Raw genomic sequence first — 288358 nt, forward strand, 5'->3', positions numbered from 1 at the left:
ACAAAGGTAGTGAAAAAACACATCAACATTTTCGCCGAACGAACTGTGATTTGGCCACCCGGGCACCGACCGTTCGCGTTTTGTTAGTCCAAAATGCACCTCCCGGATCGACTGCAGCCGGGTGCATTCGAGTGCAAAACTTCCACACTAGGCAGTTTAGTTAGTGGCCGCGAGCAGCCGGGTCTTGCCGCCACGACCCTGGCACTGTGTAAATTGTACGTCTCGATGGCTGCCGGCCCTTTCGTCGATGTGCCGTTCGGAGTTCGTGCGAACGTGGGGGAGGTGTTGGAAAGAACCGAAAACTACAGCTCGATCCGGCGAACCTTGCTGACTTGCCGAAAGTCCGCACGGTGATCCGGTCCGGACGCACCAAATCGGAACCAACGCCGAGCCTCCAAATTGCAGTCAATTGGCAAAGTGTGTTTGGGACTGCGTACGACTCCCCACGATCCACCACCTTTCGGTCGTCGCTTTTTGCTCGACACCTACTCCCCGGGTGGACCAGCCCGGAGCAGTTCCGACGGTCGCGTCGTCAACCGTGGCCGAGAGTCGAGACTCTGTGTATAATATTTGGCGAAAATGTGAATTTGATTAGTCGCGAATTGAAATTCTAAACTCAATTTAACTTCTAACGATAAATAAATAATGTAGTCCGGTCAGGTTTCCCACTGGCACGCGGAGTACTTGGCGCGATTGGAGGCACATTCGTACCTCGGTTTTTCCCTTTCGGCAGAGGAAGAAAAACAGGTACAGTCGAACTTCGTTGGTCGTTCCAATCGGAACCGTTTGGAGGACTCGCTTCAAGATACGTCGGTGGACATGAACGCGGCTCGGTAAACCAATATGTACGATAAGCGTGCGTTGGTGGGTGTCGTGCGTGAGTTGGATCGAACGTGGAAGGTGGAAAGTTCTACCCTTAGGCTTGGAGTTTAGTGAGCTGGCAATGTCCCAAATTGGTAGAACGATGATACGCAGAGTTTCGCAAGGGATCACACGTTTTGGTCTCTAACAATTGGAGAAGTTTATTTTATTTGCATTTCTACACTTTGGCCGTTCGATCGCCTTGTTCAATTTGAGGTTATCTAACGGCATTGATTGTATGAAAATTAGTATGATGTACATTGAGTTATTGTTTGTTTTGGTACGATGATTCGAATTGGAGGAATATTATTTCTATTCCGATTGGTACACGTTTTTAAAACATAAACATTTGTTTGAAATTTTGTCATTCTCTAGCCAGATACTTTAACGTCTTACTAAAGCAACTTTTACAATTTCAGTTAGTTTCTAGTTTCTTAAACCAATAGTTATGGAATTTTACTTGCAAGCACTAAAAAATAACACGTCTGGAATAACCCAAAAAGGTATTCATTCTGAAAGGTTTAAAAAATTAAACAAGAAATTCAGGCGGGTGAGGAATTTTTCTAACCATTAAAATTCAACTGCATTCAAAGAAGCTCGAAAATAAAAGTAAAACAACAAACACTTCCCATTCGAACGCCTTCAAAAATGCATCGACGGGTCGGCAAAGAACCACCAAATACGTCCTCATTCCGAATCGACATCATTAAAAGCTTAGGTTTGATATAAATATTCATTTTCAATCACCTCGGCCGCTTTTTCGGACAGTATTTTGATTGTCTTGCCGTTTGCCATTCCCGTATTGATTTGCTGCTCACTTGCGTTGTTTCTTTCCTTTTTGCAATGCGGCTGGGAAGAAGGCTGGATTTGGGAACCCCAAATAACCGAGAAAAACTCACATTATATTCACATTGTTAAAGAAAATCTTTTACCGATTTTGCTACTAGTGTTGGATAAATTTGAGATGTTATGGTTTTGCGGTAGAATCGAACGGTGTAATTAGTTTCCGCTGTACGGATCAAATGGAAACCATTATCGATTCACTTTCACGCCCAAGACACCTTCATTTAATAAATAACAAGGACACAAAACACTCGTTTTGAAGTTTGCAGGTCGCACGACGGCCAAAATGGATGAGCGCAGGGACGAAACATCGCGCATCGCTCAATAATTCCAATTAAACATCCCATCCTCAATTAGAACATTCCACGAGGAAAGTTTTCAAATTATTGTTCTTCTTCATTATCGGCGGATCGCTTCCTGGACGGTTCGTATACGCTGGCTGCGTGTGTTTTTGCTTTCGTATCCTATCTTTCTCAACCGTAATTTGACTCTAGTTGTCTGGTCTGGTGGCGTTCCGATCGACGCTCGAGTCGTCCAACTTTTGCGTTCGTTGCTTGGACCTTTCGGTCGCGTGAGGCAGCGTACCTTGTTCGCTTGATAATTTGATTCATTTAGCCAGGGAGAGCAAACGCCGCTGGAAGGTGTTTTAAACTCCGCAAATCGATGGAGTATTGGAGGAGAAGTCAAAAAAAAGGGGCATCCGTCGTGACAAAACAACGAAATCATTGACGAGTCGGACGAGACGTCTTGCTCTATGTTTGTCTTTTCGTTAGATAAATGAATCCCGATTTTTCGCTTTCGTTTCATTCTTGTTGCTTTTTATATACAAAAACAAAGAGTTCGATCGCTACTCAAACTCATCCGAAGATGTCCGTTTCGCGGTGTCGATTCGCGAACCTTTGTTTCTTGATAATTGACGGATGCATTCGTTCGACTGATGATGTTATGCTGCTGCAGGTTGTCGCGGATTGACTCGGTACACCAGAGACTGACTAGGTCTGCTCGGTATTTCCTTCGTTCGACAAGTTTTACGGAAAAGTGACAATGAGGCCTAGTTAATTTCGATACTTTGGGGATACATTGCGCTACGCTGCTGACAAGATAGAAAACAAGAAAAAAAACAAGAGAAATTGACGCCAAAGAAAAGGACTGTCTGATTCGCACGATCTCGCTGGAGAATTAGTCCACTTGTCGAACCTGTCGAACGGCATCGTAACGGATAAGGTGGAAAGTTCGCGCGTCGTGTCAAGCGATGTCCTGCGCGAACCACATTAAACCTTTCTCAAAGTGACCATAGAACGCTACTGCAACATCAAAGAGTCAACCAGGGAACAGGGATTTGAAAAAGAAAGCGCTCTTTGCGTACCAGCGATTCGTCAAGCAGATCCGCACCGTATGGCAAATTGGCGAAAATGCGGAACACAATGCGTCAACCGATGCAGTCGAAGCGAAACAAAAATGTTTGCATTCGATGATATGCCGTCCGCTTCTTGTGCGACACAAGATTGGTGGGTTTTGCAAATGCTTGTTCGAAGGGGTAGAATCTCTTTTTTCGGTTTTCGACTTGTAGGACAAGGTTTCAGTAGGTGCGAATTTTGGGGTAGATGAATTGTGCCGTAGTGTTCCACAAACAGCTTGCGACAGCGTTCGTTTATTTTTTGCTTCGACAAGCGAGAAAATCTCATCCGTCACGAGAAAGTGTCGTCGTTCGACGAATGACGAAACGACACCTTCTGCCTTTTGCGCGGATATTTTCGCCACCCTTTGGGAGGCCACACACGTATGCGAAAATGTCCCCTTGGTTAGGTTTTCTAATCTCAGTCGTCAAAACAGAAAGGGGAGCAAAAAAAAGATACAACAATCCTTGCTGCAGAGCCGATCGAACTGACCGAAGCGGTGACAAGATGATGTCCGTTGGGTTGGCATGGCACGGCCGTGACAAAACATGCTTAAAACTTTCGGGTATATATGTGCGTGGCGCATTCTCACTTTATTTCTTCTCCACGGAAACGCACGATCGCACGAGTGATGGAAGGAGGTTCATGTCGACCGGTTCTTAGGGAACAGTTTTCGGCAACGATGGCGTGTTTTAATTAATCTCGCAAAACACGGAACGATCGCACTATTGGAGGCGATTTGATTTCGTTGGAAAAATACGATTAGCCACCGAGCCAGGGGACAATACGGTAGGATCAAAGAAAAAGCGGACCCAATGTTTGGCCGGCCAACACAATGGCGAATGGTGACGAGGTTTCTTTTTCACTGTTGGACAGGCATAAATTGGATCCTTTCTTTGAACGCGACTGCATCTGGATCGTGCAATGTGCAATGGAATGGTGTTATGACGACACTGTCAAGTTGCGGAAAGAAAATGTTCCTGTAATTGGGTTTTCTGACGGCGGGGAATTTCAGTGTGATAGAAGTATGCAAATTTTATTTTTCCAAATTAGCTAATCTTTTCAGTAAGTTTATTTAGTTTGGTATACCTTTGGCGCCGTAGGTAATGTTTTTATTATTTATTGGAGTTTTGGAATATCATTCCAACTTGAGATCATCGAGTGACCAAATTTTCAAGATCAGTCTCGGACCGAGTTGTAGGTTTATTAGATTCGGTAGTTAGTTTCAATGTTGAACATGCACTAAAAAGTGATTGTACTCATAGTCTCATCCAAAATTGGAGATGTTTTTTATTATCAACCAGCGCGTTTGTTGTAATCAAAATGTTTTATTCATGGAATGCTGAAGGATAACTGAAAATTTACTTTTTAATATTCGTACCTGCTATCAATGATGTATACTGAACAAACCTTAATTTGATAGTCACACATACGTGGAGTTATTCATCTTCGTGGAGTTATTCATGAGGAGTTCAGAATCCGATCCTAGGTGTTAATTTTCATACCTATCACGTCAAAGAAAACCTTGGGTAAGGCAGGTTATGCTTGAAAAGCAACTCTTATTTCCGTCAACATGTTGTAAAGAAAATATAACGCTACAAATGGGTAAAGAAACAAACGAAACGAAAATCTTCATGTTTGGTATTCACAGTAGAATAGAAGGAAATAGATTTTCAAAGTGTGTAGTTTTGAAACGAAGCTAGTAAAGAAACATGATGAAAACATATGATTATATCAGAACTATAAAACAAAATATTTGTTAACACTTTTGTATTATTTCAGAAGAATTGTGAAGTGGTTTAAAAAGGCATATCAATTATTTTAGAAATATGATGTTGGGTACAAATTCGGCTTAAAGCAAATTGTAGCAGCTGTATTTGGTACACATTATAATATTTTATTTTCTTCTAATCCATTAGTTTCAATTATTTTGTTACTGAAAATAGAGAAGACCATTCAAAAATGCACGTGCCTCTTCCTTAAGAGAAAGTCAAACTTTACCGTTGATGCGACTTTACTGCGAAGTCCTCACAGAGCTCTTCTACAACAATCTGGTACACTTTGATAATGTAATGAGCTAAGTTTTGTTCTTTTTTCTGTGGAAAATAAAACCCTATCTGGTCCATCCGTCTGCGCAACCTTTCCCATCCAACCAAGACACCTATCCTTCCGACCCAAGGCTGCATGGTGAAGGCCTATTTTCATCTCGAAAAGTGCTAATTAACTAATTCGCCCCGCGCAGAAGGCGCGCGGTCTCCGGCCTCGTGCTGCAATCGTGTTGGTGCCTTGCGCGGTGGTTGAGTGACAGAAGGCTCGAACGGGCGGCCCATCGAAAATCATCCCCGTTCGCTGCTGCCAATCGGGCCATTTTCCACCCCGAGGAAGGGTGCACTTCCTGCGATTGGCCGGTGCTATTTCGTTAATTAAACTTCCGGAATGATTAATCAAAGCGTGGGAGAAACGCGGCCCGCTTTCAGGCGCTCTATGAGGGGCGCGGATTGCCAGGCGAAAGAGCTTATTCTTCACCAGCAGCGGCAACAAAGGGCTAGCAGTACTGTGTGAGTTGGGAATGGCTAAAACGGGCTAGGCCTTCCCGGAACGTCCTGGCAACGGATCGCACCATCGCGTAATGATTTCCACCCGCGGTGGAAGCCAAGCTTACGTGCAATTCCCGTCGTAATGGGTTTTCCGCTCGCTTCCCGAAATTCCCGGTTTTCGTACGCAATTGTCCCATCCATCGTCTCCCGTCGACGGACTCGTAAGGATCCCTCGTTCGACGTTCGACGTCGATCGTCGTTTACCAACGTGAAAATGCGACCTCGCCAGCGTTTCCCTGCCGGTTGTCGTTGATTGGTGGTAAAATCAGCAAACCCTTTCGACTCGAGTGGGAGGTGGCCATTCAACTCCTGCTCGGATCCAATGGCGTCCAGTGGTGGGGTTTTGCCAAACAACGGTCCACTTTCCGAGCCGTTGTGCAATCGCCGGACGCCCGTTTGTTATAATTCTGATCAGATTAAATCCAATCCACGCGGAAACTTGTTTACCGGGTCGCGTGCATTCGGGTGGAGTTTTAAACCCCACGAAGCCAGCAAGCCAATACAACATCAACAGCTGTAATTCTTAATCAATGTCCAGGCCTTCAGTGGCCACGCCAAGTGTAAGTGTGTGTGTGTGTGTGTGTGTGAGTGTGTTTGTGTATGTATTCTTCGAATCGATTGGTCCCTCTTCTGGACTGCTTGTCCCCAAATGTGCTGTAAACGTTCACGAAACGTCCTTGCTCGTGCTGTGGTGAACGAAATTAAATCGACCCATCGTCGCTTTCGCCCAATCTCTCCTCGTGATGAGGTTGTTGAAGTTGCACCGTTGAGGACACTGTTAACCACGGTGCAACGATGCAACGCCGATGCAGTCAGTGCGCTGAAAGGGTAGAACACCGTTGAAATGCAACCAACGTTGAAGCTCCGTTTCGGCCGTGTTTCCTTGCGGGTTTCATTTTCGACTCTCGGTAAAATATACCCAAACACTCAAATGAACTAAAGCTATTTGTGTTTCTCTTCTCACGGTCTTTGGAGCTCGAGGAGGCTGGAATTCTAAACCATCCACTCGCCAACCTCTTCCAATATCCAACCTCCGTTCACTAGTTCCAGGGCTTCTTCATTGGAGAAATTCAGGTATATGGGAGAAAATATAAATATAAATATAAATATAAGAATGGTGCACTTTTGAACAAAGAATAAACCCAAACTCTGAATTCACTTTCTGCCACCTTGCGCATTATCTAGTTCTAGAGTTCGATTTAGTGATTAGGTTGGTTATTTAAAAAAAATGGTTAGAGTTGGACTTATCGATATCGAACAAGTGATATAAATAAAATGATCTCAAGTTCAATGTACTGTGCACTTTCAGTGAAGCAAACAAATATTTTTGGAAGCCTGGAAGTAGATTTCAATCAGTGTCGATTTAGGTAAAATTCTTTAATGAATTATGCAAACAGATTTTGAAATAATTTACCGATAGGATAGGAAGTCTTGGAAAAAAGTTTTTCATAATCATCAATCAATATGATTCCTCATTGATTTCAATTTAATATGATTCCTGATTGATTTCTAAACTAAAACCTTCCGAAGAATCTATTTTAAGCTAAAGTGGGCACGTACTGTTTTTTGGGAGCAATGCTATGGGTTTGAAGCAATAAACTTGATTGAATTAAGTTTTTCGAACGGTTCTTTTTTCTGCACAACCTTGCATTGTATCGATCGATTCGTCAGAAATGTCAAACGTTGTCACTTTTAACGTTCATATGTAGGAAGGAAAATATATAAAAAAAACTATCACATAACTTCGGTGTCGTCAAAATAAACCAATTGTGCTCTCTCACTTTGGAATGCATCGGTCATGCATTCACTTGATAGGATGCACCGGGAACTCGCGGGTCAACATGCATTTAATTTATTACCGATTGCCGTAACGTCGTGGTTTATTATTTGCGGGAGCCCTGATTTTCACGACCCGAATGAATATTGCCATTCGTTTCATGGTTTGTCATAGAAATAATATAATAAGACTCACAAATGGCACGTGGCCCGTTAAGGTCGGGGTTAATAATGTATTGCAGGGTGGAAAAATAAAAATCATATCGCGGCCCATGGAAGCGACAGCAGAAAAAAAAATCTCAAAATGAATGAAACAAAACAAAAACCCGGCACCATCATTTTTGACAAACACTTACGCTCATAAAACATACCATCGCACATGTGCGTACCCAATGGGGGAGACGAATCGTTTGGGGAATGCAAATTTTATTTTCCCTCTGAATATGTGAGAACACTTCTCCTTTTTCCACGCTTTTATCGAATGAAACATTCCGTCGAATCACTTCACGGTGTTGAACAGAGGTCCTTCCTATACTGTGCTTTACAAACTTTTACGGAATGTAGATTGTTTTTTCTTCTATTCTTTCCATTAATTTGAAGTGCAAAGACCAAATGAAAAAAAAACACATACACACATAACGAAACAAATTACAAGCTCGTTAATTCCTGTTTCCGATTCTCGGAGTTGTTGAACATGTAGCCGCTTTCCAGCGGAATGTCGATACCAGTACATGGTCACGGAATTATGGTTATCCCGGGGGGGATGGCCTAATGGAGCGGAAAATGTTCGTGTTATTTTTCCGCGACGCGTGTTTTATTTCTATCCTGGGGTTTGATTTTATTTTCCTGTTTCGACGCCGAAACACAAAATACAAACAAATCTAACCGTTAGCGCGTTAATGTTGCGCTACATTTCAAACGGGTCGATGAAATTATGCTGCATGTGATGGAAACAATGTGGAAAACGTGGAAACACATTAATGGATACTCTGCTTTCAAAACGCTGTCGGTGAGGGAAAACACAAAACAAAATTCTTCAAAATCAAAGACGATGAGTAACACAAAAATGTAAATTTTCACTGTGTCACCCTTCGCGCAACCATCAACAGTTTGGCGTCAGTCTGGAGCGTTCGGGCTGATTCTCAATCGAAGGGTGGGTCAATCGAGTAAACGCCAACGTTGGTCGACGGTTGAATACGAGTTTTAGTGTTTTCGGTGGTGGAACACAATAGAACGAGCGCTCAAATCATCAAATCAACCATAAATCAATGGCAATAAAGATCGATTTGAATTGAAGAAAACAAATAAAATCTCATTTAGTATTCAAATCACCTCGCGTTCCACTGAATCATAAGAATTTTCTTGTAGACGATTTGGATGTATGGTTTCTAAAAGATTCGCTCACAAGAAGAAGTTACATATAAAAATATTCTAGAAGAATTCATCCAATTGTTACGGGTGCTTCGAAAAGAAAATAGATTTATGTAGGATTAATTCGATTTACATTCTATTTTTAATGCCATTAAAGCTAAGTGTTCATTAATGGATACCTTAAATTGAATCCTGCTTTGTTTCACTAAATATACAATTCTATGCACCATTTATTTTCTCTCACACCTTCTTGTGTTATCGTTTGTTTTAATGAATTCAAATGAGAATACTACCACTTGCTACCGCTGGGCTTTCAGTTAGATAGTGGAGCACTGTCGCAAATTTTTTGTTTAAAGTTTTACCTCAAGTTAGATTACGGAATGTGGTTTCCATTGGTATCCGTTTGGAACCACATCGAAACACACATACACCCGCCACCAAATGCTGTATACGGTAAGCAGTGACAATCGAACGATATCATTCGAGCATACCGACTAGCTATTGTGTGTAAGGAAAAAAATAGGGATGAAAATGGGCTGGCAGAAAGTTACCCACCCTTAAAGCAACCTTAAACCCTCAAACACCCTTCGGGTATCGATAGCCACGAGAGCACGCCGGGTTTGGCAAGCTTACACTGTATCACTGTGGCAAGTTCACCACACACACAAACGCACACCCATACACACACACTTTTCCAACCAACACGGGAAAACCACCGATCCTCTTCGAGGTTGCGAACCGGTTCACGCTCCGAGTGCACGGGAGCGAAATAACGAAACCAATTATTCCACTTTAAATAGTCCAATAGTTAAAATTTAATTAAGCATACACTACATTGAATTTCAAATCTTCGGCTAAGCTTTCCCCAGGCGTCTCCCGGGCCGGGCGGGGGTTTATCCGACCCACGGGGAAAATTGTCGTGGGCGGGGATTTCGGTGTGCAAAATACGTGTCGAGTATCCGTTGTCATTGAACTGCTTCAGCGACCGAGACACCAGGGCACGTAGTCGATAGCAGGACCGCCTTTCCACACCCGGATACCGATGAGGGAAAACAGTTTACAGTGCAGTGCAAATTTAATGGAACACGTCAAGAGAGGTGAATGAAACATAAACAATAGGTGATCTTTTCGATAGGGGCTTGTTTCCGGAAATTTTAAAATTTATCGCTTCAAACAAGAAGCGGTTAAAATATTTAATCAATAAATGATCTAATTTTGTTTAGACAGATCCCTATTGAAAGCAAAATTGTTTCAATGCGAATTTCTTTCCAGGAGCTTGAACTTTTACGTGACGTTTAGTTGTAACTCCGTTTTAGCAAATTCGTTTGTACGACTTAAACTTCTTAAACGAGGCGTTTTGTTAAGTTGGCAGGCCGTTCTTTCGGGTGCCTTTCCAAAACTTCAATTCTATTATTCTGTTATATCCATCCAGACGTGTACACTGGCGACCTCCGACCGAACGCCTAAACCTCTACCACACACCGATTGGCCGGGCTTGGTTGAGGTCGGTATCGACCGGGGGAAGGATGTAGTTTTTCCACCAGACACACACACACCATAATCGCCATAAAAGCTGACCTTCCGATGTTTTCCTCGGCTGGCTGCGGCCACTGAGTGCCGTGGCCCACTGCCAAGCCAAAGCGTCGGAGCAGGCGGGAGGGCCTTTTACGAGGGGGAATAGACACGTATGTGTTTTCTCTCCCGTTTTTACCGCTGCAAGTTGTCGAAAACTTATTTCCTACCACACTTTTGCCGCCATCGGCATCGGAGGCAAAAGGAAAACTCTATCGAAAGGGTGGCAGGTGGCAATGGAACCATGAGACACGGTCGGCTTTTTCTTGTATTTAGCGCTGGTAAGACACGGGAATGCTGAGGTTCATTGAAATTGTATGAGATCACGTAGATTGGCGGTCGGTATGGCTGGGTTTGAGGGATTTTTCCCTTGAAAAGCTGCATGCTTTAACCATACTTTCAGCCTTCTAAAATACGTTGATAATTGCGGGGAAAATATTTAAAAATGTATAATAGTTTTATAGTCGTTGTGGGAAATTTCATAAGAATCAGGCTTTTGGATGCGCATTTTCGGTTCATTGAATTCTAAACAACTTAACAACGCTAAATAAAAAGACTGGTGGAATTTCCATTTTATTCTTGTCTTATTTGGCCCTAGAAGCGACACATATATAAAAGTAAATGGTAAAGATTAAACAAGTATTACGCGACAATCGATTTAATTGTCTCGAATGATGTTAAGCTAACATTGACTAAACATCTCTAAGTGAGTTTTTTAAATTTTGTTACGGAAATAAGGGCAAAGAATAAAGCTTCTTTTTCAGCTCAGTTCTGTTTTGCTCTTATGGATGTTTCAATAGTTCTCACTTAAAGGTGGTCTGTTTCACTTGAATCAATCCAAACCTTTTTTCACCACATCGGTTTTCTGAAATGTGTTATGTTTAAAACTATGTTTTCATATAAATAAAACCGTGGAATTAATTACTAATCAATTGATTTGCAGTTGAAAACATTCTCCTAACGGAACAGAATATTTTTCTCCTCTTTGAGCGTCTTTACCGTCGACGATTTTTCGATTTCTCATTTTTAATTAGCAAAATTGCGAATTACTTCGAATCTTCAGATAAAGACGACTAACGTTGATGGGCCATATTTGCGTTCCGCTTACCAACATTATTCTGATGTGTCAATGTTCTTACGATCCACGCACAAAAGGACGTCGGGTTGGAAGCAAAAAATAAAGAAACACCAGATCCCATTTCCTACCACCAGCGCAAATTATCACTCCAGTAATCATCATCATCATCATCACTCGCAATCGGTTAACATTTGCCAATGGAAATGAGTGTGTGTGTGTGTTTTGGGTGAGGAATATGCCACCCGAAAGCGTCGTGCCGTTCCCTACCTACCCTACCGAGCCCGAACCAACGCCCACAGTCGATTCCAACTTTTCCAACAGCAACGGCCCGACTCCTTCCACTTTCTGCCGGCCCTTTGGCAACCCTCCCCAACGGCAAACGCCACTCCCACTGCCCCCCGGCAGCACTATAATTAATACCACTTTTGCTAATAGGGCAAAAATTTTCATTTCCACTAATGTCCAATTATACTAATGTACGCCATGTTCTACATTAATAGACGTTGCCACGATGCATACATGGATGATGTACATCATTAGGCTCCTGGTCTCGGAAGGCGTTAGGAGTGGGCCGGGTGGGAAACCCCAGCGAAGAGGACATCCGCCGCTACGACTCTTGCCGTAGGGGCTTTTCCCCGGGCGAGATGAGGCGTTTGGGGATGATGAGGACGGTGGCATGACGAGGGGGAAGAAATGAGTTGTTTTGCAGCTGGTTAGAATGAAACGATCGTACCGCCTAACCTACGCTTTCTCTCTATTTCTTCCTGCCTTCGCTTCATTCCTCATTGCCAACGCCAAGCGCGCTTGACAGACGTGACAGCGTGAGGAAGCTGTTCGCTGCAGTTCACGTTCATCTCATCGTCGTCGCGCTCGCCTTTCGGACGCGAGTGAGCGAGTGAGTGGGATGAGATCATTAGCAGCGTTCATGCCTTATTACGTGCAATCATCCCGAGTCCGTTGCCTGGATGCTCCCGCGTGGTGGACCCATCGTTCGGTGGCCATTATAACCGCTGTGGTTTGGTGCCGGGAAAGAACGGACTCCTTTGGATGAAAGGCGACGGTAGACAGGAGTTGAACTGAACGACGCTTTCTCGTCAGTTGAATAATTCTTGCTCACCATGGTTGGTGCGCGTTGATTGTTTCAAGCCAATTTATGCTAATGCTATTTAGAGGAAGTCTCTCGTTCGGGGGTTTTATTTCTGTCCCTCTACGGTACAAGAGTAATCCGCTTTTCCTTCGGATGAGTCCTTCTCCCCCAAGCCATCCCGTTTGACCGCCGTACGTGAGCGGAATCGTGATCGAACGCGGAAGCGGCTCCCTTTGGGAGGTGTCTAAGCGAAGACCTTTTTCTTCCACCGTGGGGAGGTTTAATGGAGACGCCTGGTTGTTCACTCAGCGATCGGCGGTCACGCTGTTTAAGTGACCCCAAACGGCGCAACCAGGAGGTATGGATGGGGAAATCGAATAAGAAAAAATAAACCTCCACAACAGAAGTGCTCGAAAAGTGAATCGAATGGCGAGAATCGATCGGGTTTGCTCGGGCGGGTAGAAAATGTAGGCAAAATTGTTGGAAGTGCGCTATAAATTAAACAGCCGCTTGCGTCCCAACTCATCCGTGCTGGGGCGTGATCGATCAACTCCCAGTTCGTTCCTTCCCATGCCCGAGGACGTTGATTAATAGATGGAAAATGAACTTATTCGGTTGGAAAAGGGTTTCTCAAAGTGAATGGAAAATTGGACACCGATGTATGCTAAAAATTGCAAGAAACATTCACCCGCGGCATGTGCATTCTAGCAACTGCCGGCTCGATTCTAATCACTCCGGTTTGCAGTGTGAACTTGTGCCGTAATGAAACATCTGCAGCAAAACATATTCCTCTTCCGAGCGCAAATCGAGGCACAACACGACGACTACTCCGTCTGTCAAATCATCAAATATTCATCGTCGTCGGTTCCGGTTCCCAGCGCTGCCGGGAGTCTCGGAAGATGAATTGAATCTTTCTGGAAGCTTGTAACGATACGATCACAAAACGGAGATACGGCTGGATGAGATTTCCTTCGAGGTGCCAAGAGGGTCGGAAGCTGTGGTCCCAGAACATTACAACCACAAGACGCTACCGACCGTTCTAAGACACAATGAAACGCAGCGACAACCGATGCCGATGGTTTCGATTGCAGCTGCCCCGATGCAATTTGCATCGTTTTTCGGCCCGGGTGCGGTAAGACGCAACAACTGCCGATTGTCGGCGCAGTGGTTCTGTAACTAAATTATGTTTTGCAAAATTTCGGAGCCTGTTGGAACATATTTTCCATGTTTAATGCTTTCAAATATGCAAACAGCTGTTTTGGGTGAATCGAGAATGAATTGGACCAGAAAAATACATGCTTCCGGAGTGATGCTACCAGACGAGAGCTAGAAGTATCGATTGAAAAATGGGACCTCTGGGCAGAAAACATGCAACGGTTTGGTTTACCCGTCTTGAGAATTTCGACAATTGTAGCAGGGGTGAATTGGTTATTCAGTTGTATGGTTCAAAAACTATGTTATGTGTTGACTATGATTTACATCATTTCCGGCAACAGGATGCTAATTTTGCTCCCATTGTTAGTACCGTTTGTCGGGTTAGTAACGAAATCGGGAAGAGTTTTGATGTACGGAAATCGATTGCAAATAAAAAAATCAATGATTTAATTTCTTCTCTCATAACAATCTTCTAAAAAGCGAATTTACATTCATACCGAAAGTAATAAAATACTTAATAGTAATTAAAGAAAAGAATACGACAATGCTACGTCCGTTGGTTTTTCTGTTTTCTTTAGAGCTCTTTGGAAAGTTTTGTCGCCTGAAGGTATGCAATGTACAAAGCATCATCAACGCAATTTGCAATTCAATCTTTTCTGTTAAGCTGGAGTCAAATCATATTTCGACAATTTGATGTCTAATTTTATTGATGATGAGCAATTAGCTAAAGAACAGGGTGTGCATAGTGAAAAATATCATAATCTACCTATCTGTCCAATCAATAGTATCCAACGCTCAGTCAATACTGTCCATTTTGTTAGCTATTTTTCGTTCATACAGGCAACCGAACGCTAGCCACCGCTAACCAGCAGTCCCAGTAAATTAGCATTCCACTAAAGACAAAGCGAGTCTTCGAGCCATCCAATTGCAGTTCGTGCAATGTGTAACAAAAGTACGCTGCGCAAAATAAATTCCTTCCCCCGCTGCCCAACAACTCGGCGCGGATCCGTTGCGTAAGGATGCTTTTGAAAATGGTTGTCTCCCGTTTGTCCACCCGCACTATGGTTTCATGTAGTGCTCGAACGCACATCAATTACTTTACAGCGAGCCACCGGCCGTTCGATGCTCAATCTCATCTGTCAAAAGTTTGCCTCCTTCCGATCGCGACCGGGGCAGGGGATACTCGGTGGAAACGTTCCCCGTTTGATTAGGGGAAAACCATCCGCTCGTACCAACCACGGTGTGTCGTCGGCCCACGAGACCCGTCCGAGTGGTCCTGCATCAATTGAATGTCCTCAAATGAAAAGGCATCATTGTACTGGGCATCCTTCTCCCAATCGGTTGCATCTAATCCATAGTGACGCTCCTGGCAACCGGTAACGTTCTGTAATGTGCCACGAGTCGCGAGTCGTCCAGTGGGCAATAATTGTGTTTGATTTTCCGTGCCTCTCTCCATTCCTTTTTTTCTGTGTTGTGTGAACGAATGGACAGATCGCGTTCGATGAAAGGCTTTCCGTCTCAATTGGAAGAAGAACAGCATCATTTCCGTTAGTAGTACCGGGCTGTGTTTCCGGTTCTCATTATTGGACGATTGATAGAACGAGACACCGTAGAAGGAGCAGTAGGCATGGTGTAAACAATAATCACAGTGTTTGATGGAAGATTTTCAGATAATTTGACGCAATAATCTTTGGATCTTGCAATATTTCTTGGAATTCATCATATATCATATCATATGTTTTGAAAGCAAGTGAGTTAAATTTAATGATGCACGTCATGCAAATGAATTAATATTTATTTTCAATACCAACATTGCAATTAAGGGTAAATGATTTTTCAGTAAAATCTTCTCATGATTACTATAAAACGTGTAAAATGATAATTTAAATGAGTTTTGGTAATCGGGACATAAAATAATGCATAAACACTTCTTTAACCTTTATTTTACAAAATCAAAAGTATTCAGAATAAAGACAAGTTAACAAAAAATGTTCTTACTAGATTGTTCTTTTATATGCATTTACTTAATTGGTTGTTTCCAGACTTTTTCAATCAATTATCTTACGAAATGGTATTAAAATTGACAAACAGGAACAAAATTTTAGCCTACGATTACAAAACCTAATTGTCTCATAACTATTTTCCGAGTATCAGTAGAAACATAAAATTCATAGTAAATAATCCTTTACAAAAGGTTTATGTTTTACATTTACTGCACTCCAAACTTCCAACCTTCCACAAACAACCATAAAATGTTTTAAAACTTTCAAAAACTACAAGCCAGACTGTATCCAGACTGATCGAAGCTACGATCGCGGGATCCCGATGCGTACGGCATCTGGCAACGATTGTCTCTGCCACGGTACCAGCCCTAGACGTGGGCCTTTTAATCAGTGTACGTGCGTTGAAAGGTTCCCATTGTCCTGCGTCTAGCTCGTATCGTCCTTTTTACCTGGCCCAGGTCCGCCCAAACCTGAACATTCCCAATCGCATTGACCCGCGTTGCCCACAGGTCGCTTGTTTAGTCTTTCGCTTTGGTTTTAAACCCATCCAACATGGCCGGATGGACTCGCTCCATTAGTGGACTGTCGTCACTGATGCGCGCGCGTTTGTGTGTTGGTGTGTATGTGTGTGATGGAAACGATAATAACACTTCAATCTAAATAAATGTCTCGTCCACTCTCGGTCCCGTCCTTCTTCCGCTGCCCGGCGTCCTTGATGACGACGAGCGGTTTGATTGTCGTTGTCGTTGTCAGCGATGTCCTTCGTCGATGACGGCCGTTGTTTCGTTTGTCCCAGCGAAAGCTTTCCTCGCCGCACCGAGCCGGGGAAAGGAAGCGATTCCTTTTGCGATGGACACAGCAAGAAAGGCGCACGGTCAAAGTCCTGCGTCGTGCAGCCATCGTTCCCGTGGCGCACGAGGGGCAAAATGCGTCGTTGCTAAAAGGCGAAATGAGGATTTTACGAAATGCTATCGCACAAAAAGGATTGTATTTGTGTGAGTATGTGGGCCGGGTAATTTTCCTAATACGAGGTCCTTCCGAGGGAGGGAAGACACCGGATAGGACGACGGCAAGGGCCAGCTTTTAAGGGGCGATGCGAGGATGCATTGCCGTCGTTGCCGTCGGCGTATGCAAAATCCCTTTCAATAACCGTCCATTCAATGCACTTCCGCCTCTATCGGACCGGATGATGCGCCCGGTTCTGGAGTCCTGCCGTAGTCCTCCCGCACGATGGGACCACGATGTTTCCCCGGGGCACTCGGAAAGGATTGGCAGTGCCATCTTTGTTTCGGGCAGCGAGAGCGAAGCGAGAAGGAGAGCCAACGATGGGACAAATGCCCTGCTCGTCGACAACGGTTTTCGGGAGTAACGGAACACATTTTAATTAAGTAAATGGTTTAATTATCAAAATGGCATTAATTCGATGCCATCTCGTTGATGAGTGCCGCCGCTCTCGGAACCGACGTATCGCAGATGGACGTCCAGAGGCGGGCCGGGGATGGAGGTGCCGGAAAGTGGACCGGAAACCGAGCGGAGGGAAAATGAACGCTACAGAGCCTGACAAAAAACGGACCGGCAAACGGGGTGTCCGGGGGGTGTGCAGTGCAGTTGCGTTAAGAAGGGTAAAGGGATAATGATAAGTAGCGAGCATATTTACGATTATTGGCCGTTCGGGAGTGGTGCAAATTTCCGAGGAAAAGCTTTCTGCCTTCGTGATACCAACGTCACTCGGTGGCGCAGTCTCTGGCTGCACCGTCGAAGGGTGATTCATGTCACTCAAATAATTAAAATCTAGATATTAATTTGGCACATTTTACTAATTGAAGTCATTCCATGTTGCGATGGTGATTGCATTTGGTGTTCTTTGTTGCTTTTACCGATGATATTAAACCTTTCTTACCTTCATTGCATAAAAATGTGGTAGTAAAGGACATCTATGAAGTAAAACCAAAAATCTGTCATAGTTAGATTGTTTCTATACTTTCGCATATCTTTTCTATATCAAATGATAGACTTATGGCAGAGGACACAGATGTTATTGTATTCTAGCATTACATCATTATCAATTCAAAACCACGCGTTTCGCAACTGATTCTCTTTTTTACTAGAATCTCGTTTTGATTAATTATCCAGTTACAAGTTCTAACATTAAACGCTTCAATATTTCGTTCTCACTATAAAACATAACTCTTTCTACTGTTCTTGACTGATAACTTATTGGTATTGTTCGTGAATCAACCACCAGGCATTTTGACTGCTTACGTCCAAATCTTGGTTGTTTTAGTATTTAAAAATTACACTAGTTTTGCTTAAGACAAAATTGTTTTTACACATCAAATGCATATTTATTACCAATATGAATAGGTTTGAACTCATCTTCACTAAGTTGTTTGTTACTCAATCAACAATAAAGTAATTATTGAATTTATGAATACACTAACAACTTTTACTTAGTTTTAATCTTTTGTTTTGTTCGTCTTCATGATCGTATGTTTCTTTTAGCAAAATTATGACCCTTTGTGGTCAAACCATCACAGGGTCAATTTTTACTATGCAATGAATTCGTATCGAGCGGACGTTGAGATATAATTATTTAGTATATGAGACCATGAGAAATTGTTCTTCTCATTAATTAAAACTCGAAGTTGATTTCCAAACCAATAGATCCATTTTAAAAACTGGGTAAACTCATGCGACCTTTAATACTTCATTTCGCAAAATTTATTTGATTTTGAAATCCCGTTTTAGGATCGAATTCGGATAACTGTTTCATTCTAATTCTAACATTGAGATCGTATTACAAAATTATTTTTTCGAGTATTACTTTTCGATTGCAAAAAAAGATGTCCTCCCACGCAACGCATCCCACAGTTCAGCAGTGAAAACAAAACCAACGCAATCGAAGGTTTTATCTTTTAACGGAGGCCAGAGCGTACAACGGGGGGCGTATAAAGTGCGTATTCCAAATCCAATCGTAGGCAAATCTTCCATAAGTATTTCCCCATGACGAACGCAAAATCAGTTTAGAATCTCGATCGGAACACTATTCTACTCGAGAGCGATAAATCTACGGAGACTGCTGATGGGTATTTATGCAAACGCTTTTTCCACCCTTTTTTGCAAGAGAAAAATGGAAAAGTAACCATCTTCTACGAGCAACCAATACGCAGCCCCAACCGGAAGGAAACTTCGCCCAGCGCCCGATGCGTTTTGATTTCGAACGAATAAATTACATCAATTCCGTTCGGAGTCCATGTTTCCCCGTCTTGGAGGGGTCGTTTCTTGGCCATTTTTTACGTTTGCTCCCCCGTGTTTGCGGGCTCGAAGCGCAACCGGAATGCATCCGGCCGATTCGCTTCGGTGGACGGTTTCGAGCACGTCAAACGGAGCAAATGACAACGGAACGCCTTTTCCTGGTACTGGCGGTATTTTGAATCCAATGGCACCCACGAAAAGCGGGCGTTGAACGACCGAAGGAAGCCAACCCCGAGTAAGATGGAGAAATTTCTTGACGTCATTGTCGGTGCCATTTAACTCTTCTGAGGATTGGTTTGTCGTGGGGCGATATTTTTTCGTTGAACGATTTGATGGTGGTTCATTTTAGACGGGGGTTGAAACTTTGTTCAAAACAATTCTAAAAATCCTTTCCTAAAACCACTGAAAAGGACGACATTTGATTATTATTTAAGCTTATTAAGATCCTTTTTCGCGTGCTCTAACCATCACAAATTGATAATCTCAGTTCTGGAAAAAAAACCCTACGCAAGAGACCCTAACAACCGAGAAAGTCGTACATTGAATGCTGCCATACACGAACAACGGCCAACGCGCTTCCCACTTGTCCTCACTCACCCGCTGGGGCTCACAAACGGGTCCACTTCCTATGCACCTTCCATGCACGCGGACACGGGATGGGTTTGAAGTAGGCTAATTAGTGGTGCAACGCCAACCTAGTCGTCGTTAGCGAGCGGAACACGGAAAATTCCCCTATTGAGGGCGCGGATGGACATCCTCCCCAAACCCAACCAACTCGATGGTCCTTCTTTTTCGAAGCACAACGAGTGGCAAAACACCAAGTCCCGAACTCGTCGGTGAACGCTCCTGAACCACCACCTGAAACCCTACGACCCTGACGTCAGCTGCACCGTTGTCGTCATCATCGCCATCGTCGTCGTCGTCGTCGTCGTCGTCGACATCGCGGAGAGCCTGCGGACAAAAAATCTTGAAACATTTACAAGCGGCGTTAATTAACTTTATTAAAGGTTTTTGTATTTCTATAATTCTATTTTCACAATAAGCTTACACAACACAATAGAACCGAGGCGGGGACCAGCGTCGGCGCGGGAGTGAAACGAGCGTCCGCGCGGTTCGTTCCGAGACCGCTCGGTGTGCCTGGTTCGCCCGAGGGAAGGCCACCGAGGGGCGGCTGGGCGGTTCGAAAGGGATGTACGGTGTGCGTGGAAAGCTGGAAAACCGGCGAAGGCCCTTAACTGGTAGCCGCCAGAAGCTCCAACAAACAACCAATTAAAATAGAGGAAAAAACTTTTGCCATGCACACGAAAAGCTGGCCATACTGCCGGTGTACCCGGGGCCTTCGGGTTTCGTTCGCTCGTTCACTCCGCCAGAGCTACGAGCCGGGCGCGGGTGGAAAAGGATACCCAACAGGGGAAAGTGGAAAAAATAAACCGGAAGCGGTACATGACTTCATTAAAATTACGAATGGAAACGATTGCACGAAGCGAGAGATAAGCTGTTAAATAGGGTGGGAAAACGCTTCCCCTTCCGGGTTCATGGGAACGGGTTCTTGGCGGGGTGGGGGGTGGGTGGCTGGGAGTTTCTCCTAGATGGGCACCCGAAACTGCTACGCTACGCCGCAGCCGAAGCATTGGGGTTCCGCTTTTTCCAGGAGATGGCACCCGTGGCCATCCGTCGGCTCGGTCATGGTTCGCTCTTTTCCGTTCGCGCAAACCCCACGCTGGTGAAGCTAATGAACTGAAAATCAATCGATGGCAATGCGAAAGAGTGTGAAGAGTAGTTATCTCATTAGAAGCGAACTGGTTTATTCAAATCTACCCGGCAAAACCTTTTGTTTCGACACGCTGCAGGGGAAAAGTTTATCAATAATGATCAGCTCGTTTTGTTTTGGGGCGAATGCAATGTGGGAAGAAAGTTCTTTAATTAAAAATTACAGAACTGTTGAATGGATATTCATTCTGGTTGTTCGTTAGTAACCGTCGAGTGAAGTGGGAAAGACAAATTCTGTATGGGTATTTGTAAAATTTCAATAACAGCAAAACCAGACATGGTTACAACAAACAATGGTAACTAACAATCAATAAGCCTTGGGCAAAACATACTAGTAACGGTAGCAACTCTTGCGAATTTAACTAGTAAAATATGTTGTATTGGCTGACAGTATAGGAACTTTTAAATACAAAATACAAATGATTTAGATAGAATTTAGTTAAATTTCAAAGAACTGAGAGGTGAAAAAGACATTAAAGTAAGCAACTTGAAAAGTTACCGAAGAGATGAAGAAGTAGACAACACAGTGAAATAAAACCAAAACAAAATAAATGCTAAACGGTCGTAAAACAAACGAGTTGAATGTAAAAATGGGAAAACATAACAAAACACCGACGAACAAGTAGGTATGTTGATTGTGGTTCTATTCCGAGATATATGTTTAAAGTAAGGTCCTTTTTCATCGATAGGTTTGTATGATTTATAAAATTGTGAACTAAAATGTAGAGACATAAGAAAATTAGCGTGCCCATGAATATATATAAATTGAGGGGAAAACGAATGAAATTAACAAACAAGGAACCAATCCCAAGTTAAAGATATTCATTCAATTCAGTGTCGAGGATTAAGATTTAAATGTTAAAATGACAAATCAAACTTCTTTCATATCCTTTTTCTACCATTCTTCTTGTGAAACCAAATTGACTGTGTTTTGTACGTGACTTGCAAAGCTCGATAAAAAATTAAATCTTTACGTAACTAATTTCAAGCCCTTAAACAAAAACAGTTGTATGGAATTAAAACATAAAAAAACTCGCATTAAACAAAAAATCTGAATAAAATAACAAACAAAATTCAAACAAGTAAACGAACACAAGAAAAAAGCGTCCTATACGTTGTATTCCATTTTTTGTATTTAACTCTTTAAGTGGGGTGATGCATTACACTTCCCTTCTCACCGTTTAGGGTAGCTTCAGCACTAACAACAGCCACAATTATATGTTTAAACCGACCGACTACCGGAGTGTCCTCCTGTGAACGATCCCCACACCGTCCACTCCTCCTTCCGCACAACACCATTCTATGTTTCTATTCATTTTCATTTAATTTAATTTAACTTAATTTCATTTCATTCCGTGCTGCGTGCTGTTTTTGTTTGTAACTTAGTCTCATTTCACTTCGGCGCCGTTTGCCATTGCCATTGCCTCGTCTTCCGCCCCTGTTTTTTTCTCACTTCCCTACGCCTCACTCCTCACTTGGTGTTTCACTCGCACACCCACTACCCCCTGTCCTTTTCTAGTTTTCCCCTTGAAGACGAAGAAGGAACGGTTCCTTGTCGGATGGGAAGGATTCGGCTTTTTGTTGTTGTGGTGAATTCATCCGTTTTAGTTTACCGCTCCACCATCAACCCCTTGCGACGATCGCGTCCCTCACCGGTCGCTTTCGGGCTTTTGTTAACTGACGGACAGCAAGCAAGCAACAACAACAACAACGGCAACAAAACAATGCGGTGAAAATGAGCCCTGCCGAATATGGAAGGTTGCTGGGGAGAAAAGTTGGGTGGCAAATATGAACGGCTGAGGGTAAAAAGAACACAAAGCAAGCGGCCAGCGGCGGTAGGTGGCCGAAGAAAGGACGCGACTGCGGCAGGACTCGGAGCTCGGTAGCGCTCGTCTCAGGGCGCACAAGACAAGAACAAATTAATATTTAATTATACAGCAATTTAGCCAACTCGCTCGACTCTGTTTTGCGTTTGTCGCGGAGTGGGTGGAGGAGGGAAGGGGAAGAGCGAAACAAGAGAGGGTGTTTGGCTCCAAGCTCCTCCACCTCCCGAGGAGGAACGAAGAACGGACGGCGGAGTTGACGGGTGTCGTTTCTCATTTGAATGGGTTTCAGTTGCCTGTCGGAACATTGCTGCCTGATGACGATTACGACGATGATGCTGATGATGATGCTGATGATGACGAAGCCGTTGTTGATGCTGACGTGATGCGCTTCGTTGATTCGCTTGCGTCACCACACGCCCACCCCGTCGTCCCCTCGATGCCGTTGCCCCGATCCGTAAAGGGGTGAGGCTAATTTCCGGTCGGGAAGATCCACCACGTGGCTGCGTAATGTCTTCATGATGCCACTTTGGCGCTCGTCTGGTGGAAAGCTGGTTGCTTTCTAGTAATTATTGCCGGGCAAGTGGAGGGAGGGCAGCAAGTGGAGGCAAAGCTTCCGGGGGTAAGCGAACAATGGTGGTTCCGGCAGGATACTATTTTGCCCCCCAACCAGTACACCCCCCGCACTTCCGTACAGCATTTAAAAAATAAAACAACCCGAAACTACTTTATTGAGCGAAATATTTGGCTACTGTCGTTGTAGTCGTTGTCGTTTCCAGCTCCGCGAGCGAAAAGAATGGCTATGTAATTGGTGTCTTCTAATTTTTGCTCCCGGTTTTGCTTTTTGTCTGGTAGGTTGCATGAAGCACGGGGGCAAGAAATTTGCTGATTGTGCGGTGTTTCTGACAGCGCTCCATGTGGTTCGTTAGTTTAAGAACTTTCAACTCCAATTACTGTAAAATATTTGAGTTTGAAATCGTGTTGATATACATAAAGCTAAGAAAACCTTAGAAAGCAATATTATTGTTCTGGTTTTGCTTTAAACGTAACTTATTTGAAAGATTGTCACCTTGTACAAATAGGAAGAATATTGTAGATGTTTTAATGGTGTATCGTTTTGTTTTGTTTAGAAAGAAATGGGAAAAAGATTTGAAAAAGTTCTGACGCCGGTTAAGCTTGTTCTCCATACAAAAAAAAAACATAAAAATAAACATACACCGAATTGCTGAATAAGTGACCTAAAACCGAATTTATTATTGCTAGATATCCAATTTTAAGTCGAACCGAATGTTTTAAACTATGAATTATTGGAACTATTACGGGCTGGATTAGGAGTTATGTAGTAAGCAAAACTTTGTGCGTCAGATAAATTCTCTATAGCAGTGGAAACAATATAAATAGTTTATCAATGATAAGAAGATCATTAAAATGCTTAAAATTATTGTAACAATATGGCAACGTCCGTTCTACCATAATGATTAAAATAAGCCTTAGCAGTATGCGTAGGAAGTGTCAGCAATTTCAATGTGTTAAGAGAATGACTTAGACTACTATTAAAAAATGTCTATGGTTCATACAGTTACGCTTAAAACTATGGAAAGAATAAAACTTTGCTACAATTTAGTCAACGATTTTTTTTTATTGTTCTGGGAAATTCAATCATTTTCTTTCTTCAATCCATATCCTTCTACGAGGCGATGCACATTGAACTGCTGTCCTTAGAACTACTCGTTGACTACTTTCGACTTTGCCTACTTGATTATCAAGATAATTTACGCTATTTAACCTTGCAAAGATTTTAACCAATTTTTAGATGAACTGATTTGTTATTTGCTTTCACTAGCTTGTCATCGGTAGAACCCCTATGCTATCTTTTTAATTAACCCTATTTTGGTTCCGCTTGCGGATGTTCTGCATTTTGTTCAAAACTCTGAATCATCCATTGTCGGCTGCCTTGCTCGCGAAGCGTGACGCACTCGACTTCCAATTTCCTTAATGGAGTTGAATCCCAGCTTCGACATTGCCACTGTGATCGATTAGGCTGATTGGAAGGCTGATCCTATCAAACTCTTTGTGTAACCCTGTCCGACCTGTCATTAATAACGGGGCACACTTGTAATCCCATTTTCATCTGCATCTCATCGCAGTGATTCGTAAATGGCATTCTCATTGGCGTTAACTGCATCGTTTTCCCGAAGATGGCTTATTCCTAGTATAAAGTTGATAAAAGGCATATGAAGACCGAACGAAGAAATGGATTGTTTTATGCACAATGTTAACCTGGGCGGCTCCCGCGGGAAAAAAGGCAAGAGATTAAAATGGTGAACAGACGTGGAAAATCGAAGGTGTAAAGAAGGTCGGATCGTGAGGTATGTGTGCCAGCGGTTGTGATTAGTCTAATAGATATGAATGTATGCCAAAACAACCGCGTCACGATCTCGGCTACCGCGGGGAAGACGGCGTTGGACAGGCGTAAAAGCACGAAAGGATTTCCTATTCCCCTTCCAACCTGGTGGGAAAAAAGTGATTCGTCTAAAAGGTCCTCAAGAAAATGGGAATGACTTTCCATTCGCGTCGGTGTTGCTGCGAGCCAATTGAATGGCGTTGTCACATGGTGCGAAAGGATTCCCAAATGCCAATACAGGGACACACATACACACGTTTCCTGGCCAACATGCCTTTCTTTAGACACGTTCAGAAAGTGTCATCCGCCGACGGTTGAGCAGAGGTGAAAAAAGAAGATGAAACCGTCAAGGGACGGCGAAACCTTATTCCCCCGAATTTTCCGGCCCGGTTTCAAGCTCGTAAAACTGAACGCACAAATGGACGACACCAGCCAGCACACGCACACACAGCGAGCTGGCGACAAGAGAAACAAACGACAGAAGAACAAAAAAACCATCGTTGCTTCCACCAAGAAATCAAGTCCCGGACTGATAGGAGGCCATTTAGTTGATTGCTAATTTCAAAGCTCACTGAAATTAATCACGAATATTGCCGGGCTGTCTCTCCTTCTATCGCCGGGCCATCTCCTTCGTTTTCTAATGTTCGTAGGAGGCCGTGCGTTTTTTTCCTTCTCTCATTGTGTTATGTTCTTTACATTTCCCGTCGGTAGCTGGTGTGAATCGGTGGCCTTCCTACTTTCCGGATCGGTCATATATCCTTTTTGTTTGTGTGTGTCTGTTTTTCCCCGTTTCTCAATTTTCCCCCTCCGCAACGTTGGGGGCCAATTTAGGAAATTTTCCTTCCGTCGTCCGGAGCACACAGTGTTCCGTGTAGTTGCGAGGCGACATGTGAGCGAAGCGGGAAAAAGAAATGACTGATATGTGGGTGGCTCATTCTTTTTCGTGCACCCCACGCGGAAAACAATCCCATCTTCACCTTTTGTGCTTCGACAGGGGGCACATATTTCCATGATTAAATGTTGTTTTTAGGTTAGGCGCCGCTGTGGTTGTTGGAATGTGTGAGTGTTTTTGTTTTTGTCTCGCTTTACTCGCGGGCAACCTAAGGATGCTGCCAGTTTCTTAGCAACGACGTTTCCGGGAGGCTGCTAATAAAACTGTATTCCCTTCCTTTTCCTATGAAAGTGTGGAGGATATTTACAAATTAAAAATAAAGTACTAGTTACAGGCGTCGTTGCTAACCATGCGAGAAGGTGCAAAATGCCTGTTTGATAACGTGTGACAATGTTCATTAATGAAAGCTCATACCATAATTTGACTGGATATAAAAGATGATTTCCGAATTCATTTACTTAGCAATAATAGATCTGTTATTTATTACTGTGTAAAAAAGTACCAAATAAACTCGTCCGTTTTGTCCATAGTTTTCGATTGAGTTAAAAAATTCAAATGTTTGGAAATCCATTCCTCGGAATTGCAATTATCTCGTCCCGGCTGCAAATGTATCGTTTTATTTTTTGGTAAAGTAAAATTTGGAGAATTTGTGAGAACATCCAGCGACCAAAGAGGAAAATGTTTAGTGATAGTAGAGCTACCTAAAACCAACCATATCGTGGAAAATCCAACATTACTTGTCAAAAAGTTGTTGTTTTTTAAGTTAAAAAAGATAGTCATTACATAAATGAAAAAGCTGAACATAAATATAAGTTTTAGTTAAACATTTATCAACATAAAAACATATCAGCTGTTTTGCTATAGTCGGAATTTAGTTTAATAAATTAGGTTTTTTTCAACGAACTTTGTGTTCTACGTTTCATAATTATCCACGTGTACCTTCTCCGGGGCTGGTTATTACAACACGCGCCATCCTTTCTCGGAACCGCACTCGACGGGCGAGATTGAATGGTTTGACGCGTTTGACAAGCAAAGAAAGAAAAGGAACAGATTAATAGCTCTCCACTTCAGGGAGTAATTTACGAATTATAATTTTTCGGAGAACATAACCTACAAGAACGTTAGGAAAAGTTGGTGTGGGTTGCCCAGCGATGTCCGTTTTCGTGGTGCTTGTTACAGTGAATCGATTCCGGGAATGTCGCTTTCTTTGCATTTCGGATGGTTGGCCATTCTTTCTCCAAATAAAAGTATACGCACGAAAGGCAAAAGAACAAGCATGGTTTTATGTTTTAAAGTTTTCTGTATTTTTTCTGTTCTTTCTCTCATAGTATGATTTTCTTTTGAATCAATGTTTCACTTCACATCTTGCTTCCTGTGCTGACAGAAATACGGTTCGTTAAATGTAGCAGAATCTTATCTAGACTTAAATTTTCGTCTCCTTTTTTCGTCATATTTGTGTCATGCGTATAGTTTTCTCTCTCTTTCTCATTCTCTCCCCAGCACTGCAGCCTGAACCTTACTGCGTCCCCACTTGGATCCACATTCCTTACCGCATTGGTTCCGTGGCTCAAAACAGTGCATTTATTTCTTTTTCTGAATTGTGTGTGTGTGTGTGTGTGTGACTGTGACTGAGTAACATTAAAACGAATATTCACAGATAGATGCCACTTTCGATGATTTTTGTTCCCTACCGTCCGCCTATCGCCTGCTTGAACTCGGATAAACATCCATTGTGGGAGGAAGATGATGTGGGGGACGCATTCGAGGGGCGTGTGTGTTTGAGTGGGCTGAAAGGGGGATGCCAGGCTGTCCAGCCCAATGCCCGAGGACTTCACTTGGCAGCGGGGTACATTCGAACGTCAATTACATCCATCATTTCTTAGCAATTCGCGATTAAAACATCGATAATTGTTTTTACTCATTAGTCAATAATAATCGTAATAAGTTTTTCCTTTGGATAGTTCTCCGTTCATGAGTGTTTTTTTGTGTTATCGTTGAGCCTTTTGCCGGTGTGCAATTGTTCTATTTCATTTGTTTCTTTATGTGGGATGTATTAGTTTGAACGTGACAGAATCGTTGTTGCTTTGACATATTTCTGTGCTTTTTTGCTTGTGTTTCTTTATCCGGTTTTTGTTAATACATGTTTGTTTTCCTCTGTCCTCATTCACTGCACTTTTTCCTTTATTTATCCTACATTTTTCACTTTGTTCTCACACGTTCAACTGTTCGCCGCTATACCTAATGTTTTGATACGGTAATAATAATTAGTAATTACATGTTTTAATAATTTACACATGCCGTTTTGAAGCATTCACTCAACTCTTCGTTCACCGTCCGTCACCGAAGTGAAAAATCCGATATTGGAACCACAAATCTCTCCTAATCCACTCTTCTCTTCATCCAAACATTCCCTCCAACGCCCCGTGGTCCGGTATCGTAAAAGCAAAACGGTTCGGTTTTATTTTTCTTTATAAATTAAATAACAAAAAGTTTGTTCGTTAGCTTCCTTTCCAATCTACCAATCTAGTTCTAAGTTTTGAAACAAAAGAAGAACGACCATAGGTAGAGGTGGTCAGCTAAAAACCTCTTCGCTTGCCATGGGCGAGTAAAGTGGTTTGAAGCGTACCGCGCCCCTTTTGGATGCCCATTCTTTAAACTACTGCTAGTTAGGGTTTTACGGATTTACTTTTATTTTATACAACCAACTTAACACTACTCTATCGCTCTGTATCCGCTCCGCTTCCAAGCTTCCTGCTTTGTCATTTTGTTTATTCTAAGATTTAGTTAAGTATTCTTCATTCACTTTAAGATTTCTACTCTTTTTCGTTCTCGGGTCCACTTCCGCACCAACCTGGAGAACTTGATTTACCACCAGTTGTTGCATTCACAATTCAAACGCGTGCACACACTTTTCCGACACATTTGGGAACGGAAAAAAGCGTGTGCGCAAAGCATCACTCAAACACTTCCATCGGTTATCAGTCCTTTTTTACTTGTTTTTTTTTCTATCCTCCACCCTGTTGCACCAGACGAGCTCCTTCATCGATTATCGCTGTTTCTTAGTTTTTAAGAATAAATTTCCTTCTTGTCTGCCACCCTGACTCTTTAATTACAGTTTCATCTGTCCATCATCACCATCATCATCATCATCATCGGCCTTGTTATTACAGCTAGTACTACTTAACATCACATGACGGTTCGTCAGCCAAATGGAGATGAAGAACCTTTTAATGATAAATTCTTACGTGCGTCGTATTCACATGAAACTGGGAATTTGATCCTCGACAGCAACACTCGAGGTGCCACCACCGAAGGTAAAGCCAGAGGAAATATCGTCGTCTGTGTCGCATCGAAGGGACAACAAATGGCACCGTATTGTGGAGATTGCTAGTGGAGGGATGTGGGGGTAGGGGGGGACATCTAATTCTGGCCAGTTTACCTACGGCAACGGGCCCGCTTAGAGGATGGTGTAGCCGTCCTCGTTGCTATCGTTGTCGGGATCGTGCAGATCGGAGGCGGTGAGCGCGGACGTGCCGGTCAGTGGGGAGGACAGTTTGTCGTTGTCCTCTTCCGCGTTGCCGTTCAGGGTTGGCGTCGGTGTGGAGTTGTTTCCGTTGCCCGCCGACCCGTTGCCGTTGCTCCCGGTCGAGCCATTCGCGGGAGGCCCCCCGAGGTGATGATGTGGATGCAGGCCGACCATCGGGTGGAGCTGCATTGGGTGTTGCTGCTGGTGCATCGGGTGCTGCTGCTGATGGCCACCGAGCGAATGAAGGTGTTGATGGTGTGCGTGATGCAGCTGCTCGTTCGTGGCGTTCCCGTCGTTGGTCGCGTTCGGTTCCAGTTTGCTACCGCCATTCGCTAGGCTGTTCATAATTGAGCCGGCACCTCGACTGACGGCCATCATTCCGGTTGGGTCCGATTTCGATCCACGCATACAACTGGTCGCACCACCGCCGGGTGTTCCGGAGCCTCCAAACGAATCGCCATGATCGCCGTACAGCCCTCCCGTTCCATTTCCACCCGGTTGAAGGTTGTTCATGAAGGAAAGCGCGGTTGTTGTGCCGGAAACGGCGCAGCTCGAGGTTGCAGGTGGTCCCGAACCACCACCACCGCTGGAGCCACCGCTACCGATCGAGGAAGGCGTCAGGGGTGGTGTGTAGAGATCGGTCGCTCCCGGATAGCTAAGCTCCTTTTTGATCTGTGGCGCACCGTTCGCGTTGCCTCCGTTTCCGTTGGCTGACGGGTTGGGCTGCGACGGCGGCTGCATCTGGTGGTGTTGCGCGGCTATGGCAGCGGCGGCCGCTGCTGCGGCGGCTGCCACGGCCTGCTGTTGGTGTGTCTGGGGCGATCCGTAATCGTAGCACGGTTTAAGCAAACCTCCCGCGGCCGCCGACGCGTTCGGGTAGTTAAACTGTCCACCCGTTGGACCGGCACCGTTAAATTTGGCCGCATGGGGATGCGATTGTTGCTGCTGCTGCTGTTGTTGTTGCGCCGGATTGAGATAGTTTGAGCCGCCCACCGGGGGATGATGGTGATGGTGGTGTTGCGAGAGGTTATGATGATGATGTTGTTGCTGCTGCTGCTGTTGTTGGTGATGATGTTGCTGCTGTTGATGGTGGTGTTGCTGCATCGACGACAGGATACCCTCGGACTGAAGGAGCTGCTGGTAGTTACGCATGGCGGCTGAGGAGGACGCATTGCCACCACCGGGTGGAACGGCCGCCGAGGCTCCCGACGATTGGTAGTCGTCCATGGAGGACAGCTTGCGCATCAGACCCATCTCCTTGCCGTAGAGATGGCCGTACAGGGACTGACCGTCGGGTCCGTTGGCAGCCGCCGCCGCCGCCGCAGCCGCAGCGGCAGCCGCCACGGCAACTGCGGCCGCCGAACCTCCACCTCCGTTGGCGGACGAAGCGGACCCGGCCGCCGAGGTCAGCGGGGAAGCGTTGAGTCGGGCTAGGGCTAGCTGGCGCTGGGTGGCCAGGTCGAGATCTTCCAGCATGACGCCGGCGGCGGCGGCTGCTGCTGCTGCGGCCGCCGCAGCCGCCGCAGCCGCACTCCCTGGCGTCGTGGCCGTCGATGATGTGCCGCCCGTCGGAGGCCGTCCGGCCATGAGGGCCGACACCAGCGAGTCGTCGAGCGCGCCCGGCGGCAGACCGGCGGCCGCCGACGGAAGTGGCTGGGGCGGGGCCGCCGGCTGCTGCGGCTGGACGGGCACGGGCGGGCGTTTCATCTTCGGCGGGCGACCCAGCCGGGGACCATCTCAGTCGCGGGAGCGCCGCGGTCGGCCGACCTTGCCCTTGCGCAGCGGCGGGTTCGTCTGGTTGGTGGTCGTCTTCACCAGCTTGTGCCAGTCCGGCTCGCAGACCAGGCTGCCGCCCAGCATGTAGTACCGGTCGCCCTGCACCAGGTGGCTCCCGCACTTCGAGCACTGGAAGCACTTCAGGTGGAACACGTGGTGCTGCGGCACGGACTGGCCGTTGTTGTTGTTGTTGTTGGTGTTGCTGGTGTTGTTGTTGTTCGCCGTGCCGTTCTGGTTGTTGTTGTTGGCGGCGGCGTTCAGATTGTTGTTTATCGTCGTGTGGGACGTCGTTCGCATCACAAACTCGTTGGCGGGTATCGTTTGATGGCAGGCAGAGCAAGCGCCGGTACCGAATAACCTAAGAGAGGAGCAGATAAAAAGAAAATTATGGTTAAAAACATAATGTATAAACGGATACGATAGTGTTGACAATTTCAATAACATATCTCATGTTTCGAAAAGTAGTGAAATTCAGATAATACAATAGACAGTTTTTAATGATTATTTTTACAATACATTATATTCGAATATTTCATTCTTGTTTCCAATATTCTGCAGACATTTTCCGATGAGTTATTAGAAATCTCTTTCAAATCAGGATGATTGATTATACCGGGGATCAAAAGTTAGGTTATACAACATTGTCCCGTTGCTTTTGGCCCAAATTTTGTTAAAATTTAATGTTTGAATTATTTTTTTTATATTGCAACAACGATGCTGGTTTTACCAAATACATGATGAGTTTTTGAATTTACTTTTGAATGAAAGAAAATGAAGAATATGAAAATGCGAGAACAACCAAACTTATCTAAATTGTGCTCTGATGCAGAAAAGGTGCCGTTTTTTTTGGGTAAACCCAAAAATATGAGATTATTGCACTAACGTAAATTAAAGAGATCAGTGTAAAGATTTCAATTCAGAAGAGAAACATTCTCATCATAGTTTGAGAATAATGGAATTGGAGTACCAAAGGAACGCTCTGCACATTTCCAAATATAGTAATTTTGCTAAACCGAAAAATTATTCTCCTGGAAGGTTATTGATGGTTTAGCAGCTCTGAAAATCAGGTTTTTGGCAAGGACAAATTTTCAAAGGAATTAAAAATATGCTGTTGAAATTGAATTAATTGAAATATTCAAAATTTCGAAACAAGACATTGATTCAACGAGCTGAATGAATGCTTCATTCGCCGCTGAGTTTAATAAGGATAAGTTTCATGTAAATTAGTCGTTCATTAGAAACTCAAATCTAACATGTACATACAATAATCGACATGGAATATAAATTTCTCCATCTTACTGGCGTGAAAATAAAGCGAAATTAAGTCACCGCAACACCAACCGTTATCGGTTAAATAAGGTTTGGTGAGGAGCCATCGGATCCACCAATCACGACCACCATCTCGAAAGGAGCAACGCGTGGAGGACGTCAAAAGTGAAGAAACAACAATCTCCAACACTTACGGCGAGTGGCGCGAAACCGTGAATGAAAACCGGCCGGAAGTGGCCCGCCTGTCGTCGGGTGACGAAGCAAAGGTAGAAAGCAACGAGCTGCAAACATTCGCGCGTTCAACGATGGGGAAGGGACGCGTTCGTTCGTAGTGAGTGGGGGAAAGAATGAAAAAAAAGTATTCATAAAAAATGGAACCTCGAAGTAAGCCATGATCTTTGAACGAAGTTTACGCCGCGTTCGTGCGGCCCTTGAGAAGTGTTTCCTTCTTGTCTTCCTTGTTTTTCCACGGAAACGATCCAAGGCAGCTGCGCGGCCCGCGATTGCTGTGTTTGAGCTGGCGACATCGGATTTTCGTTCCGTGTTGTTTTTTCTCTCTTTCGCTCGTCTCACACCTTTTCTCCTACAACTGAGACGTGTAAGCGGGAAAGCAGCGGCAGTCAATGGTCGTCCTTGTGAATGTTTGCCTATTTTTTTTTGTCCGAACCCAACGGGCGGGTGGGTGGTGGAAAACTCTCGAGCGGGCGCGTTTGTAACGACTCGTGTAATCTGTGCTGCTTAACATGGGGCTTCTTCGACAGATTTCCGATTTCGCTTCCCCTTCACCCACTCGTTTCTCGAGGCGGTGGAAGACGGCGCAAGGGAACATCTTTTCCAATCAAACAGGACATAATTGATGGTGTTGGAATGTGTTTGAGGGGTTTTTCTTCCGTGCTCTTGTTTGCTACTCACACACACTCATACAAACAACGCAGGAGTGTGGTGGTGTGAAAAGTGCAATGATGCAAAATGTGCAGTGCCATCTGCGCGAATCAACAAATCGGGCTCCATCGTCGTGGTCGTCGTAACAACCATCGAAAAGGGCTACTGAAAGGACACCGAAGAGGCGAACAAAAAAACATTTATGCAAATCTAGTCAACATTTTCCGGACTTTTCATCGTTCGTCTTGCAACATCTACGAGGCGGGGTGGGAAGGACACGGGCGCGTGCGGCTGCCGCCCGGCTCTCGTCAAGGAAATTACGGGAAATTTGTTTGATCAACCTTGTAAACAAACAAACAACCGAATAACCTCACAGTACGCACTGCGAGGGAAATCCCGTACATGTGGGGCGGTGAGAGAGTGCGGGAAAAGCATTTCCCTACAAGCAACTGCACCCGGTGTGGAAGATGCTTGAACGAAAAAGGGAGAAAAACCGAAAACATCCTCCCGTTTGATGTTGTGGGTGGAAATTGCGTCGGCAAAATGCTTCGGAATCATGTGCAGGAGTTTTTCCTTATCGCCTCCCACCGTTTGCTTTCGCTCAATTGACGCCGAACAGGTGGTGATGGTGGCACTCTAAACGATGGATCAAGCTTGGAGAAACCGAAGCAACTTCAACATGAGTGCACTTGCAGCGAAAAACGCACCCGGGCGTACCGTGGTGACGGTACCTGCTTTCTATGATTGATGAACGGATCGATCGGAACACGGGTGGCAATTAATGACGAGCGCTTATGTCGAGCGAGGGTGTATGTGTTAGTGAGGAATAAGAAAAGATAAACCCCTTATCGAAGGACTCCAGCTTTCAAACGGAACCAAGTAGAAAGATGCGAACGGTTGAAGTGAAAAAGGAAAGTACTTTTTAACAAGTGGTAACGGCACAACTTTTGCGTATTATAAACTTTCTGGAAGGTTTTCATGACAAACGTATTATGTATTTTTATCTTAAGACTGTTTAAATATTGCAGATCCGAAAAATGATCTTACGATTTCTTTCCTACCCAAGCTCCGTAAAAAGATACGATATTTTTTCCCCCTATTCACACATTATTATTTAATTCAATTATACCTCAAAATTGTTTTCTAACAACATATACAAAGTTGGATTTCAAAAAGGCACTAGCCAATGCAATCTCGACGTCTGGTATCCTCTTCAACAAGTGAAGGAAATTAGATATACAAGGTTTTATTCATTTTATTTTTAACATAAACCAACATAGACAAATATCTTATTTAAACTCCAAAATGCTTAGCATAGCTAAGAATCACGATAAAACGAGATTAGTTGTCAAAAATTCACTTTAACAAATTCGGTAAAACTTTAAATAAATGTACACTTCTCTATCCATCTTCGGGTGCAAAACAATCCGTGGATAAATAATGAAAGAAAATAATTCCGCTATCTGTAATTAGAGAGGGTGCCTCTTGTTCAATGTCAAGAATCAGTATCAGAAAGTAGACAGTGAATTCGCTTTACCAGGAAGACATCTCTAGTCCGATATCGGAAGCATTTGGGCGCCGGCTCTGGGCCCCCTCGCCCATCTTGCCTACTTCCGGACGCCTCAAAGCGATCGGGTGGGGTGGGGTGGAGGGGGGGGGGGGGATAATTGAGTCATTGTTTGGTCTCTAATTATGCATGGCCCTATGCAAACATCCCATCGACCACCGCCACTTCGTCTCATTAGGGAGAAACTTTTCCCTTCGCTTCCTTCACTTTCTCTCGCACGGATTATCATTCCGTCACGTTCCCGCTCGAGCGCGTTAGCGGTATGAAAGGTGTGAAAGTTAAATTTAATTCCACCCTGGCCGTCATCATCATCATCATCATCAGCGTCGTCGTCGTGGTGATCGTCGTTAACAAACGTCCGCCGGCGATGGTTGTGCAGCGGGACAAAAGAAGGACACTCGGGCGGGCCTGCCCGCTCGCTAAGCCGCACACACACACACACACACACACACACACACACACACACACACACTCAGTCATGAGTGAACGCCAGGGTGGTGAGGGCACGTTCCAAGCCCTCATTAGCAATATTCCGTCCGTTCGGTAGTTTCAAGTTTAAATTAACAACAACCAACGCCTCATTTGAAGCCATCGGAGAAGTCAAAGGAACAGGAGGAGGTGCAATGAAGGCAATGGAATTCAGTTTCGGGCACGTAGCATACAATAGCCATCCTTTCGGGAGGGCAAGAAGCAACGAGTGGGTGTGTCTCAAGCAGCATGAGTCACGTGTGGAAAGCTTGCGTTCACACACATACACTGAACCCAATGGTCCGGCGTGGGTCACGTCAAATCCTTTAATCCTTCCAGGCAGCTCCTTCCCAGGGAGGGAGAGGGCCTCCGTTCGCTCCCTGGAGCGTTAATTATGCGCTTTCCCATGCCATCGGTGGAGCTCCACTGCTCGGATAATAACGATCGAACGCTTTTCCTCCTTTGTCGGAGCGTTTACTTCTTTTCCACCCCCTCCCAAAGGAGGGAAGGAAAATCTGACGGCTTCCGCGAATCCTTCCTATTAGATTCCTCGCAATTAGTGTAAGTTTTAGTTTTAATGCCCCTTGTGGCCGTCCTGCTGCACGCACACACTCGCGCACGCCGGGAGCTGTTAATATTAATTACGCCAATGAGGCTTTCAGAGGCACGTGTGTGGTAAGGATGGCGTACACCTGGTGTCGTCAAGGAGTAAGCAAAACTCGCACATATACACACACACATACACACACGGGGGGGTTGAGCAAATAATCAATTAGTTCGGGGGAAAGGGTTTCAGGCTGCCAGGCTGTGAGACGTTATTGAAGCTCAATTAGAAGATTATTATACTTACTTCCCACACTTGGTTTACAGCTTATTTGTTGATTTTAATTGTACTCATTTTCTGTTACCAAACACATTGCAATCAATAATCACAAACAAAAAAATGGAAGAAAAGAGAAAAAACTATAAGAAAGGTCACATTTCCCGCCATTGTGGGTTTCTTCCTCCCGGAACGATCACGGAACCCACGCAACCATTATTGCTCTAACGAGGTATAAGTGTCGCAGTCGTTGTTGTCTCCCCTCGTGTCCCCCGTGTCACCGTGGTGTTGGTTGCGCACTGCAAAACTCAAACTCGTCAACGTCGATTACGGCCAGCAAAGCGAACCGACCAAAAGCCCAACCCCAACTCAATGATGATGACGGAGAAGGGCTTTGGCTCTGTGCCGTGCGGGGTGGTTAATGGAGGACGGGTAAGCTCCATGGCACGGATGAGTAAGAACCGAATGGGATGGAAGTGACTGTTGTTGAGGAGGTTGTCGCTTTTTTCTCCCTCCTCCAAGTTCGGATGAATGAAGCACTCGATGCCTTGGCGTGGATGTCGTTGCGACGCGCGTACCGTGTGCTGGAAGCCGTCCCGACGAGTTTACCTTTGTGTGTGTGTGTGTCTGCTTCAATGTAGTCAAGCAGCAAAGGAGATGCTGACGTCGCTCGTGCTTACGTCGCCTTTCTCTGGCACCTGCTGCGCCGCTGGGGCGCTATCAAATATCAACCCTCGGGGCAGAAGTGTCCGTAGCTGGGTGGCCTACCGATACCTACTACCGGGCTGCGTGTGGGGCTGCTCGAGGGAGGCTTTGATACCGTCGATGGCGTACGCAGAGTTTGATGAACAGACAAACACAACTCGTCGCCCCGAGGACCGGCGAGAAGAGGAGAAGCGCTCGCCACACCGAGAGCACCTGTTTGCGGAGAGGTTATGACGGTTTGTGCGACGAGTGGGAGCTTCTTATTACTCCGATGGCGGTACTCCACTCCAACCCGGGCTGGTAATTAATTTGTTAATTAATTAATTAATAAGATAAGTTAATTAAAGAACATGATAGTCCCCGGAGATACACCGGCCGAGCGCGCCCCGACTCTCACGGCGCACGTTCGCTTATCGCTTGTCGAAGCGAGCTTAAAGCAGCGCGCCACGATGAACGTCACAGCGAGGGACTCGTTCGAGTGGCTTTTCATGGGTCCTTTTGCTGCTGCTGCTGCTGCTGCTTCACTCAGGCGAGGTCTCTGGTCCTTTGGAAGACCTCCAAAAAGGCCCCGCGGGTGGAAGTGAAAGCATTTTTGTTTTGCCTTTGACTTCGTTTTCCTGCTTAATTAGTGTGTAAGCATTTACAAGCTCGCACACAGAACAAAACCACTTGTAGCAACGCTGTGGTAGTTATTATGTGCCATCCTGTTATTGTTGACAACATTTTCCCTCACAATTTCAGCAAAGTACGCAGCCAGTTGCATGAAGTGAAACACCAGGCGCCTCCATTAGGGCGTCTCCATTTTCGACAAAAATTGCTTCAATCATAAAATGCTTTATTTTACTTACCAGTAAAATGGGTAGGTTCTATGCAAAAGAGAGCTTTACGTTTAGTAATTATTTTAGAAAAGATCATTTCACCAAAACATTCAAGCTTGGCCTAGCCCGTTGTATCATTTTCCTTCCCATTATGTGACAACATCACTTGTGACACTGGCAGCTTCGTTTAAGGAGCACAAATAATCAAAACGGATGTAAAGAGCGCTCTTCAACGCATCGAGATGCTCTGCTTTTGTTTATTTCCTTGACTCTCCCCCTTCAACCCGTTGCGAGCTCGCAATGATGAAGAGAAAATGTGGCGTTCAAATGAAATACTTTTGAACGCCGCAAAAACGTTTGGACGTTCTCATTACACCGGCACGCGCATGGTACGGGTTCCCGCCACGCCGGAAAAGGTTAAAAACAATCTCGTTAACGTTTAGCAAAATCACCGGCATGTGTGATGCCGTTTGTGAGGCGCGTTGCCAACCCCGTGCCTCGGAGGACAACACTCCACGCAGTCGTTAAACGCTTTCTATTTGAACGGGCAAATTCGAGGCAAACAAAAACACATCAGACGAAGTTGGGGACGCAAGATTTTCCTATGTGTGTGTGTGTGTGTGTGGGTGCCTCTTTTTTTGAATGTGCCGTGCAGTTCCGTTTCTTTTTCCTCCCCTTCGTTTCGCTACTGAGGTCTTTCCAAATGCCGATTTAATGCGCTGCTGCCAAGCGAGGGGGGGCGGGATTTGGAACGGCTGTAGCTCGGTAAACAACCAGTAAAGGACGTGCCGGTTGTGAACGTGAATGAAAGGAAAATTTCGCACGCGGAAGGAAGGTGTGCCGGTGCCGGTGCTTTTATTTACCAGCATAAATCAAAAAGGTGGCGTTTTGCTGATTTATGTTCAATGTTGTTTACCTTTTGACAAGTTTTTTTTTCTTGTCTCCTTCTTTTTAATGTTATTTCGTTGGCTTTTTGTGTGAACGTTTAACGAACGAATGGTTCCGATTTCGAGGGGTGGTGGGAAAGGCGGACGCCGGTGGTATGCCTTCGGAATAATCACGCAACGTCACCCAAAAGAATCCATCCGGATGACAATGTTTGGGGCACTTTTGGGCGCTCTCTCTTGGGCGTCCTAAACGATGATTCGTTACCGCGTTTCCCAAATTGCACCGGTACGCCGCCTAACGATGTTCGGGCGAAGGAGACAGGCCTTTGGCTGGTGGGGCTGGCTAGTGCTAGTGGCCGCAAGAAAATGGTTTTCACTGATTGCATACTCCGAATGCATTTCAGGACAAGCGCAAAACCGATGAACAAACAACAGCAAAAAAAGGAACGGAACATCACTGGCAGTGAGAGAGTGAGTGAGTGATGTCTCAACAGATTCGGCGGAAGGAAAAATCTACCTACAAGTAAGCGGGAAATTGTAATCGTTCAGGACGACGACAACCGACGCCAGCGGCGTTGTGGCGACATGCCCATGTTAGGATGCCTCGTTCCGTCGAACCTTGACGGAAGGACCAGACGGAATGATTCGAATGGAAAACAAACGAAAACGAGGTGCGATAAACATCGTTCAGTTTTTGTTCTTTCTCACCTCCTTTCCACCGAAACTTGCGCTTTGATGTTTGACTTTTGCTCAAGTGAACGACGGGATGCTTTTGATTGACGTGAGCCCCGTTGGCAGGAGATTAAACAAACAATTCTGATAAAAATTGCGTAAAGCTAAAAAATAAGAAATATTCTTACAGATAATTTTGATTAATTCATTAATTCATATTGAAATGTCCGTGAAACCAAAGTTCCAACAGACTTTTTTTTAGGCAAGAACAATTTTTTTTTTTAGTTTTTAAACTTTCTTTAACTCTCGTAACGTGAAAGGGTTTCAGCAAAAAGGAGGAAAAAGTATACACCACAGTCGCAACGCGCGTGATCGTTAGCAATAATCATCGAAGGATAGGAAACACAAGAATAATAAAACTAACGAAGGAAACCCGGGGTTTTCCAGTCCCACTTCCGCCACTGCGACAAATCTTAAAACTCGACAAGATCGCTTCCAGCCCCGGCCATATCGCACGCCGTCCTCTTGGCAACAGTTCTTGGTGTGGTGGTGAACATCGAACGCCCTCCCGCGCCATGATATCAAATCACGACGACTCGCTGCCGGCGACCCAGCAGCGGCTAACGATGCCGATTATTATTATTTTCATTATCACCGCCATTATCATCATCGTCGTCATCGTTGATGGCGGTGGAATAGGGAGTATAATCTTCATCATTATGGCAACCGTGAATGGGGGAGTATGGGTGAATGTAGTTTTTTATGCTTATGCTTTTAAAATTCAATATAAAGCAGCTAAAAGTATAGTTAATCTAGTGCAGGGTTAAAAGTTTTGAAAAAATTGTTTCACCGTTGGTTGTAAAAATGGATTCATAAAATATAAAAAACTTTTCTTTTTTTAAAATAAGAAAAATGTGTGCCCAGGATAAACCATATGTACAATAATTGACTATCCATGAATTTTATAAACCAGAAATAAATAGCCAAACATGCATTATCAATGTTCAGACACAAGAAGAACCCAACACAGAGCCGATAATTCTTGATATCATGAAAGAGAAATGCGAATGAGTTTTGGATAGGGAAACATCATATTTCGTTTTGTTTGTTCTATGAGTAACGAACTGCTTCGACACAAGTGAATAAGAAACTTGAAGAAAGGATGTCAACAGCAGAAAACCAATGAATCAATCAAATACGAGCCCAGTAACCTCGCAGATTGTTGAAGAAATTGTCAGAAAAGGCTAGTCTAGACGACGTAGTTCTGTTCGAGTATGGGGGGAAACAAGTGTGTGTGTGGTTTTGAGGCTATACAATCCGAATACAAGTTCGAGCATGTTGAATGCAACAGCAAGTGCGAAACAATATTTAAGTAAAGTAAGTTAAGGAAAGCGAAAGGGAAACATATGAAAACGGTGGGTACGAGTGAGAACATATTTCACCCATGCAACGACCCACACACCGCAAACGTCGTCCCTCCTCTCCCATTTTCGTTTCGCATCGTCACACAAATTAATGTGCCATAGAAAAGTTCAGGGAATAGAAAATCAAATACAATTGTGATTGAAAATCATGACATACACGACACGGGCGAGATGAATAGGGCAAAATTTTCGTCGCCCAGCTCGTCGGGAGGGGCCGGCCTGGTTGGAAGGAAGCTGGAAAAGGATGCTGGGAAAGAAACAGACGACGATTGAAGGAGAGTTGGAGCAGCAATCAGGACGAATTGGAACTAGCACTGCGTGTGCTGGGATCATGACCGAGCTATTGGAGTTGGAGCTAGAAGAAGAAGCTATATGAATCTTGAAACAGACGACGTGCAGACTGCGGGACTACGACAACGATGGGAGGCGTGGAGTTGACGGTAGGAAGTGAGTGCGCATAATCAAGAGAAAGCGAATTTCCTGTTGGTGAACAGTGGGCAATTTATGTCGTTTCGTTAAAATCACTGCTCAATAAAAATTGAATGGTTTCGTAGCAGTTGCTTATGCTCAACAAGAGCCATGCAAGAACGTTAAATTCAGTCGAGTTAATTTAAAATCATTAAAACAAGATCAAACAACAGGAAGTAGTTTTTTGAGTGATATTTTAAAACGAACTTTAACAAAACTAAACACATTCGTTAAAAGCAAAATCAGCTCAAGCAAACGGGAGAAAACAGCATCGAAAGACAGAAGAGCAACCGAAGTTCGAAGCACGACAACGTGTACCCCTACCCAACATCATGCTTTATGTGGAGCGGAAGTAAACATTTAAAGCCAAAGCTAGACGCGTACGAAGCGACAGGTGGCTCGTAGGGCGGAGAGGACGAACGAGACACGACGGCAAGCTGGGTTGATTGGCACACCATTGAAACCATCCATTCACAACATCGGGGAGCAGGAATCGGCCCGAACCACGCCAGCTCGAGTTGCTGAAAAATGGCGCGTATTATCGACCATAATTTGCTGCAATTGTTGAGGGAGTTTAATGTTGATTACGGTGCTTTGTTCCGGGAGGGGGCCTCAATCTGCATTCCTGTTGTCGTCGTTGTTGCCGTGGAAGGATTGGGTCCCCTTGCTTAGTCAGTGTGATCATGAGAGAGTTAAGGATCTAGAAGATTTTCCAGCGAGCCTGTGATGATTGATAATATCGGATGCTTTATACACACTTATGAGCTGCTCAAACTCAGTATATTCTTTTTGTTGCAAGGAAAACACTTTTCCATCCATTTTGATTACAATGAAATTATTTTGGTTTGCAGTTTCGCTTTTAATATGCTATTATTTTTCTTCATAAATTTATCTAATTGTATCATAAACTTGTATGTAATTTGCGAGTCAAATAAACAGCATCCAACCTTTGTCTTTCACTCACAATAGTATATCGATGGAGGCGCATGGCGCTTTGAAAAACAAAACAGCAGATTCAACGATTCTGAATGAAATTGGACGGAAAAAAGGTTGATAATGTGACGTCAACTACGGAAAATATAAACTCAGTTCAAAAGCGAAGAATATGACAATCTTTTCCACCTCTAATACGTCCACCCTGCTCACATCGCGTTCAAAGAATGCCTTTCCGGAGGGAAATGTGCACGACCCGAACTATCCACATTCACCGGAATTGATATTTTTCACTCCAACATTATCCGTACATCCGTTTATCATCGTTTAAATTAATTCTATCGGTTGTTACGTACCACCGATGGATAACTGGACGAAGGCTCTTCGGTCGCCAGGATGCAATTCAAAGTTTTACCCGGCCCACTTTCCTAGCGAAGAGCAACAAAACCTTCGACGCTTCCGAACCGGGTGGATTAGTGGGACATTCGAAACCGAACGGTTCCTTTGGTTTCTCGGTACTTCCCGTCCCGGTTGCCTGGGAAATCCACCGGCCATACCCCGGAATCCCCATACGGTTGCTCTGCTTTACATAAGTTATACGCTCGAGCCATAGGGAAAAGCGAGCGCTCGGACGATATGAATTGGGATGATCGAAGGGAAATTGGTGTGGCCAGGGCGGATCGCCATAGTAACTGCTACTTTGTGTGTGTTTATGTGTGAGCGTGGGCAACTAGGACGAGTGTGGATGCCGGCCAGCCTGGAGGGAGGGCGGTGAAAATTCATTAGAGATTATAGAAATGGAAAATGATTGCAGCCAGGAGGATGCAAGCAACAGATTCCCGGGCCACCGAGCGGAAACGAGGCGGAACACGAAGTGGACGGTCCAAAGTGAGATTGCAAACGTGGCTATGTGTGTCCGTGACAGCCACCAACCAACCGCCTCTCTTTGTTTCCATTCCAAAACGATGAAGCTCTCGCTCTCTCTCTCTCTTTGTCTCTCCACACTGAAGGTCCTCGGAACCAATTTTCTTCAAATCGTAGCTTTACCATCAGCTCTTGCATATCGTACCGCGTTCAAACCGAACCGACAAACGACTCCCAGGCAACAGGACGAACCGGCAGAACAAAAACCGAAACCGAACGATGCGGCAATGACTAACTGTAATGATGATCAGCTACTGCGCTTATGCGCCGTTCTGCTGCCTCCGCTCACGAGAGCGATGATGATTCCATGTTGAGCTAATTTTGCTGATTGAATTTAGGTTCATTTGCTGAAGGGATTTTGCGGGATTGAATTGATGATGGCGCCTTCGGCCGCAACATCCCCGCATCGGGCCCTTCCCCAACCCGCTGCCGGAGCGTCTTCGACTTTGATCGAATTATCGCCCATAAGAGAGGCACAGAGGCAACCGATCCAGGGAAGTGGTTAGAGAGCGGGGTCGGGTAAGTGCAAACCGTACGGTTTCAAACGGAACCGGGAACAAAAGACAGAGACAGAGAGACACCAACGGGGGTGGGCGAAGGGGTGGGATGAGGTAGCGAATACAAAGTGTCTTTCAGGAAGATTCACCTGTTGGGCTCTTTTGATTGGATTGCGATGAGGGCAATAACCATGCCATTGCGAGCGCCATGTGTTGTGGCACTAGTTTACAGACAGAAAGAGGGAGAAAGCGCCCATCGATCTTCCATCGGAAGGAGTCCGCATCCACTTTCAGAGTCGAGGGGAAATATGGAACATTAATTTAGCACAATAAATGATCAGCTGGAACCGTATGGTTCAAACCTCGAAAGCCGTAATTTTCTTTTAAAATTATTTGGAAAACCTTTGTTTTGTTCAAGCATTGTTTTTTTTCCCCTGTTTGTAATAAATTTATATTTTGTTTGACATGAATCATGTTGTAATGATTTCCAAAGAATAAACTCTAGAGTTGTGTAATTCAGTTTCAGATTCACGAATATGAATGGTTCTTCACGTTTAAGAGATTCATGAATCCCAAAAATTCATCAGCTGATGTAAACTTATGAGCAAAAACTGGGTAGATTCAAAAGATTCATTAGGCACAACACTAATAAACTCCTTTTTTTATGGTCACTAGAAGAGACGCAGTGGAGTTTCCATATTTTGATCCCGTAAGGAGCAAACTGGTCCAAAAATATTCTTGCATATGTATAACTGCACTCATAACACTAAACAGATCGTTCATAAAAAAAAAGTTCATAGTTCATTCCCCCTGTCTCCCCCTTTCTCTCTCTTTCTCTAATCTTTTATCGCTGACTATTCGAAAAAACGAAGAATCCCTCATCCCTTCCTCATTAGTCACTAACGAACCAATCATTCGAGCACACAATTTGCGTGCGCCGGAAGAAGAAATCGTCCTTCGAAACCGGGGAAAAAAATCGGCAGGAAGGCACAACACCAACGCACCACCATCATACCCGATGCCATTAGCCGTGTACTTGTTGTTTGAGTGCATAAGAGGGTCGACTTTTGTGGAGTTCCCTCACACACGAACTGTTCCTTTGCGGCGTTTGCCTTCGCCCTTGTCAATCAATGTAATCCTACCGGTTTTGGCACTAGTTTTTCTTCTTCCCTACAGTAATGAACTAAATGAAAACAAATCCCACCGATTGCAGCGTTACCGTTTCCCTCTTTCCTTTGCGCCCATTCCTTGCAATCCTTTAATGATGCTCTTGATTGCCAAAAAATACGGTACTCCCTTTCTGCATCCCAGGCTATACTTAGGGAGCGAGTGTGTGGCTGCAAATGACCACGCAATCGCTCCACCAACACGTTTTTGCAACAATGTGTCCGTTTGCTTGCGCTGGTACCTTTCTGCCCACCACCCCATCCCTCGCCGGTATCGGTAATTTATGATTTCTTGTGCCCGCGCGCGAGAAAAGGATGGATGGTAATAACGGTGTCGAAGGGTGCATTCTCGTTCGCGGCCTGCGAGAGAGTTCCACCTCGAGGACAAATGAAGCGAAATCGAAACAACATCTCGGATGAGATCGGCAATACTGCGAAAGCAATGATTAGCCGCCGATAATGAGGGCTCTTTATTGGAGGAGCCACCTCGTGTAAGCCACCAGCCTCCTCCTTACCAAGTGGAATCAATTGTCGGTTTCGGGTTGGAATTCGATCCTCCTACCCTCCCACCCTCCCTCCTCTAACGAGTCGACGGTTTTTGACAGCTTCGCCAATCCGAGATTTCGAACGTCGGTTTGGGTGAAACAAGAAACAGGCGTCCGGGAAAAACGGAAGAAATAAACACGTAGTTAGACGGCGTAAAGGCACGTAAGGGGATCCCGAAAAGAGAAATGTACATGTGCACCGAAACCAGCCCAACTTCGCTCCTTCCAATTGCAATGTGCAGCAGCGTGCAATTAGAGCGGATCATTCTGCCCACGGTCCACCTCGTCGTCCGTTGTCGTCGCCATCGTCGGCGTCTCGGGCAGCCCAAATGCTGCCCAAGTTGGAAGAAAACGAAGCAGAAAAAAAAAGAACCGTAAACGAACCCACGAACAGGCGAATCGATAAAGCGGGTGGTGGTTGGGAAAAGAAGAAGAAGAAGAAAAGATGAATTGTAGCTTAATTTTCCGCTCATTTCCTTTTGCGGCACCTTTCGCGCCAACGCGGCTCAATCGAAGACCGCTTCTTCGCTCGGCGCAAGGACACACAGTCGCGGGGAAAGCTGGGGCGAGACTTTCGGGAAGTTTTTTTTCGTTCTCGGGAGCGGAGGAAACGAGAAACGCTGTGACTGTGGCGGAGAAGCGAGCCAAACTTGTGGCAATGTAGCATTTAATTGGGTCGGGAGATTACGAGGGTAAGACGTGTGGTGTGATTTGGATTCGAGTCTTCTTAATTAATTTTCTCGTAAGAATTGCTTTTCATGTTGTGCTGTGAACTTTTCACTCGGGACTTCTAGTAAGATTTATCGGAAATTAAAACGACATATTGTTCGAAACAGAACTTAATAAAAATATCATATATTTCTAACAACACGTTGAGATGCTCTCGAAAAACAAACCCAAACGCGAAAGGAAAAACAAAAATTGAACAAAGTCGTGCAGACAAAAGGTTCACCGATACGTGTTTTGTTTTGGAGACATTCTACTGGGAATCGTAACAAATTCATGCCTACCGAACCGGTGTTTGGGGAACCCGTTTTCGGTCTTTACTTTTCCCGTCGATTTCGGTTCGGTCCATGGTCCAGCGATCGCCCATGATCGATATACGCGACGGAGGAAAGAGTTTCAAACCCGTTTCACCGACGCGTTTCCAGGGGAAAATTAAAGCCTTCAAGAACAACATTTTTAATTTCCACTCGAAGCGCTCGGATACAAGGGTGCTTCGTTGGTGGTAGAGTAGCGTTGGCCACCAGTCGAAACAAAATAGAACGCTTCTAGTTCGGGATTGCGGCACACACGCACGTCACGTCCCGGCATTTCGTTTGGACAACCCTCTCCGGTTACACCGAGCTGAAGCTGAAGGGGCGAACGGAACATGCGGATGGGAAAAACCAATTACATTTTACCCACCACATTCGTCCAAACCGACACACACACACACACATGAGCGGCGGAAAACGATTCCGATGCTGCAACGGAACCGATCGACCATAAGCGAGATGAAAAGTGGATTGCAAGCGAGGAGCGATGGGCAGGGGAAGAGAATGGATAGAAATTAAGGAATTATCCCTCGTCTAGGAATTAGGGCGACACCAATATATGGGAATGAAAGTGACGAGAGAGGGAAAGAGAGAAAAAGAAAGAGAGCCACAAGCGAGTGACAGCTTCGATAGGACCTCCGTCAACCCTCGTCAATTAGAACCCGGACTCGCCAAGGAAGGAGGAAAACGTCAAAATTCACCACGCCATCCGAAAATTTTCCAGCGAGCTGTTTCGCCTCCCTTCCCGCCCCTGTGTTCGCTGGCAAGATGACGCCGCCCCGCCTCTTATCCTTTGGCGGGCAGTTCTCAATTTTTAGTCCGCCGTTACTTCCTGGCGGGCAAGAAATTGACTCTGTGTCAGTATATAAAAAATAAAAGGGAGGAAAAAATCGCACGCGAAAAGCATGGAGAAAGGAAAACCGTTTCAAAATAGAACCACACACTATTCCTTAGCCGTGCCAGGAACACACACACATACACACAGACACACCCGGCACCTAACCGCAACCGTACCCCCGAGGGAGCAGGGATAAAAGGAATTAAATTTTAACCAACTTTTATATTATTTCTTTTTTCTCCACCTTCGTCGTATCGTTTCGTTTTCCCCTGGCAAATCGGTTGGCCGATCGGGGTGGGGGCCCTGAAGTGAATAATTAAATTTGTTCGATCTCGCGTATCTCAAATTGTGGTGCCGTCGGGGGAGGGGGAAACCTCTCACCCCAACGCCACCGTGAGGGTAAAATATCCTGTCGTTTGGGTTGGCAGAAACTTGTAACATTTTTTTGTTGTTGGTACTCTTACTGCGGCAGGAGATGAGGCTAATTGAAATGCAATGCCCGAAGATGTCAATTAACTGATGGGATGCCAGGGGGTAGGGTCATTTTACTGATCGATTGATTGATCATACTTAAGGAAGGGTGGGGCACGTTTTGCTGGACAAGCGAACGTGTGCGTGAGGGTAATGTTTAATTTCATCCCCTGTTTTTGGTTCCCCGGTTTTTCTCCCGATCGTTCCATTACTGCCAATTGCATTTGAAAGGTAAAGTGGGAGTAAAAAGGAAAGCGATTAAAACAAGCAATTGATTTATAAACCCACTCAATGGTATCAATTTAAAAACAATGTTTAAAGTGAAATGACAAACTTGTTGGGGGAAAACATTCCAATGCAATTCCTACTACATTGCAGTCGTTCACCGCTGGGTTGACTTCAAAACTAATTCGCTTCTAATATTAAACTTCGTTCGCCAATGCTTCAGAGCGACAACCCACCTAGTATCATCAGCAACACCGAACCGGACCAGCAACTAACGTTAGAAGGACGACACTCGTTTTTCAATTAAAACAAAATCAAATATCTAGCGGTGCAAGGCTCGTTCATACTCTCAGATCCCATCCCGCGTGGCGTAGATTTGAAGTTGAATGTTTTGATGAACGGTTGGCTACATATTTTTTTTTGCGCTTTGCTTGAATTCGTTAGAAAGTGATGGAGAGGTTTGAAGGGGCTGGGGCTTTTTGTTACGGTCATCGGAAATTCATTTTTCTGCCGCTGGTCCGCCAGAACACGTTTCACTCTCGATCCCGAAAATGGTGTGGAGGTGGTGGAAAATTAATTTCGACCGCTTCGAAATGAACCCAAAAACTACACCACGTCGAATGTCCTGGCATGATGGATTTATCATATGAATACCACGTTACTAACATCCGGGTGACGAATTCATGCCAAATTATTGTTGCAAAAATAAGAAATCCCGGTGCAAAGGGGCATTTTTATTTCACCACTCTTGGGATGAATTTAATCAAAACCAATTTCTGCCCGGTTGCGAAGAAAACGTGCTGCAGGAAAGGTGTGTTTAAATTTATTGCTTTCCCAAACTTTTCAACACGGACGACGATGATGGAACTTCACGCGAACACGGCGCGTTCCCCGGACGATAACGAAATCCTTTAAACTAATTTTGCAGCCCAACATCGTACCGATCCGGCAATGGCACCGCAGGGACATTGCAAGTGCACCCCGAAAAGGACACTAAGTGAGCGGACACTTGGGCAGCGCGCGCTTCTAGTAGTTCGTTGCTGGAGAAAAATCAAATTAAAACATTCATAAATTGCACTCAGCTGCAATCCGTTCCGCGCCATCCAAAGGACGAACCGGGTGAGTGTTCGATGGAATAAAATCGGTTCGTTGGTAAAGTGTAAAAAATAGAAACACACACGCACCATAGGGGGAGGGTGGAGTGTCCACGTGTTTGGTTTTATATATTGTGTGCTCACATTTTGCCTTGTTCCCGCGCGCATTGATGGGGTTTTGGAAACTGAAGTGTGTCCTTAGTCCTGCGTCCGGTCAATCATTCCAATAGGACCAGGAAAGTGTGAGGGAGAGTGTAGGGGACACAAAATCGAATGTTTAGAGGATCTTTTTGTCGCACCGCCACTAATTGGAATAGCAAAACACGCGTACACGCAGCCGCGCACGCTCGCACGCGTGTAGATGATCGTATCGAAGTAAATCTATATAAAGGCACAGGGAACAAAAATGCTCCGACACGGATCCACAGCACGGTGGAGCCCTCTTCTTAGGGGGTTGAAAGGGTGCAGATTAAAACAAAAGATTGATTGAATTTCTCTGACTTCATTTCGCGCGCCGTTCGCACTAGTGTTCGCGTGTGGCCACGTTCGTCCCGTGGTCTAGATCAGGGGTCGGCAAAGTCCGGCCCGTAAGAACATTTTTGAAGCAAAATTCAAAAAGAACGTATACAACAACAATTCTTATCGGATTAATTCACGATATCAAACATTTCTTCATAAAAAGATACGTTGAAACTATTGTATACGATAAAAAGGCATTGTTCAACAACGCCAGCAACATATTTTTATAGTAAATTATGCGAGTAGATAATGAATTTCAAGTATAATAAAGGTAATTAGTTTAAAGTATAAATAATATACAAAATGTTCAAGAAGTACCAAATTCATCAAAAATAAGTCTCCAAACTAACGATTAAAGTAAATTTTTTAAGTATTTTAGCTTACTTTTTTATTATTTTAAATTACAAACATAATACTCCTCTTACTTTGGCCATCGATTTCATCATCGGGCCACTTTCAGAAATCGCGTGCCGACCCCTGGTCTAGATGCACTTATGACACGCCGGGATAACCGGGAAGCTGAGGATACCCCGAATATGAGTAGTAGCTCTGATGAACAGATTCCTGGAGGGAGCCTGGATTGACAAGCTCGACAAGGGCCACGCCGGACAAAATGCGCACCGTCCAACGGCGCCATAAAACTGGCTCAATTTGTCTAAAACAAAACAAAAAAAAAAGGACAAAACACAAAGACAAAACAAATTAAGAGCGCAGCCCGCTAGCTGCAGCCGTCAATAGAAACACTTTCTCCAACAGGGCAGGCGAGCGGCGAGGCTGGTTGGTCGCATGCCAATTTTGTGGGGCAAATTTTTGCCAATTCCACCAACGGCCCTCGAACGGGGAACATAACCCACGGCACACAAAAGAACGCCACCGGTGGTGACTGTGGGCTCCGAAAAAGCACCGTGCATCCTCGTGCAACCGTGATTGAGTGATTGATTATGACTAGATAAACAATTGCGAGAAGCCGGCAGATTGGTTCCGGGAAGGATAAAAACAGGATGTCCACGTTATTGGAGCGGAAAACGAAGCGGCAATAGAAAGACGTGCTGCAACACTTGGAACACTTGCAGGCAGATATGGTGAAGCCTATTTTTGAAGCTTGTTTCAAACAAGTGGAAAAAAGGGAGGGGGAATCTAAATAATTGAATTTTTCCACCGATGATAACGAGCGAATTTATTAAAATAGATATTTGAAGCGAGCTAGAAAAATGCTTCCCAAAAATAATGGAAAACACTCTTTTGAAGGTGGAATTTGTTCACACCGTCAGCGCTTTGGGTGTATTCCTATCCCATCCGGGTGAAGAGTGCATGTTTTATTGCAAAAGAAAACCCACATCAAATCAATAAAACAGCAAGTAATTCCATTTATTTCAGGTATAATGGCGAACCATTTCAGGTATAAACGTGATACAAGTAATCACCTAACGCATAAAATTTCTTCCTTTCGCTTTCCGTTCTGTAACCCCGCGCCTCGCAGTTTCCCGTAGCAATCAAACTGTGTCCATTAAATGGGAGAAAAACACGCACAAATGGGAAGATGCATGCATCATCGTTAACCATCGCCATCATCATCAGCAGGAGGGAAGCGGCAGAGTGCGCCTTCTTTATGATTATTCTGCAGCGAAGCAGCATGTTCACCTTCTTTCCATCGCATCATCATCATCATCACCATCATCATTATCACCTGATGCTAAGGGAGAGGGCAGAAAACAGGAACCAAGCCTAACGAATGGTTATGGCAAGTGCGTCGGCACGAAGGGAAATAAAAACGAAAAGAATCACTTCTTCCTTCCGGCTGCTCTATTATCCGAAACAGACGACATTTGATTGCTTTCATTAGTATGCGACGATCGTACAGGGCGTGGGGCGTCGCAATCGAGCAGGAAGGGTGGTTGGGTGAGTGGGTGTATACGTTTAGTTCCTCGCTGCTGCCAAAGGAGTCAAAGGAGAAGGCGTTGAAGAATGCAAAAACACAACCAAACACGGAAAGAACAAACAGAGAGAATATGGAAGAAGGTACGGAGCGAAAAGCACTCTGATATAATTTCCCGTTTCATCCTGACATACACCGGGGTGGGATGAATTTTTATTCGCGCGATATTTGTCCCCGGGGTGGCAAACCGTCGAGGGAAGAGACGTGGAGAGTTTGGAGTACATTTAACCCCCGAAGGAACTGCGGAGTTGCAGTTGACAAGACCGGCCATTATTCTTACGCCTAAGGTGTTCTCTTGGAAGTAATGCAATCAAGGCGTAGGGCTTGATGGGAGGGAAAGATTACAAGCAAGGAGACGTAAGACGACATACTTAGAGGAGGAATGTGAACACGAGTGAAAAAGAAATTATTTCTAACGACAACGATAATGAGTGACGGTGAATGGTCACATGGTGTTATAAAAGCGTTCTAGAATAATTCATCAGAAGAAGAGATTGAGAGATAAATGCTCAGTTTATAGTAGGGTTATATTCTTGATAAGTGATTAAATTTAAAAAAATATCTTTCTATGAATTAAAACTGAAAACCGGCACTGATTGATGAACATCTATTATGACATTACATTTAATTATGCAAAGCTACACTACCTCGACCATATCAATACACCCTAGGGAGTAGTATTGGATGTAGCTGTCAGGTCAGCAGCTGCATTATTGCAATTTTGTCCTTCTCCTCTTCACACCGAACCGGAGCATGGACACTTCATCATCATCAACAACACCGCAACGTCATCGCGAACCAATAGATACGATTTGTTACAACAAATTGGACGCACGGCGAGCGAAACGTCAATCTCGCTCGCTTTCACCACCCTGCGCCCTTCCTGCCCCCATCCCACACCTAACCACGACGACCGGGTTTGGGGTTGGTAATTTAATTAATGTAACCACAAACATCCGTAATTATCCCCCTCTCCAGCATGCTCAACTCATACAGCCCCTCTCCGTCCGTCCCCAATCAAGCCCCCAGATTTCATCGGCCATTTTTGAGACCTTCGACCTTCGGGGCATCACCGCTCCCCAGCCCCGTCCCCCGGCCCCGGCGAATCGATTCACGATGAAAATCGGCCGCATTCGAATCGAAGACGTGGAAACCCACAATTTGCGGCTACAATGTTTCAATTTGCAGCCACCGGGCGCGCGGGCGCCAAATTGGGGGGTATATTTGCTAATTTGAGCACGTTTCGGCCGTTGAGCCACTCGTCATCCAGCGGAGAACTGTTTCATCTGCCCTCCGAGGAGTTGATAGTTCAGCGGGGAGCTGGGGGTAAAAAACACCAAAGCTGCCCGGTAAGCAATAAAAAAAAATAAAACATGACGGATGTACGATGGAAAAGAGAACTGGACGCTCATTAAGAGTGTGTCCAGGCTGGAGGCCTCCTTGCGAACGTTGTTGCTCCTTCCTTGGGAACCCCTTTGCTCACAGGGCTCGAAAAGGGCATCTTCACGCCACTGCATCGTCGTGACGAGCATGTTGCAGATTCTTTATCATACGGCTCGCGGGGTATTTGAACTAGGCAGGTCTTTATCGGTAACATAAACCCTGCATTCGCCGGGTCCATCCCATCCATCCCGAGGGATTAATTTAAACTCGATCGCGATTGCGAGCCACAGCAGAAAGCGCACATTATCAAATGCACATTGTTTTGAAGCTGAGATAACACTTTTAGTTTAAAAGAAACCCGATTGAATTTATTTTAACTCAACTTTAATATTAAAATTAAATTCTTCCCAACAATTTCCAGTGAATTAAGTTTGTATAAACGTTGAGAAACTCGTAAGCGAGAAGCGTGACATTTGTTTTACGAATGTTAAATAATGAAAGTAAGCTACCGAAACGCCCTTTACCTTTTCTTTTAGACCGCTTTTTTCTTGTTGGAGAACTGCAACTATTTCCTCGTTTTTCTTAAGCTTTCCAAAGCACCCAATCGATACCGAAAAACCGGTCCCACTGCCGGGCTGCTTTCGGGGTCCTGCTTGCGTCTGGGCCAAACAAACTTGTTCCTTCACGTTCCCTACTCCCTCCCCTTCCGCTCTCCCGTTGCTTCCTCCTCCATTTGGCATCGTGAAGGGTCAAGATTCAACTTCAGCCGACAGTCCGTTCATTAAGCGCACTGATTAGTGCTGTTTTAATTTGCGCAGTACGCTTCAACGTTCGTTCTTCCTCCGGTGGCGCTGGAACGCGGCTGGCCCTGGGAAGGCGAGAAAAACAAAAACAAAAAACCCCAAGCCACGAAAGAGAGCTCCCAAAAGGTCCGGAGGGATACGAGGGTTGAGCGCGTGTACACACAACATTGTAGCATCATTAGCACAAGAAGTCGCGGTACGATGTTGCCGGCCCGGAGTTGCGCCCATCAATCGGGTGCGGAAGGAACCGGGTCCGATTCGATCGTATCTGGACGGTTGGGTTTGCCGGTTTCTTCGGGGAGGGGGTGGGTGAAATATGATACCAATCACGCCGGAGACGGCGAGACCTCCTTCACCAAGCAAGGCAAGCAAGAAGCACCGGGAGCAGCATAACGATTGATTGATCGAAGTCCACGCAACGCGGTTGGCAGCTGAGCCATGTGACGGCCCAAAAGCAGTTTAAGCCATCATTAGCGAGCAGAGGTACCACTCCGATAGTTCCTTATCTCCGGTGCATCCGGTGCATCCCACGACGTTACACATCGAACAACGAAAAAGTACGCGAATGCAACACTTTTGCTAATGAAGGCGAAAAAAAAAGCCCGGAATGCCTCGAAGGGCAGGAGGTCACATAAATATATAGATTGATTTTGAATGCAGCTTCGTGCGCGAAGCGTGGGGTATGCAATTTGCCCGCCGCCCAGTTTCTTGCCTCCCCCAAGTGAGAAGGGATAGAAGGCAGGAGAGGGACAAAAAACGCGATACCTAATCACCTCTGATTACGAAACATTGTTCGGCCGGGTAATTGGTGGATCGGTCGGTGTGTGTGATTGGTTGCGTTAGTTAGTCGAGGGCAAGAAGCAGAAGAGAGTACCAAACGCGGGCAATTGCCCTCGAACTGGAGGAGCTAAGGTTTAAAAAAGTAGGGAAACGCACGAATCAATAAAACCGATGTGTAATTAGGGACTGCATTGTTGCACAGCGAGCCTGAGGGGTTGATGAGCAGCATTCAGGTGGAACTCCACGTCCAGCACCCGAAACCGCAATCGGACTCCGATCGGGCCCAGTTGTTGCATCGAATCGAAGCGAAGGCACAAAGAAGGGCAACACCGTTTCCACCACAATACGCATCTTGATTTGAGGAAAACGCAACCTCCCGGGTTTCGAAGTTCTTCACTGCGATGCGGCACAAATTAGACACACAAATCAATGTTCTCCGCTTCGAGTTCGGCTCAAGTTGGACGTTGGACGACATCTCCTGCCCTGACATCATTAGGGCAGGCGAGGTGAGCATATCATTAATCCTTCGTAAAAACAACGAGGAAAAAGGACGACGTAAAACAATTCATCTACGAAAAAAAAGGCTTCGTGACGTCATTAGGAGATAGAGGAACAACACATTGGTTGCGTTTTGTTTGAGACAATCAGGTCATTGCGATAGCAAAGTAAAGTTGATTAGGGGCAGGACAGGCGTTCTACAAAGCATACCGCTTACAGCACAAACGATGCTTCGCATAAAACCCCCTCTCCGGACGATCCGGGGGGGAACAAAGGGTGGTTTTGCGTTCGGGAGTTGATGAACTGCAATCAGCGCACGTATCGAATTTCGAAGGCCTCGAGAACAGTCAAACACACACACACAAGTTCACCCCTTGTATCAATCAGGGGGTTGCGGGACAGAGAAGGACGAAACATTTCGTTGATGAATTTCGCAGTAGCGAAAGAATGTAGTTGCTTGATTGAATGTGTTCGAGGTGGCGAAGCCTGTAACACACGGTAACACCGGTAGGAAAATAAATACTGAAGTTAAAAAAAAACCCCAACAGCCTTTATGGTGGCCACGCGTGCGTCCTGTTGTGAGCTACCTGCCTGCTCGCCCCGAGCCGACGGGCTGGCTGATGAATCATTTTGCCATTCGGAACTTTTCGAGTTCGTATTCGCGAGCCCCGAGCCTTGGGGGGGAACGGACGTTTGGTTCGTTACAAGCGGCCTGGACTGTTTCCTGCGGGGCATGCGGACGGTGACGGGGACGAGCGGTGGAGCGGTGCTAATGGAGTTGGCAATGGCGATGGAGGCCCTCACACACCGATTGACACTTCACCCCAAGGGAAGTCACGGTCCGGGGTCCGTCGTGGTCGGAAAACTCGCCTTGCTCGCAGGCACGCAATGCACGAGCCTATGCAGGGTGTTCCTGGGTGTTCCGTGGTCTGTCTGCACCGTTCGTCTTAGAGTCGTCGGCCGGTTGCGGCGGAAAGGGGAAAAAGACCGGTGGCACACCTACACACGCGCGCACACAGCCAAACGGTTCAAACGTACCAAGGAGACAACCGGTCTGAGAAAGTGCTTATGGAAAGCACTGCACCGTTTTCATTGTTGTCCGTGTGAATTGATAAGTTGAGAGCATAGAACAAATACAAACATATTATAAAACACTACTCAAGAGGAAGATTTATTTTAAACCTTTAATGTTGTGATTAAATTTAGAATATAATAAAATTACAAGATATTCATAAATTTGAATAGGCAAAGCTTTTTTAACACGTTAACTGTCGTGTCACCCAAAAAGCGGCGGACGGCAGCAATCTACATCAGCACTTTACACTAATGTATTAGTGCACTACCAGCAGTGAACCTTAATTTTTGCTTGAGTTTCTAAAAATGTGGATTTAATTAAATTTATAACAAACTTTGGACAAAAATGATTGTACTGAAAAACTTTACAGTGTAGCAGTCAACGTGTTAAACGCAATGCTCTGTTGCCAGAAAGATGCCTTTTTTTATAGAAATTTAAATTAAATATACGCTCCAAACATGAGGTAACGTTGTCAATAATAAAAGCTTATAATTGCAGCAAATATTTAACCATACCGAACACATCTGCGTTAGTAGAAAATAATTAGACTGAACCACACTCCAACTTATGATATCAATGAAAACAAAAAATAATGCAGATTTAAAAAGTTATTGAATCCTAATTAAACCAAATACTTCGTTCAAGAAGTTCGATGACACACTTAGCTATTAAACGGACAGTTTTAAAAACATCATCTTGGGCAGATTTACCCAGACAACTTTTCAACCAACGACGGCAAACTGTCTACGATCCTCAGAGCAGACCCTTTCTGCCAGCTCCAGATGGATCGCGTTTCGTGTGTTGCCTTTTCGTATAAGGCAAACGTGTGTGCGAGTGACTGTATGCCTTTCCCCCTAGCCGTTCGATTGCCAAGCCGTGCGAACCATAAAGGAAAGGCAACAGCAACAACAACAACCGCACTCACACACACACACGACCGAGCGACAGGCCAAGTGAGTGAGTTTCTAATTGACATTTTCTTAATTAAATTAGCAGTATTATGATTCAATTACTCCGCACTGCACTGCCGGCTTGCGACCGGGGGGGGGGCTGAGTACACCTCGAGCTTTTCCACCACCCCATGGGGGGATGGAACGCAACTCCCGGTACGGAAGCGAACGGAAAATTGCCAGGGAGAAAGAGAAACAGGGAGAGAGAAGAAAGAGAAGGATCTTTGTATGGTGTTTTGCACTCCGGCGCGTCTAGGATGTTATGAGCTTCGGCCGTAGGCAAAATCCAAAGCTGGAAGGATGGCCGGACGGCCGGTTCTTGGTCCGGTTTAGGATTAGCAGAATGTGTACGCAAACACGAGCCGTCTTCTAGCGCACAAACACGAACGAGCAAAGCTGGAGGGAAACCCTCCAGTCTCCTCCTAGAACGGACGATCTCGAACGGAAGAAGCGTGCGCTTCAGTGCTCGTCAATCTTCTTCGATCATAATTGTTGACCTCCGTTGGAAGAATAGAATGGACGACATTTAAACAGTGCATGAGAGAGAGAGTGTGTGCAGAAAAGTGTTCTACTTGGTCATCCCTTGCCATCTTGCCGTCGTCGTCTGTTGATGTCGTCTAATTGACATCCCTTTTTATTCGTCCTTCCGTTGCACAAAACCTGCCTGTCAACGTTCCAAAAACTAAGAAACACGCATAATTCTTAAAAGCGTCACGTGTCACTGGCCACAAATGGTGCAGTTGAGATAAGGGAAAACACACACACAAAAAAAAATACAGCCATAAACGCAACTCGGGTACTGCTATCCCGGTGCCATAATCTAATAAATGTCCACATCCTTCCACCAGGGCACGTTCATCTCAACGGTAGGGTGAGCCTTACGGCACGAGTCCAGAAGGACAGGAATACACTAACCGAGGGGATGGCCGGGCTTGGCACACAATTTCGTAATTAGCTCGATGGAGTAACGGACGTATGAGCGCGCTAGGCTTTCTTAATGGAAAAACAGGGGGAAAACATTACATTACCGCCGTTGACTGACTAGGGAGGTGGAGGAGAAACGGACGGGTGATTCGGACGCAATGCTCTCGAGGAGGACGCTACAAATGGAGGCACGCGTGTGGACTCATTGGCCGGCCGCGAGGGAATGATCACGTCCCAGTGCGTGGTGCATTGCGAACCCAAACTGGCGAGTTGGAAAATAAAATACTTTCGCTTGTAGTTTGTGCGAATAAAATGGAATTACGTCGCCATGAATCATGGCGAATCTCTTTCGGGTGGAAAACAATATGATGGTATGAGATTCAGGCGAAGGCACTGCAGGAGCATTACATTTATTGCAAATGTATATAGTTTTGTCAGGCAACGACAAAAATAATGCGAAGAAAATTGTAAGTGTAACAATAGGGCCTATTATGAAACTCGAACGTTAGAGAATTTCTGACTCAAACGTCACATTCGCGTTATCACTCATCTTCGAGTTTTCGTTCGGCTCCCGTTCGAGAATTTTTTTCTCGATCAAAGCAATCTGTCAAAAATGTGAGAAAAATTGCATTTCGGACAGGAACTCGAATTCAACAAATTTTTATTCGTAGGACTAGTGCTACAGAAAGTGCCAAAAAGTGCAATCGAAGTGACCGCACGGGAGTTCCAATAGTAAATTCCAATACATAAAATACGTTCGAGGTAAAATAAAGCGTTTGCATAATACGCAGGCATCTTTTCGCTTTAAATTGTAGAACAAATCACGCCAAACTCTTCAAAGATTTTCCATTGTTTACAAAATGCAACAGTCGATTCACATCAGTTTGACAGTTGCGCTTGGGAAAACAATCGACAACACAATAAATAGAATTGTTGTGTTACAGTCCAGTTTCATATTGCTATGCTTTAAAAGGTTTAAAAATTGATAATCCTAAAGTTAAACTGGAAACTAAATCAGCTAAAATGGAAAACCACGTAAAGGAAGCATTGGTAAAAATATACGTTTTCCTTAGGTTCAATCTTAGCCCGTCCCTAATCACGGCGCGAAAATTGCCCGACACGAGCGAATAAAAGTAACCCATTTTTTGCCAAAATATCCAACGCACGAACGAACTTGTTTGCCCGATCCGTCTAAATGTTATATGAACAGTTTGCTTAATGCTTTGCACTAAATATAAAGTAAAGAAATGTTAATTTCTTCTTGATCAAGAAAAATAAATCAAGAAGAATAAAATACGTAGTTGATGATAAAAAAAAACCTTGTCCAAAATTGAGCAATTGCGTTCGACCGCACACAGTGGTAGTTTCGTATTTTATAAACAATACGCGAATGAAGAGATAAACATACTTTACAGCTGCGAAGATAAGGTTCATATTACAAAAAGATTTTAATACGCCCTGCAAGTTGAATAGAATAGCATAAACATACAAATCAAACCTCTTCATACGGGCCAAATTTGAGACGGTTCATTGAAAAGACGCACTTGGCAGTGGCAAGCACTTAGACGACTTCTCGCTCAAAAATTGATCCATAATCATTCCGCACCGTGTAGAACCCTCGCATGTTGACGTTCTTTACTGACAAGCATATTGTTTAAAACAATCCCACCAACACGATGAAAAGAAACCTCTTAAGAACAATCTTACGCAGCGGAAACCGTCCATGCGGTTCGGCCCCGGGTACTGTTGGTATTATGAGTACGCTGCAGTTTCTTATGAGACCCACGTTTGCGGTTATAAAATACTCAATGGCGGTGGATTGTTCTTCGGGTAAGCAAAACTACGCCAGGAAAAAAATACCCCAAAAATCAGAGCCCAAGTTGGTGGGACTTGCCCGGGGAAACGGGAAGAAAGACGGCTGCCTGGCGGAACCGTATCAAATTTCGGTGCGTAGAGGCCACACCAGGCCAGACCAGGCATTATAATGTGCCCTTCGATGGGATTGGCTGGGATTTTTGTTTTCGTTTCACAAGAAAGTAAAAAAAACCCAAAGAAAAAAAACCCCAGAAGTTCATGCTGCCGGGATTAGGGCCGGCGATTATGGGATCAGCCACATTGGTCACAGTCAGTTTGGGCTGGACGAGGCGAAGGGGAAAAATCGTTGTTGTAGGAAGAACGAACGCCGGCTTTTGTTTTGCCACTTCATTAGGTTGTATAGAGAGGCAGGTGTTTGTTAACATTATTTTTAACACTCCTTCTGAGAGGTTTGTGTTTCTCAAGAGCTTCAAAATAGAACACTTTTGACCAAGAATCGGTTTCACCAAGAATGAACGATTGTGTACTAACCTCGAGTAGTCCGCTTTGCAGAGAATCATGCCGCTGCGCGTGTAGCAACTGGACCCGATATCGGCCAGCATCGCGCCACAGCACGAACACTTGAGGCAGGAGTTGTGCCAGTATCGGTCCAGCGCGTGCAGGAAGAAACGTTCCGTGATTTTGCCTGAGGGTGGAAAATGGAAAATTGTCAATAGGCCTCTCGTGGATCGCTCAACGTCTTTCGCTCGACAACACTTACCTCCACATCCCGCGCAGTGTTTCACCGGTCCGCCACCGTTACCACTGTTCATCTGGTGGAATCCCTGCTGGCCGTCCATCTGGCTGACCATCGAGTTGGGACCACCGCCACCACCGCCGCCACCGCCACCACCACCACCACCCCCGTGCCCATTGTGGTGCGGGGTTAGCTGGGGGTAGCTACCGGCATTGTCCGGGCTGGGCGAGTGCGGCGAGGATAGATCCGAGTACGGATGGTAGTGGGGATTCATTGCTATTGAGGCGGCCAGTTTGACGGCTTTTTGGTTTCGCGCTTGTCGTAACGGCGTTTTGGACGGCCGCAACAACAACACACGCGAATGGTGGGTTTAAAAAAAAGGGACTAAAACACACACAAAAACTAACCACGGAGGAACGCGGAGGTTCTCTGCAAACACACGCGCAATTTGGTCACTGAGCTACCTTTCTATGTAGGATGGTTTTCTTCACTTTTTTTTCTTCTTTTTTCAACTATAATTTTGAACCGCAGATTCTTATTTATTTGTTTGTTTCGAAACCGCGAGACTTGAAACGCTCAGAAGCTATTTTTGGTTCACTCAGAAGAGCATTTGTTTGGCATAAAACAGTTCACCGGTCCTGAAATTAGACAATTAATAAAAAATTAACATTGTACCATCATTATAATAAAAACAGTATAAAAATAAACATTTAAGGCCTGCCACAAAAAAAAATGCCTCATACAGACGAAAAAAAACACAACAATTTTCAAAATTAACAAAAGAAACGGTATTGTTTCCACTCCTCAATTTATCAAACCGGTCCCTTTTACCAAATGGTATCATCAGAAGGCCTATGTTCTTCCTTTTCGATACTTTGATCCTTACGATTTCCTAACGCTGTCCTACTATTTATAAATACTCTCCTATTTTTATCACTTTTCTTTCCCTTTCCATTACTAACCGCCAGTATATGGGTTTTGTTTTAGTTTACCCTTCCTATTCATCTTCAATTTGTGCTACTCATCCTATCCCACCTGAGCAATTGGACGAAATATCGATATTGTATTTTAGTCTTGGCAAACATGACTGAAAACACAACGTGTGCCGCACAGTGGAAACAATTGTAGCCATGTTGAAGCTATAATCAAACATATTTTTTTCTAAACTTAAGCTGAACAAAACGGTTTAAGCTAGTTTATGTGGAACTGGTTAACACCTTGCTTGAATTATTCCGAAAAAATAATATCAAAATTACTAAAAATAAAATAGCAATCAAAAACCAAAACCGACCTATTAAAAGACCTCTTTGTCGAACAATCAGAATGTTTGCGGTACAAACGCAAACCATCGGGAAGCAAATCTGCTTACTCGCATGCGAATGCAAACAAAATCACCAGATGGCCCCGCGGTGCCTAGACATTGCAAGCTGGCTTATCGTGCCGAAGAGGCAGATAAATTAAAAAAAAAAAAAAAAACGCTGCACCGCACAAACAACAGCTGTATCGCTGTGCACTTTTTTTTGTTGTACCCAGCAGTTCCGAGCGAAGGGGGAGATGCAACTGCTCGTGAAATGCAATTCTCCTTGTTGTTGTTTTTTTTGTTCACTCCATTTCTTATCGTTTCGTGTGTGTGCACAGTTGGGAAGCTATGTGATGGAAAAGCAGTTTTTTTCTACAGTGGACGGTTTATCATAGCTACCGAACACTCGAACGACACAGTGTCACCAATGGCCTCGAGAGGATATGCTCCCACTGAAAGATTCAGCGAAGGCGACGAACCTTTTATCAGCAGTTAACAATTAGCAGCAGCGCTTTTTGAAGCGTATGAATATTTCCACATCGGCGGATTGCAGAATTTATGATTTCAGGACATAATTAGTTCATCCCGGTATTTTTATACTTCTGATTGTCGGGCTACTCTTAATTGGTTCTTTGTTTACCTAACCCCATCCTTCCACCCATGGTTTTCATGCTTGTTTTACTTTTTTCACGACTGCTTTACACCACTTATGGTTCTTTTTCTCCCTTTGTTTTGCACTGAGCTGAAAGGCTTTCCGTTTTATGTCGCTTTGTCTCTAGCTTAAACCTTTTTTTCAATTGTATGCCTATTATTTTATTGTCCCAACCATCTTGCCACCTTATCTTGATTCTCATTAAATTCATATAAATATTTCCTCTCTACCCTACGACAGCCCTTAGCTGCTGGCATGGAAGCAATGGTAAGCATGAAGCCTTGACTCGAGGCTCAGGCGATGGTTCCCTTCGCTTAGCTCCATTTAACATTCCTACGTTCACGAAGTTAAACCAGTTTGTAGCTCAAAAAAAAACACAAGTAAAAAAAATCACTTACACCAATCAAATTCGATGTTTCAGAAACCACTCAAAAGCCACGAATGAATGCTCATTATTTTGGGGGGAGGTGGCAAGCGATAAAATGTGCACTTTCTCAGTTTCGGCTCGCCCATCAGTGGGGGGGATGGATTTGTTACGAATATTTCCGCCACGTTTGGCCACTTTGGAATTTTAATACGACTTTCTGTCGGCCGATTGAAACTGCACCGCGACAAAGTGATCTGCACGAACGATGCACTTTTGCACTTATTTTCATTCGCTCGCTGCCTACTATCTTCTTCACACCGCGAACGAACACGAACACTCACTTCTGTGGTTACCTGCTTTTCGCAGGACAATTTTTACTTTTCTTTCGTTTTGTGATTCACACGATTTTCAGAGGACGAGAGATGCACAACACTTTACACTGCACTTTTCACTAGCACCACGGTTAGATGACTTTCACAAAATGCAACCGTGGAAAGACGCTAACGGACAAACTGCAACTGGTTTACCGCCAGTCATCGATCTGCTCTGGATGGATGGTTTGTTTTCTTTCTTTACGATGCAGTTTTCCTGGAAGAGAGATAAAAAAAACGATCGTTTAAAAAACGGACAAAATTAGTGAAGGAGTAAAGTTTGATAATGACTAACGAACGCATCGGACGTGCATTGAGTCAAGGGTCAGGCAGAACAAGGGGCTGGAGTTTGCGACGATCGGTGTCCGAGTGGAAGCAAATGTAAACGATGACAATAAAAAAAAAACGGAGCGACGAGGCAACATAAAAATCCCATCGTATCGAGCGATAAGATCAACAGCCGGGCGGCATTCGAACTGTTTGAAAAAAAAAATTGTGAACCCAAAAACGTGTGCTCGGGAGACAATAAAACTGTACACAGGATATCGATAAGAGTGTTGGAAAGTATTCTCAAACAAATACGGCAACAGCAAATACAAAAAAACGGTTTATTGAATTTTTTGTCATTTATGCTTATTGATACGAAGAAAACAAAACCCCAAAAATAAAAAAATAAAACATGCTTACACCAAACCTTTTTATATTGCACCAAAGTTATTTTATAGCTCTTATTTTATTGTACCATCTTTCGAAGCTCATTATCTACTTTGTACTTTTTAACAAGGTATCAGTTTATTGTTTTACAATTTCACTTAAGCGCTTTGCGTGATAACAAATTAATATTTTACCTAGTGGGATATATTTCTAAAAATTAACATAACCATAACGTTATAAAAAAGTGTGCGAAAAATAACTCCCACATTATAGCAAAAATATCAAATGGCTTTATGATCCCACAAGCGAGAAAAATAATAAACGAAGGCAATAAATAAGATGCTCAACGCAGAATACAGTTGCCACCGGTGAACGTCCTTGGCCAAACGCAAATTCTACCAAGCGTCCGCAAAGCGTCCTTTTCCAACCGAAGCGGGTGATGTTTTGCTTACGAGTTTTCCGACGTAAATGTACGCGTCCGGTCGAATGCCGCTGCTCCAGCTCAAACCTCGCTCGGGAAGGCTGCGTCCGTGTGCTTTCGTTGCCGTGCGGCGACTGAACGACGCAAGGCACCGTTAGATGGAACCGAACGGTGGATCACCGACTTTTCCGAAAACCGCGTGCATCCACACGCAACGCAAGGCCACTCCGGCGGAAAAACGGGGAGCATTGGGGTCGTTCGGGCGCATGTTCCCGGGGCGGCAAAAGCCGAAACATAACGCTGTGGTAGTGTGCGCGGTTGTATACCAGCAGGAATTCCTTAAGAATCATATAAACGAAGCTCACCAAGGGTGAGGAAACTGCATCTCACCCCTCGCCAGCCAACTCACCTCCAGGGAACTCAATTCTGATGAAAGAGAGATTTTCGAGACAACAAACGAGAGCGAAAAAACAGCTGCATTTTCTCTGAAATGAGATTTAGTGAGGTGAGATATGGCTATCTCACCGACAAGGGAAAGGATGAGAACGATTTCTCATCTCATGGCATGGAAACACGCGCGCGATTCCGTTTCCCTCCTACAGGGCGAAACGAAAGAGACGGACGATTCTTCCATGTTGTCCTTTTACGGTGTGGCTGTGTGCGTGTGATAAAAGCAGCACCAGGTGTGTAGCCCAAGGTAAAAAAAAGGACGAGAACACCGCGATGTTGAATAAAAGGGATTGAGTTTCGTCCAAGCAATATAGGGAGCATAGTAACCGGAGAACACACAACAAACCAGATGCCGTCGGAATGGACGAACGCTTGGTTTAGAAGTTTCTGCTATGGCGTGGTGCTGACTAAAACTAAAAAAGGCACAGCCAAAATAGATCGATATAGTTTGTTTATCATCCATCGTTCGCAAAATGATTTAAAAAACCTTTTTTGCATATCTAATGGAGTAAACAAATTTACCACGCACTTAATATTTGCGTTGATAAGACAATTTTTATCTCAAATTTAACAAGCGACCCTCTCTATGGCTTTGGCAGTGTGCACTTCCACTCGCAGGGCCTAATGCGAATCAGGGCCCCTTTTTATCGATTTACTTTGCAGTAAAATGCATCCCCAACAAACCAACAAACAATCAAATACACACACTTTTACCTTCACCTACCAACCAACTCTGGATCCTGCGAAACAGCTACGCTTCCACCCCGGCTCGTAACTTCTTCCACCCCATTCCCCAGTAAACATCCCAACAACAATAACAAAAGGCTCCCCAATCCAATCGCATCGAACCAAAGCCATCCAATTGCTCGTTAGTGTGTATGAGAAATGTTGTTAGCCAAAGGAGAAATGGCCAATTAGCGAATGGATTTTCCTTCACCCCTCCGAGGATCCGTGTGTTTTTTTTGCTGTTGTGTTGTCTCGCCCCACCGAAACCATCACCTGACGGCGCACACAGCCATCGGCAACGTTCCGTTTGCCAGACGCCACGGCCCGAGCACGATTTAGCAGCGGCACGATTGGTTTTGGGATGGTTTTTTTTTCCACCGCTTTTCTCCCGAGTGGTTTTTTTTCCCTGTATTTTTCCCCATATGCCGGGTTTTCCATCACGCCGCGCGTACGTCACACGTTGTTTCCTTTGACCGTGGTTATTTTTATGTTTTTAATTTCTTCCAATTAGAGTAAAAGAAAGATGCGGCACATGTCAGAACACTATCAGTGAGTTGGGTAAAATGAAGACATATTTTACGATCTTATAGCTTTCGGCAATTTGTTTCTCTAAATCATAATGCGTCCATCAGTTAAACAGCACAATTCAAACTTCAAGTTATTTTATGCACTTTTTTATAACCCACGCACCTAAATAAGCTTTGCATAGCAATCGGAACTATTCTGATTGAATTAAATGGCCCATTCTCCACCACACTGTTCGAGTCAAAACTGTTCAGGCGGATAATAGAAAATTAGGAAAATTCAAATTTATTCATAGACTCTAATTAAACAAGCAAACTAGGTGTGCGATAAATCACTCCACAGGCACCCACAATTGTGTGCATCACCGGGGAAGTGCATCGGAAAGCAAGAGTGCAAGAATGCAACAATGGCACCCGAGCAACATAATTTGCATGGTTGCAGTATTGGAGGAGAAGAAAAACTCCGTCGAAATCGGGAAAACACATGCACCGCCGACTTCTAAGATTACAGACAGCCATCATCATTATCATCATCATCAGCAGCAGCAGCAGCACAATCAGCCCCATTTTCCACCCCGCGTGCAGAATTTCCCAAGCGCGCGAGTTTGCCAAACGGAGAAGCAACGCGAACGCCTCAGACAGATAGCAGACACTCTCGCAAAACGAAATCCGCACCGCACGACGGGAGGAGGCACACGTACAAAAACAACCCCACACAAACACACACACACACACACATACACGAGCCCATTCACAACCACAAGCAACAAGGGTAGCCGGCAAACAGCAGCAGCAGCAGCAGTAATGAGTGAGGATTTTAATTAAATTAATTAAAGCATTTTGGTTTTTTCACTCCTTCCTTCCTTTCCTACTCCCTGCGTCGCTTACTACCGACGGTTGCTTGATTCGCGCGGCCGCTCTCGTCTGTTCCGCCATCACCCACCCTCGCCTAACATCTTTCCTTCATCCTCCACCACCACCACCACCCGTAACTATCTAGAAACGAATGGTATGTTTGCAATTTTCTTCTCTCCTTTCTGCAGCAACCGAGAACCGAGAGGAACACAAACTCCCGGTTCACGTCTTCGAGATCTATGCACACACACACACATTGCCACAGACACCCTTCTTCTATGTCACGAACAGTTGGTCGGCTGGCAGGACGATGAGAACACGGACACCGGTCGACAAGGATGTGCAAGGCTCAACAAAAGGGACGCAAGAAGAGGTCGAGAGTGTGCGAGAACGAGATAGCACCAACAACGAGTGAATGCGAGGGAGAATGAACCAAGAGCTAGGGGAGCGGTAAGGGTAATAGGAAAGGAAAAGGGATTTATTTTGTGTATCTGCTGCTTCTCTTCTCGCAACCTTTTCACTCACTCGTTCGCGTTAGGTTTTTGATACACTGACTCGCTCGCTCGCAAGCAAATACGGCATTAGAAGCGTTAGAAAAACAACACAACCTGAAATATCCGTCGGGAAGACGGCTCTCTGCCAAATAATACCTCGGTGTAGCGCGCGCTTTACTCGATTGCTTAGCGGCAAACGAAGAAATTAAATCTAAAAAAAACGCCACGCTGAATTATCTCAGCAAAAATTACCTTTCTTATGCTCGGACCGACACGGTTTCGCGGGGAAATATCTTGCCCCGTTTGTGCACTCGCGGTTCGTAGTTGCGATTTTCGGCGTTGGCACCAACCCCGCGGCCTACTTGGTAGTGTGACTTTCTTTCCTTTTCCTCTCTAATTATTCACCGCTTTTCACGGGCACCGTTCACCGGAGCCGGCACAATTTGCAACTGGTGCAGTCGACGTTTGTTTTGCTTCCCCTTCTTCTCCCCGGGCACTGTGTGGCACGAATCTTCTTCACCTAAGAGCCACGCGGGTGGCACACGCATCTCGTGGACACGCACACAACCGGTCTCACAACATAACACATCGCCGCATACCAGTGCACACGCAACAAGGCGCTTCGGAGCGCTCGTGGTCAGGCAGCCGAAAATAATACCATCGAAAACGGTACGGTAATATTATTGATTCCTCTTATTCTACACTCCCGAAATATATATTCCCCTCCACTGGGATATTCCGACACTCTGCCACTTTTCGTCTTCTGCGGCAGCAAAATTACGCACACAAACCGGACGAGGAACCTACGGTCGTTTTGTGTTGATCGGGAGGGGGAGGGGGCACCGCGCCTCGGCACTACGGGAAAGTACGCCAAAACAAGCGGGCGCACAAGGAAACGACGCGAAGCAGACCTTTAAGGACGATACGGCAACGTACACGACACACACGTCCGACTTCTCCGAGCGTTGCGAGTAAACTGACGGAACGGCGTGAGATGAACGATTCTCAGAACCGCGAACGGCATCGCTCTTTCTCACTCTTTGCCTCGAGCCATCCTGCTCCGGCTACCACGCGTGAACGTAGCGCTCAGCTGAGCAGCTGAGCCGAAATAATGGCTGCTGTACACAGTTGCATGTCTTCTTTCTCCCTTTTCCCTTCGTAACGAGATGACCCACCGAGGGGAGAGAAAGAGAGAGAAAGAAAGGACAAAACAGTGAGAGAGAGGTGAGAGATTTATTTAATTTCTTGAGCGCTTTTTTATGCTTTCATTGCTTTCGCTTTTTGCTTGATTTATTTATTTATTTATTTATTTATTTATTTTATGCTCCGCTCCGGCCGCTCGCTGGAACATAGAAGCATAACGTCTTCCGATTCACGGAGCGCTTTTCTTATGCCTTCCACTTACAGTTCCTTCCCTTTCCATTACGTGCATATTTACGATTGATTTATTTGCGCTTCTCCTTCAGTCTCGGGTCATTTTGTCCCGATTCTTACTCCGTTCGTCTGTTTTATGCTTCTTTTTTATTATCAGCGAAGGTGTTGCTTTTGAAAGAGCACACCAGACGTCGGAGAAGGGGTCGTCTGAAGTTTCACATGCACAAATCTCGATCACATTTGTTGAACACAAGTGACAAATGCGTACACTTCGCGAACCAAAAACTTATTTAAATGGAGTTTTCATCCCCACTATCCCACCCCGGAGCACGAATTTCTACAAACACCCAATTACCAATCACTCCGGAAAAGCGAGTAAGGGAACCGGTCCGTCAGTCGCGCTGCATTATCGAAACGAACCACGTCACCCCGCCCCTGCAGCGTTCCCCCCCGAACAGAAGAGTTCGCTTACTTCAAATTAATAAAACATTCTTTGACTCGACCGACCGACCGAGCCAACATCGCCGGTCGTCTGGCTTGGGCGTTCGAACTTCAACCCTCCACACCCACCCATATCATGGCTTTGTCCTTATATCCCCCCCCCTCCCGCAACTTCCGCGCGGGAAAAACGGAGCGGACCGGTAATGAATGAACCGAAAAGGAACGTCCAACTTCGTACTGGCAGACTCGTCGTCGCAATGGAAAGGGGCCGTCCGGAAAATCGCCCTCGTCTCACCGGACGTGGTGGCATACCAACGCTTACCCAGCGTTTCCCCCCCCCCCCCCCCCTTCCTCGAGCGGAGCGCAAGTGAAAACGCGACTGGAAAGCGATTAGAGTCCCCCCATCCTTCCACCCTCTCGCTCGAGCAGCCGGCTTCGTTCGCATTCCCATTTTATTCCTTCAAGTTCGCCATGTTCGAGCCGGCCAGTCGAGAAGGTTGGAGAACTAGAACTAGCGCTTGTGCACCGGATCGGACGATGGAATGGTATCCCCGTGCTCCAGGAAATCCCGGGTCCCGGGTTCGACCTTTGGCGCTGGAAGGTGGTTCAAATCGAAACACCGATTGACGACGGGCCAACCAAAGGACGAACCGTTCGTATCGAAACCGATTTGGGAACAGAGTGACGCCTCAGTAATTTCTATCCACCAGAAGGCACGTAACCGGTTTGATATTGCAATATTATCTATGACATGGAATAATAAAAGCAACATTAAATTTGGTACTTCCGCATAGAGATCAAAACGCGTCTTCAAAAAGCATTGTAATAAATGTACAACTTTTTTATATAAACATTCAATCCTCCAAAAACACACCAACACCTGATTCCACGACCCAGTCCTATTGTTGTCTGCGTCACTATCGCCCAACCGAGATGCAAACATTCCGCAAACCGGACCGAAAGACCACCATCAGCGGAAACCTTCATCTCAAAATTCGTTCGTTTTCGAACACCTTGATTTCGTGGCCAAGCGTCCAAACCCCCCCGTCGCAAGCAAGAAGGTATTTCGGTGGCAAAAGGACAGCTTCTTCCGCATTCGAAACCTTCCGAAACACGGAAAAGGAACGGCTCGTGGTTCGGTTCCTACAGTTCAATGTCTGGAGTTTCCCGCTCCTTGTTTGAAGCCGAGGGTAAGGATCTTAAGGGCAAGACCGGACGGGAAGAAGCTGGCAGAGAGAGTGGGGGAAGTTTTACGATACTTTCCCCTCCCCCCCCTCGGACGGGTGCCAGCTAGCAGGCACTTCCCTTCGATTGCTTTATTCCACTAATGCGCCACACAGTCCATCTCGGTTTGCGTCTCGTGTGGCCACTTTTCTTTTCTCTTTTGCTCGCTTGGTGTAAAGTTTTCGCTCAAACGCGGAAAGCGGGCGATAAAAAGATATCACCTTTACCTTCGCTCGTTTCGTAAATGTGGTTTTTATTTTATGTTGTTGTAATAACCATTTTAGTAATGTTTTGATTAACGAACAGATATTTTATATGTTTGAGCGATTAAATTCTAATCAAACATTGATTGTAAAATATTCCAACTATAACTAAGTAGAATTATTTTTTCAATAACGTTATCTATCTTAAAATAATCAACTCCTTCAAACTGATGCCAATCTAAAGAATAACTAAATTTGTGTAACAATACGTTTAGACGAAACGTTTAAAATTGTACCACACTGTATTCGCTCAATCGAGCTCGTGAAAAAGGACACGCGCTCGATCCGAACGGCTCGTTCTTCCATTCCGTTCGTTACGCGCGTAACGAGAGAGCGCAAAACTTTCGTGGCTCGTTTCTTCGCGATGCCGGAACAAAACGGGTGGACCCAGGCCCCCGACCCATCGCCTACCCACTTTCGCCAACACCGAGCCCACCAGCTTCGCCCATTCCCCGACGGCACTCCGACGGCACTCAGCATCCCATTTCAATCAACAACATCCCATTAGCCGGCACAAAATTTGGTGCAGCAAAAGGATAAAAATGCTTGCCGCTGGGAAAACGGGAAGCCAACTGTCGAATCGAAGGGTGCGGAGCGGGGGCCAGCAAAGAAGGTAGGTAGTAGGGGGAAGGGGAGGGGAGGGCGGAATGGGGCCTGGAATCGTCGTCGTTGTCGTTTGGTCCTAGAACCCAAACCTCGGGGGTTGCAAAAAGTAAGCGTACCGGCTGGGTGGTGCCCGGTGGGGGCGAGTGGAATGCCATTAATTAGAAAATTTTAATTCAACCCTTCAATTTTTAATAAGCTTCTTGTTAAAATGACATAAATTTTTAATTAAAATTTAATTATCATTATTGTGCGGTAGAAAGACGTTACGCGAATGGAGAGACGGAACGTTCGGAAGAGAGCGGCAAAAGCACGACTGCGAGCCAAACGGCAAGGAAACGCACGCCGGTTGGTTGAGTGTATCCTTTCGTTTAGCGTTACACCAGAAAAAAATGGACACAATGCACAGTGGCTGATAAGGAAACAGTTTCAGGTTGAAAAATCTTATTAATTCAGGATTTATTCAATGTTTGATTTAAAATAATCTAATATTGATATCAAATCAAAAATATTCTTTGGAATTTATATTTATTGCCCTATACAGCAAATATTTAAATAGTTTTAGCTTGTTCTTCAATACTTCTCTATACACTCAAAAATTAAAAAAAAGAATTCAAGGCGTAGAGCATAAAACATTGATATTGAAATAAATATTCTTCACTGTTGTTAAACAGAACATTTATTATAGAACATTACCGTAGCATTATCATGCACGGTTTAGTTATAAAACTGTTGTAGCTTAGCTACAAAATTCAGAAACCTTCCAACTATACAAAAATTAAGGATCTAATTAAATAATTGGCTATTCTACATGAACAAATCAATCTGTTTTGTCTGCGATAAACCACGACTTTTTAATTTCCTTATACGGAAATAAATTTCAAATATTTATCTATTTGTTACAACTAGATAGTTGCTAAGTTTTTTCAAGTCTTGATGTTATGAAATGGCAATTCATAATTCTATTCCATGAACCACTGTGCATGCTTGGTTCTGTTTTGATTGCGACACGTAAAATCTAACCGTTTTCTTGGTCGTTTCCGTGCGCCAATGTTCCAGCTAATGAACAGTCTGCGACACAGCAATTTGACATCAACCATCTAAAATCGATTTAAAAATAGAATTAAATATTTAAAACAATCTATATGACAAATAAAAGGCGAAAGAAAATTTGATTTCATTAAAACTGAAACATATTAAACAATTTGTATGTTGTGGAAAGCAGAGACGATTCATCTCGAAAGAGAAAAACTTCTACTTTCCCAATTCGAAGGAAAAGTGCCGACCACAAATTAAGCTCCGATTAGAATACGAAGAAAGTGATGCCGATGGCAACGACGATGATGGCGCTGATGATGATGATGATGATGATGTTGATGAACGCGATTGAAGTTTTGAAGGAGAACCCAGGCTAGATGCAGCCAATTTTCTCCCAAGATTTCCAAGCCGGCTCCTAATTGAATTGTGGCGTGTGAGAGTGAGTATGTGTGTGTGTGTGTGCATGTGTGTACGTCAGATTTGCCTCAACAGGGAGGAGGAACACAAAAAGAACACACGCGAAGCATCTCGTCCATCGTCCTTTTCCCGAGGACGGAGCAAAAACAGTTAACGACGGTCGGAACACAGCACAGTTTGTGTGTGTGTGCGTGAGTGGGCAGGGTTAGGGTTTGGGAAGTTGGGAAACGCAAGATTTGATTGAGGGACGGATGTTAATTAGAAAATAAGTAAACAAAGACGCGAAACCATTTCTGCCGAATGGAGCGACCCACGGTCGCAGTTTGGGTTTGGGAGTGTCTGCGTGTCTCTGATTGCCCAAGGGGTTGATGAATGTTCGTGTGTGTGTGTGTAACAAAGGCTTGCGTCAGTGCCGAAACCGAATTGGAACCATACCAATCGACTAGGACCAGCAGGAACGGCGGTGGGGTTGGGAAAATAGCTCCAGACCAAGCGGGAGGGAGGGATGATTGATGGAATTTTACTATAAAACGAACGACACGGTGCGCGGGAAAACCTCACCAATCCGAGGGGTGGCTGAGAAGACTGAGACGTTCCAGAATTTGGCCGATCGGCGGGCGGAGAAACGGGTGGGGGAGCGAGGCAGCATTGTCATTTGTACGAAAACCGAATTAGTAAGGAACAATTGATCTTAATTGAAATGAGTTCGGGTTGAACGAATTCGATAAATACCGGAAGATTGCTTCTCAGGGAACCGAGTACCACCGCCGAGCCAGTGCGCTCGGGGAAAAGAGTGAAGCAATTTCACGTGGAAAGCACACCTCGTTTCCCCCCTGCTTCCGTGTCACCGCTACCCTTTTTTCTCGCTCTCTCGCCTCATCAAGCCCAAAGCGGCCTCATACCCTCGGTGGTACGAACCTAATCATCAGCTCTCCAAGAAATGGCTCGTCTCCTTCCAGCGACAAATCTTCCGAAACGGGGTTTTTCCTCGGCAAACCGGCACACAGCATCCATTTATCATATTGACTTCGGTCGGTGGACGTCCCTGGACGGGGGCGGACGGGGAGGATTTGTTTCTAATAGTGATTGGAAAGCGATCGGAAAAAGTCGTGGCCGAGGCCGGTGCCATTGCTGCAGTCGCCTCTTGACTTTCCAATTAACAGTCGCTCGATAGCCGGCGATAGCGGGAAATTGAAATTGCGGAAAGTGGTTTCGGAGTGAAATTAATTATCAATTTGGTAAATGAAACGAAACTAACGAAGAGTGATAGTTTCGCTGGATCTAGTGTTTATTTTATGTCATTTTTGTTAGGGCTTAATAACATTCAAGCAATTTTCTTGCTAAAAGAATGATACGGAAAATGAATGAAATTATTTAAAATAAAATTTTCCGTTAACTCTGTTAACTAATAATGATACAAAATAATCAACTAGCCATGATATAATTAGGGAAAATTTCCATCCAATTGTAAGGGAAGGATCTCACCCAAACGAAAGGATACTCCAATTTAATTTAGGTAATGTTTTCTTCAAAAGCTTTACCGATTTTTTCAACGGCCTTCAATCCAACCGACGCAACCATCTGCTAGCTTAATTGATATTATTAGCCTTAAGTGCAACCCCTCCCTACACAGTCACCTACTCCTTCCCTCTTCCTTTCTCCTTTCCATTTATCTCTCGCTTTCTGGCACTTTCTTAAAACGAAACACACCCGTTCCTGCTATCGCTTCCAACATGCCTGCCGGGTGGTGTTTGGAGGGGATGGGAAATTTTTAATTTCCTCCCGCGTACCAACCTTCCACCGATCTGCACTCCTCCACCGACGGGTTGGAAAATTTCACTCCTTTCGTACAACCCACCGCACCGCGTTGGATAAGGACTTGCTTTGCATACAGGTTTTGGCTTAAAAATGCTTGCCCTACACGCAGCGTCTTGGCGCGTTTTAATCTACTGCTTCCTTCCGCTATTACCACTTCGGCGAAAGTTACCTAACGCCCTCCACCCACTCCCAACCCCTTTGGATTGCCTTCCTCCCGGCTGAAAGTGAGCAATTTAACAGAGGGCCGCGTCACCCGGAGATGCAATCATGCGGGTTTACCGTATCGCGCTTGAGGGAGAGCAAAAAAAAAATTAACCGGAAAAACTCGCAACTTTTCCACATAATCCGGTAAATTCTTGTAAGCCTTGATGGTTAGAAGAGCAAAAAAAAAAAAAGAAATAACAACAAAACAAATCTAAGATCTAGACCGCCAGGCAAAGGATTCACGAAAGGTTGATAAGAACAGATTCGGCGAAAGGTGGACGAAGGATTGGTTGGGAAAATTTCCTTAAGCAATATTAAACCCGGCGTTTGGCCTGGGACGTGGAAGGAAGGTGAAGAAAAAAACAGGAAGTTAATAAATTTGAGAAAATTGGATTCAGTAAACGAACTGATCGCTGCGTCACTGGGTATTTTTTCACAAATGTTTAACCTGTTTTTTTATGAGTCCTTCCTTTGCACCAACTAATGAACTACTAGAAACGACAAGTTTCTTGATGCTCAACATTACGTACGAGATGATAAATGAGTGTCAATAAGGCATATTTTTAAAATATACGTGTACTAATTATTTGTTTTAGGTTTTAAAAGGAATGTAAAAACATAAAAGCATAAATTGAGTTCCATAGAAACCTTGCTGCTTTTGTTAAATTTGTACTTTTTCTAACGTCACTTCTTCGACGACAACAGCAACAACAATCGTTTTAATTCAATCTGCCAGATTCACCGCCAGACTGAGCATACATGCACATAAAGTGAAACGATTAAAAGTCCCCCCCCCCCCTAACCCCCTGTATGTCACGATCTTCCTCTACCTGTCCCCGGCTTCCATCGTAATCGCTTTGGCTTCATTATCCCTATACACAACTCCGAGCGCTCGCCGAGCCTGTTCGTCGTCTCTTCTCATCACTGCCGTCGGTGGAATGGGGGATTTTTTGAAAAACTTAATTAATTTAAATTAAAATATAGAATCTTTCGTTCCTCACATATTCACACACGCGCGTAGCTACATGTAGTCTCCATTTCCCTTACTCTCTTCTTGAGATTTTCCTCATTACGTTTCTTATCACCCCCTTTTCCTTTCCACGTATCGAATCAAGCGGAGATGCTGACGGAGAGTGGCTTACCCGAGCGTGTGTGTATGTCAGCTGGTTTTTTTTGCAACCATCCTCTCAAGATGCGATTTTCTTTTGTTTCGTTTTAATTATTGCCGTAATCTTACACACATCCTTCTTGGTGTGAGCAGAAGAATTAGGGAAAACAACGCGGCCGTGGGCGGTTGGGAGGTTTTACCAGATTGGAGCTAATCTCAACGGGCTCCTTCTGCTCGTCCCCGTCGGGCACGGTTCGCTCCTACCCCGGGGCCCCGGGAAGGATTTACCTTTCAACAGTTTGGAGTAGATTTCCCGTCCCCACGTGGAATAACCCATCCACCATATGGGCTTAATTGGCAACGGTTTTGGGACGCACATGTCTTAGGTGTGTTTGTGTGTGCGTGTTTTAATTTTCCGCAGTAAGAAGTAAGTTCAAGGAAAACCGTACGTTCGCATCGAAGTTTTGTTCTATGCAGGCGGAGGAAAATTAAATCTGCTTTCATTCTCTACCCCCCCCCCCCCCCCCCTCCCGCCCCCTCCGGTCCACCCCAAACCAAACCAAGGCGAGTGGAGGGAAGCCTTTCCTTTCGTTTGATGCGCTGCCAAGAAAAGTGTGAGTGCGAGCAACGGACTCCGACTTTGCGCAGAACGCGCTTATTTTCCGTCACTAATTTGCTCGTTTCAGGCCCTTGGAGAGTAACGGGTCGCGGCGTTCTCTGGAGGTAATTTTTCTTTGGTTTAAAATGGCACCAAATTACGTTCGCCCTTTGATGTTGGCAAACGCGAAGCGGTAGAAGAAAACCACTTGGCTGAGGTCATTCTGCAGCTGTCAGTGTATGTAATATAGGCAGCGATAAAGTGACAATGGAGTAATTAAGAGATTCCCTTCTTCATTTTCAAAAAAATATTTAACGATTGCTGAATCAATTCGATATCATGCAGCAAATTTTATTATTAACAATGTTACAATGTTATATGAGAATTCTATGATAATTTATGAATATCAAAATTATCCGATTTGACCTTTAAACAGTTAAGTCAAATAGTCAAAATCTAGGAATAGTTATAACTCTATTTTTGTTTTACTTACTTTCTATCAGTGTGTCTTTGGCGGTTATCTGGAAATAGAAAATTAGAAAAAAAATCAGTTCATGAAGCAATTAATAAAATGACACATGTTGATGGAAAGTGATGCTGGAGAAAAAAAAAACATCTGGCTGTAAACAACGAAACATCGAACCTGCATTGCAAAGTCGACCATATCATGCGGGTCGTTGATTGCTTCTACTGTAATGCAACAGCCGTAACAACATTGGCAACATTTCGTGCTACCTCTTCCAGCATGCTACACCGTCCTTCTCTCACCATGAGCCATGTGCCTTCCTAAAAGCTTCGCCACTCACACACCTTCCGATTCCCCCGTCCGAAGTGCGCCCCGCTGTTGTATCTCTCACGCCCGCGCACATGTAAATTGCATGGCATTTATTTATTAATTAAAAATCCAACTCTTCCAATTAAAATCACTCTCCTTTTCATTCACTCCCTTTGGTCGGAGTGCGCGTTTTTGTTTGCCCGCTTTTTCAACCCCACCCGGTTGATATCTCATAGTGTGTGTGTGTATGTGTGTTCTTATTTCATGTTGTATGCTCCACGCTTTCGCACTTGCCAGCATTCGTTCCGTTCGTTCTCTTATCGTCGTTCGCGAAGGTGGACGAGGGCAAGCCTGTCCCGTGGGCAGGACTTCCGGGGACCAAGCGGAAAAGGGTAACCCTCGATGATCTTTCCTGCTGGTGGATGGGTTTTGTTTTTCTGTCGTGCACGCTTCCATTCCTTCGAGTGACTCTTCGCCATTTGCAGAAACGGTAAAATTAGGCAGAAGCACACGAACTCGCAGCTTCTCGATTGAAGTTTGAGTGAAAAATATAATAAAAAAAGGTATCATAAAAATAAAATAAATTAAAGGATACGATGAAAACGAGGGTGGGTGGCGAAAGAACGGGGAGGGGACAGAAAACGAGAACAACACTCCAATCGCCACCGCCAAGAAGGCAACCGGAGAGGTTCAAGTAGCATCAGCAAGCAGCAGCAGCCGCCCTGGCAATGTTCATTAATTTTTCAAGTCCTAATTAACTGCTGCTTTACACCGTACGACAACGACGACAACGGCGACGGCGTCGACCGGCAAGCACGCGGTGGCGTCGCCATTGCGTTTATCTTTTTCGCGACTCACGAACACGGGAAAGTCCCTCGGTGCGAACCTGGACCGGGGCCATCGTACGGCTCCACGCGCACAGTCATGACAACTCGATGAGTTGGTGAGGGGGCAGGAGGCAGATCGAAATGCAAGCACGTATGCACCTTGGTGCAACCGGTGGAATGATGCGCAAAGAAAGCTGTTTACGCTGAGCGGTGAGTGGTGAGATTTTTCCGGGAGTCACTTGACCCGAACGCGTTTGCTAATGATTGATTTTTTCGGAGCCAATTTTATCTACATAATTTCAAGAGAAGAGAATATTTAGAAGGTATAAAAAATTTTTTTTTTTATACAAGAGATAGTTGTTAATTGCTCGGAATGTTTCATTTACCTATATTGATATTTAATTAATTATTACTTTCTGTAATTGTCCTTCTGATTTTTGTTACAACTTTGTTTTGCAATCACAAGTTTAAGCATTTGCAAATCTATCTTCCTCATTTTGGATATCAACGAATGAATCCAAAATTGTAAGAGAGTTTTCGTTGTGCGTGTTTCCAAGACTAATTATAGAGTAGTGTGTGACGTAACGATGCTAGGAACCATTTCTCGTTTGAGGTAACAAACATATGTTGGAGACAAGTGGTGCAACAAATTAATTGCCCCTGAGCTCACCACTTACACCACCTTCATCCACATCAACTATCTCACTAATTAATTGCCCGCATGAAAGGGGAGAAAATAAGACGAAAGCAAAACCAAACGCGGGTGCTCGTCAGGGTGGGGGTGGTTTTTTAATTTATTTGCGGAAAATACCACCTCCCTCCACGGGGGGGCCCGAATCAAACGAAGCTGAAAATGATGATGATAACGACACCGACAAGAAGCTGCATCAGCGTCATATTAACTCGCACACACACACACGCGCGCGTATACGGCGCACCGTTTCGGGCTCACTAATAATCTCCACCCGGAACCCGGAGGATGTGGCGCGGTCACTCTCCAAAAAGACCTTTCCTGCCTGATTGGGGTGTGGGTAGGGAGGGTGGTTTTGGGGAAGGACATTTTCCCTCCAAAACGCTGTTGCTACGTACACTTCTCACTGAAGCACGGGTCTCCCATCGCTCCGTCGTACGGGAGAGGGAGGAGGAGGGGTCGGCAGACAAGATGACTCTTTTTCCCGTGTCCCGCGCGCTCCCGCTCGGAAAAATACACAACTTTGCAACTTTAATGAATCCAATTATTTTTCCGTTAATTATTTTCACGCCAACTTGTCAAACCCACGTTCCGACCAAAAAGTTCCACTCCCGTCCGCTTTCCGCCGGCCCCATCGGTTACCTTCAATTTTCCCTCCCAGGCTCACCCTTGACCGCGATCACGCCCCTCGACTTCCCCGGCTCGTGCCGGCCCCGACCCGAGCGACACTCAATTTATTTCGTGCTCGGCGCTCCAGCGTTCGGTGCTTTTCCCTTTTTCCAGTATTTTAGACATCGAGCCGGATTCATCCTACAGCATGCAGGAGTGTCCGCTTACCCCCAACGCCCCGCGATCCGGAGCGAGAAAATGAACGGGCACATCCGAGCGAGCGAGTGTGCGAGGCAACTCACACCAGCGGAGGTTCCCTTCTCGGTCGCGGTCAAATGTTTGTGCGCTCGAGCTGTTTCGTCTCCGGAGTCGAAGAAAGTAAGTCCTTCAGTGGAGCGAGAAGGGAGAAGTTTTCTTCAGCATCCCCTCGGCACTCCGCCACCTGCCCACCCTAGGTGCCACCTTGACCCAGCCTAGCCTGAAGCGTGCGAAACAACGGAGTGAGGATGATGGTCATTTTGCCTGAGTTCGGAACGTAATTAAATGCGCTACTACTGTTACTATTATCGTTGTTATTCTTATTGTTGGCGGTGCGCCCGACCATGGGAAGATGTCGGCGGGTCGAAGTGGGTGAGTTTTGGGGGGGGGTGGAAAATTTCTCACTTTTCCCGAAGCACCCGCAGGACCCGTGGTTGACTAATGAGAGGAAGAAGGCGAAGAAAGGCCCGCTAGTGATGGCAGAGCAGCGCAGCGCTGAAGCATGCGGAAGTACGTTGGAAGGACTTTCCCGTGTCGAGGAAAACCCGTCCAGCTTCTCGTAGTGCCGTCGCGCAGAGAGCGAAGGAAATGTCCCCCTTCCCCACAGGACACAATGTCCGCGCACGAACGGCTCGCCGACGGCTTACGATGGGCAGGAATCGGAGCCGGTTCGGTTTCTGTTTCGGCGTGTAATTAAAGCAAAGGAAAAACGAACAACAACACTGGCAAACACTGCGCATCGGAGATGTGAAACTATACATTTAACATAACTTTATAACTAATTATCTATCCGGGTGGTTCGTGTTCGGTGCCGCGTGACAGCGTGTTGCGCGTGTTTTCATTTGAAACCTTTTATTTATTTATGTATTGCGTCTTTCGGACGACGTTCATTTGATACCGGTTTGCGAAAAGGAAACTTTCCTAAGAGTGAGCATGCGATTTTGCTCTCTTTTAAAGAATTACTATGATATTAAAATAGCTAGCGATATGCAAACAGATAAGGAATTGAAAAAGGATAACAAAAATTCCAGTTTAGTGAACCAGATTAACGACAACAAAAACGATAACAATAACATCAAAACTAAATAAAAAATCACAACAATAAATTGTTCTGTATTTTTAATCAATTTTCTATTATCTGTTCTTTCGACTATCGTTATACTTATAGTTTTGTTTCGAATTTTTTTTTAGAACTTTTTAAGAATTTAGAACGTTTGAAAAAAAAATCTAATTACATTCGATAAAAGAAAAGGCAAAACTCATTCTAAAACGATATCACTTCTGCCCAATAATAACACAATTTTCCTCGTCCACCCGGCGCAACGCTTGCCCGGGAAACGCACGTCTGTGGAATGTGTTTAATTTCCATCGCCGTCTCGCTTGCCACTGCGCGCGCGAACCGTTTCCTGCTCGCGCAATAAGCGAACCAATCTTCTTCCGCCGGTTTAGAAAAGTCGGCCCCGAAAAAGGGGTAATAATATCCGCGTGTCTGTCCAACCAGTCATGAAAATGGATCGGCACGGTTCGGGGTTGGGGTGGCACGAGGTCGAAGTCTTGCCCTAGAAGCGCCCAGCAAACTGGGGAACCGGGTTGGGTAAAGTCTGCTTTTCGCTTCACGCTCGCACGGCCGGGCCGACGCTTTTCCTTCGCCTTTTCCGCAGCGAGTGCAGCACTGGAAGCGAACCAAAAGTAGCTCGGTGGTAAGGGATGGAGGAGAGGAATTGAAAATGGGGCGCAATGGGCGGGAGGGACACAAGGACGCGAGTGAGTGTTTCAGTTTTCCTCGTGATGCTTTTAATTAAAATTTTATCTCTTCCAATGTCTCGTCGGCCATCGGGCGTCGTATCCTTTTGCCAGCCACTACTCTCTCCCTCTCTCGCTCGCTCTTCTTTCCACCCGTGTCCCTCGCTTTTCCTTGAGTCGGTTGCGTCCCTTGTAGCAATCGTTGTTTGCTCCGGAGCATTCGAGTTTGGATCATTGTTGCGCCTGGCAGTGGCGTGCAATGTTGGCAGTAACGCGAAACGGTTGAAAATAGATCCAACACCCTGAACCCTACCAAGCTCGTATTATTTTTCTCCTAATGAATTTTCTTTTCTATCCACAAAGTATGGAACAACATTCAAGGCTTCGGAAGGCCCTGAAAAAAACTCCTTTTGTTCCATTTTAATGGTAATTTTAAACGCTAATTTCTAAAGCATTCTTGCGTGAAATTTAACTTTCACCAAATGTAGATGAAATTTTCGGGGTTTTTTTCCGAAGATTTTACTTTCAGTATTGTATAGGTAATTGTTTCGTTTTCCTGCACTTTTTTCTTCCATTTAATGTGATTTTAATAACATCTCTTTTATGAACTGAGGCACATACATAAACCAATAAGAGTCCCCGAAAGACATAAGAATCTTTAACATATTCTGTTATATCGAATAAAAGAAACCAGAAAAAGAGAGGAAATCAAAAACGACCAATATACAAAAGAAGATAAAAATAAAAACAAACTCAAAGCGAGTTTTAATTGCTCGATACCTCATTGCGTGTCCTTCATGGACTTTCTAATGTTGCTCCCTTCCTTTTGTGATTTAAAGAGGGAATGAGGTAATGGGGATTCGAAAGAGCAGCTTGAGAAACTCAATTGAAATACCGACTTCCAAATGCTGGAGTTATCTTAATGTCGGTTTAATTGCGCCCTTTCATTTAAAACCGATTACATCCCGTCTATCGTTCCCCTGTACGATGGATTTACTCATAAAATAAAAACAAACTGTGATTCAATTCATGTTATGAAAAATAAGATAAGTTTAAAATTAAAAATATTAATAACACATCATTTCATACACGAAATAATGATATTCCATTACATGATTAAAATTAACTGTCGTAGGCATGTATAATTCAGGTAATCAAAGCACATTCCAGGAACGTATGTTAAAAAACAGTTTCAAAGGAATAGCATTCCTTTGAAAACTAGTGCACTCAGCTGAATAAACATAAAACAAAGACCGTTGTGCTTTCATTAACACCCGATTATTAATAGTGAATACAAACAATTGACTGGAATTTATCAATCAATAGTTGATAATCAATATCATCTCAGAATTGCGTATTGATTAGAATTGATTCTTGATTGATCAATCAATCGAAATTGTATGCGATTGTTGGTTCAAAAGAAATTATGTATTAGTTCGTGAGATCAAAGCGTTTCCAATGTATGGCTGGTTGGACCAAGAATTCATAAATGAAATATCATTGTTGATGCATCTGTGGGCTGATATTGAAAACTGTTTAGCGGCTTCAATTTTTCTACTGTAGAAAGAATAATCATACCTTCTATTTGAGAATTGTACCTACATTAGAAGTTGGTGTAGAATTTTAAAAAATGTTGTATTCTAATGTTTTCTCTGCATAGTTTAGTAATATGAATGAACAAATAAAAGCATAACGTTTAATTTTATGAAAAATAATACTATAAAGCGTACATATTTATTTAAAAACAAAACGTGATCGTGCCCAAAGATTATCGCTATCAGGTCGAGTTGTGTCGTTGACTGATTCTTGACATCGCTGATTAGATATTAATTGGATTCCGCCCGCGTCAAAACCCTTGCGCTCTAGGCAGTCCGGACCAGGTGAAAAGGTACGCTTATGGCAAACGAAGCGTTACAGGGGTTAAGGCTGGAGGGAGCACGAAGCGCGGTTTCGAGACGAAACTACCCTCCCTACCAACCCCACCATATCTGGCCCCACCCGGTGGGGGTTTGGAAAACATCAATCTATTGTGTTGAGCAAATCCTGCTAATTACTGGAAATGTAAATAATTCACTAATTACGTCTCCCAGTTCGTGTGGCTTCGGTTTCAACGCCCAGACGTGGGGTAGACGTGCGGTGGGCAGGGCGTGTGGTGAGCTGGCTATATCATCAATCATCGTAGGAAACAATTAACCGGCGAAATCTCATCTCATTTCTCCCTCCACTGCCCGGGCGGAGGATAATGGCGAGGCGAGATGGAAAGCCGAAGGATATGCTGCCAATCTTTTGGGGGGGCTCGGATTTCACTTTTCATTTAATTCGCTAGAATTCATCCGACAATTCAATTGGCAGGAGGTTGGTGGAACACGAGCGAGAGAGAGAATTATAGGCGAAAGCTAAAGGAAAGTTTTAGGATAGCTTTTCATTTATAAATTAGTTTGATTCGCTCTCTTTCTCGCACCGAACAGAATCCTTCGTTCCCTGTCGGGCTCATCGTAATCACTCGAGTGCTGCTGCTCACCACGTGCTCACTCAGCCTGGCCGTCAGCCGTTTCAGTGCTGGCAGCTTTTCCTCCCTTGAGCCCAAATTACATTTTGCCCCACCTCTCCTTCCTCGTGCTCGTTCATCCACATCCACTCGATAATTAAATACGGCCGGTTCGCCGAAACGATGGTGGGCTGATGCCAAAAGCCACCCTCCTCTCTCCTCCCGTTGACACCCCATAAGAGCGAGGGAGGGGGTGGAAAATCGGGCAGGACGAAAGCGATGGTTTTCGCTCGATTTTGCACCATCCTTTCGGCGTGTCGTTTTCATTCTCAATTAATCGAATCGGGCGAAGCGCGGGCCGTTGAGGGATACGGATGAAATGCAAGGTGGCTTTTTCAGGTCGTTTTACACACAAAAAACCCAGAAAAATGGGTAGAGAAAAAGCCTTCCCCGGTGATCGATAGAAACCAGACCGAGACCATCATCAGGCCCGCGGCCGTGGTCCGGTGCCCCGACGAACGATGGCAGGGATGAATGATATGCATTAAATCAATCAAAAATAGAGACCATCGAAATAAATATTTTAAAATTAAATTTAATTAAAATAAATAACAATCAAATCAGACAGCAAGCAAAGCGAACACAAAAGCAAATACCGACACACATACATATGCGGGCATAAGCTTGGTTGCCATTGATATCGGCCAGAGCCAGAATGGACGCAAAACAAGTTTAAATAGTGGAATGACATCCTATGAAACGATCAGTAGGCCTTTAGTTCGTGAGAGATTATGGACACTGAGCAGGGGGGGTGGGTTTTTGACACAGTCCAATGTTGACCTTTTTCAAAAATGGCTACCACTTGCCTTTGGGTTTGGCTGATTCGAGTTAAAAAAATGAAAAATAAAATTGAGTTGCATCAGGAGTGCCAGAAAACATTTTCCACATTCGTTGCACGTGCATGGATTTATCATTTTCCTTTGACTTTATGTCTCTCATATTTAAAGTATACATATTATTATAGGGTATGGTGTGTGATTAGCAGTTTCTATTTTACTGATGCTAGTTACAAAAAGTTACAATACTTTTATCATCTTTACTTGCTAACTATTTACTCGAATCGAATAAAGGAAAATAAGTTTGTAGGAACATAAGTAATTTTTACCCCTATTTTTAGCTCACTTTTCAATATGAGTTACATTGTTATACACTCATGCTCTGTGACGGATATAATGTAGAATCTGCTGGATGACAAAATGCGTTATCTTACCAATAGTTCATATTGCATAGCATTTTCAACCGATACTTCCGATAGCATCACCGCTCCCTTCCGGTCCCAGCTACTTGCGTTCATTAACGACCGCCGGAAGGATGCCATAATTAAGCCGTTTGTTGCCAAGCTTTGCCCGATCGCACGGGACAACCGGGACATGACGGGGCCAGCACGGTAGCTGACCCATTTAGCGCACGGCAACGACCATCATTCATTTTATTCAAATTTTATCTGTTGAACGTTTCATCACCCGTTCGCTCGTCGAACGCCAACGTGTCCTTTTCGGTGGGGACACCTCGCTTTATCACCGGCGCTAGTCCGTCTCGCTTTTGCTCGATGGAGAATTTTCGCACCGAAGGTTTCCATCCACGCCGAAACACGACTGATGCTGATCGTCATCGGATGGAACTTGATGAAAATGCCTGGGCACTTGATGAAGGACCTTTTTCGTGCGTGGCAACGATCTAGCAGACATGAATGGAGTCTACCGGATCGTGCTCGTACGGGATGAAGGACGAAAATAAATGGCGTGGCTGGCGAGCTTAAGGCCACACCGATATGGGGCTGGATGCTCCGGCCAGGTACTGCAGTGTGTTAATGTGTCGAGCTATCGACCAAGAAGATAAACTTGGTTGGAATGTTGATGAACTAAAGGGCAGTAAAGAGTTATTGAGTTTTCGTCGTAATCATTCAACGTTCTTTTAGAAAATTACTCTTACATTTTAAAGAACGATTTGAAAACATATACATTCTTGAAAATAATCTTAAGAATAGCTGTAAGTAATGTACATTTTCAAATAGAAAATTTACTTAAATTTGTGTCTCTTTCCGGATCACTCCCTTGATCGTGGTTAGTTCTTGGATCCAGTGAAAATTAGGTTTCCAAAAGTGTGAAAAGCGCACTAAAATCTATTACTTCCACTAAAACTTTTGCCAACGCTTCCGTGGGCCGTGGAAAACTAATATCATTTCCCATCCATCGAGGTTCGCGCGCCTCCTCCCAGTATCAAGCCTGCTGCCCTAACTCCTTACCGTCCGTTATCGTCGTCCACCTGCACTTGCACCACTTCCTGGCGCAGAGTACTTGGGAAGGCTGGCAAGCACACATTTTCCCGCCGGGAGTGCAACTGCCGCATCGTTCCTACGGGATCGTTCGCAGCGTGTGTGTGTGTGTGCGTTCGGGGTGAGTTCCGGCGGGGAACCACATCGTTAGCATTATTGTCATCATCAGTTTCGACGCGTGATCGTGTCTCATCGTACTGTGGGCATGCGGACGGCGTTGCAGCGCCGCAAGGGATGACAGTCGCTTTGAACAAAACGGAGACAACACACCATCATTACCGTTTAGTTGCCATGTAACGCAAAAGGCGGCAGCAGTTGGAAATCGACTTTGGCCACTAATGATGAGGCGGAGGCGCAGGATGGAAAGAGTGATCTTTCGACAAACTCCAGCCGCGTCTCACTCTATCCTCGGTCCAATAGTGTTGTCCCTCGCTCTTTCCTCCCGGCCAGCAGGCGAGTTTCACCAAATTTGCATGTGGATACCAGAGCAACTAACGGAGATAACGTACGCTAGCATCATTGTCGTCACCATCATCATCATCATCATCACCATCATCATCATTGCCACCACCAACATCAGTGTTCTCGATTGGAGCGAAGTACATCTTCTTTCGCCCCCGGAGGAGCGCACTCCAGCAATATTTATATGGCTCAACATCTTCCTACTCGCTCCCTCTCTTTCTCTCTCTCTCTCTCTCTCTCTCTCTCCATCTCTCCCAGCGGCCCCTCCTTCCAACATGCCAGGCGGTCTTGTCTTGGTAGCAACCGTCGTTTTCTTATCGCTGACAATCTCCCTTTGATATATTAAATTCAAATTTAATTAAATTTAATTAAACTTCGTACGCCGACTTCTCCCTCGAGGGATGCTCCGAGGGCAGCAAGGATGCGGCGGTAGCGTAAGGCGAGCCGCGGTTTGGTGGACTCGGCTTGTCGGCCGACCGGGACGCCGGACGAAGAGTTGCAGATGAAGTGGCAATTGATGGAAATGTTGGTCGGTTGCAGGCGTTGGCCTTGGGAGCACTTCGTGTGGCTGTTCTCGGTGGTGGAAAGCTTACCGAGAGAATCGGTTGGAAAAATGAACATCCAAATGTGGTTCAATTGTTCCGTATTTGTGCACTAAGGTTGTTTTACTTCCGTGAACGAAAGTTCGTAAAACTATATAAATTAAATAATTAATTGAAATTAGAAACTGTTTTAAAATATGATAAATCACCATAAGAATGGTTTATTATTGAACAATAAATCTTAAGGACCTTCGTAACCAACATACGCCTATTATTGTCAATACCCGCACGGAAGCTGCAAGGAGACAAGTTTCCACTTAACATGGCACACACAATTCATTCGCGTCCGAAAAGAAAACTTCTAACAAGCGCAACGATACCCCGGGTAGAGAAAAAAAAGTCAAACAAATTCTTTTCAACCCACCCAAGCTTACTCGTTGGCCACAGTTTCGCCAACCAGTGGTGGCCTTCGAACGCAAGAGCGAAAAGCAAAACAATCACTTAAAGTGCAGTTGAAAGATGCCTAACGAAGGCATTGCCAGGGGGTCGCAAACGCAAACGGGACGATTGGAAGATGCTGGCGAAACATCGATGACAATTACCGCCGCAAATAGGATCTCGCAGGAAATCTCTAAACTCTAACTTTACGAACGGAGGACTCCCAAGCGGAGATGCGACCGGTTTGGGATTGCGATAAGTCGATCGCCACGGAAGTGGAAAGAGAAAGTGAATGATGGATCATGCAATTTCCACCGGCGATGGGAAACTTTTCGTGAAAACTTATCCCTTCGATCCGCTCAGTAATGGAAAAGCTTGGTACAGGAGTGGTCCGGGTGCATCGGTGGTTAAGTTGAGTAGACGCTCCCGTGCGGGTGATTGGGTAAGTTCTCATTAGCGACATTTGGTAGCACATCAGCAGAACGGTTCGAGAAGCGAATAGGGAAATGATTCGACATGAATAGAGTATGGAACTAACTCTATTTATTTTTCAAACAACTTGTTATCTCACAAGTACCCGAAATTTTAAGATTAACTGTAACTGATATCCTGGAACTATAGATAAAATTGGAGATCATCGACAAAACAACCTAAAAATTAAAAGAAAGGACCAAATTTAACGGATCGTGCGTTTTTGAATAACAAAAAAATATGACAAGTGAAGACGATAATCTTAGCGCTTGAGGGAAAAAAAACAAGCGAGTAAATATATTTGTTATTAGTTATTTTTATTCTGTTATTTATTAACTACTATTTGTTTGACTAAACTAGAATCAGACAGAATATGGTATAAGTATACTTATTACACAGTACTACACTTGAACAGTATAACACAGTATACTTACAGTACAGAACTTGCTGTACTGTTTACTTATAAATCGAAGTAATAGTGTTTTAAAATACATAAGAACTTTAGAATTCATTAAACTTGACCATGAGGGAGAAATTGTCTTTTAGGGCATTCTAACATTTTATAGAAAACAATGCTTTTTCGTCTCTAATCAACTTTTTTTTTCATTTATTTTGGACACTAATTAAAGGATAATAAAGAACAAATAAAAGTGTCCATAAATTTGTTTATATCTTATTTAACAAACCAAGACATCCAAATGTATTTTTTTCATCAGATAAACGGTTTTATGGTTCTGCCAAGGCTTGGAACCATCGCACATATTAGTTTCTAAAGGCGAGGAATTGGAAAATGTTTACATTCTCCGCATAATTATAAATATGGCTTCCTCATTTATGTTCGATCTCTCTAGATATGCTCGTATACCATTGCAAAGTGTCGATTAGCGGCGCCACCGATGAACCCATTCTTCATTCAGTAAATTGCGACACTTGCGCCAGAGCGTCCGTACCAAACGGGAACGGCCTCATAATCGCAAAACGAACCCAGGCCGGCTGGGTTGCCCGATTTGGCGCAGCATAAAACGGGGAACGGGGAGCGAGCTACCGACGGGGGTTTTGCTAATTTATGCGCTAATCAAATATTTACTGATCGTGTTTCTCAGTTGCCGCCGCTCCGGCATAAGTCCATGGCCGACGGGGAAGGCTCGAGGAGAGCTCGAGAAATTAATTAAAAAAGCAAGATGAAGTAGCGAAGCAATAAGACGAACAAAGGAGAGAGCGCAAAAAAACACCATCCGAAACACACACACACACGTGCGTCCTTCCGCGCAGTCCTTACCGTGGCGGCTTCCTTTCTTTCCAGGTTTCGCTTCGATCGGGTTATTTTGCCGCACAGCACACCGGGAGGGAAGGGACCTCATCGGGCGGGGAGTAGAATGACAAAAACCCGGCTTGGCCCAAATGCGGTCAAAACGCGTCGGAGCCGCTTTTCCGGCTCCGGGACCGGTCGCGGAATTGGCTCTAATTTACAAATTCCTCATCAAACGCTACCACCTTCCATTCGGTCGGTCGTTTAGGTTTTCTTTCCTCCTTTGGTGATGGTGATGATAATGATTTGAAATAGGAGAACGCAGCAGTAGCAGCTTTCGTGGCATTTTTCGTGTATATTAAAATTAAAAACAGGGAAGCTTATAATCCGGGCTTTACCTGTACCGACGAGCGAGGAAGGGCGAGGCTGGTTCATGGAGTAATTTCAGCAGAGTGCTACTGTGCTTGGTGTAATTTGTTATGCTTACTGACGCCGTTTCGTTATGACTAAATTATAATCAAAACTTCTAAACAGCGGGAAGCAGAGAAATGAGAGAGGATGAGAAGGAGAAAAAAAGAGAGAAACAAAACAATAAAACCTCAAACCGCTCCGTGTCCCATTTGGCAACCCCATCGATGCGGAAGAACTCGATGCAACCCATCCCGCGGATGAAAAATCCCATTAGTTTGCTTTATATGGTTTGTTGATTTTTGTCGCCATCATTCTGCATCCCCACAACAACCCCCCAAATCCCTCCCCCCGTGCCACGATCTTTGACACTCAAGCCTCCTTAGCAGGAGCACGGAGGAGGTTTACTTCATTAGCGTTCGTGTGCGTTCGGGAGGCCCAATCAAGCCGCAAGTCGGCCGTTGGTCTGGCCTCAGTGCCGCGACTGTGCCGATTATTGTCTCACGTTTGCTCTTTTGGTTCCCCTTTTTTTCACACGTTGCCTCTGGACCTGCCGAATGTCGCTGTTTTATTGTGCGCCCTCCTTCCGCGCAGTGGCCAGAGCTGGTTCCCCGGGAGTTCTCCCTCCACGAGGACCTTCCTCCGTCGCTTCCTATCGCCACGTTTTCTTGGTGGTGCGAGTAAAACCCCGACTGAAGAAATAAGGGACAGCGTGTTCAAGTTCTCTCTTGGAGTTTGGTTCCTGCCTTCACTGCCCCCTTCATGGGCCGGGCCGTCGGGCTCCCCTTCGAGTGTCGCTCAAATTTAATTAGATCGAAATGGAATCAAGATAAATTTGAAAGTCGCCAAATGGGTCGCGGATTGCGGATTGGTTGAATCCCCCTAGGAGCAAAACGTGGTTGAAGAGATGAATCAATGTTTGTTATTAATTATTAAATACTTATGTTCCAGTGCTCCAGTGTGATGAGTTACTAGTTACCGTTAAAGGAAAGGTTTATGATATTGATAGAGAATATCAATTTTTTGGCAAAAGTCTGATCCAATATGTTAACGCTGAAAAAACTAAAGAAATATTTTATAAATAGAAATTTTTATTTTATTTCAGATTTAGTACTAGTTTTGTCAACAATAAACGAATCTAAAGGATCGTGATACGCTAATCATGGCATCCGCGCAGCATATTGCGAATGCTCGCATACAGTCACACATGGGTAGTCACAACAGAAGGAAGCATTAGGAAAAATCAACTACATGACTCGATTGAACCTTGGCCAACAACAGCGAATCACGCGGAACGCCCGGCCGATTGCAAGACGCGTCGGCGTGGAAGGTTTGGTTTTGCTCATTAGGACGCAGTGGTTTTGGTTTTCCAGCTCTGCATTTCCGTCGACACCAACATTGCGCCTTTCCGGTGATGCCGACTGTCCGCCACCAGACGCGGGCTGGTTGATTACATGCGAAACCGGGTTAAGCTTCGGATTGCGAAACCAAAGGTGACGGTGACGGACAAGTTGACAAGGGATAGTTCGACTCGCCGCAAGCCAACGGAGAGGCGAAAGCCTTTGCTTCACTTTGGTAGGCGCGGGAACATTTAGGAACCCAGATTTGAAGGTATTGTGACCCAATATTCTACTCTATCTGAGCAACATAGGCAATTTACTTCCAAAAGTGTTTGAAATGACATCCCTCAGCCATGTGCATATATCAAAGTAGAATAAAATGTATCATTAAAAATAAACTTTCCCATTTGGAGATGCCGGGTATCGATCCCGGTACCTCTCACATGCTAAGCGAGCGCTCTACCATTTGAGCTACACCCCCTGTTGAAAACCGATTCACTTTTACCCAACTTTTAGTGCAGGTAAAACATCGCTTGAAGTTATTTTTAAAACATATCGCTCCTCGCCTGCCGATCGATGTCGAGGGAAGGGACAACGTTAAGCGGCATACGGCCACTAGTCGTGAGTTGAGCACAGCAGAAGTAGACACGATAAAAATTAAGCGATAAATGAACCGTTTCACTTTTCGTATGGGTATATCATATAAATTAAAAAAAAAACCGTAAACGGATTGTGGACGAAACAAAAAGTGAAAGGAAAGTTACAATTTGGGGATGCCAAAACGAACGGCTCATGCGTTGCGGAAAGGAATTGTCAATCTGAAGCACGAATGTGTGAAAAAGGGAATCTGGGCTCGTTAAGTTTCTTTGTTATGTTTTTGTTTGTTTCTGTTGTTGCGGATTTTCGTATCGAAGTGGCATTCGCTGTGGAAGGTGGAGAACCTTAAGTAAAATTGTAAAGACACATATTTAATAGCTTTGTTTAAACTTTTAACAATCTTCACTTGTAAGTTAGTTACAACACTTAAAAACAGAACATATACGGTAAAAGATAGAATTGGCAAAAGCAGTAGAAAGGAAGATTGAATCAGAATAAGATATGATAAGAAGAAAACAGGAAAAGGATGTAGCTTTGCTTTCACTCAATATTCGGTAGGTCTGAAAACGGCGATCGGCCTAAAAACATGTACACAGCTAAAGCGATAAGATACTATTCAAGTAGTATCATCGTTATCAACGAACGTGGGTTAAGATTAATGTTGCGCGTGATAAAAATTGAGTTAGTGGAAAGATTAAGCAAAGCATCGAGCGAAGGGAAGAGAAATGAATTGTCCACTAATTACCTTCCCCAGGACGCGACGTCCCAGATTAATGCTAATTTTCTTTTATTAATTCCTTTTCGTTTTCCTTTCCACCCGTGCCCTTCTACGGCTATCGTAATTAGATCGCCGAAAAGGCCCCCGAGCTTAATCTACCCTCTGATCCCGTTTGCAAAACCGGATCGGTTTCGAAGATCGTTGCCGGAGATCGTCGGCTCCGCCGTCGGGCTTATTTGTTTTTTTTTTTTTGTATGATCAGACGTACCGTTCGACCTTGCAAAAACTTAATCTCACGTTCAGATCGACCATCGGCTAGGGTCGTAGGCACTCGGCGACGATCGGTGATTGGATATGTTTGCCAAACCACCTAAGCATAAACGAGAAAACAAGACCCGGAAAGACCGGTGCCAAATTAGGGAGAAAAGCCGCTTATCCGCTTCTAATTAGGCACGGGTTACGGATTTAGAACGATCGGTTCCGATTTCAGTTTGGCTGAAGGTGAATGTGTGCGTAAAGGACCGGACCAATCGTTAGGGTTTGGATTATAAGTCGGTAGGGTAGCTAAAGCTATGTGAAGGATTTGTGCCCAACAATAGCCAGTCATAATAATATTTGCCTTCGGTGTTTTCAATGATTTTGTTTTCTGAAATTGCAACGCGTGAAGGAAGGTTGATCAGTTTGATTTCATTGATCGAAATTTTAAAGCTTGAACCAACAATACAGATTGCTCTAAAAGTCACATTATCATCATGATCAAAAATCAATTTGCTCCCCCAATCTAACAAAGTGTCATTATCGCTCGAGGTTTTCATGCAGATTTGAAAAAAATAAACTTTCGATACGCACAGCATACCGGCACACATTCTCCCGCACAACAAAACAAATGCGGCGAGGCACACGAACGCCGACGGACGGGGGTTCCTACTTGGTGGCGCGCAACAGTCTGGCCGCGTGAGAGGTGAGGCCAAAAATTTGTTTTCTCGGTTAATTTAATTAGATTTTTAATTGTCAATTAGTGTAGAAAATTTTAAAGCTAAATTAGCTCATTACGTGCGTAGAGGACGCAACGGCATGCCCGGTTAGGAGCTCGGTTTCGGTTGGCGCTGGGTGGTGGCCATGGGTTCGGTTCACCGTAAATGGTTTTTATGGGTTTTATGGTTATGCTGTGTTTTTGTTCTCCATGTTTTTTTTTTCATCCCATCTTCTCCCTTCGGCCCTTTTAGCAGTACGTTTTGCTCGCACTCTCGGTAGTATCCAAATACTCTGGCATTCCGTACCAAGTGGGTGACATAGACTTGGGGAAATGGTTCGGGGGAGGAAAACCTATAAGTGAGTCTGAGAAGATTCTGAGCAGTGAACAACGCGTAAACTTCCATTGGGGGGTGGATGGTTGTGCGAGAAGAAATTACTCGCGTTAGAAGGGAATGAGATTATTTTGGTTTCTTGTAAGCCCGAGGGGAAGCTATGGAGCTTTTGAGTGAAGTACAATTTAAGTTTGTCTAATTAGTGATGTAAAACAAAGTGAAACTCGTGTAACGTTAGTGCTAACTTTCTCATTGTTATACTAGAATTGGATCTTCGGGTAAGGAGCCTCATAGGTCAAATTAGATTTGATTGTTACCCTGTTTTGTTTAAACTACTGACATGCCAGGGGTGGCTATGTCCTATGACATTTTTTAAATAGTATAAAAGTATTAGTCTGACCAACTTATTCCTATTCATGTGAGACTTTAAATCTTTTAAAATGATGAAAATCTAGAAAATTGCACATTATTGCATCCTTGCAAATTTAAAAATGTTTGCAGATTGGCTTAACAAAACCCAATTTTCGTGTATTTTCATTATACTTGGCTCTTTTCTCGGTGAACTTTGCGGCATACCGGGAGCAAATAGCTCATAAAGCATACCTCATACTTATTTTTTCAATAATTTAAACTGATTTCGAAAACAACGTTTTATTCACGTCAGATAAGATACGTTAGGACGAAGTATCTGACCACCTATCTCGCAACACCTTCAAACAACAGTCAGATGAATATTTCCTAGTACTTTAGGTCAGTTCGCTGAAGGTTTTTCGTTTGGTACCCATCAAGATGCACCTGTCACCGATGCACAGAATCTTGTTGACACCTACACCGGAAACCTCAACTTCCGTGGAAGGAAATAGGACTTCATTTCCGTCAACAGTCCCTCCAAGGCGACGTACGCTTGTTATGTCAGTACGACCAAAACCGGCTCTTTTTGCAAAAGGTGAAAAGTTCGGTGCATACCGAGCACAATCGAAAATCAACCCGAATGTGGAACACTGCGTCAGGTCGGAAGGTTTCTTCTTTGGCAGCATCCTTCGACGTGTGGCAATCCCTTCAAGGATCACAGGCCACACATTCAATAGCTTCCCGCTTTCCTTTACCAGTGTTCCCCCCCCCCCAACGGATCCAATCTTCTAATTCATCACTCTTGTCTCAATCTCGTTTAGCGCTTTTTCATCACGATTCCACCACGAGTGCGCAAGAAAAAGCCAACGATTGGACCGGAAAGAATGGAAGTCAATGTGAAGCCAAATTGAAAACGGAAACTAATGACTAGCGACGGCCGTCTCGACCGTAGGAGGAGACAACCTTCGGCAACGAAATAGCGCCCCCGTGCTGACACGATGTCTCCCGGTGTTTGACAACGGCGTATCATCATCATCAGACCATTTGCACTCCGTTCGACTGCCATTAAGCTTATGCCGGGGCGCGCGTTCGAGCCTGCCAAGGAGATGCCTGCCGACCTGGAAACAGCGGATGCGAGGGGGAAAATGCAATTTTGCCAACCACAGTTTCTTCTCCCTGCTCCCCTGGCACGGCCGTCTACCCCCTCTCGGTGCACTCAATTAGGAGTTGGATTCATTTTCGTGCGGCCTGGCACTAACACCGAGCAGCTTTTCGAGGGGAAGAGAATTGGAGCTGATAATCCACTTGGTACTTTCTTGTCGGTTGATGGATTGAATTTTCAGCCAAGTACCATAACGATAAAAAAGTTTCGTTTCGATGGAAATCTGCAAATGGGGGTTTTCAATTGGGTTTTATTACGTACTACTTTGAGATAAACCGATACATAACACTGTTTTTAATGTTTCTCGAAAATAAAAACTAGAACACGCTCATCCAAGAACGGGGACATATAAAAATCAACCACTCACATACATATGGCTGACAGTTAGCAACTTCCTGCTCCCTCGAACGACCCAGGCCACACGATCGAAACAGTGGCGATGACGATTCCGTACGACTTCCACTCGCTTACGTACCAAATTGTGTCGATTTCCGCTCGATTTTTCGTCGAACTATCGATTCTTGCCGTCAACCTTACGGAAGACGGGAAAAATAATAACAAAACGAAATCGCTGGAAAGGTGGAACGAAGGAAATCGAGCGCAAGAGTTTTTAAAAGGCTGGTGGGACAACACACCGGTGACCGTGTTTATTTGAAGGATAACCAATTTCCGAGCGTCAACTCGAGACGCCACACCGTCACCTGAAAGCGTGGGTTCAGTTCTGATTGGATTGTGCGACTTAATAGACGGCTGCAGGTACGGGAAGGTGAGACGTGTGCGTGCAGGAGCATGAGGAGAAAGTGAGAGTGAGGGAAGGAAAAATACAACCAACCAGTTGCGGAAAAACGTACACATTTTCCAATGCGATTTTACTGCCCGATTGGGATGTAGTACAAATAGGAAAAAAAAACAAGCAAAACAAGAAATAATGCGAAAGGTTTATGTTAAAGGAAAATTTGATTTAATAAAAATTCTTTGAAACGTCATGTAAAGTAGGAAAATAATATGCAAAACCAATACAAATTTTCTACTATTGAGGTCAATGAAGAAAAAAACATTGTTGTACACTTGAAAAAAGCAAAGATAAATTGTCTAATTAATTTAACTGAAAAATGTCACTCGTTATGATCGTACAATGCCTACTGAACAGACATAGAAGAGTGTCAAGTCGACCAGGCTGCCTACAAATAAGGGTCCTTTAGAGGAAGGAGCGGCTACGGATTGAGCGTGACATCCGCAATTGAAGGAAACAATTTCGAACACATACAAACATGCTCCATAGAAGGTAACCATTGGAAAAAAATACGACCCGCAAATAAAATAAATAAAATGTCATCCATCCGCAAGTAAAATGCCGCAACACCACTCGACTTGATAAAGCCACTTTTTAATTAGTGTAAATTGTCAGAGTCTAATTGGGATTTTTTCGCACTAATGATGAGCATGTTTTACTTCACTCCTTCCCTTCGTTCGTATTATGCATTCACGGTGTCGCACTTGTGTGACGGTAAAAAAAAATTGTGCAGCCGACAGGGTTCTACTTGAGTTGCATCATGTTGCTTCCCAGTAGCTTATGATTCGTTACAAATGAATGGGATGTTGGTGATTGAGTCTCTCATTTCCCAGCTAGTGGGTGCACTTGTTCAAGCGAATGAGCAAGTTTAGCGAGTGGCTCATTATGTGAGCATATTTTTCAAGCTTCATGCGTATGATGCGTTAATTAAATAAATAATTTGTTGAGGCGTATGATGATTAGTTAGATTGGAATTTTTGTTCGATGTTAGTTTTATAACATACTTAATGTTTCCGACATTTATTACTAAACCATATACTACATAAATTGAAAAAATATAAATACGTTTTGTTACAAACATTTAATGATGATGGTTCTATAAAATTCATCACCGTGTAAATTTGATACCGATAAAAAATACGAAAAAATGTATCATATGTCTATCGTACAACCACGGGTGAGGAAAAATCTTTTACTACAGTTTTTCGCTTTAATCTTTCCGAGCACTGTTCACGACCTTTCCCAAGCCCGCCATCATAAAGATCGCGGGCCGTTTGATTTTCACTCTCTCTCCAGCAGTTTTCCTACCACCCCACTCCCGCTATTGAAGGCATTCATTCCAATTTCCGCTCCGTACAGCTTTGCTGAGCCGTTGTTTCGCTCTTCCACCTTCGCACCCAAGGCCAAAACTGGGCAGCCGAGACACACCGTAAGCTCCTTGGGCCAGAAAAGTTTGTCTGTCGAAGGTTAAGCGGCTGAACCGTGGGCCGGATGGGGAGGGGTGTTGAGCTGGCGACGGGCGTAGGGCACGCAGAAACGAACTCAACTGGAGCTGTTCAATCAAACGGCTTTCTTGCTGTAGTGTTTGGGGTTCTTTTTTATTTTTATTTTGTTGCCGCTCTCCTTGCCAAACACATTTTCCGTGAAGGGCAGTCAATGGCTGACGCCGCGCCGTACAGTGTTGGCCGAGTACAAAAGGACGGACGGCTGTGTGTTTGAGTGTCGGCTGTGGGGTGTATGTTTGCGTGGGTAAGGGATGCAAAAAGGGATGAAATTATGTTCATATTACCGGAAATTATATCGCCGATGACGATAACGTGGCGCGGCCCGTACTCGAGCGATACACACTTCTAGCAAGTGTACTATTGCACCGTCTTTACCTTGGAACGACGGAGCGGATGGAAATATTTAGAACTCACCAATACGGTTGAAAAGCGTGGAAAAATCGACAAGTTGGTTGCAATTTTGCTCCTTGATTTGAGTGTGGATGCTAAGCTTAACTACATGTTTTAAAGTAGGAAGATGGTAATACACAATAATTTGATGATAATTACTATGTGCACAACGTAAAGATTTGATTGACATATTTTTAACTGTACTACAATCATGGCATCAAAAATATAACAAACCATTAAGCTTAATTTTGTTCACTGCAGAGAGCCGCGCAGACCTATTACAGGCATGCAAAACTCTAACACATGCAAACATAGTTTCGATTTAGTCAAACGTACACAACCAAACATATTTTGCCGACCACACACATACTCAGCGTGTTTTCTATGAAATTTAATTTCATTACAAACATTTCCCTATATTGGTAGGGATGATTGATTACCTGTTAACGAATATTAAATTGAATTCATGGCGTGCGTTCCACTCTACATTGTGTGACACTGGAGTGGAGTGAGAGTGAGAGTGTCGGCCCACGAGGGTGAGCCCACCGTTTGGCCAACCTTAATCTGGAAAACACCGAATGGAAAGCAATAGATCTTCCAAAAACTTGCCAGAAATAGGCGGGCGGCCCAATTCGCGATGGAGGCGCCAGGTAGTGCGTAAAAAGCGGCAAGGAATTTTTTTTCAACATGCTGGCATACAACTGCTCGCAGCACCTTTGTTGGCGCCAATACATGGGACTCACAGCTTATGGAGAAAAACCTTTTCCCCAAGAATTTCATACCGGGTTAGTTACGGAAGTAACATACACCCAATACACGAGCGAACCTAGAGGATACATTTAGTAGATTAAAATCTTTCGTTTTCGTAGTAATGCGTCATTAGACACAGGTCATATAAACAACCAAAAATGGAGTTAAATTTATTGCTGGCATATGTTTATCTATTCAATAAGACAATTTGAACAGCAAAATTTCCAAACATTATCATTATTTTAAAAGTAATTCTGTTTTGTACATCACGTGCACTCTACATCTTTCTAACTGTTTCTTTGTCTTATGCATTAAGTGCGAGGAGTCAATAGAGATTTAAAGGAAATATATGGATGAGTGAATTTTGCAATATTCCATTTTAACCGACTTCTGGATCTTAGGGACCAAACAAAACCACATGGCAACCATAGCAGTTTTCAACCGATCCGTGGGAGCTAAATCTGGGAAAAACGACACATTTGTCGTGGTTATGAAAAACCTCCCTCTGGAAACTGCAAGAATTGCAGCTATAAAACCCTGCATAATACCCCCATTGAGATGGTTTTTAATGTTTCTTTTTTTTCCGATCTTGAAGGACACGAACATTCAAGCCTTGAATCTTACAAGGCGTCACAAAATCCGTTTGCCTGCACATTTCCAAAAAGGGGAATGCAGTGGTCGTATTGTGGTTTGTGGTGTGTCGAAAGATTTTTCTAAGCGTCTTATAAAATTCTTTCTCTTTCACAACTAGCCAGTGGAAAGAAATTGTGTTTCAAAGAAAGGCTTGACCACCAGAGCTGGTCTGCGTTAAACTTTCTTACTTTGTTTTTGCAACGAATGATAACATCTGTTCCGGTATTCATTTTTTCTCTAGAGCAAAGAAGCAGAGTGAATGATTTTTCTCCTTTGCTAAGGCTTAAGATGGTCTCTGGATGTCTATGGCAGAAGCGTCCATCGAAGATTATTTTGGTCCAAGCTAACTTTTCTCATTCAAATGGGGGTTTTGTTCTACTTGTGACTGTTATTTCTTGGAGTCATAGTAACAGATCTTGACAACATTTGGAATGGTCATGTTATTAATATTCGTATTATTTCATGTAACAAGAATTGTTGCAAACGGTGGCAAAAATCATTGTACAGCTAATAAAAGACTATTTTTGATGTAAATTTGAGTTTTCTTCAAAGCGAGGACGGGTTAATTTTATTTCAGTCACGACAAGTAATTGTGTAAGACCACGTGGCAAACGCCGCCAAAGCTCGTATCACGTGCCTTGACGCAATTCACATTAGCATGTAATTTTCCATTGACTATACCTGTTTCTTCTTTCTCCAGAACAAAAAAAAACGCGATTCATTTACATTTTAACAAACTTTGGTGTTGCTTCAAGGAATAGATTGTAGCGCACCTTCCTAGCTTCAAAAGATTCATCATGAGAGCAGTTTCCCACCGACAAATGTGTTTCAGTGTGAGTAGAATAAATTGAACCACAGAGGACAAGAGCTTGACCAGAGGTTGGAAAGAAAATCCTTCACACTTACACCAACTGGCGAATAAAACTTACCACCCAACTGAGCCAATGCTTAGACGGAATCAGTCACGCAGAACAAAAGACTGATTTTTCATGACTGTTGCGCGGAAAGAGAGCGACCAAAGAAGTCTGGCACGTTTATTTCCTAGCACGTAATATAATAATCAAAAAGCGATTATCATACCATTAGACGGTCGCGTTAATATTCCGATTAATTATAAATCTAGAGCAGCCCCGGATCGTCTGCGACGTCCAACGGCATCAGATCGGAATAGCGACTGCCCCTCGAATCGGAGGTCTTTTATTCAGAACTAAATTTGTCTTGCATTATTTTTCATCACTTTTGATGAGAGTAGACAGGAAAAAATATTTTAGGTTCAGAAAAACGGTGTAGTATTTACTCAGTTATATTTAGGAATTGAAAGATGTTTGCAACTTAAATAAAAAAGAATATTTATTTGTTACAATACTGTTTTAATAAATTTGATTAAATAGCAACAGTATTAAGGAAGAAAATATAAAAAGAGTTTGTTCCCCTCAAGGCGTACATATTGCCTCACCTTCTCCTAATTCATTCGTAACCATCGTTCTATCTATTCTTTATTATCGTCAACTCGTCGCCGTTGGTAGGTTTTGTATCATTAAAACAATCTGTCCGGCTGTAGCAGACTGTCTTGACACACGCAAACATCGAGATGCTCGCCTAGCTTTTGCATTGCGTTGATTGCCAGCTAAACTATGCCAGCCCGTGGTCGACAATCAAGTGACCGAATATCCCTGTCCGAAATGGGACTGAACGATCCAACAAACCGCCCACCTCGTGCGGGGGCCGGCCCGACAAAGCGGAAATTGTACTTTGGGAAGGCCAAACCCTCCCGTGCAGGAAGGAGAGGAATTTCATCTTCATTAATAAATCATAGGTTGGGTTGGAAAACGCAAACTACAAATTACGGCTCATTAATTAGGCATGGACCTTTCGCTTTGGACCACTCGCTGCATTGTTGTGGTGATTCGAACCCCCCCCCCCCCCCTTTCTGGCGGGAGAAAGGGGGCTCGGGAAGGGTGGAAGCGCCATCTAACACTCATATCCACCCTCACCAGGTCCTGGGGAGTTCCCCGCTCAACCAAACCGATGACGTTCGACCACGCCATACCACCCACCATCGGTTGGGCGTTTTGGGGATTCGAACATGGAAATTCATTGTTGTTAATTCGCAAGCAGTGCAGCACGGCCTGGTGGAAGGTGGTAACGGTGAAAGGGGATCGTAATCAACATGGCTCGTCGACGAGGTGGTAACATAAATCATTACTCAAGCACGTGCTTCGTACGCATCTGGTGCACTTAGAGAGTGGCAGCATGCGGACGAAGACGCTCGGACGAAAAGGGCAACCAATTACGATTCCAATACGACGACAACGACGACGACGGTGCTGTCGACGGTGAATAGGTTTTAATTGATCGAAGACACGCAATCACAGGCGCACGTTGAGCACCGCTATCGTCGCAAGGTGACGTTGTATAAATTGACGGCTTTCAAATGAAAGCCGTGAGTTCAGAATTCTTTAATTTGATAAAATATATATTCCTCAATACATAAACCATTGATAATTTGAAACTTGATAACATAGAAATGGTGGTGTGGAACATATGTTCACAAAACAATTAAATTTAATAAATAATGTTTTAAACGTTTCGCAATAAAATTACTAACAGCAGATCCTATGCAACCGCAGTGCTGAAGCCGGCAGATCGTTTGCACGCTTTATGGACAAACAATTCACATCAATCAATGGAATTTAATTACGAAAAAATGCCCCTCATCTAATTAAATCGAGATGCCCCGTGCGTCCAGATCGCCCAGCTTCCCACTCCCCCAGAAGGGGTGGAAATCTGTAGCCGCGCCGACCACTTCCCGCATAAAGCCATCCGCAATGGGCGGAAGAAGATGAATGATCGAAACAAGTGTAATCCAATAAATGTAATAATAATGGGCAGGATTTATGACAAACAGCAGCCGGAAGAGTGGAATGCAAATCGAATTGCAGCGGACCCGCTCCGCGCGTGCAAAAACGAAGAGCGAAAAGCGCAGCAGCACGCAATCGAAGAAAAGACGCGTGGATGACGCAGGAGCGGATGGTTTTGTGGCGAGGGTGGCGCTGTGGCCCACCCCTCTGCGTAGTAATTAAATTTCTCCGATTCATTTACCCTACACCAAAGCGCCATACAGAGACACGGACGAGCACACCGCACGCCGAAGGGAATGTCGTAGGATGTAATTGAATTTTCGTTATAGATGGGAGGGTAATGACGAGAGTGACGTGGGGAGGAAAAAATGGTGGAGTTAGACGCACCAATACACGTTAGCCAAACCGAAACGGTCCATCTTTGTGCCGACAGTCTGTTACCAATTTTGTCAGGACTCATCCAACAAGAATGTTGTGATGTACCAACGAAAAATATATTGTTTTCTCAAAAGTGTAAAACATATCGAAGTGCGTTTTTTTGAAAAGAAATAACATATTTATAGACTGTTTCTTTCATACGCTCAAACCGAAAAACAATTCAGGCATTTGTATGAAACATTTTCAAACAAACACACATACCCACACATGTAACTCTGATTTAATACACACATTTTACTCTTCGCTACACACTTCTGCAAAGCAGTACAATTCCATTTGCAACCCTCGTCACAATCATTAAAATGATATCAACCAAAAACGAAAAAAAAGAATCGCCCTTTTACTCGTACGGGTGCGTGTGCGTAGGCGTCCAAAGGGCAGACCAAACGGTGAAGAATCGCACTTGAAATAGGGTTTGATAAGGGAAGAGCTGCGATCGCTTCCTGCCGGATGAAGGATGACGGAGTGGGACGAATAAAAAACGAACAAAAACGGTAAAAATGGATGAATGTAACTGTGATGGCACGCGCACCGAGTTGGACTGTGACGATGATGGTGGTAAATGGAAGCAGTATGAATTATTTAACGAGTGATTTGCAATCATAAAAGGCACATAAATCTACCATTGTTTACTTGGAAGTTTTCCATTGCCCAATCGGAGTGTGTTTGCAGTGAGGATGGTCCTATGGAATATACGGTCCGGAAGGCTCATAAGTTAAAAAGTAAAACGATAAATATTTTCCAACGCACCAATTTACCCTATTTTATAAACTGTAGAATTTTAGATAACAGTATGTTCAATTTATATTGTAATAGAAAATAATACTTTTTATTAGCTTAACTGATTTTATCAAGGGTTCAAGCTAAGTTTCCAGCTTAACTAAAACTTCTACCATTATCAAATTAATTGTTGAACGCAAAAAAACAAAACAAGGTACAGATGAGAATAACCACACGAAACCGATTAAAATTAAAGAATAAGTTCAAACACACAAATTCAACCGATTAAAAAATGGTGCTCCCACTAAGTAAATTAGAACCGTTAGGATCCCATCGTTAATACCCATTTCGCATTCATGAGAAGCCCCAGCGAAGATAAAGGAGCGGTGCGCTGTTTTTGCTGCGGCTAATCATAATTATCGGATTTTTTAGAGCCTGTTAAACATGACGGCGTACATCCCTTATCCCTGCCGTTTAGTAGGTCCCGTCCATTACTTACTTTGGATCGGGATTTCGCCCGACCGTACGCAATGCAGGTAGGCAAAGGAGGTAGATATATTTTTATCCTTCGCCGTGAACCGTAAAGTGCGCTGGTACGATGTAAGGTCAGGTGGTTGGGAAAACAATTTCGAATTACCACCAATTTTCCGGGCATTCACGCAGGGATGGTGGGGGTAGAAAAATAGAAAAAATTAGCCAGCTTAAAGCATCAAAACCAGAACACTAAAGCTAAAAATGCAATTAAGTAGGTGGATATTCAAAACACAGAATAAAAAAAGGAAAAGGATGGAATTTTTTTTTCTTTCTAGTAGACTTCGGAAGGCAAATATGATAAAGAGCGGGGCAGTGTGGGGACCGCGAAAGAGGGAAGGGACTCGTGCAGCAGACCTGCTGGATTTCCTCGCGTGTTTTCGGACGATATCTGGTTTAATCACTCTTGGCTATTTTGCAGCTGCGAGGGAAAAGGACTGCCCAAAGAGTTAGAAACGAGCCACGGGCCAAACGAAATATAAGCTCTAGTAAAAAAAGGTTCTGGTTCTCTTCACAAACAGTACATGGCAAGAGTTGTTGAACGGATTGCTTGGCAAAGACGCTTAAAAACGCTACGAAGACGGTATGATAGACGATTAAAACAAGCGTCATCGTTATCACCATGAGAATGAAAAAAATCAATTTAAAACAAATTTATATCACAGCCTGACATGTCGGGCGCTTAGAGCGATCTGCCCACCCTGTCACGATTTGAATAATTGCATCATTATACGGTCGATAACGGTGCATGCGATAACGCCAATTTGGGCCACAAGTTCACCATAAATCAGCGGATTATAGTGTCAAAATATTTCCCCTGCGAGAAAAAAAAACCCGCTTTCATAGGGAACCGATACTGCAGGAAAACTATCTCGTGATGGCACGATTTGCAGCAGGGTGAAATAAATAAAATGGAATCGAATACTTTCGACGATTACGGGTCGATTTTTTCCGTCACCCCGAATTATATGATATTGGTTTGATCCATCCGGAAAACGTGAACACCCCTGTTCCGTGTTTGAATTTTTCCTTATATGTTTTGGAACAATCAAGAGAACGGTAAAAAACTTTCTTCTATCACTGTAAACCCAAGGGTGTCTGGTAATATTGACCCTGGGGTTAATCGTTAGGCGAAAAAAGGTGGAGGAATGAGTAGAGAAAAAACAAGCACTTCCTCCCAAGCTAAACACGAAGTGTGCGGCCTATCTCTCGCATCAACCCCAACACAATGCTTTCCGCTGGGAAAGGGGTGGTTTTTTTGTTAGGGTGAGACAAGGGTTTGCCGAACGGGGTAGGCAAGGATGCGTTTTACTCGGGCGGTGTGTGGTGTGCGGTCGCTACCGAAGGCGCAATCCAATTAAAATTGTAATCAACTGGGCCAGGCAGTCGGCAGCACCCGTCTGTGCTTTTTAAGGGTGAAAGAATAAGATCCATCTTGTTATCTTCTTGCTTTTTTTTTGTTTCAGGTTTTTTGGGGTGCATACACTCCCTCCGTAATTGAGCCCGATGGAAATGGTTTCGTTTGTGAGGGAAATCGTTTTGTTTTGCTCCAAGTTTTCTTCATCATTTACATATGTTAGTTTGTCTTGCCCAAAGCTTTGTTTGTCCATGGACGAAACGAGACTCATATCGACTTCTACTGTAATGCACTAAGACACAATACTGAACGTCCTGTTAAAAATGGCTCACTCTAAATTATACCCACTCTATTCAACTAAAGGTTTAAAGAAACCGTATACAACAGGACATCATTTGTACTGGACTTTCCTTGAAGCCAATGCCGTGAGCCAAAAGCGTCGCTAAATTAGAGAATGAATATTGCAGTAATTTTCCTCCGGTCCGGTTCCGGTTGTAGACCTTGCCTTGGCTAACGCTTAAGTCCCACTCCCGTCGCGTGGCTGCAGGGACGAAAGGACGAAAGGTATAATCCTAATTAATTTATTCAAATTAAGAAAGATACAAGCGACAGATAATAGAATGAAGTTGGCCGAGAAAACCCCCAACGGACCGGAAAAAAGCAGGCCAATCCTTTCCCCCCAGAGAAGGCGAAGGCAGGAGCCACCCAGATCATCTGGGAAATTGGAGAAATGGCAACCAGAATGGGCAAAGGAATGTCAAAACGCACCACCTGAGGTGGTTTTTTTCTCCATAGTATTTTTTCCCCCTATTTTAATGCGTCGCAGTAACTGTTTCGTTATGCTGTTGAAATAATTTTTTTCGGTTTCATTTTTGCCTTTGCAAAGAATATGAAGTGAGGCGCAAGAGGTAAATGAAGCTCGAGAAAAATCTATTCGGTGTACGCTCGAAGCGTAGCGACTTGAAGGCGTAACCGTACAAACGCGCCGTAATTAACAGAAAACCAAATAAGGCGCACAACAAAAAAAAACATTAACGATCAAACTAGCCAAGGGAGAAAAAAGGTCATCAAAAGACTTACCTTCCTGGATGTGAATTATCCTTTTAAGTTAATTATATCCTTAATTACGCTGATAATATCGCATAATCTGGAAAGAGACAAAGAACCAAGAATGAGAGAAAAATGAGAAATGGAGCAACCGTGCTGAGCCGCCGGTAAAATAGGTCGTCTAGAACAAAACGACCCACAGACACACATACACTCACACAACCACATTAGCGCAGGGACGATGACGAGATTGTCATTCGCGAAGGAATAGTATGAGGATGGGAAAATCGTTGTCTTCCGAGAAGAAGGGTTTTCCACCCGCACACATTTAAACAGCACCCACACCCTCAACGTCATTTGATTATTTCCAGAACCAGCTCAAATTAATTTACGAGGAAAAAGGTTTCAGTAATAGATGAGGTTGCTCCAGAATGCCTAGATTGAGGTTAATTAGGCTTTTTCATCAGAAACAAAAACTTTTTGTTGTGCACGAGTTGTTTCTTTTTAGCGCACATTTACTCAAATTAATTTAATGTTGAGCAAAGAAAAATTTAAATTTTCAGCAAAGGAGCATTCTCAAAAATGAGTGAATAATAATAAATCCTTTCGAAAGTTCCTCGAATAAGTTTTAAATATTTTCGAAATAATGAAGGTTTATTTATACCGCACGCCAATGAAACATGCAGCCAACCAACAATTTCGCAGAATGCGGATCAGAAACCACATCCACACGTTATCGAAACGCCCTCGCGTACATTTCCGGTGCGAGTAAGAACCGGCACGAGAACGGGGCCCTCTTTGTCCGATGCTGCACATCATGTAAATGAACATGACGAGCGCCCGAAAGGCACAAGCGATGTTCGGGAGAGGGGAAGAAAACGGAAAAGGGAGGTAAACGAGCTGCGGTATCGATTCGATCAATTAATTAATTAAAGCCTTAAGCCCTTGAGAGCCCGAGGAGGAAACGCTACTCATGGGAGAGCAGGTACTTGTGTTTGTGTATGTGTGTGTATGCATAGGGTACAGATTGTGGATTGTGCAGCAGGTTGGCAGTGTCGTGTGTATATGTGTGTACGTGCGTGTGTGTGTGCCGGTATAGTGTACGATTCGCTGACAGCGACAGCGGGGAAAATTTTCGTTCCCTCCAAAACGCAGTCCACAAGCTTCGTGAAGGACGGCCTAGGTGAAGGGGTTCGGCGAAAGGTGATCATGCAAGGAAACGCGACACCGAACGTTTCCGCACCCGGGCGTCCCTTTGTCGTTCGGGCACGGGCCGCGGCCCGGCCGAGAAGAAGTCTAATAAATGAAGCCAATTAGTGGACCGCCTCCATCGCCTCCAACGAAAGGAAAAACAAGCGACGGAGCTGGGAAGGAGTGCGACGAAGTGCTGGGAAGGGAGGCGTTGTGATGCATGAGATAACGATGGGAAGGGAGAAGCAAAAAAAAAAAAATAACACAGATTGCTGGTGAAACTTGAGCCCACAAGCACACACCTCCACAAAAACACACATGAGTAACCCGTTTTTCCGAGCGCTACCTTGGATCATAAATGATGGGGTGGAAAAGCCGGAGAAAAACTAGGGAGAGCATGGGCGCATGTGACGAGGATGTGATGGAAGCGTTATTTCTTTTTTTTTTCATGCCTTCTTTGCCTCATTTGTCAGGAGCGCCATTGCATTTTGCTCCAAGAGCGACGAAAGACGATGAAGAGTTGACGCAATCTGAAGAAGGAGCGAAAAGGTTCACGGAGAGGCGAAAACACAAACAACGAGGAACGTGAGGAAGTATGTTAGTAACGAATCGGTGCAGCATCGGCCCGTGGACGGATGAGAAGGATTCGCTCAATTAGTGAACCGCGTCTGCCACTTCCACCCGCTGCTCCTTCCGACGTCGTTCGTCAATTGGCCAATTTCTGCGCAGCGCTCAGGAAAGAAGGGTATCCCGATTATGCTCCACTCGGGAAGCGCTAGGGTTTTTCCCAGGCAAAAGCGTCGATGGGAAATAATTAGTGCAATTGTTTGATTTTGGTGCCTTAGGCCCAACCCCGAACCCCAGAAACCCGGGTTTGGATATAAGAGGGATATCCTTCTTCCCGGGCGCTCGAGGCGGAGAACCCGAGCCGAAAGATGTTCCAGCTTGTTAGTGGTGCATTTTATCCGCGCCGTTACCACGCCGACCTGCCGGAAAATGCGACGCGGCTAATTAGCGGCGGGGCAACATCCTTCAGTTCGCCTACCCTGGGGACGCACCTACACGTTCCAAGGAGAAATAGTACCGGTAAAACAAAGTGCTGAAGAAACGAGACAAAACAGGATTTGCACAGGTACATTGGGCCGGCCGTATTTTTTTTAAACGCGCACCCATCCAGTTCGCTCAATTCAATCCGTCATTTCAGCTGTCACGTCGTGAGAATCTATTTGACAGATGAGATGTTGTTCCATTACGCTAGATGAAGTTTACCTCGCTCTGTTAATCATCACACACCCACATAGGGCTCCTCCCTCTAGGTCTATTAGCCTCTGTGAAAAAATAAAACTAATGCTCCAATATTCATAACGTTTATTAAAATGATCTATTAATTAGTTCACACCATTAAGGTGGGAGTTGTTTACGAACGATGGTACGCCTTTTTCTCTTTTACAAATGAATCTACTGTTTCTTTTTGTTTGCTCCTATGGAAGCATCTAATGTGTGAAATTTAGACGATATGATTCTATTATAATGTTTATGCCGAATTTTCTCGCGATTTTCCTCAAAATGTAGCGTGAATGCAACCCATCGCTCGGATGATAAGGTCAATTTATTATGTGCCTTAAAATATGTAAAGAAAGTAACCCCTAAAGGCAGGGAGGTGATTTAGATAATAACATAAGGTTGAACACATCAAGCCAATACTAGAAAATGGTCAGAAACACAACATAACAATGCCTATTTATGCGCATTTATGAAGAAATCGACATAATTTGAACAAACAGGTTTTAGTCTTTCGAAACTAAAACACAAAACGAAAAGTGAACTGTTTATGCTGACTTATTAAAATAAAGCATTATACTAATGTTGAAATTGCTTTGCTAAGAGGGGCGAATTAAAATTCAACAATGTAATTCTGCCATCGACAAAACCTTAACTAGAGCGTCCTTGGTCATACCTTACATTGAGATGTTTGTTATAATTCCCGGATTTGCTGTTGTTAAGATCCTTGCAATTAAAGTAAATTGTTTTCCTAAAAACTATACCTCTTTATGCGCCGTTGAGGGTTAACTGCATCAAACAAAAACCCCTTCCGTTTGGCCTCCGCCGTTCCACGTGACCGATGCCAATTTGTGCAACGCGCGTTCAAGCCACTTCACGAACACACATCACCAAGCCTTCCCATCGGGTATTGTGCATCGCGTTCGGGTGCTCGTGGGCTGCTGCATTCGCGTTTAATTGAAAACAAGAATGATAAGTTCATTAATAATTCGCGGCGCTGCCTTTTGCAGCCTCGGTCTGCTCCCCGGGGCGTCTTTATTTTCCCCGCCAACAAGTCGTCCGGACGGAGCGACGAATGTGAACGCGGCCATGCCTAACATGCCAGCCAAGGGTGCTGCCGGGATGCCCTTGACACCGTGTTCAATTCGCGCAAGGCGAGCAGGAAGCAACGTTGCTCGTTGCGACACTCCGCCGCTGGCCAAGATGATTGTATTGTATTGTATTGTATTGTATTTATTGGCTTACTGGTGTCTGCATCAAGCTTCACACTCTATAAAGTCTTAAATCTAACAAATTCTTAGCGGGGGCATACAGTTTAACAGAACAGTGATGGAAATGGCGATGTTGCAAAAATGGAACAGGAATAGAACGGATACAGTTTATGAGGAAGGAGAATGGCGAAGGTTGGCACGGAAGGTGGAGAGGGAGGTGTTGAAGTCGAACAAATCAGCAGACTCATTAAATTCCCGCACTGCACGGAGAAACGGGTCATTGGCGCCGAACTGGGTTCGACGCCTAGCCAGGGAGAGGATAGGACGAGGTCTAAGTGGGCGTGATGGGGTGTAAAAATTTAGGGAGGATAAAAGGAAGGGAACGTCCAACGATTGGGATAGCAGGCCGGCTACAAAGAGAGCTTGAGAGGCCCGCCACCTCAGCTCCAATGGTTCAAGATTCAAAACCTGACAACGGACAGCATAGGGGGGCAACGGGGTGCTTGGACCAAACACTCTACGAACCGCAAAGCGCGTGAAAGCTCGCTGGACGCTTTCAAACCTTGCAATGACAGAAGGAGAGGACGGGATCCAAATGACACTCGCGAACTCCAGATGGGACCTGACCAAGCTACAGTAGAGGGTTCTGAGACACATGGGATCTGTGAAATCAGATGCCATGCGTCGGATGAGTCCAAGAGTTTGATAAGCCTTACTTATCACTTTGTCATGATGCAAAGTGAAAGAAAGCCGATCGTCAATCCAGACACCAAGATCTTTGATGACGGACACTCTGGATAATAGCTCATTACCAAGCTTGTACTCATACTGCAGCGGGCGGCCAGATCGGCAAAAGGAGATCGAAGCACACTTGGGGAGGGACAGGGATAATCCATTAGCGGAACACCAGATGGAAAACTGGTCAATAAGGAGTTGAAAAGCAAGACAATCAGCTACAGAGGATATAGGACTGAACAGTTTTAGATCGTCAGCAAACATAAGGAATGAATCAGGAGGAAGTACGTGGCTAACATCATTTACAAACAAGAGGAATAGCAAAGGGCTAAGGACACTACCCTGAGGCACACCAGAGCCGCTAGAAAACTGATCGGATAAGGCAGATTCCAACTTGACGTGATATACCCTATCTGATACAAACGACTCGAACCAGGCCAACATCGGGTTGCCAAATCCCAGTCTCTCCAGCTTGACCAACAACAGATCGTGGGGGAGCCTGTCGAAGGCAGCTTTAAAATCCGTCTGGATGGCGTCGAATTGGAGACCAGCATCGATTGATACTGAGGCCCGAGTGACGAAACACATAAGGTTAGTCACGACAGAACGTTTAGGCAGAAAGCCATGTTGGTTGAACGAGATGACTCTGCTGGTATGGGAGAGGATATGGGAATGGATAGAAGTTTCAAGGATCTTGGCACAGGTGCAAATTTTGGATATACCGCGGTAATTAGAGACCGAATTACGCGCTCCTTTTTTTAGGATTGGTACCAGCCAGCAAGACTTCCACAAGGATGGGAAGCAGGAGGAGGAAAGGGAAAGGTTAAACAATTTACAGAGATGAGGGGCAAGGATATCGCTACAAGATTTGTATATGATGGCAGGAATACCATCAGGACCAAGGGAGCATCCTCCCTTAATTTTGCGAATAGCCCGGAGTATCGAGGCCTCGTCAAGCACCACACTATTAATGTCCAAGACACCCACAGGCGCGTTAGACAAACCATCAGATCGAGGAGTTGAGGTTGCAGAGGAATTCGCAAAGGTATCCGAAAAATGAATTTTGAAAAGGTCGCAGATTTCGGTGGGTGAAGAGGCGCTAACATTGCCCAAAGTCATTGTAGACGGGATGGACGAGGATTTCCGACGGGAATTTATAAATCGCCAAAAAGATGCGGGGTTATGGGATAGTTGGTGTTGAACTCTGGCTATATAAGAACCATAGCGAGCATGGTTATGTATGCGGAATGCAGTTGAGGCGTATTTGTACACCTGTTTCCTATGCGGCGTGTTGGAACTACTCCATGCGCGTTGCGCCCGCCGTCTGTCACGCTTCAACACATGCCACATACGGTCCGACCACGGTGGCTTGGGAGGGGGTTTCAGGCGGGGACAGCACATTGGGAAAGCGGAGGTGATGATGTGGTTCAAGGAGTGTAGAGCAACATCGACAGAGGTGGCCTCATGGAACAGGCTCCAATCAGCATTTGAGAGATAAGAACGAAGTCTTGGAACATTAATCTTACTAAAGTTAAAGTTAAACTGCCCAACAGGACTAAAACTAGGACGAGAATGGGAAGATCGACTTGCATTACTTGCTACATTAATCTTAAGAGTTAGGGTTAATTCGAGGGCTGGATGATAAGGGTCAATAGGGAGCAGTGGAACTACGCTTTTCTGGATTGCTGGGTATAGTTCGGCCAACCCTTCGTTGGCGATCACCAGATCGAGTTGACGGTCTAGGCTGTTGCGGACACAACTAAGCTGGAATAGACCGTTCGATGCCAGGCAGTCAATAAAACAGGATGACGATGCAGAGGTCGACGTGGCCGTATAATGCTTGAAGGGATGGTTATCCCCCATCGACCAGATAAGCCCCGGGAGATTAAAGTCGCCCATGATGAGAAGCATGTCCTTTGTGTTCATCTGGTCAGTTAGCAAATTTAGTACATTTGTTAGCTGGGTGAAGGCATCCGTTGACGAAGCATGTGTAGGTGGGATGTATAGAGCGCAAATGAAGAGCAAACGATCCGGTAGTTTCACAGCCACCACTGCAAGCTCCAGACTGGAATGAACCGGTACCTCGTGTGCCAAAAGTGTGGCTGTACACGCTATTAGTACACCTCCGCCTCGTGTACATGCGCTATTAACAGCATTCCGGTCAGTCCGAAACACGTTGTAGTGGTCATCGAATAGGAGCGGCGTCGGGATTTGCTCGTTTAACCATGTCTCCGTTAGGATGATTAAATCGAAGGTGGCAGCAGATGCGGCCAGCAAAAAATCGGTAGTTTTGGTGCGCAGTCCCCGAACGTTTTGGTAATAAACCGTTAGCGACGACGAAAGCGGCGTGTCAGGAGAAGCGGTAGGTGGTGTTAGTGGTGCGTTGGATAATAACGGTATCGAAGGCGGTGCTGGGGAAGGATACGTTATGGTGGTGGCACTAAACAGCTATTGCTGTGTTTGTGGGTTCGCGCTACATGTGGTCAATGTGTCGGTAATATTCTGGGATAGTACGGAATTTTCGGTTCTTGTACTAACTGGTGTTGTGATTGAAGATGGAGGGTGGCGATCGTCCGTGACCGCAAGCACCGCGTTCTTAGACAGCTTACGATTCACAAACTCCTTAAAAACCGTTCCTACAGGCCAAGTGGATCGCTGAAGTGCTTTCTCTCTATGTTCAGCTGACATTCCGATCTTGAATGACGCGAAGGTCAGTGTATTAACATCCTTCGAGGGCGGTACAAGCTTGATTACGGTGGTATCGTCAACGCCAATTTGGTGCTTAACAAACGCCTGAACTTCCACAGGCGTTGTCGTCGGACGGCAATTTGAGAGGTAAAGCCAAAACTTATCATCTTCCGGTGGCAGCAAGATAGTGGCATGCGGTGCAGTTACGTTCAATGGTGCAGTGCCGGTAAGGGGCAGAGTGTCGACATCAACCAGTGGTGATGGAGGGGAACGGTCCATGAGGCGACGCTTTGAGGGGTTAGTGCGCGTTTCAGCCTGTCCATCGGTGGCTCTGTTTGCAGCAGTTCTTGGCGCAGTCTTAGTGGCTTTCGCTGATGTCGGGGCCGATGATGACGGGGCCGATTCGTCTTAATCACTTTTCATTTCGAGCGCAAGTGCAGCCCGTCACTGGCTGGACGAAAATGCACCTTACCGGTGCACAGGAGAGCATCATTGTCGGAAGTTCCGTTTTTTTCACGTCCACATTATCGTGCTTCTGCTTGCCGTCGGCGCGAAACTTCTTCATTCAACGCATGTACGGAATATCAATGTATTAATTAATAATGTTCCTAATTAGCGGCGCATTAAAAATGTACGTGCACTTGATGGTGGCGATTCGGTAGGGCTGCTGCTTAGAATCAGTCTTGTTGCAGTAGTGGGCACTATTCGTGGGAACAGTTGGGAATTGGAGGATGAGAGATGAATGTTACTAGACTCGGGAAGAAACTGTATTCAGTGTTCGTCGCTAATTAGCTGGAAAACTGAAGAAATGGTACCATTATGTAACATAGTTGTTCAAAATTACGTATAGGACGACAATTGAGGATGTAATCTTGTACAGAAGGGTGACATTGGGGATCTATTTTTCATTTTTCAGTGAAGCAACAAGTTTGCTCTATTGTTTTTTTACCTTTCTCTAATAATATTACTTTTCTAAAATTCAGCAGAGAAGACCATAAAACCAATAAATGATGATATCGGACTTTACAAGTTCTCCTGGACGGATTCATTTTCCGTTTGACAGTAAATAAATATTTAAAAAATAAACCTAGAACATTCAGTCGATAACCTGATACAACATTTATTACTCGAACCTCTGACAAGTCTTTAACTCATCTTAGGCAAAACATATCATACAGGCACACGCAAGGAGGAGTTGATATGACGCAAGTCCTTCAGCTACAAACGATAGCAAGGCGTCTCGAAATAAACCGAATTCAGGCGTCAGTTAAAACATAAACGAAAGCTTTTTCTACGGTACTCATACATTTTACCTTATGGTTTGTAAAAAAAGTTATAAATCGAACAAACAATAACAATCTTTGCTGTTTGCATCTCCTTGTTTCGATTATTGTTTACTCAAAGATGCTGCAAACCCGATAACACCTTTTGCAAAAAAAAAAAATCACAACCAAAACATATTTGTACAAACAAAAACCTACCGACGATCCTTCGCACCGGATGTGTAGCGAACTGTGAGCAACTGATGTCAGAAAGAGTTTGGGATAATAGAATTTTGATTTTCCAATTTTCCACTGCGATTGTGGCGGCGAAAACACATCGCCATTACATTGCGGGACTGTTGACGCCCCGGGAAACCTCAGGAGCCCACGTAGCCGAACTGCGAGAATGCACGAGCACCGAACAAAAAACGCGGAGAGTCGGTGATTTGGATTCGATTGAAATCGAAGCTGGCAGGCAGACGATCGGGAGAAGGGGTCCAGTACGACCCCATAAGCTTCTATTGAGCAATCGAATCGTAGAAGGGTGCAGTTCTAGGGAAGGGTACACTAGAAGGGAGGCACTTCGATCAGGGGTGTATGGGAAGAAAAATTGAAATTTTCATACATTTATTCGCAGGCCGCGAGAATTTGAATCCGAAGACCACCACCTGGAAAGGACGTGGTGAGGAAAAGGACCTGGGACGAGCGGTGGTGCTTTGGGAAAGGATTTGCTGGACGAAGTTCGAAGGATTGCTTCGATGGTCCTTGGCTGGCCTGTCGGTCCAGCAGGGAACAGAGGCACTGAAGGGCAATCAGATGGGACAGGAAATTGAAGGCACTCTGACTCTTTCCCACACTCCCTTCCTGTACGCCATGCATGTAATAAATCCACTCAATCAGAATGATGGATGTCGATGGGTGTTTTGGGGGAAAAATATCGCCATCCCGTCGAATCAAGAACGAACTTCACTCAAGGAGGCGGGCCAGCACGGAGGGTGAGTTTTTCCCACCTGGCACTAGGTGGAACTCCCGGCGAAAACGACTCCGACGCTCGAGCGCTTGAAGATGCAGAAGCGAACGGTGCACACTTCCGCAAGTGCGGCCACAGTTCCTGTTGATGTGCATCATGAACCAATTGTTCGGGCGTTAACAGCGGGCGCAATGTTTCGCAATGGGCACGGAAAAATCTCGGAAACGAGCTGCGCCAAGCGAAACGGCAGAGGTTGAGATGTTCGAGGATCTTTTTCTCCGATTTGAGCACTTTTTTCACCCCTCGTTTGAAAAGTCTAACCGAAACGAAAACGAAACACACTTCAGCTCGCTCGTTGGCAACTGAGTATATCTTTGTTTGTGTATGTGTGTGAGTGTGGGTTATCGCCCGGTGATGCTGGAAACGGTAGGAAAAGCTAGAACCGGTAGCATCGCAAACCATTTTCCGGGACGTTGTATGGCCCGTTGTGGCGTTGTGCCGAAAGTTTCGACTGTTTCGACCGTGGCGTGCGAGAAAAGGGGTGTCCAGAAAGTCAAATGGCATTGGTACGTCTCGACCGTCGGCTGGGAAGAGTGTGAGAAACGATTAAATGAAATGAAATCCGTTTCGAACTCAATTTAGTTCGCCCTTCAAAGCACCGGGTTGAAGTGTTATTTTCGATTAAAGTTTGCTAAAGTTGTGTAATGAGATAAAACTCCGTCGATCGAGGACTTCTGTTAATTTATTCAAGAGCCAAAGGCATTTGTTATATTGGTAGTGGTGATGGAGATAGGGTTAGAAATATTTTCTTTATTTGTTTCACAAGTTTTTCAAATTTTCTCTAACCCCTCTTCTCTGATTGCAACACCATTGTTAGACACGTTTAGCTCGTTTAAAATGATAGATATACCAAAAAATACAGTGCGCATCCGAGATGAATGAGACCATTTTTAAACTGCACAATTGCAACACTTGAAGCTATACAAAAACTGTCGATTCCTCTCCAAGTGTTTTTTGGCATCCAAACCATTTGTTTTCTAGATGAAATAATAAGGAACGGAACACTCCATGCGCTCCGGGGCACGGTTTGACATTATCCATCCACCTAATTGGACACTCTCGCTCGTACAAAACGGAACGATCATTATTTTATTTTTTTCCAAACATTGTGCATCACCCCAGAGACAACATTTTCTTCTACGCCCCTTTGTGCAGGGGGACCACCCAATTAACCACTTTATTTCCTATCGTTAATTAGTTGTCCACTGCAAAAACAAAAAAAACTAAACCTTTGGAAAACTTAAGTACAAAACAGCAAGAAAAACTCGGTTCAAACCAAACCCAAACCAGTCAACACACTTACTTAACCAATGACTAATTGCTGCACCGTTTTAGTTTTTGGCCAGTAATGAGGTGGGCTGCTTGTTGAAGATCTTCGCTTCATCTGCGGCCGGGGAACGACTTCCGAAAAATCTCCCCCAATCTCTCCCTCTTTTTCCAACCCACATGCTTCTCTAGCTAACACACGCACACAAACGTACACACGCATCACGGAAGATGATCGGTACGATCCGAAACACATAATGATCGAAACGCCATAAATCCGTCGTTAATTGGATCGTATTTAATGGGGAATTAAAACGTTAATTATCTTAATTAGTCACCACGTGGACGGGTTTTCCCCCGGGCGGTTCGGGCGACAGCAGCAAGAACAAAAACCGGCAAAACAACGATGAATGTTCCGCTTGCAACCGGGGCGGCGACGGTGGTCATCATCATGATCATCGTCATCATCAACATCGGCCCAATCGGCCGGGGAAAATCGGCGATCCAAACTCACCGGTTGAGCCGCCCATTCCAAACCATCCAGCTTCGAGAGAGCTGTTTGCTAGTTTTGTTTATGTTTTGCTTTGTTTGTTTTATGGTCGTTGATTGTTTCGTGCTTGCTGGGCCGGTGTCTTTTCAGGCAATTTTCGATCGGTCCTCTGGTGGGCTCGATCGGATCTGAAAGTACCGCATCCGGGCGGGCTCCGATCGAAGGCGAAAACACGGTGGAACTAGCTGCAATCAAGAAATTGTGCTCCGTGTGGCGTGTGAGGGGAAATATTCTATTAATTGCTAATACCCAAGCGCGAGCCCAGCGGCCCGAAGGAAAATTATCGAGCGGGTTAATTGGCGTAGATGGTAGTGTTCATTAATGTAATTAATGGCGTGTTTAAAAAGTGCACAATTATACTTGCGCTCATGTGGTGAACTGTGGTTGAAGTTTCCCGAGGTTTGTTTCGGTCGGTTTCGACCGCGTATCCCACTGATAACGGGAGGGAAATGTTTACTGAAAAATATATTTAACCCTACCTGATGTCTTCATCTGCAATAAACCCACCTTGAGTTATTGTATTTGTTTCACACATTCACGGTGATTGTGCAAAACCTAACACCTCAAATCACCGGTTGGACGCGCACTACGATTAACTAATAAAGCCTGACATTTCGGTCTCCGCCTGCAATTGCTGTTTTTTTTTCTATTCATTCGCCTTCCGATGGTTTGCTGATCAGCTGGCAACACAACACCCAACCCGATTCAATCATAAACTAACAAAAAAAAGCAAGATACGTAACAGTACCTATGCCTGATGTTCAAAATTAAGGCCCTCCGGTGGCCTTAAGAAGCCGCCTCAAAAAAGAACAACATCATCGTGATCATAATCTTGGCGTCATGATGATCGTATTCAGCTCGTTAGGCTGGCACGCGGATCAACGGCTAACTTTTTTATTTTCTTCCCCCTCTTTGCCGGCCTATGCGGCCAACGATAAGAAAGAGCGTCGGTCAATAATTTATCATTATTGGTAACGCGCGGCAAAACGCTCGCCACCAGCCCAACCCTTTCCCGGCCGTCAGTTGGGGCGCAACTGCTTCATCATAATTGATTTACGGCAACGCCTCTCCGACGCAATCGAATTTCCCATCCCGTCCAATGGCAACGCTGAACCTCCTTCGGCGCACGAGAGCACGAGAACGGAGGAAAACTTTAATTTCTTCATTACTTTCGCCGCGTTTGTGCGCTCCGATTCGCAAGTATCGTGAGCCGACGAGCATTTGGTGTTTTGCATGAAGGGCGGTGAGGAGGTAGGGACTGCAAAAGATACGGCCGGCACACCGCGGACTGCCTGTGTCTCTCGGGCTCGGGCGGCACTCGACACCAGGGCGCACAAATCCCGCACTCCAACCGGCAATCCAATCGAGAACCCGGTGCTTTTCCCGCGGGCAATCCGATCCCCATTTCGCTCCAGCGTGGCCGGCCCTGGAGTGGTTGGGCCCCAAGTGCCCGCGAGCCCTCCTACCGGTTTCGGTTCCATTCGCTAATGAACCACTTACTGACACTTAATAAATTGAGCCTCTTATTTATTTATTCTCCCGTGATTAATCCACCTGAGGTGATTATTACCTTAACGAAATGACGATCGCTCCGGGGCGAAGGGGAAACCTTTCCCGGTTCCAGTAATAATGGCAAGAAGTGGGTAGTGGGACCATGGGGAGGGGGGGGGGGGGGGGGGGGAGAGATAGTTGACCGTCGTAAGGCTTGTCTCGCCGAAATCGGGAACACACAACTGCCCTAAACCCGGCGATCTGTTCGGTATCCCGCCGTTTTGTAGCCCATTTCATTTTCATCGTTTCCTTTCGCACGACTTTCCGCGCGGAGTTGGTTTCGATTTCCATGACCAATGTTCTCGTGCATGGGTGTGTTTCATGCATGAAAGAAAATGGCCATGGTCCATATATCTTGCTCTGCTGAATAAAATCACTTCTTAAAAAGTGAAACCACAATTTCGAAAAGCCCAGATAGTGTTTAGTTTTCACACCCATTTGTCTGGAATCGTTATTCAATTTCATTCAAAACCAATAATTGAAACAATTCCCATCAGCTGGTCAAACCTTCCTGTTGGTATATCATCGACATCACCAAACCATCAATTAAAACCATCAAAGGATATCAAACCGACAGAGAAACTAAGGCTATGGTTTAATTACATGCAATTGTTCACTTTCGGAATGTACGGAAGAAAGAATCGAATCCCAGAACCATGCCCTTCTCCTGGTGCTGGTTTTCTTCATTTTCAACAGATGAACCAGAGACAGGAAATTTCTTTGCACAGAACTGACACACACAAGTGCCAATTTTAATGCTCTATCACGAATGCTTTGAAGAAATGTGGTGTCACATGCTGTTCCGCAATCTACGGGAAAATCAGATAAATGGACAGTCCAAGCGCTCATTCGTTGATTGTACCTGGGTTAGAGTGGAAAATGTTCTTATCAGGATATGAGAAATACGTTCTTGCTTGAATAAAAAACTAGGAACCTCCAGACGTTTTTGAAAAGCATTGTTGGAAACAGTTCGAACCCATAAGTTCGAACTCGCTCCAACAGCACCTGTCAGACGAAAAGGGAACGGTTTTCTAACGCTAGTAAACCGATAAAAGAAGTGGAAAAGCGGGAAAAAGCTCGGACTCTTGTACAACCAACGGGAATAAAGAGTAAATTTTTGGCTTTTCTTTGCCACAATAGAAATTCCTAAGAATTCTTTTAATTCCCGCGACGTAAAAGTGTTTGCAACAAGCATTGAAAACAGGCTTTGGTTGGCTGAAATGATGCTCCTCGGAAAATAAGAGTTTTATGGTGAATGTCAAATAACAACAAAATTTTAGTTCTCTATGATTTTGTAACACAAGTACAGTTTCTGTTTAATCTATAGTATATTTATTTTGTCATTTTTACAGCTGTACAACAGGTAAATGGTTTTTTTATTATACTTTTTTATCAATTTTCATGTACTTCTTTCTCATTTTAGATTTTCATTTTCACATGGTAAAAATGTATGAACATCAAACTTTATGTTAAGAGTGACTCTTTAAGTACAGCAATCTTATTTCAAACAAACAATATGTGTTTGGATAAAATCGTATTTTAACATTTAGTAATTTTATTTCGTTTGGAAAAAGAATTTAAGACTTGATTCCTTTACTTATTCTTCATACAATACTTTGCTTATTCTTCATACATCTATTGAAGGGGTGGTTTTTTTGATGTCACTAGCATAAAAAACACACTTTAGCGCTTCGCATTGGCGCTTCCGTACTCGTCTGTCATCCGTTCGTCCCGATTTCTCGGTTTGCAATGGCTATTGTTCTGTCAAATTTCTGACAGCAGGGACATTGCTTCGCGATCGTGTACCTGTATACTAAACGACACGGAGGGTGGAAGAGAAAGACGTTGAATGCAACGATCGTTTGCGTCGTGTGGCTTCGCGGTGCTGCCGTGTCACGGCGAGCCCTATAAGCGACCTTTATCTAATTGAAATAAATTAATGAAGGTAAATACACTACGGCCAGGTGGCACAGGAGCACACGGCAATGGCACGAGTTTTGGAGGAGCGTACGAACGTGCAGCAAGAGGACACCTTCACGCTGGCGGGCTGGTAAAGTGTCACGTTTTTTGGCACCGTGCCCAGCGAATGTCGCGCAAAGATTTGAGGTCCATTAAGATGCCTGACATTCCGCGAGCCGTGGCCTGCTGATATCGCTAACAACAATAAACGGTGGGCACGGTGCCTAGATTTTTCGCGTCAACGTGCTGAAAGAGCATCACCGAATGGGTGTCAAGTTGCTAAGCAACCGCTTGTTCATTCGGGTTGGAACTTTTCACCACGCATTGCAAACAACGTAGAAAATCAAGAGGAACTATTTGAAGTAAATCTGACGCCTTCTAGAAATATTTTGATTATTAAAAAGTAAGTCATAAAGAAAAGATCTGACACACATCATAACGAAATTTATTCTCAGAGCTGCATAGTAGGAGTGATTACCATACAATTCGCTGCAGCAAGCCGTCAATTAAGACTACATTTAAAATAATGCTTCACGATAGCCATGAATAGTCATTTGAATAAATATTCCTCAGCCGAATGAGTGGCTAACACTAATCTTAATCTACGTTCGTGTGTCCATCACCGCACCGCGTAAAGCATTATCACACGCACTTAAATAATATTCCAATATTTTGACCCTTTCATCCATTATTCATCGGTTGGGAACCACCCTTAAGCTCCCCCTCGGGGAGGCTTTTGATTGTCTTTGAAGTCGTCGTCTTTGAAGGCTTCCCCGGCACTTCCATCAAGCGGGTCCGATGAGCAACGGTTTATCTTGCGATGAATCCATTTGTTCAACAATTAGATAGCGTTAAGCTAGATCGCCAAGCTCGCGGCAGGTGGGGAATGTTATTCTAACATTCAAACATCCACTTTCACCACCATCACACAGTGGATGGTGGATGCAAATAGGCCGCATGGAATTAATAATATTCCCACCTCAAGTCCAAACTCGATCGCATCTCGATCTTGGTACGATGATAAAAGCCCCACTATTATCATTGAACACGGTGTGTGGTAACATGGGGTGAGAAAAAAAAAGAAAATACACAACCCAAAAGCCCTAATGTAGAGCCGAAACATTAACCAGAAACCTGTTCCATCCATCAACAGAAATTCATCAAGGGTCGTTTCTTTTGCATTTTCCTCTTGCCCTCCCCAGCAGAGGTTCGTCGTTACACACCCGGCTCGATGTGTTTTCCTCCCGGCTCGTGCGCGCCGGAAGCCATTCCCGGCCGCCAGTTTTGGCAGGTTCTTCGATAGTTTTCTACTCCCTCGAACCTCTCGAGCTCCCTTTGCTGGTAGTCCATATCGAGTGCGGAGCATACGGAAAATACAAAAAAAAAGGAAACAGAAATCGTCCGATAAATAAGTACTTTTATTCCATCTCCAACTCCCATCAAACCGACCATTTCCCAACCTCCCAATCGCTTGCTCTCGCGCCCCGTATCAGGTGGTCGACGACCATTGGCATCGTCATCCTGCCACACGAATCGGGTTAGCCACTTCCCGCAGGTGGAAGCCACGGCACAGGAAGGGGGCGCGACCGAAAGGGGATCGAGGAGGCAAACAAAAAAGAAGCGGCATTGAAAGGAATATTCTCATCTTTTTTATTTTTGATTGACATTTTAATGGAGTTTCGAAATTGAAATGTGTTCATATTTCAAGTTCCTCTTGCTCGTTCGCTCCGGTCCGGGATTGAATAATTTATATTAGTTTCTTCACTTCTCACCATCACCCCACCCCCACTCTTCCCGTCCCCACCCGGACCGATCCCAGCCGATTCATCAACGTTTGTTGCCCGTTGCCCGTGAAATTGGCCACCGGAGTGGAAAACGGGAGCAAACGGGAGGCGCGGGCGATGGAAGACGGCGGTTCCATCATCGATTTAGGCCACACTCACTGCCCTCACACTTGCTTGATGTTAAACGGATCTCTCCTCACGGTGGCGTATCAAGAATGTCTAAATTCGATATATTTTCGGTAGAGAACATGCAGGCAATTTTTGTAGTTGTTTTTTCTACACGCCAGCCAAAGAGGGTTAAAAGAAAACGGGTGTTTTTATTTCCTACCGCTTGCGCATGCAGTTCCACACACACACGGGGAGCTCATTGACCGAGTTTTCCCCGCGACTAGACTTTTCCATTTCCGTGTGATCATTGCTAGAGACAAGTGGAACGGACACACCGAGCGCTCGTGGATTGATTCAAAGCAGAGTTTTTCCTCTAGTGTTAAGCGAAAATCGTCAAACCAGGCTGTCAAAAATTGAAGATACTACTTGAGCACGTCAGTGTAGGACCGGCACGGATTGTAACATAGTACCACTTGATAGGAAGCATTTCCATTCGTCTGAAAGTTTTAGATAAAAATGTTGCTTGCACAAATTTAACAGAGTGGATCTCTTCAAAGTTGCAAAAAATAGAAACATGTATCTGATACTCGGTTTGCTAAGCTTCCTTAAAATACATCAAAAGGAAACAACGGTTATTTTAAAATAACAAGTAAAGATAAACTCAATTGTACAAATTATACGCTCTTAAGTGTTCAACGATCAACGAATATTCAAAGCAAAAATCATCTGCAGTGTTCTTCTTCTTGGCGTAACGACCTCTTGGTCATGCCTGCCCGTTAAGGGCTTACGAGTCTTGTTTCCCTGTTGTACGTGGATAGTCAGTCCTCTCGTACAGGGGAAGGTCCGGTCTCGGTTGGGATTCGAACCCACGCCGTCGAGGTTGTGAGCCCCGGCGCTCATGGGCCGATTTTCTAACCGGCGCTACCGCTCGGCTGTCGCGGACCCCCGACAGTGTTATAATGTATAAATAATTCATGAAAAGTGTTTACTGTATCCAAAACTTAAAGTTGTAATAAAAAAATCAACCCTTTTCTCTATAAACCAATTAAAACCGTGTCCCTTTTGAAGTTACGACAGTAAATAGTCAAACCGATTGTGGCATAACTGATCAAACATTTGAAAGTTTATTATTTCGATTATTTGAAAAAAAAAGGCAGGAATTTTAAACACGCACAAACAAACATAGAATTACCACTAGGTCCAATCATACGCTTAATTACTTGATCTGATAGCGATATTTGTTTACTTATCCATCCAGCGTGCTGGACAAATAATCGGACATTAAAGCCAATCAGCGAGCGAAAGTAAATGAACCGGCGGACAGCCTGACTCGGAAGAGTTGAGACCTTAAGTGTTTATTTACATTGCAGATTGCATTGACAAGGGTGATTCGTAAATGATGGAAAAGAATGACATGGAAATAAGGTAGGCAATTTTAGAAACAGTTAATAAAAAATGAGTGAATTAGTTCTAAATATGGATGCAAACAGAATGCAAGATCTCGTAATATTTTTTTAATCAACATTTTTATGGTAGAGTAGCTTCTTCTTTCAATGAGTAACAATATTTCACAGGTGTAAAATATATCAATTGAACAAATATAAATCAACTAAAAGAAGAGCATCACCGATAATATGTGCAACAATCTTTAATTCTCGAAACCCTGACCGAGTGACCGCAAAATAATGCGCCACCAGCGATGCGATGTTGCTCCGGAATGTCGGAATGAAGGGGATGATGGATGGGACAGGGTGGGAAGGGGTTCGTAGCTACATCAGCAGCAGCAGATGGAAGTATGTGTTAACGCCGAGCGCCATCGTCCTCCTCCAAGGCAAATTCAATCACCGACCGGGTTTGACTCCGCCTGCGGGCGGCATGCCGGACAAACAATACACAAGAAGTAATTAAACCGTTATTTACATAAATTTTTAATCAAGCAAAACTTAATTAACGTCACATTATTCAGCCGGTTCCGTTGTCTTGGCACATCACCGCCGCCGCCGCCGCCCTCGTCGTCCGTCTACCGCTCCGTGGTGTGGCCTGCAGCTTCTTGGACCCTCCTGGGAGCCACACAGCTCTTCTGCTTCCGAAGCTCTACGCTGCAGGCGATGGGGACGACGGTGACAACGCGTCGTCAGCATGGATGTGGATGGCGGGATGTGATAAACGGACTCAGATGACAATAAAGAAAAGAAAAGACACTCCCTGGTCAACGAAGACGATCAATGGAGCAGTAAATCAGACGGGTTAGGTGGATGCAAACGGTTCGAAGAAAAGTTTAAGAGGAGAGCATACAGTGTGTATCAGCTATGCAGCATCTTTCACATACTAGTTGGTGAAAACTGACAGTGTCTATAATAAACATCAGTTGATATAATATGTCGATAAGAATGGAAATCACTTTAAATTGAAAATTATCTAAATATCATATTCATTCGTATGCCAAAACCAATATCAATGTGACTCAAAATCGAAAGGCACTGTTTCTAAGACACAGCTCAATTCAGTTGGGCCACACAGTAGCATTCTGACGTCCACTCTTGTGGGAAATAATCTTTGGGAACCAATAGCGCTGACTAGCAGCAAGACGAGTAATCGACGTGGCAGGAAGTGAAACATTTGTTTGAAGACGAATGAAATAAATTAAAATCGAGTGCATCGACTATTTATCGATGGATAGATGTTCGTGAGCAAGACGATTATGCTAGTCGATGTTGTTGATACTGAGGATGAAGAATGTTATAGCTTAAAACCCTTCTTTAGCAATGGCTTTATTGATTGTTTGCCAAAAAATATGCCAAAAATTTTGATAAAGCACAAAGGACAACAATATTTTTTTTTGTTTTGGGTAATTTATCAGATGAATGTATTATAAATATTTGTAACACATGCAGCATAAATACCCATTTTTTGTTCTTTACTAGCTAATGGTACGAACCTTCCAGATTTCGTAATTAAAATTGTTTTTATTCAACCGAAGAACGGTTATAATTAATCCTTATCAGACCCATCCGATACCGCACGAGGCAAAGCTACAGGATGTTTCTCGTTCGACAGGAAGTACGTAGAAAAGCCAGCGGCCAGCAGAATGCAAGAAGTCGATCGTGCACGGCTGGAGAGATTATTGAAAACAGTATCGATTGCTGGAAAGGCCAGCAGTCGCACGGTGGGATACAGGCGAGCAAAAACTTCCTTAAATCGGTAAGTAATATTTGATGAACAACGTGCATCCTGACAAAGGGGGAGGAAAAGGGTAGTAAATCTTACCGCGCAACGATTTGGCCAGAGGTTGGGAAGAAAATCAATTAAACTAGACACTAGCATGGATTCCTAAGAAACCGTACCCTTCTCCGCCCTGCTCCGCTACTCCCTGCCGTCAAAAGAGCATGCTTGAACGAGAAGAAAGTAATCTTCTGCTGCTCAATCACCCTCGCCGGGGGGCTGGTAGGGGTGCCGGGGTGTAGGATTACGGTTGTGATTTCCCACTTGAGTAGCTTAATGAGGCAGGTCCTGTGGATCCTTCAGCCACACATCGCTCGATATGCTCTGTGGGCCATCGGGAGGAGGAATAAGGAAAAGCCACTGTTGGGGGAAGGTGGAAAACTTCAACGGAAAGCTCTCGATTTGAAGTGGACGAAAGCAATTTTCACTTCGACCAACTCGGTCGCTCCGGTACCGATCTGTAACCACTGCTCTCTGCACTATTCGCTCCCCACCCGTTCTTCTCATACCCCTTCAGACTCATTTTCCAACTTCAGTCGAGTCCTCCAGCATCGTCGAAGGGCTTTTCAACATGTTGCCACCTTCCATTCCCGTCGAGTGCCGAACGATGTAGTGCATCGTTTAATCGACCAACACACGCGTATGCTTCTCACCCAAACAGATGCAGTGTCGAGAGAAATTTACTAAACGACTAACTGATCCCGTATGTCCCTGTTTTCTCCCCTGCTCTTCCCAGGGAGTAAGGGATGAGGAGGAGACAACGATTGGAATGGATTTTGATCAAATGTTATTTATTATTTGCGTGTACTTAGAGGATGTGCGACGCTGCAACGGAGGGCGAGCGAGTTTAAAAGGATAAACGATCAACTCTTAACTACTCTTTCCATCCATCCCGACCCTTCACACCTCTTTTGCCAACCACACGAAGCGGGTTGGGGAAGACCAGGCGTCCTGATCCGATACACATTTAATTTAATTTAATTTATCTCACCCTCACTCCGATTCTGTTGTTTTGACTCCCTGTATCGACTTCAGAAATTCAACAACACTCCTTTCCCGTACAAAATCTAGTGATGTACCAGTCCTAAGAATGACGATAGTAGGGATTTAGTTTGTTCTACAAATTGAAGGTTCATGGAAATGAAAGTATTTTTAATTTAGGTTGGTTTTATATTACTTTGAAGCATTGGATTAATTTAATTTGTACTAAAAGCTTTATTATTAACATTTCGTACACTAATAATGATGTACACTGTACAGTTCAAGCGAGAAAACAATAGAGTCTCCTTGTGCAAATTAATTTCTATAGTCGACGTAAATAGATAGTCTAATAATAAATTGGTACGAATTAAATGATCGAAATAATACTTAAATTATTATGAAATAGAAGTAAAAAATGTCTTTTTTCATGTTCTATTTTTTTAAAACTGTTAAACAAAAATGCAGCTCTCCCCATACAGAAGCGACACTGCCCACCACAACTCTTCAATTGCTCTGTCGTGAAATGGATACTAGGTAGGAACGATCTCCCGCATGTCCTCGAAACATCCTTTTCCGTTCCTTTTCTCCCTGCTTTCAACTATATACCACTTATTTCCTGCACATGACAGTGTTTTAATCGAACCGAATACTCTTACTGTTGCTGTTGTGATGCTGTTTAACTAAATGCTATCAGCTCTTCCCCACACAGCCCCCTCTATCCTCCCATTGCACCGTCCTGGGCAGCAGCACGAAGGAAGCTGTCACTCTGTCTCGCTTTTCCCCGGCAGCACGCTTACCACACAAATGCACATACAGAGCCACACCATTAGGAGTCGGAAATAGAGCATCGGGCGCCGTAAGTGGGTATATGGAAAAAGTTCCATGCGGAGCGCAGTTTAAAATGAAATAAATAAAATTGAAATTTAATTAATTTTCTAATTAAATTATCAGCTACCGATGGCTAGCCACGCCGGCCGTTACACGCACACAAATACACACATACACCGTAACCATGATACTGTTATTCATGGCCACGCGGTGGAAAATGCAGGAAAACTTTGCTGTGAACGGGGGGTGGGAGGAAATGGTGGTAAGATAATTTCCCAAAAACAATATCGCTCCCACCCTCCTCTAGAGGGCTTTGGGTTTGGGAACCTTCGGGAGTTTTTAATTTCTCGTTTTTTACGGCACGAACACCCGTGGATAGGAACTGCGGGCAGGATGTTCGAAATAAAGGATTTTGTTGCAGGAGACCAGAAAAGGAAACATTTCGCCAGGCGGGAGCCAATTTTACGATGTAAATGATTAATTTTCCGTTGTGACCGTGACCGATACTTTGAAACTGATTTGAAAAAGAAGACCCCCACACATACACGCATACATAAATTTTGCAAAACATTTTATACACAAATCTTACAAATTGTGTAAATCAATTCAATAATATTTATTTCATTATATTTTTGAGGTGCTTTTAAATGTAATTGAACTTATTAGAGTGACAAGATCCTCTACAACGACATCAATCGACTGACCGTTTTATCGTCACGAAGCTAAAAACGAAAAGTTTGTTATATTTATTTTGAATTACTCTTTAAAGATATGTTTCTTTTATTGGTGCCAATTATCAAACAAGGAAGTATTTTAACTTTACCAACAGCTGTTGCCTATTGCAAAATTTCCCGCACCATTCATTGGAACACCCTCCCTCGCACACTGTACCATTTTCTATCCCTTATCATTACTTCCTTTCTTCGTTACAACTGCTCAATCAGCTGCTTGACCCTCGCCAAAATTTTCCAAAAACAATTCCCACAAACACCCTTGCAGATGCGGTGCATATGGTGCTGTTTTTCTTTTTCCCAACCCTACCATTGGCACCCTCACCCCACTTTCCGGAACATATGGTGGTTTTGGTGGGACGGTAATGGGTAAACAAAGGAAGGATTTTGCTCTCCGCGTCATTATCGTATCTTTCGGGACGGAAAACTCTGGGGTTTCGGGTCGCGAGGCGGGTGTGTTTTACAGACGGGCAAAGAAACACCATTATTGCATCACGTTTGCGGTGCGTCCCGGCGTCCCCATGGCGTACGGAGACGACGGCGGCGAAAGGAGATGTGACAGGAGGCGCGAAGTTAGACGGACGGCCACGACGAAGACAGTGCAAACTTTAATGCACTTTGTGTACGTTTCATTAACTTCCGCTCGCGCGTTCGCCGCTTTTTTGCCCGGGCCACACTGCCTTGCAAGACATGAAGCAAAGCGAGAGGGTGCCCCGGCTGCAAAACTGGGACGGAGGAAGCAAGCAGCCGGGTGCATGGCATTATTGCAATATAGTTATTTTCTTTGTAATTAATTTTTTAATTAAATTTCAAAATAATTACTCGCTCCAACGGAAACACTTGCCATTCGGGTCCGGGCGGGTCGGTGGGTTATGTATTTGGCTGCGTCCTTCACAAATGTCACGATGTATTTGTTGGACGAGTACGGGGTGTTGGAGGGGAACGGGATGAAAGCGTGACTGCAAGTGTTCGCTGAATACAGTGCCGGACGCACCAAAATCTGCATTCGTTTTGTTTCATTTTATTTCAATATTTTGCTTCATATTCGGAAAGATGTTTCTTTCGAAATATCATAGGTTCAGTGTTATTTGAAAATGGGTTTAAGTTTTGACTCTTTCAAAATGGTTTGATTTACTAAATAATTAGAAGCACCCGAAATTAGATTCAAAACATTAAGCGACCTTTTTGAAGCGACGAAACAAAATCCACGATTTGTCTCCAAAAACGGATGCAAGGGCACGCCATGTGTCACACTGCTGAATATGGCAAATTTAACTTCCCAGCTGCATGCACCGGGGGTCACTTTGACCAGCAACATACCACGCACCCCACACAACCGGCCACCGAAGGGGAAAAAATCATCTTCGCTCGTTAAGAAGTGACACAATGCCTTCTTCATTAGCAAACCCCATTCACGCAGGCCCTTCCCCGGCCCGGTGGAGACAGAAGCGAAAGGTAAACGAGCAGGAGCGGGTGGCGGTTGATTGGGACAGCTCAGGAAGTCACACTAACAAGATGGGTTGCGTCCACGGCAGGGTGTACCGGCATCAGCTGTTGCCTTCTTCGGGCGCTCGCGGGAGTCACGAACTGGCGATAAGACAGACAATCGAACGTTCATTTGTAGCTCGGGATTGGATGCGGGATCTGTTTTTGGTTGCTGCTCTTTTACTTCACGCTTTCCACAGCAGAGCGATGGTGTCTATACAAATGTAGTTCTTTTAGCTATTTATAATGATTATCATTGTGTGATCATTATGAACTTAAGAGGTGGTATACACGGATTATTAGGTAATATAGTTTTTCAACCTGCCAGTTCAAACAGTTTTCAGAATTTTAGTAATTTTATGAAATTTCAACTCTGTCAAAGAAGAAACTGATTCCAGATCAAAATTGAGCAAAGTTAGCATAAGCACTAAGTACATACATGCATTGATTAAAGTTTTCAAAAAAATAAATTTGTTTGAAAACATTAAAAAATTTATACGACGTTTCTTATTTATTGAAAAAGTTTCATTAGTGTAGTTTATCTAAAAAATAAAGATGACCGTACAAAAAAAACACGATGATCACCTTGATTCCTACGGATTAATTCCTTCGGATAAAATCACAAACATCGGATTGTAATTATATTTAACTATTATTTTGTGACTTGCCTAACATTTTTATTTTTTCCACCGCACAGGTGGTGGTTCGCAAGTTGTCGGTTGTTTCTCTTTTTGTTCAAATTCATCTTTAAAAATTTATTTCTTTACGTTCGTATTTCGTAAGTCCTCAAACCTAGTGAAAAGACATTGAGATAACATTAAATGTGAAATAATCTAATAAAATTACCAACTTTCTTAGTAAGAATAAGTAAGAATAATGCCAAGACAATAATTAAAACTTTTGATCATCGAAAACATTTCCAATTAACAGTGAGACTTTTTTGTGACTAGTTGTTAAAATTGATTTTTATTCTGCGATCTAAAGTAAACGAGAAACAATAATCCACACGTGCGCGAAAATCATCTCTTGCGAGCATATAATTACGCCGGGTGGAAATTCCCAAGGCCGACCGGGGATTGCCTCTTCCCATCGTCCCAGAACGACGCCTCATTATAATATATAGATTCGGTACAATTATACAAAACTAAACTTCTATTTTAAACGGACGATCATTAAAATAAATTGCTCGCCGAGCTCGTTATACATCCTTTTAAACTGGAAACTTTTACCAGCCTTCCTGTTTCTTTCCCGCGAGCAGCGGCGACGGGTCTGCTATCCGCTTTCCCCTCGCTATCGTCATCACCACCGCCACCATCATCGTTGCCGTCAACACCTCCTTCGACACCCCCACGAACTGTAGCAACAAGCAGCTGGCATCGCTCGAAAACTCGAATGAATACAGTCGACTCAATGTTTTTCTCACTGTCTCGTTCGTTCGCCTCACGCCTCACACACAGTCACTTTCCTCACGGCTCACAATGTTTCGCATTGTGCCGGATGGTGAGTTTTCCTCCGAATCGTGCTTCTCTTTTTCGCCCGACCCTACCCTTTTCCACCCCTTCGCATTCTGTCACGCCGGGGCGCTGCAATGCAATACCACTACTCTCGATATATTCGTTTCATCCTTTTCCCGAGGCCACCCCCGCACAAAACCGGCCGGCAGAGAGTTGTCAACCCCCTCTTGGTCCTCCGGTGGCAGCAAACCATTAGGAAAAGTGAACTAACGAGTGCAAAAAGTGTGGAATGTGTGTGTGTGTGTATGTGTGTATGTGTATCTGGTGGAGAGCAGTGTGTGCGTACCCTAGAACAGATCCCTAGGACGGCTACTCCCGAAAGCCGTTTGTTCGATGAAAACGGAGCGTTTTGGGGGTTGCAAGGACCAAAACAAGACTACTTTATCTCACTCTCTTTCGCACTTTACTCTTCGCACACACAGGCCCTTTCTCTTTCCCTCTTGCTTGCCATCGGTGTGCTAACTTTTTCCTACCCTTCGCCGACGCGCGCCGTTCCGTTTCTACCCGTTTTCCGGCGCCCCATCCACGGTTTTCCAATTCCTTCATTAGACCAACACAAAACGCTGCACAAATTGGCCAAAATTTACACGAAAGCATTCCGCGCAGCGGAGGGTGGCGAGGATTGGCATGTCATAATTGGTTTCATTACACATTGCTACTCCTATTTCAAAAACTTACCACGAATGGAAATGGTGGCACTTTTATAGCGTTGTCGGAATCTAGTTTTTCTTCGAAACCTCCTTTTGATTATTTTAGTTGATAAAAATGTGTTTGAATGTAATAACATGTTTTCGTTCGAGTGAAAAGTAGATTAATTTAATTTAAAAAGTATTGAAGATTGTGTAGAAAAAATTCAATACAATTTCCAATATTCACGCATTAAAATAATTTATAATGAAATCTTACATTGTTTGATGCCCTTGAGGCTTTTAAAATATGTAGCTTCACCGTTCGATTGGACAACGCCAATCGTTCCCAAGCCCATCTCGATGGCAATGATCCTTTATTGTTAAGAGAATGAAAAGCAATACTTTCGCAAACCTGAGGCTGGTGGAAAACCATCCGTCGGCATTAATTACAGCCGGCACTCGGAGGCCGCTCGGACCGAACGCCAATTACAGGACATTACATTGCGCTTCGGGCTGTAACCAGCGCCGAGCTCGGCACGTGGAACGGATTGGGTTTGGCCGCGCATGGTGCGGGCCTATAAATGGACGAACCGCCAGAGGGTGATGTTCTAGAGCAGCCGCACGTGCGATATCGTACGCACGCCAGCCAGTTTGCAGGACGATTGATAAGGCACGGAGTATGATGCCAGAAGAAGCAGCCCGGTTGGGTATGTGTGTGTGTTCAGGGAATGTTATCGAAACGACCGTGGTTAATTATCATTGTTGGCTTATTAGTGGTGTACGTTTCGTCAAACATAGAACAATCTTAACAAATAAAAATACACCCTTTGTAAGTTTTCGGTACTAAAGTCTAGCCTGCTAAAAAGCAGTAAAGAAGTAGCAGAAGCATAGAAAATATGTTTATTTCGAATACTTTTCGATCTCTTTTACTTTTGACAAAGAGATAATAATGGTATAGTTTGGAAGATTAACTATCGAACTATTACTTTCCATTTTTATTTCATAAACTAAGTTTTATCAATCTTATGTATGCTAAATTTAACATACCATCGTATTTTAGCAAAAGCGACATGTTTCTCAGTACCTTGACATTTAGATTTTTTGATTAAAAAACTAGTTGTTCTGTTCTTTTAATTACTCTTGTAATTTACACAATCAATTTTCCACGAGTCAATAAAGTGTTAATAGCAGTACGCAAATTTTTCGAAGAATGGCGAAACAAATACTTCAAAACTATGCATCCCATGCTGAACCGCCAAAGCATATCTCTACAAACGTTAGCGACACCGAAGGCTGTGCAAATATTAAATTCGTCACATTCGTCTTGTCCCACGCTTTTCCCTTTTTTCCACTCGCAACCATGTCTCAAACATTGTCGCCAATTAAACCACGGATTGTACTTAATGGAAACTCATTTCGTAATGGAAACAGGACAGCGTACATGGCCAGGCACCGTGGCGCGGGCAAACGGAGCCCGTGTAAAACGTGCAAACGACCCGGTGGCGAAGTGAGAAAGGAACCGAAGGAGATAAAATATATATAAAATTAAATACACAACCCATCAGACTCTAATTTCCCGCGTTTATCAGCAATCAGTTAATTACAAAGTGCTTTCAATTCATTTCATTTCCCTCCCCCCGAACTAACCGACGCTGTGGCCGATCCTTTTTCCTACCCTTCGACGTAGTGGGCTCCACTCTCTTTTCGCCTGCTGGGCTCGTTTTCTCCCGATTTTCACTTTCTCTCTCTCTCTCACTCTATATTTGATTTGATGTTCTGCCTGCTCGCTCATAGCTAGCAACGGAATGGCGTTCAATCTCTTTTTATCACACTCGCACATACAGCTTACAACTACATGGAGGCTACATGGAACCGAAAATGGGTTGTGTCTATCCCCCATGCATCCTCGCTCTTCCCAACCCATCGCGCCTTCTTACGCCATCCTCAATCCATCAATTAAGCGAAGTGCATTATTGATTGCCATTTCATGTTTTTATCCCCCACCGACTTCCGTTCAGCCTTCCGTCCCGACAGTCCTTGTCAACCCTTCTCACCACGTTTATCAGTCGAAGAAGGGTGGACTTCCGCGAGCACATTCGACGATGCATTTCATTTCCACCGGTGCTGCCGATGGATCAGGTATGTTCAATTTAATCAGTCAGATATAAATCTCACTTCAAAAGAAATCGCCCACACGACGCCGGACAACGGTGTGCGCCAGCCCAGGGACTGAGGGGCAAGGCTGAACACACTGGAAACCATTTTCCGCGCGAGCAGATGAAGCCCACCGAGGGCTTTTCCGGACGCGATGAAAATTCTACCCCGGAGAGAGAATGGGACACGGGAAAAAGATCAGTTTGTAATAAACGACAGCACCGGGACAAACACTGCATCCAACCGTGCCTAACGATAATGACGTAATTAAACATCAATCCCACTGCCCACCACCCCACCTTCCGCATCCATCCCAGGCAGGCCCAGCATAATTTGGCATGCTGATGGCAACTGGGTAACGCTAGCGCATTCATTCGATCCATCCTTTAGCCTTTTTCGTCCTTTTATTTTCCATCATTGCAGACCGTTAATCCCAACCGGGGCGGCGTTCATTACCGCCCGATATACCGTTAATTACCACCAGAGCTGGTTTCCGGTTCGTCGCAAAACTAGGGTAAAACGGAGCCGGAGAAGGAGGAAAGAAATTACACATGCGGGTGCAGTGGTGAAGCGGGAGAGAGGGACCAGGAGGGAGTCATTAATTTATCGTTCGTTATTTCATTCCCTCGCGCTTCCTTTGGCAGCTTAATTGAAACTCAAATGTGTAATATTTTAATTGGTAAAACGAAACATAAGCGTCAATTTGGAGACCGATCAATTGGTGATCGGAAGAAAATTGTATGCTATCTGTACGCTTGTTGCATAAAAAGACGGCGAAAACAAGTAAAACGCAGCAATTATAGGATAGTTGTAGTTAAATTATTGACAGCTGTGTCAGTGAGTAGATGTGGTGTTTTTATCATCTAGCACCATCGTGTGTTGAATCATACAGATGTGGATTGAAGTGTTAATTATTTTCAACAATTCATAAAACGAAAGTACTGGAGAATGAATGAATTTACACAGCAAACCTACTTACAATGACCAATCAATTGATACTTCCAGGACAAACGCTAAAGGAATTTTTGCATTCCAATTAAGGTTGGAAGCCCTATTTCCCGATGCAACTAAGTTCTTTTTATGCCTCTTGCAAGCTGAAATAATATTACATGCTGACAATCCCACATGCATGTTTGACTAAAACTTTTGTTAGTCGTGTATTTTTCGACTACCATGAAACATTACAAAACGCTTAAAATGGCACAAATAAAATAGTCTCAACTTACCGGTAAGATGTAGAAGGTTTGTAAAACATTCCCACTGCAAAGAGTACCGCAAAAAATTGAAAACAAAAATGTTAGAAACAGTTTGAACATAAATGTTTTGTTAAGATTATGATTTTTATTTTATTTTTATTCATTTATTTCATTTCATTTTTTTCATGTTTGCTATCGCTAAAATTACTCATAATTACCAAGTTTCATGTATTATCCAACTAATAATCGCCTATTTCATCAACTATTTTAATAAATACTCAAGGCAAAAACAAACGATAAAACGAAACAAAACACTCTAGTAAAATTAAATCATCGAATGTAAACGAAAGGCAACACGCTGATCGTTTTACGAGTAGCTAAACGGATTCAGCGACGGCTTTTAAGTGATAATATCCAATTAGCATTTCATGATTGCTTTTAATCTATTAGCGACTTCGCCCCTTAAGCCACCATCGTTGCACTCCGCTGAAGCAGTCCCTCAACGTTGATTTGTGCCGGACGAGTCATTTGACAGGTTTCATGCTTCATTCGAGCGCCAAGTTGCAGAGTTTAACATAAGTCAAGAGTAATTTATATTTTGAAGCTAAGTAAGATACATAACGATTGAAATTATTTTAGTTTTCCAGTTACGAGATATTACTGTTTTATCACATCATCTTTCGATAGCTATTTATCACGAAGTTTACGAGAAATATTCCGTTTTGCATTGATTGTCTTGCAGTTTCAACAGTTTCTCCATACATATCATACATTTATTACTTCTTTGTTCAAGTCCCACGAGGCCTAAGTGGGTTGTAAAACGCTTAACCGAGGAACCTGCGCGGAAGGCGCTACCGGTTTGCGCTGGATGTGAATAGAAAATGCTGCGCCATAAAGATAAGCCAGGTCACGGATAATGTGCACAACACTCACGGCCGGTGTCGAGCTGGTTGAGTTTGAGTCTATGAAAGCACCATTAGCAGCCGGGAAACTGAGGCTCCGACACGTTTTAAGCGCAATTCAACGAACCATCTAAAGCCGAATCCGACAGCCTCGCACGATAAAAACGGGTCGCCTTTAATCCGCCCTTAACGGGTGGGGTCCATTTAAGCCTCCGTTTCCGATGCTTTGTTGATTTAGATTTTAATGCGATGATTCTCCGATTTAACGATAATACCTTCTGTTGTTTCTTTTTTCCTAGCCAGTGGTTTCTTGTTTTATCGAAAAAATCGGTCCAGACAAAAATGCCCGAAAAATGCCCCGATGTCCATGCGATGAAAGTGTTATCGGGCTGTAGCACAATTAAGCGGATTTTATCGCCAATAGAATTTTCCATCAACCTCCCGGAACGGGGGTTTGTGTTTTGGGTGCGTTGGAATGAAAAATGGAATCTAAATTTTGACGCGCGCGTATGAATGATTCATCACTCGTCATTCGCCGCCGCAAGAGCTAATCATAAGCAGGTGTTTTTAAGGTGCGTAAAAGACCCTTAAAAGCCATGGAGACCCATTTACAAACACCAATCGGATTCCGGAATAGGTTTTATGTTTCCTATTAGATAGCTTAATGCTCTGCGACGCGTAAAGCGAACCGTGAAGCACCTAGCACTTCAGTTATGAATATTTATCTAGAAAAACGCTATGAATACGAAATACCACTCAATGCTACTTTAAGACAACATACAATGCACATATCTAATTAATGCTGTCATTGCTATAACACCTGAACGGATCATGATGTCAGGGTGTAAGAAAGATGAAGAAAGAAAGATGGAGAAAATATAGCCCAAAAGTTCAACCGGAGATCGTAAGTTTCCCACAAAAGATATCAAATAGATTGTATTGGAAGCAAGTCCCGATAGTGTCTAAGGAAGTAGCTCGACGTACATCGGGTAATGCGTCCAAAAGACCAACTAGCTCTTAGAAACTGGTAGTATTTACAAATTTCAACCCTTCTCAGAAACGAAAAAAAAAAACATTAAAGTTGTCCTGAAAAAGCAACGTTTCATTAAGAAAATGTAAATCGTAATGAAAATTAATCCCACCAGTCCAGGCAAACAAACTCGCAGATAATTACTGTAATGCATTCAAAAAATACTGTAATTTCGTTTGTTTGTTTTGCTTTAAACATCTGCATTAAAACAAAACCCTCAAGAATGTAATCATTTTATGGGTATTAATATTTTATAAATTGCTTTTAGTACCCAAACTTGCAGCTTTCTGCCCGTGGAGTGTATCAATTTCCTCTGGTACGTGACGAGAAGCACTCGTTTAATGTTGAACAAAACTTTAATTAAGAACGATGCTGATAAAGAAGGTTTCGGAGTTCGTGGACTTTTTTTTCAAGATAATTTCGTCGCCGGCGTATCAAAAGGGGTTTCCGGTTATCGCGAGAAAGTTAGACACAACACCACTTTCACACCGATCCTTCTCGCTTCCGGCAAAGAGGCCAGATAGTTGCAGCAAAACAAACCCCAAAACCACCCACCTTGGCGCCCGCCTTGCTTCAACACGTCCGAGCGCGTAATTAAATTTATGTTAAACAGTACTCCCCATGACACGGGGTTCGTCGTCACCGTGCTCCTGCCCACGCCACGAAAAACCTTAATCTAAAACATAAGTTTTCCCGCACGTCACTCCCCAACAGGGAGACCGGTGCTGGTGGGTGGTGGGTGGTGGTTTTGCGTGCGATGGTAGATAAAAGAAATTAAACAATTCATCAGCACAAAAGCCTACCAGGCCGTGGCACGAGTCAGCACCGAGCCGATCGGATCGCGGGTAGAAGGAAATGGTAAGTTCTGTTTTTAAATGGATGAGAACCCCGCCTCCATCACCAAACGTCCCCCGTTCGGGGTATGCGGAACGTACACAGCGCCATTACCGAACACTTAGGGTCATTCGTTTGGGCGAAAGTGAACACCATTAAAATAATGAAACAGCGGTGTTTGATATGGCACGAGAATTTTCCCTCTGGTCGAGAATCGGTGAGAGGAAAATTCACGTCCTGGTTGGCCTTCTCTGCGTTATTTAATATCTTTATGCACCCCGACAGAGGTTAAAAGGTGTTTTAAAACAAAAATTTTACTTTCTTTGCACCATCAACCTGAATTGGTCCGGAATGTCGTAGTCTCCCGGTAGAGCTGATGGCTCGCAAAGAAAATTGTCCAGGTGACGCTTCAACACCGCCGAAGCCGCAAAAGCCTGACCCCAAATCTACCATGCGTCTCCATTCGAGCGTACCGAACCCCGATAGCACTGCGGTAAACCCCTTAACCAAGCGCAGAGGCAGCGTGTTCGCACTGGGCGGAAGAAGCCATTGCCCTGACGGCGAAACCACGATTTCGTCCATCAGCGGTCGCTTAACCACCTCCACCTCCTCCACCCGCCTCAACGCCCGCACACGCCACAATTTTCGGGGGACCCGCAATTTGTCGCAATTCAATTAGGCTGCGAGAAAGGATCGCCTCCCAATCGGTCCTCCCAAATCGGAGCGGTAGAGCCCACGGTGCCCTTTTCTGCCGTCATTTCCCTAGGTGCCTCAACTCCCGCCCACCCGACCCATTCGGCCCCTCGGCCCGGAGAGCCGGACTCATTTAATTAGCCTAATTATGCGTCAATCCCGTTTACATCGGTCCGCTCCCACCCATCATCGCCAGAAAAAGCTACCCATCCTCCCCAAGAGAGGGTTGCACGCATACGCAGCTTGGGTAGGTTGGGTATGGTGGAGCATGTGGCATGTAATGGTTGGGTGTGGTTTACCGTCCCTAGGGACCAGCAACCTCCATGGTGGGCACCGAGGGCGCTGGAAAATTGTCCTGAGTGGGAGGGAAAACGGTGTCGCGGAATCGGTTCTAACAAAACCGCATCATTTCGTGGTCTCCGGAGCATAACGGCGCGTGATTGGTTTGGGCGGTTAGTGTGGATAGTTTTGGGCTCCGCTTGTAAATCATATGTTGTTGGAAAGGCTCGATAGATGACAAAGTAATGGATCGGTTACGGTAATCGATATTATTTCATTCAGATACGTATTTGAAAAAATGAGTATCTTATATGACGTGAGCTATTGTAAATTTCAATTTGTTTTCGATTATGCATATCATTGAAAGAGCAAGAAGTCTGATTTGATTTCTTTAACATTTCGGAAACATTACTTCTATGAATAATAAAAACTATATTCAAATGTATCGAAACGAACTGTTATAGAAGAAGTTTTCTCGATCATCGTCTAGAATTGCCAATTGTCATAATTGTTTTTTCTTGAACATCTGGTCTTATACTTGTTGTCCTAGTTTTACTGCTAAAGTACAATTACTTCATGTTTTAAATCTCTTTTTCTATGATTTCTTTTGTAATGGTAATTTAACTGGAGAGAGTAAAAATCCCTTTTGTCTGCAGATAAATAATTTTAAACATTTAAACTTTTCCATAAATGGGGTTCCAATAAACAATGCTTATTTTCTGATCAATGCACACATACCCACCTACCGATAAACATATTTATCTCTATGTATACCCTCCTCGCAGCATCCCCTACCCAGCCAGGTCGGGCAGGCATCTAAGCCTGTAATTATTCAATGAAATGAAATTAGAACATCAATGGTATTATGGTGAAATGGAAAATGCAAACTATGTGGTTTCGAGTCGCGGGCAACGGTGGCGCGGGAGGCATGCGGAGGCAACAGGCGGTAACGCCAGTTTGCGACTAAATTATAGCCACCGCGAAACACCACAATTGCGATTCCCCGGAAGCGATTTCAAAAAGGAATTAGCAGCTCGAGTTTGGGCGGGCGCGGGCGGAGGCGGGTGTGTGGTGGCGGTGGGGGAATTGTTGCACCGAATAACAACAATCAATTATGGAATGGTATGTGATTAATAGCGCATGGTATCAATTAAGGAGCCACTAGTCTCTAATTGTGACGGTCGAAGTGGGAAGGGAGGTGATGGTTTTCACCATGGAGAACCCAGGGGAGTTTAGAAAGCGCGGCCCCGGGAACAGTGTGGCAGAGGCTGGAGGGGGTGTGTTCGCTCGGAAGGATAATAATCTACACCTGGTTGTGGTATTCTTTCGCTGCATAATTGAGCATACGGCTGGCGTTTTCGGTTGCCATGGTAGCACCCGGCTGGCGCTAATGAGATGCCACGGATAGTTGACGCTAACGATCGGGCTCGGAAAACCGGGAAGCGATAGGACCTCGTTTCCACAGATTCAATGTAATTAAATGCCCATATCTAGCGTATGTCGATTTGAATTTTCACTGAAATGTATCCCGAAATAGAAATGGTTATTAAAACACAAAAAACACATGAAATAATCCCAAAAAACTTATTTGCGAAGCTAATTGAAAATCTCTAATAATAAACAAATACATCCACAAGGTAACGATAGTTTTAACTCCCGCATTCATTACCGTGATTGACAAAAGCTTACCCCGTTTGCAACGCCCCACACCACGAAACGCAAGATCTTCCATAAATCCTCCATCTTTCCCCTTGCCCCGTCGTCTCCTCTGCATAATCCCGCCCGCCACTCGTTGCCGACCGCACCACAAAAATGGCACCAGGCGACGTCATTATGAGCCAACCGAATGGCAAACCTTAATTAAGCACCTGCGCAAGAGGGAATTATTAATTAAATTTAATTACTATTTTAGCTAATGAAAAATCCTCTTCCATTTCTCGCCAAGTGGAGGGACGCAGTGAGTGGAAAAATGGGTGCGAGGCGGGTTGCGAGAATATAAAAAAAAATGCAAACCGAACGGATTCTGGCCCTGCAATTGAAACTATGGCCCGACCGGGGCGGGTCTAGTCGGGGGTGTGATGTGCATGTGCCACACCACTTGTGCACACCACTTGAGCTTAATGAGTGGAAAGCCGATATGATTGACAGCGTTGGCGGTGCGGTGCGGTACGCGGACGAGGTTGGGATTTGTGGTCCCCGAGGCCGAGGTAGGTGTGTTTTTATTCAAATATTTATTTTTCATTCATTAACTTTAGCGAGACGCGTGTGGAGTGAGCACCGCCCAACTTCTCAGTGGCCGTTGTTCTATCGCTGGAGATTTGGGTCGTGGTGTTAGTGGATTGATTGGATGGTATTTTAAGCTGCTGCATGTACTATGCTGGAACAGTTGGGAATATATAATCCAATATTGTTAAACCGTGATCCGACCGGTTTTGGGCAAAATAATAATGTGAAAATACTAACTTTTGATGAAAACAATAAAGTGAAAAAGTGCACGATGCAACAAATAGCTAGTAACAATTGGACAAAAGCGGAATTTTATTTTATTCCTAGTAGAAGAACACTGGAAAACAACAGTATATCATTTAAAAGATATGGTAAAAAATTAACTAATGCGTTCAAATCACGTTCAAATTGTTTTAGGTGTGATTAAACACTAAATCCAATTCTGTGGATTCAACTCAGAAAAAAAAACATTTTATGTAAAAGCCAAAGTTGTTTAAAATAAGATCAAAACCAATCACTAAGATCTCAGACTTTATAAACCAAAAGATAAATAATAATAACTAATCTGTGTAGTATGTTAGGTAAACAGAAAAACATGACCGTCAATCCATTATAATCAACCACATCAACCTCACACACCTAAGAGAATCTTTAAATTCTTGCAAAAGGAAACATTGTTTTGGAATCAGTTCTCATTAAATCAAATCACCAATCAGATTTGGTCAAATATATGCGATGTATGCGAACTACTTCATAGGAACAGAAACCGATCGACAGCTGACGATGATGAGCAAAGCTCTCAAAGCTTTTTCGACTGCTCCATCTTCCTGGAACGCTATCTCTGATGATCCCAGGGCAACGATCCAGGTGAAACCAAGTTGGATGTGCATAATTATTTAAATGGGCCCAGTTTTTTTTTGTTCTCCATGCAACCACCATCGCCTTCGGGGGCGAATCACGACGATATTGTTGCATTTTGCGTACCTTAGTGCGCCGTTTCCACTCAACTCGGCGACTCGCTTCGGCTAGCTGCCATCGGAATGGATGCGCTGCGGGCCAAATTCCATCATCAAGGGTCTCCGGTATTTCGTCATGGGACGTGTCGTCTTTTTCAACGCCCAGCGAGCCGACCAAGGCAAGCAAGCGGCTTCCCCACTTGAGAGACTGGATGGTTTAAAATTTCCATTCTGCACCAGAGTCTTATCTTAATTATGATCATTGGGATAATTAAATGTGCTGCCTTTGATGTTGCCCCCTCCCCACTCGAGGCCAGACCAAGGGATGTTGCAACGAAATACTTTGGGTTCTGCCCCGAAGCGCCAGCGAGCGTGTGTGTGTGTGTGTATTTATGTGTGCGATGTAATGCGTTAGGTATGGGCCGGTTAAGGACGGCAATTCGCAAAGAGTTTGTTAGAAGGCGCGGCCACGGCGAAGGTAAGCATGCTGTTAAACGGGCTCATTAACGGGTTGGCAAGGTTGGCTTGAGAATGCTATTCCTAGAAGCCAACCCGGGGCACGCCTCGGTCCAACGTAATGGAAGGTACAGAGTGTACCTTGCAATGACGATGAACTATTCCAGAATTATTGGTATTTAAATAGCACTGATCAATGATAAATTAAGACTTTACTTGCATCTTCTATAAACTCCTTCTCTCCGGCAAAACTTCCGAGAATCAGGAATCCATTAAACCGAAATCAAACAAAATCAAACAAACAAATAAAATAACGTGTGCCTTCTGAGAAGGGGGCAAAAATGAACATTAAAAACATACAAACGACCACATATCCCCAGCACAAACTCATTAGAGCGATCGTTTCAATTAGCGGCCCCCAAAATTCAACGTCGTTAGGCTAATTATCGCCCGCGGGTCCGATCAAAGACGACGCGATCGAGATCCATCCGCGCGGTCACAAGAGCTCGATGGATGGTTTGTCCAAGTAACCGTCGGTTGGAACGTTGCCTCCCGGGATAAATTGGCACCGCCGGCGTTCGGGCAATGACAGAGAACTAGACCGACGGGGTTTGAAGCGACCGAACCCACGAGGGAATGTTGGTTTCTCTTGACACTCTCGATGGGTGACATGGTGTTGGGAAACGGGGCGCCCCACACCCACATGCTACATTCATAGAAGAAAGTAAGCCACCAATGCCATTGATTCCGCCACATCCTTCCCTCTGCCGTCGAGAGGGCGGCATGCGCCCCCGAAAACTCCAACGTAATGATCCCTAATGAGAAAATCAATTATCCATTTCTCCGCAGATCCACCCAACCCCTCGCGGGAGCTTGAGGGTTCGGTTCCGTTGTTCTCAGAGGGAATGGACAACGAATGGTCCGAATAGTTGTCATCCATCCAGGTCCCTCCTGCTTGCCTCGTCCCGCTTCTTGCGGTTGAACAGGCAAGAGCCACGATGAAGACTACTTCGTTACGAATCGATATTCAAATCTCACCGTGCTCCATCATGCTGCCTAACAACCGCGTTGGGCCTCTACAAACCTGCCAGCGATCGTCAGCATAGAAAAGAAGCAATAATTTTCGACGAAAACCTACCTACACACACACACACACCCGAAAACATTGGTGTCGGATGAGAGGGCCACCAAAAAAGACCGATGAGTAGAGTGGGAACGACGAAAAAAATACACCGTTCAATGCGACAAGAAACAACACTTCTGCCCCATCGGCAGTTGTTCGGATGTTGTAGAAGATGAATTTCGTACGTCGTGCCGCGTGCGGGGTGGACAACATGGTTTAGTTTTCTAGCAGCATAATGACTTGTTCCGAACCCAAACCCTCCCCCCCGGTCAGCATCCTCCCCGTCGACGGGATGGGCGTCCGCCTTTTTTGACAAGCAAAACTATTTCAAGTATTTTAATATGCTGCCATGTTCGTCGCCCTGCTTCGTAGGAGCCAATGCCCCGGCCTGTCTCGGAGTCGCCTTTCAGTGGGCGGCTGCGATGGCGTAAGTGGATTTGTCGGGAGGCCCGCCTGAGTTGGCGAAGCAATTTTTATTTTATCTTTTTATCTTGTTTGAGTGTTGAAATTAATTAAAATACTTGCAAATAGCCGATGGTGAGAGGAGGTTCGTAGTGTTAGATACATTTTTGATTATTAATTTAACTTTAATTTAATTTTAATATTTATCAGTCATGAAAATGTCTGACACAACCACAGAATTTTGTCAAAAATATTAAATCTAACTCAAACAGCACCCCACAGTACCCCGAATCTAGAACATGGCACCTACGAATTGACTAATTGATTGGTTTCACTTCCCCAAATCTAAACCTTCAGTCGTTGGCCACGACGACCCGGGGTGGAAAATCGATCCACAAAATCCAAAGCACCCTCCGGGAGGCGAGTCAAAGGTGAAGGCCTCGATGACGACGCCAACGAGCAACAGGAGAGCGTTATCATCGGCATCGCCATCATCCACCGTTTTGAGGAAGCGTGTCGATACTCGAGGATGTCCAGCGAAAAGTTACCTCCAGTTCTCCTCCACTCTTCACCCGCAAGAGAGGGTTGACGGAGGGAAGTAATAAAAAAAAGTTTGCTCCAAATACACACGTCATACGTCCAGTTATCTCGGCGTCGGTAAGTGAATACAGTACGTGTGTACGTCCGAGTTTACGTATGTGCCGGCCCTTGCCAATGCATCGGAACCGATGTCTGGCGAAATCCCGAAACCCCCACGAATAGAGGGCACGAGGCCACAAGGAAGGTGGCGCTGCGTCCAGGGCAGCGGTAGGGGCTCCGGAGCGCCCGAATCTTCGGCCAACCGAGTTTCGGACCCGAGTCTCGCCGGACTATAATGGCTTCTGCCAAGTCATCTATTTAATTGACAGATGAACATAACCTTTTATCGTACCAGTCATCGGCACACAATAACAGCAGTCATCGTTCCTCCGGACGGTCCGGATCGATCCGTGGGGTTTCCTAGGTTCTACCACCCCTACGCCAGGGCTTTCCCGCAGTTGGGATTCCAACGGTCCGGGGAGGTCATGTACCGTGAGTGACCATCGGGCGAGGCCGACCATCGATTGCGAACCCGAGCATCTCCATGGTCGCACATTTGGCATCCCAATTTAGATCAAGCAGGATTTTCCATGCTGTTTTTTTTCGTCTTATTTCCTTTAATCCGGATGTCCAATCCCTCACGCAGGAAAGCAAGGACGAGAAATTGGAGTTCCACAAGGAAACTCGATTGGATCGAGTGTTGAACCAAAAATATTGTTGAACGAATGAAGTTCTGCAAACTTCTTCCGAGGGTTTTCGGCATTACGGATGACGCACGCTTCCGTTTCGTACGAGCAGGCTGTTGCTAGGGTCAAGTTCCCGATAAATTGCAATAAGTCTAGCGAAACATGAAGAACTTTACGTAGAAGCTTAAACGGCAAATAAGATAAACGAAAATCAAATTAAAATATCACTACTTCTAAGCCAAAAGCGTAACGATGTAGATTGTAAAACATAGAAATATCGGAAAGGAAAAGTATTCAAACAAGCAGGAACTAATGAACATTCCCTATCAATATCACTCGATCGTTTCAAATTCCTTTCAAACCTTCCCAGGTACACGGAAAATTTTCCCCTTGTTAAACTTTTTAATTGATATTCTGTTATGGAATTCCTGGCCATCACATACTCAATCTCATGGGAACTTAGGAGCGGTAGAACGAAACGAGTCAACGGAACCGGTACCTACCGTTACCATTGGTATCAAATCATTAAAATTGACATTTTAATAACAGTATCGCTTCGAGCTGTACATGGCGGGCAAGAAGTTGGAAAAATAAAAAGCTATCCCTGCGACGAGAGATGATGAGTGAGCAAACGGGCAGACGAATGCTAGCGTGGCGATGACCGGAACGAAAGAGAGATGCAAATTGAGTTCTGATGCACACAATTTTGATGCACACAACGCAAGTACGAACGCAAAGCGCCGAGCATCGATACGTGGTGGAAATGAATGGAATCGGTTTACAAATGAAAACTCCACCCGGGCTGCACGGCTCGCTCTATGAAAGGAGGCAAGGTACAGGTACAACCCTTACAGTGGGTGTGAAACAGGATCAGCAAAAGAACCACCAGCTTCGCTGGAAAGGTAAACTTTCTAATTAATTAAGTTTTTGTTGCGAGCATAATTCCTCCGCCGTTCGCAGAATGATTCACTCGCAGTCGCTGGGAGCAACCACTTACATTAAGCGCTCGCTTGTCATGTGACTGTACGAATCGTGACATTTCCTTTCCGAGCCTCTCTCTCGTCCTCGAGATCGATAAAGCGCATCTTCTCCCGGTACATTTTCCACCTTGCTGGGCGCCAGGTGAAAACCCCACCGAAGACAACGCACAAGGACGAGTCTCCCAGCGCGAGACGAAACACGATGGTTTGGCAAGGGGGAAGCATAAAATTTCATAAGCACCTTCCCCGTATGCCGCACAACCACACCGTGCCCTGGTGCCTACAAAACAATAACGCACTCGCGATCCGACCGGTCCCTTTCCAACGGTTTACTCTGTCCACGTAACTTTCCGTCTCCTTCACTCTTTCTGTTTGCATTGGGAAATTCCACCCGCAACATCTCGATCAGCCTCCCAACCAGGCAGGCAGCAGTAGTGGTACTAGTAGTAGTAGTAGTAGTAGTAAAGGCCGCTCATTGCACGATGCGGATGCATTGTCATAAAACAATGCCATGAATTTTGCTAATTAAATTCAAATAAGAACATCATAATGATGGAATTAATTAAAATAAATAGCGCACGAGATGAGGCAAATGCTATTCATACGCACGGACGGGCGGAAAATTCTACGAGCGCTGGGATGGGGAACGATGGGCACGGTGGTTGTACGACCTTCTCCCTACTGCTCCTTCCCTTCCCTCTTCTCACGAAGCACCCACCTTTGGTGCACGTGCAGCATCGACTTGTACCCTCGAGGCGGGTGCGCCATTGCAGCATTCCAACTTTTAACAAACCATCGCTTCGAATTGCTGCCAGGTGTCTTCGGGTCGATGACGACCGTCCGTGAAGACGACGTGGCTGATGATGATGATGATGACGATGATGGCGGTGTCCGAACGCGGGGAACGATGTCGGATTGTAACACCCTCGGATTCGGATCAGTCGAGCCGCAAGAACCAGAACCCGCGAGGGGGAAGATGCCTCAAGGCATCGGGGGACACGGGAAAACCTTCTCATTACGCGGTTCGTTTGTGCCAGAGCTCGGGTCTTCAGCGGCGCAGCTCCTTTGGCAGCGGAAGACGCTTACGCTTAAGCTGACCCCAACACCCAGACGTAACGCAGCCTGGCGGCATAGATTGATTTCGCGAAATTACCATCACTCGGCCGGTCCATATTGGCGAAAGAACAGCAAACCTCCCCCCTACCCCGAACCGTTCCCGGAGCGCAGCGTCTTCAAGTACTTTTGCCCTGTGGTATGGTTTTGTTTTTCGGTTCTGCGAGCGTGGGAGACCTTTTACCTCCCTTTCGGCACGGAATCGGACGCTGGGCGTTGCATTTGCAAGAGGTTAAATGTTTCATTTGCTGGTCATTTGCTCATTCCATTTCCCTGCCGAAACGAACGAAGGTGAAAGGGAAAAAACGGCCCAGGTCCAAAAGATTCCAGAGCCACATACCGAAGCGTAGCGCTGAGGAAGAACTGCATTAAACGGCGAACGGATGAAACGGACGTTTTCGTTTCGCGAAGAGTTTACGGGATGCGCCTTTGCTTCACATTTCAACCCGGTGAGTATTCATTTTACGAACATGCCGGGAGAGAGAGGTTGCTTAAGGTTAATCATTTTTCCCCTGGTCAAGAGTAGCGAGCTTCATTAATAGCTTGGCTTAAATCCTGGTGGAAACGATAAAAAAGGTGAGGACAAAATATATTTTCAAATTATGATTTTACTTCTTATGTAACATTTGAATCTAAACAATATCATATGACGGATACATCTAGGTTCTTTGCTTTATTATGGTATATTTTTTTTATTAAATCCCCATTCCAAGGGCAACTATTATTTGTACACCACTTCGATAAATCCCCATCGAGCCAGGCATCAATTTCTTTCGCTCGAAGTTTTTCCAAAGTTTCACTCAATAATGCCACACCAAACCTTTCATTTTCTCACGCCTTGAGCCATGAGTTTCTTTCGCACAATCCTTCGCGGCACGTTGTCGACGAACGGCGGTGGTGCAAAATATCCAGTCCAGTTCATCCCCCCTCCCCCAAACCACCACCGGTGCCGACTGGAATGGCAAACATTTCCCATCGTCCAGCCGCAGCCATCTTATCGCTGCGCATGGATCTTTTCCGCCGAACCGCCCGAAACGATGGATGGTTTTGCTTTTCTTTCCCCCTTTGTGCGTGTTTTTAGTTTTTGTTTTGCTTTGCAACACCTTTGCATCTAGAAATTATTGCTCCAGTTTTATGACGGAGCGTTCTTTCTTCACCGAGGTTCGGGAGCGGGAAAGGGTTTTCTTCTGCCTCAGCCCTTTCGTCCAACCGGGAAAGTGAGTGTAAAGTTGGGTCCATTTCGCCCGGACCGGTTGAACGATTGATTGGTAATTTCCTTCGCACGCCAGGTTGAATGGAACGAGCGTGGCCTCGGGCGGGTCAGATTTTCGATGCACACGCCGACATCAGACGCGGGCGGGGGAGAGGCAGATGGGGGACGAGGCTGGGCTTTACCACCCCAGGGCACCCACTGCACCGTACGGCAGAGAAGATGCCACAGCGAAGCGGGGCCTTTCGTTCCGTATGGGGTTATTTTCATAAATACCCCAAGATGCGCATCGGTCATCGATTGACTAATCGGTTCTCTGTACTTCCACGTGCAGTTTTGTTCTTGGCAGACTTGGCCTCCGGGCTCACCGGGTTGCTGCTTCTCGGGTCCGGTGAATTGTTGGCCGAACCGATCGATTTTCTCAGCGCGCAGAAGGTGGGGGGAACCCATGCACAGGTTGGGGCCAAATTTTCGTACGACCCCGGGAGAATGGTTGTGCGGCGCAGCGAGGTGAACCAAATTGCAGCTGCAATTTACGGATGAGTAAAATATGGACGCTTATTTTTGGGGCGAACGGCCATCCGTGCGCCCGAAGAAAGTGCTTTAATGAATATCGTTTTCATAAGAATATTATTGAACAATTACCGGGGTACCAACGTACCATTTCCGAAGAGTAAACAAGAAAAATTGGTAGATATTAAATCAATAAATCATCATAAATCATTGAAAAATAACCAAATTTTTTAACCAAATTAATTAACAGTTTTATTGTGATGATAAAATGCTTTATACAAAAAATTTCCTCTGAAACAACAGCTCTTCAGCATTTCTTCCCATATTTACATACTTTATGAGTTGTGTATGTTACCCAGAGAACAATTTGGCTACAACTTTTGAAGAAAATTTTGAAATTTTTAAAAATATCCGTTGATCGATACCAATTTGGCATGGAGCCATAAATCAATGCACTTGTTTATGCTTCAATTATATCGTTCAACAATCGAATCACTCGGGACTTATACACCTCTACCCAACAACAACATTTGATATTGAGCTCTAGGCCGGATGGACAAGTTCCCACTCGATTTTGAAAGATCAAAAACCACGAGGTAATCATCCCAACAGTGCAACGTCAGCAAATTTGGGACCTCTACCACGATAATTGACCAACACAGGTAATGCAAGAAAAAATTATCTAAAATGGCAGAATTTTGCGCCGCGTGCCTGTGGCGGTTTTGAACTATCATATGATCATGGGGATGGGACAGGATCACCGAGCAGGCGTACAAAACGTAGAATACATTACACAGACATTTTGAATATTTTAATAATAATAACCATTATTATTTCACTTCCGCACCGGCGGCCCCAAGCCCGATGCAAACTCCTGCGCTTTGGGCTGCTGGGAAGCTTGGGAAACTTTGGTAACCGACAAGCCCAGTTGTTATCATTTATTCGCATGCAATGATGCACGTCGCGGGTGCTATTAAACCCTGCATTGCCAGAAGGCATAAGTGTCGATGGTGGAATGTACAATTCACGTGCAAACGCATGAGGCTTTTGGTTTATGTCAATCAAAATTTATTATGGCCGAAAGCTAAAGTGCATGTAAAAACTGAAATGACTGAAACAGGTTGAACATGGTTACTAATTATGAAATTCATCAGTTGCGAGTGATTTTAACGTATATTTCATACTGGTATTACGGAATCATTGGGAGGTACATTTTAATAAATTATGTATGCTATGAACATGTAATAAATCTCATTCACAAAATATATAAATCACCACCTGTCGTTTACCACACAAGGAAGGTTTAAAAAGATGCAATATTTATGTAAAAGAAACTTCTGCAATCCAAATGTTTCACAAAGTAATTAATGCACTTTTTTTTCGTTTGTTACGCAAAAGCGAAAAAAGTAAGTTAATCGATCGTTTTAGTTATAAACTATTTATGGCCTAATATTGAATAATCAAACATCTTAGTTTAGAGGGAAATTACTCATCATAATGTTACAAAGAAAGCGAAGGAAAAACACATAAAAAAGCACTTCTGAGATCACAAGAAATCATGAAAATAAACTCACTCCGTTTCATATTTGGGTTGTACTTCAACAAAAGATTCTCCTACTTCATCGGTAGGACAGGAAAAACTAGGCGGGTAAGCATTGAATCCTGCAAAAAATAGGGCTTCAAAGCCTGTTTGGAAACCACGGAGGAACCGATATCTAAGAAGATAGTTCTGGAGATATAAAAAAGAAGGTAAGCCTAAACATCCCTCATCCATGTTGCTTTCGTTCGTTTCGCGAAGTTTCCTAGGCTCGTTGCTAGTATTGCAAAGAGAAATGGATTTTTAGAAAAGAAAATACGATAACGGTTGAGCACGTCCTAATTATGGAAATGTTGGAATACAACCAAATCAAACGATCATTAAAATCAGACCTGTCTAAATCTAAATCAACAAATAAATAAAATATTGAACAAATATCGATTAATGTCGTAGTATTCACGAATTCAATTTCAAGAGATTTGCTCTTAAAACTCTGCCCGAAATAACCCATCAGCAGAAATCATCCGAAATCGCCCAGACATCGTTACTTCGAGTGTTTAATGTTCTACTTTTATGTTTTACCGCATCGATCCGGGATGCTGCAATCCGATTAGCGTCTGCCGGACTTTCTTTCCCCCGAGTTTATGACGCCGATGCTTGACCACCTCGCGCCCATCGATGCAGTTTGGCAACACGAGATCGCCCCGCGATGGGCCGGAGCCAATAAATTTTACTCCTTCCAAACCAAAGTACAAATCCATCTCCATGTTTCCGCCGCAACTCCTCCACGGTGGAGCTTGTTGCCTCCTGCGTGTTGTCCTGGCTTTTGTACGAGAATTTTAACACCCCACGTACCGCGGCGCAACGTTGGTGTTTGCACAGCAGTAGAAGAAGAAGAGGCTGCCCAACCCGTTGGTCAGACGGCCCGCCGGGACGTCCAGCACACGGACGCTCGAAATCTATAATTTTATGATGATCTATAAAATTTATTGGCCTTATCTCTCACCCGGCCGCACCGGCACGACGAGCGCCTTTCGTCGGTGCACCGATGCTGCAGGCAGGCCCCGAATGCATCCCGTCTGGAAGATGAACGCGGAGCCGCTGCACTGCGGCTACAATGACACCTCGGTTCGCGTTTTATGATCCGGCCATCGTTACAACATGGACGTCCGGACGGACGGACGGACGGACGGACGGTTGGGTTCTCATCTCGCGTTCGCTTTACTTGATCCATTTTCCATGCAACGTTCCTCGCGTCGGGATCAGGAACGAACGGGAACATCGTTCGACTTTTTTTGTGAACGTCGGCAACTGGTCTGGCCCGAACGAGGTTCCCGGGAAAGGATGGTTATGTTTATGCTTGAGCTTTTGCACAGAGGCACACAACTGAAGCCACCAAGCTGCGGATTGGACAGACAGTCCGGTGGCGAAGGGGTGTTGAGACCACCAAGCGAGTGGCGATGTTACTGTAACATTTATTTTTCCTCCGCTTTCACATCGAACTCTTTATGACACCCAATCTTGCATACGGCGTCCTGGCAGGCCCGTCTCATAAAGGCACCATACGGTGCTTGCATACCACGTCCAGGAACCCAAGTGCAGGAACAATTAAATCCCTTCCGTGAAGCCTTCCAAAATCCCGTTCGCTTCTGACGGTGTTCAATGTTCTCCAGCCGAAGCAATGGCCTTTGTTTGTTGGTATAACATTCCTGGACCTTGGGATCAACCTTGGTATGCCAACGGTTGTTTAATATACAATATTCTATCGCCTCACTTCCAACGCGACGCAGATAGCAATAAACTTTACCGCAAATCGTTCACCCCGAGGTTGATCAGCAGTTTTAGCCTTTCGTGGCTGGAAGTATGAATTGAAATGCCCGAAAAGATCACAACTATTTCTCCAAACAGACATTAAAGCCAAACATTTGAGCTTCGAGAATAAACGGTAGAAAAATGCTCGTCGAAACGAGGTTTTCACTTCCAGAGATAGATAGAGTCATCTACATCATCGGGGTGTGATGGCAGCCTCAATGGCGCGTGGTGCATAAAAACACCTTCCCGGAACATCAACCACCGATCGGAAATCTTTCAAAGGGATTCGCGGCTGGTCCACCTTTGTCATGACGCCGCCCTGTCGATCGCAGATATCACTTGTCCGCGTTCTCGCCGGCGCAGTTGTCATAATCCGCAGCTGTCAGTGGAGTCACTCTACGAAGGCTCCATGCTACGAATGCTGAGAACACCTTCCCGAACGTAGTGCTCATAATGAAAGTTAGTTTTGAACCATGGCCGGTTTTTTTTGCCTCACCACCATCGTGACGTCTACCATAAGAAGGGCGGCTCGAGGTCGACCCGTCGTTGAAGGCTTAATCTGATTTGAAACTGGCAGATCTCAGCCGGTTCGCGGTTGTCACCATTGCGAGATAGCACCTCGCACATTTCAGCAAACAACCGCGGTGACGAAGTGTGCTACCACTGAAACGAACCCCGTAGGACTAGTGGCGCTCTTCTCGTTAATGGAAAAGCTTATCAGAAGCCGGGAACTCAGCTATTTGCTGGTTTTTGCAACTATATTTTCTACAAAACTCCTCCATCCGCTGATGTCATTTTAATTGCTCCAATACTTTGCCGAAGGCCATCTAAAGGCCAGTGGTGAACCGTAGCTATTGACATCTGAGACAGAGCCACTGATCCCGACGATATGGGAACCTTCTTGCCGGAGTCTTTTTTTGTAGCCGATATTATAGGAAAACCATTTAATCCCTTTCATATATGTACATATGGTACATCGGAGCTGGAGTTCACGGGTGTAGATTATTATCGGAAAATAATTATAACTAGAACTCAGTGTATCGGTGCTGTCACTTCCAATCGAGAAGGCGGCATTACTCAACGCAACGAGTTTTTAAAGCCAAGTAGCCTGTGACATGAAGTGAAGATGTGAACATGGGAGAAAAAGGTTCATACTCGATCGTCGAGTCCTCAAATCGCAAACAGAAAAGGTGAAAAGATATAAGAAAACATTAAGCAAAAAAAGCGCTACGAAGATCACTGCAGAGAACATGCCACAGGTAACGAGATCTAGATCGAGACGGAGGCCTTTGTTGCACCCTGTCTCATCCTTAATCCCGACGGAATGTGGTGCGACATTTCGCTGATTGTTCATTAGAGCCGATCTAATTAAGTGAGGACCTGTGGAGCCATCGCAAAAGGCCGATCGACGGCCACCGGATCGTGAAAGCTACCGACTAGGACGAAGCTGAGGCAAAAAGTCTCCACAGAGATGCGTGGATAATGACGAATCGGACACCCGAGGCCGGGCCGTTCCGAATGTGTCAATTTATTTCGCCTCATCCCATCGTGCGGCCCTGGAAGTGGTGGAACCTGAAATGGAATTGAACTAATTCGAGCGCTTTATCGATGGTGTTCACCCACTCGGCGCGACACCGCGACGCGAATTCTGACGGCCGTCCCGGGTACGCACTCCGGAACCTTGACGGACCCACGGTCGGCGGAAGGATAAAAGTGATTCCCTTTTTCGGCCGCGCGACGCCTTTCACAATCATGAGCGCGATAATGAGCCGCCCGGATCGGTTGGACTTTGGCGTTTTATTTGTCTCCTTTTTCCACCTTTGCGCTTCGTCAACGTCCAAGAAGTTCGCGGACACGGTTGATCCTGGTGTTTCCCGTTCTTAGGCGGGCGGCAAAAAAAAAACACAAAATTGTCTGCTCCCGATTGTCGCCTTTGGTCGCTTGAACGCCGCACTTGAGCTGCACTTTGAAGGCCCAGGAAGCGTCCGAATGCACGTGTTTGTGTTTGTGCGTCCTCAGCAGGTCAGCGATTCCGTCGCTCATTAAAGTGAGAAAATCCCAGTGGATCGAGAAATTAGTGAAGTTTTCGTAAGTAAAGACCGAACTCAGGCGCAGGAAAAATGAACCTTCTGAAGATAGAACGAAAAAAAACAGCCGGCCACCAGAGCCTCCAAGAAGTCAGATGCCTAGACGAACGAATGATCAAACAAACAAATAGACGATCGACGTCAACAAGGAAAAAAAAATACCAAGCTGGATGGAAACGCCAACAAACTAAAACTTGATACTGAAGAATGAAACGAAAAAATGTTGGGAGCAAATTCTAATCAAATTCGTAGAATTGAATCGATAACTTTGGGCTTGAAACATAAAAATAATTTAAACAAATTGAGTACGATCACTTGATAATAGCTTCATTTAATTATTGAAGCTACCCTCGTTTAACTTACTATTTGCAACTAGCTCGCCATGAATTCTTTCTGCATTATGCCAAGCCAAAAATCCTTGTCACCGCGTATTATTAGCCGAGACAGAAAGCGAATTAATTTTATTGCAGATTATGGAACAAAATGGGCACACCAAAAAAATATTTTGCACTGGTAGAACAACGCGATCCAGCAAAGTGTCAAATGCAACAACGCAACCTGACAGTTTGAGAGTAAATGCGGCCACGCAGCCGAAAAAAGCCACAGGAAGCACCCAAACTCCAGCAAAGAATGCACCAAATTGGGCACGAAACGAAAACAAGAAACCACAAACACGTACGTATGCATGTTTGGCAGACGCGCGAAGACGAAGGCCGGCGAAAAGAAAGCGAAAAGAAAATCCTTCCGAGCGCGGCGCGCGTCCAAACCGAAGAAAAACCCGCAACCACCGATAGAAGAAAAAACAACCCGCGTGCATTGACGACGACGACGACTAGGTGGAGGGATACCACGACTTCGCGGACACGTCATGCACTCGTGCCACCCACTTGTCACCACCACCACCACCACCCCACCCACCGGCCGGAGCGAAAATTGTCCTCGACGGGTTTCCACTGACGAAAATCTCCGTCATGAAATCTTCGCCAGCCAGCAAGATCTTTGACGAAGGAACCGAGGACCCCGGGTGGGAAAGCAAAGGGCCGTGCGGCCGCAAGAAAACCCCGAGCGCATAAATCAGATTTTATTTTCGTTCTGTCAACGTTGATTTATCGCCGCCATGGCAAAACCCCCGGGCCAAACCAAACCGAACTAAAACGCCAAACCCGAAGGAGACCCCGCGCCGAGTCCGAGGACGTTGGCGGGTCTGAGGGTTTTGGTTCTGCGAGAATTTCGTGTACTTTTTTTCTTCGTTATTTTCGTTCTGCTGTTTGTAATTCTTCTTGGATGAGCCGGGAGAAGGGAAAGTGGCGGAGCCGTTTACGGCGATAAATGGGCCACGGCGTTGGCTGGATGGAGGGCCCGGTCAAAATGCTTGGCCACGTTACCAGTTAGGGTTGTTGCGGAAGGAAGCTAAACTCCGAGGCGGGGACGTGCTCTGATGCAATTCGAAATGAAGATGGACTTCAAACTGGGAACAATTGCTGTCCACAGGAAGGAAAAATGTTTATTCGAAGTAAAAGAAAAGATAACACACAGAAGGAGAAAATGTGAAGACTTACCATAATCTCTAATTGTTAAGTGTTTGATACCTTTGATAAAGAAAGTCGTTGTGTTCGATATTTGACCCACCGTTGTTTTAATTTATATTGTTTCTTTATCCTAAACAAAAAATAAAAAAATACAATACATACTCGTATTCAAGAAAATGTCCAATCTATACCGTATTTAACTAACCGTTTGTTTCCGGAGTCAAAGCCCCCCCATTCAAGACGCATGGCGGCACACAAACCCGTGACATGCTCATGCCAACTGGCTGAGTGGTTATTTATTACGGGATCATTATGTAAAACGATCGGAAAACCATTTCCATTTGCCTTCCGGTCGGTCCGAGACGCCCGTTGGCGGTCCGTTGTGGTCGGCGAGCGGTTATAAACAGATCGTTCCGATCGTTTGCCATTAAGAGCGTCAAGCAACGTTTAAGAAACTTGACACGCGTTCACATCATGCGGCTACTTAGCGAACAGTTCGTCGAAATTGTTATTGCTGGCTAGAGCCAAAAGAGATTGAATTACTTCATCACCTAAGAATACAATCGCTAATGGATTGGTGAGGAAAAACTGTTGCTCGAAATGTCGAAAAGGGTAAAGGGTTTTCGCTACCGTCACGTAACGGCTTTAAGTAACTCATGTCTTGTGCTTAGATCGCGAAAAACATTGAACCAATACCTGATGGGAAGGGAAAAAGATGGAGACCTTAAATAAATAGCAAGTAATCATATTTACAATGCTATCAAAATTAATATTTTCATTACAATCATTCGTGTCTAAGGCCTATGAGTGGTTGAATAATAACACCAGACTAAGAGTTAAAAACATAAAAATTAAACATCTTCAAAACCAACTTATTGATAAGCCAATCTACATCAATTTATTTATTTTGAATAATTATTATTTTATTCATTTGCGTTTTGATTGACACCGACCATGATAAGATGCTGCAAATTCGCATTCGCATTAATGAATGGTCATCCTTCAAAAGCCAAATAAATGAAAAAAAAATTGCACAAACCGTGCACCATGAAACATTGTGCTCAGATAAGAAATTAAAGGGCAGCAAAAACTGTCGACATCAAGTTTGCCCTGTTTTTAAAATATTTTTTTTCCTTTAAGACGCACCACCGCAATCAGTGACCTCCGCTTATGTCACGCCCGTGCGCCACCAACCGCGAACAATGTTCGAGTGCGTTCGTAGAGTCCCCCAATGGGGAGGAGAGGCGCCCACTTGTGCAGCATTGGGTCAATATTGAACTTTCTATAGCGCGCATGATTGCCGCCGGCCGCGTAATCATCGCCATCGTCACCGTCGTCGCGGGGTTTCTTAATCACATGACATTGTTCCTCGGTACGCGCGCGCGCGCGCCCCGGTCCAGCCCAAGGGGATCTAATGAGCAATGCACTTCCGTATCAGCCGGGTGGGATTTATACCTCGTTTAATGCCACGACACGCTGGCTAATGGAGCGTTCAGAAGCGTGTGAAGATTTGTTTCTCTGCCCTCTCGGTGTCTTCGGGGAGATGTTTCGTCACGACAAAACGAGAAAAAGAAAAATAAAAAAAAACGACTAAACGACCCTTGCTGGGTGGTCCGAGCTCGGATCAAAACAGCTGATCAAAGTGCGCTTCGAGAACCCTTACACTTCCCTCCCCAAAAAACATCACGAAGCTTTGAGGCACCTCCTAGCTCGCAGCGTACCATTCGCTTATGTCACATCGATTGGAAAAAGCTCGATGAAATCGGATTTCTCTAATGACTTACTGAGTTTATCCCCTCGCCAACCCCGGCCGGCCATCGCGCTCGAACCGAGAAGGTCATCGAGGGGGTTAATGGCAACAGCGTCGTCGTGGTTTGATGCTGGCGAAAGTCCGGTGCAGCTCGTAAAAGGGTGGTGGTATGATTCCCCTGTGTTTTTTTTTCTTTTTCATCTTTCCTCACGTCTCTGAGAGGGCAGTCAAATCCACTAAACTGAGCTGAAACGTACATACACACACTCACTCCTTCTCCGCTTCCAAACGTAATCCGAACAATTTCCGAGTTAATTATATTAGTTGACTTTCGAAAAGCGAAGGTAAATATAATTAAAAACAAATAAAACACCGTCGAGATAATTGGAAACCGTTGATCCGGTGTAACCGGTCCATCGGTACGAGCCTTAGACCCCGTAGCTGCGGACGAGACTTTGGCTATCGGCGACGCCTCCCGGGGGGACTCCGGACGGTAGAGGACGTATCCATCGGTTGATTCGAAACGTTCCCGCCCGACCATGGCAAGCGGGCAGCATAAAACATGAACATTAACTAGCCATTACCGGACTGCTGCTGTTGCTGCTGCTAATGGTTCCCTACGCTGGGGAGCGCGCACTGACGTTGCCAGGGAGCTGGCCGTACGAACTTTAGATTCGATATCCGGGCGAGGAATCCGAAGCCACCTCCTGCCCGTTCGCCTGGTTTGCCGAGGGGAAGGGAGGTTAAGAAATGGTGGCCTACCCCTGGCGACTGCGCGATGACTTTTCGGACGCCGCTTGGACGTGTTTCGAAGCGGCACTGTTAGCCACCGTTCTTGGATGATAACGAAACCGACCCAGCGAGGAAGGTGGGGGCCAATTTCTCTAGAACCGTAACAATCGTACCTTCCCGTACCGAACTCGGAGGGGGGGAGGGGGGAGCACTGAGTGTCCTGTGACTATCGAGAAAGTTCCTGGATCGAGTTTTCACTCGCACGCCCGGTGCGGTTTTTCCTGCCCCAGCACATCGGACATCGGACACACCGGTTGGTCAGCAAACTTGCGGCCGGCTCGCATGTAAACTCGCAAGCGCGGGAGGGCGAGGGCAAGGAATTGATCCCCTTACGAAATGTGCTGCATCGAAATTTGGTAGAAAATTGGAAAATCCGGACGACTCTGGAGGTGAGTCCTTAGTGAGGGCGCTAGTGAACCGCGTCCGAGTCTCCGGTCGAATGTGACCCGATGACGGCCCGGGCTTACCGCAAGGACCGTCTTCGGTGGCAATCCTTGCCGGGCCCGAGTCTGGGGTGATCTATCGCTTGGGATTGGAAAGTTTTCCCCCACGCCCCAAACAATCCACTCCCACACCCCGAAAAATGGAGCGGCGCGAACGATGGCGCTGTTATTATGCAACTTTCCATCGAGATTTTACGGGAGAGCAACCGACCCGTGACCGTTGACAATCGGATCGGGGCCTAATTGGATACATCCAAGGTGGTCACGATAGGCGATACGCACCTCTGCTGATGATGCAACTGGATTGGGTGCGTATCTCCATTCGCTTCAAGACCAGCTCCGGCGACCCAGCGCCTTTCGTTCTAATTTTCCACGAAAATGAGACCTTTTGCTTGGTTATTAGAGTTGCGCCGATGAACCTGTAGAACCATAAGTAGATCGTAATTAGTGGTTTGGTTCGTAATTAGTGGTTCAAGGATTATTTGAAGTTTGTTAAATCTTTCTTACCTATACGAATTTTGATTACCAAATAAATGCGCCCTCAACGAAACTAACCTTTGGTAGTCGATGATTAGAAATCAACCGGAACGACCAGCCTAAACGTCTGTCCCGACACCTCCCGGGTGCGCGATAAAAAATTAAACTCAACAACCATCTAATCTCGTCCTAATTAATGCTAATCAGCGGATTGGACTTTACACCGTTGTTCGGCAAACAAACAAATGGATGGCACAGCCGGGACTGGGGCACGGTAATGCCATACCTCACTCCCGTGTCAAACTACTTTTCAAACGATCACACACACACACGCCAGGAGTATGGCGTGGCACACCACTGATATGGTAGATTAACGCTAATGATTGCGCCGCAGATGCGTCCCGCCTTTCGCGGCACATTATCGGCGGGGCTTGCGTACCGCTGCGTGGCTATTCCTCTAGTATCTCTGTGCGTGCGTACGTGTGTATGTATGTGTTCATGATAGTGATTATTTCCTGTTCACGTACGCAATTAACGCATGCCATCCGGCCCCACCCTTCCGCGGGTTCCCATTCGATTCCCTAACCAAATTAGAGGCGCCCGCAATGAAAGTGCGGTGCTGAAAATGTGTTATCATTTCACTCCTAATTAATTAATTAATTCACACAAAACCATTTCTATCGACTAGCTGAGCATGTATTTGGGATTATGTGAGTGCGTGTGTACGCCATTGGGAACGCAGACACGGGCCTGTACGCGGTGGATCCACGCAAAACACGTATGAACTGCATCATTAAAAACAGGAAGAGATTTTTTCATGTCGACCGTTGCATAGTTTATCTAATATCGTGCACCCTTGTTAATTGTTTGAAGCGTAATTAACAACAACATAGGATGAGTTGATGCCTTACCTTCCCCGCACGGGTGGGTTTAGATTAGTGAGACGATGAAATACCTGCAAGTAGAAAAGAGCTAAAATTAGTGTCTAACTCGATTCAATGATATATTATTCATCATACTAGTATTTTTTATGTTTATAATTTATAGCGTTTTATGATTGCACCATTTCGAATAACAACGCGTTTTAATCTCATATCGATTCCTAATCTCAAAGCTACCAGAAGACAAAAACTAGAAATTGATGAACATCCCGATTATTAGAACGGAAAAAACGGGCAAATTTAAACTATCTAGGCGTAATTAAAAAATCCATCCCTAGCCCAAAACCCGGTTACAAAATAAAGTAAAACATGGAAGCAAAACTAAACAACGCTTCGGCTCGAACAAGGACAACAACTGGCACCGGGGGCCCTCGACGGGACGGAGTGTTAGAAAACCGTACCAAAAATTTAATTAAAAACTCGCAATAATCGATCGAGTGCGCGTAGCCATAGCGAAAACTGTTTTCCTGTTTGATTGCTACAAACAATATTTATAGAATTGAGCGATTCCGGCCTAGCGGTAGCAAAGGGTTCCGGCCGGGCGGCGAAAACTAATCGGAAGAGCAACAACAAAAAACAACAATCTAAATCAAATAAAAAATAGATATTTTCAGCGACACATAAAACCGTCGCAACTGGTGAAACCGCCCCACGCGGCGAAGAAAACTAAGCCGAAATAGGAGGCATTAAATAATGTAGCGCACAGCTACAGAACAACAACAAACAAAACATGAAAAACTGCAAAAAATAAAACACAACCAGTAGGAGTAGGAAATTGAACACTATTTCTGTAGTGTAGCAAACAAATCGAAATAAATCGAAACCGGCGCAATCATTGGTTAGGGAGCAAAAAAAAACCCAGTGTTGTTCGGTGCAAACGAGATAGAAAAGGGCACAACTATGCCCAGTAAAGTGGGATAGACTGCGATACGCACCGAAAATAATTGCACAATGGACTACGTAGGTGTGTATGTGTGGCAACGCAAAAGGAATTCTATTTCTCTCTTCGATTTCCAGTTGTGTCACCACTTTAGTTTTTCATCTCAAAGGATTTTCCCACCCAGCGGCGAAATGCGTAACGCGAAGCGTTTTTGTTTGATGGAAATTGGTTGTTTTTCACCGCTTCCTTCTTGTTGTTCGTCAGCACGCATGACCAACTATCTGGCACATGGCGGCCACACCGGAAGGTGAGTTGGCAACTCAAACGCAAACGTTACTGGCCATTCCGGAAGAAGAAAAACAAGCCCGCGATCGATTCGCGGGTGGGAGGGCGAAAAAATCAATTCAAACCAATAACAAACAGAAACAATTAGATTAAAAACACGGACGGAAATTAAAGAACCGAACTCCGCGTTTCCGTGTCGGCGACAGGAGAGACGCTCATGGCTGTGCAGGTGCCGAGCTTCGAGCGCGGGGGCCAAAGCTTGGAACTACACACCGATTTGCGTCTTCGGAGGGCCAGGTGTAATCGAATTCGATGCGTCGTCTTTTGCCTCCGCTCCGACTGCTCTCCGGTTCAATTTGCTGTAATCCGTGTCGTTGGTCGCTAATTGAATTTCAATTCCGAACCGAAAACTGCTAATGCCTACCGCACACAAACGGGAATTGGCCGAGGAGCGCAAAAGAAAAACCGCAGTTGACGAAACTAATTACCCAACCTCAAAACGTAGCATTCGGACGCCGTTAATGCGGTGTGATTCATCATGGCAATGCAAAGGTCGTTGAGGTGAAAATAAATTGAATTAAGAAAAAAATTACTCGTTTCAGGAGTTGAAGGTAGAAGGGACATTTTTTAGAACTACAACAAACATTTTAACACTTTGTTGGGTGAAAAAACGTATTTGGATTGAAAATTAAAAAAAAAAATCTGAGATGGTTAGTTTTGCTACATTAAATATACAAAAAAAAGAGTGATGAGGGTACTGAAAATGAGTGAATGAGTCGAATCCTTCTATTGAATTGATTTATGAATCGAATCCTTTTATATTTTAATTCGTATCAGGGATACGAGTCCCAAAAGAGTGGATCAGTCAGTAAAAAATTACTAGTCGTTAACGGAGATTTAAATGCCAAGGAGAGATTCGAGTCCCAAGAGTATTTAAAAGAGTTACTAGTCGCTACAGAGATTTGAATCAGGGGACTCATCAAATCTCTGTGACGAACGGTAACTCTTTTACTTACTCTTTTGACTTGAGTCTCTATTTGAGTCTCCATCTCAAACCTCTAAAAAGAGTTATTATTCTCATCTCATCACTACAAAAAATAAAGAAATCAACCGTTATGTTAATGATAAAACTTTAATTAGAAATAACAATTACAACAATAAAGAGCACATAAGAATCAATGCTATATGATCCAAGTTTACCACATGTGAGTGAAAAGAAACCCTTATCGAGAGCCTTAACTATGTCCAAAGATTTGTCCGGCTGGACGTCATTCGAGTGAAAAATCCAATTTCATGTCCGTCCAGCAGCCGCCAACGAGTTCGGCAGTGAAGCATGCTGATTGGGTCATATTTTAATCTGCGCCTTACGTCCTTGGCACTTCTGACAGCTGATCGTTACTCAAGCCGTGGGCAGTGCCTTCCATTTGACACCGGTCGGCCGGCACGGTGTCGCGCCAGTTTAGAAATTTTCGACAGTATCGGGTATCGCAGCATTTGTCGGGGGCCAAAAAGGGGGGAAGAAAGAAGAACGTCCCACCGATTGGAGCCAAACCGGACGAAATGCCGGAGCTTCAAAGTGAGGGCACGATGGATCGTGAGGAATTTATTTCGCGAACGTACAAAACGCGTTCCAGACCAGGCTCCGTCGGCTTTTCCTGCCCTCCAGGAAGCAGCCGGCAGCGTGGGATCCCCAATTGCGAGAACGCGGGAAGAAAGCCTTCCTCATCTAATGGAACTGGATTCCGCGAACCGGTGGCTGATGGCGAACGGCTATGACGCCAAGCTTTCGCACGCACGAACATTCGCGGGGCGCAACTAACTAATCGCTTATAAAATCGACGGCTTGATTGCCGAGGAAGAGAGTCCGGACTTGGGGATGGAGAATTGACGCCCGGTGGGGATCAATCCACCGTTTTCCCCGCGATCCTACCAACCGAGCGTCCCTGCTGCAGATTAGCCCATTGTCGGGACGCTCGGGTGGCAAAAGATTTCCCTCGCGGCACTCGGGTCCCGGAGGAGCTGGTTTCGGGGCAATTACGAACGAAACGGCATGCAGAACCTGGTGCAAGTACGGTCCGCGGACGTTTGATTGCGCTCACGTGCGCGATCCCGGGCTTTCGTCGTGAAGGTAACTATCCGACCGAACGATGCAGCGATCGTTCCGGTCTTAGCCCGGCTGCAAGCATGCAACGGAAACAATAGTTCATTTGGACGGGTTTTTCGTCCGCTTGGTTTGCCAGAACCAACCCGTCGTCCGACCGAAGCGTGACGCGTTTGAGCTGATGAGTCCATTTGAAAGATTCGGAAGCGACCGGGACCAAACGTGCGGAGGAAGGATGCCTTCAGGAAGATTGTCGTTTCAGTTTTGGGTGTGAACAAAACAACACCAGCAACACTTCTAACGACGGAACACTTCCGGTAAATGGCAATTAAGACAGTAAAATCTTTAGACCAGGAATAAAAAATATGTTTATATTAGTTTAAAAATGTTTGCTACCGTAAACAAGAGAAAAAGTAAGAGTTTTTTAAATTTTCTATCTCTAATCAGGAGCAAACACTGTCTTAAGGACTATTAGTTTTATGAACCATAATAAACATGTGCGTTGTTCAAGCAAAGCAAAGAATTGTAAAACATTAAAATAATGCAAACGATTCAAATCACAAAATGTAAGCTCTTAATAAAAATAAGTCCTACTAAAACTGAACACTATGATTTGAAATTTAGAAATAAACGACTAATAGTATTTAAATAATAGAATATAAACATGTTAATGATTTAATAAAAGTTTAATCGAAAGATACCGAAAACTTTGGTTTTCTGGATTGCTAGTGTTAGTAGTACAAGATATTTGTACAGTTTTAAATTCATTTACAGTATTCACAATTCCTAAATTATGCAAGACTTAATTTTCTCGCAAATCTTCCTGGCTTACACGAGCATTTTTCATCTTGAATCATGCAAATAACTTCCCTACAAACATGTTAAGCTTAAAATTTTCTATACTAATAGTCAAATAAAATCTACAGTAACTACCGGTCAAATGTCTTAAAATCATGTTGATGTCCTTGGTTATTCCTTTCTCGCACTAGAAGTAGAATAGCGTAATTACTAATGTTCTTAAAATGATCAGGAAAGTTTGGTGACCAAATCGAGCTCGGATAAGTTAGTTGTCTTTTGTTTAAAACATATTCATTACGCTATATTGTGAACAATACGTTTCCTTCTCAAACCTAACTAAATGTATTTGTAACCTATTCGAATTAGCCACACTCTAAATTGGGCTAATTAGAAACATTTTGCCCAACATCAGTCAAAGTTCCAAAACATTAAATTCTCCCTCCAGCCCGCACAACCCTTGTCCCGGGGAAATAGAAAACACCTAACGCGGACCTCCATTCAATTTCCTGCACTCATTTGTAACGTATTTGTACCGACAGCTTCAGCAGATGCAATTACCGTTAGAAAGTGGATCATTCTCTCCGCCATTTCCCCCCCCATCCCCCATTGACTGCGACGGCGAAGGGAGCGACATAACGTCACGAAAATCAAGCGTGTAACTATCGTCGCGGCCAGAATCGGATGCCACCACGGATGTTTCGTCACGGGTCGATGCGGAAAAACAATGGCTTTTGATTGTTTGATCCGACCTGCTTCCGGTCGGCTCCTCCACTCCTCGTCACCCCACCGGCATTTCCATCCCCATTCGCGGAGAACATAAGCAATTACCCTTTCCTTTGTGCCGAAAAACTTTCCGGGTGTGCAGCAAGTTGCGTCGGTGCAGTTTCGAACGATTCCAAAACGTGGAGGGGTCCGGTCCGAAACGGCGTGTTTTAGAACAACCCCCCCGGAACGAGGGTTGTGGACCTTCATTAGGTCCGGTGACGGGGAGAAGACGGGTTTTTGGGATTGGAACGTTCGAAAGTTAAATCACACCCTGAGCCCAGCCCTACGAACATCGCCACAAACACACCTGTAAGTATTGATGCAACCGTATACGATAAAGTAAAGCACTGCACCGCACGGAGTGAGAGCCGAATGCATCGGAGAGTCCCCACGCTCACGCTTTTTCCAAAAACTTCATCCAATAGAGAGGTTAATGTTGTATTTTAAAGGTTATTATTGACTAGTGATTGATTCGTGCACGGATCACCGAATCCGCGCACCATTGATGCACCACTGCCCACCCCGGTCCAGTGCATTAATGCACGGGCGTCAAAGTGCAACGCCTGGAGTTCGCTCGGGGTGAGGAAAGGAAGACCATCCATTTTGTAATGAGTTTCGTCGGAAAGTGTCGACGAGAGCATAACCCTGAGCATAGTTCCCTTCCGCCCCGTTGGGAGGTCGAGGTCGGTCGTTTTGTTTGGCGGTGGGCGAGGTTTGTTTTTCCTCTATCGCGCTTCGGACCCACACTCTCGACCGCACGCCCCTTCGAAGAGCACCCGAGACGAGGGTGTAAATGGGCAGATGTGGTAAAATGGGTAAATGTAATGAGTTTTTGACGCTTTGAAATGCTGATATTCCCCCGCCGGGGGCGAGTTTTTGAGGCAAGGTGGACGTGGCGTATCAGTCACTTTCATGGAACGCTTTTAATGCAATCGAGCCCTGGCAGTCCAGGCCATGGGTTGGACTCCTTTTTTTTTTTTTTTTTGCACCACTCGCACGAGCAGCGGGCTGATTGATGTAGCGAAGAAAGCAGCGTTGAATAATTCACATAAAATTGATTGAAACATATTCCGCTGGTGATTATGTTAATGGTGAGTGTGCGTTTGCCGGTCGGAGGTTTCTTTCTCCCGACGAAATAAGGTGGCATGATAAATCTGTTTAATTTTGCATCGAACTTTCCACCATTCGTTATCTTCAGTCCCCGTTGCATCTGCCTGCTGGATGTCACTCCTTGCGTCCACAGAAAATCAATTTCATCGGTAGGAAATCAAATGCATCTATTAAATCCGGTGTCATCAATCGTCGTCTCGCTCGTTCGTCTGCATTGTACGCGGGCTTTGTGCAACGGCGAGCCAGCCGTTGCGTACAATCAATTCGCAATTATGAACGGCAATTTGCCTTAATCTAATGATAATCGCGTCGGCCGTCCCATTCAATAAATATTTTTCCCGCATAAAACCCTTTTCCGACGAACCGAACAAACGAATACGAAACGCCTGCCGGACTCCGGTCTATCCGCATGCCACAGGCTGGCCGAGGATGATGGTGGCCCGAAAAGATAAAGTGGGCCCCACCAAAGGACCATCATCTTCGAACGCGCCAAAGCAAAACAAAAAGGAGCTGGCCACAAGGGAAGACGAATGACAAAATATGCTTCCCCCTTGTCTTCCCCCTCGGAAACAACAAACACCACGGACATCGATCACGATGTCATCGTAGAAGCCCCGAGAAGGCCTGCTGCTGCTGCTGCTGCTGGCCGGTTGCCATCAACGCAATAATTTAACTTCGACCCGTTTCTTAGCTTCCTCACTTCCGAACGGTCCGCCCCTGTGGGAGCTGGCGTATGAATAAGTAGAATAAAAAACACACTTCTCGTTTCTGCTCAACAGTTGTCCGATGGCCGAAGCCACTCGAAGACAGGAATCGACCGTAGGAGATGATGAATTTGAAGAGAACCAGTTCTTCAGGTTGTTTTGCGAAAGAATGTTCGTTCTGTATATTCTGTATGAAATTTGATTAGCAAATAAAAATTAAATGATAATGATCCAAACTGAACGACGTTATTACTAAAAAACGCGAACGTTTCTCATTATGGAACAAATTTTAAAATATATTTCACATGAATAAATAACAAGGATGCATATAAAATATGGCATTTGCAATAGAAAACTTCACAAAATGCTGTCCAATTTGATTTGAAGGCAAAGGGAAAAGGTATCAAATATTTTTCAAAACAGAATAAATTCAAAACTATGCATTGAATTGAGATTAAATAGGCCGAAATATGAAAACTATTTAAATATGAAAACCAAAACTTTAGCACGTCGCGTACATCCAACTAGAAGATTATCTGTATAATCTAATTTAAAGTCATGATTATCTAAATTTGCCAACCAACTCACACTCGTTATCCGTCGGTGTCAAAGCTAATTTCTAACCATGTAGTTGATGCTTTTGTTTTCTTTACCGGAGCAGGGCAGCAAGAATAAAAAAAGACTTTCAACGCCTGCAATGGTCCATCGAAGGAAACAATAAAGCAAAAACCACCAAAAACATACGCCGACCATGGCGAAACGCTGCCCAAAACACTAGACGAAGGACTCGAAGGGCGGTTGAAGCATTAAAAAAAGTAGAACAGAGACGCCAGCAAAAGCGACACGACCGACCAGACGAAATCCAAACCGACCTTCGGCTTGCCTGCTCGGGACGGCGAAAAGCCGAAGCACCACGGTGAGGCAGCATGGAAGAAATTTATATTCACCTGCAGATGATTTATGACCCGGTTATTATCCGAATGAGCGTTTTATTGTTCCTTGCTGCTGCCGCTGTTCCCTGCTGTCCCGCATCCACAATCCGAATGATGCCACTGCCGGGGCCCCCTTTTGAGTCTGTCGTGGCAACGATAGGGCATCCCTAGCCCTTTCTCTGAAGCTAACCTTTCTTGCGCTTCCCTCTCAAAGAGTTCTACAGCGACGAGTCGATAGAAGGAAATGGGGGAAAACTAAGCCCTTGGCCCTGTAATATTCCCGCGTTTGGCCTGAAACGTCGCGATACCAAAATGGCAACCTGTAGGAAGGGAGTCCGTGTGTAGTACCCCTCACGAGGAAATTCCTTCCGCAACCGGTGAATCCGAAACATAGAGCGAAAGGGACCAAACGGCTAACCTCTGTTTCACTCACAGTTGAATTTGCCGAGAATTTCCCGCCCCGAAGGGTAGATTGTGTCCCCGGATTATGTTCAGGAATTTTCAATAGCACAACGAACGATGTGATGCCCAATACGCGATATTGGACCCGCGCCCTCGTCTCAGAGGCCATGACTCAAAGTCACGATTTGCGGCACCGCTCGATGCTCCCTGCCGCCTTCGAAGCTGCGACAAGTTCGAGCCTCATCGGTATCAGTCCAAGGGGCCAAGTGGGACTTAAGAGACCTCACATCTGAACCACAGCTCACGCGCCATCCCACCGTTACCTGCAGGTTCCTCAAGCTTTGACAGAGAGAAGCCGGAGAGGTGGGTTTTCTAAAGCTCTTCAGCACGGCTTCGGTTGCGATTAAACAGACACTAAATACACATAAATCCACTACAGTTTGGCTTGTGAGTTCGAATTCTAGCCACGGAAATCTTTCCGATTTCCCGTTTCAAAGCGCCGAGGATGGATTACGCTCTGCTTCAGTGGCTTATGCCTTGCTGTTGGCCACGAACGAAATATCATCGAGCTTCATTCTGCTAATGGATGCCAATTCCATTAAAAGAACTCCATGAATCATCGAAGCATCTGTTGACGGTTGAGAGGTTTGAGACAAACTTCCAGAAAGATGCATGGTTTCCGGTACACTTCATTGATCACGTTATGAAACAACGTGCATCCAGCAATAAGCGTATAAAGGTCATGGAATATACTTTAACTGCAAATAGGTTTTTTGTTGGAGGAACATTGCTTAGAGGAACATGAAACTTCAACACAAACCAGAAAAATTATTATTCCTGCCATTAAAAACCCAAGGTTCAGCTACGAATGACATCCATTAAAGAAGCTTTTGCTTCCTTCAACTAATTGTCTGTTATTGAATACGATTTTCTCTACTGGAGTCGTGCAAAGCCTTCACTGGTTATTGGAAAGAAATGCAAATCGCAACACTAAAACTGTGACGGTAATAACCTTAACGCCATCCATTGGTGAAGCACAAAAACTGATCCTCCACTTCAAAATTGACATCGGAACACATGTACTGCCACACTGCAGCTGTGCAGTGTGCGTTCCTTCCGACGTCCGGATCCCCTTTGAGGTGACTGTAACTGCCGACAAGAATATGACAACAGGCCACGTCCAGCCGGCTCGACTTTGACGGAGAAAAGATTTATGACCACCGTTGTACGCGAACCACGGGCGAGAACACACGCATTAAATCTTCTTCAATAATTTTGTAAACCAAAACCATCCGTGATTCGTTGGCTTTCGACGGTTCCTTTTCAATCCACTCCAAACGTGCGATGTTCATATGGCGTTCGGTATCAAGGGCGTCCAAGCGGGAGGCATGTGCCGGACGCAGCCATATTTCGGGAACCAGGAAACCAGTTTACGACTAAATTAATTTATACTAAACTGTAACCGAACCGCAATCGTCATGGGGTTTTCAGGCCTGCGTGTTCTTACCGCTTTCGCGTTTCGGCCGTCATAACCAGCGCTGGGGCGTCCTCCCCGGACTGTCCGATTTGTTGTACACGAGCTCATAAACACCTCGCGGTCATATGTTCCGTTTTTATTGTTATTATTAGAAACTCCACCCGCGGACCCTTCACGCGGACCAGCCTCGCCCGAGTGGTCCGGGGCCCGCCACGGTGGTCCCGAGCTTGCGGTCACGTCCAAACAAATCGTTTGACGATTTTTCGGGGAAAATCTCGTTCTTTTTGGTTTTTTGCTTTTCTTGCGTTCGGATAAACGCAATGTTTTACGGCCCGCCGCGGTTCCGGCCGCGCTCCCAATGGAAGGCACGGCACACAACGGCCGTACGGTTTTATGCTTTCGGAATCTCGGTCAGTGTCCCGCTCGGACACGGTTACGACACGCCGGACGGAATGGTTCTTGAGCCGCGCGTAAACGGCTTTGTGTCGAGGAAGCAAGAAGCGTACGGATCGCCATTTGTCAGAGCAGCTGTAATTTGATCGATGGCTGCTGCCGAAACGATCCCAGTGTCCACTAGACCAACCCACTGGGCCGAACACAAATTAACAGCACACGCACATTCATCAAATGTTTGTGAGAGAGAAATTTAGAGCGAACATAGGGGCTGCCAGGTGAGATTTATGGATTGTACTTAGTCTTAAACCACTTGGATGATCCACTTGTGGATCAAGTTGTCGTCGCAGGAAGAGCTTGAGCCTTATTTATATCCAACAATCAATCGCGAAGTAAAAATACTTGGCTACTTCGGTCATATTAAGTTGTTTCGACTAGTAGGACAACATCTTTCGATAAGTGAATTTTTCACTCAATGAAACAAACAAGGCCAACTCTTGGAGTGACATGCAGAAAGCTAATTGTTACGAGGGTAATAATCTCTTCGATGGCAAAGTGTAAAAAAACGAGATCCAAATACCAGCAGCGATCACTTGACCAGTGAAGAGTTATTCTCCTTCATGATGAGATGATCTTCTCTTCCACAAAGGCTGACTCGACCTGAATCTCAGCCTTAACTTGGAAGGTTGTATCAACACACATCCCACACGGTGCCCTCGCAGAAAAGATCGCCATAGTGCAAATGAACTCCACCAAGCTCTGAAGGGTAAGGCTACTCAGGCAAGTCTCCTTCCATGACTTAAGGTCTCAAAACCTCCGGTCTGTCCTGAGGGCTCTCCTTTGACCTATCCGACTGGCGAAGTGGATGAAAGGTGTGCCAACTGTACTGCCGGTCCATCGTGACGTTTGTGGTGGTAGTTGTTTGAATCGCATCTCCGTTGGCTTTGTACCGTTTCCTTGGTGATAGGGAATGGTCATCAATGGTGGAGACGACTTCCAAACGAATGCGACACTCAACCAGACATGGAGGCGTTGGGTACACGCCGTTGGGACTCGAGTGACTCCGCCGGGCTGATTCTCGACCGTGGCAGTGGGGCATCCCCCGAATGCCTACCTCTTACACGTGATTTATAGGGAACCGTTATAATTTATGCACCTCTTAGCTCATCCCAGTCACCGTGCGATGTTCGGGGAACGACGGAGAAACCGAAGAGATCAGAGTCGGGTGTTTAGCTCGTGTTCGGAAAACGCGTAGGTGGCCCTGTGGTCCAACGTTACTGAGCCAAAACAACCACATCACGAACACTCCGCGGTCGAGGGTTCTCGTTATCTTCCGGCTGTATCGTTCGGACCTTCAGAAGACGTAAGTACCCGGACACTCTAGAATGTTTAGTTAACTTCCCTCTATTTTTTACCATTTTATGCCTCTATCTTCGTGTTCCGAAAAGCCTTCAGCCATAGACGCCCTGGCGGTCACTCACATGGACTGGCCTGAAGAATAACAGAAATCGCTTAATTAACGCTTTAATGGTAAATCGTTAGATGTATACAGTTAAGGAAATTGTAATTCCATAACAGAAAAAACAGCCTAAAGAAGTGCATTGAATTTGTCTATAAACACACATATTTCTTAACCATTCGCTGGGTGTTTGCTTATAAATAACTGACTTGTATTTGAACGTATTTGTTAAATATTGTTAAAAAATGTACAAATTGATAATTTAGTTGCTATGTCAAAATTTAAAGTCTGCGAAGTCATTTTTAGAGAGCATAATTTCACTTTTGATGATAGCCTATAAAATGGAGCTAAAATGGTTCATTTACTGCTTAGTTAGACGGGAAGGTTATAAGTTTTTAATTCAAATCTTTAATATATTAGAATGCTTTCAGCTATGTAGAACACATTAACAGAGTCGAATAATAATTGAATTTAGCTCGGTCCATTTCGCCTTAACCACCGGACAGTTGCAATAACGATGTGTGCATGTGTCTGATATCGTGCCTCAACAGTGTCGTTGTCGCCTTTTTTTGCGCCCACCCTCCATACATCTCCCGCACCGGTGGCGCTTCGGTGCCATGCAAACAAGGCATTAAACACGATTTTAATGTTCATCCTGTTCTGTCTTGCTCGCCTCTCGAGAAAGTGACCGAAAATGGGAATACCTTTCACCGCACATACTCCGAACAGGATGTGCCTCGCTCGGCGCAGACAACGCACGCCCGGCTGCCAGCTGTGCGGTGTTGTGTCCAGACACGCGGTAGAAGGCAACCCCCACCGATATGCCGGACTTCTGCCATAAACCGCAAGACACCCTCAAAACGGTGCAGAGTGTGCGTGTGTATGTGTGTGTGTGTGTGACGGCAGGTCGAGCAAAACAGCGCTTGGGGAAAGCCAAACTGTCTGAACAAAAGGGAAAATGGCTAAGCCATATGCAAATTTTTCACAACCACCCTCACGAATGGACGAAAATTGCTCGCAAAAAACAACAACACATCGAATTCTCATCCAAAACGTATTTGGCCGTTTTCGCCATGCCAAAGAGGCAACACAAAAAAGTAGTCACCATGGAGGTAAAGAATTAAAAAGGAAACTTTTGCTTCACCCACAAGCACTTCAAAGTTGGAAGTGTTTATGCAATGTAGAATAGTTTTACCGGAGACCGAGTTTATTTTATTCAATTAGTTGTCTCGGTAACTAATATGATTGATTAATATTAAAAATAAGTTTCAAATAATAAAACAGTAATTCAAGGAAAAAACATTATAAAACAGAAATGAACAATATGTTCAAAACAGAAATAAATTGTAGGCAGCAAATGGCTCAATGTCTCTAAATGCAACAGAAAAACATAAAACAAGAAAAATCAATGAGGTTTTAAAAGTGAGATGTTGACTCGAACAAAATAAAAGACACCAGCAAACTCCTTTTTAAAGACTTGAAAATGCCATTGTGAAAACACAAGAACAAAACACATTCGAACACGGTAACATCATAAAAAAACGCCTAAAATCCTCCCCAATTCAAGCGAAAGGTAAAACAAGCATAAAACAATTTGCATAAACATTGAACCGAGTCTTTTTTATTTCTGTTTTGGTGAAATTTCCCGGTCTTCCTCGTTCGGTAACCGCAACGTTCAGTCTCCCTATCATACTTTCGGAAAACGAAGCCACAACTGGCAAGGACGCAGAAGGATTGTCTGCGTGCTGGAATAATATTGCCTTTTTACGTGTTTTAAGTACGTAGCCTGCAAACAATACTACACTTGCTGTGAGTCGTTGAGGAAAAGGGAAAAAAAACATGAAGCATCCCAAAATTTCGGGCAAATCGTGCGGCCAACTACAAAACCGACACCAAACGTGCATCCCACGCCATGCCAACAGTTTGGTCACGTTGTGTCGTCCGAATTTTGCACCATTGGAAACTATCCGTTTTTTACTTCGCTTCCAAGTCCGAAAAAAAAAACCTGTGAAGACGTTCCAGTCACGCAAAACACGAACGCAAGCTAAATGCTGGGGAAAGGATGATGACGCTAAACGTCCAAAAAATCTCAGTAACCCGCGCGGGATGATGAGTGGCATAAATGAAATAAGACAAAACGCATGATAAATGTTGCCTTTGGTCCACAGCACGGCGTCGAAAGCTGGCGCAACAGTGGCGCACGAAGTTGTGGACTTAAAGTGGACATATTTCACCTGCTTTCACGGGCGAGAAAACTTCACAAAAAAGAAGGAAAGCTATCAACAAAACATCCACCTCCGGAGGCTTGGGATGCTCGGGAAGCTCAACGATGATGAATTGCAGTGAAGAAAAGTGTTTGATAAATATCGGGGAAGTCGACGGCACCAGCCGACAGGAGAGAGAGTCTAGAGTTGTCGTACGAAAAAAGAGGCCATCCGTAAGGGATCTTTCTTTGGTCAGAAGATTTCAATGCTGCATTAGGTTACAAGGGAAACAATCCTATGAGATGCACTGCCGGGAAGGGTTAACATTTAAGATGGTTTTTCACAGGCATTTATCAAAGCCTGCTATGGATTATTGTGCAGTCTATTAAATTTTTTCTCTACACCTTCGACCTGTGACCGCATAAGAAACAACTTTAGACGAGTTTCTCTGATACATGCGTGGAACCAACAGCATCAGCCATCAAGCGGTAAGATGATGAAGCATTATTGGCTGACGCCGCACGTCACCGATGGCGGGACCATTTATCACCTCATTATCCAGTTAGTAAATTAAACACTAATAATAATAATCTTGTTAGTAGCGTGATTGGGGGGTCCGTGACAGCCGAGCGGTAGCGCCGGTTTGAAAATCGGCCCATGAGCGTCGGGGCTCACCACCTCGACGGCGTGGGTTCGAATCCCAACCGAGACCGGACCCTCCCCTGTACGAGAGGACTGACTATCCACGTACAACAGGGAAATAAGTCTCGTAAGCCCTTAACGGGCAGGCATGACCAAGAGGTCTTTACGCCAAGAAGAAGAAGAAGAAGCGTGATCGAACCAACTTCTTATGACTCAGGGAAGAAAAACCCCGGGCGAAGATTGAAACTGACATCTGGTGAAGTTTTTTTTATGGATGGATAAAAACAGGTTTTATGGCTAGCACATTTTAGATGCGAAAAATACTACGAGACAAAAATATTATAGTACATTTGAAAAGCAGTAAAATTGTGTTTCTAAATATTAAAATGGAAATTTTTAGAACAAGACGTGTAAAGCATTCGGAAAAAACCAGCTGCCCAACAACTGTTGGTTGTTTCGCACGTACCCGCACAAGAATCCCCGCAATGAAGTTCTCACTATCGCACACCTCACGATCACCTTTCCGTTTACAATCTTACCCCGGCAATATCTTGCCGATTCTTTCAAGCGCCATCAACACCAACCAACCCTAAGGTGCCGAAGCTCCGCCGGCTCAGCGTCCATTACATGGCTGGGTTCCTTTTATTGGTTTATTGCTATCGTCCCTGGCGGCGAAAGTGTTAGGATGTGCTAATGACGACAACTTGCAGCCGGGTAGAACCGTTGCCACGGACGGCAGTTGTATGCTGCCCGTAGGTAATGGTTATGCTGGTACGTGGCATGACAGTTCGTTCGGAGGTGCCAAGCGAGAGAGGCAACAGAAACGCGTTATCTCGTTCGATTAGAGAAGAAAAGCCCTGTTAGATAACCTTGGGCACGGGGTAGGGGAAACGGTTGAAGATAGTGAAAAGTGAAACAACAAGAATCCGTAAACACAACAAACAGAACGCGAAGTTGGCGAAGGAGGGAAGGAGAACGAAGAAAACGGAAAATGGTTGAATTATTTTTCTCACTTCTATTTTCGGTTCCAGCATAAAAGCCCATGTAGGGTGTGGAAAAAAAAGTGTTGAGTAATAAATTCAACATTGTACACCTTGATCCCACTATCTTCCCCTCGCCATGCCGTTTGGCCATCACCGGTTTTGACCTGCGCCGGGGCTTCGGATACGCCTCGAAAACAGCCTGCTCGTTGGGAACAAGATCATACTTCCACCCGATCCGGCGTCTGAGAAAAGATCATGGCTTAACCGAAGGGTTTCATACAACCCTCCAAGCATACCGAGCAGGTGATGAAGAAGGCCTCTAACTGGTCGGTTGGAAAGCGCCAAAGAAAAGGGAGTTCACTGCGTATGCTGTTGGCTAGGCGAGTGTGTCTTAGCGAAGCCTTACAGTGACCTCCGATGAGTCCAAGAGAGCTCTTTCGAGAACAAAACCGGGATGGAAAAAACCCCTAAATGAACTAGCAGCTCAGGAATCATCGGTTCGGCGAAGGGAAGGGTTCTAATTTGGATAGACGTGCTAATTAGGTGTGCATTGTGCATATCCCGACCCTCACTAGATGCTGCCGGTGCTAGGGCTTCAGCGACGATGACATCTTCCAGACGCGCCAAGTCTATTTCACCGTTGAACTAGCGCTCTCATTAGGTGCACAGAAAAAGAAACAACCGAGAGCAACCGTCATCAGCCGTCCAACACCGTCACGGTGTGCCGTAGGATGAAAGGATTCGATTAGGAGTGCCATTGTGTCCTCGTTACATTGAATTATTCGCTGCTCAAATCCTCGAGGTGGAACGAAAGCAGAGTGCGCGAGAAACTAGAGGAAGGTCGAAAGAATCGAAAGGACAAAGACCATCTTAACCCTTACCCCCGGGACCAATCACGGCATGGCCGGCGGGAAAGACTTATTAAAATGGGTTTTTTTGTGGTTTTAGTTCCGTCGTTTTCCTTCCGTCGCTCTCGCGAACCGTAGTCCTGCGTGGCACAATGCCACATTATGCTGCCGATGATGGATTGGCCGGGTCGGGAAGAATGATCTTAATTGAGTTATTGTAGTTTCTGCTCGGAAAGGTGGACCCTGGCAGCTGAACTCGCGACGTTATCAATTTCAAAGGACTTTTTCAACCGGTTTCATTTATTACAACCTTTCGAAATTGGATTATTTAAATGAAGTGTGAAAAGGTGGCGAAAAATAAATTATTTCATATTACAAACACTTAAGAAACATCACATGGTATAGGTGAAAATGAAAGATAAAGAATAAAAATAACTGAAAAATAGTATTTTTAATTACTAGTTAGAGTTAAAACGTTTATTCAAGATCTAAAGTAAACTTAAAATTCAACGTTCAATTTAAAAAGTAGAAAGTGAGTCACATTCGCCAATCATCGCCGCGAAGCAAAACAATCAAACAATTTTGTTGCAATATTTGCCTTGTAATGTCCTTGAGTGTTCTTGGCAAACTCACCGTCGGAATGTTTGCCGCCAACAACCCCGTCCAGTGTCGGGGATGTCGTGACTCATCCGCAGCCGCGCAAGCACGAGCCTTAAAGCCTTTCGGCTACGCAGCAACGAGGGGCAGCTTAAAAATTAGCACCTTTTTCAAAATGAACATGCCTCATTTCCTCGAACACGCGTCTTCGCACGCATCACGGAGCGCGCGTTCAACCACCGGTAATGAATATTCAAGGTTGTGGAAGGGTGGATCAAGAAAGGAAACGCATCCAGCGCCACACATAAACACACAACACAAGCACTTACAAAGTAAACTTATCCGTTGCTTGGTGGCCGAGTGCAACGATGGTCCAGTTTCTTCTTTACCTAGCTCTTTTTTACGACTCTGTTTGAAGCACATGTCACGACGACCCGAAACCTCAAACAGCATGCAGTCGTGGTCGAGGGCTTCCCGAAAAATCTTATCACAATATTTTAACGCACGTTAGAGCGCTCCAGCGAGTTTGAGCTTACGCGTACGATATGGTCCGGAGGTTCCTCGGGTCCAAAAAAACAAAATCCCGGTAGTCGCCTGTGGAAGTTGTTTGTTTATGCTAACGCACGCCATCGAAACAGCAGCAGTAGCAGCACCAGAGGTCCAGCATAAACACAGCATGGGCACTGCATTTAAGCGGACGGTCATCATCGCCTGGTCTGTCATCACCACGTGGTTGCGGCGTCCTCCACTGTTGTTGATGCGTATATTTTTGAGCGACATAAACACACACAAAGAGGGTTATAAAAAGTTTGCAGGTGGCATTAGGGTTCTACTGCCAGCGAAAACAGGTTGGTGATGCAATATTGCAACAACCACAAGGCGAATAAACGCATATCACCGGCTGCACAGGGACGATGCACCTGTGGCAATAGAGATAGTAGATGTTTCATAATATTTTCTACCATAATATGACGATTAACAAATATTAGTTTTTGGAATAGATGCAAAAAAGCACACGAGTATGTTTTCACCGAAGTTTTAAAACATTCCCAGCGAATGCTTTCCTGAATGCCTCAACAAACATAGAAATGATCGGCAAACAAATTTGTTGGCCTTCCGCAAACAAAATAGAAGCAGGTTATGGCAAAACACCTCTCAGCAATACTCCCTATTTTAGTCACATTCTGTCTGACCTTCTGATCGGATGTTGCCTTAATAGGAAGTAGGCAAAAACAATGCATTAGCCTCAGCAAACTCGGAATAATCTCCATGCTAATCCCCTTCCCAAATATTTGCACGCACGAAAAGCAAAAACTGAAATCAACGACTGAACAAATACAGCAAGGCATCGGCAGGTTCAATGTCTAGACCAATTAATAATCGGAAGATGGTTATTAGGGTACACCATTTATGAATTAAAGATTGTGGATTTTTTGTTACACTCTTTTTTATGCTTCTTGTCACAGTTTCATTTTTAACTCCGATGCGGAGTAAACGTGTTGCCTTTATGTGGTTGGGGGGAAAATGCTGGCCCCAGGGTGAGGCAGTGTGCAATGATTGGAGCAATCTCTTCAAATGCAAGTTAATGCCAAAGTAAACTCATTAGCACACTGGACGAGGGAGGTTGCCTTCATTCCTTTTATCCATTCGCTTCTACCAGCGATCAACCGTCAAAGCTTAAGCTGCTGGAACACTTGAGGTCATGGAGTACAATCTAGCGGCCTAGCACACCAATCCATACCCTCCCCCCACACATTAGAGCCCTGCAGAATGAAGTGGTCCGCACAACATTGTCGCTACTCATTTCGTGCACTGCTCGAGTCCTTCACCCTTTCCTCTCCGTCGACCTCCGTCGTGCCCAACTTGTATCCACTTTTCCGTCGACAGCGAACCCGTTTTGACGAGTGATCATAAAAATGACCACCTCACGCCGTGCTCCCGATTCTTCCCTCCCGCGCGACGACGGCCCACCTTAGTGCCACCCACAAAAGCGCGAGGGGCCACGACATCTCGGGTCCATTCATGAATAATTATAAGCTGCCCACTAATGGGCACGGGAAAAGTGTGAAATAATTTTGGGATCACGTTTTCACCATTTTTGGAAGGTCCAACGGTGGAGGCCCCCGCGGGGTCAGCGGAGGGTTCCGAATGTTTCTTCGCCTGCACGGCTTGACTTCTTTTCTCCCGTGGTTGCGCTGATTTTAATTGACGAATGAGTCAGACTCGCTGCAGCCGGGAATGGGGCGCCGATCGAGGGGGTGAGATCTCTGAAAATATATCGAGCAGCCTGTCCGCCGTCCATAAAAAGGCATCGGACGTTAATAGCGTGGAGGCATACCGTACTTTCGAAAGACAGTGTTAAATGAACTCCGACTCCATGTTTAGAGACCAAAATGACACTAAATGACGGTTTGGAGAAATGTGAGTGTACAGAATGGATCCATGCCAAGCATTCGTAAGGCTTGGTCTTTATACACCCGAGTTGGGTGTTATCTGGCTGAGATAAAACCGGGATTCGTATGGCATCGTAAATTGAATTAATATGTTTTTACCGAGCAGTTAAAACTACAGCACGCCTGCCGACGTTCCATGCTGCAATCTTAAGGAGTGTTTTAATGGCATTATTATTGGCTTTCAATTGACACAAATCCCTGTACAAACGGAGCACTGGACCCGGTAAACATACTTGGCAACAACTTAAGTGAATTCGAATGGACCCATCGTAAAACTGAAATAAGAACCTTTCCGAACGATCCTCCGTACGTTCATTTGAGGTCTTTGATCTTGGTTCGAGCGCTTGTCTGTTCCACCCGCAGTTCAAACAGCTCGTTACCGCACACACCCATACCTTTACATACACCCAAACTGGCGTAAAGCTACAACTAAGCACCCCTCCCGGGTGTTTCATTATCGATTCATTATTAAAGCGCTAATAACCTGACAAACATGGAATAAATAATAAACTGACCACAGCGAGCACCAGCGCTAGCGAACCAGGGCGACCCGACCGGCCAGGATCGAACGCCGCAAAGGGTGGGAGACCGGTGTCCCCGACCGGTGTGCCTTAAGGTGGTGAAATCCTGTCCACCCGTAGAGACACCTTTGACGAACGTTGTTTGATCGACGGCGAACGTAGGACGCGACCTGTCCCATTAGCAACTCCGGGCGGGGACCCGACGCAGGGCGGCTATGACGGGGTCTCTCCATCAAACGCCCACACCCTGGGACAACGAAGAAATAGGAACTGCTGCTCTAGGTTGGCCATTTACTTTGCGCCCTCGTTCCACGCTGTGGGAGGACATGAATGAAAGACGCACCGGAACGCCATAGACCATCTTCCCAGAGGTTTGTGCGAACAATAAATCTAACGTGTTGAAGGTATGAAGAATAAAATCAAAAGAAAATTGAAAGCAAGTGGGAAAGTGGAATGATAGAAAAGGTAAAAATGGTAATGTGAAACGAGACAAATTTAGTTGAAAATGAAGGGTAAAGAAGAGTGAATCGAAACTCATTGCTAAAAAAAAAAAAAAAAAAAAAAAAAAAAACGTAAGTTACCAAATCATTTGGCCAACGGGTGAACGGTTAATAAAAGTAATCACACTAAATGTCACTCATAATTTCGTACATTCACACCTTCACCTGAGGTCGCAGAAAGTAGCCGCCTTTAAGAAACATTAGCTTCTATATCATATTTTTTTTAACTTACATCAGCTTCGTAGAAAATCTCAGTACAATTAAGTTGTTCTACTTTCTCTTGTCATTGAAGATCATGAAAAAGGTAAATTCATATTCAAAGGAAGAATAAAAACTATTTTTAACGCTAGTTTGAATTATATATTCTTGTTTTGGGATAGAAACAAAATATTACAAGCACTGGTTACGTAAGCAATTTTATCAGAATTTCTAAGTCTGAATCTTCATTTAACAACTATACCATATTTGGTCGCTATGCCATAATAATAATAATGCCATTATTATTGCCACTTTCATCATGCTGCAGTAAGATCCTTTGGAACTCTTATTGATTGACAAATTGTAGACTTTCGCTTGCAACAAAAGGAGAATAGTGATAGGTGAAAATTAAACACCATTAATTTCATCACCTTTTTGTTCATTTTTTTGCACTTTTTAGTGAACAGCATTCAAGCTGTTGGCTCGAGGATGGGTTGCTTAGGGACAGGAACTTGAAACCTGGGAGGAAAGTAAATGAAGAAAGTTTTTCCTCTACCTCGAGAACGACGATTAGAGCAGCTACACGTCTGGCAAGTATTTTCCATCGCACGAGGCACGTCGGCCGATAATCTCTAGAAGCCCTCGGGCTCGCCCAGGGCGAAGGTTGTGCCTCCGCTGGGAAGGCGATAATACGCTGTCAATGTTGATGGCTTGTAAGACACGCCACTTCCCGCGGTGCCGGGTTTTTCGAGAACCAGTTTCACGTTTCAAGAGGGTTGCGGCCACCTCACAAAAGCCGGCCAAAGCAGTCGTAAAACCATGCTACTGTCCCGAACGGACCGGGATGGACCGCAGCAATCTTTACATCGCTAAACCAATAAAAGAGGATCAAATTTAAATAAGCTTGTCGTTTTGGAGGAACTGTTTTCTCGAGACTCGATCTCGAAACTATCATGGCCAAGGAAATCTAAATTAAACATCAAAGGGTTTGAACCGAGCGTCTAAAATCAGATGATTGAATTAGAGCAGCAAGTTGACAATCAAAATCCCTCTAGAAACCGTTACCACTGACGAAATCACGATAAGTTTGTCCAAACCTAGGGTAAAACACAACAACCGTACCGCAAACTCCTTCTAATCTAATCCGAACCGCCAGCCAACGTTCATTCATAATTAACGGTAAATGAATTAAATTTTGTTTACGACATAGGAAAAAAAGCCAAATCCCTTGCGGCCACGTCGTATCGGTAGCGTTATCAGACGGCCTCACTAGTCCCACCGGCCAGTTGTGCGAGTAAACTTCGATATCTATTAATCAACAGCGGACAACCATCGGTGACCCATTGCCATCAACGCTAATCCGGGAGGAGATAAGCCGAGCCAGAGCATAAATTAATCATACATCGTTCGACTCGAGAGGCGGGTTGAGCGGTAGCGGAGGCGAGGAAGCGAGGGAGGACATATGGACTCGTCGGGGGGATGCAGTATTTGATTACAGGCCGGTGGCGGAGGCGTATGAAATTTAATCAAATGGATATGCTTACCCACCGAAAAACACTTAACCGCAGAGGCAATCAAATCTAACACGGAATAATTTATCGCAGTCGATTTGTGCCCGCTCGGGGCTTTGATGTTTCTTTCGCAAATGGATCCTCGAGTGGGTAAGGAATTTAATTACATCCAATTCCAAACGGGAGGGGGGGGGGGGGAGGGGGCACCGAAGGAAAACCTCCCGAAACCCTCATGCATTTTTAATCAAACGCTTTCGGTGATCGGTTTCATGCGAGCGGTTAGTTTTTCGAGACGCTAGCGCTAGAGCGGATGGCATACACCAAACTCACACGCACTTACACGTGTAAATGCAGATAATTGTCGATCAAATGTAAGACACTTCATGTCGATGAAGGGAAGCAAGCATTACGCTAGACGCAAGTGGGGAAAAAATAAAAATGTGAACCCAACCCCTCGAGCCGGCTGACAGCTTGGAAGGAGACATCTTGCGCTACCCGGAAGAACGATGATGATGACGGGTGATGGTGATGGTGATGATGCTCGGTTCGAGCATAGATTTTGCACGGAAAACCTTTCCCCCCAGCCCGAAAGAGGTAAGAGGTGTCGCCGGGGAGGAGTCTTGGCAGCGAGTCTGCTAACTCTGCTGAAGTGCTAACTAATATGGGAAAGATAAATATTTACCCAACATCTCTTCACGTTCCGCAGCCAGAAGGTATTCCTAGAGTCCCCGACCCGACGGTAAAGGGTGTCTTCCTTCAACACCGTCGTGATGCCGTCGATGGAGGAGGGCGACTGACTTGCTCATCAAGGTGGTTTTTCTTTCACTCTCTCCACTCGCCCGGTCTGTCTGTCGGGCGAGGAAAATCCACTCGTCTAGCTGAGTGCGGGGAAATCGAACTAGCTGGCACTGGGGAAGCGGATTGTTTCTTTTAACCCTAAGCAAGGGCGGGTATGTGGGAAGGGAGTGGGGTCGTAAGGAATCGTTTACAACCAATCAACCATCCTTGGGCAAACGTGTGAAGATACTCCCGCGCGCGTTCATCTTCATACACCGCTCTCCCCCCCTATCGTTGAGTGGGTGGTGGGAAAAGTGCATCGCCTCCAGCGTAACAACAAAACTAATCATGTGCATGAAATAATTAGCGTTTTGAAGGGCAATTTCCCACACCCCAGCGTCCCCGGGATGCAGTTTTTCATGGGTCACGCGCCTTCGGGCACTTTTCCGATTGGTTTACTGGGCACTCGGTGAAGATGCACACTTTTCCGGGGGGTGGCGGAGAAGGAAATTACATGCACCATTAGTACACCCCCCCCCCCCCCCCCCCCTTCCAAAGCCTCATCCTCATCCTCCAAACCTGTCACAATTATGCATCATCTTCCAAAAATATTCCACTTCTCGCCGGCCCGGGAAGCTCTGCCTCGTTTCCGAGACCTTCAGGGAGGCGGCCCGCTCGGTGGGAAAGATAAATGGACCTTTCCCACCGATGCTGCACACATTTGTGACAGATCACCTTCGCAATTATCCACACCTTTGCCAACCGGGAAACCACCGCCATTAGGGATGGGATCCGGCTACAAGTTGGCCGGGGTTGGTCGCTAACGGTTGTCATCTGTCAACACTACACATACGCACACACACACACACACACGCACACACACAGTGTCTTTCTCTCCCTCTGACCCTGCCCGGGAAGGGTGATTATGTCGTTTCTCTTTCCCTCGGCCCGCTTTCACACATCGGTGTAAACGCAATCAGGCGACACATCGCCATTCCGTGTCCACCCATCCCGACCCGCCCCCCGGGTGGCAGTGGAATCCGTCCAATTTATGATGGGAAATATGACAACCTGTCACAAAATTGATCACGGAATGAGATAATTATCAAGCAGCCCGTGTGAAGAACTGTCACCATTTTGTTTTTTTGTTTTTCTGCGCAAACCTTCACTTAACAAACACGCGAACGGAACGCTCGCAGACTAACCCCGATGCAAATGGGAACGCAAACATACGAATGCACTGGTGTTGCAAAATGGTGCAGTAGGGTGCAATACGGGTGTGGAACAAAGCCGGTTTTTGTGTGTAAGGGAAAAATATAACGATTTATTGACGTTCTTTCCTTCTGTATTTTTGTATTCAGGATGGAATAACGCAATTTTGGATCGTTTTTCCGAAAAAAAAAAAAACAGGAAAAACATATTGAAATTTAATGAAGTCCTCGTTTTTAAATCCTTCAATCTTTCAAGATCTCACCAATTTGGTCTAGAAAGAAATTCGTGTATTCTAAATTTTAAAATGCTTGTTGAGAATTCAACAGTAATTAGCATAATTTATTGAATGAAAAACAATTTCCATCAAACACTAAACAAAATGCATTCTGGACTATTTCTTCACAATTTTCCACGTACCGATGGTTGCGAACAAGACCTTGAATCAATCAACGATCGACCGGTTGATTTGAACGTTGGGCACAAAGTAAGTAGAAAGAATAAATAACCCAACTGCACTCATTTCCGAAGCCAGTCCAGACAATCTCAGTTCGGGGAAAAGTGATCACTTAGATATTGCAACCGTCCATCGGTTGTATGGGCCGTTGTGGAAAACGCGCCCGCGGGGGGAGGAACATAAATTTTCCCCGGTACACTCAAGACTGAACAGAAACGAAAACAATCCAAGTAAAGCAGCATTACCGAGCGAACGGTGAAAGTAGAAGAAGACAACAATCGACGAAACGGGGAAAAAAAAAACCTTGCTCCTTCCTAAACACAATCTCGAAGGATATCAACTTCAGGGCCAGCGGATATATATATGGCATTTTACGTCCCGTCCCTGCGGGAAACAGACAGGATCGTCGCCAGAACAATGCCAGAAGGAAAGATAAAAGGGAAGCGAGCACAAGAAGCACCAAATTCACTCACCAGCCAACATCAGGGAGATAAATCAGTGACCGATTTGGCTTTGGCTTTCGAACGAAACCTATTCCAATCATCCGGCATCCTGCCGGTGGAAGGCAGCATCCTTCTTCCATGCACGAACACACTTACACACACATTCAGGGAAAAAATACAGAGAACCCTTGGCCCAGCGGGAGAGCTGCCAGCGGTCGCCACACGATTCAATTACGTTTATTGGTAATTATATAAAAAGGCTCTCCGGTTTTAGCTTTCCCTCCGCGGGCCCAGCCATTCTTGCTCCTTCCTGTAAATGTCCCTTCCCTCCTTCCCTTTCTGACGATTAAAGGAAGCCTTCTAGCACCGCGTGCCAGGTGGTAGACACGAAGCACCCGAACCCTTGGCAAATGGCGTTCCCGGGTTGCCGGGCTCATTTGATTCGGTTGGGCAGCATCGAAAGAATCCGTCTGCCGAAGCGTTCCCGTGGGCTAGTTTCTGTGTTTCACACTGATAAATTATGCTGTAACAGTCGTAAGGAAAGTGGAAAAGACCATATCGGATTCGGAGGATCATTTGAATGGATCAACGGATTATCTTTGTAACAGGAATACGCATCATATAGCTTACGGATAATTGGAACTATATTTCGGCAAAGGTAACTAAAAGGCTAGCTTATACAAAATTCAGTTGTGAAACACATACATACGCTCTCTTAAAACTATTTAACTTAATAACCGAAGAACCAAAATCGGCATGCATCGTAAACGCGTGAAGCAAAATGAGCAAAGGTAAAAACGGCATCGCGGAAAATGGAGGATAGCACACAAACCGGATCAATTAAAACAAGGGGAAGCACGAGTGAAAAAAAACACCGGGCTGGAGGTAAACGATATAAACAAAACGGTGCGAGAAGGGTGAAATAAAATGTAATAAATCATCCTAAATAATAATAACGATGAGTCTCATAGCTCGGTAGATCGTTAGAAGGGGGAAAAAAAACGCACAACTTTCCTACCTCCCGGTTCACTCGATCTGTTTTTTTCCCGGTTCTCTTCATCTAGTTAACGTAGTTTTTTTTCTACATCGCAGAGCGGGAAAATTCTTAAACGTTTTTCCCTCCGACGGTACGCCTTGTTCTACACCTTTCCCTGTGCGCAATCATTGTACCTCCGCGGGCAGATGCTAGTTTTCCGCCACCGGGTTCCCTCGTCTTCTAATCTAAAACTTAAGAAATCATCTACAAGGGTTTATGATTATTGAAAAGTTCGCACGTCGTAAGTGAAGGAGAGAGAGATGAACGGCGGATGAATGGTGCTAGTCTGAAGAGTGGAAAAGAATACGCTAACTGGTAGCGAGAACAGTAGGTGAGAACTGGCGGACACGGGCGGAAAACAGCTGACTCATGTTCGACAAGTTCCCCCACCTCCCTCTCGTCCCATGGCTCCGTACTGGTTGGAGGAAGCCTTCTTCCACAGAAGTCGTCCGCAAACGAGCATCAATTTTCACCTTCCACAAACACCACCGCCCGGTCTCGACTCGGCGGGAGTGGAAAAATGAGAAGAAAATTGACGGGAAAGCCCGATGAGTCGGCACAAACCGAGTGTGTGGGGTAAAGAAATCAGATTAGATTTGAAGACTCCTTGCTGCTCCTCGATACACAAACACCTTCACACACACAAACACACACTCACAGCTACAAAAATCGGGAGCTGAGCTGAAGAAGGCCGGGTGATTGGCAGCACGTGCTCATCTCCGATCGAACCTCTGATGATCGAACCTCCCGTCGACCCTCCCCTTTCTTCTTCTCACACTCTTCATTCTTCGCACCTTGCTCATTGGCACACACACACACATGCGGCTCCCCAGAGGAAGTGAGCAATTATGAACGACGGGGGCGATTAGCGATGATGAGTGATTTGGGCGTGATTTGCCCTCGTGCACTTCCGATACCGAGCCACCTACACGTGGCTAGGCGTCTACGCCCCGCACAGTCGGTCCGAGGGCCTCTTTTTCCAACGAGCATATTTATTTATATTGCATTTTTCCCCCGGCCCAAGATACGATCGAGATAAGATAAAGCCGGTTGACCTTAAACGTCAACATATGACGATTTAATCCCGCCTCACCCCGCGATGGGAAAGTACAGGGCGAGGTACTGGGATTTACTGTGGGGAACCTTTCAGGGAATTAGAGGGTAGGCTGCACCCATCGCTGCATGTCTATTCGCGCATCAAACCGTAATGGATGATGACCGATAATCGCCATTTAGCATCCAGTATGAGTAACGTAATGGACTGTGTAACCCTTTATTGGTTGGCTTTCCCCATGTCGTTTTGACTGAAAGGTTGGGATATTCAGAAGTTAGTTAATAATTTCTTTGAATTTAATAAAAAAAATACTGAGCTAAAGAATAAAATTAGTTGCAGTAGTCAATTACTTTGCTTATTATTATTATCATTTGCTTGCTGAAATTATGCATTTACGAAATGTTCAACTGGCATCGAAAGTTATTTACATTAAACCCATTCTCTATGTCAGGGGCCGGCATACATTTAATAAAACGGGCCAGATGATTAAAAAGAAACCGAAAGCGCGGGCAGGATATCTTAAACGATGATTTAATATTCTCACAGTAGTACCCTTTTAAATGGAATATAAACTTTGTAAACAGTTCAGCTACATAATAAGTGGTAAAATACAAAATATTTGAAATTTTATCACTAAACTTTTTTATCATTTCAATACTTATTTTCATTGAATTTTGATTTTGTTCTTCAACATATACCAGGAACACCTCGTTCAACAATTTTAATCTTTGATTTTGAGAAGAAAACAATCCTCATGAAAAAAATAAGATGTGTTTTTGGAATGAAGCACTAAAAATTTCCTACGGGCCGGATAAAAGCAGGTCGGATTTGGCCTCTATGTGAACTACGTACGTACTAATACTGATGGAAATTTTACTACTTTGAAGTTCTTTTAGAGTATCTTTAATGATTTGAATGAGGTGTAGGTTTTTGTTTTGATTTTTTATAACCTGTTCTACCTGTTCATGGGTTTTTGGTATATTTTTTCCACTACTGGAAAATTCACCCGCCTGTGCTGGAAGGCACCGACATGGTTCATCGATCTTCATTCGAACAGACAACTTACTCGTACTCCCGTGGAAAGTGGATGTCGTGCATCAACTAAACACAAAGGAATGTATGATGGATGCGCTCGTTCTCACACTCTCTTTCTCTCTCCCTTTTAACCGGGCTCAAAGAAAGCCGACCGGCGTAAAGGATCCATCGCATGCCGAGCAGTCCTCCGAATGCATGAACGGTCAATCATTCATTAGCAAATAAGATTAATTGTTAATCATACCCCAAGAGTGCTCTGTCTCTGATGAAGGAATGGCCAGCGGACGGAAGGGAGACGGGAGGCCAGTTCAATTAGGGCCCATTATCTCGATGATTAGTTGAGCTTTGTGTAATGTCCTTTTGCGATGGCGCAGAGTGCGGATCGGTGACCCGTGAAGTGTCCACGCCAGGAAACGGGACCGCCGGTACCGTGTAGTACCGGCGTGCATTATAGATGAGCATCAGCTTCCCGCCCACACGCCTCCTTACCGGAAAGCTCCTAAAGATATCGCACGCATGAAGCGGTTTGCTTGCCGGTTGCCGTTTCGGAAAAAGAGGCGGCAATCGACGGGGGTGATAGGGGGTTACAGAAGGCGATGTGCAAACAGAAACGGTTTCTTCAAGAACGAGGCTATCGGTGCGGGCTAATCGTCGTACTCGTTTGCTGATGATCGAGCACCGAAGTGGACACTTGAAGCAGCAACCAACGCCGCGAACTTACCTTATAGCGTTTTTTGTGTTCCTCGCCGATTCAAGTGTTCCGCCTCCTCCTGGTGGCTCTGAAAAAGCAAAAGAGAACGAGATAAGACCCGAGTTAGTTTGATTAGGTCGCTTTATTCTGCTTGGCGAAGGTGATGACACACGTTGTGCCATTGCTAACAACTGATAATTAAAGGAAGATGCACCGTTCGCCTCGACGGCGTGCAGTGATTGATTCAAGTGACATCGAAACAGACCCTTAAATCTTTAGGTATTAAGGGTTTAGTAACTGCTGTTTTGAGTAATATATAATTATTACATAAAAATATGCGATGTTGAAACTAAATTTGAATGTCAAGCTAAAGAAACGATAAAATCTACACAGTGCCCTATATACTCTCATACTATATACCCATATTCTAATGGGTTTACAAAATGCACAAAAATTGTTATTCATTTTTCATGGTTAATAAAAGATTAAAAAGTTCCAGGATGATATGAAAAAACGTTTCCATGTCTATAAACGTTTGGTTTTTGTACAGTTTAGTCGAGGAAACAGTAATAGAAAAATGTAGCAAGAGGACGAGAAAGTGTTTAAATACATTTTATTACTGCCCATAAACGATTCATAACGGGCAAATTTGAATGATTTTTTATCCAGAAAGACTTTCTTCCCATTTCACCAGAACAAATGATGTATTTTGAGTGGCCATATATAATATCAAACAAAAACAAGCCCTTTGCCCGGGACGTTGAGTCAGGTCAATGTCACAATCTTTTGGATTTGACATGACACGACTTTGAGCCCAGTTTGAACCTGATCTAAACAATTGATTGAAGTATCTATCCGAAACATATGCCGTGATTGTACTATGAAAATGTAGCATTCGATCAAAAGAAAATATAATAATAAATAGATGAATGAATTTGTAAGAAAATATATTGGACACCGTGTAGTAAAAACCTGGTTTCCTTTTCAATAACAATACACGTATTTCGTAACTGCAATACCTCCAATCTTATCACGCGTTGTTAGCCACTCCATCGTTCGTGTGAAGTGGAAAAACCGCAGAATACCCCATACTTGACCTTCTAACCCGCTAGACACGACTTTCGTTACGATTTTACTTCTTGCCCTGCCACTTCCTCGAGCCGTCGAACGTGCGCCAAGACGTGCGCTTCAGAGCTGTCAAAGATTTTCTGCAGGTGTGTGTATGCGGACGTGGTGGTTTAAATTCGAAACCGTTTGTCTTGACAGGGGCGCAGATAGTGAATCGTTCGTTGCGGTTTTTTCCCAAAACACCTAGCCGGGCTTTCTGCTGGCCCATTTCCCACCGTCCACGAACGGTGGCACCGTGAACCCCACGGGGTCGTGCCCTTCTTCGACTACCACGATTTTTACCCTGGCTAAGGCCAGAGAAGACGACTTGCAGCACATTACAGCTTGCAATAGGACGTTCCGTTAGATTCCCCAGACAAGGCTCAGCCTCACTTTCGTTGGAATGCTGGCGGTAACATAGCCGCGGCCGAATCTCCAATGGAGTAATGGAGTGCGTGTGAAAAGCCATTTTTATCAGCTTCTAAAATATGTTCAACCTAATGGTTTTCGGTGCGGAGTTAGATTTCAATTTATAATTATCACATTTTATATGATAACTGCTCTTTTGCAGAAGCTTTTCGCAAAGGAGCTTTTTACACCTCGAACTCATCATCACACCTTATTACCGTTATTTATCTTCCGGCTTCTCTTCCCCACCCTAGCTTGACCCTTACACCACAAGCATGTCGCCCTCATGCAACACCACCATCATCATCACCATCATCATCATCATCATCATCATCATCAGCACCCCACAAACAACCGCGAATGGAAAATTCGATAATAAAACGTTTCATAACACGCGATAATGGCATGCTTTATTAAACACAACGCACCCACCCTTCCCCCCCAGTTCTTCACGTTTCCATCCTCGGCCGTTGGTTGATGGTCCTCTCCGGCTCTGGGCCGCACTCGAGCGGTAAAGTGACAAACGACCCCCTGATGCACGCTGCAGCGCTGGGATGCACCCGGGCAGTCCGGGCGTGTATGTAAAACACTTCGCATGCGTACGGGCGTGCATGCGTGCGTGCGAAATGTCGATTAAGCAACGAGCTTCCTCGTTCCGAGCGGCCCGGGTCTGCTCCTGACGCCCCAAGTTCTCGAACGACGAGCGGTCCGGTAACCGTTTTGCTTGACCACCGCCCTTCTAAATCCGCCGACCTTCAGTTCAAGCGATGTGGTTGGGGGGGAAACGTCCGGAAAAGATGTACCGGCGTCGTGTAACAAACAACATTCAGTTCTTCGCGGCAATCCCTTGCTGTCTCGACGAGAAAAAAATACCCCCATTCGTACACTGCAGAATGCATGCGCTTGCATGTCGATGTCGGAGGGAGGCATGTGGAGCTTCATGTGATTCCCTGACTGTTCCATCTACTTCTTGGTTTTCTCTCTGCGCCCAAAACCGTTGCTGGAAGACCAGCGTTTTGCGGTACGAAGGTTATGGCCTCTCGCAAGTGCAAGTGCAACGGGAACCGGGAAACATCGACACAACTTTCTACCTCCTTCCTTTTGCACAAGTTTTCTGGCAGTGAAAGTGGGACAGGCGCGAGTGTTAAAACATAAAAAGCAAAGCCCTGTTTTTCTGCCACAGGCTCACGAAATGCAAAACAAGCACCGAAGCGCTGGAATTAAGAAACGATCGAATACAAGCTCCTTGCGAAGTGATCATAAAGAAAGATGTCTCAATTGGATGTATGCTGCAAACGACACCTTACGCAAACTTTAATGTTGTAGAACAGTGCAGCGGAAGCGGTTGGAGGATATAAAGCGAATATAAGATGTTTAGATTCCTTCAAAGGAGACAAGTATTACAAATTTCAATTTGTTAGTGATACAGTACAACACAAAAATTTTCTAAAAAATTCTTCAATAAAAAACATCTTCAAAGATATTTCATTGACATCCATGTTGACTTTCTTTTAAGAGAATGTTCACACCATTCTTTCAAATCACTACGGATTTGTTAAATAATTATGTGACACGATACTTCATATCATACTTCATCGTAAAAAATGAAAAAAGAAATAATTAAACGAAAATTAAAACATCTAAAATGTTAAACAGCTCAATGAATGAGTCAAACTTCATTCTCAGGTTCGCAAGATGAAAAAGCAATAGTCAAAGAGGATATTATAAAAAAAAACTATTCATTCCATTATTAAAAATGTAGAAATGACTACGGAATATATAATAAATAAAAACGAAGGTTTTTGGAAACCATATAAGGTTCATCAAGATCAATAAAAGCGAATGGCTAACAAAATGAGGTAACTCTCAGTTAATTTGTATCTGCTTAAATCTTACGTTTTCTACAAATAATTTTACATATTGTTCTAGTGAAAACTACACTCTCAAACTTAAATTAAAACAATTTCTATCATTTCTTAAGCTCACAGTTATTTTTGCTGACCCTCTTGAAAAAAATAACACGACTAAAAGGCTTTGCCATTCGGTTGGGATGAGTATAGACAAAAAAACAGAACGAAACCAGAACACACAGTTCCGTTTCCCACCGGTTGGTCTTGATTTTCCTCTTCGTGTCACGTTTCTTGTGCCCTCGGGCCGAAGTGTTTGGTTTTGGTTTGGCTCCACCGCTCGGACGACGATACCGATGAAGATACCGACACTTTCGAACTCACGGTAAAGGCTGAAGGACCCGAGGTGGGTTCTGTGGTAACAGAAATGTAAAAACAAAACCGAATGAAGAACCCTACAGGGCCATGGAACAGCACGAAAACGTGGCAACATGCACACACAAACACAAACACACATACCGCAATCAAGTGTACCGCCCTCGATCAGATTCGGACAATATCGGTTTCCTCTGTAATTTTCAGCTTACGTGAGACATATAATTTAATTTTAAACACTAACCACGGGATGCTCCGGTCCCGGGGTTCTGTCTGCCGGTCGATCGGTCTCCGTCCGTCCCTCTGGCGCAGCTCCACCACCCTCCCGGGTCCATCGATGGTTGTTAAACGGACACGTTCGCTCGAAAGAATTGAAACTGGCCCGCAGGGCACAACCGAGGTACACTCCCTCCGCTATCGCGGGAACCTCACGAAGAGTGCAAGACCCGGACACGTCACTTTCCACCGAGCACACTGAGGCGAACCTGACCGAACCAACGAGTCAGGTGGTTACGTTCCGGACGCTAGCGAGAGGGTGATTTTATAGGAACTTCACCATTTCCACCACGCAGTCCCTAAGTCAGCTCGGAGCGGCGGTCGGAGAATGTCCTGGAGCGGTCTCAGGCAGCAAAGTCTACAAGCCGTCTGCTTGTATCCTCGTTTTTACACAAAAAAAACACACCTTAAACAAGGCCATGGCTCATGATTTCCAGGGTGCATGCGAACTGATCTTTGAGAAGGCTTAAAGTTGGTGTCGGAAAAATATGCTCCGTACATTCCCCGCATAGAAAAATCCTACCAAAACCCAACTAAAGGCCACACAAATCGGGAAACCACCAAAATAGGAAACATCTTTTCGTTTTGCCGATGGTTTCAATCTAGAACAAGACATGAAAATGTGCAATGTAATTCAAAATGCAAATCGATTTAATATTATTGCTGGTGAGGGGAAAGGCTGAACTGACCTCCCGAACCGGTGAAGATGTAAGGAATCAAGATGTTCAAGTTGTTGTTTTTATCTTTTCGCCCTTGCTATTAACATCGTTATTGAATTGTATGGTTTACTTCTGTAACTGGGTTTTGAAGTGAATGTTAAAGTTAAAAAAATTTCAACATAAAAATAGGTAGATCTTTGGAAATTTACTAAGCACCATTATTAACACAGAGAAACTTCATTAATGTAAATTAGACCCTAAACACTAATGCCTCTTCTATACAAAACTTTTCATCCGACTCAGTTACAAAACCCCAACCTATCCTACATTCTTCATTCTTGTTTTTTTCCAACTTTTAAACCCTTTTTTCTCTCCAACCTGCACCACCCCAAACGACTAACCGCCGACGCGTGCTCCCCAAAGAACACTAGTTTCCCGTGGGTGCCCCGAGGCGTTCGAGGTTTCATTCTTTTCCGAAACCCGCCGGTTGGTTATCTTCCGTGTTTCTTCCCCTTCTTCGATCGAACGGACTTCAAACTCCCGGCGGACAATCCGATCACGCCGGGTTCGCGCATTCTGGTCCGCATCCTCACGCGTTACGGATGGGGAGAGGGGAGAGGGGGGGAGGATACGGGGTTAGACACCCCGTTTTGTTATACATAACCACCACTTTGGGGTTGAAATGTAAATTATAGAGAGTTTTTAACCGTAATTACTGTATACCGCTCGCCTATTACCGCGCGCTATGATTATTATCGAAGCGCTCGTAGGAGGAAGGAAATCGAAAGCATTCGACCGGGGGTGGCTGGATGGGTGGGTGTAAGGAGCGGTGAATGTAGAATAGCGACCCAGGGAAGGTCCCTTCCATGGATAGAACCCCTTACGGCTATGACGCGCCTGAAGAGGAAAAACATACATCGAAGAAAATGAAAACAAATCCGCTCACGTAAGTCGGTTTGAGGAATTCCAAATTGAAAGATTGGATGATTTGCTGCGCTTTGAGTTTGGAAAAAAAAACCAAACGAAACTGAGTATACAAATGGAACGTTTTGTTTCTTCTTTGGTTGTTTTGTTGCTGGCGATCTCAAACAATCATTATTCGCTAGATGATGATTGGGACGTGCCAAACCGAACCATCAGGCTTGTAACCATAAGCCATGAACCAAAGCCGTTTAAACAAATGATGGTACTGTAGGCCATTCAAATTATACCATTCAAAGAAGTTCATGTCGTTTGCACTCGAAATCGTTTTTTTTATTTATTGAAAGAAAGAAATTAGTTCGTATGATAACAGGTGGGTAGATAAGTTGTTGTCCTTACCAAGAAAACAAGTTTTTTGACTCAATCAATTTTTTTATTCAACATAATTGCATTTGAGGGCGATGCAGCGAATATAGCGATCTTCTATTTTTAAATGCCTTTTTTTAATTTTTATCTTTAGCTTCAAATTTGACCTCTGTTTCAGCTATTGGAGAAAAAATTCTTCTCAACAAGCATTCTTTTCAGGCCTGCAAACAGAAAATAGTCGCTGGGAGGCAGATCTGGCGAATACAGTGGATGGGGCAGCAATTTGAATCCCAATTCGCAATTCGCAGTTTCGCCATCGTTTTCAATGATTTGTGACACGGTGCTTCTGTTCGAATGTGACCTCACGCGGCACCCACCGCGGGAAAAAACCTCTTTCGGGCGTCCGCTGCGTTGTGCTTCGGTTGTGTCAATACGGCCACTTTTAAACTGTCGAAACCAATATTATATGGTTGAAGGTGATGGTGTACAGTCCGGATAACACTTATCAAGCCATTGTTAGGTTTTAACAGTGTTTTTTCTCATTCAAAAACAGTAATGGATCAGCATATGAAATCCGTTATTATACATGTTTTGCAATACGGCGGACATGGCTCCACTCAAAACGGTATATCTCATAATCTAATCATCTGACAGCTGTCAATCTTTGACACACATGTTAAGAAGGCCGAATAAAACTGGTAAAAATTTCAAATTAAATTTTTGGGCACGTTCTATACATAAGGACAACAACTTAGCTGCCCATCTATTAGATCGAATTTGATTGAAAATTATTAATTAAGTTGATATTATCACTTTCAATATTGGGAGCAACACGTAATACCACTACTTAAAAATGGCTTATTTGTTTTGAGAGTAGCGGACACAAAGAAATTCAATTTCCATTCAACAATTCGCTTCCTATCGCCATCTCCTCGGAAAACCGGGCTGGTTTACTTTTAGATACCGACCGAACGAACTGAAGAGTAATCCCATTCGAACACCCATTCGGGAAAAGAACACTCCACTCGATCTGGCAGAGGAATACGCCGACGAACAGCTTCCGAACTGGATGCTCCTGAATCGTCGAGTCTCGAATCGCGGCCAGTGGGGTAGACGTAAAATTCAATTGCATCCAACATGTCCACGGGCAGGCAGGCTAATTGGATAAATAGCAAACGCTGAAACCATCCCATGAAAACCCTGGTACACAACAACACTCTCTCCCCCACGCTTCCCTTGCCTTCGTTTGGACAAATCTTTGGGGGGTTTTTCGGGGGAACCCCCCATGCGAGCCTGGTCCATCGTCTGCACGAAGCGAACCCTTTCCGAAAAGTTAGCACTTTACTGGCCCGATGGTGTAACACGCAAAAGAAAACGCAGTACCGTGGCTCTAATTGGGGCCATGCAGGGTCCACTGCAGCTTCCCTCGTCGGACCATCAACAAGCCGGTGCACTTGTGCACTGGCAATTGCAGCTGCAGCTTTGCAAAATGAATGCATACGATCGACCGCAGCAGCAGCAGCAGGCCGGCCCGGATGAGCCCGAGCCACTTTGACGGCAGAACACTGAAGCACTACCCCGAAACCCGGGGAAAACCCTTGCGGCAATGGCGCGTCAGCCGTGTCTTATCGAAATCCGGCGCGCTGAAGGTTCAGCCGATGTGGGCCCGGTCGAATGTGGTGAGGGCATTTCGGGAGGCGATGATGCTGACGTGCGCCCCCAAAAAACGTAACGAAGATAATGAAGGGTACTCGCGGGTTTGTGAACTTTATCGACCAGGACGAAGGCAACCGGCGAAGCACAATAGACTGTCGAGAGCATGGCTGTGTGCCGCCCTACACCCCCACACAACGAAAAACTTGATTGCCTAGGTTCCTTCCGAAATTGCGGAGTGGACGGCGAGTTGGGACGGGAGGCGAGATTTTCGAAGGAACATGGCCGAACGCTGATCCGGCAGGCTCCAGCGCTTTCCTCGAACGGAGGCCCGGGCCAGGGCCCGGCACCAAACTCATACGTCGGCGGTGAACGGCGAAAAATAGCTGCAGGCTTCAAACTTCAAAATTATTTAATTAAAATTTCAAACTGTAAATGAGAAACTGCACACGAGAGTGGCTCCGCCGTCCCTTACCCTCGGCGGCAAGTTGGCAAGCCTCTCCTCGTTGGCCTTTACGGAACATTTCGCTACTGTCTACACTGTCTCGCTCTTTTCCTCCTTCGAGCACGAGGTTTCAAATGGTCGGTAAGAAGTTCTCGCCAGCGTTCCGTTTAGCCTTTGGTGCGAATTTTTGGACCAGCATCGTTTCTTGGAGCTTTATTCGCTTCCTATTAGACAACCCCGAACCTAGACGCTAGGATGCGGGAACACCATCGTAGGATGTTTGCCCGACAGTGTACTAGAACCTCCAATATTCACACACAAACACACACACTCCTTGGTCAGTGCTAAATGAACTCCCACATGCTGGGGTCTAGGAGTTGTTTCGCCGTATGTGCAGCACACCACCCCGGGTGGCTGCGCTTCACCTCCGAGTGCATCCACAACCCCTTTTCCACTCGACTACGTGATATAGGATGAATTTCCTGGATTCGTCGATCTGCATCGCCTTCAAGGATTTCGCCTTCTGCCGGCCATCCATTCGAGGACGTTGCAACTTTCCCTCTCCCAGCCTCCCAAAGGAGCTGTACAGGGGCCACAAGCACACATACACACGGTTCACGAATGATCCCGTGTTTGTATGTTAAATGGGCGGGAAAAACAAGTGAGAGAAAAATAACACTTACTCCCTAAACCAGCGGTAGGAAAGCATCGCTTTTCACCGTAGTTGCATGCGCTGGTGTTGAAAATGGGGGATGAAAAAAAACCACACACACACACACACACTACAACAAACAGTAACGACCGACACCGAAGACTTCAACGGATTAGCTTGGGGTGGCCTCAAACATCCTTTCAACCCTTATGGAAAACCCCATCGGACTGGGGGTTGATAAAAAAAAGAAAAAAAAACTTTCCAACAAACCCAACACCGATGGCAGAAAGGCGGAAGGCGTTCTGGTCCGTCGGTAGCAACATTCTGCTGGGGGTTTTTGGGAAGCAGCGCGGGAAGTAAACGGTTTAATTAATTTATTCTATACTAGCACACTATTTACTTTCTTCTCAGTCGTGTTCTTGTGTTCCGGCCTTTCTTGTTGGGTCCCGGTCACCGAACCAGCAAGCTGCCGGAAGGATTTCTGATAAATGGATCCCCGATACCAGGATGGGCGAAGAAAGTCCGAAACTGCATCGTGCAAGTGCATGGAAGGCGGATGGACGTTGCAGTTTTTGGTAAGAAAACTAATTTATCTGATGGAAAGAAGACAGCTCACTGCTAAGGAAAAAGCATATTTTAATGTTTATACGAATTGCAATAGCTTTAAAAACTACAATAATTAATACTCAAAACTTGAATACATCTTACAGGGAAATAAGCTATTATACTTCAGAGTAAAAATCTAATTTCATTCTTGTTTTAAAAAGTACGAAAATCTGAGCACCTACGACCTATGTTCGCCCAAAGCCAATGAACACATACACACACATACGGACGAACGAAACACCCAAGAAAACACACCTTCCACTGGCCGTAGAAATCCCGTGCGGGCATCAGTTGATTTGCTAAACCTAGCCAAATAAACAAACATTTCACACCAGCCCGCGTTCCTCAACCGAGAGCCCCCACCCTGAAGCCACACCGATAGCCCTACCCCGTCTGGATCCCCCAAAAGATTGCTGGTTAAAAAGTTCTTAAAGTCTTAAGGAGCAAATTAACAGGCAAACAAAACACATTCGTTCCCTTGCGCCTCTTCTTCCCGGCAGCCCCGAAGCTCTCGAAAGGTTGCCGGTACTGCTGCTGCTGCTGCTGCTGCTGCTGCTGCTGAAGCGAACAAATCGACCAAATCCGCTTTGAGAATCCTTCGGCCTCCGGATTTGGCCCGAAACCGCAAACAATTTGAACCACTCGAAAGTTTTACCCCGGTCGGCCCGGTTTTCGGTGGGATGTGCAAGATGTGTGCAGATCCTTTCGGGTCGCCGGCACAAGGGAAGGAGCGTGGAAAAGGAAGGTGATGCGAGTGGGGCAGCATCACTAAATACCTACCCCGCTACTTGAGAACCGTTCGGCGAACGGGAATCGGTCGGTTTTCCACCGGCAAGCGTGAGAGAGAGAGAGAGAGAGAGAGAGAGAGAGTTCTTTTTTTCCTTGCTTCGCTACCCTGTTTGTATTCTTTCACTTTATCCACCATTTATCGTGCTTATCTCGTACTTTTTCTCCGTAAAGAGCCTGCTTAAGGACCAAATAATACCAAACAATGCACCACAAGGAGGGCGGGAAGGGTGGCAACGATAACATTAGCAATCTTAACTGCATTCTCAAGGGCCCTCCTTCAAGGCGATCGATCCGAGCGTGAATCCTTTCGCCGTAGGAAGACTTTCGACACCGAGGGAAGCGGCGAGGAATAATACCCCACGAGTTAAGCTCATAAAACCTGTAGAGCGTGCAGTTCTTTTCGAGTGCAAAGGCATTCGAATGCAGGAATGGTTAATAAACCAGTACAGAGAAAACTAAGATCCTTTCGTGGAAAAAAGGATTTATTTAATTTACTCCTTGAGCGGTTGATACTTTTCCTTTTCTTATAATGCGTGAAAATAAATTTAATCGTAAAAGCAAAGAAATATTTTTCCACCTAACCAAAAACTCTTACATTCGTTAGATACTTATTCATGTCGAACAATTTCAATCTGTGCCAAAAGGACAGTCTTAACAAATCGTGAACTTGATTTCCAGATGCCATCGTTTTACTATTTCTGCCGTCCTCGCATTTTGCTCGTACGAACGGAATTCACACGGACGGTCCTCGTTTCCTTCACCTTTTACCGACCGGTGGGCTGGAAGGGTGAACATAAAAACATAATTTTCACTCCCCCTTCAGACACCAGCCCCGTTCTACTACCTGGGGGTTTGGAAGAAGCTTTTTTTAATACGATGTGTAAACATCGCGTTCGCAAAGCTCGACCCACCGCTTTGGAGCGGATCGCGGCACAACTTGTAATAGTACGAACGAAATGCACGCACACCGGATGGTAGGCACCGGAGAACCATGCGGGACACCCCCTCGGTTTGGAGGTGCGCGAGGTGCTTCAAAGGTGAGAAAAAGGGTGGACGATCGAAACAGGCACAAGGAAAAACACGAAGCTGCGCGGAAAACGTGGTTGAGGAAAAACGCAGATAATAATACATAATTTCTCTTAACTGCGAACAGCTGTGCAGGAGACGCGATGGTGTAGCGAGCCACGCAGCAGATTCGATGGAAGCCAGACCCGGTGGAGCACCCGGGAAGGGAAACGGGCAAAACGACCGAATGCGACTCCACGGCAGCCCAGTGCAGGGCTCGGAAAACACAAGCCAAGCTCGTGACTCAAACCCGCAGCTCACATTCGCGCGAACGAGCGCGATAAGCGACAGTAAAGTGACAGTACGCCGCGTCGACGATGATGCCACACGTTGCGGAGGGGATGAAACGAATGGGACAAGTGAATCTGTTTGTATGTGTCCATACGCACCCGTCCTCCTTCGGAACTCTACACCGGCCAACTCGTGCAACGGTGTGTTTGAATTACACAAATTAAATTTCATTCCGTATTTACATTTCTTATCACTGCCAGCGCCAGCGCGTACGGGTGACTTCCGTGCGGGTTTTTCCGTACACCGGCCACTTTGGGACCCGCAGACAGATGACACATCGTGGCCTCGGGGATGGTTGCGGAAGATTCACCGTTTTTCTTTCCCGTCAGACACCTGCAGGAAGTCTTTTTAACGGCATCATCATCGTCAGTAAGCCCGTGGAATATGTTTTTGAGAGAAGACATAACTATTTTTTTAAAGCGATTTTGCTTATTGATACCAAAACAAGAATATGTTACTCCTTAAGCAATAATTTGTCTTTTGCTCTTGTAGTTTACATACTACAATGCTCCTGTTGTGAAGCGTTTCAAACGAAATCTATAGTTTTAGATAGATAGGAAATATTTATAGAGAGTGAGAGATTTTTAACTTACAATTTTCTAAAGATTTACAATTTCAAAGACATCATAAACAAACGTAAAAGTGTGTGAAGAATCTCAATATTTTAATACCGAATTCGAGTTCTTTATGTCAGTCAATAAATTATTTTCTAAATGCTAATAAGTTTTTGATTACTATCTAAAATTGTTGTTTTTAAATCTACACTGCATTTGATTTTGTAAACATGAATATTAATCAATATCAATGTCAATTAAATTTTTGCCCTGCATTAAAATTTACAAAAAACTAAAAATAAGCGAACATAAACCTAGCGGTGATAACAAATGCCCTTAAAGTACACGCAGCACCGTAAAAACTGAATCAAGCAACCAAATTGCTTCACACTTCTGCATTTTCAATAAAAGGGTCAAATGTTGATCAATTGGTAGGCAACACTCGATTCATTTGATCCTTCGCAGCATTTGTGTGAATAGATAAAAACCCCCCAATCCACATCCAAAACCCAATGCCACTCACCTAAAAGGACATTGCAACAGGGAAGTGTCGTTCTCTACCGTTCTCCCTCTAGGTCCTAGCGTTTTTTTTTCTTAATATTTTTCTCCTTGTCCCATCCTGACCTGCTTCCTAATCTATTCAGGAATTAAGCATCCATAAGGGCCAGCAAATGGCCATCATGTAGGTTGGGGGCGGAGACGCTTCCTTTCCCTTCTCAACCCGCCCTTACATCGTCTCCCCCACCACCATGCTCAGGCACTCCACTTCAGGGGATCAAAAGTCCGGTCGGGAGATAAAAGCAGCGGCAAAGCCATCGCCATCGATTCATCCATTCCATCCCAATCGTCCACTTACCCGGGGAGATGGACACCGGATGGACCACCGGTTCAATATGGGAGCGTGAAAAAAAGAGAGAATGCCATCAAGGAGGGAACACCCACACCCACGGGACCAGGAAAAAGAAAGAGCGAAAGAGCGATAAAGATAGAGAGATAGAGAGAGAAGGAACCGGGGAAAAGGCAGTGAAGCAGTGGCAGCAACAGCAGAAAGTAATGAAAAAATACCTTTCCATCAAATATTTATCCCTTTTTTATGTGTCCTCCGCGGCCAGCCGACACGCGAGCCGACGGTACCAGCGCACCCGGTGGTTACGCCGGGACATCCAGGATCAGCTGGATGTCGATGGAGCGTCCGAACTTGGCCTGACCGGTGGAGGCATAACCTTTTTGGCTTCGTTTTTATGATGATTTATTTAATAGATATTAATACCGGGCGCGTCCTCCGGGCGCATCGATTGGCTTCGCTCTTACTCTGCCCTTCTCAGATTCTCAGTCCTTTTTTTTCTGTTTTCCCGTTCCCTTTCTTTGCCCTGTCCACCAGGCACGTCCAGGCCGCCCTGTTCCAGAGGGATTCGGCGTCGGTCGGCTGGTGAAATGGTTGTAAATCATATTTTCTACGGTTGCTCCTCACGCGGCGTGCAGTGTTGTGTTGGTCTAGTTTTACGGGAAGGCCGGACAAAGGAGAACCTTGTTCATCTGCTCGATCGTACGACAACTTGGGAAAGGCTAGAGCTATCCATGGACCATTATGTCCTATGTTAAACTATTTGCACTCATAAATGATTTCATCGGTGATTTTCTATATTTAATTAAAATATAACCTATCAAGAATACATAATTTTCAATTCGTTTAAAGTAAAAGTTGAAAGATGTATTCCAGGTCTCATTTATTTGACCTAAATTTATGGTTTAGATAAGATGGATTTTATGTCAGTTTACATTCTTGTAGCTCTCCAAAGCCCAATTTATAAATTGTTCGATTCCATATATTTTAACAGATCATAGCAAACCATGGAAAGGTAAAGCTTTGGTCCATGGTTCAGAACTTCCTCTTCGATTTATCTCCGGCAGACCCAACATTTATCGATGCATCCTCAACGTTCGCAAACGATCATATTTGTTATTCAAGGACATCAATAAAGGTTTTTGTAGTGAAAGCTACTGCATCGACCAACCATCTCGATGCTCCCGTTCCGGATCGCTCGCCGAACCCCCCCCAATCCGGCGCTCGAGTTGCGGAAAAAGCTCGTTATTGCTAGAAGATGGCTGGCGCATTTCCATTCTTTTCTTCGCTCGGCAAGAAAGGAAGGAATCATCCAACGCATCAGCGATCAATTATCAACCCGAAACCGTGTACGCCGCTACTATCGTTCCAATCCGAACGTCCTCGTGGGAGTGCACCCTGCGCGCCCCCTCAGAGAAGGATTGGCAGCTGGGGATGGAACCGCTGGAACAGGAGTAACCGGTCGACATTACCGAACGGAATTCGTCTAATTGGAAAACAATTAAGACTAACAAGCAGGAGCGCAATGGCAGCAGCGTCTTCTGGCAGTGAATCAAAATAAATGTTTCCCATTCACTCTCGCTCATCTGCCGCTACGCTCCTCATCTCTTTCTCTTGAGGAACGGAAGGATACCGACGCAGAGTGCCCCAACCGGTTGACATGCAAATCAAGAGAACCGGGCTGCAGCGGGAAAGCGGAGCGGCGCACGTTGGCGAATCGGGCTAACGATGCCAGTTCCCACCGACGCCAAAAAAGGCCTACGCTTACACCGAACCGAAGGAACCCGGGAACTCCGGTGCGAGGATGCTCTTGCTTTCACAGAGACTTTCCACAGATGTGGTCCAATTAGTGCGTCCCGATGTTCGAGAACTTCGCCTCGCCGCTTTGGCTCTATTGTGCTTTCTCCCTTTTCATCGCTTCATCGGGGAGTACGGGATTCTTTCAAACCCACGGGAACGGGCAGCACTCACTGTTTCACTGCAGAGACCCGCTCCTCCCGGTCGTAGACTTTGACGTCAGAGGATTGCGCTCTCGGGCAACCTCGGTGACTCCTAGAGACACAGGGACGGAGATAAGGGATCCCCCCAGTAGCATCGTCGACACCGACCGGATTCGCCCTATCGGCGGACGCCTAATGAGATATTAATAATTCTTGATCGGCTATCTTGATCGATGATCGTCGAGCACTGCTTTTGAGGCCGACCGGGTCGTCTCTACCAGCGTTTGGAGTTCTTTTTCCTCCACTTCGAATTCCTTCCTTTCTAAAAGTTCTCCACCACGAAGCTGGCGTGGCTTGGAAATCATGTACCAGAGGTCAACGAATGAGGTACAGGAGAAGCAGAAACCCACCGGGTAACCCAACAAGCGTGATGTAATCTGCCGCGAACGATCTAAATTAAAAGCCACTATCATTAAGGAGGGAAATGGAAAACCAAACATAAGCAAAGACCATGTTCACCTAAATGCCTACCCTCGACAGTGATCGTAAGGCCAAGTTTGTTGCCTTTTTACTTTTGCTTCCTTCTTTGCAGACTGATCAACGGCTTGCGGAAATTGTTTCACTCCAGATGCTTTTATAAACATCATCAATGCATATTGTTAAACGAAAACAATAATAATTAAAACCCCCAGAAAAACTTTTCTGATTCCAAAAAACACAGATTTGAACGTGTTGAACGTAGATTCTTGATGGTCAAAATAGAAGTTCTCCTGTGTGTGTGGTCAGTCAGTCTGATACATTCAGAAAGATCTTCAATTTATCGAGGGTTCCTTAGCACACCTAAGATGATAATCAAATTGATATGATTACATCCTCCCTCTTTTCTTTCGTGTGGTATCCCACAGGGATCGTGAAGCTCTCCGGAGAAGCAGGATGACGATATCGTCTAAATTTATTCGTAGAAGAAAACTGCTGTCCACATCACCCTCGAATGGGTTTCTCGATTGTACGGGTTGGGGTAATAAAGAGACTCATTTTATGTTCTTTAAGTAGAAGAATGTGGTTTGAAATTGGTGAGACTCTTGATTGGCCGTTAAAAAGACAAAGTATTACTGATGTAATCGGCCGATGAAGGTGTCAAAAAATTAAACTCCTCTAAAAAGCAAACCCAAGAGCAGATTTCTCTTAAAGGATATAGTTGAGTGAATTAATATTTTAAAAAAATCGCATAATCTCGCTCGTACGCATTATGAGATAAATATCTAAATATATATAAAAAAAAAACAAGCCATTATCAAATGACGTCGTCACAATTGATCGCATCTCAAACGAGATAACACTTAAAGCACTCACTAATTGATTACTCGCGAAGTGATGCATATCAACTCCCCGAAGATCCGCACAAGCGGCCACTAGGAATCTCAGCCTTCACCAAATCATCCCGCGGTCACGATTTTTGGATCCCGCACAATCGCATCGAAATACTTGACCCACATTTCACCCACCGAGCGAAACCGGGGCTTTCACAAACTGGTCCGTTCCAAACTGGACGTCGCCGATCGCGAACTGCTCGGCCCTACCTTCGCATCTTCCCCCTTCGGCGGGCTGGTGGGAAGAAAAAGAAAAGAACAAACTGGCTCCCAATCTCGAATCGGAAAGAAATCCTCAATCTATGCCATTTGCCGCTGCCATCTGTCGATAATGATGTTCGCAGTAAAATAAAACGACGACCGAACGGAGAAAAGTGTGCTGTCATTGCCCTGAAAGACCCGGCTTTGCGGGACCATAATCCGTCGATCGGCCTCCGAACACTCGCTCCCGCGTCTTCGTCGTCATCAGCGTCATTATGATCATCATCACTCTTCCGGGGCCCGGTGATGTCTAAGGTGGTGCGTTCGAAAGTGCCATTAAAACGAAAACGAAAATACCGGGCCCGCGTTGTGTCCGTGATGCGGTTTAACGGTGAGCGATTCTAATCGATTTCTCAAAACTCCTTCCACATCGATAAGGTTCGCGCAAAAGTGGGCAGTGTTGGCCGCAGCATCGGCGAAGATCTTCGATTGGCGAAAGTACGCGCAGGGAGGGCTGGGACGAGGAGGAATAATCTTTTTAATTGATTACGCGCAGGAATCCAATAAAACTCGAGCTCCTCAAGCACAGTATTGCAATGCCATATTCCCGGAACGGACCAGGACCAATTGGGTGTCTCTTTCGAACACCCAGCACTGTGCATTGGAGACACTAGGTGACGAAATAAGTAAGAAAGAGAAACGTCACGAATTTAATATTTACCCACCCAAAGAGAAGAATGGTTGACTTAGAAAAGAACCACCGTTTAGGACACGATGTACATCGATACCACGTCCTATCCACCATGGCTATCGCCGTTCCGCCCTCAATTACACCGAACCCACCCACCCCATCTCGATGACAAAAGTTTTAATTAAATATTTAATAAATTGATAATCCATTTTCATTGCTTCCCTTACCGTCGGTGCCGCCAGTGCCTGTCAAGCAAGTTCGCGATAACGGCACTCAATTGATTTCTAAAGACCGCGCCTCTGGCTTCGGCGCTCGATTATGTCATCCCGATGTTCTTGTTACGCTTTTTCTCCTATTTCCACCTTGGTTTCCTCCTATGACAGGAGCAACAACGTGCCAAGCTTTATTGGCAATTTTGTTACTCTTATGAGAATTTTAATTTCATACAAACAAAACTTTATGCTCTTATTTGTGCATTACTAAATCGATCGATCGATAAGGCCTTTGAATTTCGCCGTCGAAAATGCGGCATAAAAGATCACATTAAAACCCGCCTTCCTTTTCTAATTCATTATCGCAGAACGGCGCCAAATAAGCGCCATCATGCAGAGCCTCAAAGCAAACCGCGCGCGGCATTTCGATGACTGACTTGCGTGCATCAGTTTTAATGTTCGTCTGGACTTTATTTAATTTGTCCCTTTTTTGTTCGATTCATCTTTTCCCGCCCAAATTGATGTTTCCAGCAGCTGGCTAAACACTGATTTGATTTCCATCACCGACCATCCATCATCGGTAGCCAACCAAACGTCAACGAAGTGTGTGTGAAATCGCTCCCGGTTGGTAATTAGACGCTGCAGAAGGGAAGCGCGAGCATCCACAAACCAAAATACACGTTTTATACACTCGCTAATCGCACTACCGGATTCAGAGGGTGGAATTGGGTCAGAAGGAAAAAGAAGGAACCGTTCATATCAATGCGTCCTTAATAAGCGGGGGATACGTAATAACCGATAAGCGAACCGACGAGATTGTGCAACGTCTTCGAACCTGAGGTTGATAATGGTGATAATGATGGAATGAGTCACATCCCCTCGCTAACGAAAGGCACGATACGTTAAACGCGGAAAGGTGTAAAAATGGATAGTCGGATAATATAAATCAAATGCACTACCTACACTAGGCAACGTTAGGAGTCAATGACTTGTTTCTATTATTAGATCGACTAAGACAAAACACAAAACTATTCAAATTTATGTGTCAACTGTTTATGAGCCTATTAAAACAGTAAAATGATAATCAGTCAACAAATCATTTTAGAATGCAAAAGTAATCGTTGTTTGTACTCAAACAAGTTGATGAATGTCTATTTCGAAGCCAGTGCATTGAAACAAGAATATTAAAAATGGAAACATAAACCAAAACATTAAGCAACAGACCCAAATAAGTATGCAGAAGAACACTAAAGAGTAGTCTTTTTTTAATATTCATATTCAACCATCCACTTGTAATTTTCCTTGATTAAGCAAAACTAGTCTTCCGTTTAATAGAACCACATTATAAGCCTTTTTCAATGCCTTGCAACACATATGTTCAGCTTATTTGCCGTGAAGTTCATGAAGTAAATTCCTGACACTAAAACCACCAAGGGGACAAATGAGCAAAACATTTACTAAACGGACTCGTAACCCAAGCAATAAACATAAAACTGCTGTAATGAGCAGTTAAAACTAAGCTTCAAATAAGACTCACGTGGTAATGGAAATCTCAAATGGAGAGGGGACTGAAGATGAAACGTTAGCATCGAATACAACAACCTCTCCAAACCAGTTCAACTAAAAGGCAGAAAATCACTAACTTTCATAATTGAGCGGCGAGTCCTATGAGCAAGGAGCGAAACCAGTAAAAATCCTCTGAATAATAATTGCGCCAGGATGGAACCGACATTAACACAAACGCACACATAAACACACACTCATTTCATGGCCACAAGTGGAAGTGGTCAACCTGCATCATTCATTTTATCACCACCCTCACGAAGCACCTGACTCCGTTTTTTTTTCTTTTAGTGACACCGATGTTTTTTGTGTATTTGTCTCCTGCGCGTTTTTATGCTACCCCCGACACCGCACGGAAAACGTCAAATGGCAAACGGCAAAGTGGTGCATCGAGTGTCCGCAAACGGAAGCGGCTGAAGCGTGGCGGTCGGTTCGAATAATTTTTATTTTAATGACAGTAATTATGGGAATCTCTTTCTCTCACACACCCTTTCTCTCTCCCTCTCTCGCTCCGTCGTTTTTTGTCCCGGTTCCGGGCTTCCCGCGCCGTCGGTGGTCTGCCGTGGCCTGCGCCCGAGACCGTCGGTTGGTTGGTTGGTTGGTTGTTGTCGTCGTCGTTAGCATAAACCGCGCTTTCGCAAATGTGCGGCCAGTTTTCATTTGCAAGTGAAACCGAACCATCATCAACAGACCGGACGGGACTCCACGTGCGAAGCTGTGTGTGTGTGTGGGGTGGGGGGTGTATATCGGTGAGGTGCGGTGATGACGTGTTAAAATCATTATCATAAATGACCACAACAAAGGGCGGCAGAAAAAGCAACAAAAAAAACCTTCCGGACAATCATATCCACCGACGTACCAAAGCGTCCTGATGCGCATACCCACATCCTGAGGACAATTAACATGGCGATAGCTTTGCGACCGCGAAAACTCGGACGATTGCGATCGGTTTTGACACGAGAGAGTGAGAGAGAAAGAGAGTGTCAACGAAAAACCGGGTTAAATTATGACCAACCAAAACCGAAAACAAAAACTGCATCACACATCAATGCAAAGTTGAATCATAAGTGCAAATAAACGGGTGTGATTTTTTCTTCTCCATGTTATTTTTCTCTTTATTGTCCTGATTTATGTGGCATTTGCATGCTAATATAATCGTTTCGGCGACAAGTGCCTTCGACGGGCCGCTCAAAAGCGGTGGTGATTGGCAAATCAATTAAAGTTTTCAATTACGTTGAAACCGAAACGCCAGCTGCATTGATGTTTATCGAAAGTGATCCATTTTTATTACTCATTTACCGCGATGTGTTGTTCATTCCACATTCCACGTGGTTTACAGTGACCAGCGGTTGCATTACTTGAAGGGCGATTGTGCGGGGTGTTTTCTAATTTTAAATGTGTTTTAATTGTGCTGGAGTGAACAAAACTCCTTAACACAAATTGAGAAATCACATCATAAAGTTTTGTGGGCACATATTTTTGAGTACTCAAAAAATTACATTACATGATAACTCAGGAAAACTTTAAGAGAACTTCTATAATGAGCTTCCTAGTACATAAAATAAAGTAATACAATCGTTAACCTACCAAATCATAGAAAATTTATCAATTAAAAGTACAATAAGAGATAAATAGACTTTTGAGAAGACACAGGACTTATCTGCCGCTTGCCCACTAGCGGAGCCAAGACTCAAGTTTATTTAACACAAGAAAATCCTCCCTCCACCCATAATTACCTACAACGAAAGTCAGTGAAGCCGAACCGAACGGAAAACACGAACGGATTAGTGAGGTGACGTGTTGCTGTAAAATATTGGGATTTGCTGCGGTGCGCCATGTTCCAGCGCAAGCCAACTTAAACAGCTGGATGGCGCAATGCCCATCCATCCCGCTGCCTAGGACGGATTATCTTTGATTCGGCGGTACAATTTATTACCAAAAACAGATTACTAGTTTGGCAGGTCGGAAGAAAACAAACTTCGGAATGAAGATTTAAAATAAACAGACATTCTTCGGATGGTGACACGGTCCTGGACACACCGTTCGGATTAGCTGTGAGTTAAGATGTGGAACAGGTGATCCCAACATCTCATGCAGCGTTGTTTGACAGTTAGTTTACTAAAGGAAAGTAAGCAAATATAGGCTTGCAGAAGAGACTATCGCATTACTTCAAATACTCAAGTCCCGGCAGGAGCTCTCAAAGAAATTTGCAAACAAATATTGCTCAACTTTTCCAACACAACACAGGGTAAGAAATGATGAATTAATCTCTCCATTTTCATGTCCACTCGCTTTTCGATTCCGTCCGTGCACTAACGGTACAGCTTTGCAGGCAATCGATTGGTCGCTAAAAAGTGGCCATTTATTTCATATCTAAGCCCCGAGTCCGGATGCTTTTAGCGTGACCGACTTAAACAGAAATTGACACATCTATCGCGGACGGCGTGCGGCTCCACTCTCGTACCATTATGATATGCTCCACGACGAGCCTGGGGACGACGACAAGAAATATGTTTATTTTTGAAAGAGTCAGCATCTTCACCACTTCCCAAAACCCGCCCGATCACCGTCGCTCGGGAAGGAGGATTATTTGTTTGTGATTTATAGACACCGAGTAGCGATCGTCGACTCCACTTTCCGGGTAGAGCGTGCACGCTGCGGCCCGGGATTATCGCGGGCACGAGGACAAACGTGCGGGTGGAAAGCACACCATCGAGAGTGATTTTCCTGAAATTGATTTATTTGTGGAGATCGCATCCGAACCACACAGCCGGATGGTGTAAAATTTTCTACGAATTTTATCCCTTACAAGCCAATGGAGAGAAAAACAAAACAATCAAAGACATACATTCTTTGCTGGGAAAGATTGCCCAAAACTGAAGCCTCGAACGCGGCGCCGCAAAAATTCAAATAAACATTCTACTCTTCCCCACCGATACTCTGGCATGATGCCCGTTTGATGGTATTTTCTGAACATCTGTGGTTGACCACAGCCGACTCTAGGCGGCTTCCGTAAGGCCGTTCCTTTGTAGATGTGTGGTTTATTTTTACAATTCCGTTGAATCCATTTGATGTTGCCCGAAATGTGAAGCAATCTCGAGCGATCGAAAAATTGATTTTAATTGTAAGCATTGATAGTTATGATCTTCTGAGAAAATTTTCAACAAACATAAATCTTTTGATGTTAAATATTGCTTTGGCTCTACTCTGTAAAAGGTATGTAATGCAAAGGAAAAAAATTGTATCAACTATTTTTTCGTTTGACATTGGTTTTCGTTATAATTTGGTAAATAAAACTCATATATGATAAATTGCCGCCAGTTTATTAAACAACTTTCTGGGCACATTTCCTTTCATCAGAACTCATACTCCACTGGAAGAGGAACCGTTTTTGAAGATTTGCAAATAAAAACAGCTTACACATTCGATGCAATGTGCTTCCCAACCTGCTCGGAACCAACAATTCGTTCGTGTTAAATTTCACATCCGATGATTAATGACGCCAGCCTTGACTTCTAGATCTTGTCTTCCAAACGCCCTAACTGGCCGGACCCGTGCAGTTACAGTTTGCCCTTCGAAAAAGCGGCCCGAAATAAACGAAGAACCCTTACAGCACCACCAAACACCTCCACCCAACAAGAAGCCAACATCAAGATCCGGAACCCGTTCTCGAGCTCGAGCCGGCCAGGTGTGGAATGCCCCCGAAGGAACGGTTCGGAACTAAGAAAATAATTATGCTCCCCCCCCTTCCCGCGGGGCCGCTTTCGCCTCCCGTGATCCGAAACAATCCGCCACAAAACTAACGAGAAATTCCACCTCCTTCGACAGAACTCACCCCCCAATGGGGTGGGTCACAGATGGAGACAGGAACGAGGGGCACCGAACGCAACGTGAAAAAGCGTCCGGGTAGCGCGAAGGCGAAGAATCGGAAATTTGATTAGCCTCGTAACTAATCAATGTCAGAATCGATTTTGATTAATTACTGTCAAAGCCCACAGGTGAGCCGGAGGAAATTAAACTGGCCAAAACGCGCCGGATTCGGCACGCTGGGCGGAATTGGAGGGGTCCATCCTGGGGGGGAGGCATGGGATGGGGTGGGTTCGAAGAGTGATCTCTCTTCTCGGGGACTTCGCTGGAAAAAAAAACCAGATTTGGCTGGAGTGAGATCTTCCAGTTGTCGGGGACGGGGGAGGGTTACAAGTTGCGGGATCCAACGGCTCTCGTCAACCAACTCGGCAAAAGCCTCCCAAGCGGTTCACCCTCTGCCATCCCTTCCGTTTCCCCCTGTGAAACGTTAAAATTGTTCCGATATCTTAACCGGATCAAATTAAGTGTTTCTTCAAAAATATAACCCCGTTCAACGCTGTGCCGCAAAGGGAAAGAAAGCACGGAAACTGGAACCGGTTTATGCGCTGAAGCTGAGCCTGCAGCAGGGACTAATGATTGGCAGCTGCTATTTATGCCGCCCGAGCGTGTCAGAAAATCAAAGTTCAACCGAGTACGACCAAACCACGGGGCAGAGTTACACAAATAGTGAGAAGAAACTGTAAAATAATTAGCCAACGTGAAACATATTATATTTGCGATATAAAACGTGGTTATTGTACGAAAAACAGCCATACTCAATTTCAATTAACGACTTCATATGCGTAAGAAGAATAAGCTGTTTAATTTTAAAATTACAATCAACGCCCCATTTTAATGCAATTCAAGCGATCCGTCTCATCCGTAATTTTTTAAAGGAATTCTAAAAATGTTCTTAAGAAATTCACATGATCAAGTTTTATTGAAAGATCAGCAGGTTCCCAATTCGTGTTTATCGTCATTAGTCGTCCCATTTAATGACTTACCCCAAAATTAACGTTGCGAGAAAGCAAATTTCATAAATGTTTTATGTAATGCTGAACCAGGTTCCTTAAGACCACCACGGAGGATTCAGAGCGTTGGTAAGAAAATATAATAATTAAACAGGTCTGTAAAACAACTCAACCGCTCTCCGCCCGTAAGTTGCTCCCATCGAACGCATCACACCAGGTATTAAAACTAGTCCGACGCCTCAACCCGACAAAAAAGCAACAACTACTTTTAATGCCTACTTTAGGCGTCATGTGTTTTTTTATAGATTCATTTTAAGGGCTACAAATACAGTACACTCGGCTGATGAGGTACAACGCCGGTGGTCACGCTTCGGTTCTCACGTATTTAAATTAGCTCAGCCCTCCAGAAGACCTTCTGGCAGACAGGCCGGGTCTTGCGTCAGTATTGTTTCCCAACGTTTAAGAACGTTTCGTTGGGGTGCGGGGAGAGGGATGAGGTAAAACAGTAACATAACCCATCGCCCACGACGGTAGGGTAGGGTAATTATTTTTTCGAGCCCCCCTCCCCCCTGGCCTGCAGTCCCACGTAAGGGGGCCGCTACCGGAACGATGTGACGAAATACAAAGAGACAACGTCGGGGCAATGTTTCACTTCCAACCAACGATGTCTTAGATCGGTCCGGCCCCGGTAACACCTGGGACAGGGTGGGTGGCTTCCAGAGGAGATCAAATTGGATTGTTGATTTTTTTTTCCCTCTTCTTCTATTTGTTCTCAAATTTTTTTCCCCCGTTTGTCCTTATCCAAAAACTCGTTGCGACGGAGCGATAATTGTATCGCGCAAAAAAAAAATGGCAATGCGATCTCAGCTATCCGAAGCGGCGAAAACCATTATCGAGGAACGGAACGGAAGGTAGATAAAAGAAAGGGGAATCGGGTGGGACGGGTGAGCCTCCAAGCAACATAACCACAACCGCAACAAACCCCGCTCCTGGAACACAGGATGTTCCAGTCCGTCCTCGAACGGGCTAATTAACCGTTTCGCGAGCGAAACTCGCTACAACAGGCGAACAGAGAGAAGAAAAAGTACGATCCGAAACAGAAACAGATATTAATTAACTTAATTACGTTTTTATCAAGTACACCCAAACAAACGCATTCGCGATGCGTTTCCTTTTCTCCCGGCGCACGCGGTGGAAAAGTTCTTCGTAGTTCCCGAGACGAAAAAAGAGGACGAGTTCTGGGGACGTCACTGCATTTACTGCTACCCTTGCATGGACCAGTAGCCCTACATATTCGTATTTTTATTTATTTTTTGTCAGGAGACATAAACCCAACTCTACCATCCCTTCTAGGGTTGCAACTGCTGTTGGCTCTCGGGCGAGGCAAAAGTCGCAAGTCCCGGGTTTTTTGCTCTCATATCTTGAGCAAAAGGGGAAAACGTAAAATGGAAAACCATTCACCGTGGAAGATCGATGGATATTTGACCGGGGCGGAGGCGACGCATGCTTAGAAAACGAGCGAAACGGGGAAGGAACGGGAAAGAGAATATTTATATTAAAAATATGCAAAACCCCTTCGCACGTCGTAAGAAGCACGACGACGCAGGCCGTTCTGAGCAGGCCGGAAGATTTTATCGACCGATTGAAAAATGGGTACGGAAACCCTCTCTGGCCGGATCGGAGCGGGGGGCCTTAAGGGGTCGATTATCTGCTGTGCAGCAAACCTCATTACGAGGCCTTTGCTTTAATACGATGGCGATGGTGGAGCTAGAGACCTGGCAGTGGTTGGCTGCCTTGAAACAGTTTTGCAGTTTCGCTATCGTAATTGAATTAGGAGTTTGTTAATTACCTTTCGCTTTTTGGCGCAGATTGTTGGTTGATAATGGGTAGCTGAACGGTTCGCGAGAAGGGCTGGTAGCTATTTTTCCTATCATTTCGGTATCAAAATCATTTAATCAACTTTTGATTTAAGCTCTCACTGTGCGGTTGGATGTAGGAATAAAAAAGAAACAAATAAATAATAACACTAACCAGATTCAAACAAAACCGGAAATATGAATGGAAACAATCAGGAACAGATGCGAAAAAAATGAAACTTACTTCGATGGATTACTTCCCTCTGAAACACAGTTGCTAAATTGAAACCAAGGGAAAACAAATGGCAAAACCCATTCATTTAGCTTAGTGGTTCGCAACAGTAACAAATCAATGTTTATTTATAAACCATCAATCAATGTTGGTAGCTACGTTTCCCATGCATCGTGCGTTTCTGCTCATTAATATGACACTCACAAACATAAAACTCGGAAAAAATATAACAACACGCTCATCATAATCACTTTAGCACGTTCCCATAGACCAAGGCTCATACGCTAAGCCTAGCGGCAAATCACAACTCTTTCCTGATTCGACGATCACGAAATGGAAAGCCACCGGATTTCGGACACATGTGAAACTGTTTCGAGACGGGAAAAGAAGACGATGTGTGTTTTTGGCACACCGCAATTGGAAACATCGCTCATTTACAGGGCTGGTTTCCTGACTATTTGAAATTCAAAACAAATCAACAACGCTTAGAGTGTGACGATCGGTGAATCGCTATCGGCAACGTCGGAGCATGCAATTTGTTCCAAAAAAGCAACCGTTTGATAACCCCGATTCACTCTCGTTGCATCATATTTTCGACAGAAAAACTTCCCCACACCTAAAGCCCTGATCTTTGGTTGATCAGTTTTCGTTTAATTAAAGATCAATACATGTTTTCGTCCAGCTCGCACAATTAGGCTGCCTAATTAACCTGGTGAGCTTTTGGAACACTCTCTTGACACGATCGGCGCATCCAAGTGAAGCTGATAAAAGGCAACTAAAAAACAAAAATAAACGTAATCTGAACCACCGTCTATCACCAAACGGCGTCAATCAATTATTTACACTGAAATAAGAATGGTTGATGATTGAAAACCATTGCAAAGGCGGGAAAAAAAAGAACCACGTTATTTTCATGGTTCAAAGTGATAAGCAACTTTGTGGCAGGGGAAAAAAAGTCGTCACAAAGAATCGAGGCAATTTTTTAAAGTTAGGTTTTCTGTTAGACTGACTTGTTTTTCAGCTTTGATACTCACATAAGTGACCTGAAGGGACCTTGTGGACATTTACCACGCTTGGCGGATTAATCATATATTCAATTAACTAATTATAGACAACAAATCTCACTCACACGCAATTTTCCCCATTCCATCGGAGTAGAATTGGGACCGGATTGTTACCCCTGTGGCAAAAAGACGCAAAGGGAATATTTTGAAGGGATGCTGAAGATGAGGGCAATGCAGGGAACGATTCTAATCCAAGGCCCAGGGATTGCACAAATTTACAGCCAGGTATGCAACAGAGTTCACCCTCGGGCAGTGCTATAAGGGAAGGGAAATGCTTCCAAGCGGACAAACGATTCAAAACGAACATCGGGGAAGGTACAAAACAGCTTCAAAACAGCTGCCTCCCATTTTTCACTCATCAAAAACCAAACGTGCCAGGGACAACTGGGACATGGGAAGTTTTCTTTTTTTTTTGCCTAAAACAACCTCCCGCTTTCCCCGGGAGACAAAATATTCCCGCCGTCACAGTCGACCGATCGGCAATTGACTGTGCAGCGGGAAAACACTGGACGTAGGGGTTAGTTTTTGTTTTTCTTTTTTTTTCAATATTATACCACATGAGACCACATACAACCGTTTGCTGGCGTTACTCCCTCGAAAAGAATTCTTGCGGAAAAGTAAAATCTGTGCGAAGGGTGTTGAAGATAGACGTTTTCGATTGCAGTTGACCATCCGGTTCAAGCGGAACGAACTCAACTGGACAACATATTGCAAAACATGGGTACAGAAAAGGCATACCTTCCGGGGTTGTCACCATTTTTTCGGAAAAGGGATCGCACGTTACAAAATCAATTCTTTCTAAACCAAAACCAAAAGAAAAGATGCAGTTCATGCTAAAAAAAATGAACAATTTAAAAAAAAATAAACCAGTCTAATAATAGATAGTAATGCTCATTAAGAACATCAAACAGCATAAGAACGGCAAACTCTCCATGATGATAATTGAATAAGGAAAACATTAAAGAAGATTTGCAACGCCCGTGCACACAATCAATTTAATTAGTGCTTGCTCTGCACTCGGACCAGAAAAGAAACCCAACAAAAAGTAATCAATACAGTAATTAACTTCGGCAAAATAAGACCACGCTCTAGTTTATTAGCCGTAGCAGTCAGATCGGTCATCCGTTTCGGAATAGACCAGAGCGGGAAGCGGTTCACCTTTCTCCCCGCGGAAGACACCGCAAATCACCTTCGACTTCGTGGCTGCAGTAACGAGATGCAAAACATCATCTTATCAAAACCTCCGAGTAGCTCCATTCGGTTACAGAAATCAGAAGGACGATAAGAATTTCACATCTTTTTGATAGCCGAAGGTCGAATTCGGTTGCATGGGGCTTGGAAATTGATTGGATCAGAAACGCTCGTGTTGATTTCACACTCCCGGTACAAATGGTTTGAAAAGTTAATTGCTGTAATGCATGGCCTTGTAAGCATCCGTAACACAACTTTATTACAATCGATGACAAGTGCTCACTTACCTCTTTTTTTTAGAAGCATCTTTAAAAACACATGACACCTGGTCACTTTGGATTAAAACAAAATATTAAAAGAAAGAAAAAATCAGCAACTCTTTCGCTGCTCATTAGCTTTAGGACAGGTTCTGCTTTAAACCTGCAAATTCAAGGACCTTCTGGAAAAATCAACCCCCCACCACCTCCCTTTTTTGACTCCAAACCAACGAGTGTCGCTCGCCGTGGTGAAGGTTTCCTTCCATTGCCACGAGCGACAGCATCCCGGCCCTCGGGGGATGGGCAATCACCGGACATTTCATCCCATCCCATCCGATGTCCCGGCCAACGGACCAGACGCTCGGGGAAAGGCAGCGTCGTCCAAACGGTTTGCGAACAAAAACGATCGACAAAGAACGACCCCCGAAGGAGTGGGGAAAAAATAACATGATACTAATTAATTATCCTCTATAAAACATAAATTTAATTAATCTACTAAATGCCTCTCCTCTCGGCGCACTTTTCCCGTTGTGTTGCCAGCTGCCTGCTGCTTTCGCTGGCGATCTATCTCCGTCTTTTGACACCCACTGCCCTCGAGCATGGAACGGGATCTGTTTCCCGTGTCCTTCCAACTGGAGTTCAACCGTTTTGCAGAAACACGGTGAAGTCAAAGAAAATGGCAAGGATGTGTTGGCGCAGAAAATAAAATAAGATAGATAAATAGGAGAGCACGCTCCCGGGCTCGATTGTTTCACGGCTTCGGTCAATTCGCTACCGGTTTTAGCAGAAGACGATTACTCTTCCCCGACGCGAAAGTAACAAATGCTTTCAGCGCTCTCGAGAGTGAGAGAAAGAGTACCCACAAACATTAAATGAGCATAAGAAAACCCGCACCAAACCAAACGAGCCATTTGCACGAACCTGCTTTATTAATCAATCTTCAGAGCGGTTCGAGGAGAAGATGTGATATTGGAAGAGAAATTAAATCTTCCTCTTAAGGCGACACAGTGGTCTAGCACGCGTCCTTAAAATCAAACCAGCTCATGATCGGACAAACAGATAGGGTAAAAAATTGCACCAAGACCGGCATAAGATGAAAGAAGTGTCACCGAGAACAGTAGAAACGAAGAACCAACCGGGGATCGGTAAGATATGTTTGAACTGGCACAGATTGCGTCCAAATCATCGTTCATCCACGGGTGTTGATAACGGTCAGTTCGATGCAAATCGGACGAGCAGCTTCTCGGCAGCCCTTGGAGAAAAAATATCATATTAAGACGAAACCAATCCCCTCGATGGGCGGAGCGCTCCGTCCTGGGAGGTTGGCTATCTCTCACTTCAGATCGACGCTGGACGCAATCATTAACGGCCGATTGCCTCCTTATTCTTCGGGGAGGAAAACAACGCCACCACTGGAAAGACCGGAAAACGAGTGCAGAGTGTGATTAAACGTTCCGCGAATGTTGCCTTAATTAATAAATATATTTTCCTTTAATTACCTCCCGATGAAACCGGACTGGACGAGAATTTCTTGGCCAGGGACAAATCGATCGAAGGCCCTAGGCAGGTTTGCCCTCTATAATGTGTAAGTTATCGATATCTTCAGAGTGCCATTGCATAACTGGACCGGGGCAAATAGTTTGCTAATTATTGGTATGGATTTTGTTTTTCCTCTTACAGAAGTGTCATTTTAAAAAATCTTTTTTTATATGTTCGAACATTACAACTCTTTATCAAAGAATTTTCGCAATTGAATATAAGAAATTTTCAACTTTTTCTGTTCATTCCCCCCCCTCATTCAATCAATTAGATAAAATAATCCATTATACAATTTAACAACAATTTTATGTACGATACACTCTACGTTCTCCAAAATGACGTGCTCCAGGAGGATAAAATAATTGCCTTGCATGTTTGCAAGGCAAACCTTAGTGTGAAAAGCAACCGTCTTCCTTCGGTCCACTCGCCCAACCCAACGCCATTTGTTCTATCACCCCATCCACCCCTCACCGACACTCGGGGCTTACTTGTTTGATATCTTTTTAATTAGAATTAATTCACCTAACCTTCCAACGCTGCAACGCTTCAATAGCGAACACCCAGCCAAACGAGGGAGCAGGACGAGAATACAAAAAAGAAAAAATCTACCTTATTCAACTCCACACCCCACACCACCGTTAGGGTGGCCCAGAACAGTTTTCCATCGCAAAGGCATCCCACACAACGCGACGCAACGCGGTGGAAATGATTAATGGATCACCGCTGTTTGATTAGCTTATCTTGGCTGGTCGGTTCGTTTCGCTGCGTTCGATTTTGGATGTGGGGTGGGGGGGGGGGGGGGGGGGAGGGGTCGACAGGAAGGGAAGGGATTGCAGCGCGGAGCCATACAGCCCTTCCTTATTTTACTTTTTGATTAATTCGAGTAGATTTTTTTTCACTTCCCACTTTGAATACCTCTTGGTGGGTATTTAAGATTACTTTTATTATTATTCTCTTTTTTCTTTCCCAGTTTTTTTTCTACCGTTATCCCTTTTTCATACCGAAGGAAGGAAAACAAATCGTAACGGGACTTTCTTCTACGGTAGCTTTCGTAGGGCTTCATTAAAAGCGTCTTAGCCCAGCGGGAAGCGATGAAGCGTGAGTCACACCGTCATGTCGGGTCAAGGGTCAATTATTTGGTGGTGGGTTTTCCAAAGGGGTGGTTCACTTTTCACGCAATTCGTAGCGGAAAATTGTTTCCAGCCAAACGGTGAAGAAGGAGTTAGGAAACTACGTATAATAATATCCTTACAATACAGTGGGATTCTACACAAAATTCGTGATACTAAAGCAAATCATCTTATAATTATTATCGAACTGGGTAAGGGGAATGGAAAGCAATTACAAATCTTTAATATCCACGACACCAACTTGAAATGGCGTGTTTTGGTACGGCGCCCATGCCATTCCCTCCGTCCACCTTTCGAACCTTCACCTAACCATCCCTTTGCTTTATGTGTTGACTGGCGATATTTGTTCATAATTTATTATAATTCTTATCAAAATTAATTAAACTAATTTATTGCTGAGAATTAATTTCACTCCCACGAAACGGAAGCCAGCGTCGTCCTTCGGCCGTCGAGTCGAAGAAAGTCATGCGATAAAAGCAAAGAGCAAAAACCGGGAAGGCCGGGAGCTCGTTCCCGGCGAGCAGGAACACGCCACACTGTTGCAGTGGAGTGAAGTTCGAGCTCGGAGCATTCCCATTGCTCATATTTACCCATTTTAAAACCAACCAACACCCCGAGCCGAGATCGGGACAGATGACGGTGTTTGCGAGACTGCTTGCTTGCTCACTTTGTAACTTTAAGGGCCCTTTACGTGTTCCACCAACTTGACAGTTCGTTCTGCCGACGGTGTGAGATACACAACACAAACAGTGACGTGATGGGATGGTTTTTTAAACAAAATCACTACAAGCACGTCGATATTGTGACGCTAGGTTTGTACCGAGTAAAAGAAATAAATCTGTAAATTTGGAATCCAACCTGAGATTGCTCACCATTTACTGCCGAACCCATTTTGATGGATTGATTGTTTCGATAATTTGTCATAAAATATTCCCAAGTTTCCAGTGAGGGTTCGGTTCGGATTTCGGTTTTGAGCTCGTCCAGACAAGACGCCGGCATTAATCAAATCTCTCTAGCACATTCCCAATTTCATAGTTTAAATTTTACGACTATGATAATCGTCTCCTTCCCGGTCCGGACAGTCGCCGCACGTCCAACACGGGTAGTAGCTAGGCATGAAATAAATTATTGTTGTCACTGTCACATCCGTCAAGCAAAAATCATCCGTCGAACTGGCCCAAACTGCTTCGGTCCAGCTTTCGACTCCGAAACACTCGCTTTGCATCGCGATTAGATAGACGGCTGGCAAGGAATGCGCTGGCCTAGGCTAGATAAGAAACCCCACACAGACATGGCTAGTATCATCACCAGGTTCGATACCGGGTGTGTCCATCTCGTTGATTCCTTTGCGTCGATAGTTTGGCTTCTTGTTTGATATTTTTAAACACCTTTATCTTGAATCGGGATTAACGGTAGGATAAAGATTAAACTGAGGGGTGGGCATCGGGAAAGGTCACAGCATAGACGATTGTGCAATGAGGGACTTGTGGCGACCTCAAACATTCAATGTGTTGATGGTGGCACGGTGGAAGTAAGGTAATAAAATGGATAATAAATCTCAAAACGGAATAAATAACACCGTGAAACGATTTCCATTGAATCGATCGCGGGTTGTAAATGGATGAAATGTGTTGTGCTTGGAATTTATACGGGATTAGTTTACTACATCGATATGCAATCGGTTAAGCCAATTATTTATCACTATTAATGTGGCTTTATATTCAACGATCGCTTAATGTGTGAAAGCAAAAGTACGTACAGCTAAACGAAGTATTGTGTTTTTCTTTCTAATCTCTTAGTAATTTAATCTATTAGGTGATTTAAATAGAAATATAGAATAAAGAGATTAAATTTATGAATTTTACTTTTTAACATGCAAACTTCAGAAGATTTTGCTTTAAAAATTAACGCCATAAATGCTCGCAATCGAATAAACACACGGAACAAAACGGGCAATTAGGAGACAAGCACTTGATTGGTTTGCACCGATTGGTTCGAACTCCCTTTCCGCTGGACCGTTTGTTGATGGATGGCGCTCAAAATAAACGATAAACTATCGCTGCCGAAACCTGCGGTTCCAACCGTGGCTCTTCCCACCGAACCCACCCCCTTCCTCCAACAAAGCTCGGCGGCCGTTTGAAAAGGCGGAAGTTCAATCGCGCACCGTTCGAGCCGTCGCGTGAGGAGCACGACCGTTCGCCAATGGCCGCAGCGATGAGCAATAATTATCGTAATTATAGTGTTTAGCCGGACGGTTGCTTTGCGTACACAATTAACAGATGTTTGTCTATTTGCTCTTGGTCAACGGTCTTCCGGTGAGGAAATGGAGCGGGTGGTGGAGGAAGCGGCAGGGTCGGAGAGGGGCTACGAGTTTTTGTATGCGGTAGGAAACCAACGGCTGGAACCCATCGCGTGATCTTCCGTCTGGAAGCCGTCCGCGGTTTCGTTTCGTTCACGCACGCTCACGACGATCCGGGCCGGGCGCCAATGCCGCGAGCGGTTTAACTTCACTTGGCCCTCGGCGGGGTCGTACGGCACGATTGTTCACCACCCTCGCCACCTCACTAGGGATATGTGTCTGTGTGTCAAATCTCGCCGCCAAACACGCGGCAACTAATGGTGGTCAATAATTCACCGAGCTAACGCAACATAAGACGCCTCAGGAAAAATGCGCCGTCGGCTTCGTTTGCGTGTCGAAGTGTGTTGACGAAAGTACGCACTTAAATGCGATCGATGTATAGGTAAATAGAAGATTCAACTCCTCGGAAAATTAGGCGGACCAGGGCCCATCTTTCGGCCATCAATGATAACCTCTTGTTTGCCAATTGGTATTTTGAGGCTCATTAATAGACCCTCGATTTGAGAATAATTTTTCGAATCAACTTGTTTCCAAATGCTGAACATTTTATTTAAACTATCTTATATTCAATTATCCGTGTTACGATTCCGACTCAGATTCATGAATCTTTATGATCGAATTTCTTAATGTTTTAAAAGATTCATCCACGTATTGAAATCCGAACCCACAAAACGTTTATTAACCACTCTGATTGAATCTTGGGAGAAAGATTCATATGAATAAATCTCAATTCAAAATTATCCCTTACACAAATTTTATGTTTTACTTCCTCGAAATAAAAAAATATCACAATCGGAAAATTGTTTAGAAAATACTAAATGTTTGACTTATCTGTTAAATATTTCAATATAAACGTTGAGTTTAAAAAAACAACTGTTTAGAGGAAATCGTTTTAAAATCGCTTTTTTTTTATTTTTGTCCTCTTTCCACCTGCCCCTAGCAGAATTGTTGATTTACTGCACTTTTCGGGGCCGGAACTTCCGCTGCTCACGTGATCCGCATGATTGGGCCGTTGGCCACAATTGTGCACCGCATACACACAAAAAAAGTCGCACAGAATGGAGGATCCATGACGCCTCCGCTATGAATCGATGAACATAATTTATGGGGAAACCTGTACTCCATCCTGTTTCCTCCCGAAAGTCACAGGCGTTTTTATTCGGACATCGTTGACTCGTGCAACCTCTGTCGACGCCCCTCTGTTGGATGCAACTATAATGTCATCCGAAATTTCATCCTCCCCGTGTGTGGGAGGGGGGGGGGGGGGGGGGGACGATGCGTATCGTTGCACAGTGACGTGACCGTTTCGGTTCCTTGGGTCCGGTTTAACGTAACGAAACGGAACTATTTCATGTTTCTCAAAAATAAGCATTTAACTCCGATGGTACCTGAATTTTCAGTAACAAGCAAACATTTGAGGGATTTTCAGTTTGCACCAAAATAAGTGTCTCAAGGAGGTTCCTTCGATAAATAGGAGGTTCACACGGTTCGGAGCCAAAGGCAAAGGTGCGTGAAACTCCGCAATCACGAGTCGCTGGATGGCAGTTGATCGTGAACAGCCTTCTGATTGACGAAGGAGTCCGAATAAAATTTGTCGTGAAAATTAAATCTTTCAGAAAGAGAAATTAAATCATCTAGAACCAACTGGTTAAGGTAGGAGTAAATCTTTTTTAGCAAATCTTTGTAAACTGTTACTTAAACTAAGATAGATGTTTCTTCCTTTCGTTCAACTTACTAATTTTTTTTTTTTACTTGTGCCAAATTTAAATTTGTACCAAATTCACTGTGAAGCACTCCCTAATGCCCTCGGAAGCTCACACTGAACACATTCACGTCACTTTCCCATTAAAATAAATAATATTAGTCTACGTCTTCTGGCGCCCCTCCAAACGACCCCGGGAGCATCCCCTTTTAACCGGCCTGTTCCCGTTCGTGATTTGTGAACCGGAGAAAATGGGTTGTCCCCCCGCGAGGACGCAAGCTGGCCGTTCGCCGGTGGGTGGACATTCGCGTGGTGAGTGTGAAATATACATTCACTCTCGTGTTTATATAATACAACCCCTTCCCTTCCGCGTTTCGGAGACATCAAAACCGATTCGAGTTTGATTAACTGGTTCCACCCGAGGACGGAGATCCCCCTCCGCCCAGAGAGTGGGTGAATGGGTGGGTGGATGTACGGTCACAGCTTGTCGGTGGTAGAAAATATGACTTCATCACGAACGGAACTGACCAGCATCACCAGCCCGACCGATCACCACCCGTCCCGCAAACGAACGAGCGAACGAAACGAATAAAATATGTTCCCCCCCATTTACCGACCACTATATTTAGGATGAAAAATTGCGATTCCCGTTGGCGAACGATGGACGGAGGGAGGGGGAGGGAAGGCGGAAGAATGTCTCGGGCAGTCGGGAGAGAAGAAAAATTGCACCACTTGACGATGTTCGCGATCGGGAAAGTTTAGGCCAGCGAGCGTGTTCTATAAATACTGGCCACTCCGCCCGAAACGTTCCCCCCACAAGCCGGACCCCGTCGCTTTGGCCAAGCGATAGCACGGAAGATCGGAGCGGAGCGAACAACAACAGCAACACAAATACAAAGCAATAAAGGAGGGCAAGAAGGCACGGTACGCCTGGGCAAGGGTCAGATATTATTATTTTCATTATTGGGGCGGACAGTTTGGCACGTCGGGGTGGTTCTGCATGGCAGGAGCACGCATCTTGTTGGCGACAAGATTTATTATCGTCCCCCACCGGATCCAGCCCACGTTGGACCGTGAGGAGGTTGCGCGACACGGTAGGGTTTTCTCGCTGGCCAACACAACGGTAATAATGTCCGCGCGTCCAATGTCGTTAAGGTAGAGTTCGTTTGAATCCGAGCTCCTCACAATCGATCAGCAACAGATGGATTACGATGGATCGGATGACCTTGAGGCCATTTACGGATAAATAAAAATATTTCGAATCAATTCAAATAAGATCTAAGTATCAACACTCGAAATGATCGTATTGAAAAAACTTTCTTACTGGTATGGACAAAAATTCCAATCGACATTTGTGAACGAAAAAGGTGTGCTCGCAAAAAAATTAAATGAAAAATATAATGCTCGATGAAAAAAAGCCATCATAAACCTTCAATTAACTAATTCAATAGTGTAAAACACATCCGTTGCTTAAATTCAACTGCGTCCCGTCCTCTGGGGTATTTTCTCTTACAAACAAAAACATTACACCATCAAGCAGTAGAGATGTTTTGCACAAGATCTCATAACGCAAATTGAAGGCATACACATAAAATAGATCATTCCAACGGCGTCAGGCAATCGGCAACAGAGCGTCAAATGGCACACATCTGGATTGCAGGTGGCTTGAAGGTGTTAAAGTGGAAGAAAACTTGAATGGTTTCCAATTCCTCTTCGATATTCCTAAATTTTCATTCCAATGCCAATTTAACTTATGCGTTTTAAACTTTAAAGGCAAATCAAAGTGTCATAGTTAATGTTTCATATTTTTTAACGCGACAAAACAAGATTGAAAACCTCGTTCTCATTTCTAATCGCATCAAGCGAAGTAACTGTGATTGTAACATATCCCCGCTAGCTCGAACGCTTGCAGCTTACGAAACAAAAAATATCAATTTCGCAAATTCAGTTTATTCTGCGCGCAATCGAATCCAGTCCCCGGGATCGCTTGTTCAAAGCGCCATTATTGCACTTTTCATGTTGAACACAGCCCGTCGCTGCCGGTCAATTTTGCTTCTACAAGCGCGTGCTTTCTTTGTAACGAAAAAGCGAGAAATAGAGGAATAGCAAATGGAATAAAAAGGATCAAGAATGGTCAGTCGCAATCCGAGCATTTTCCACTTACGGTCAGCAAAACTTCCCGATTAAAGCATCGCACGTTTCGTTCGATCGCACTTTTTTCTGTAGTTTTTTTTTTCCTCACCGGTTCACTTTATACGACAAGTTTTCCGCCAACCGATCCGAGTGGACCCGCGATCCGCAACACCATCGTCATCAAAGATAAACCACTTAAAGCGCAATTTTGGAGTCTCGAGCGAGGGAAAAGGGAAAAGGAAAACACCCTGTCGCGCGACGACAAGAAACTAGATGCAGCAGTGAAACGACGCGGTCGATGATAACTTTCGCTGCATTGTCAAGATAATCAGATCATCCTGCAAACTGCCATCAATTGTTTCTCAATTTTCACCCCACCCCCTTGCACCACCAACCCAAGACACACCAACGACCTAACACACACAACCTTGCTCGTGGTACCGAACATCGAACATCGGATGCCTTCCGGGGAAAATTCTTCGCCGATAGCACGGAAAGGCACACGCTCACGCCGACTGGCGCAATCGGAAAACTCCATCTACGGCGAGCACCATTTTCCCGGCTGTTCCAACGGTGGGCCATTTCGTTCCGCCTTGCGGCCAAACGTCCTGCAGCAGGCGCGCAATCATTCATTCCCCGTTCACTCGATCAGGACGATAGTTCATTTTTTGTCGCTCATCCTTTCGTCCCTTTTCACTTTAGTTTCTGTTTTGGGGTTTTTTTTGTGCTCCACCGTACGAACTCTCTACAATCTTCTCACGGACGAGAGGAGTTTCCTGAGTACGGGAAAGTGGGCTAATATGAACCCTCTTAGTAAAGGCAATCTTCAGGTTCACCTAAGAACAAGTTCACATTCTCACAGTTCCTTCCTTAATATATTTTCTGTTAATGAATACATACAAAGTAAATTACCAAACTTGATTATAAGAAACTAAGGCTATGTGGGAAAGTGTTGATCTTTGACGCTTTTAAATGCTTTGAGGGACAAAATACAATCAATCATCAAGCAAATTTAAGAGCAAAGAATTAAATAAAACATGATTACATAAAAAAACACAGAAACATATTAGTTCCAAAAATCCGTTTCAATTAGTTTTTTAGCTCATTCTTTGTTTTAGTTCATTCTTTGAAGCATAAACTTATCAATATAGTTTCCGGTAGAGGAAGATTTACTTTTCGTCTGATATGTGAATGCAATTTCCCAGAAAAATAATTATGAGGGGCATATTTTTAATGAGGTCTACTACAGCAAGATCATACGATCTACTTGCTCGCTCCAATAAGCCATACAAACTTCTTCCCACTTATGACATCTCATTTAAAGCAAAGATATAATCCTATGTATGCTTTAAAATTACATACATAAGTTGAAGAAATACCGTTCGGTGCATAGTTCCCCACCTTCCCCGATGTGAGATGAGAGCCAATCGTTTGTCGGGCGGTGCAAAACAAGTTCAGCCCGAACCAGAAATAAACGACGATGATAGAGCTACAGTGGTGATAGTGACTTTGGAAAGTGCGCTTTCGCGCTAAAAGAACGAAAAAGAAAACACGTGCTTTGCTGTGACCTAACGGGAACGGTGATGATCGTAAAATCTCAAATCTTTCGAGAACTGGAATTCTTAAGTGTTTCTTTTTTTTACTCTCTTTTGCATACGTATTTAAAACGTAACGAATGTCACGCAAAAGGGCAAACACGAGGAGATATTTGTAGGGGTGCACGCACTTTGCGAGTGTGTTTTTATTTTGCACTAACAAAAACTATTCAAACCAACTGAGGTGGTAAAAAGAGTTGGTACTAAAATCAAACTGAGGTAATGGAATAATGCCGCAAAAGAATGAATGTCATCGAAGAGTTTTGCGAGGAAGAAAATGTGGTTTTTGATACGAGTCGTCGATCGAGCAAATCGCGTATCTTTGTGCTGTTGCCTTTGGCTTTGAAGTCCGGGGGAATTCTTCTATTGCGTGCATTTTTTGGGAGCCCCCATTTCGGGGGACCCAACCTTGCCACAACCGATTGCATCCCCTGCGGTTTACCCAACGGGATTCTTTCACTATTTCGCTCACGTTAATATTTGCCTTGCGTGCAGCAAAACGCAAATCGAAACGACCGAACACGAGGGTCTCGAACATCAAGACGCGGTCAAGAAACGACAGGAAGAACCTCGGGAGCGGCGACTTAAGCGCGACTTGCCCATCCATCCTGCCAGCTCGCACGACACGCCACGCCAAGCACGGCGTCCCGCGATCGATCAGGGCCGTGAGGGGGGAGAGTGGGTGGGCCGCGGGAGGGTGTTGGGACTGTCCGGAACGGGGCCGGGACAGACGACACCAAATTTGCCCCCACGCGAGATGGTTAGCGATGAGTGGCGTTTGCGGGAACTGAAGGAAGGTTGGTTGAGTGGTGGCGGGAGGGGAGTGTGGCGCACACAGGAATGCGTCGGTGTTTACCGACGATTCGACCCGGCCCCGAACCGGCCATCACCGTCGCCGCCATTGCCATCTTGCCGAAAACCCAAACAGACACTCGATACTCGGTGTGGACTCTTTGCCGAGGCATATTTTTCGTTTTTCTTTTAATTCTGGTTTGCGGCGTTCTGCCAGCCTGGGAAGGCGGAATAGCGGATGAGGGTGACGATCGGGGCGATCGACGACAGCAACCTCAAGCGGAGCACATGGTACAGACAAACGCCAAATGTCGTGTTCTATCTTAGTGATGAAAAAAAGTTGAGCAGAATCAATTAAGGCTTCAGACTATAAAAATTTACACTGCCAATGAAAAAGTAATGGCATAAAATGCATTTTATGATAAAAAACGAAAAAAATCCTATTTCCAAAATTGTATGAAGTAACACCATTAACCAAATACGTTTGTTCGAAAATAATTAAATTGGTTTGAAAGAAGTAGCACATTCTTTCCATTGCATCAAAGCTTACCTCTACAAATCTACAGGATCAAATCTACTGGACTCAATGAGGTTTTCCCAAGTCCTGAAAACAAAAAAAATATGGATGAGTGCATGTTAAATTAAAATAGCATATTTTATAACCTTGGATAATTGTATTTTAATCGTTCACATAGAACATTAATGTGAAAATAGAACAAACGCATCATCAGAACCAGGAATCAAGAAACAAATTTATCTGGACAATTTATGTAACGAAGAAGATGAATAAAACAAAAAACTTCCCTGACGATTTGGACAAGAGAAACAACATAAATAAGATAAAAAAATAAAAAAAAAGATCGTTGTTGTGAAGAAGAGAATCCCAGAAACGGCAAAGAAGAGCCACGAAGAACAGAATAAAACCGTCAACCGACCATCGAAGGTAAGAAGCAAAACAAAGATGATCTTCACGTGCTGCGAAGGGAAAAGATCGATGGTGGTGGTGGTGGTGATGGTGGTAGAAGAAACCAGACCGCCGAAAATAAAGTACAAGACCGAGGGGAAGGGGAAAAAAGGTAAGAAAATAAGAAAAAAGACCCGCGCAACCCACCGCACGGCATGCCGTGGCGTGCTCACGAAGATGGATACCAAAACAAAAACCAAAACACTAGGAAGAAACCGAACGAAGCATAGACCAACAGCAGCAACAGCAGCAGCAGCAGCATGGAAGAACGAGAACAAAGCGCGAGAAGATCACAAGAACAGGCAGAAGGAAGCAACAACAACAGCAGAAGCAGCCAGAACTTCTAGCGTGCCGGATTTTCTTCTTCTTGAGCTCCTGCTCGAATGTCTCAGATCGTTTTCTTCTCACCGGTTCTTCATATGTCGCTTCTTCCCCCGTACGTTCTTAGATAAACGACGACGGATGCGTTTGAGGATCTCTCGGGTGGACGCGAGGGCCAGGGGTGGGGGGGAGGTCAGTGGCGGTGCTGATTCTTTTGTGTGGTTTTACTTTTTTTTCCACCTCCCTTCCCTTTGTAAGTTTTTGTTCCTTGGGTTTCGGGCCTCTCCCACCGGTATGTCTCTCTCGCTCGATGCCGACCCGTCGACCGTCGTCCATAAACAAGTTGTGTGTCAAATGCCACATTGCAGCGGACAAAGGAAACAGGAAGGGAGCTCGGGAGGGCAGGACGAACGGACGAATCGAACCGGTAGAGGTCAGGACAAACGTATTGTATGGATTCGACGTTCGACGGTAGCCGCGGGGACCGGAAAACCGGAGGGACACCGGCGCGGGTACGGATGAGCGCGGCCAGCCGAAAGCGAGGGACGACGATGATGGATGAGGTGAAGAATAAATGGGACAAAGCCCGGGACCGAGCCGGACAGAGCAGGCCGCGCTACCCCGGGGTCCACGGTTGGTTCCTTCGAAACCACCTCCTTGAGGTGTAGGAGACGAAAGGGGCACATACCCAGCGGCGGGGGAAAGATGTCAAATCGAAATTGAAGCCTGAGACAGCCGTCAGACGCGAACGCCAACTAGTTTTTTTGGCGGAATGGGAGGATGGTCTAGAGAATCGGAGAAGAAAACGAACAGAATCGTACTAATGTCTGGTGGCTAAATCTTCACTCCGCAAACACGTTGCCATCGCAACCAAATATACAGACTAGAATTGCACAAATATTACAAGAACGGGTTCGTCCAGCAACTTTGCCATGTTCCTAAGACACTATTTCTCACCTGTTTCTACAGCTGGTTTAATTATTCGACAGCTTGCCACAGTTTCATATTCACTTTCACAGCAAAACAACACTTTCACTTGAACCTACGGCAGTAACAACCACTTGTTTTATGAGCTCTTTGTTTAATTACGTTAATCAAAACTACACATCCACATTAGCGAGTGATGACAGATGTTTACTACACACGCATTTCGTTAGCATGACAGTTTACGATAGATAATCGAAAGCTAAAGTAATCGAGATGAGATTAATTGAATTTGAAATTCGTAGACTTGGACTTAGAAAATACTATTATTTTGTTGTGTTTTCCTAACAATTTAAATAATGCGTTAATACGCAAAGTTTCTCGTGATTATTCAAATTACCTAATGCGTCTATGAAAGTTCGTATAAAAATCTGAAACAAGTTCGTTTAATATTTTTAGTTTCTGCAATCAAAACGTGAGTGCTATCATACATACAAAAACATCTATATTTAACCCGGTTCCCGAATTGCTGAATGCAAATTCGCCGGTAAAATAGCTTCTCCCCAACACCAGAGCAAACGCATCCAACACCAAAGGTTAAACTGATGAGCTCATGGCAATGTAGGTGATGCAGTTAATGCAACTTGTTTTTTTTATATCACACCCACAGAGACCAAGAACAACAAGTTCCAAAACCCTCGCTCCGTTTTAGTCTCAAGTGCAAACGTTCTTCAGTCGGCTTGAACTTGACCGAGCCATTTGATCAGCTGCTCATAACGACGAGTTTGCTGATGATGCTGCTGATGCTGACGGATGACTCACGTACAAAGTGCAACAACCGAACCGGCGTCCCAAGCAACACGCAGTGACCCTCGCGTAATTAAAGCCACGATTCCACACAACGCACAGCGCAGCAGACCAAACTCGACGCCAAATTAAAGCACGCGGACACACTTGGACGCGCGAGAAACCGAATTAAGAGGGAAGAAACACACATACACACACACCAACCCGTTCGAAGTCCAGCGGAAACCGCGGATCGGATTTCTCCGCTCGGTCGTGTGCACTTGGCACTTCGCGATACTGGCGATGCAAGCGGAAAGAACACGCGCGTCACCAACAGCGAAACGGACCCCGCGTGAGGAAACTAGACGTGCTGCCAAATGTGTAGCGAATCCACTACTAACTGCTACTACCGGTCGGGCTGGTCGGTTTGGCTCGGTGATCTGGTCCGTCCGTACCAATGTATGTGGACCGCGCTGGAGCCGGGAACACCGAAAAGGGCCGCCATCGGCGCGAAGAACGATTTGCGAACGATGCTTCGCTCCCCAAAGGTTCCGATGCGAATCTTTCCCTTTTTTTTATTTCCTCCGCTCTGCCGCCGATGTTTTCGTCTGGCGTGTGTATTGCGAATTCGCCCGGCACGATGACGTCGCGGTGGCGTCGGGTAGGTCCCGTTGTTTCCGTCCGACACAAGCTGATTGTTGCACATTTTTCCCCAACCGTGCAGTGACGTTTTCGTGAGATTGCAATCTATTCCGGCATTCTCATTGCCGGTTCGGTGACTTTGAAATACCGATTCATCTTACCTCACTGCCACTAAACTCACCGGGTGTTACCGGTACGTCAAACCAATCACAGCGTACCGTTCTGTGTGTTAGTCACTAATTCAAGTGTAAATTTCACTCGGTGAGAGAAAAATCATTCAACGAGAGAGTGAGAACTGGTGAGAGAATGAGTTCCTTCACGCAAAATAATCGAGAGAGGCACTTCATCTCACGACGAGATGCATCTCACTAACGGAGGAGAAATTTCGTTCTCCCTGCTCATCTCACTACGCGGAAGCGGGATTTATTCTCCACCTACCGCACACATACCAGCACAAAAAAGGTCCCGTTTCCGTTCCGGCACGAACGTGCAATGCACGAAGCTTTCGCCGAAACTTCAGACCATTTCTCCTCATCCGAAAGGACCCCACCGAGTCGAGCAACAAGCGTGGGAGGTTGACGCCAGGACCTATCGAAAGCTGGTTCAAAATGCTACTGGCATTCTGAGGCCAGTAGGCGCCTTCCCCTGCAAAAGTGATCATCGGCGACGCATTCGCAATGATTTACTTTATCGGCCTCTTTTTAGGGGAGGGCGGTCCAGAGTACTAGAATTTTGCAAGCGATAAGTCGAGAAGAAGACATCACCTTCCGGTGGACACGTTTTCCATCTATGGAACGGATGTGTATGCTCCATACGTTAAAATACTGTTGAGAACATTGATTAGGTTACTATAAATGTTACTTAAGTGGTTATTACCAAAGAAATAAAATTTCATTCGTGAAAGGAGAATTCAACTAGAATCTTTCAGACTGCACGTAAATCTGTTTGAACGTAATTTCATCTGTGTAATGTAGCAAATTTGTTGTACCTAAGAATGGAAGGAAAGCGTACGGAAAGCCTTGGAAAGCATTAACCCTGGACATTTTTTCTCACGGACCTCTGTATTGAATAAAAACTTTCATCGATTAAAATCTGCTCTGTTCTGCTTAGATTCGTAACTATTTATGAATGAACCTGTGAAGTATGAGTTTTTTTTATAATCTTAAAAATTGTAATACATTTCTTTAAAAAGTTGCAACTATGTGGACTTCTATGTGGAACTTTACGGATTGATTTCGAGAAGCAATTATCTCAAAACATAATCAACCACTACCACAAATATAAAAAATCATCACTCAAACAATTAATGTAAACCATAGCTAAAGCTTCGTTATTGTTCTTAAAAAAAACCTTTACTTATATGCCGCTTTAAGTATGCTCTATTTTAATTGGAACAAAACCTAATCCATATCATGTGTACAATAAAATCCACTCGTTCCACCAAAGCAACCCGTTATCCTCCCATTAACTGTCACTTTGCAGCCGCTTACAACTGACACGTGACGAGTGGAAATGTCAGTGCTAGGAGTGAAATGTAAAACCCGGACCCCGAACTACTACGGCCTACCGGCATCGGCCCAAAACCAGTCCGGCTGCCATTTCGAATGACACTCGTCGAAATGTTCGGGTTCCGGGTTGGTGTGTTGTTCTGTTTCAGTAGGTCGCTTACTTTTTTAAAATGCATTCCTCGACTCCACCGGCATGCACTGCTGTGTCCCACGATGCAACTTGAATAAAATAAAAAAAAATAAAAAAAGGAAAAATTCAAAAACCCTTTTACCTCCTTCCCTGTGAAACATGCAGGAATGCATTTTACATTCAACACAACTTTTGGCTCCATTACGATTACGGGCAGCACGAGTGTGTGTTTGTGTGTTGTTTGTTTATTTTTTTAAAATTATTTTCTGGCACTGATTTGTTTCGCGTTTCATGTTGATTTCTGTTTGCCTCTGCGAACGCATGATTTGTGCCATTTTTGTTTTTGTTTCGCATCATTACTTTATACTATGACATTTGAGTTGTAGTATTTTTTGTCATAACTTTCATTGCCTCGCTCTGCATATGACGTCTAACAGTGTAAAACAAACATTTCTGACAGCAACACGAAAGGATGAAAGGTGAAGAAACACCTGTTTTTAAGCGCTCGCCAGTTGACGCTTATGGTTGTTTAATAGTCTGTAAGTTGCCAACAATTTCGCTGATCCACCCACCGAGTTGCAGGTTTCCACCGTTCCGGTTTACATACATAAATGTTTTTTGATTTGTTTCCAGTTTTTCTCAGAGAGTCGGGTACCTGGTGTGGAAAAGAAAATCTTTTTAAAGGACTATGAATCGAAATCGATACGAATTGGTTTGACGATAATAGATGGAAAGTTACGTGGGGGGACCCAAAAGTAACGGGAATCGGGTTGTAGGGAGAAGAGGAGAAAAAGGGGATCGGATACAATATTTTTTTAAAAACGCTTAACATGCTCTTGATCAGTATGCAAAGTTTGGTTTCTGTAAGTGCATCCGCTAGTCTTTGAGAATTTTTTCAGTATAACGGTTTTAGTGTTTTCGGCGATTTTGTGAGATGGCCAAGTGAAACTGAGGTGAACCTCGTTCTGGGCTCCCCACAGCTTCAAAAGCGGACGAAAATGTTTCAAAAATCAACAACCTTGTTCAGAATGTGTTCCTCCAGGATGGAAAAATCGGCATCATGCCATTTTCGGTCAAAAACTGCCTCACGGACAGCGCTTTGTGGGCAGGTGCGTTGTCGTGGTCTCAGTTCCGTGGAAGAACCAGTCTCGCCACGGATTCGTCGTTTTCTTCCAGCTGTTTTCCCTCAACATCTTGAAATCTGCTTGGTGGATTTTTTAGTTTATCCTCCATCCTGGATAAACAAATGCTGAACAAGATTGTTGATTTTTGAAACATTTTCGTCCGCTTTTGAAGCTGTGGGAAGCCCAGAACGAGGATTCACTTGGCCATCTCACAAAATCGCCGAAAACACTAAAACCGTTACACTGAAAAAATTCTCAAAGACTAGCGGATGCACTTACAGAAACTAAACTTTGCATACTGATCAAGAACATGTTAAGCTTTTTTAAAAAAATATTGAACCCGATCCCCTTTTCCTCCTCGTCTCCCTACAACCCAATTCCCGTTACTTTTGGGTCCCCCCACGTACATACTTGAACATTAACTGAAATGACCTTGGTTGGGAATCTTAATGTATTTTATCTACTTCTCCGACCGAAAGTCCCATGCCGCTGGTCAATGAACCGGACTGGCAACTTTATGGTGCGAAAAATTCCTCAAACGACCTCACATCGAAAACAAAAGCCCATGCGTCCGAGCCGCGGGGATACCGCCCAGAACAAAAACTGCATACCAAAAGGAAAAGAAACCCAAGTCTCCCAAGCAGCAGGCCAGCCAAAACAAGGGTACACGTGGATGGGGGGATGGGGTGCAAAAAGCAGTCGAACGTAATTGTATTCATTATATGGTAATTTAATTCAAATTTTTCGGCCAAAAACTCCGAACTCTACGTGACACACGGAAAAAATTGAGACAATTTATGTATTCGGCTATTTATACCGCGTCATGCTACCCTTCTTTCCTCTCCTTTTTACTACTATGCGGCATGAGGTGAGGGGAAGGGTGGAGGCCCGGAGGCGTGCACATTGAAATGTTCAGGACCGCGGGACCTGAATTGGCATTCGGTGCATTCGGTTTAGCATTTGACCAAGTGGCCAAAGCGAGAAATGGGGGGGAGGGGGAGGGCCTTAATGTTGAATGGAGCGGAAACACACCGCACATAATCGCACATGCACTACCACGATCGGTCGGTGGCTTTGTTGATGATAGTTTTATTTTGTTTTTTTTTTCGTAAGAGACACAGTGTGTGTCAGTTAACATCTAGACCCAAATCAATGGCGTAGTTAAGTTCTACTTTAAACTTTTTTTTCACTTAAATAGCTATTCTTCAACCGATTCATTATGTTTGTGGATCATTTAACGATCCAATTTCTATTTCCAAAAGTCCAGTACATCATCCTCGTAACAATTCGAACACCACTGTACCCTCAAGCTGAGTCAAAACAACTAAAAAATAATTCGTTGACTATTCGGGCGTTAGGTATTGCGCGATTTACTGTGGATGAATGGCGACGGCGGCGGCGAGCCACGACCATGCTGACAATGGCTTACCCTTCGTTTGGTTCGGTTTGGTTTTTTGACGATTTGCCTGAAAGCCAGCCCTGGCCGACAATGGGTCGGAAGCAAAAAAAAAAAGCATTTAAGCAACCGCCAAAAATTTTCCACCACAAGTGACCAATTCTCAGAAAAAAGAAACAATTCAACGTATCGACAAAAAAATGGTGGCATACACTGCACTGCCAAAATCGAAACAACTCCAAACGGCTACGGACGGTTAAGCACGCCACTACGGGGTTGGGGTGGTAGCGAAATAGTGGGTCGCGGAAAAATGAAACCAACCCGGGGGAGGAACAAAAAAACTAAGACAAAAATCACTGGGTGGAATGGGGGAAAAGATGACCGCGCGATGTACGAATTTTCCACCGAAAGGAAATGGCCATCGGTAGGAGGAGGTGGGAATAAAGCGCCCACAGAATGACGTGGAAATAATGGACCAAAGACTACAGAGGTGATATCCTGTAGGGAGGATATAAAAAAAACAATACAAAACCCCCAAAAACTGCCAACTCCGTTCAATCGAGCGTGCTTGGCCGCGAACGCACACACATTAAAGAATTCAAAATATAACGCGCGAATGGGCTCGTTGGTGGGACAGGAGTGATTGTGGGCGCAGAATGGAAGAGGAAAAGCATAAAATGTACAGGAGACAAGGCCGAAGGTTTTGTCCCTCGATGGCCTCGATGGAAGCGTATCGGAGCGGCTAATGGACCGGGGAGGCCATCACCAATGACTTCTGGCGGTGGGATTTTCCAGCGGTTTTAAAATTCGTTTATACATCAGTGAGTCGATCCTAGAAGCGAAACGGTTCAACGATGCTGTAGGTATTTTTTTCTGATTCGTCCCATTTAAACAAACGACTCTTGACATCGATTACGATTATTTCAATAGTTTTCAATAAATTTTTCTTTTAAGTCTTGTTGATAACTCAACTTTCGTCAAGAAAAATTCTACTCGATGTTGAAAATGCTAAATTTTCTATAGCATTCAAAGCTAACAGTATTTTTGCTATTTAAAATATTGATTGTATTGTTACAACGAAATTTGGAATCTATTGTAACTATTTAAAAAATAGTTGTGAAAAATACCATTTTCATTCATCTAATGAAAATAAGTTCTTACCTTCAGTTTCTTGAAAAAATAATCCAATCATTGTGTTTTTTCCGTTCGGTTACATTTCAATTGATTATCGATTCATGGATGAGAAAAACTGATTCCACCTCTAAACCGATCCATATGTTGCTTCTTGCGTCCTTTCCCTCGATGGGATAAATGTTTGAACATTAAATCAACCTCTTAATTCCCGGGTGTGATACATTGCAAAATCAGACGGCCGGGAGGATTTTCCCTACTTGCTGTTTTCCTCTCATTTTTGCGAGCTCGCCGAACAACGTTTTTATGGTACGGACTTTGCACCCTGCCGACTGCCGGGGATCAATTCCAATCGGCTGCATCCTGAGCCAATTCTGTCACCATAGGTGTTGCAAAACTTAAATACGCACACACAAAAATAATCACACACTGGAGCACACGTGTGGAAAAGACTTATCCATCCCCCTGTCGAGTTCGGATCCATATTCCCCAGCCGGGACGATCAACAAGCTGCTTGTTGGAAATTCTCGTCATTTGTCCGTCTGGCGGATGCATTATGTTTTGCGGGGCTTTCAGCTTTGAGCGCAGGACGACGAGATGGAACGATAATGACGGGGCCGACATGCCAGAACGTTGTGGTTGATTCCGAAGGACCTGATACATGATCGTACCGGCATCGCCGTCAGCATTGGTAGGACTTATTCTTTGTCCATCTTTTTCCTTTCCGACGTTTCCTAGCCCTTCCTATTGGCCGCGTTATGGTCGAGTGATCATAATGCCATGATTTGCTATGGAAAGAGGAAACGATGGACAAATGTATTTTATACTTGTTAGAGCGTGATTTTATTGAGAGTAATCTTTGCATGTTTACCATTGAACATATTTGAAAATGTCGTTCTGTTTGAAGAGGTAAGGAATTTTTATGCACTCGTAATTTTCAGTTTGGGGTTTTTGATTTGATATTGCTTGTTAATTAAATTATTCTCTTGATTAATTTAAATATGGGTTACATATTTTAAATTAATTCAAACTATCAAAAGAAAGAAAGAAAAGAAGCCAATCACACACACACACTGATTTGATGTTTAAACTGTTCCTCGTTTCGATATTACAACATACATACACATGTTGTAACACCCACGTTAAAAGGTTCACACATTGACCAAATGAATGTTAAATCCCCAGTCCATTAGAATCTCGAATGGCGCACGCTGCAAAAGTCAACGCCAAAAAGGATTAAACGGATTACGACAGACAATCGATTTCCACTTTATCGTGTTGGGCTTCGGAACATGGCGGGGCTTCGGATGTTGGTGATAGTGTGTCATTGATAGCAAACAAGCACCAAAAGTAATATCCATCGTCGATCAGAATGGTTGCATTCAGTGAGCGGTTAAAAATAGAGAGAAAGAGCAATAGTTTACCTTCATTGAGCGTTCGTAGGCTGAAGCGAAAATGGTTGTTCTGTATCAATTTACGACTCAAATGTCGGAACACGCGCACACAGCAGGTTACTGTCGTTCAGGGCACGAACTCCCTACTATCATTTTGGGTTCCCCTGGTGACGTTGGGCTTTCGCCAACCCAGTTAGCCCAATGAAGTCCACGACCAAGGACGGCGTAAAGATGGTAGCTTATTGTTGGGAAAACTGCAACGATCAGGCTCACGTTTTGTCGCAGTGTGGAACACTGCATCCGTCTCGATTGTGTGACTCTCAGGTTGCCTACAGCTCGAAGCTTCCGACGCTAGCCAAATAAGCTGAAGAAAAAAGACAGAATAAAACGCATTCCACCATGGGGCACATGCTGTGCGCTGTATGTGCATCGAATGTGTTCGTGCGTAATTGTGTAATGGCACATAAATTAACCTTCCAGCCAACCCGTTCCCTCCATCAAACCCCCGGCCCGGTCGATCGCCTCACCGGAGACCCGGTTGCCCGGTAGCTTGCCTGTGGTGAGGGAAATTAATAAAATTCACAAACCCCCCGAACCACGGCTGAGGTTCGTCGGCTGGCGGAGGTTTTCCAGATTTTTAGAGGCAAATTTACAACCCGTTCGGGTCGATCCGTTCGCAAGTATACGATCGGGCGACTCGGTTGGGTCTGATCCGTTCTTTCGCGCCGTGCGTCGATAATCGGCGTCGCTGCGGTTAATAAATATGCCGGCTCCCGGGGTGGTTCTCCCAATTGAGCCGTGCATTCATCACGGAACAGGGTGCTTCTGTTCAGCTCCCCCCCGGACGCGGTTCGAGAAGGTCAAATAAGCATCACGACGGGCGCCCGGTAGCATCGGGAACTGCGTACCAGCTGGAGCTGATGCATTCACTAAACAATCCAGCGTGTCGAGTCACTTTCACCTCTGTGTGCGAGGGAAGGAAGGATGTTAAAAAGTGGCCGGAAAGAAATGGAAGTAATCATAACGTACCACCGAGGACGATGGGTGGTCATAGGAAGGTTGTAATTAATGAATACTTCCCTGTTGTTAAAGGAAAAAAAACGAGCAATAGAAGACGTCTGTAAACAATAGAGCGATGCGCCACGATATGACGTGTGACATTCGGTGGTTCTGAATTGGAAATGCTCGAGGGTGACACGGAAAGAAACCGCCATGTATGCGATGCATTTTTTACCAAGAACTATGGTAAACATAAAAATATATATTTCTCTATTCCAAGTGTGTTAGCATTGATTAACAGGAATAAAACTTGAAACAGAAATTAAACGGGAATAGAACAGCAGATAGAAAGATTGGATTTAGAAGATTTGTTATACCCTATATTAATAATCCATCAATAATGTAGTCTTTAGGCTTATTGAACAGGAGTTATATTTTATTTTGAACTAATTTGAACTAAGCTACAGTAAATCGGCCGACAAAACTCAACATTTTATTTAGTCAGTTAGTAAAATTAAAGTGCTAACAAATCTTATTCGCAAAAGAAATTGTAATTTTGATCTCACAACCGGAACAACGGTTTTCGGAACAAAAATAAACCTAGGAAGATCATGCGCTACAATGTTAACAACCAAAATACAATAGAAAGAAACAACTTTGTAACTCATGTAAAACAATATATAGATTCCCCCGCGTAGCGGTAGAATAGTTGAGGCCATATTATAATATGACAAAATAAACCAGATCGGAAATCTTTGGATTCCATACACTCTTTCAAGCAACTTTGTGTTCCATGAATATGGTTCTGACTTAAATCCACGAATGTTTGGATTGCTCGAAGACAGCTACCGTTTAATTAGTTCGGTTTGAAAAGTTAGGAAACCTTACCATGCATGACCTCCGTCTTGGGGTCAACAGAAGGTGTCGGCATTGTTAAAACGAAGAAAAAACCTGACCTACGATATAGACGGCAACATCAACACCTCGCAAGAAATGCTCGGTACCGCAGGATTTCCTGTTCCAACACCAACCGGAACAAGGAAGCTCATGTGCGTCGGCCTCCATTTAATTTCATTTCATGCATTTTATGTACTTTCCGTTTCATTTCAAACGGATGTGGGGTAGCGTTGATATAAATTTCTTTAAAGTGTCCGCAAGGGTGACTTTCTTGGGGTTCTTTTTACTTTGGGTCTGCTCCCTCCGTCCGCACTGTGTCCACGGAACGGGGTCATGCACGTAACCACGAGCAAGTCGCATTGAATTGGAAATTGGCCGTTCGGCGTACGCTGCCGTCTTCCGGTTTCTTCGTCGCCGGTTTGTGGTCATCGATCGCGTCGCGGGTTTGCCGTCTGCCGATGTCGCAAGTACCGCGAGGTAGTCGTGGTCACGTTTTCTACCGGCTTGCGCGAGCCGTAGCGACAGATTGTTTTGTTTTAAAAATTCCCCACGAGCATTCCTCCCCCTGCCCCTTTGAGTAACGGCCATTCGGAACCGTCCTCCGGTCCGGCATTTGGGGCGGCGTCTTTTTGTGCTCTTCGGCGCGCCGATCGGAACGAGGGGTTTGTTCTTCACCGTTGTAATGCTGTTCGCTAGGTTCCACCGGCGTGTCTTTAGCTGGCCGCGATTTTTTCTTCCGCCGGCTACCACAAACACACCGAAATAGTTAAAACAAAACATCCGTAAGACAACAATGAGACAAAGCCGCGGCTCGTTGAATGCGCTGCTCTTTTGCTGGTGCATGACTGGTTTCCTTTTTGTTCTTTGTGACCATTGCGACGCAGCCTTTCGTTGCATCGAGCGCATCGGCTCGACGGTACACGCGCTGCAAATTTATTCAAATTTTATTTCATACTGAATTTATTACATTTCATGCCGCCGTGGCGCAGGGTTTCTTGTTGGTTGTTTTGTACTACAAGGTGACTTCTCAAAGTTTGGATTTTTTTCTGCTGTGTCAAGTAGTTTATTGTTTTTTAGCTTGTAAAAAAGGAACAGCACGGAAGCATTATTAATTATCTATTTTATTTAAACATTGTTGTACTGTTACAAAAACTTGTACAACTAGCTTGACTAATGTTTTTTTCTTTTGCGTATCAATCTCTTATTTGTTGAATCTGCCAGTGTTGTGTAGCAATTACTGTATTTTTTAAAACTATTTCATTCCCAACTGATTGCATCCGAGGAGCATATTCTCACTGATTATATCTAAAATAGAATTGAAATCTAATCAGGTAGAATGTATGAAGAGAAAATGGAATGATAATGGATAAAAAAATACCTCACGACATTATGTTTCCCATCTCATTACAACACCGTCCCTCACTTTTAGCAACAATGTGTGTCGGCTATTAGTTTTTCACGACATTTTCCCTACCTTGCCATTTTCCGTGATCATGAATTGCAAAACAACCGCATTTGCGCCTCATGAATAATTTGTAGCTGGCTAATTATATCGTGGAATATTTTCAACGTAAGAATACTGCTAACGGGTGTCCTATCACGATTCTACGTCGAACGACACGGGCGAACGAGATGTTTTCTGCTTGACAAGTAGCCTTGTCAATTTAACTTCATACCTTCTATAAAGGGTGCATGTCCAAAAAGAAAAGAATTAAGCCTAACTTAGTTAGTTGGCAAGGGACATGGCTTTGAAACAGTACACAAGATCGCAAGAAAAATATTTGAAAAGCATAATAACAAAAATAATTATGTTCATTTGAACCAACTTATACGTACAACTCTAATAATATCCAAGAAAAAGATTCTTTCTTCAGCACGTGTGACATTTCCACGAAAGCCATACGAGCTTTTTTCTACATATGAGGCTTATTACTGCATAAGTTTTTTTAAAGAACTACAAACTTGATGCCCTTCTCCGCATGCTTATTATACCAACCATTTTACTAAATTTATTCAGGACTACATAAAACAAAAAGGATACCTCGTTTCATCAAGACATGGGGTAATCATGAGAGAAAAAGATGAAGTGGCAACCCTACTTCAGTCATCTTGTAACGGCTAACGACGTCAACTTATCCCGAGGAACGCTGCGACGAAACGGGTAACGTGGTCTGACTAGGACCAGAGAAAAAAAAATAGAACATCTCGTAGTGCCAAAGGGCTCTGAGTGGTCGGTTTCCGTAACTGGTCTGGTGTTTAGCATTTTTCTTTTCTACCCAAACTCAACCCCAACGCAGCATGCCAAGAAAAACCGATCCCGCACCGAAACCGATGCGCTTTTGGGAAAGTATTTTCCAACCCATCATGTTACCATGGTGCATTTAATTAACGTAAGGACTTCGGGGAACTCACTTCGCAGACTCACCTGAGCCCGTTACCACCCGCGTTCCTTCCTCGGTGAATGACTTCTGGTTTGGATTGAAAGTAATTCTTCGTCTCAAAAATTCAACCGTCACGTATACACTTCATTACCTCCAGCGGAGTCGGCGAGCTCGAAAAGTAGTTTACATGCAAACGCCTTTTCGTCCCTTGTGTTTTGTGGCTTCACCCACGGATGGAAGAAAGAGGTATTGGCCCGATGTAAGAGGAAAGACAACCTCAAGGGAAAGAAGGAAAAAACACCAAGCAGTGCCACAAAAATCGGTACTAACACACTGCCGACGTAAACTTTTCCTTCACATCATTACATCGCTTTGGCTTTCCGAAATTTGGCGCGTATTTCCCAAACCACTCGGCCTGCTAAATGCTGCATCCTGTGGCCCCATTCGCTACCCGCAGCATCCAGGGAAAACGTATTTGCCAACTTGCTTTCAAGCACAAACCACTTTCGGTGAAGAATTTCTGCAAAATATTTACGTCGTCCCGAGCTGGAAAGTGAAGAACTCGTAAAATGGGGCTCAACCAACAACCCAACAAGGGAAAAAATACATACACACACACGGACACATAACCCTGGCGAAGAAACTTACTTTCAAGTTAATTAATTTATTATTAATTAAAGCAGAATACCTAATTAAAAATAAATTACAGCTTTCCGATTTCGACAGCACGCCACGTCGCCCGAAAGTACGTGGGCCAAGGGGCCCGAAACGTGAGTGAGTTATTCCGTCAGCATCTCGTCCCCGTCGGATTTTTCTCCTTCTCCACCACGGGAAGGAAAACACATGCTCACGAAAAACCATTCTTCACGACTAAGGGTAAATGGGATACCGGGGGAGTGCAGAGTCGCTGATCATCGGAAACATGGCACGCGCATTTCGCGTCAGCTAATGAGTAGAACGAATTCGATCGTGTGGAGCATAGACACACACACACCCGCCCTGAAACTTCTCTATGGCACAGGAAAATATACCACTTCATTTGAGGATGTGTCTTAATGCATGCATAATGAGATTGTGGCATGTTCGATGTACTGATTCGATTTCCTTTAAAGGGTACTCCAAAAAAGTAGTATTTTGATAACATTTTAAGTTCATTCTATAGAAAAAAAAAACCTCGGTATGAACTCTTAATTTACTCCGAAAAGAAAATCATTACATCATTTTCAAATGAAAAATATCAAGAATTCGCCTTGTCATCTAAAGTTCCGCTATCCCGCGCAGAGTGCCACAAAATTGAAAAAACTTTCACCTCTCCCCATCCAGTGATGTATCTTTGGAAAATATTCATGTTACGAAATTGAAAGACGTTTACAACCGAAATTTTTATAATAGAAAATAAATAAAAATTTCATTAAACCCAATGCATCTTAATTTATGTGTTTCTTGTTTTTAAAACATAAAATTTTAAAATGAATAACTTTAGCTTTTGCCTATTAAAACCAAGTGATTTCTCTATAAAATACATATTCTTACTTGGATTTTTGTTTTGTCAATAATTGTGTGAATCATTGTGTAAAAATGTCTTTAATGTACAAAACTCAGTTATTCTACACTAGTACATAATATTTTGATGGTTTTATGCTTTTATGTCAATATTATTAAAATTACTTTACATAAAGATAGGGATGGCAGGATTAATAAATAAATATTATGGCTTAATAAATACATTTAGTTTTGTACTATTTTTATACTGTTTGAAGACCAAACCTGTTTGAGATCTACAAACCTATGATTGCCTCTTAAAAACGCTTTTTCCTCAAATTTAAAATACAAGGTTCTCTTTTTCATAATTCCAAAAATATGATTTAATACAGCACTGACTCCATCCTTCCTCCCCCATCCTCATCATCTTCGACGGAACAAGTTCAGCCGAGAAGATTTACTACTGCCGAAGCATACACGCGACCAAAGAAACCCGTCGTTCCCCAACTTCCTTCCAACGGGAAGAAACAAGCCGTTCATATTCGCCTTTCTGGTGCTCGAAATGTTTTACCGAGCGGCGGGGAAACACGTTCACATCCTTTCCGCAAAAGAACGTGCCGATTTTTCGGTCGCCTCAACTCATTTGCTTCGCGAGGTCGTAAATTGAAATTCTATGTTTTTAATGTACGCGCCCATACACGATCGGGGAAAACGTACGAAAAGCATCGGGGTTGTAGAAAACTCCAGGAAAAGGGGCAGTAATGAACAATGAAGGGGTGAGGGGAGAGAGGAGGGAATTTAAGACCATCCTTTCCGTTCGATGCTGCACTTCAAAAACCTAATTAGGCGCAAACTCATTTTTCAATGGCGGTAATGCCAGCGGACCGTTTCGGGGCGGTGTAAAAATCGTTCCTTTCAATAACGAGAATGGAAGGTCGTTGGAGGCTTGTCGAGGAACGGCGCGGGAAGAAGGAGCAACATTTTCCATCAACCGGCATGCATGGGAGTTTTCAAACGGGTCAATGGAGCTTTTCGATTCGACGTGCACCTAGATTTGGGATGGGTGGCTTTTGGGAGGGTTGGGCGATGGAAAAGTTATGCCCTCAATCACTCACGTATCGATACCATGCATACTTTCGGGACAGGATGTGTTATGCCACCACCCCTGGCAACCTGTTCCTGCGGAAAAGTAAGCCCCAGCCCGTCGTATTGTCGCAACGCGGAAAATATATTTCGCGTGCCGCAGATGAGAATTTTCCGACGGGCCCCTCCACGAAAAAGGTTGTGCGCAACGACGCATCGACCCGCACCGGCGGCACGGACGGCGAGGGCTGTTGCTTCATCTTCGTACGTCATTTTCCGGGATGGCATGCATGGTACATGCACACGAAACCGAACCTGAGAAGAAATCCGACCGGCGCCGGACCGGAGCAACCCGACCGACCGGCTCGGCAAGGTTTCCCCGGCGCGGTACCGTTTTCGAGTTAATTAACTTGTTGTTCAATGGAATGTAAATTAGAAGTGGGAAAGTTCGTCCGTCGGCGCACGGGACCAGGCTCGGCATGTAACGAACGTAGCGGGTGAGTTCTCCGACCACGAGCCACGGCCTCATCCCGTGGTGATAAAGGATCGCAGCAGCGAAAACGAAAACGGTCGTTATGGAGCCCCCAAACTCCTGTCAGTCCGGGAAAATTCCCGCAAACGGCAAACTGCAGGTGTGTGTGTGTGGGGCGGGGGTATGTTAGGGTGGACTTCTCCGGACAACCGGAAGAGGCTACACCGATCCGAGGGCCGGGAATGCTGTACCTGGTTTTCCACGCAGGATAGCGGGATCGGCCTTCCAGCGGGATTAGCTTCATTAATCAAACACTTTGCCACGACGGTGGCTCCAGGTATGTTCACCGGTGGTTTCCTAGCGAGCCCTCGAACGATGACCGAGCGGCGTTTGCCGGTTGCGAAAATTGGGCACTTTTGAGAATGTTATTAGACGGATTAGGTTAGTTTGGGAAGCGATGATATACCCTTTCACTCTTACTTCTTTCCTCACACTTCATTCGTGCAAAGTATTTCGACTCCTTGCAAGGATATATTTCGTTTTAATAAACGCACCTTTATTTAAATGATAGATTTATTAATTAGAACCCTTTGATAACGCTAGCTTGTACAAAATAACTTCTTAAGTACACATACATTAAATACAACGTCACTCGACCGAAAGTAATGGGATGTGATTGAAAATAATGCGACCATAATTGCATCAGCAATCAAGTATCATTTCAGCGCAAAGTGACCTTTAAAAAGAACGGCAGCATATGATGATTTCTTGGCGTCGCGTCGATCAAAATTTCTCTTGATACCCGTTCGACAAAAATGTGTAAAAAGAAAACAAACTTTCAGCAATTAAGTGACAGGCGAAAACAAAGAAAGCGAACACCCTTTTCCTCAGGGACGCCAAGTACCCAGATGGTGACTTTGAATTCTTGTCAAAGTCAGGAGAATTGATAAGTTTCGATCATACCAAACTTGGTAACTTTTCAGTTTCTTGTCCTATTATTGTGCCTACTCTGATAGTCGAACCGAGTACCTCTTTGCTCCACAGAGCCGATTCCATGGATCATTACCGCTCGACAAACATTAATGCGCTATTGAGGACTAATATGGTTTTCTTGCAATTTTAAAGTAACTCGATTGAAATACAAATTAAACCTTATTTATATAAATTCAAAATGCAAAAGAGCTCAAAATAGGTTATTATTTACCTTCCAAAATACTTAAATACAATTAGTGGTTTAATAAAAATGTCTACTACATGTGTATCACATTATCGAAAATGTACTTTTGGCAAAAGCTTCGACTGCCTACTAGAATAAAATATTATTCGTCACTTCGTCGATGTCACTTGAAAGTGCTAGCTATCCTCTAGGCATTAATTCTTTGTGAGACTCATTTCAGTTAACATATCAATCTGGATCCTGTGGACCCCGTTTCGGCATATAAGAATTCTCTCCACCTTGCACACCTTGCTTTTTTGTGTATGGAAGCTACAACCCACTTTTTCCTCCTGCAACTGACGATCACCTGGGTTTTCCTTTGCGCCCGAATGCAACGGCCCGTACGTGCAACAATTGTACTCTTGATTGCAAATTAAAAACCAGTTAAGTACCACCACATCCCAGCATCCCCGGTCTACAAATCGATGCTCGCATCGACCACAAAAATGTCACACTTTCCACACACTTCACTTGACCCCGAGGCGGCACGCCGGGCCCATTAACGGGAACCGTTTTTCCTTCCCTTTATGTTTCGAGCTTATTTTTTCTTCTCTTCTCCACTCGCGATCCGTTCCGTTTTCGTTTGTTAATTTGCGATCCGATATCATTCGAGAGCACACAGCCACACACTATCGCGTCGGGGGTCGGTTACGTAGCCCGCCAGAGCCGTGCGGTTTCTGCGGTCGTTTTCGTCCTTCTGTTTGATGCCAAAGTGGGTTTTATTTTGTTTTGGTTTTGTTTCTTTACGTTCCCCCAACTTCAACAGCGGTTTCTTTGCGCACGCTGTGTCGCCATGTCACGTACGGAAAAGTCACGTGTTTTGCGAGGGGAAAATGGAAAAATTGCCGTTAATTGATGAAATGGTATTACGCGTTATCGACCAATTGCCAGTACCGCTCGGTTTCGATTTCTTTGTTCGTGTGTGATTTTGTTTATCGGCCTGATAAAAGTTTCATTATAAGGTGAAAAACAAAACACAGCTCACAGTTGAATTGAGTTTATGTTTAGTTTTATTCTGATTAAAAATATACCATTTAATTTTTTTTGTTTACTTTTTTTATTGTTAGGACTGATTGAATTTAATCTATTAAATCAAACCACACGCAATGCTGCCATAACTTCTGCTCCAGACGAATCTGCCTTTAACCTTTCTCATACGTCCGTGACTCTCAACTACTTCAGTTTGCATCCAACCGAAGCACCGAAAGCGGGCGTTCACATACCTCCAATGGAAGGAGGTCCATTAAACGATTATCCTTGCGCTCTTGGGGCTGTGCACCGGGAGCGTACATCAATCCCATCTTTCATGGACAGAGAAAGACCAACCATCAGCAAAACGGGGACAAGAGAGAAGAAAGGAAAAAAACCCATTCACCTAGCAATAGGGTTAATTGCTTTTAGTTTAGGTTTACAGCTCTGGCGTACATCATTCTGCCGCGTAACCCTTTCAACACTCCAGAAACCCCTTGGTTGGGCAAGGAACAACCCATGTGTTTCCGTCCAACGACAGGTACGATGGATCCGTTTGATCTTTGAGCTCCGATCGGTACGTCACAAAGAGAAAATGTCCTTCCATCACGATGCTGAGAAGTTGTGGAGTTCGTAGTAATAAAAACGACCCAAAAGTCCGACTCTCTCCAGTAGGACGCGGGATGGGATGATATTCGTTTCATAAGGAACAGTTTGACTTTGGGTAGGAAATTGTCCGCCAGGAAAGTTCGGTCCCTCAAAAATGGGTCGAGGAATGGAGGGTGTGTGGATGGTAAATCAAATTACTCACTTCCCTTGCCAAAAAATTCGAACCACTCCCGAACCTGTTTACTACCTCGGATCGGTCCCGTGCATGCTGTGAAAATGCAGTCGATCGACGAGCAACTGAAACTGAGAACTCAAGCCAGGTCTCAGCATATTGGCAAACATTTTCAAGTTTACCGATGCATTCGTATCACACCTTGTTGGACATTTTCGGCCCATGTCCAGCGCCGCTCGCCAGCCGCAGGTGTTTGCATACGAGCTTCATTTTTCCCAAGGCCTGTTACCTATACGTCCTGTAGACACTTTTATCTGTCTTATTACGATTGGAAAGGGGTGAGAAAAGTAAAGGGAAGTGCAAATGGAAAGAACCAGAGACATTCGAACATCCAGAACGAAGCTACGAAGAAATATGAAGAGACTAAAAACCAGCGAACGCCCGTTTTGGCGAAACGACAAGCAAATCCCTTCAGAAAGCCATATTTGCTAGCAACTTTCGTACTAAGGCGGTCGTTAACGTCATAACGTCGTTGTGTCGTTTGTCGTCCCTGTAAGAGGATGCTTCTGCCTTGGTCGTGCCACCAGTGAATCAAATCACGGACACTAAGCATCGGGCAAGTATAGCAAAGCACCGTGTTCAATTCTTTTTACGAGTTCTACGGCGACGCGACGATTTCACCGGTCGGTTCGAAAAGAAAGAGCACTGGTAAAAAGCATGTTCATATTTCTCGCCCCAGCAGACCCAAACAGCTCCAAAGCGTTCAGGAAAAGCTGTCCCCCGACGTGGGATCTGACCAAAGGGCGAGAAGCGAGGAGTGCCCTTCGTTTTTCCTTCACTTTCCCGGTTGCCAAACCTGCAATGACGCGACGTAGACGCGCCGGTGCCGGAAGTGAAGGGTCCCATTTTTGTGGGTGGATTCAAACACCGGCGTCCAGGCTACGCATCGATCATACCCACGCACAAACCCGTGCGATTGGAAACAGTGACTCCCGTCGGGGAAAAATGTCCGGAATTCCCACCCCCCCCCCCCCCGTTCAGCAACCTTTCATCCTTTCCGGTCCAGGCTGGTCGAGTCCTCAACCGCACCGGGGAATTCGACCACGCAAGGTTAAATTTCGTGGCAAAAAAAGGGTCAGGCCGAGGCGACCGGTTGGGGTTGGCACAGCCAGGAACTGGGAAAAATTCGAACCGGATGCGGAAATTCGAAAATTGAATACCGGACTGTCGCCACCCGGCCGAAGCGGGTGGGTGGAAAGTGTATCCCTCGATTTTGCTCCTCTTCCTTGTAGGTATCTATTTTATTTGAGATTCTTTTGTTTTTATCGGAGGATGTCTCCCTCAATTCCTCATTTTTTGGATGTGAAATTTGGCAACTACACCTTCAACGAAGAGGCTGAAACAAAACCAATCCTTGCACAAACGATGCGTTCGAATGCGTTCACAATTGGACAAGAAACAAAAGTACCCAGCAAATCCTCGTCAACCAAAACGCTTTGGACCTGGGTTTTGGTGCAAATGTCGCCAAAATGTAGCTACTTTGTAGATGTTTGTCTCTGAACGGAAAAAGAGTTCAGTATGAACGAGAATGCCATAGAGAACACGAACGTTTTTAGTAGTTAAAAATTAAAGAACATGGCCAAAGCTGGTAGTGAAGCAGGCCATGGACTCAAATGGATTGTGAATGTCAAAAATATAATTTACAAATAAAAATTAAGATGCTTAAGAAGGAAACTAATCTATAAAATACATACAAAACGATTAATCGAGTGTTCCAAGAATTGAATTTGCTAAGCTTTTGGTAAAACCTTCAACTTTGCTGCATATTTTATTTTGCACTCTTATTTATGCAACATGATTTAACAAAATATTCTAAATTATTTGTTTCATTTCCAAGATATGATGTGACAAAAATGAATAGTACATTCGGCCCTCGTTTCCCTTGTCACGCAAAATCATTGTCATATTCTCGTCAAAACCAAATAGTACAGCGAGTATTGCCATTTCTTCATTGTGCCCGTCCTAGGATGACAAGTTTGTGTCCTGCTCCGGTTTGATTTGCTGTGATTTTCATTTCTTTTCCATTTGCATGTCTTTTTCTGCACGCATCGCATGGATATACCACCGATAGAAAATGTTCCAATGGTAATGTTCTTTTTCTCCATCCCCGAAGGCCCGTAAGCCTCTTTCTCGAGTTTGTTTGAGTTTATTTGAACGGGTCGATACCGCTTTCACCAAAATATCGCACACAACGGTGATTGAACGGATTTCCAACGGTCAATTTGTCAGACATCGGCGGCTCCGGTTCGAGGTGCGAGCGCGTTTTTGGGGCCGATCCGTCGCAAACAATTCCGCTCCATCGGGGACACACTATCAGCCATCAAAAGCTGGCCATACGACAACACCGGATCCGTCGTCCGGTCCTTGTCCACGGCGGCCACTCGTACCATTCGGGCTTTTCAAAACCCCTTGCATTCAATGGTGCACGAAAATCAATCCACTATTTGGGTTTCACTGTTTTCGCACACAACAACAGCGCCAGGCCATGGTTCTTGTAGAGAAATTGGATCCGGTACGATCCTCTTTCCGGACCAGTACATGGTTGTTTTTTGTGTTGTTTTAGAAAACCCGTTTAGCGTGTGAAGTGAAAATTCTTTGCAGCCATGCTGGAAGCTCGCCAGTGTTCCGTGTGAGTTCGCGAATGTTTCTTGTGTTTTATTGCAGAAGGAGCTTAAACGGGGCGAGTTTTCCCAATTTCCAACGGCGTGTTGAGATCTTGATTAAAAGCAATTAAACAATAACACTCGCCGCGGCGTCTGAACAAATATGCCAATCGTGAAATTGGTTTTTGAAAAATCCTTGTGACAACGCTCATGCAGACGCGGTGCCTTTCTATAGATGGACAGTTGCAGCTTTTAAAATTCAAAATCTCATACTTTAACAAAATCAGCTATTATTACAGTTCAATAAGGTTTTATAAAGGGTAAAATAAACCTTTATAAGATTCTCTCTGTGGAATATTTTCCTGTTCCTGCTTATCAAATAAAACACCACAAAAATATTTCTTTTTCCAATTAAAAACTGTCTTACGAATGTCTAATGAATGTTAATTTGCGTTTTCATATCTTAAATTTAATAAGCATCCATCCTCTTCCCATGTGCAATCTTTCGCTATTGTACAACTTCAACGAACTAGCGGAAATATTGCTCAAGAAGAATAATGAGCTCCTGAGAGATGGTTGAAGCAGCTTGTGGTTCCCCGAAATTGCCGGCTCTTGCAAAACTTATATGACAACATAAACGCGTGTTCGAGCGAAAGAGGGTTTTTACTCGTACCGTGCGTGGAGCATTTTCCTTCGATATTCGGAACGAACTCCATTGCACTAAGGGTTCCGTTTGATTCATTTTCTCCCGAGGATTACTCGTCTCAAAACGACCGAGGACGTTGCAAGGGTGCATATTTGAAGCACCTTCGCTCCTTCGCCTCTGCAATGCGTTTCCATTGCGGTCGAGTTGGTGGAAATATTTTAATTTCACTCCATTTAGCTGCACACCGAGCTGGTTGTCGCCCAGAATTGGTCGACTTTCTTTGCCTCTCCAAGGCGCACCTTTACAATCACCCCTCCCTGCCTGACAGTGGTCCTTCGTGGGTTGGTTAACTTCTTCGTCTTTTGAAAGGAAAGTGCATATACACACACATACACACTGGTTCCGTTCGATACGCGCCAGTCCTCGCCTTGGGAAAGACATTTCATCGTCCGCTTGTGGCACAATTAATACCGCGAGAATATCGTTCCACTCTAGGACTTGGTTCCCGGAATAAAAGGATACCTTTCCACAACGCGACGATGCCAACGGCGACGATGACGACGGCGTTCCTTTCGAGAACGAACAATTCACCACTACGACGCTATCGTGATTGTGCCAATTATTTAATTAATTTATTTAAGCAAATGATGTAAATTAATTTTAATAATGGAGAATTGCAGCAATTTGTTCTCGTCGATGCTGCGACCGGCCACGCTGCTCGCGAATGGAACCGAACCGAACGCGTGCAGTTTGTCGGCGACAATCACCGCTCCAAGAATCGGGCAGGGACATTCCGTTCCGTTTGGAACATCGAAAGCGCGAAGAAAGTGCTACCGTCAGTCAGACTTGCGTTTCATAAGCGAGCGCAAGTTGAATGGAAGAAACGGTAGGGACGCCTAGAATCGACCACAAAACGGTTTCCTTCAAGAACTTGTACTCCAGATTGGGGGTTTTTCATTTCGGGGAAATTGCTTCCACTGGTGCAGGAGAACGAGCCTTCGGGCAATGATGGGTGAAATTGAGAGAAATGTACCAGCTTTACGTGTACCATTATGAAAAGTAGTGGCCAATGACTGTGGCCTACTTAGACGACTAGTAGGAGGTAAAAAAATCTCATTTTTGTTCAACGTCTCAGTTGAAAATTAAACGATTTTAAAAAAGGAATATCTGAAAATAGGTAAATACTAAAGCATCACGTTGAATAACAGAATTGTGTCTGTTAAAAAATGGCATCAAAATGAGCATACACTCTGTAAAAATCTTTCATTTTATAATGAAACTAGTACTCTTGATTTCATTCGATTTATTTAAAATGCTATTTATCATATACCTCAAATGACACTCAATATGCAGACAACGAACCGAAGATCAATTTCATCCATTGTAAGTATCAGCGACATGCGACAAAACAACAAAAATATGCTTCGAAATCCATCCATATCCAGCCACTTCCGCAGGCATGGCGTTTAGGTTTTACATTGCAATTTTCTATTTCGTACATATTTTATTCATCGACCATCCATCACTGAACACAACAAAATTGAACTGGCTGGGGGGCAGAACTGTTTCCTCCTATACGCAACATGTGTGCCAGTGCCCGGAAGTGCACGTGCACTTTGGACACTTTTCTCATCTTCTGCCGGAAGGTTGATGGATTCCCGTTCTGTTGTCTGTTTTTTTAATTCTCTTGCTCTATTCTGGCTGAGCTGGACTAGACGCATCGCGGCCGCTGATTGCAACAGTTCGAGGCTAATCGCAATCCATCCTATCCACGGGCAGGCCTGCTCCGTTGCATTGATGCACAAATTGCTACAACGCAATCGATTGCAGCGTGTGTGCATATTAGAACACGTTTGCATCATTATTCATCGGTCGCGATCCGTCCGGGGTCGCCACTGGCCGAGGACGAGCTGCAGCTGCAGCTGCATGTTTTTGCTGAACGCGCACCGACACGCGGATGCAGTTCGCTCTGTCCACTTTCCACGCGAAAGTCCACCGGAGATGCAACGTGCATTATCCCTTACGTACGAGCGATCCCAAAAACCGGCCGATGACGAATGCTCCCGGACAAACCCCGGGATGGGCCACTGATTAGGATCCCTTGTCCGACCGCGTCGTCTCGTCGTGAAGGACGAACGTTCGTCATTGCCATGGAACCGGACGGATCAACCGTCACGCACGCTCCGTCCAAAAACGCGAACCAAACGAAACGCGCGACATATTCTGTAAGTGATGCTGAAGAGATTACTTTATTCGACGTAAATAATTAATCTTTCGCGGCGGAAAATGTTGCACCAGCTGTGTGCTAATCTCCTTCCTGCAGGCCCCCCGAGGTGGATGTCTTTGGGCAACCTAAATCGCTAGGCACCATGGGGTTGGTGGATGGACGGTTAGTGTTAGTGTGAAACATCCGTTCAAATATTTAACGATAAGCACCGAAGAGTGCCACCGAGCTCAAGTAGACATGCAATTTGTCCTTCTGAAACAAATGCATTTCATAGAAAAACTTTAGCATCGAGACTGATGCATCATTTGGAACGCAAAACAGAGGGTTACAAATGCGAAACATTTGTAACCGCGAAAATTCAACCCAGTTCTGAGTTAATGAAGGATTCTTTGGAATATTTTAGGCAGAAGAATTTAGAGCCATTTGTGGTAGTTTGAAATTACTCGTACCTAGTGGAAACTATTTTTAAAATACAAATATGTCGTCTTAGCGCTCCTATGTTTTAAATTTATCTAAAAAATATGTCGTCTTAGCGCTCATCTTAACGTCTAATTTAATTTTTTTGTTTCCATCATACTTCTATCTTTACATATTTTTGGTACCAAAAGGATCAAATTAATCGGTAGTCAACAAATCAAGAAACTGCGAGAGGAAATTATGAGCTGAAAGCATTTCCTAATTTACTAGCCTGTCCAAAGTAATCTAAAAACGCTTTTGTATTTAAATTTATTTTTAAGTTTATCAACGTTGAATTTGTTTGAATGTTTTTCTCTATGTTTCTGTGTCGTAAGTTCTTAGGGATTCGTTTCCACAATTCTTCGTCCACATGACGAGTGCCTACTGCTTCTACAGAATTGTTCATTATTTTTGTGGTTATAATTCATATAAACGTGCTTTTTAAAAAATGTAATCGTTACCTATATGGGTGATGCGTTGCCCTGCAATACAATTTAAATCAAATTTAGTCCATTGAAATCAACGCAATTAACATCAAATTAGGTCCAATGAGATATCAGTTATAGAAAATTAACATGCAATAAATAACAAATGCATAAAATTACAACACAATTGAGGGAGCATTAAGACTCTTCACATGTTTAAAACATTGTAAATGAAAACGGAGTCTCAGCCCCACCATTCAATATAAACTAAGTTCCCTAGCCAAATTTTCTTTTATCCTGTTTATTCAAAATATGTTCTTCTACTCGACTTACATACCAAAACTTTCCCATCGGTCAAGCACCACAATTACCCTGATGAAGCTGACCAGTCACCGTTGCCTTGTGAACTCCCCCAAGGTAGTAACCATTAGGCAGACAATCGCTGAGATCACTTTGATTCGGTCACTTCACTTCACTTCGGTGACGGCTGGATGACGCTGGTCCATCAATGAAATGACCAATTTCTCATTGTTGTACATTTTGCGTGACCCGATTACGGAAATGGCAAGCCCGAGCGAGGAAAACGAAGCACTCGATAAAACTCCACTACTTATAAGGGGTAAGGGTTTTCCAGTGAACGAACGAAAAGAAAACATTGAGGAAAATGAGCACTTCCTCACAATAGCTTACCATCCGGTCCACTCTCCAGTTCTCGAGGAAGGTGAAATGCTGCCGTATCTTCAAGATGTTGGCCCTTTCGGGGTCCGTTTTTCCTAGCCGAAAATCCTTCCGCCAGTACAATGGCCAACAACCGGCGCTCCCGGACCGCCGGACTCCATTGAGCAGCTACTGAAGTAGCGACAAACAATGGTCCGATCCGGGTATCCCTTCTGCTCCGTTCAACGATTTTCGCAGCACAACAATCGACAATGGAAAAGGTGAACGGTGTAAATCGCACCGGCAAGAAATGTGGTAGTGTCACATCGGTCGCAACCAGGATGCGAAGATCCGTTTCGTTTCGGCGGTGGGGAGCGGGGAATATAATTTGAATTATCCCTCTTGACTTCTGCGCCCGCTGCTCAGTTTTACATCCGAACGAGAATTTGAGAGCTGTTTGGGTCGGGAAATTTTCACCGGCAAAAGCCTAGCCCCATTCCAGCCTACCAGGTTACCTGCGAGTAGGCGATCGGGCTTTTCAAATGGCAAACGGATCACTTACTTTCGGTTTTTCCAGAAGCTCCCGGGAAAGAAAACAGACGAACGACGCAAACAGGTCCGTACGCTTTCTCAAGCCATTCGTGGAGAGTGCTTTCTTGAGGGCCGTTTGTGCAGGAACTTAGTAAAATGCCTTACAAACACACCGCGCAAGAAAGGGTACAGTCCGCATCCTGGCCTGGCAAAAGATTGACTCTTAATAAACGAAGTGCCACCCACTTCAACCCGTCAGGTTCGAGAGCCGATCGGGCTGCGAGGGTTCGCATTAACGAAATTAAAATACAAATTTTTCACAATTTCCACCCTTGCTCGTTGAGTGCGGCACGGGACATGCAGCCAGGTTTCCGACAACTCGTTAAAGTGAGCTGATAAGATTTGGAACAGAGCACAAAAAAAGGATGAAAACAAGTATTGGAAAACACGGCACCCTAAAATTGACTCACTTTTGACTCTCGACAACGGTCGGGTGGATAGAGGCGTGAGGATATCTTGAGAAGACCGGGAAGTATTTCATACCGTCCGCTCGTTAACGTTATTTCTATTCTTGGCCCAAGATCCAGTGAACCGTTGTTGTTATCATCTTACACCAACTAGTCCTAATTTCAACATACAACCTCCCCGTGCCCCACACGCTTTCCTTTTCTACCTAAGTTTTCGAATTTCCCACCCAATGTCGGTGCGTACTTCACCTTCGACAAAAGCTTGTTCTGTTCGACAAAACATCGAAGCTACTCGAGAATTTCTCGACTCACGTTACAAAAATAATCGGTTTTCGGGTAGGGCTTTCCCCCACACCCTGCGTGACCCCACCGTCAATGGAAAACGAATGACCAGTGTCCTTCCGAAACACCTCAAGGATCATACACACAAACACATGTAGAATGAAGAAAAATTGGGGAGCCCATTAGTACTGCACATGACGGACCGAATCCGATTGACTTGGCCGTGTTATTTTCAATTTTATTTTCTTCCTTTTGCTCTCGTTTTCTCTCGCTTGACAAAGTCGTCCCACAATCGTCGGGATCTATAATCCGCCAACCTTTTTTCCCCAACTCCTAACGTCGGTCCGGAGAAAACATCGGAAAAATAATATTAATAAAAAACAAACACCATATCTACATCGACCCCGGCCGAAGGTGAATTGAAGCTTATTATGGATTTCGTGTATGAGTTCTTGGGATATTAAACCCCTGCTCCAGTTTGACTTTCTTCTCTTCTGTCCCCCTTCAAACTCCCAATTCCGAGCACAAATCGATCGCGTCCCGGTGTCAGTAAGGTTGGAAAGGTTTTGCCGCCTGTTCCGTCATCCCTCGCCCAGTCAATTTTCCACTTCACACAATCCAGATACTTGATACATTTTCCCATCGCTGGAGGAAGAGGGCATGGGAAATAAGGAAAAGGGATAATTGAAAAATTGATCCTTTATTTTTATGTTTATCTCTAAGTAGGATAATAAGCATACATGCCTGTTGCCGGGGTTATTGTTGTCTGGTTCGGGGTCAGGTCGATTGTTTTTGACATGTGTGGAAAAGGCATTTCCCGGAGAAATGTGTCCTGTGGAGACAACACATTTAGTGAACGCTTTTCCTCAGCCGATCGGTTCAATTCTAGGAAGAAGGGATGGTAAGTGTGCAATTTGGAAAACAATAAATAGCATTATTAAAATCCTCGAATAGAATTCTCAGATAGATTCCAATTTCCCGGAACTGTGTAGGTTTCATCCTATCAAATTCAATATTTTGCAGTAATATAGGTAAGGCGCATTTGTTTGCTCTCTATATTGAGTACCTCTTTGTTTCTCTGAACAAAAGGAAGCATTTTCCAAGTATATCCATTCAGTTGTTAACGCCTCTTGCTTGCTTTAATTTATTGCGGCTCTGGGTTCAAGAATTGTTTTAACACATTACAACTGAAGTACCAATGCACATCGATCAACATTTTCAAGTAGAAAACACTCTTTCACCGAACACCTTGTCCTTGTCCGATCGAGATGTACCTGGTTCAACCATAATCGAGCGGATAAACACAAAAGCCAACAGGCAGCTGAAATCGACTGTACACTGATCAAACGGACCACGTCCGGAAAACGTTGGTGGGCTGCAATTATCTGAATCGATTCTTCATCGTAAGGAAACATGACAGTGCGGACAGCGGCTGTTTGCTTTTTTGGGCAAACAATAGATGGGTTGCTTTTTGCCGTCATGTCTTTGTAGAGACGCATCTTACGCCAAGGGAGCGTTGCCACTGCCTGGGAAAGCCGGCGCGCGTACACGTTGCGTTCGGGGCTTGTCGGGGAACTAATTCAAATCATCGGGATGCCTCCTCGGATGGAAATATGTGTGGAGCAATGTGTGGAGCACCGGCGTACGCACGTTTTGCTTAAAACAAACCATTTACAGACGGTGAACGGCTGTAGGCTGAAGCTCGGGAAAAGTGGATCGAACGCCACGTTCCATCTGGGCAGGATAATAACGTGCGGGCCGGATGCATCCATCCGATGGTTGATCAAATCAAGGCTCTCTCTAATAAAGAACGCGCACCTCCTTCACCGCATGGCCCGTACACGGACATTCAATCAGTATCAGAGCAACAGCGTCCTCAGTCGCCGGAGCCGGAGCTTAGAGTCAAGGTAATAAATGAAGGTTACGTCGAAGGACTCCTCGGAGGGTGAAACACGTGGTCCCGAGGAGACGCAGTAAACTGTAAGCATGTTGTAGAATGGTTGTCTAGCATCAGAAGGAAATATTGTTGGCCTCCCATAAAGCCACACGGTGCACACGGTGCCCAGGAGTGCAGTAGGAGTTAGAGATTGTGGGCGAACATTGCAGTAATGAAACATTTGCCGTCCGATGAATATCTATGTTTGTGTGTGTGTGAAACGGAAGTACAGGCTGGACGTCGTGCTCATCAACATCATTCTCCGGACCAATATGTGTCTAAACAATAATGCACTGATTGATTGATTATAACAGTTTTAGATGTTCGGAAGTTTTGGAATTGAATTTCAATTAAATTTTATCTCAACCGCCTGTTTCCTTTTCTCCGTTCTCTCAAGGGTGGAATGGAATTGAAACACGGTGTAGCCGAGATCGGGGAGTATAAGGATCTTAGTTCTATAGGCTCCTGTGGCGTTGGCTACGTCGTGCAGAGGAGTCTCTAATGGTACAGTCTCCAGAAGGTCGGTGGAATGGTTCAGCAGGAGCTGCAATGTGACTACTTGACTGCAACTACTAGAAATCCATGGCTCGCACTTAATGCCGCTCGGTGCTGCATACATACATCCGGTCGCTACTCATATCCTTCGATATGAGCTAACCCAACCGATGCGCCAAACCCGAACCAACGTCCAGTTTTGCTCTCAAACTGCAACAGGCTACCGGGGGCGTAAATCTGGAACTCCTTGCAGAACACAACCAATAAGCAACAGCGAGTCCGAGCAATCGTCATCCGGGAAGATGCCGCACCTCCTTCCGTCCCCTAGGGGAACCGGCCCACCACTGCTCGGAGCTGGAATCATCGGGAAAATGTAATTAAACAATGTTATGAGGAACACTTATTAATTAGTGTGTTTATTGGATTAGTTATTGACAATCGCATCCCGGACTAAGCCTCGCACTCGAACCGCACCGGATTGCACTCTGGGGCTGGAGCATCTTGGACCGGTGCTTGGCCTTCGAGCAGTGAATCCTCTCGGTAGGCAACATTGTACCGTTCGAGTGAACCCATCGGCGATGGGTTTTGCGCCAAATCACAAACGAATCGGCGCTACTGCAATCAACAAGCATGGGCAGGGAATAGTTTCGCCGTGTTGAAACTGAACGATCGACAGAGAGAGAGAGGGAAACGGGATGGACTCCAACCTTGGATGTGCCTGCATAATTCATGGAGAAGCTCGCCAGAGTGGTGGAAAGAGGAACTGCGGCAAATCATCGACGGTTTCGGAAGGTAAACTGAGCGAGGCCGATCCTTTGCCGAAACCCGTGCCGATGACGAAGCTGCCGTGCCATGATTGATTGGCGGTTGACTGAAGGACATGGAAAAGCTTTTCTCATGGCAGTGTGTTCATGTGTGTTTTATGCCGGTCGAAGAAGTACGGCGCAAACGTAACCCTTTTCCACCCTTTTCCTCTTCGACCAAGTTCATTTTCCCATCCCTCCCACCCAGCTTCTAATCAACAGCTTCGAAGTTTTTGCATTACGGGGAAAGTTTTACGTTGAATGAAATTAGCTTGCCTACTCGGTGACCTGATTGACGGTTAACTATGATGGATTCGATACCGGATATTGGTTCAGATTGGCCAATCTTTTGCGTGCGATTCGTGCGGGGCCGTAAGGAATGAAGGTTTTCGGGCAGCCGGAAGGAACTTTCAGAGGCGACCGCATGCCACAAATCCAACCGCCTAATGCATAAGGGAGCAATTTGTTAGCTTTGGATAGAGGCTGGATTGATGTAAATTGATGTGCCTAAATAGAATTTTAAAACTCCTCCTCCTAAAATCAATACATTATTTAATACCAACAACCTACGACACTTGTGATATTTATGGCTATGTGCAGAGAGATTCGAATAAATACAAAATTCATGCATCTAAGGTTATTAGCTGCGTACTGTTGGGTAGTAAGAATGATTATGATAATTTGTATTAATTGATTATAAGCTACATTGTTTAGATTTGTTCGATTTTATTTACTTTCAAAACCAAAAATTAATACAGTCAAAGTCAGTGGCTGATGAAAAAAACATGGTGATGAAAAAACTAATATTAAGCATTTGTTTATGAGTTGGTAGTAGTAGTAGTATATGGTTTATTTTTGTATTAATATGTTGGTGATTTACATCATTTTTAATACAGTTGTACCGGGTTCACTTGTCAGTTTATGAGTTGGTCAAATCAATCAAGATGTGAAAATTATTTAAAGAAATAAGAATATGCCTTTTATAATTAAATTCCTTAAAAAAACATGTTTGCTATTTGAAAACTAAACAAGGAGTATCATGTGCATGAAATGGAAATTTTAAAGACCATTCTTTCATATTTAAAACCAATTACTGAGCAGAACAAATATATCAGAACCAGTATTTACTGAGAGTAAATATTAGACAGAAAACATGGAATCCTGCACTTGGTTCTTTTCAATAATATGCGGTAATATTTTTTTCAAGTTTCTCGTTTTCTAAATGGAGCAGAAATAAAACAAACTAAACTTCATACATCAATCATTGTGTTAAAAATCTATAGGAAAAGGTAAATTATGTGAAAAGTGTTTTTAAATATCCTTCCTATCCCATCATGTTGGTGTCAGCTTATTTGTAGTAATAGTTATTAGCAAAACAAAACTTATAATATAAATATGCGTTCCTGAACAACGACTGCAGGTCCAATCTATCATGCTGTTTTTCCGATTCCACACAACTTGAACTTTAAAGCCACCGACAAAAAAGGCACTTAAAAAAGCTTTGTACAAAAACTGTTCAGAAAAAAAGTTCCGGGGAAACGGCCAGTGGGAATAAAAATCAGTAAATTTAATTACCTTTTGCGTCAATCAGTGCACGGCCACTTTGATGTATTGTTACGTGTTGGCTTTGGGTTGCATTTTGTTCTGTTTGCTCGAGCAGAAAAATCTCACCCCTTCGGCAAAGGAAGGGGCGATCGTGACGGGTTAAATGCATACGCACGTGATGATGCGTTATTGATGAAATTAATATCTGACACAACGCGCAAAACGAAACGATGCACACTGCGGAAACTGGTGACAGAAGCGGCACTGGAAAAACGTCAACATTTGCGTTAAATACATATTTAAACTGTGATTGAACCTAGTATGGAAAAAAACTACCATATCGAATTTATTTTTATTTTCTAACAAAATGCCACAAAAAAGTGTGTGAATGATAGTGAATTTAATTGGAATGCTCTGAGCTCGACCTGTCAGCCCTAATCAGCGGAAGACCGGTGCTCAGATTGCTCCCGTAATGGAAAATAATCTCGTCAATAAAAGAATAATTTGAAGCCCTATTAAGCTCCATTATGAGCTTGATACGATAATTGGCAAAAATTGTGTTTCATTTAAAACTCAACAACAAAAAAAAGATAACTATCACTTCAAATTTATTTATAAATACAACTGAAATCGTGTTAAACGCGACGTGTCTGTTTAGCTACAATGTAGAACGAGTCAAAAGTTACCCTTTAAAAGAAATCGATCAACACTTTTTTCATTGCATATGTAATCATGAAGATAGAATGTACTATATTTTGAACCAACCATTTAATTTCATTTCCAGCACAACAGCCAACATCGATTGAAAATGTTTTACAGCATTTGCTTCATTTGAATATTTTTAATATCTTCTGCGCAGCTAAAATGGAACCCATAACGCACGGGTTTGAAAAGAACATTAAGCTTACTTCGGTAAAAGATCTTCTATTTTAATTACAGCTACTAAACATCACCATCAGCTCCAAAGTGAGCTTCCTCTGTCAAGCTTTCGTGCCACTTTTTCACTGGAAACTGTTCACCTTCATTCCGCGTCCGCCCTGGTCCTTGAAAACAGGCAATGCCAAGTGAGGAAGGACCTGATCAGCTAAGATTCTCATTAAAATGCTTATCGCTGTTAATTACAAAACTTTTGGCAAGCACTCGGCAGACGGTAGCAGCTTCCGAGAAAAAAGAGAAAAAAACCCGTGTCCTCTTGCCCATCTTCGGTCGGGGCATGACTTATCAGTCAAGATCCGGGGCGTGCCGGAGAAGGAGTAGAAGGATGAAAATAGAAGTACACTCAAACCATTTGCTTCGTAAAAACATAAGCAGCTTACTTGCACGCGAAATCAAGCTACGTGGAAAGTTACAAGTGGCAAAAAATCCGTTTCGCAGGACCAAACTCAACTGCCAGCTCCGACCAACTGCACCACGGAATGTGTTTGTCTCTAGTTCACAGGGACCTGCTCCGGCATCATGCCCGAAATTCTTCCAGCGATGAAGGATAGCTACGTTTAACAAAAATAAAACGAATGAAGGATACAAAAACAGGAACGAAAAAGCATTATTAATTGGCCCCAAAACAGGGAACCACGAGAACCATGTTCGGCTGTCCTCGGTCGCACGCGTTCCTGTGTAACCCATGGCGGCAAGCCTTTCCCTCACCCACGACTGCACAGCAAAGCCATCCACTCGCGTGTGCATTATCGTCGTCTTGTGTCAGCGGGAAATAAATTTCCCTACAATGAATGCGTCTACCGTCGTCCTCACTCCGGTTCCAGCGCGTATCCCATGGTTTTCCCAGCCCATCTAACTAATTTAATTTAATTTAATTATAATAGAACAATTAAAATCATAAATCACTGTCATCATCTTTGTTTTCAGGCAGCCAACACGCCTCTGCGCACGTACCTCACATAACAACGCTCCATCACAACGCTGCCACTGATGGAGGGCGAAGGGGGAAGATGGGGTCAGTCAAAAGGTGAAGGAAGGAGGAGGAAGCATGGAAAATCTGCACAAAAGGGTGCACAAGCTTCCGGACGAAATCCAACGTGACCGTGCTCCTGTAACGGCAGGCAATGACCGGGAATGCAAGCCTGGTGACCGCGTTCCGTATGGCGACGGAGCTGGTGGTGAAGTGAACTATAAAAAAACACAAATACTAGAAAACTGGCATGCTTAAACACACATTTACTCATAAATACAGCAACGAAACCTCGCCTTATGTTGGCATGATGAGTTAGAAACAAACCCGATCGGTAACTGGCCTATCAGATGGCAAGGAACGAGCCCCGAAGAATCAAAATATAACCAGACCGGGAACGTCCTGGCCGACTGGTAGACGAAAGGATGTGCATGGAAGGAAAATGTCAACGGTACCAGCAACCGGCAACATCCTCCGGTTCGTGTTCGCGTAAAATTCTCCGATGGAAGAAAGATGAACCTATTGTCAAACGGCTCCTGCTGGCCGCGCGGGCCGATCCACGGTCACTTCTTTTCCACGCTGGACCGCCTCAGTGCAGCATTTGCCTGACGGCTATTGTTCCCCAAACAGGGACACCGTGGGCAACGACGGCCAAGTGCGACGCCGAGCAACACCAAACCGCAAAGGAAAGTCTGCGTTTTGCGGGTGACGTAAGCAAATCCTTCCCGAGGCAACCGACGGTGGTGGCCGACGGCGGACGGTTTGGGTTACATTCAAAGCGTCCAATTTCCCGGATCCGCACGCTCCGGACGACACCGACGACGACGACGACGACACGTTGAAATATCCTTGACTAATGAACGTTGCCTACTCCGGACAAGAGGATTTACTAAATCAGTCCGAAACATTGCCATTTCGCTTGTTGTGTGTTTTAAACGGAGGAAATTCAAACCTACTGTTAAGTTTAATTTTTATATTATGCCAGGGACGTTTTCCTATCTCGAGGATTTTACAAAATTGTTTAATTAAATAAAAAAGTTAATAAAAAAAACAACAATAATCAAAGTTATTCAACGTGGAACTCTGTTACAATAGACTCCGTAAAATGCAGAACTGCGTTCTTTCTGAAATAAATAAAAATAAATAAATAAATTGTTTTTAATAAAAATAAATAAAAATAAATAAAAAAATTGTTAAATTTGCGTTTCAGTAAAATAAAAATAGAAGTATCTGAAATACTGAAAGCAAAAGGATAAAGCTTCACTAACTATCCAACACAAGCCTCTGCTGATTTCAGCTGATACGAGTTTTCACTGTGACATGAAAGAGTTGTTCAAAACTAGAACCCCATTATTTGGAATGAAAATTAAAAACGCGCGTCGTATGAAAATGCTTCTACTAAAGCTTAATCATTCAAAAATGTATCCTTAAATCCAGTTGGTTCCCCTCGACATGCTCCATACCCCACCAAAAACGCTTGCTCGAAACCGAGAAGTTTCACATGGCTATGAAAGCTGATTAAATAAATTAATGAGAAGCCAACTCGCAATAAAGCTCGACCAATGCAACTGATGAAAGGCAACGCGACGTGTTGAGTTGTGGCAGAATGTTCGTTTACGACATTCGGGATTGTATGTCGCTAGGGGAACCGAAGGGATGCCGAATGGGGTGGAAAAAAATAATATTATTAATATAAGAATAAACTGTACAGTTCGCGTTCGATAAAACTGCACCAGAATGCCAGTCCTTGAAAATTCCGTGACGTTTATCACATCATCTAGGGGAGGAGTAGTGGATTGGCATAAAAATTGCCCTGAATGACGGGCATATTATTGCAAATAATTGCCCACTATTGGAAAATGTATTTATGCTTTCTTTTTTCTTCGCTTTCCGCCAAACGAGAGCGTGTTGTACACTCCCGGAACTCGCCGGGTGACTGGATAAAAGCCGTTCACTAGCCAAATGGGGTAACTGGGAAAACTTTCCCACCCACTCACAACACCCACGCTGGGCTCATATGCGCACACGTACGCACATACATTTTTAATTAATTTTAATTTCAATAATTTATCGTAATTAAATTAAATTTCACATGTTTATGAGAATTTAATATTTCCCCGCTGATGATATCCGGTCACGGATGGCCAGCCGGTGGAGGGTCAGAGCTGCCTGGGAACTGACCGTTGTGCGTACGTGTTCCACCTGCTGCGTTACCGTCAGGTACCGTCGCTGCTCCTTTCCCTTCAACTGAACGGGAGAGGAAAATAACAGCAGCAAAAACAGCACCCCATTCCCGGGGCTATCGTGCGTCGTCGTCGTCGGGGGAATTTTCGCACCGGAAGGATTTCTTTCGCCGTCATTCGGCGGAACGCGAGATTTGGACCGTCGGATAATGATACCATTTATTGTGGCCCGCCCGCAATGCATCCGGGAGTGAACGTTCGAAAATGCCCGTGGGATGATTCACGGACGATTTCGCGTCGGGATAAAATTATTAATACCACCTTAATTTTCCTCGTCCCACGTTGGCTAAGGGTTGGTGGGAGAAGGCAATGAAAAACACGGACACAAAATGCAGCGAAATTTTGAGAATTTCAGCCAACGATGCGGCCACAAGATAAAGAGTAGAGCAGTATGCAACAGCTACAGCCACGAGTATTTAAATCGTGTTGTTTTATTCCCATGCTGAGCCGACGGAAGTAAAGGTTTTATTAATATTTAATCCACAATAATTACCCATGGAGAACCGAAACACACATAACTTGAATAAATATCACTTTTAAAGCATCTATATTCGATAGTTGGGTTTATATAACTGGGCAAAACTATTTGCGCTCGAAAAGGAAGTTATGTTTTAATCACGGTAAGTAGATAGGCGTTAATTAAGTCAAAAGCCTTCCAACATCTAAGATGAAATTTATACCTAAAACCAGACTGTGCCTTCAAACAAAACCTGAACTCAAAAAATTCATCAACACCTTCGCCACAAACTTCCAACCCTGGCGTCAAATTGTTCCGTTTTTCACCAGCCTTGCCAATTTAACGAATCAATTTTCCATTTGACGGGCCCCAAAAGTTGGACGTAGGTAAAAAAACAATTAAAATTTTATTACCCAACCATCTCAAACATCTCTTACCTAGCTTTGGTCGGTGAAAACTTTTTGATCGAATGCAGCAATCGAACCGCGACTAAAATCGTGCATACAAAGTTTTCCATTCCAGGTGAGGTCGCGCGAAGAAAAACGGCGGAGTTAATAATTTATTAATAACCCGTTCGGGTTGACGACGAACGATGCACGAGGAAAAGCTGCGGATTGGCCGGGCAAGGTCTTATTTTATGCTTGAGTATTTCGAAATTTAATTTTCCATTCCCCCGTGAGCGCCGTGAGTGTTGATATGATTCTGGTTTAATGTTACTCCTCAAAAACGCCTTTCAATGCCGATGCACACGCTTTTGCCGAAGCCCCGAAAAGTTGATCGGTCGAACCGAAAACATAGAAAATGTTTCCCCACGAAGTGGTTGGCGAAAAATGTAGAAGTTAATTTTTATCAACAAACTCCGGCAACTCAACCATCAGCACCAACAGCAGTTCATCAATAATTAATTTTTGGCTCATTAATAAACATTTAACTTTTAAGACCCGGCCTTGGAGGGTGAATGGAATGAAACTTTTTTGCGATTTTTCACCAACCTTTGGAGAAACGCAGAAGTACGCAGGCAAAGCGTGGCGGGGTGAGGACGCTGAATTGCTCTGCCTGAAGTAAAGTTATAAGAAAATCACCGTTGCGTCCGAAAAAAAGCATAACTCAGTTTGACGAAGGTTGAAATTTTTGTTAAACTCTTCAAATGCACGCGCGATCGCCAGTTGCACTTTGGAAAAAAGAGATAAAAATGACATTAGTTAATGGTCTTCCGTGTTTCTATAAAATGCCTTAATCAATTTTAAAGCAAAGGCGAAGATAGATTAAGATGAATAACTAATCGTATACCATGGAAAGTGCAGGCTTTAAGGTTGAATGCATGATGTGTTGTGGAAAAGTGGTTAATTTTCTTTCTTCAATAAGTCAAAATTCTTCATTTTACAGGAACAGTCCATCAATCCTATCACGTACACACAGAGTTAGCTTTAGCTTATCAACTGTATGAACAATTCAATTTTTGTTTTCATTCCAAACAAACACCCCGAAAAACAATACCCATGCTAGTAAAGGGGAAAATTTTGTGATAAAATTGTACACATCTTCATTTACGCAGCCAAAATGAAGGCTTGTTCGACCCTTCTCCGCTATCGATGTTGGCGGAGCGTGAAAACATTAGAGTCTCTTTCACCAACAACTATTCACAAGGTTGTGCGGAAAACTGTAAAGCACATTGGCGGCACGACAAACCCCCGTTAATTGGAGTCGTTTTAGCAGCATGATCCACATCGTTTGTTGTAGGTTTTATGCATTTCAACCTCAATCTTGACGAGTTGAGGTAAGGTCTTTTTGAAGGTGGACTGAGCACGCACGCAGCTGGAACGGAAACGTTCAACGGTTCATAAAGAAGTCAACCTTGCAGAGGTGCTGTGGTTGATGGATTTATCGTGAGTGAAAACCTTTCGAAAAAAGGTTTGCGACTGTGTTAAATAACGAAGAAATAACAATGATTAAAACTGAATAATATGATAATTATGTTACGATATTTAACCTTGAAAATAATGACAAATAAAATGATTTGCATACCACAACTTCCATACCAAACTGTGAAATAACCCAATTTTGATGCAATTTATACTCCGCCGAAGGAGAACACTCTCATAGCAATTTCATCATAATTTATACATCTCGTCACATAAAATCTGCTATCAACCCAAACCTAGCAAATTAAGTTCAAAAGATCCCCTATGACAGGGAATTTCTTGTTACTCCATCTCTAATTGTTCACTCGTTCACTATTCCGGTAGTGAACGTTCCTGACAATGCATCTCATATCTGAACCTCACTCACACAGAACAGTGCAATCGTTGGGTAATGCATCCTGCAAAACAACACTTCATCGTGCCTGCTTCAATCGAAATGGACAGTCCATCATCAGCATGACTGTTCGGAGATCTCTCGAAGATACCTTACCTTGAATCCCTTCCGGCCGCTAACCATAGAGATCTGTGACACTACGTGGAGAATGTATAGTCTAAAGGGGGGGAAATAACACCTATGGTGCACAGCATCGCCGAGAATGTTCCTCGGGAGCTGTTTATGCAAAGAGTGGGAAGGTAGGGACTCTTTCGTACCCCGTTTGAGAACCCATTCCATAAACTTGAAGAGTGTGCACGTTGTGGACGTTGTATCGGACCAGTACCTGGACAGAATCTCTCGGCCGGAGGCTACTTCTGCTCTCCACCAACGCAACAAGAAGGATGGTTGGTTCATTTTTAGATTTTTTCAACACTGATCTAACGAACAAGAGTCCATCGTTCAGGTTCGGGAAGTTGGAGGTTCTTCTTCGTGCCCAGGGCTTGGACACGCGTATGCATAGGGAACGCACCAAACGATATCTACAGGCTATTAAAACGGACATATTTTTTCGTTTCACCCCTGCTCCTGAGTCTCCCTTCCTGACGTTCGTCGTAACTGTCGAACGGAACTGGTGCGTCAATACCCTCCGCGTACGAACGCACCAACGCTTCGGGGTTGCTTCCAAGGATCCGATGACGATACCTATACGGCCGTCGGTTTCTGTAGCAACATCGGCACTGCCCAGTGCTTGACCGGTAGAACTTCCGGTAGAGTGGCCCCAACTGCTCGGAAACGCATACCCCGGGATGGCAGCTCATCGGTACCAACGGCTTATTATTATGTGTTTTCGGACGGTTCGGCGATAAGGATATTGAAAAGTGTCCGACTTGGCCGCTCGGTTTCGTTCGAGTTGTTATTTTTTTCAACCCTCACCCTCAAAATCCTCCTACCAGAGGAAGAGTCCATAGATGTGAGCCGCTTTCAGCTTTCAGGAAGGCGAGAGCGTGCGATTGTTTCGCCTAAATTAAAAGAAAACAGCTAGCCGGCAATTTTAGAAGTTTTCTACTATTCTGCTGGGACTAAAGGGGTTTTAAGGTTTGTGGTAGCTAAGTTTGAATGAATCTTCAGGGAGGCTTGAACAAGCAAAGGCGGTTTTCTATGACGCGCCTCCAACAGGACGAACTTATGAAGTAATATTTAAGACTATGCGTAGTTTTCTTTAGTTAAGCTCTAAGCAAGTCGGTTATTTAAAAAGATTTCATATAAACAATACACAGTATGGCTACAAATGTATGTTTGACACATGACAAGCAGATTACCATTCTCGACAACAAGTAAATGATGAAATAAAACCAAACTTGTGCATAATTTATTCCACTCAATCCTCTTCATGCGATTAACCTTTTCAATTACTTCCACTCGGCAGTATTTAGCGAACCCTTTTTAATATTAATTCTCTATAATTTATCACATCCTGCTTGCTCGGTCGCGTGTGAGTACATCCCCTCTCTACGGCATACCCTTCAATAATAAATAGCTTTTAATAAAGTAATTAGAAGCCCCATTGCTCACATTTTCGCAGCAAGGATCTTGCTAGGCTCAAAACGCCGACGGTAAACCCCGGGACGAAAAGTGTGACGAAAGTGTAGGCGTTCAGCAATTCCTCATGGCTAGCGCCACTCATCCACTGGCTACAAAACGTACTGAAACAAGCATATCCGTTCCTGGTCTACCGAAAAAAAACAACATGCCGCCTAGGAATCCTTTCCCGTCTTTCGACTTCCCTCCCCGGTGGAGTCGTGTTACGGATGTTTTACGAAACGTGTGTTATTGTTATTTTTGGTTTCGCAAAATATTTTATAATATCACACACCGAACGGGTCCGGGGCCGAGCTGCTGGACCCTTTTTTCCGGAAAACCCTAAATATCTGACCACTACCGGAGCCAGGGAACGGATGGAACCATCGGGTTAGGGTGGGGTAATTTTTGGTGCAGACAACCCGGTCCCGACACGATGCCACGAATTCCGAACATTCCATGAAGGATACTGGTGGAACTTTTGATGTGCCATGGATCGGCGGAGAGACCGGGGATGGGGGGAGCGGGGGCAGGCCGAACTTTCCGGAGGTTGATTGATTTTCGCAGCCGGAGACATTCTGCTGGCGCTGGTGGTCCGGTAGGATGGAAAACGGACACACTTTCCATTGTGCACTGGCTGGGAAAACGAAAGGACGTATCGTTATGCGGGAAGTAGGCCCATAAAGTGGACATCCGATCGAAGGATTCTGCCAATTTTCTAAAGGATTTCTTTCGGCCATTCTTTTGGCACGCACCGCATTATGGGGTGCATGGCTGCCCTGCGTGTGTGTTGCTGCTGCCCTAAGAAAATATTAGTTTTCGATTAGAAAATTTAAATGAGCTGCTTCTTCAGGAACGTTGTCGGTAAGTTCAGTGGGAATCGGGCCGAATGTTCCGTATCCGTGCGCCGGAAGGGCTTTGCTTCCGGGAAAAGGTGCGTACATGAGATACGGCAAAAAAAACCCTTAAAACAAATTTTCCAAGCTCAAGAGGACCATGCACAACAGATCGAGGAAAAAACGACGACACATGCTCCCATCATCCGGCGTGTCGAAACGAGGGATCACTTTTTCGAACCGGAATTGCAAAATGGTTCGCCATCAAAAGGTAATTAGCACCTGAATGCAATCAAACTATCGTTTTCCTTCCCAAGACCAAGGGAAAGAATGCACCATCGTACTCGGGTGGTCCGGTTTCAACCCAACAATGGAAACACAATCACGTATCGGTCGTAGTGGATCATAAATTATTCAAAAGCAGATGCCCCGTCGCTGCTCCTAGGAATCCTTCTGAAAAGATGAGATGTCGGTTTCTCGAACCCTTCGTTCGCATCGGTTCTTCCCCGGCACGAGGTTTGGCACGGGGTACCAGCATTGACGGGACGAAACCCCATCGCCCCGACGCAACCCGGTAGCAAACCCGGGGGCCAGCGTTGGCATTGATGATGATTAGCTAAGTTTGTGCCAAAACCCAAAACCTTTCGGGTGAGGAATACACGAGGCAACAAGTTTCAGTTTCTGAACTCGCCATAAGAAAAGGGTCCCACCCGAAATCGATCTTCAACGGAACGCACGGAGGTAAGCCACCGGGTTACCCAACCATCTTGTTCTCCCTTCCACGCTACGCAGGTGTCACTAATGGATGGTTGATTGATTTTCGGCACTACCGATGAAGTTTGTGCACGAGTGTGTGACTGACATCGAATGTGGCAACATGTTGCCCAAGCCCGAGATTGAACAAGTTGGCGTATGGTTGACGAACTGTGCCACCGGGATATTCTTGGTCTCGAGTGTATTTTGTCAACACACTGTTGCCCTAGTCGTTAAGAACGTGAAACACTCAGTGATTGATCGTGTAATAAGGACTCACGAAGTCGTTTGCCTTTGCAAGTTTTCTCAAAGTATTAGTTAGAGTTTCTTTGATTATGTTTATTTGTTTGCTAATAACAGCGTAATGTTTTAGTCCAAATAATAATTTATAAAAATTAATTCTTTTAACCGTAGTTTATCAAAAGAGCTACATTTAACCGTTCGTAGGTTTATTTTAACCAACTTTGGGAAAAGCTTCAAACTGATCACAAAATTGTGATAAATGACTACATATTTTTAAGAAAAAGTAAAACAACACCCGAGTCATCGGACAACTAGCAAAAGACAAAGCGAAAAAATCAAGAAACATCGTTAAACGAATGATTTGGCAAAATCTCAGCCCGTCGTGTCTCACTTTTGTCCTCCACATCCTGGCATTAAACATCCGAGTTGGTCCTAACGAACCATGACGAAGGAATCACGATGGCACTCATCCGCCTTGCTGGCAGTGTTGGCCGGATCAGCCCAAAGCAGAGCTGTCCCATCGATGGATCTGACCTTCGGAAGCTTGAGGTTTCACACCCGGTCTCAGGGGGCAACCGAACAATTTACCTCCTAACTGAATTTTCCGCACACTTTTACTACGTAGCTCTATCTCGCTCGTGCCCTCGCCACCTCCAGCATTCCGAGCTTTAGCACAGAAACAATCCTTTGAAGAACGATTCATCGCTTCGAGCGACAGACTGGAGTAAATTAAGCATAAAACGTGTAATGCTATTAAAGATTTTATCACATCACTCTTTGGCACCGGTACCGGGTCCGGCTCCCACCCGGGGCTTGGTCCTCTCTCGGGCAGACAAATTGTTCGTGCTAAATGTAGCGTCAGTTATGTACGCTGTGGGTGCCAAAGAAAGAAGAGATAGAAGAATGTACAGCCTACGGGCTCCTTCTGGGATCAACGAGTGAGGATACTTTCACTCCCGCCCGGTCGTAGAGTGGGTTTTTGTCCGTCAGTCAGGATCTTACATTAGCAACAGTTTATCCCAGGGTTCCGAAGTCTGCCGGGACGATGATGTAAAGTACCTATTCGGTGTCATAGAGCAGAGACTGAGTGGCACAGATTTAATGTAACGTATGAAGTTACGACGTAGTTACTTCAACCACCTTGAAAATGTAGTGGTCTTCATCGAAGATACTTTGGTGAATAAAAAAGGTTTATTCTGAGTTATCGCCTTTCGGTCAAAAAACTACAATTCGAAAAAGACGGGTAGACATGACTATTAAACCATTTGACAAAACTGTTTATGTTATAACGCAAAATTTTCAAAATTCCTTTTTAAACAAAGTACGATTTCTTCCGTCAAGAACTTAAAGAACACTGAAGTGAAATAATATGCATACTCAAGAGCCCATAAATTAATACCAGACCTGTCCTCCAACGACCGGAATGAATCGTTCCATTCATTAGCCGCAAGTCGATAGAAACTCGTGATTCATTTCAAACGCTTCTCCGTAACCCGACAAAGCACCTTACATTCCTAACATCGGAACCAACCATGCGAACGAGTCCCATATGCTCTACGGAAGAAACTCCCTCCGAGGCTTCCTAAGCCACGAGAAGCATAAATTTTCATCGAATTGCAAATTCCCTCAGTTGCGAACCGGGCAGCAACGTTGAGAACATATTTAAAATGGCTTATATTTTATTACAGTATTTATTCGCTAGACACTTTTTCTAACCGGGTTTCCCACACATGGTTCCTCGCCGCCCCAATAGGAGCAGCCAACACCTTTTTCGTCGTGATCGCTAGCTGTAAAATAGCAAAGTGCCGTTTCCTTTTGTTTTTGGAGCACTCCAAAGAGAGCGAATTTCATAATTTATGCCAAAGTCGAGGGCGAACCGGTTTCATTTTGGAATTTTTCGTGGTCCGAAAGTGGGTGTACATATTTTACACTCGTGCTGCCATTGCATGCCCAAAACACTTACATCATGGGGATAATGTGTTATCGGAAGCGATAAATTATTTTATCGGAAATTTTAGACAGTTTTTAGTAGGCAAAATTAAACGTTAAAATTAACCTTACGGGAACTGAACCGTACAGGAGTGAATATAAGAAAATATACTTTTCGAAATACTAAGCTCCTTATAAACTAGGTGAACGCCTGTAGTGGAAAAAGTTCACAATTTACAAAACAGAATCTTGAACCACATGTTGAAACGAAAATCAATAAGAAAAATCTTCAAATCACTGCCATCACCATCGTCATCATCATCGTTAGCGTCAGTTCCTCTCATGGCAGAGGAAAGCTGCATAACCAGCACATTTGTTACGTTGTTTACGATAAGGATATTGAATGCCTTTGTGGCCCCCACTTTCGTCGGCCATATCCGATCTGTACTTTGAAGCAACTTAATTAGATTCTTCACTCGTAACAGAAGGGAAGGGTCGCGAAAACCATAACAAAGCATTGGGACGCAACAGCCCGTACCAACCTTTTTTATCGATCATTTTCCTTTACGATGGCACATCAACCTCATTGGCATTATCAGCAGCGATGCTCATCAACATGATTGTGGAGAAATCGTTCCCCAAGGTTTGACTAATTTTCATTCTCTTCCCATCCTCTAAATGTCCGCTACCAATACAGCTCACTCCTCGGATGCTTCCAGAGCTCCTCCAAACCCGATTGGCTTCCGGTTTGCACAACATTCCCCTGTGAGATTGAGTTTCCCTCCCGTCCTTTCGAAACGATCATATCGAACAGGCTGAACCATCACTGTCATCAGCCGGTGATTAAAATGTTAAAATGAAGATTTTTCCTATGAACAACGGAAACAGACGGTGGAGGAAAATCGCAGGCCAGGGACACCCAAGGGGTCCTCCCGGCCTTTGGTAATAGGAATGTAAACGTTTATCGTCGTTTTGGTCGACATGTGGGAAAAACTGCCCATTTTCGTCCACTGTCAATTTCCTTGCCGCCGGCTTCCGCTTGCATGAATACGCAAGAAGGAACCTTTTTCACCCATTTAACGCATCGACAACCCGCCGCGACCCGGAGGAAAGCGAATTTTCCGGAAAGGGGCGAAGATTAATTATCCTCCTATCAATGCCAAACGATGATTGCTCGTTTTGGGTAGGCATCAGTTTATACAGCCCTTAGTGTTGCTAGTAATGTGGCAACACACTGTGTCGATTTTCCCTTTAGCTCAGAAACAGGAATACCCTTCCAAAGTATCGAAGACAGGGCCTGGTGAGGCATCATTAGCAGATGAGTGTATGTTTAAAGATTGCTCATCATTTTCTTCGTGAATATTCAATACACGAAAAATAAGACTGGACAAAGATGAGGGTTTAACATTTATCGAACCCCTGTGGATTATTTAATTACACGAAGGGGATGAGATACATGACTAAGTGAAACACGCTTTGATGAGATGTTCAATGATTGAGACAGAGTGCAATCTAATGGAAAATTGTTTTAAAATGTTTCATAGCATAGCTAACATTGCATTGAAATAAATTTTAACAACAGTTTTAAATTTGCGTCTATTAGACACAAAGTAGTATAACTTTTCAAAACTTACACATTAATCGATTATATAAAAAAATAACGGTTTCCGATGGAAAACCCCAACTCAAATCAATCAGCTGCAGATCAATGTACGATGGTTCACAATGCAACCATCGGTGCTTGTTAAACTTTTCCCTATAAATTATGAAAAACTCTATAATAAATGCAACCAACCATGTAGGATGGAAGCGTATTACACATTCATGTTTTTTTGCCAATCTATACACTCCATGCATGCTAAGAGAAAGGAAATTCACAAACCCTTGTAGTAACGTGAATGGGAGAGAGTTTAAATTAAATTAAAACATAAAAAAAAACCATCCCAAACTATACGGCACGTCATGGAGCGTACGTAATAATTTCCCTGACGTTGGTGCTGGCGAGTGGAGCAGAAAAATTCACCCATATTTGTCGACATGTAAAATATTCATATTTCAATTACCTATCGATTCGAGTTTCTATCGGGCACGCCACGCCAGCCGGGCAAGCCCGTCAGTAGAATCGCAGACACAGACGATGCTAAATCATGTTAACTTCAATATTATCGGTTGTAAAAACACAATTCATTTTGCTACAGCTGCATCAGAACGATTGTTGGGGATGGGAAAGTGTATTCTACAGTTTGCAAAATCCTTCCATGACACATTTTCAATTGTATAAAAACTGTGCTTTCTAATTCAATTTTTGTAATATGTATCGCATTTGATCCCTTTCAGGGACTCCTATTTCATTCATGAAACACCCAAATATTCCTCCCTGCAAATTGGATCACAAATGATTTTCCCATTTTGTCCGGCTCTTCGGTCGATCATGACAGTTGTTTCCTTTTTTTGTTTCCCTTCTTTATTCAGCGGTCGCCCAATAACAAAAGGCTTATTGTGTGTGAATATTTTAAAATCTCTGCATACATTGTCCATTTGAGGGTTTTAACATGTTTTTTCTGGTCAGTTCTAACATTGTTACAGGCTTAAAAGATGAATAATAAAAACCGCTACGGCATCTATTTGTTTAACAATCAATTAGTTTTGTAAGATTTGCGAGAAAGACAAACATCCCACTGGACATTTTTTTGCCACATCAAACATGAAATATAAACCAACATCGTGCGGTTTAGAACAATAGTGTAACAATTATAGGTTATTTGTCAAAAAAAATGTATGTTTTAGCCAAAATATCCATTGTAGTACATACCATCTTTTCTACAAAGCTGCCAAATAAGACAACAATTAATTTTAAGCTAAAATTTAAAGGAATTGGTAATCCACAGCCAAAGATGTGAACCACTGAGAAGTTAAGAACGTGTTTATTGTAAGGAAATAAGTATACATTTTTCCGAAAATAATCATAGATGCATTATCCTAGAACTTCCAATTAAGCAATTAAAAAGTGACTCATTCCGTCAAACTTAAACTAGCTCAATGATGGGACAAATGTGAAGAGAACATAGAAGCAGTGAAGTTTCACCACTTTCGACCATTTTACTAGGCTCGGGTAGTTCTAGGTTACTTCATTACTATTCCTGTTATGTTTCTATGAATTAGATTGCAATATTTTTCTGATCATTTTCAAATTTCATTCTCTGTTTCAGTTCCCCTCCTGTGGTCCACTTTGTTTCATTCCCTATCCTAATAAAGCATCGCTTTATGCACGCATCACTTCCGAAAGCAGTACATAGACATATTTTAAAAATCCCACTACACCAGAAAAGGACATTCAGTTTGGCGACCACCCGCCGAAATACTTATTTATTATGCCCGCATGTATAAATTAATTTCACATTTATTAATCAGCGAAATGAAACTAAATTATTCATGGATGCACATTTGGTGTAGAAACCCGTTCCTCACCCACCCAGCAGCACCGCATTTGAGTCGGCAACGGTTCACTTGTCCCAATACATCAGGGCCCTTCCGCCTGCACTCGGTAAATCCGGTCTGCCAAGCCGTTTCTTCCATCGAGTATTTTCAAACGGAACCCATTCTCTGTATCCAATCAATTTGTGGGTTCGGTTGCATTGTCGAATTTTCCCGATTTTCAATGCACCTTAATGTATGCGTGCACCGGTCCAGCATTTCCAGCGGTAACAACGCGGTGCAAAGGTGCATTCATTTCCCAACTAATGATCAATTTAGAAAAATACACATATTGCACAATTGAACAGTTTTTCTCGGCAGAGCGCACCTGCCCTCATTTTCCACCAAAGCAAGCGTGTTTGTGCGTGCCCAATTGTTGTGCGATGTGTATCTCCAAAACGGGTATAACATATAACTAACTCATGACGATGTTTAACAATTGAAAAATCACAGACACGAAATGCAGTTTCCCGGTTGCTCGCTTTCAATATTGCTATTTTGAGCTTCGTTGTATTTCTAACCATAATGAAGCTATGGCACAAAGGTTTTGAAATTTGAATTTGAATTAGGATTCATGATAGTAATTAAAAAGGTTCTCTTGTTGTAATATTGAGTTTTCTAGGCAAATTTTCATTAATCAGCATTAACAAAGGGATCAATGTTTAAGGATCAACAAGTTTCTATTATACCAAACATGAATAATTAGATTGGTAACCAGGCCCCATCCTACTGATGAAGTAGAAGAAGAAATAATTAGATTTGAATTACTGATATACTAATTAGAATATAAAAAATGTTTCCTGAGTATATTATAATAATATATCATAAGATAACATGGTAAACCACGACATTTAATTTGTCGCTCTTATTCAAAAATCTGACAAAAGTTCAGTTTGACAGGTTAATTGAATGATTGCCGAGAAGAATAACATAACATCACCGATAATTGTCCCCTCCAGATAAACTATCGCATAGCAACAGTTACCGTTGTAAAACAAAACATTCAGAATGTGGTGCCTCCAAAACTGTTCCATCACCCGAAGCGAAATTCAAATGGCTTTCAAAGCGGTTGAATTCCGCGGCGTTATGCTGGTATTGGGAGGTTTGTTCCAACCCACAAAACAATCAGTCTTCGCATCAAACCCACCTCACCATGTAACATGTCACGCCGTGATTGTACCGGAACCGGAGGACCGGTGCATTTCCACACTTTCCAAAATCAACCATCAGTTGACAATTTTCAGGTTTTTTTCACCACCAAGTTATTTCGATCGTGACATGTGCAGAATGTAACGTATTCATCCAACCCAACGACGTTGGTGGGATGTGGAATTGAAATTTAGAAGCATTTTGCCCGCGCACGGTTCGGCACATACGTTGTGCCGAGTTTTGGACGACCCGCTGCTGCCGGACTAGAACGATTTCCGGCAGGATGTGTGCATGTGCGTGGTGTGACCGGTTCAATTACGATTACACCGCAAATGCCATTACAATTGGTGGGAAAACCGATCCGTGCGCGGACCGCGGTTGGCAATAATTGTTTCCAAATTGCACCCAAAATCGGCTGCTCGTGCCACGATTCAATTCAACCGCTCCCCCACTCTCCTCCACCAAAAAAGTCTCACAACCATTAAACGCACATTTACCCACGCACACCGCAAAACATTCACCCCGTGCGTAGTTCCGCCCGTGCGCCGCAGGCTTTAGACCCACGGTCGCGGGTCAAAATGGTCGCACACAAAGCTCAATTCGTACGAACGCGAAATTCCCTTCATTTCGGGGATCACCCTGTATGAAAGTACACACACACTCACTCGGTTATACGGATAGACACACACACCCACGGCTGGACTCGCTTTTCCACTAGCTTGATGAACAGAATCGGTCGTGGTGAATGATAACAAACCACTTTTCCGCCCATTTTAGCAACCCGCAACCCACCCTGGCCCCGTGCCTTTCTGCTCCAACACGCGTTGAGTGATGTTTTTCTTTTCCATCACTAAAATTATCCCGGGCTCGGAAGTGTTTGCATTGTAACGCAACGGGGAATTAAAAAACCCTTGCGGAAACTGAGCCATTACTGAACGCTCCGTCCGGGTGGATGGTCGCGGGTGGTATAATTTGATGCGCAGTGATGGTATTTTTAACAAATTTAATTAGAAACACCACATTTAGAGCCAAAAGGATCATAACCGCAAGTTAATTGATTTGATAACTAATACGAGAAGGTCGAATAGAATGATGCCATGGTAAATTAACGTGTTTTTAACCCCTAGCCACCTATGTAGCTCATTAAGTATTAGTTTTAAAAAGTTTTGATAACGGTTGGAGTAGGTTTAGAAAGTAGTAAAAACATCTAGTTGAATGAACCACATTGTTACGTTTTACTCGAATTGAAAAACAGGATTGAAAAAAGAATAATTTAGATTCTAGATTGGCTAACGTTACTAATATACGTACTTTCATGTGATATATAAATTAACAAAACGAAATATGATACAAATCTTTAGAAGAACTTTTCTGTTGGTGTATTCAAGTTTTTGTATTGATTCGCTATAGAATTTCTTGGATTTTATCTCAAAAACGAAATAAACTTAGAATCAGTTACATACCGGTTCAACTGAATATTGCATGAGCAGTTTGACAATGGAAATTTAGCATATTTTTTTTAATCCTTCTCTGTTTCGATATCTGTACATCATCATAGGTTTGAAGATATGTAGATACATTTAATTGGTATAGATATGATAATTGATTGCTGTAAAATATTTCTAAGTGGACGATTTGACTATATCCATAAAAAAGGTAACATAATTTATTTGTCTTTTTCAAGCCATTTCGATTCCTAAGCTCCACGGAAAGTTTTCCGATTCATGTAGAAGGTTATATCACGTGGATTACGGTTTTCATCCCCTAACCAGCGGAAACTATGATAGTATCAGAAGCGCAATTTTAAATCAATTTGATGAAACATAAGAACAACGAAAAGAAAACCATCATTAGAAGGCTCATCAATAACATCGTTCTTCTAAGGCTATTTCTTTAATCTGCCATTCGTTAATTTCCTTGGCTTGATAATGTCTGTAACAAAACCAAGTTCCTTAGCACTGCGCATCTAAATAAAACAGAAGAACAAAAAAAAATTGTTGCTCCAGTGTGCGGATGCATCTTAAAAAACCCTGCGAGTTCCGCCAAGCCAATCACCCCACCGTCAAAGGGAATTTAATAACTGACAAACACAATTTAATTTAACCCCTTTTACAGCGAACTCATCGCTCCATTTATCTTTCCACGATGATGACGCCAAGGTTAAACTGTCGGCAAAAAAGGAGGCGCCCGGTCGGCGACGAACTTTGGTTTGGGTTGGGTTCGGCGGTTCGGATGGGAGCGCACTGTAGGAGACGACGAAGGAGGCCAATCTTACGGCCGTAGCGAGCAATATGTAAGCAACGGTTCTGGTTGAGCGACCAAATGGGAAATACTTTTTTCATTTACTTTAACGTGGGCAACCGGTGAAGGACGAAGGCGCACGATGAGAAGCCTGGCTTACAAAAACAACAACACCCAAAAGTTGGCGAGAACTACTAAGAGTCGGGTGCGTCATGTCAAACGCTGCTTGCCAGATTTTTCCGTAACCTCATTCTGAAACGTGCCGCTGGTGAAAAAGGGCAGAAACAACACGCCTGATAAGGACATTCAAAACGGCCATCTACTGTCGAACTTTTCCCCCAAAGCGCCAGAAGAAGGGAAGATGAGAGTGGGTGAATTGTGCCGCCGCGTTTTAGGTTCGATAATTTGTCCGACAATCGAGCCGGGAAGCTGCCGGATCTTCTCGGCATTGTTCCCAACTCCCACTTCCTTCGCCCGGCTTTCCCTAAGCGCCCGTTTTTCTTTCGGGCTTTATGCCTCCTACCGTCCGCTAATTGTATCGTTTGTTGTTTTCGCCATCGTCGTCAACGTGCACGGCGCAAAAGGGGCATCAGCTGAACGGGAAAAGACAAAACAAGCCATTCTTCGGCGATTGTGCCAGATCCGAAGACAATTGAACGACGCGACCGGGCGCTGAGGACGGCCGACGAAAGGACACGAGAGAAGAAAAGAACAGAGGAAAAATAAGGCAGACATGATTGCCGTCGAATCCGGCTCCATTGCGGGCATGTTAGCCCTTGTCAGCGAAAACCTTGTCAAGGAAATCAACTCGCTGCTGTCATCGTTTCATACTTTCGTCTCCATAATTTTCCTTTTAGCGTGGGCCACCGGGCGGCTCCATCGTTCAATTTTCCCTTTTGACAGCAACAAGGTAACAAGGGTGACCAAGGACGCGAACAGGATGGGGTTGTAATTTCGAAATTAATAATATGCGGCAAACATTCTTGAAAAAAAGCTACTCAATGTCACCAAAATGATAGTAGTGGGTTCTTTTGTTAGCTCTTCGTCCTTTCCGTGCCCGATCGGTTTTGTTGGTTCGACAGAAGCACGAAGCTCTTGAAGTAATTTCCCATTCCTTTCGCCTGAGAAAGACACAATTTGTTGGATTTTTTTCATTGCTTTTCTACTCCCCTCCCAATTATCCACGGGGGAAAAAGAGTACAAATTGAAGGGCTGGGAAAGTAAACCAATTTAGATAACACCTCCGTAAACAAGTAGGAAATCGATCGGATCTTCATTGGAGTGGAAAGGATGCTTTTTGACCGAAAACGTGCCAACAAAGCAGGATCAACACTTGAGGAAACGAGAAATTGAGCCAAATAATACAGGACAATGGTCTACATTTGAGCCTACGGTAACAACGCTCAAAATAGAAGAGAACTTTCTAATTGATACCTTTATCCGTGGAGATCTTCATTCAACAAAAATTAAAAAATATTCATTTAGAGATATATTTCAGAGAATTGCTAAAATTTAAATTAAATTAATAAAAATTCCATTCCAAACGCGTATTTTTGCTGGAAGGATAATGCCAAGAGGGTTCTAGAGTTCTCTTGTTTCATTTCGGCCGTACTGATTTGGTGACTGGTTCAAAAATTAAAACCGTTCAGACCCGACGCACCAGAACGGATCCTAATTAAGCAACGTCTCGGTGTAGCAGGACAGGGCTTGATGGAAAATTAAAAAATACTTCACCAATGAACAAGTTTCCTAACAATTTCCCTTCCCTCCCCGACCGACCAACCCAAGGACCATGTGTTCCACCGGGAGGCTCTTCACAAAGCATGAGCTGGTTCCGTACTCTGGTTCACATTTCGCCTGGCCTGGTTTGTGGGTGCTCGTAAGTGGGTGAAGTGTAATCCTTCTGTCGCTTCGGCGTCGATGTCCTCGCCGTGTCCCCTCGAGGTGCCGGGTGGTGTTTGTGTTGTGGTGTGCTGGGTATTGTGTTGATTGTGCACAGTACTGAGCAGAAAAGAAAGGGAAAGCGATACGTAGCGGACACGAGGCACTCTCCTCTTCCCGCTAACAAAACGGACGAAGATACAACATCCAAACCGTCACCGGCATCGTGCCGTAATGAGAGTAGGCCGCTTGACGAATTCGTTTTAATTAAATTTTTGCTCTTCTAAAACTTGTCCTCGGTGCTCTCGTGAAATGTCTGCCTTCGTTGGAAGAAAAACGAAAAGAACGATTCCCCCCGTGCGCACTGCAGCTTTGGAGCCGGCCTAATCTTGTTTGAGGCTGGAATGGATTGGGAGTACCGGGAAAAAGTAAACCTAACTTACGCGCTACTACGAGACGAGCGGGTGACACTCGCACACTCCGTGTATGTCTCCTCTCGGTACGCAAATGATTACAGCAGGCCTTTCCCTACCAACCGCTGCCAGAGTGCTTTGATGAAAAGCCGCCTCACGGTGCCGAAAATTAGCTAAAACTCCTTGGCTCGAGTGAAATTATCGGGAGGAAAAGAAGGAAAAGAAATCCGAACATCGAACGACGACGCAACCACAAACACCAACTGGAAACTAGCGGTAATGACTAGCGTCAACATCAACCGATATGACGCAACTGCCGATAAAGTTTGACAGTTTTTGATGACGAAAGTGTTGGCTGAGAGGGCGCGGATTGGAATGGGGCTGGCATAAACACTTTCGCGACTCGACACTCCACCAACGCGCACGACGGCAGTTGATATTTATCTTTTCATCTGTGGAAATCGTCCGCGAATAACCCCCGTCGAAGGGAAGGTTTTTCCCGCGTTTGCCCTTTTTCCTTCGGTGACATTACTTACACGTCAATATTTACTCTGTCTATCGCCAAGACCATTTCCGCTGGAATGTTTCGTGAACGCATCTGGCTTCCAAGCCGACCAAGAGTGAATATTTGAGCGGAACAAAAATAGTACGGCATTGGAACATTCCTGCACTCCTTACATGTACACCGTTTCGTACGGGTTCAGGAAGGTCATGTTGAGATTGTTCAGGCGGCAATGTCTTAATTAATCGCGTAGCTGCTTATTACGTAACCCGCCAAGGCTAACGAGTGAGGCGGCGGGCGAGGCACAAAACCAATCGGGAAATCTGCCCGCTGCATTTGATCAAATTCAATTAGAGATATCTCCATTTGGCACACACTCCCTGCACGGAGCCCTGCTGAGAGGTTCGTTTATCGGTCGCAGGTCGATCCCTCCCCTTTTCGCCTTTCCACCCACACTTCCCTGGAGGGAGCCGGGAAAATGTTTCATAATTGCCTTCGTTTGCCGTTTGCATTTGTCATGCAGCGGAGACTAGAATTGATTTCCGGTCGGTCATCCCGGTGCACGGTAAATCGATCGAAGGAAGGGCACCTGAATGCAGCGCCATTCCACTGGGAAAGCTTGTGGAAGGCCTGCGCCAAACCCGTCCCAGCGGTGGGTGAGAAAGTGGAAGGAAAGGTTACTGTTAATAATCAGCGTAACTATTCGATACTAACTCGGGTTCCCATGCCGCGTATGGGTGTTAGTCGTGGATGGAACGGTACGTCCTGGCACGGCCGCCTGTTACCGCCCGGGCATCGATGGAAAACCCACGGCCGCATGTGCACCGGCGACGAACGCACGCATAACGGTGGCGGACAATTGCGGTTGATTACCCTATTTGGATCATTACGATGGTGACGATACGGGTGGCAATGTTGCGAGTTGTCATCGTGGTCGTGCCGGAGCTGCTCGTGGAGGCTCGACGGGTCGGCGTTGGGGTGATTTATGGCAGTCGTGCAGAGGGTGAGGAAAGGTGAGCTCACTAACAATGTTACTGGAAGTGATGGAGATCACAAATTAACGGCAGCCCAATGAGATCCGAACGGAAGCGAGCAAAGATGGAGGAAAAAAATCAAATAAAACAAGTGATTAGACCTTTTTGTATAGACAATTACATAGAAAAATTTCAAAAATTAAACTTTTTTAAACACGCAACAATTAATTGTGCAGTAAATTATTATTTAAAGTTTGTTTATTCAAAATACCAAATATAATTTCATAAAGATAGTTTATTTTTCATACCAATTGATTAAACTTTAAATCTTCCTATGCCTGAATTATCTAAATTCCCCAGCGAAAAAAAGAGATTTAGCTTGTGCACAGAAACAAATTGCTATAGTTATGATACATTTTATTATTTTTCATCATAATGAATATTTGCACGTGTAGTAAGACAAAACCATTGTAAGTTCTCTAGTTACTTAAAGGGCTTTCTAGTTAGATAGTTGATTTCAATTTGATTTTCCAAAAGAAAATTAGAGAGGGTTGCGACAAGCTTACTACAATGTTGAGCATATTTCGCTATTCTAAACTACTTATTTCAGCACTAAAAATATTTTTAAGTTCATTTTGAAGCAAACGAATTTTTCATTGAACTTTAAACACGAATTTAACATTTTTTAAAGTTACTCAGCTTAACGTAACGTTGCGATGGCCATTTTTTACCACGATCGTCCGCAGTAGTATTCAACATTTCAACACAGGTGTAACGAATTTATGCTAAAACACACACCTTTCCTCCCTATCGCTCGCTCCAAAGGCTTAAAAGTTAGCTTAAGAAACTCGTCACGCAGCGGTGACACATTTCCTCTCATTAGGCGTGCGGCCGCGAATGTAGTTTACGTTGCGGACCGACTTCTTCAGCTCCGGCTGACCGTGGCGATTTTGCGAAGGCGCACAAGGGCCACCGAACCGGCGGTTAATCACCCGGACTCATAAATCGTGCACTCGCACGGGGCAGTATACCAGCCACCCTACGGCCCATTTGCAAGACATCACGAGGACCGGTTTCAGGCCTCATTAGCACTGGAATAGCGCCACTGTTAGCAAAAAATAACAGCCCCACTTTGAATACCTAAGCCACACGCCAATGGCAGAGTGGAGGAAATTAATAAACCATCTGACCTGGGAATAAAAATGTATATGAATAAATGCAATAAAGCATTCTCGTTTCAAACAGGGAACACGTTTTAGTGGTTCAATGTATTCAATAATTGCTAAAGTGGCATATAGGCAATCTGGAACGAGAGTGTAAAAAGAATAAACAACAGCTCAAACTATTTTTAAATGTCAAGTAAACTCCATTATTCGAAATAATACAATACTAGCATTGAACAAGTTGATATTTATGTCGTAGGAAAAATTATTAAACAATATTGTATGGCAATTAGTTCAAGAAAATATTTGCACATTTTCTAAGTTTAAAAAATATGCAGAATGTATTAAGCAGATGAAACAAATTCTGCAGGTCGATTAACATTTAAGCGAAAATTTTGAAATTATTTTTTAAAACTTAATAATATTTCAGGTTAACTTTCATAGAGATCTTATTTGAAAGAACACTCGTCAATCCAAACGTAATCAAACGGACAACAGTGTGACAACTTTCTTTACACTATATAAGCCATGACTTTTGTATTGAAATGACATAGATGGAGGTGAAATGGCTTGTTCTAAATCCACCGCGCCACGCATAAGCGATTAATCAAATCAATGAATCAGTTACCCTGTTTTACATGTCACGCAATTTTGCGACGCAGGGTGAAACCTATGCTTATCGTAGCTCCCAAGCTTCCGGTCCGAACTCCGGGACGGTACTGGCACACATTTCGGCGGAAACAATCAAAACAATCCGAGGCCGGAACGAACTTGCGAACATAACACGAACGATAATCACAGCGTCGCAAGGTTCGTCTCTGGAGGACGCTTTACATAAGCCTCCCCTCACTTGGGGCACGCAGCCCAACAATCCCATGCTGTTTTTCCAGGCCGCACGGTGGAATGGGGGACTTGCGCAGAGCTTTTCGGAAGGCACGCTTTCCCGGGATGGTGTAAGAGAGAGTCAAATAGTCATCATCTTTAATAAAATCCCCACCAGTTATGAACGATGCCCTTGCGCCTGTGTGGATGGTGGAGAATCGTTATTTTGGGCGAAAAGCTTTAAGAAAATCGAGCAACAAGTATTCATACTTTTCACTTGTAGATAGAATAGGTAAACTAATCCTAATAACCTATCCATCGAAAAAGAAAAGCAAAATTTCAAACTCGGCTCCTTTCAGGCAGAAAATATCTTTGTAACTATTGCTTCAATTTAGTCCACCAGCTTTGTTTTGTTTTATTTTCGCTCCAAGAAATCAAGCCTGCCCCTTTTCCATGCAGTGGGTGGAGCATACGGGTCTGGAAAGATTTTTTTCGTTCGCTGTTGTATCCCACTTGCTCACGATTTTTCTCTCTTTCTTTTGCCCCACCATAATGTCTTGCGCGGACGGGTTCACGATCGCACGTGGTTCCGCTGCGTTTATGTATTTTTCTCAGGCTGATGCTGGTTTCCAACGGCGATGAGATGCATTCTCGCATTTTTACCTTCGCCACTGTAGCATATTTTTTCCCCGTTTTGGGTTATCCTTCTCTTTCTCTCACCCGTTTCGCACTATCTCTCTTTCTTTCTTTCCTTTCTACTTTAGTGAAGCAACAAGTGATGGGCGTTGCAGAGCAGCGACTGCAGCACATCGGCACGCTTGATGCTCGGAGGAGAGTATGGGCCTTCGTCAGGATGTATTGCGAAATATGCAGCCCAGCTGATTGTATGCTAATTATTCCTTGGGAGGAGAAAATTGGACGCTTTTCAGTCACCAGTCCTGAGCACATATTCGTCAGCTTAGCATATTTCTAAATGGTTTGACTCGAGATAATATCATTTTAGTGGGTAGAAAATTTGTGTATTTAGTTAATTTCACAAGATATTTTCCTACATATGGGCTTTTGATAGGCTATTAT

The 288358-nt window shown here is 44.4% G+C and overlaps 2 protein-coding genes and 1 non-coding gene across 4 annotated transcripts; all 3 read right to left on the reverse strand.

The window, feature by feature from the left end:
- Positions 1–29341: 29341 nt before the first annotated feature.
- On the reverse strand, positions 29342–31117 carry LOC131264181 (AT-rich interactive domain-containing protein 1A-like). Its single transcript, XM_058266469.1, has 2 exons — positions 30566–31117; positions 29342–30361 (listed from the first exon to the last, which is right to left on the reverse strand). Exons 1-2 carry the CDS (start codon positions 31115–31117, stop codon positions 29342–29344), a joined length of 1572 nt encoding a protein of 523 aa, XP_058122452.1.
- A 30-nt stretch (positions 31118–31147) lies between these two features.
- Positions 31148–232380, reverse strand: LOC131266887 (LIM domain transcription factor LMO4). Of its 2 annotated transcripts, XM_058269568.1 has the most exons (12): positions 231907–232380; positions 230929–231157; positions 229237–229290; positions 189215–189272; positions 160690–160733; positions 135400–135433; positions 106047–106113; positions 76711–76738; positions 62666–63222; positions 60340–60953; positions 60111–60264; positions 31148–31544 (listed from the first exon to the last, which is right to left on the reverse strand). In XM_058269568.1, the coding sequence occupies exons 10-12, from the start codon at positions 60587–60589 to the stop codon at positions 31148–31150; spliced, it is 801 nt and encodes a 266-aa protein (XP_058125551.1). In that variant the 5' UTR covers positions 60590–60953; positions 62666–63222; positions 76711–76738; positions 106047–106113; positions 135400–135433; positions 160690–160733; positions 189215–189272; positions 229237–229290; positions 230929–231157; positions 231907–232380. The 2 variants fall into 2 exon arrangements, with proteins under 2 accessions (XP_058125551.1, XP_058125552.1); XM_058269569.1 differs by lacking the exons at positions 76711–76738; positions 106047–106113; positions 135400–135433; ... (3 more) ...; positions 230929–231157; positions 231907–232380 and adding an exon at positions 67382–67838.
- Positions 91262–91334, reverse strand: Trnaa-agc (transfer RNA alanine (anticodon AGC)). Its single transcript has one exon. It is a non-coding gene; the product is annotated as a tRNA-Ala (tRNA).
- Positions 232381–288358: the final 55978 nt, after the last annotated feature.

The sequence above is a fragment of the Anopheles coustani genome, chromosome 2 (assembly GCF_943734705.1).
Source record: "Anopheles coustani chromosome 2, idAnoCousDA_361_x.2, whole genome shotgun sequence".
In the NCBI taxonomy this organism is placed as follows: domain Eukaryota; kingdom Metazoa; phylum Arthropoda; class Insecta; order Diptera; family Culicidae; genus Anopheles; species Anopheles coustani.

Bases quoted from the DNA above. Each gene is read 5' to 3' on its own strand.
- LOC131264181 (XM_058266469.1), bottom strand. From the start codon at position 31,117: ATGAAACGCCCGCCCGTGCCCGTCCAGCCGCAGCAGCCGGCGGCCCCG. The intron at 30,362-30,565 runs GCCATGCGTAAC...CAACAACAACAG, and splicing joins GCAATGCGTCCTCCTCAGCC to CAGCAGCAGCAACAATCGCA.
- LOC131266887 (XM_058269568.1), bottom strand. From the start codon at position 60,589: ATGAATCCCCACTACCATCCGTACTCGGATCTATCCTCGCCGCACTCG. The intron at 60,265-60,339 runs GTAAGTGTTGTC...TTCCACCCTCAG, and splicing joins ACACTGCGCGGGATGTGGAG to GCAAAATCACGGAACGTTTC. The intron at 31,545-60,110 runs GTTAGTACACAA...CTCCTCTCTTAG, and splicing joins TGCAAAGCGGACTACTCGAG to GTTATTCGGTACCGGCGCTT.